This window comes from Rhinopithecus roxellana, chromosome 20, assembly GCF_007565055.1.
Source record: "Rhinopithecus roxellana isolate Shanxi Qingling chromosome 20, ASM756505v1, whole genome shotgun sequence".
In the NCBI taxonomy this organism is placed as follows: domain Eukaryota; kingdom Metazoa; phylum Chordata; class Mammalia; order Primates; family Cercopithecidae; genus Rhinopithecus; species Rhinopithecus roxellana.
The window spans coordinates 24433612-24678053 of NC_044568.1; the positions used below are offsets into that span (position 1 = coordinate 24433612).

The following is a 244442-nucleotide window of genomic DNA, read 5'->3' on the forward strand; positions in this document are numbered from 1 at the left end:
AACGTGCCATTACACTCCAGCCTGGGCAATAAGAGCGAAGCTCCATCTCAAAAAAAAGGCAAAAAAACAAAACAAAAAAACCTCCCAGTCTTAACTTCCGAAACCCTTCAAAGGCTTCTCACTGGCCTCATTGAAAACCCCACACCCTGTAAAATGGCTTATCAGATCCCCCCACACATGTGATCAGCCTCAGCTCCAGGTCTCAGCAAATCCACCAAACCACGGATCCAGACACTTTTAACTGTCCTTCAAACGTCCCTCTCTCTCATCTTCCTCAAGCTCTTGCCTAAGGCTGTCGGTGCCCCGAACATTGCCCTTCTCTTGATACCCCAACCCTATGCCTGCTCACACTCATCTCCAGGAAGCCTACCACCTGTCCCCTGTCCAGGTTAGGCTCCTTCCTCCATCCTTCACAAATTTTTTTTTTTTCGGGGGGCGGGGATAGGGTCTCACTCTGTCACCCAGGCTGGAGTGCAGTGGCTCAATCACATCTCACTGCAGCCTCAACCTTCCACACTCCAGGGATTCTCCCACCTCAGCCTCCTAAGTGGCTGGGACTACCCAGGCTGGTCTCAAACTCCTGAGCTCAAGCAATCCTCCCGCCTCTGCCTCCCAAATTGTTGGGATTAGAGGTGTAAGCCACTACTACTTGTATGTCTCACATCAAAACCCGTGTTATACTTTATTATCATTGCTTTACATTCGGGGTCCCACGCTGAGTGTGAGCTGGGGGCAGGCAGGATTGATTCGTGTTTTACTTCACTGCAGTATCTGCAGCACCCAGGATGAAGTCCAGGACACCAAAGGTCAAGGTGCTTCATGAGTGAAACTGTAAGGGCTGGTTGTAAGCTCCGCTTCTGGGTGGGAGAAGGTGAGGTTGATCTCCAAAGCAGGTCTCCACAGCCCCACACTCTATCAAAGTACCTGAGGCAGAATCCCCAATGGTGCACCCCCAGCAGGCTCAGTGGGTGCTGGTCTGGCTCCTGGGGAAGGCAATCAACTCTGCCCCAGCAGGTCCAGCAGATAGGCCAAATGGGGTTTCAGGGTCCCATGGATGGACAGGGGTTCAGCAATACCAGCAGAAGAAACCCTAGGACCATCCAGGTTCTCCCAAACGCTGGCTGCACCCCTGGTCTAGGCCAGGCCGCCGTTGGGATCGGTCAGGCCCAGCAAGTCCTCTGCCAGGCTGGTGAGCTCGTTCTCCTCAAGTGCCTCGACCAGGCGCTGCAGCGTGGCGCGGCGGCCCTCGGCCTGCACGAAGCGCCGCAGCAGTTGGAAGGCCTGCTCGTACAGTCCCTCGCGCTCGTACTCGTAGGCCAGCGAATCCAGCGCCGGGTCCCGCAGCGCCCGGCAGCCCCGCTGCAGCGAACGCCCCACCTTGCGCCATTTGAGGCCCACGGAGCGCGCGAACGTCTGTTGGTCCTGCAGGCTCAGCGGCCGGTTCACTGCGGAGGGAGTGGGAAGCCGGGTGAGGGCGGGGACCTCCAGCGCCGGTCCCACCCATCCCCACCCGGCAACGACCCCTGCCCCTCCCCAGACTCCAACCTCCTGGTGACCCTGCCTCTCCACCTGTGCCTCACCTACAGGCTGACCCTGGAACAGAAAAGTCTGGGCAGGTGGCGGCTTCACCTCCGACAGAGAGGGCACCGGGGGCTGCGAGGGGGCCGATGTGACCTCCCGGTCGCCACCCTGGGTCCCCGAGCCGCACTTCAGATTTCGCAGCGCATCCTCCAGCTCGGCCAGTTCTTCATCCCGGAGCCGGTCGGGCTAGGGGAAGGGAGCGTGCAGTCACGAGGGACTTAGCCGTGGATTCCCGCCCTACACCATCCTGACCCCAGCCCGGCCGCACCTGCTGGGCTAGGATACAACTCAAACAGCGCTCCTCGTCCTCCAGCAAAGCGTCCAGCCGCTCGGCGCCGGCGCGCAGCTCCAGTTGCAGCGCCACGGAACGCTGGGCGAGCGCGGCCGCCAGGCTCCTCTGCAGCGCGGCGCGCAGCGCCCCCTCGCGGTAGGCGCGGAGGAAGCGGCCGCAGGGCTGCCGCCCGCAGAATCGCAGCTGCACGATCAGCTGCGGGTCGCTGCGGTGGATCTTCAGCATCTGCAGCACTTCCGGGCTCCCGCCGCTCTCTGCGGAGGCGGGCAGTCAGGCGCCTGGCGGTCCCCAAGCTCGGTCGTTCTCCAAACGGCCGGAGGAGGGGTGAAGTCCGTGGTAAAGCCCCGCGTCCCATCCCCTGACCTAGGGTGCAGGTACCCCAGAGTACCCAGCTGGGAAGCAAAATTGGGATACAAACAGCAACAACCCAGAAAGAAGACCAGGACCTGTCACAGGGAGCACCCCAAGACAGAGTGGGTGCCACCTAGTCCCAGCTCCCACGCCCCAAATGAGGGTTGACAAAAGAGAGGGACTTCGAAGCACAGAAAAGGGGGCGTGTGCCCTGGGCAACCAAGCCGTCTGGGTAGGGGGCCAGCAGGGCAGAGGAGGGCGGGAGGTCTCAGGTCTTCAGCCTCCACCAAGCGTGGCTCCCACTGCTCAGGAAGAAGAGCGGCGGCTGTCGCCGCTCTGAGGCCATGAACAGATCCCCCAACCCGCTTCAGCCTCCTGTGGCCTCTGCCCTAAGATGGGAAAGGGGGGCCTGGAAGGGTAGGTACTGGGGAGGGGTCTTGAGCAAGGAGTGCTGCAGTAAGAGAGGAAAAGAGGAGAGAGATCCACAATTAGTAGAAAGGAGTGAGCCGGCTGGTGGAGGGGGGCGGGGATGGAGCAAGAGACGTTAGTGCACAAATAGGTAAATCATACACAGACGAGGACACACGTCTACCGTCAAGGTCATGCCACAAGCAGAGAAGAGAGTCTGCACAGCCAGGGGTCCTCCATCTTGCTCCTCCCACCCTAAATCTTCTTAAAGGTGGCTAAGCCCAGGCCCACCCACAAAATGCCCCAGGCCACCCCTTCCTCTCCATATGCCCACCCACCCACGCACCTGCCAAGGCAGCCTGCAGAGCCCTGTACACTGCCACCTTCTGCTGGGGGTGCGCGTAGGCATCCGACAGGACCACCTTGTCCAGCGAGGATTCCACAAACAGGTATGCGCTGCCCACCCACTCTTCGTGCCCATTTTGCCCAGCTGCCATCTCACCTCCTGGAGATGCAGACAGTCGGGTATCCAGCTCATCCCCCCTCCCTCTGCCCTGGAGACAACCGTCCAGCCCCACGTGGTTCAGCTGTCCCCACCACAGTAACCTCAAGTCCCACATGGTTCAGTTGTCCCCACCACTGGTTGGCATACTTGGGACAGGAGTTCACCATCTCACAGGAAGCCCCTTGAGCTCCTGGCTCTGTACTGAGTCCCGCCCACCCCAGGCTTGCAGTGAGGACTGTCCCTCCACTGCCTTCTCAGCGAAAGAGCCCAGGGTCACAGTGGAGGGGGAGCAGAGGCAGATCCTGCAATGGGGCTTCTCTGCCTCCTCCTCAGGCCTGTGTGTCTCTCTTACCAACATGGACAAGAGACATCTTCATGCTGGATGGTGCTTATGCCCCAAAGCCAACAAGACCCATATCGTCCTGGCCTTGCCTTCTGAGTAGACTTGAGCCCAGCATCTTTGGAGGACCTCAGCCTAAGACTAAACCTCCTGTCTTCACTTCGAAGGACACCTGTAGTTTGAATCTACCCAGATTCCCTCCCGAAAGCCTGACTTACCTTAGGGACTTCCCTCCTCCCTCTTCTCAATCCATGTGCCTGTGTCCCACTCCCTAGTTCCAGGTTGGGCTTGTGCACCAGACCTGGCTAATCTGCACATTCCATTCACATTTCTGCAGTGATTAGTTCAGGGCAGGCTGTAGGACTCAAGTTGGACCCATGAGAATCAACCCTGCAATTCTGGTTGAGCCAATAGGAAAGAGGCACTACTTTCCCTTCCCTTGGGGCTGAACTGGAAGGAAGAGGTAGCTCTCCTCTAATACTGCTTGGGAAGAGTCTGGCTGGGAATGAAGCTGACACAGAAAGAAATAGTCAAGAGATGGAGCAGTGCACTCCCAACCATACTACGCCCCTGGATCCAGCTGTTCCTGAAGCCACTGCACCCTGGACTTTTCAGTTATGTGAGCTAAATAATTCTTTTTTGTTATAAAGCCCTTGGAGTTCGGCTCTGGTCATTCCCAACACAAATTGTTCTATTCCTTCCCTGTCCAGAAAAAGCCAGGGCCCCTTGGTGCTAGCATAGTATCTCCTTCCTCCATCTTCTGACAAAAACCTAGCCCTGGACCAGCCGAGGCAAAATTCCCAGCCAGGGAACCACTGCACTGACCCACAGTTCAGTGGTCTCCCAGTTACTACCCCATGAGACAGCAAGCAAGAAACTGCCCTCCCTCTTTCTCCCCACCTTACCCTTTTCCTAGAATCATGGGATCAAGGCCCTGCCCCATCAGTCACACTCCTGCACTCTCCAGTCATCAGGGTTTATATATGGTGGGCTAGGAGGAGTGTTGAGTGTTAGCTATGGGGCAGGACAGATGGGGTGGCCCCAGCTGCCATCTGTTTACATGAGGAACAGGAAGCTATCCCCCTGGCCTCGCAAAGTGCTGGAATTACAGGAGTAAGCCACTACTCTCGACCTTTGTTTTTTAAATTTTCTTGTTTTTGAGACAGGGTCTTGCTCTGTCACCCAGGCTGGAGTGCAGTGGCACTATCACGGCTCACTGCAGCCTTGACCTTCCTGGCTCAAGCAATCCTCTCACCTCAGCCTTTCAAGTAGCTAGGACTTTAGGCATGCGCCACCAAGCCTGGCTAGTTTTTGTATTTTTAGTAGAGATGGAGTTTCACCATGTTGCCCAGGCTGGTCTCAAACTCCTGGGCTCAAGCGATCTGCCCACCTCAGCCTCCCAAAGTGCTGGGATTACAGGTGTGAGGCACCACACCTGGCCTCCTAATCTTTTCATAGAAAACATTAATACTGTGTGCTTACGCCAAACCACAGTCTGGATAGTAACAGGAAATTTGCATTTTGTTTATCTCTGGGCAGGATGGAGGGAGGTAGGTGGGGGTGGGGAAGGATTGTGGGTGATTTTTATTTTCCTTGTATTTAGCAATATTTTCTGCTTTATGTGAAGTAGACACATTTTCTTTGTATTAAAAGAGCAAAATAAATTTGTTTTCTTTAAAAGCAAACCAAGAAAAAATGAGAAACTCTGCAGGTGACAAGTGGGTCCATGATAGGGAGCCAGCCATGGAGGTGAGATAAGGGGGAGTCCTAGGAAAGTGGCCTGGGGAGTAGGAGAGAGTTCCCTCTTTCCTCTTTCACCTCTTCCTAGCCCCTTGACTTGGGAGTGCTGACCCGATGGTTGTGGTCCCACCCCAAGGGGTGGAAGTGGGGACCAAACGGGACCAGTGTCTGCCCATCAGGTCTGCAGGGGAGTGGGGGGAGGCGGGGAGTACTGGGAACCTGGAGACTGGGGATGCTTCCTCACACCCACTAGTACCAGACCGATGGGGGAGGTAAGCCAGGCTGGAGGTCGAGTTAACAGGGTAAAGAGGCCAGGGCCCTAGTTTCGCATCCGCCGATTGGCAGCTCTTCTAACGTGTTCTTTCACAGAAGCCCCTCCTTGGGAAGCCCCGCGCCCCACCCACCCGGAGTCGTCCCTTTTTGGGCCAGGCTGAGGCTTCCAGCCTGGGTCCTGAGAACGTTTGGTGGCCAGAGACTGTGGGGCACTTGGGTACCGACCTAACAACGTCTGCCCCTATTTCCAGGGGCGAGCCATGCACGGTGCCCCTTGAACACTTAACAGTCCCGGGGCAGCCCCACCTCTGGCTGGGTGGACAGGGACAGCCTGTGGGCGTGGCCCAGAAATGAAAGCCTGTGACTCCTTGCGACCCACAGGGCACACCCCCTACTCAGCTACGCAGCTCCCGAGCGCTGGAGGGGAGCTTCCCAGGCTCCCACTAGCCCACCCTCAAGCTGGGGTTTCGCACGTGCGATCGCCTGGGGTGGACAGGGGGGTCTCCGCTCAAGGAGGTGTTCAGAACCACCCCTCCTCCCCCACCCTCTCTCCTGCAGGGCCCTACTGCCCCTCGAAAGCGCTGGCAGGGACGAGGAGCCTGCGGGGGCCAAATTCAGTACCGCCCCCCGCCTCCCACGGGAACAGCCCAATAGGCCGCCACCACCAGCTGGCTGGAGCAGCCGCCGGTGACATCTGCGCCGCGCCCACGCTTCGGAGCCAAGATCCACCTCCGCTCCCGCCCGCACCGTGCAGCCCACCCACCCACCCACCCGCTGCACTAACCTGGCCGCCTCGGCTGGGCCTGGGTTCCCACGCCCGCCAGGCTCCGCTCTACTCGCGCCGCTTCCGGGTGTGCGCGGAGGCGCTGGGGCGGTGCCCTAGCCCGAGCCTCCCAGTCCGCCCGCGCGTCCTACTCGGCGGGCTCCCGGTGGCCGCTTCCCGCCCGCTGCCCTCTGCTGCCAGTCCCCTGTCCCGGGCAAAGCCCATCTGGTCAGCTGAGCAGGTAAGACACCAGCGCCCAAGGTTAGACGGCAGGAAGACCGGGACTTTGGGGGTTTGCGATTCTTACGAGGCCGGGGGCTCGAAAGAGCGAGAGCTGCCAGATTTCGGTAGATCAAGGGAGCGCCCCCTGGAGACCAGATTTTCCGGTGCCCCTGGGGATCCCAAGATCGCTGCTACCAGTGGGCACTCAAAACGGGGTGCCCGGTACAAGCCCGGCCGAGCGTATCTGAAGCCCCAGGAAACACGTGGCACAAATTCCGGGAAAAACTGTTAGCCCGGAAGATGTGGGAACATTAACTGAAGAGTAGTGTGAAGCCTTGTGTACGCAAACCTTCAGGAACCTTAAAACAAGATTGGCGGCCGGGCGCAGTGGCTCACGCCTGTAATCCCAGCACTTTGAGAGGCCGAGGCAGGTGGATCACCTGAGATCAGGAGTTCAAGACCAGCCTGGCCAATATGGTGAAACCCCATCTCTACTAAAAATACAAATATTGGCCGGGCGCGGTGGCTCCAGCCTGTAATCCCAGCACTTTGGGAGGCCGAGACGGGCGGATCATGAAGTCAGGAGATCGAGACCATCCTGGCTAATACGGTGAAACCCCGTCTCTACTGAAAATACAAAAAACTAGCCGGGCGAGGTGGCGGGCGCCTGTAGTCCCAGCTACTCGGGAGGCTGAGGCAGGAGAATGGCGTAAACCCGGGGGGCGGAGCTTGCAGTGAGCTGAGATCTGGCCACCTGCACTCCAGCCCGGGCGACAGAGCGAGACTCCGTCTCAAAAAAAAAAAAAAAAAAAAAAAAAAAAAAAAAAAAAAAAAAATATTAGCAGGACGTGGTGGCGCGCGCCTGTAGTCCCAGCTACTCGCGAGGCCGCGGCAGAAGAATCTCTTGAACCCGCGAGGCGGAGGCTGCAGTGAGCCAAGATCTCGCCACTGCACTCCAGCCTGGGCGACATAGCTAGATTCCGTCTCAAAACAAAACAAAACAAAAAGAAAAAACAAACAAACAAGATTAGCAACTTCAAAGAGGACGCACACTTTCCAATAACCCATCCCCCTCTAAAGGCTGCTCTCCAGGGTGGGTCTGCGGAGTTTCAGCCAAACCCAAATTGCCCAGCGGGAGCCAGGGCTGCTCAGGGGTCGGCATTTGAAAATTGAGCCCCTCAGGCACCAGAACCGTCAGGTCCCAGAGCCCCAAGTTTTTTTTCATCCTGTGGGGCTGTCTTAGGAAGCAACCAGGACATCTCCCCCGCTAGGCGGAGGTGGGGAAGGAGGCGGGGAAAGAGCCTCCCCTCCGGGGGCGGATCCAGCTTTGCCCCGCCCACGCCTCGCTTCCTGATTGGCTCATGGTCCCTGACAAGGAAAAGTCTACATTAACGCTCCCGCCTTATTAACCCTGTAGTCACTTTCTACTAACCGGCGGGGTTAAGAAGGGGTTTCTCAGGCCGGGCGCCGTGGCTCATCCCCGTTATCCCACCACTTTGGGAGGCCGAGGCGGGCCGTTCGCTTGATCGAGGCGGGCCAAGAGTTCGAGGTCAGTCTGGGCAACAAAGCGAGACCTCGTATCTGCAACAAAATTACAAAAATTAGCCAGGCGTGGCTGTAGTCCCAGCTACTCGGGAGGCTGAGGTGGGAGGATTGCTTGAGCCCGGGATACAGAGGGTGCAGTGAGTTGTGATTGCGCCACTGCACTCCAGGCTGGGTAAAGTGGGAGACACTGTCTCAAAAAAAAAAAAAAAAAAAAAGGTTGGGGGGTGAGTTCTCAATGTGGAACCTGTGGAGTCACCGGGGACTTGTTGAAATGCAGATTCCTGGGCCTTACCCTTTCCGGAGAGCCTGATTTAGTAGGTGAGGCTGTGAAATCTGCTTTGTGAACAAGTGTTCACAAAGCAGTTATCTGATGCCCCACGCTGTCTGAGAGGCCCTCAGTTACTCAGGCCACAAGCATTTGTACACCTAAGATGGGTCTTCCCGCAACACTTTGCGCCTTCCTGAGCCCAGAGACGTCCCTCTCTCTCCAGGCCGGAGCTGTTGGGAGTGGCGGATCCTCCCACCCCAGCCGGATCCGGGCCATGGCCGAGACTGGAGAGGGACTGCCAGAGGAGGTGCTGGCACTCATCTTCCGCCACCTGCCCCTGAGAGACCGTGCTGCCGCCGCCAGGGTCTGCAGGGCCTGGGCCGCCGCTGCTACCTGCAGCACCGTGTGGCACGACACAAAAATCAGGTGAGCCTGCTCCTCCACACTCCCCTCTCCATGGCCCACTCACCTTCTCTGTGGAGTCGTGGGCTAGGTAGAGATTCAAGTTGACTCCCCCATATTAAAAAATAATTGCGGCCGGGCGCGGTGGCTCAAGCCTGTAATCCCAGCATTTTGGGAGGCCGAGATGGGCGGATCACGAGGTCAGGAGATTGAGACCATCCTGGCTAACCCGGTGAAACCCCGTCTCTACTAAAAAAAAAACACAAAAAACTAGCCGGGCGAGGTGGCGGGCGCCTGTAGTCCCAGCTACTCGGGAGGCTGAGGCAGGAGAATGGCGTAAACCCGGGAGGCGGAGCTTACAGTGAGCTGAGATCCGGCCACTGCACTCCAGCCTGGGCGACAGAGCGAGACTCCGTCTCAAAACAAACAAACAAACAAACAAACAAACCAAATAATTGCTGGCAGGGTGCGGTGGCTTATGCCCGTAATCCCAGCACTTTGGGAGGCCGAGGCGGGTGGATCACCTGAGGTCAGGAGTTTGAGACCACCCTGGCCAACATGCTGAAATCCCGTCTCTACTAAAATACAAAAACTAGCCGGGTGTGGTGGCGGGCGCCTGTAATCCCAGCTACTTTGGAGGCTGAGGCACGAGAATCGCTTGAACCCGGGGGGCGGAGGTTGCAGTGAGCCAAGATCCCGCCACTGCACTCCAGCTTGGCGACAGAGTGAGACTTTATCTCAAAATAATAATAATAGTAATAATAATAATTGCTGACATGTATTGACTACCTAATATATACCAACCATTGTTTTTAAGTGCCTTACATATATTAACTGATTTAATCTTTACTGAAAACCTGTGTGGTAAATAGGTATTATCATTACCTCCATTGCCCAGATAGGAAGCCGAGGCAGACAGACTTAATCACTTCCCACAGGTCACTCAGCTAGGGAATGGCAGGGGCTGAATTCGAACCACGCCAAGACTTCTTAGAAACAGCTGAGAAAGTCCAGTTCCTAAAATATCATTGGCTCTCCATGTCCAGGTTTCATCCTGTGGCAGACGCCACTGAAATCTTCTAAAAGGATAGGATGTGAGTTCCCTCCTTTGGGGCAACAGTGGTGGTCTGGACAGAGACGTGGGGAGGGAGGCAGGAAATGGGATGGCAGCTGGAATCCCAGCTAAAGGGGTGGATAGAGGGTTCTTCCCTGGTCGCGGGGACTCAGCCGAGGCCTTTTCTGCATGGCTCTAACTCAAGTTGCGAATGTGAGCTGGAAGGCATGCTGCCACCTTATCTGTCCGCCTGCCTGGACCACGTTCACAACCTACGGCTGGAATTTGAGCCATCGAGGGAGGCGAGCCGCCGGGCGGCCATCGAGCTGCTGATGGTTCTGGCGGGCCGTGCCCTGGGGCTGCGAGGCCTGTGCCTAGAATGCCGCGGAGAAAAGCCGCTCTTCGACGCGGGCCGCGACGTCCTGGAGGCTGTGCACGCTGTGTGCGGGGCGGCCCGCGAGCTACGCCACCTCGACCTGCGGCGCTTGCCCTTTACACTGGACGACGCGCTAGTGCTGCAGGCGGCGCGCGGCTGTCCCGAGCTCCACAGCCTTTTTCTGGACAACAGTACCCTAGTGGGCAGCGTGGGTCCCGGCTCAGTGCTCGAGCTACTGGAGGCCTGCCCGCGCCTGCGCGCTCTCGGCCTGCACCTGGCCAGTTTGTCGCACGCCATCCTCGAAGAGCTGGCGGCGCCAGACCGCGCGCCTTTCGCGCTCCTGGCTCTGCGGTGCGCGTGCCCCGAGGATGCACGCGCGTCCCCGCTGTCCAACGAAGCCTGGGCAGCGTTGCACCGCCGCCACCCTGGGCTGGCAGTGGAGCTAGAGCTGGAGCCCGCGCTGCCCTTTGAGAGCGTGACGCGCGTCCTGCAGCCAGCGATCCCCGTGGCTGCTCTGCGCCTCAACCTCTCAGGCGACACCGTAGGCCCAGTGCGCTTCGCAGCGCACCACTACGCCTCAACCCTGTGCGTGCTCGAGGTGCGCGCAGCCGCTTCAGCCGAGCTGAACGCCGCGCTGAAGGAGCTGGCGGCGCGCTGCGCGGCCCTGCGCGAGGTGCATTGCTTCTGCGTGGTGAGCCACTCGGTGCTGGACGCCTTCCGCGCGCACTGTCCGCGCCTGCGCACCTATACCCTCAAGCTCACGCGCGAGCCGCATCCCTGGCGGCCCACGCTCGTGGCGTGATTGGGAGACTTCTCTTCCCCGTCCCCGCAGACGTAAGCGCTCCAAGATGGGACGGATGTGCCCAGGCGCGCCCCGACTGCTAGAGCCTTCTTTCGGGATTGTTGCCACCCCGGGTCTTTACGGAGTTAGGAACTGTGATGGCATCGGGACCAGTCCTGGGCGTTCTCAGACCACTCTCTGCTATCACCCCCTGCAGACGCCCCACCCGCTCGGTCCTGGACACACTGCCCCCCTCTCTTGCCTCCACCCCTCTGCGGACTCTGCATCTCTGCGGCCCTGGCGAGGGGAGAGGGAGGGCACGGGCGCGGGCCGGGCTTCAGGGGTGAGTGTGAAATAAACAAATCCTGCAGTGTTTCTGAGAGTCCTATTAAAGGCGGGGTCGGATCTGAAAGGGAAGGGCAGGGAACGCACGGGGCACCGGAGGAGCCATCCGGGCAGAGGTGGGGTTTCCTCAGGGTCCTCTGGACTGACACAGCTGCGGGGGGTCAGAGGCGGGACACTCGCACCCTTGGAATGACTACGTCCAAGGGCTTGGGCGGGAGCCCCACCTTCCTATCTGCTTGCCCTGCCTGGGGCTTCACTGTGCCTCTGGCCATTACCTTCCAGCACTTGCCCAGCCCACACCAGGTCGCGCACCGGCGATTTCTCCCGTAGAACAGAGAAGGAAATAGAGGGACTGAAAAGGGTGGGACTCGAACCCAAGTCTCCCACTCGCCCCACCCCACCCCCCCACTCCACTCCACTCCACACATCCCATCCAGACAGCCTTTTCTGCCTGCTGGTGCCTCGGCCGCTGTCCCAGCCCCGCCCCGCGGGCTCGCACGTGGCCCCCGCCTGACCCGGCGCCCCGGGGCGGAGTGGGGCGGAGCGGGCGGCAAACGCAGCACTTTCCGCGGCTTTGACGAGCCCGCAGCGGCCGGGCCCGAGCGCTGAGCCGGGCCGAGACTGCACCATGCAGGAAGCGCCAGCCGCGCTGCCCACGGAGCCAGGCCCCAGCCCCGTGCCTGCCTTCCTCGGCAAGCTATGGGCGCTGGTGGGGGACCCAGGCACAGACCACCTGATTCGCTGGAGCCCGGTGAGGGCCGGGGCCCCTCGATTCCCCCAGTGGTCCCGGGGTCCCTCCACGCCAGTGAACCCCCATGCCCGCCCAACCCCCGCCTGAGACTGGCCGTGGATCCCCAGATTCAGCCATTCAGGGAAGTACACCGTGGAGGGGGCGTGCGAGACGGGGGTTTCCTCTGCGGCCGAAGAAGGGTTAGGAGCCTGCCTTCTGGAGACCTAGAGCCCGAGGGACCTTCGAGGCCATTTAGTTTCCACCCATCCGACAGATGGGAAAACAGTGGCCAGGAAATGGGAAGGGCTGGTCTAGTTCAGGGCACACTGCGGGGCTGGGGCCTGTCCATGGCTGGAACCCCGTCAGCCTCTCCTTTCTGAGAACCGAGCATGGAGTCAGGGTCTGGCTCGGGGTAGGAACTCACTGTGGTCGCTCCAGGCTAGGCCTCGGAGCCCGTTCTGGCCTGGCCTCGACCCATGTCCCTGTAAGCGGTAGGCCTGGACCCCAGAGTGAGTGTGTGTGCGCACGCCGGAGCGCAGGACTGGCCGTGGGCGGGCACCGCTCACCCTCCTGGTCTCCGCCCGCACGGTGGGCGGGCGGCGTTCTTGGTAGAGCGGGACCAGTTTCCTCGTAAGCGACCAGAGCCGCTTCGCCAAGGAAGTGCTGCCCCAGTATTTCAAGCATAGCAACATGGCGAGCTTCGTGCGCCAACTCAACATGTGTGAGTCCCTACGGCCGGGCGGGGAGCGGGGATGGGGGATTCGGTGCCGGGGATGGGGCGACCCACGCCCCCACGCCCCACTCCCCACTCCCCACTCCCCAGACGGTTTTCGGAAGGTGGTGAGCATCGAGCAGGGCGGCCTGCTTAGGCCGGAGCGCGACCACGTCGAGTTCCAGCACCCGAGCTTCGTGCGCGGCCGCGAGCAGCTACTGGAGCGCGTGCGGCGCAAGGTGGGGGCGGCCTGTGGGAATGAGCAAAGCGGAGGAGGGGTGCTGGGACTGCCGGCCTTGCTCCTGCGACCCAGTCCAGACGGTGCCTCCCGCCCGCAGGTGCCTGCGCTGCGCGGCGACGACGGCCGCTGGCGCCCGGAGGACCTGGGTCGACTACTGGGCGAGGTGCAGGCTTTGCGGGGAGTGCAGGAGAGCACCGAGGCGCGGCTGCGGGAGCTCAGGCAGTGCGGAGGCGGGGGCGGGGGGGAAGAGGGGATGGGGGTGGAGGGTTCGGGATGAGACCATAATTGGCCGGCAGGCGGTTCTGGGCAGCCCCTTCCTCTCTCCGGCCTTGGCGCTTCCATCCAGACTTACGGGCGATCTCTAGGATGGCCAATCATCGGGGTGGTCTCCTGGGTCCCCGGCCTCGCCATTCTGTGGGGGGTGGTGACTGGTCGAACCCTCAGATGCCTCAGCACCCTCCCACCCCTTCCTCAGGCAGAACGAGATCTTGTGGAGGGAGGTGGTGACACTTCGGCAGAGCCACGGTCAGCAGCACCGGGTCATTGGCAAGGTGTTCCTCTCCCCCATGCCTCACTTCTCCCTCCCACTCCTCGACACCCCATTCCACCGCCCAGTCCCCGGGCGCCCCTGTTAAACCTCCTTCCCTCACCTGGAAGTGCGGGGGTGGGAGGGGTGTCCAAAGTATGAATTAACCTTTTGCTTTCTCTTCAGCTGATCCAGTGTCTCTTTGGGCCACTTCAGGCGGGGCCGAGCAATGCAGGAGGCAAGAGAAAGCTGTGAGTGAGAAAGCCAAGAAGGCCCACACCCACTTCCAAGACCCCCCAGAAGTCCCCTTGCAAGGACCCCTTCTCCTCCAGAAACTCCTTCATCAGGAATCCTCATTCCTCCCCCTGCACTACAGGCTTCCTCACCCCATCTAGGATCCACTTCCCCCAAACTCTGCCACCTGGCACCCCCACTCCCAGATCTTTCCATTCCAGGACCTTATTCCCAAATTCCTGCCCCAGCAGCCCCTTGCCCCTCCCCCCAAGGCTTCCCAGCAGCTGAGGGCCTGGGGCTCAAACCAGGTTCCCTCCCTCTCCTCTCTGCCCGAAAAGGGCCCCCATCTCTGGGGGGAGCCCCTTCCACCTCCAGCATGTGACTGACACCCTGGCAACAGGCCTCAGCTCTGCTGACTTGGCTGCTGGGGCCTGAGGGAGGGAGGGAAGTGCAGGCTGAGAGGCATGGGGGTTGACCCTGCCCCAGGCCTGCCTGTGCCCTGGTCGACCACACAGGTCCCTGATGCTGGATGAGGGGAGCTCATGCCCAACACCTGCCAAGTTCAACACCTGTCCTCTACCTGGTGCCCTTCTGCAGGACCCCTACTTCATCCAGTCGGTAGGTTTGTCTTCTTCCCCCTTCCCAAGGGCATGGCTGGGCTTATGGAGAGCCTGTTCCTTCTCCCCATCCCCTAAAAGGAAGAGAAGATGGAAGCCAGCCTTCCCCCGCCCACCAGACCCAGGCCCTCCAGCATGGACTGAGCCTCTTCCCTCAAACCTTCTCCCTTAGACCTGGCCCAGGTGGGTGTTGGTGGGGTTCTGGCTCTCCCTGTACCTACAGGCCAAGGGCTGGGCCTAGCCTTCTACTTACAGCCCCTCCCAGAGACGACTTTGGGCCTCAGCCCTCACAGGGCCAGGGGCCCCATCATCTCTGACATCCCAGAAGACTCTCCATCCCCTGAGAGGATCAGGCTTTCTCCCTCCAGTGATGGCAGGAGGTAAGGGGGACAGGGCTGCCCCTGGGGGGCCTGTGAGGGAGAGCCTGGCAGCCCAGATGGCTGTGGGGGTAGAGGGAGAAATCAGTGCCAGGGTCTGGTTGAAGCTTTTCTCTGGTGCAGGGAGAAGGGCCTGGCACTGCTCAAAGAAGAGCCGGCCAGTCCAGGGGGGGATGGCGAGGCCGGGCTGGCCCTGGCCCCAAACGAGTGTGACTTCTGCGTGACAGCCCCCCCACCGCTGCCTGTGGCTGTGGTGCAGGCCATCCTGGAAGGGAAAGGGAGCTTCAGCCCCGAGGGGCCCAGGAATGCCCAACAGCCTGAACCAGGGGATCCCAGGGAGATACCTGACAGGTGAGCAGAGCCCCAGCTGGACCATGAGCCCTGTGATAGAACAGCTCTTACCAGCCCACAAAGCTTCCTAGCCCTTTGGCTCCATGATACTCACCTGATTTCTTGGCCCCAGCCTCAGAGTCCTGTGGAAAGCAGAGCCTCCCAGTCAGGGCACTCAGCATCTGTGGAAGGGCTTAGGAACCTATATATTAAATGAGTTCCCTGGGGTGATTGTAAAGTACACAATAGTTTAAGAAGCATTGGTGGCTATGATTATGGCTCATGCCTGTAATCCTGGCACTTTGGGAGGCTGAGGTGGACAGATCACTTGAGGTCAGGAGTTCAACACCAGCCTGGCCAACATGGTGAGACCCCCCTCCACCTCTGCTAAAAATACAAAAATTAGCTGGGCGTAGTGGCGTTTCCCTGTAGTCCCAGCTACTCAGGAGGCTGAGGCAGGAGAGTCGCTTGAACTTGGGAGGTGAAGGCTGCAGTGAGCCCAGATGGTGCCACTGCACTCCAGCCTGTGTGACATAGTGAAACTCTGTCTCAAAAAAAAAAAAAAAAAAAAAAGAAAAGAAAAGAAAGAGAAAGAAGAAAGAGCGAGACAGAAAAGAAAAGAAGCATTGATATTGACATTTACATAGGGAGGGGAGGGGTCCCAAAGCCCCAGCTCCACCACCCAAACTTCAGGTCCCAGGTAGGAAGCAGAGGCACTTTCTCTGTGCCCCTTTATGGCAGGGGTGGGGAAGTTGGGGGTAGAAAAAGGATGGAGGCCCTCTCCTATCATTTTCTAAATGTTGGGGGATTTAAATCTTGATGCATCTGGGTTCCTTGGGAACTTAATGGAGGGTGTACACTGCAGGCCAAAAGCAGTTCTCTCAAAAGCAGTTCTCTCTGCACAGGGGGCCTCTGGGCCTGGAGAGCGGAGACAGGAGCCCAGAGAGTCTGCTGCCTCCGATGCTGCTTCAGCCCCCTCAAGAAAGTGTGGAGTCTGCAGGGCCTCTAGATGTGAGTACCCCTTCTGCTGAAACAGGGGCATGAGACCTGGTGGGCTCTAGCTCTCTGTGGAGCCTGGAGAGGGCACCACTGACCCAGAGCTCTCCTCAGGTGCTGGGCCCCAGTCTCCAAGGGCAAGAATGGACCCTGATGGACTTGGACATGGAGCTGTCCTTGGTAAGAAATGGGTCCAGGAGGGCAGAGGCCAGGGGTGGCTGAGCCAAGCCCTCTGGTCCGTAGCTGTTCTCTGTGAGCCAGAGCCCTGTCTCTAGGAGAATTGCCGCAGTGATTTCCCAGCTGTCCCCCTCAGCTGCTAGGTCCCCTCCCCAGCTGCTCCCTGCGGTTCTCACGCAGATGCAGCCCTTGGTTCCAGAGCGGGGTGAGCCTGAGCTGGCGGTCAAGGGGTTAAATTCTCCAAGCCCAGGTAATGGTTGTGATGACTCATACCTGGGAGGACGCCGTAATTGGGCTGAGCTACCTTGATTGAGTGAGGGGGCAATCTGCAATTTGCAAGGAAATCCTGAGTTCAGGCTGCCCTGCAGAGCGCGTTCCTTGAGCCACCCGTGCCCTCACCATTGGGCGAGAGTGGGGAGGTTAAGAATGGATGCTTCATTCTAACTGAGCAGAAGGCAGGCAGGCAGGGCTCTCCTTCCCTGAAGAAAGGAGGCGGAACCTTTCCCCTGGTGAGCACAGCCCCACTTCTCCTAGGGAAGGACCCCACGCTCGGGGCCCCACTCCTGCTGGATGTCCAGGCAGCCTTGGGAGGCCCACCCCTGGGCCTGCCTGGGGCTTTAACCATTTACAGCACTCCTGAGAGCCGGACCGCCTCCTACTTGGGCTCTGAAGCCAGTCCCTCCCCCTGAGACCCCGCGCCTCTGAAGGGGCTTGGAACCAGTCCGCGGCTGCACATCCTTCTTGGCTTCCTGGCGCCCCCTGGCGGGAGTGAGCGAAGTCCCTACTATTCAACGGCCTCTCTCCACTACCCCGATGAACCCTGCACATAAACACCATTTTTTTTTTCTGTTTCGGGTCTCTTTTCTCTATCGAGCAGGCAGCACAGGAGTTGTGGGTGGGGGGTGATTTTGCACTGTAGAAGCGTCCAGATACTAGGTCTTGAATAGAGGAACCCCAGGAGGGTGGAGGTGCTTGGGGTCCGGTGTCTAGCTCCCTTGCTTAGGCCCGGATCCAGAGCTGGCGCGGCACCGCTGCAATCTTTGGGAAGCGGGGGCTTCTGAGTCGCACTCAGCTCTGCAATGCATGCATTCTGTGATCCTGGGTGAGTTGGTACCCTTCTCTGAACTTCCTCTGTGACAGGCAGAGAAGAGGGGTCGATGACAAGATAGATGGAAAGCACCTGGAAATTGGCAGGCCCTGAGTGGGCACTGGATGTGTGGGGCCTTGGGCAGAACTGCCCCCTCCCGGCCTCATCTCCTGGTGCGCCCCGGGTGGGGAGGGAAAGCTGACTACGTGCACGTTCCCAGCCAGCGCGCGGCCTCCGCGGCGTGGCTCCCAGTGCCCGGGGAAGAACCCTCACCCTCCCTATTCCCAGCAGCCCTGGCCGCCCCGCCCCCGCCGCAGCTGCTGCACCCACCCCCACCCTGCCCGGGCCTTTCTGCACCGTCATCTTCTGCCCCGCCGAGGCTCGACCCGTGAGTGGGGCCGCCCAAAACGGGCCAGACCTAGAGCCCCACTCCCGGCTGTGGGAGGGACGGGAAACCGAGATTGGGCAGAATCAGCGCCCCGCCACCCGCTGCGGCGCTCGGGGTGAGGTCTGTGGGCCCCGCCCTGCCGCAGGACTCTCAAGCTCTGGGACTGGGTAAGCTCTGGGAGGTAAGGCGGGGGGCGGGGAATCCGTGTGGTCGTACATGCGCAAAGGCTCTTCAGTGTCCCAAGACCCTGGCTTCCCCGCCAAAGAGCCCGCGCAGCTAGGTGGGGTTGGGGGCTAGGACCCAGCTCCACACCCCGCCACGTGGCTCTCTGGGAAGCATCAGACCTGTCACCCTCGAAGGACTGGCCGCTAAATAACTTCGGTATTGAGAGCTCTGAGAGCCTCAAAGGGAGGGCCCAGACCAGCTGGAGTCTCTACCCCTAGACAGGATAAAGGGCAGGCCTTGGGGTCATAGGAGGAGGAGGCTAACATGAAAACAAGGTAGGCTGGAGAGAAGGAGGGGGCAATCCAATCTGCACCCTCCCTGTGTCTGTCCCAAGTAGGTGCTGTCCCCCTCTCCCTTCCTATGCCCACCAATTGGAGGGACACTCTTAGGAAGCCTCAGTTGAAGAAAGCAGATAATCTGCATGTACACAGTGCAGTGATGTCAGTTAATGTGGTGGTGAGGGCTTATGTTGTTCACTGGGTACACAGAAGAAGGAACCACCTGCCCTTGGTACACTTAGACGTTGGTGTAGACAAGGAAACATTTGAGTCTCGGAGGATGGATAGGTTCATGGAGAGGAGGGAGGGGGAAAGGATTCCAATCTTAGCAATCAGCATCAGCAAAGGCTCCGAGGTGCCAGGGGCATAGTGAGTTCTCCCAGCCCTGACTGGTGGAGGGAAGCTGGGAAGGGCCTGGCTGTCCAGAGTGGTGGGAGGAGGCTAGAGTAGCCAGACCAGATACTTTTGGTTCTCTCTGATGGGCAGTGGGGTTGGCGGGGGGAGGTAGTTAGGTATTTAGGATGGAATTCTGCTAGACAGGAAAATATAGTTAAGTTCCTCATAGTTCAGGCTGGAGCAAGTAAGATTCTAGTTTTACCACTGAATCTCTGAGCCTGTCTCTTTCCTCATCTGTAAAATGGGAACAGGAATCCTAGCCCAGAGAGTTGTCAAAATCACTGTGCTATGGGGCCTAGTGGAATGGGAGTGAGAGGGGCTCAGAGGAACTGTTACAGGACATGAGGTGACGATGGTGGGGTGGTAAGGCTAATGGAGACTCACTGAGAAGTGAAGCAATGCTCATCACAGATGGGACATAAAGGGAGATAGAGGGGCAGGGGGTAGTCCTGGTCTCAGCTTGGTGGCCCAGGGGAAGGGCTTCAATGGGAGGGAGCCAGGGTGTGATGGGGGAGGTATAGCGTGACACCAGAGGGTACTGAGAGAGACCTGGGAGGCAGGATGGCAGCTAGGACCAAATCCTCTCTCCCAGAGAAGGTCCAGCCTCCTAGAGCCAGGGAAGGAGGCAGAGGAGGGACAGCAAAAGGAAGAAGAGATGGGAAGATGCCTTGTGAACAAAGCCAAGGCGGGGAGGAGGGGAGGTTTTCTGGGGGTCGGGGTGGGCGGAGGGCATGGTCCAAGACCTGATGTCTTTGCCTCCTAATGCCGGGGGTCTTGCTGGCTGGGTAAAGTCACTCACAGGAATGGGCCGTAATCCTTGGTTGGCAATAAATGGACAAAGCAACCGGGTGCGGCGGCTCATGTCTGTAATCCCAACACTTTGGCAGGCCAAGGTGGGTGGATCACAAGGTCAGGTGTTCGAGACCAGCCTAGCCAACATTGTGAAACACCAACACCGTCTCTACTAAAAACACAAAAAATTAGCTGAGCGTGGTGGCAGGCACCTGTAGTCTCAGCTACTTAGGAGGTTGAGGTAGGAGAATCGCTTGAACCCAAGAGGCGGAGGTTGCAGTGAGGAGAGAATGTGCCACTGCACTCCAGCCTGGGCAACAGAGTGAGACTCTATCTCAAAAAAAAAAAAAAAAAAAAAAAAAAAGGATAGAGCAGATTAATTCTCCCTAATAATAGCTGCTGTTGGTAGAGATAGTCTCTCAAGAGTAATCCCAGCACTTTGGGAGGCTGAGATGGGAGTATCACTTGAGGCCAGCAGTTCGAGACCAGCCTGGTCAATATAGCAAGACCAGGCCCGGCGGGTGGCTCACGGCTGTAATCCCAGCACTTTGGGAGCCCGAGGCAGGTGGATCACGAAGTCAGGAGTTTGAGACCAGCCTGGCTAACATAGTGAAACCCCGTCTCTACTAAAAAAAAATAAAAAAATAAATACAAAAAATATATAGCAAGACTCCACCTCTTAAAACAAAAATTAAAAAAAAAAAAAAAAAAGGTTGGGCTTGGTGGTTCACACCTGTAATCCCAGCACTTTGAGAGGCCAAGGCGGGTGGATCTTTTGAAGACCAGCCTGGCCAATAAGGTGAAACCCTGTCTTTACTAAAAATTCAAAAATTAGCCAGGCATGGTGGTATGTGCATGTAATCCCAGCTACTCTGGAGGCTAAGGCAGGAGAATCACTTGAGCCCAGGAGGCAGAGGTTGCAGTGAGCCGAGATTGCGCACTGCACTCCAACCTGGGCAACAGCAAAACTCCATCTCAAAAAAACAAAAAAAAAAGTCTCTCAAAATAGGGGGATCCATGGAGGAAAATCAGTCCAAGTTTGGCAAGTATTTGTTGGTAGCTTGTGTCAGCTAGGCCCTGAGTACTTTAAGATCAAACAACAAATGTCTGTAGGTCATTCTGAGGTCAACAGGGAGCCAGGTGGGTCAGCAGGGAGACAGTCACATTGGGAGTTAGGGCTTCAGCAGGGAGACAGGTGGGTCTCAGGTGATGTCAAGAGATCTCAGTCAGAGCTAGGCCTGAAGAAGATTCTGGTATCTCTGCTCAGGAATCAGGGGACCAGGATGGGCCATGAGACCACATTGGGGTTGCATTATGGTGGTGGTGTTGGTGGGAGGGTGTAGAGGCAGGGCTTGTCCTGGAAAGTTGGATCTCAGGGTCAAGGTAAGGGGAGAAAGGCAGGGAGGCTCTCAGCACTTTGTGCTCTGGGTGCAGAGGGGACTGGAGGGTAGAGTATGGAAGCAGGGAGCTCTAGTCCTGGGTTCTGCAGGGCCAAAGCAGGAGGCAGGAGGCTGGACTTAGTAAGTAGTGAGGATAGTGAGAGAAATATTCGGCAGTCAGACTGGAAAGGACTTGTCTGCAAGCTGGGTGTGGAGTATCAGCATCAATCCTAGGTTTTTCTGCCTGGTTAGGTGGTGAAGCAGATTTGAGAGAAAGACCTTAGTTTGGATAAACGGGGTCTGAACCCGCCTCTGATTTGCCAGGGCTGGAGCTCAGGAGGTCCTGGTTGGGGAGGGCACTCAGAGAGTAGACAGAGTCCTGGGAAAGGCAGGGGAGGAGAGGAGATTCACAGCTGACGTTTGGGGACAGAAGGAGGAGCCTGAGGAGGAGACAGGACAGAAGTGTCTGGAGAGGCAGGAGGACACTGAGTTCCCTGTGTTGGCCTCCAGGTTCTGTGCTTGCAGAGACGACTGGCGGCTGGGATCAAGGTGAACTTAGACCCCAGCCCGGGTGTTCACTGGGGGCAATGAGAGAGAGGTCACAGGCGGCGAGGGCAGGGGGGAGGGCAGCCCCCCATTACTTCTCTCCCCTTTCCCCATGCAGCCCCGACAATGGGCAATGCGCAGGAGCGGCCGTCGGAGACTATAGACCGCGAGAGGAAACGCCTGGTCGAAACATTGCAGGCAGACTCGGGGCTGCTGTTGGACGCGCTGTTGGCGCGAGGCGTGCTCACCGGGCCAGAGTACGAGGCATTGGATGCACTGCCTGATGCCGAGCGCAGGGTGCGCCGCCTACTGCTGCTGGTGCAGGGCAAGGGCGAGGCCGCCTGCCAGGAGCTGCTGCGCTGTGCCCAGCGTACCGCGGGCGCGCCTGACCCCGCCTGGGACTGGCAGCACGTGGGTCCGGGTGAGTGCTCGGGGCGGGGCCTAGGGCAGAGCGGGGACGGGGCTGGGGCGGACCAAAGGCCCGGGGAGGGCGGGGTTGTCGTCTCCCCTAGAAGTAGGAGAGTGTGAAACCTCGCAGGGGTAAATTGAGCCTCAGTCACTCCCACTTCCGCCCCAGGCTACCGGGACCGCAGCTATGACCCTCCATGCCCAGGCCACTGGACGCCGGAGGCACCCGGCTCGGGGACCACATGCCCCGGGTTGCCTAGAGCTTCAGACTCCGACGAGGCCGGGGGCCTCGAGGGCTGCGAGGCGGTGCAATCCGGGACCCCAGAGGAACCAGAGCCAGAGCTGGAAGCAGAGGCCTCTGAAGAGGCTGAACTGGAGCCAGAGCCAGAGCTGGAACCCGAGCCTGAAGCAGAACCAGAGCCGGAACTGGAGCCAGAACCGGACCCAGAACCTGAGCCCGACTTCGAGGAAGGGGACGAGTCGGAAGGTGTGAGGCCGCCCAAACCCTGAGCCGGCTTGGCGGGAGGGACATGGCCTGGGAAGTGGATGCGGGACCCCAACTCTTTGACCACTGTTCCCGTCATCTCTAGATTCCTGAAGGCCAGAACTCTGACTGGCTGTGCCCCGCCCATGCTGGATAGGACCTGGGATGCTGCTGGAGCCGAATCGGATGCCACCAAGGCTCAGTCCAGCCCAGTACTGCTGGAAGTGAATAAACTCCAGAGGGTCCACTGGGACCTGGGCTCTCTCCACAATTCTGGCTGTTTGCCCAGGAACGGAGGGTGGGTACCTCTGAGTCCCAGGGACCTGGGCAGCCCCAAGCCCACCACAAGCATCATCCAGTCCTCAGCCCTAATCTGCCCTTAGGAGTCCAGGCTGCACCCTGGAGATCCCAGACCAATCCCCCTACTGGGACAAGGACCTGACCCTCATGCCCGCATACACAACCCATTTCCCCTCATGAGCCACTTGGCAGCCTGTGTAGGTACCAGCTTAACCCCATGCAAGTCCCTGAGCTGAACATGGAGCAAGGGGAGGGTGACTTTTCTCCACGTAGGGAGGGCTTAGAGCTCACAGCCTTGGGAAGTGAGATTAGAAGAGGGGAGCAGAAAGGGACCTTGGGTAGACAGAGGCCACACACATCATTGTCATTACTGTTTTAATTGTCTGGCTTCCCTCTGGACTGGGAGCTCAGTGAGGACTCTGACCAGTAACTTACACAAAAGGAGCTCTATACATATTATAATATATTCACTGACTAAATGAACAAGGACTTTCCAACTGTGTTTCTGAGTTTTACAGATGGGAAAACTAAGGCCAAAGGATAGGAGTGGGGCTCATACAGCTAAGTCTGAAGGGAAACTGGAAGCAGCAACCACCTCTGCACCTCACCTGGTCCAAGAGGGGTTCAGGACTTGGGCCACCAAACTCTAGGGCCTGTCCCTCAGGCGCAATTGCAGCTGCTCCTAGGCTATGCCAACCTCTGCCAGAGACCAGATGTAAGGGTGTGAGCAAGGACAGGAACAGCAGAGGCCAGTGGAGGGAGTGGGGACAGGGCCAAGGGAGCTCTTGGGCTTGACTCTCAAGGCCTGAATCACTGTATGTGTGTGTGTGTGTGTGTAATGGGAGTGGGGCTGGGAAAATTGGTGCCTTCTAGGAAGGAATGTCCTGTTCCCCTGCCCACAAAACCTTCAGGAGCTGCTGCTCCCAGTCACAGGAAGTAGACCATATAAATATGGAATAAATACATGACCAGTGACAGAGGCAAAATGTCAGAAAGCAGACCCCAGACCAGCTGGGTCTCTACTACCAGGACCCCAGGCTCAGGCCATCAATCACCCCGGGAGAAGAGATCCCAACCCCTACCAGGACCCAGTGAGAGGTAGACAGCACGACTGCTGAAAGAGCACCAAGGGGCCAGGTGAGGGAGGGAGACTGGAGTACCGGGACAACCAAGCCGTCTCATGCAAGAACAAGTTTCTATTCCCAAACCACCCCCATCCCCATCAATGCTCAGCTCCCTTCCTGTCCCCATGCCTTCCCTCTGCTCAACAGAGAGCTGGAGGCAGGAGGGGGACTCAGTTTGCCAGACATGCTGTTGCAGGTCCCCAGGCCCCAGGGAGGCTAGCAAGGGACACAAACCCTTTGATGTTGCCACTCCTCCTCAAGGAATGCTCCTGCCCTCCCAACACCCCCAATAAACACCCAGGCCGTGGAAGCATGGAGCAAACAGCTTCATGTTCTGGGGGCCTATCTGGAGCTTCTGTCCAGGGCCTCTGTCTGCAGCCCTCAACGGACATCAGTCGGGTAGCAGGCGACCCAGCTCTGCCTCATCCAGCCGGTTGGTGGCCATGATGTGCTCCAGCTGCTGCCGGTAGCGTGCCAAGTCCTGCATGAAGTGGGGCACCCGGGTATTATCCAGCACCCCATGGGGCCGCAGGTGGTCCACATCCTCATAGGATACCTGCAGGAGGAAGCTGGGCATCAGGCATAAGCAGTGGCCCCTGGCTTTTAGGTAGCGGGTTCCAGCCCACTGCTTATGGCTCACTGCCCTTTGCTCCAGGACTCCCCTCCTGATCCACAATTAGCTACAACGTTTTATACCTCTAGACTCAATCCTTGGTCTTTGCTCTTTCTCTTAATAGTTTCTTTTTGTCATAGATGCCCTACAACCCCACTTCTCTCTCTAGCCCAGCCTCTCCCCTCACCTCCAAACATGGACATCCAACTGCTTCTTTAATGTCTTCCCCTGGATAGCCTTCAGGGTGGCCTCATGTCCAACAGTCAACTCCTGAGTGCCGGCTTATGCCAGCTCCACCCTCTTCATAGTCACCCAGGTCAGATTCCAGGGAGGGGGCTTGGACTCTCACCCTCCCATCATGGTAGCCACTGAGTTAAAAGGATTCCCCTCTCTGAAGAGCTCTCCAGCTCGTCCCTTCATCTCCAACCCAATGGCCACTGCCTGGTTAGGCCAGACCACCATCCCTTCTGCAGGAGTGACAGGAAAGGCCTCCTCTGTGCCCCTGCACTCCCTTCCCTAGTCCTCTCTCCAATCCACCTCCCATATGACGTCCAGAAGGAGCCTTCTGAAGCAAATATCAGTGTCACTCCTCTGCTTAAAGCTCCTCCCACTCCCCGTTGCTTCAGATGAAGTCTGCTTTCCTCGGCCTGGCACAAATGCCAGTGCCAGGGAGTTGCTCCCTGGCCATTCCTCCTTCCCCTGGCCTTCCCCTGATGGCTCCCTTGGCCTGGAATGCTCACCTCCTTTGAGATGCAGTATTTACATACACCTGCAGCCTCGTTAAGCACCTGGTCTTGCTGCCAGTCATTTCATCTCCTGTTCTCACTTCCACCCACACTCCCCCCACCACCAGAGGCCTGGCACCCAGCCCTCGGTCTAGCACCAATCCGAGGCTCAGGGAATTCTACAGCGAGGCAGGGAGCTGGCCGGAACCTCTGAAGGTCCACAGCCCCTCACCTTGCCCAGTGAGGTCAGCAGCGGGAAATCGATGGTTTGGCGATGTCTCAGAATGCGCACGATGCCGTCCAGGTACACCTGGTCCTTGCTGAAACAACCTGGGAGCGCAGGAAGGCGGTGAGACCCCCTCGACCGAAGCCCCGCCCCCTCCCAGCCCCCACCCTGCTCTAAGCACCTCCCCCGCGCTGGCGCCCACCTGGCAGCGAGGTGTCGGTCTGGCCGCGCTTGGCGCGCACGCAGTACTCCCAGCGCACGTCGGCGTCCTGCACGTAGCGCGCCAGGTCCTGGAAGAGCTGACGGAAGGACATGCGCGCGGCGCGGTGGATCGTGTAGTAGAGCAGCGCAGCGCGCCACAAGAACGGCTGCTTGCGGAACAGCACGCTGTGTAGGCTGGCCAGGCCCTCCTCCGTGGGGTTCGCCGGCCGCAGCCCGTACCGCAGCCGGCCCTCCGCATTGTGCCACGGCTGGCGCGCGTTGTTCACGCCCCGCAGGTAATGGGTGCCTGCGGGGAAGGCGAGGGGAGGCGGCGCTGGGTGGGGCGTTCAGGGACCAGCCTGTGAGCCCAGTCCTGGCCCCGCTCCACCTGGCGGGGCTCTGGCCGCGACACTTCCATCCTCATGCTCCCAAACTCAGGCTCGCACAGAAGCTCTCCCAGCCCCAGGCAGCGTGAAGCTCCTCCTCCGGTGGACTCGCACCCAAGGATCCACAGAGGCTCACATACATGATGAATCCTCTCCCACCCATCCGCCCCCCACCCTGCACCCACGCACCCACACACGTGCACGAACTCTCCCGAACTGACATTGCCCCCAGCCCTCCTGGGCACAAGAATACATATACCACCCTGCCCAACATCCTGGGTGCCCACATCATCTTGAACAGTCACGCTGAGGCACCCGGTAAAAAACACCTCTTGCCCAGAGCAACAGGATTCTCGAGGAAGAGAGACAGACAGATAGGAATAGCGGTGAGTGCCCTGCACCCTCCTGCCCAGCCTGGCCAGTCCTCTCCTAAACCAGGTGCCGTGTGTCCTCAAGCCAAGTCCATTCCCAGGATCTGGCCTTCCATCCACCCTGGAGGGTCCGCGTGGCGGCTGGCCTGGTGGGACCCTGAGGCTTCTCCTTCTGGCCTGTCAGGGCCTCACCAGCCTTACCCCCACTGTCGAGAGAAGTCAGAGAGGAAGCGAAGAGAGAAAAATATACCCGAAAGGACCAAGAGATAAGGGCGAGCCCAGAGCATGGGCAGGCATGTTCTGGCCTACCTCTGTGAGCCAGAGGGCGGAGGTGGATGCTCAGGAAGAGAAAGCCCTGACCTCAGAAGGGAAGGGGTAGAAACAAAAGGGGGAGTTATTGGGGCCCCTCCTTCCCACTCCTCCCAGCTCCCAGACCCCTTTCATGCCTACCCATCCACCCGGATACCCACACCCTGACCTATCTCATGCCGCAGCATGCCCTCCAACCAGTACTGGCGGGCTCCGGTCAGGTTGATCGCCAATGTGGGCCGGCTGTTCTCCACCATCATCACTGCCTGGGACAGCAGGTCCTCACTCAGCTGCACCACAACCTGCAGGTGGCAGTGCTCTGAGCCATGGCCACCAGCCTGGGGCCAGGGTGCAGGTGGACCCAATGATGCCATAGGGCAGCAGGGCCAGACAATTGGCCAGGGCACCCGCCCTTCATCACCTCTACTCAGAACCAGCTCCCACCTCACTGGGGCAGGGGCAGGGGTGGGTTATGTGTGGAGCTGGACCTGGGATCACCCACAAGACACCCTGATTTGGGGCATGTAGAGGAAGGGCTCTGCAGGCAAGCTCACCTCCCCGACGCAGCCCTCCTTCTGCATGTATTTGCGCACAATGGACCATATCTGGCACTTGGTGAGCAGCTGCCCCCCGGTGGCAGCCTCAAAGTGTTCATAGGTTCCAAACTTCTCCAGAACAGCCTCAATGATGCCAACTGCCTGTACACGGGGCCACAGTGGCTGGTCAGGACAAGCCCCTTGGGTGGTCAGGGCCAGGGTATGGTGGGGAGGCTGGACTGACCTGATGGATGAACTGTCCAGAGGCCTCGCAGTACTTCTCCAACACAGCTGTGGGCATGGGCTCCTGGTACTCGAACTGTGGATTGTAGGTGTAATGGGACTGGAAGAACTTGTCCCGCTCACGGTCCATATTGGTTGGCCGCAGGGCCACCAACATGCAGGGGTTCTTGCTGGCACTATGGCCTGCATCCCTTTGAGTTTTAGCAATGTGAGGCAGGGAGGCTGCAGGCCGCAGGGTGCCCCCGCCTGGGTTCTGTCCCCGTCCAGGTGGAGGCCGTCCCAGGGTGCCACGTCCCCGCCGGCCAGTACTATTTACAGAGTAGGTGCTCTCACTGCGACGCATGTGGCCACGGTGGCCCAGGTGCATCTGTGAGAAGGGCTGCTGCTCAGGCTGGGGCTGCAGTGCTGGGGGGACTGCCAGAGCCAGAGGCAAGGCCAGGGACTGAGACCAGGGGTACAGTGGTGGCCCATCTCGGTCTGAGGGCTTCAGCCTATGGCGCAGGGATGGGGGACTGGTAGGCGGGCTGGGGGGTGCCTGATCATATGCCTGAGCCCCGGAGTCCAGCACCATTCTGTCTTGGGGGTCACATCCAGCCGGGTCACTCCAACTCCCAACACTGTCGACCTCTGGGAACACAGAAGGGCATGTGGAGACCAGCATGAGTGGGTGTGACCAAACGACCAGCAGGCCCTGTACTCCGCATTGCCTCTGCTGGGCCCTTGGTGGGCCCAGGCTCTGCTACCAGGGGTCTGATTGGCTGCAGCTTCCATTGCCTACAGCAGACTCACCTGAGTATGCTAGGCCAGGGGAAAGCACTTTTGTTTTTGTTTTTGCTCTTTGAGACGGGGTCTCGCTCTGTCACCCAAGGTGGAGTGTAGTGCAATGATCGTAGCTCATTGCAGCCTCCAACTCCTGGCCTCAAGTAGTCCTCCCGCCTCAGCCTCCCAAAGTGCTGGAATTAAACGCATGAACCACCGCACCCAGCTGAAAGCAAGAGTTGTTTTTTTTTTTTTTTTTTTTGAGACAGAGTCTCGCTCTGTCGCCCGGGCTGGAATGCAGTGGCCGGATCTCAGCTCACTGCAAGCTCCGCCTCCCGGGTTTACGCCATTCTCCTGCCTCAGCCTCCCGAGTAGCTGGGACTACAGGCGCCCGCCACCTCGCCCAGCTAGTTTTTTGTATTTTTTAGTAGAGACGGGGTTTCACCGTGTTAGCCAGGATGGTCTCGATCTCCTGACCTCGTGATCCGCCCGTCTTGGCCTCCCAAAGTGCTGGGATTACAGGCTTGAGCCACCTGCGCCCGGCCGAGAGCAAGAGTTTTAAACACCCACCTAGATAGTGGTTACTGGAATCCTTTCAGCCTGAGTTCCTGAAGGCAAGGACTGAGCCCCTTATTGTGATTCTAACCTCTGTACTCAGCACTCACTTAATCTGGGAGGTGACACAGTGCGGCTTCAGCTGCCTGGGCAGATTAGGTAGGTGAGAAAGCCTCAGGGGCTGCCTTCTGCCTATGGCATCTTCTCAGTGCCACCCCTGCCCACCCACCTGGCTTTACCCACATCATCCTGCCCATTTGGCCTCAGTCAGTTTCAATGTCTGAGGGCCCCATGCTTATACCAGTACCCCCCAGAATGCCTTCTCTCCTCTGAGCTATCTGTTGAAATCCAAGTTAGAATCTGCTTTTGGGGAACAGAAGGAAGCTTCAGCAAATCCAAGCCAATCCCTGGCTTGTCCCTTATCTGAGGAATCTTTCCAGTGGTCATCCAAAGCCAGTGTCAGGGCGCTCACCCGGACTCTGTTCCAGGACTCAATCCAATCCTGTCTCTCCCCAGAGACTGCCTGGAGAAGCTCCAGCTGCTGACCTTCCTTGCCTGCTCAGCGACTCACTTCCATCACTTCCTACATCATCAATCTCTTCCTCTCTACTGGAGTCTTTCCATCAGCATAAACACATGCTGTTATTTCTCCATCTTAAAAAACAAAACAAAACCCTCACTAGAACCCACACTCCTCCAGCTACAGCCCCATTGCATCTTCCTCTATCTGCTGCTATTGCAGCACATACCTGAGTCATCTATACCCAGTCTGCAGTTCCTTCTTTCCTGTTCTCTCTTAAATACACTCCAATTAGCCTTTTGCTCCTGGCACTCCATCCAAATTGATCTAATCAAGGTCACCAATGACCAGCAATGACCTTCATATTGATCAGCACCAGATACAGTTAATCACTGCATCCTGGAGGCCAGGCAGGGTGGCTCACACCTGTAATCCCAGCACTTTGGGAGGCTGAGGTGGGCGGGTCACCTGAGGTTGGGAGTTTGAGACCAGCATGACCAACATGGAGAGACCCTGTCTCTACTAAAAATACAAAATTAGCTGGGCATGGTAGCACATGTCTGTAATCCTAACTACTCGGGAGGCTGAGGTAAGAGAATCGCTTGAACCTGGGAGGCGGAGGTTGCAGTGAGCCAAGATTGCACCACTGCACTCCAGCCTGGGCAACCACAGCGAAACTCTGTCTCAAAAAAAAAAAAAAAAAAAAAAAATCACTGCATCCTGGAAACATGCTGTCCACTTGGTTTTCCAAAGACACTCAAACTTAGTTATCCTCCTACTTTGCTGGTCATCCCTATCTCCCTGACCTCTTAACACTGTAACGCTCCAGGACTTGTCTATGGAAACTTCTCCATTTATGTTCACTCCCTAGGTGTTCTCATCCACTCTCGTGGTTTTAAATACAGTAGCTCAGACTTCTTCCATAAAAACTTTAGACCAGTGTTGCCAATTTCGGTGCAATTTGACATAGTGTCTATTTGCCCAGGCTGGTCTTGAATTCCTGGCCTCAAGCGATCTTCCCACCTCAGCTTTCCAAGTAGCTGGAACCAAAGGCACATGCCATCATGTCCAGCTTCAGTGCGCTGTTGTCACTTGAATGTTTAACAGGCATATCAAACAGAATATGTCCTCTGTCTGGGATGTTCCTCCCCCTATATAATAGCATGGGTCACTTTCTCACTTTCCTCAAATCTCTGCATCAATACCATGTTATTAGAAAAGCCTCTCTAACACACCCTCTATAAAGTAGTAAACCTCCTCTCCCCTCTCCACTATCTTCCCTTCCCCAAATTATTGTTCTCTCTAGCAGTCATCACCATCACTTCAGTACACTTTATATTTGAATGATAGGTATATTGATAGTTATCTGTTTTATCCTTTCCAACATTCACAGCTATGTCCCCAGAACCCAGAACAGTGCCTGGCCCGCAGCAGTTGCTCAATAAATAAATGAATCCAAGAGCCCTTCTTTCAAAACTAGAATTATTCCTTCCCTGCACTTTGCTTCCCTATCTAGACCTCATCTTCCCCCTCTCCACTCCCCTCTACCCTGCCTAATGACCAGCTGCTTGAAAAGACTTCAGGTCCCAGGTTTCACTCCCTTTAACTAACTGTACACTTTTTTGGACTCTTCACCCCTTTACAGGCTTCTGCCTGGCCCAGTCCCCTCCATCTCCCCTTCTTTCATTCGACATACCTCCTCGAAATTACCAGAATACGCCTGTTTCTTTCACGTCTCAGGTCCTTCCGCCAAGAATGCCTTTGCAATATATTCCTGGAGCAAACTCAACCATTCTTCAAGGCTCAGTTTAGGCCTCACTTCCTCCAGGAAGCCTTCCCCGCGTCTAGTGTCCCACTGCTTCGGCGACTTCTTTACTCAGAGCTGTCACTGTCGGAGCCTAGGTCCGTGTTCTCACCATCCCCTGAACTCCCCGAAGGCAGGAACGGGGTCTGATTCAACCCCCTGTACCAAGCACCCAGCACTAGGTGCATAATGAATGAAGGATGGATGGGGGAGGAGCCCCCGACTACTAAAGGCGGGGTCTGGTGACAAATGAGAGGGTGTGGCCTGTGCGGATAAGAAGCCCCGGGAGAGGACAAGGTGAAGAGCCAATGGGGAACCAGAAATTGAGGAGGGGCGTGACCTGCAGCCAATAAGCGGTGGGGAACAAGGCGAAGGGCGTGTCCAATGGAGGGTGGGGCCAGGAGACAATGGAGTGGAGGGTTCTCCGAAAGATCAGGAAAGGTCACGTCGCGCGCCTCCTCCCGGCCTTTGGTGGGGGGGTCCGTCCGCGTGTGGTGCCCCCACCTGTTCGCCCTTCTTGCCGCCAGCCGCTCCCGCTCTGCTACACCAGCCACCGGCCGCCCAGCCGGCGGGAGCCGACACCGATGACGTACGTCCTCGGGCGCGCGCACGCTCTTACGAAAGCGGGGAGCTTCTTGTCAGTCTCCGCGGCGGCGCGACCCCGAAGCCACTGGGAGCGAAGCCAGGCAGGGCTGAGGGGGCGGTGTTCGTGGTCCCGGGCCCGCCCCCTTCCCAAGGCCCCAGCGAGTTACTGGGCTTCAGGGGCTCCCAGGTGGCCAGGGCGGCCGAGACTCTTGCTCACGGCCTGGGCGCGGAGACGTGGGGGCGTAGCCCGCGGCCTCGGGAACGCAGTCCGCACAGAGGGCAAATGCCTGCATAGGCGGGGCGCAGCCCGTGTACCGGGTCGGGAGCCAGGATACTTTAAGCGTGTCACTGTGCAAGGATTCCCTGAACCCTCGTGGGCATTTTTATTCCATCCCACTTTCCCCAACACACACACACTCAGGCGTCCGGGAGCCGTGATTTATTCTGAGAGCAGCAGGGCTCGGGCGCAGGACCCCGAGGGCAGGCAGGAGGCCGGCGCGGGCGCGGGGGCGGGCACGAGGCTGAAGAGGGCGCGGCGGCTAGCGCGGGGCGAGGGCGGCAGCGCAGCCTGAAGCGAGCTGAGAGCGACCAGTTGCTGCTCCCGGGACAAGTCACCGCGCAGGCCCAAGAGGGCGGAGACGTGGTCCTCGCTGCCGGGGCACCAAGGAGGCGTGTCAGCCCCGTTCTCCCTGCCCTCCGGCTTCTCCTCCCTCCTGGACCCCCGTCCGCACCTCACGTCGGGAAACTGTTGCTGCAGGCCAGCCACCTCCAGGCCCAGCAGCGCGGGGTCGCGGAGGTTTAGCAGCTCCCTCAGGGCGAGCAGCACCGGCGCGCACTGCGCGTTCTCCTGCAGGCCCTGAGCACGTCGGGGTAGGGTCTCGCGCCAGCCCTCGTCTCCCACCCAACCACTGAGACTGTCGCCCGTCTGCCCGCCAAGAAGCTCTCACCAAACCGAGGAAAAGCTGCTGAAGCTGGGCAGCATCGTGCCGCAGGCGCTCGGCCGCCTGGGTCCTCTCGTCGGCTCCGCGGCACACCAGGCGGCCTTGCATCAGCGCGCTGTAGGTACTGGAGCACCACGGCGCGCTCGGCCTCAGCCAGTAGCAGCTGCGGGGAGGCAATCAGGTGGGTGCAGGTCGCCTCTCTCACCCGCGCCGCCCCTTCCCCAGCCTTTTCCCCCAACGCACCTGAACCGTGGGGTTCCGCACGCGCCCGAAGTCCCGGCAGAAGCGCCCCGTCCGTTCGCACACACTTTCCAGCAGCTCAGGGCTCGACAGCCACTGGCGCGAGGGCAGGTCCGCGAACAGGGGCTGGGGAAATGATCCACACCTGGCATTGCCGCGGAGACCCCCCCCCATTGTACGCTGTACCGCCACCTCTCCACCTCCTTCTCCCATCCTGACCTGAAGGAGGCCTCACCTGGAGCTCCGCCTGCAGCGCCTCCAACACCAGGCGGCAGATCCTCCTCTGTAACTTGTCCAGCGCAGCTTCCACCGGAGCCAAGGCCCCTGAAGGCGCCCCGTCCAGCTGCAGGACAGACACTGAGGAGCTGGACCGAGCAAAACTACGGCTTCAGGACCAAGGCCAAGGCCCGCATGGCCCTCGGTGGTCCAGCCCCTCCGGCGCCACCTTGTGGGGCAAGTGTTTGATGGGCGGGAGCGAGAACATCGGCTCCCTGCACTTCTGGTCTCAGGCATGGACCAGGGCTGGGAGGCGGCGCTCGGCGAGCTACAAAGGACACAGCCCAGCGGGACCTGCCTCTAATTCGTGGTGCGACCTTGAGCAAAACATTCTTTCTGTTTCTGTTTCCTCATTCGTAAAGGGAGGGAACTATCCCAGTGAGGAGGGAGTAAAAATCATCACTAACTTGTTTTCCTTGCCCCCACCAAAAAGAACATACCACCCAAGAGGAAGGGAGTGTGTGTGTGTGTGTGTGTGTGTGTACACACAGCTGTAACCCCAGATATTACTGGCACAGAGTAGGGCCTTGAAATATTTGCTGGACGAATGAACAATTGACATCATGTGTCAGGCACTATGGTAGGCACTTGACATGTTATCTCATGTGATTCTCAGAACATTCCATTAGTACCCACATAATACTAATGAGAAAAGTGAGATTCAGAGAGATTAGGTAACCCATCCAAGGTCACATAACTAGTAATTAGCAGAACTAGAATTGGAACCCCAGGGCGATGTGAGTCCAAAGTCCCTAGTGTCCTAGTGTGGGCTGGGCCCATACATAATAGGTACTCAATAGGGGGTTAGTGAAGGTGGGGTTCCCCGGGGGCCTTCTGGTACCTGAGTGCTGACTGGTGGTTGAGGGCGGCCAGTAGGTAGGGCACGTAATGAGGGGCCATTGCTTTCCCCCTGAGGTGGTCTCGGGAGAATCGGATCAGAGCATCACTGAAGCTGCAATGGGCAGAGGTGGCTCCTGGACTTGCTGCTATGCTGGCACCCCCACAGCCCCAGTCCCTGGTACTCCTGTCCCACCTCCAAGATACCCAAGTCCTTGTTTGAAAGAGCCCTTTCCCTGTGATATGTCTTATTAACTCAGAGTCCCTTTCGGCTGCCTGGGGAGCAGGGATAGGGATCAGGAATGGGTCAGTGCCTTGACAGACCTCCTCAGGAATATGCCCAGTTCTGACAGTGCCATGCCATGCACTCGCTGTTGTAGTGACTCACTGACCAGGCTGGCCACACGAATGTTCTCTTCCAGGATCTGCAGGCAGAAATGAGCAGCCATCAGCAAAGCCTCCCTCCTTTCTCTCCTCCCCATTGCCCCATGGAGGGTGCCTGCCTCTCTGGCCACTTCCCACCTACCTGCAGCACGATGGCTGGCATTGGTGAGTAATAGGAGCCAGACGGGTCCGTGTTGGGCCCCTGCTCCCGGCCCCACTCAGCTACCTCCCCATCCAGCGCATTCTGCAGCCACTGGGACACACTTGCCTGGAGGGAGGGGCCAGGGGCAAAGGAATGTAGCAGGGATCTGACCCTGCCGGAGATGGGTAGACATTCCACTCTGCAGATAAAGGTCCACAGCAGATGCATAGGACTGCTCTGGACCTTTGCGTCAACTACTCACCTGGACGTTGGCCACAAATGTTGCCTCCAGCTGCTCAATGTTCTCCAAGGTCAGGAGGGGCTCCAGCTGTGACACATCAGCCTCAGGCCCCAACTCCAGGCTCCCCATCATTTCCTGCCTGGAGATGGATGGCCTGGTGTCACACCAAGCCCCCAGCCTCTGATCCCCCACGTCCCGCCGCCCCAAAGGCACTGACCCCAGGTACACATGCAGTGCCCAGTGCAGCAAGGCGAAGGCATCCGCAGCTTCCAGCTCCGGCCCTGCAAGGAGGTGCTGCAGGCTGCGGCGCAGACCGCTATGCAGTGTGTGGGCCCATAGCTGGACCACATTGTACTGCGGCGGGCAGCAAGGCGCTACTAATGCCTCAGCTGTGGCCAACTCAACTGGCAGGGCCACTCGCAGAGCCTCCAGCCACCCTGGTAGGGCCCCTGGCGCAGGCAGCAGAGGTGACCCAAAGTGGGTCTGCTCCAGGCCCTCCTGTAGTGCCCTCAAACAGCGCTGCCGCCAGTCCCGGGGGACCTGGCCCAGGGGGGTTGTTCGTCCAGTCTCCACCTCCGCCACACGCACAGCAGCCACCAGCAGGGCTGGGTCCTCCCGTGCCAGCTTCCCCGCGGCCCCTGCAGCTGCTTCCACAGCCTGGCCCAGTGCCTCGAACAGAAGGTCCAGCCCCTGGAAGACTGGCAACTCCAGGCCCCCCAGGGGTGCCCACATATCCTCTCGCAGCTGCTCCAGCTCCCGAAGGCTCACATATGCCTCCAAGAACTGTTGGGCATCAATCAGGGTCTGTGTGTGGGCCACTGCAGCTGGCACTAATGAGAGTAGGAAAGGAGATGGCCCTGGGTCTCAGCCTTCCCACCGCCTCAATGTGTACAGCAGGGGATACTGAGGCCCAGGGCTGGGGTGATGTATAAAATATTTAATAACCAGTAGAGTAGAGTAAGCTGGGCACAGTGGCTCATGCCTGTAATCCCAGCACTTCGGGAGGCCAAGGTGGGTGGATCACTTGAGGTCAGGAGTTTGAGACCAGCCTGGCCAACATGGTGAAATCCCATCTCTACTAAAAATACAAAAATTAGACAGGCATAGTGGCCTGTAATCCCAGCTACTTGGGAGGCTGAGGCAGGAGGATCGCTTGAACCTGGGATATGGAGGTTGCAGTGAACTGAGATCGCACCACTGCACTCCAGCCTGGGCGACAGAGTGAGACTGTCTCACAAACAAAACAAAACAAAAAATGAACAAAAAACCATAAATACATTTAAAAAAATAACCAGTAGAGTACTGGCCAATCTAAGAGGATCTTGGCAATGTCCTGGTGGGCCAGAGGTCAACCCATGAGCTCATGGAATATGAGGAAGCTGAGGATCCTGGAGGGAAGGCAGGGGAGATCGGGGGGTCCTGCCAGTACTCACTCAGCCACTCTGTAGGGAAAAGTTTCAATATACTGATAACCAGGTAGCCAGAGTCACGTGACTGGGTGTCCGTCCTGACTCAAGCATCCCACATGTGGGAATCCCAGGATGAGCTGATTTGCACCCTGCCTCATAGGCCATGGGAAGTCCGGGCTACTCTCTGGGAGGTCCCTGGTGTGCCTCTCTATGCAGTTCCCCATCTAGTGCCCCAGCCCCTTATTAGGGATGAGTGTTTGTGGACTGACTATTGGAGGCTGAAGCCCAGGTTCCCTGCACGCTCACCTGCCCGCAGCCGAGGCAGCAAGTGAGACAGGGCCTGCAGTTGCTTGTACTGGGCAACCCGCTCCCGTAGAGGCTCCAGAGTCCGTAAGGCCTGGGACATGCCCTGGAGCAACCCACGGGCCTGGCTCAGGGCCTCCCGGGTTCCCTGCACCGCCTCAATGGCCCGGGCCAGCTGCCACACACCAGTCTGCACGCCTTCCAGGTATGACTGCACCACTGACTGTGGAGAGATGGAGCCAGTGAGACCAGGCCAGCCCTGCAGCACAGTCCCAGCACCGGCACCCCCCGCCCCATGCCCACCTTGAGGCGTGCTTCCAGGGAACAGGTACGCTGCACCTCGCGGCTGCGGTACTGGCCTAGCCTGGCCAGCTGCTCCGGCCGGTAGAAGATGCCCGAGGCCCACTTAAGCGCTGCACCCCGGGCCAGCTGCTCTGCCCGCTCCTGCTCCGGCCACTCAGGCCCTGGGCAGGAAGAGCCTGGGCAGCTGTGTAGTCAGGGAAGGAGGGCCCAATGCCCCCAGTCCCAGCTTTCTTATTTAGTTCTTTGTTTGTTTATTGAGACAGTGTCTCGCTCTGTTGCCCAGGCTGGAGTGCAGTGGTGCAATCTCGGTTCCCTGCAACCTCCGCCTCCCAGGTTCAAGCGATTCTCCTGCCTCAGCCTCCCAAGGAGCTGGGATTACAGGCATGCGCCATCACGCCCAGCTAGTTTTTGTATTTTCAGTAGAGACGGGGTTTCACTATATTGGCCAGGTTGGTTTCGAGCTCCTGACCTCAGGTCATCCGCCCATCTTGACCTCCCAAAGTGTTGGGATTACAGGCGTGAGCCACTGCACCCAGCCAGTCCCATCTTTGTTGCCATAATTCCTCCCCCAGTCCACCCAGAAGGTTCATACCAGGGGACAACTCCGGCTGCATCTCATCCTTGGCTGCTGAGTCCATTGCTGGCCTGGAGGAGCCAGAGCTGAGGTGGGTCCGGGGCAAGCAGGCAGAGTAGATGCCCCTCTGAGCTGCTGCCTCTGTCTAAGCCCTTCTGAGAAGGAGGAAGGAGGTTCTTCCTGGCCCTCTCAGGAAGTGAGAGGGAGGGGGGTGTGATGCGGAGGGCACCTGGGAGGCTTTGCCTGCTAGGTTTCCCAGTTGTGCCCCCTGCAGATGTCAAGCGAGTCAGGGTGGGCACAGGCCTCCACTGGACCCTGGTTCTGCTCTGAGCTGCACAGGACAGTTTGATACAAAACTTACCAGATTTGATCAGGCGTCCAGTTCTCCCTGCGCAAATGACCTTGGCCTTGAGAACAGCCCTCTCCCCCGATGCAGCTGGGCACGCCTGCCACTTGCTCACAGGGCCTGGGCAACTCCAGCTGACTCCAGTGTGCAGCTGAATTCCTCTCCCCAAAGAAATCTCTCTCCCACTCCCCAACCCAGAAGCCCCTTCTTCCCACCAAGGCTCCTCCCTCCCCAAGGCCATCAACAGAAAGGAAGGAAGCTGAGTCGCTGGCATTTTATTCCCAACAGGAAGGAGTGCACAGAGGGTGGGGAGGGCTGGGCGGCACTTCCCTGAGGGGTGGAGGGGTGGGGTGTACTTGTATTCAACCAGTCTTGACCAGCCCACCCAGAACCTCTTAGTGCTCAGGAGAGGAGACAGGGATTTGCTAGACTTGGCCTCAAGCTGGGGTGGTGGGCAGGGTGTGCAGATATGGATGCAGATGACATCAACAGCACAGGATGAAAACTGTGTTGGTCAGCCTCCGAGGAGGATGTGTACCTCTGCGGAGGAGTGAGAGGTGGCAGGCTGTTGTGAAGAGGGGTGTGGTGGGGGATGGCAGGAGAGGGTCATGAAAGCTGTGTTTATCTTTTTTGTTTTAGACAGGGTCTCGATCTCTCACCAAGGCTGGAGTACAGTGGCACCATCATAGCTCACGGCAGCCTTCTGGGCTCAAGTGATCTGCCTGCCTCAGCCTCCCAAAGTGTTGGGATTACAGGCATGAGTCACCGCAACTGGGCAGCTGTGTTTATCTTGAGAGTTATAGGGAGCCAGGGAAGGGACTATAAGGTGGTAATAATTTAGTGGATGTTCAGTCCACCACCCAAATCCACCCGTCAGGACAGAAGTGCTCATTCTCCAGCTGCCAGGAGTGTAGGCTGCTGAGATCACACCACTGAGTCTCTCAGTCAATATTGGGGTGCAAAAGCATGGTACCATCACGTGAACATAAACTCTTCAGAAGTGCTACCCCAATTTCAGAGATCCTAGTGGCATAGGCTGAGGCCTATAATATAATTGCATCTGCCCAATTCTGCTTGTCTTACTCCCTTAAAGGTGTGGATCCTGACCAGGTGCGATGGCTCATGCTGTCATCCCAGCATTGTGGGAGGCTGAGGTCTGAGGATCGCTTGAGCCCATGAGTTCGAGACTAGCCTGGGCAATATAGTGAGACTCTCATCTCTACAAAAACTAAAAATAAATGAGCCGGGCATGGTGTGTGCATGCCTGTGGTCCCAGCTACTTGGGAGGCTGAGGTGGGAGAATCGCCTGGGCCCAGGAAGCTGAGACGGCATTGATCTTGCCACTGCACTCCAGCCTGGGCAACAGAGTGAGACCCTGTCTCAAAAAAAAAAAAAAAAAAAAAAAAAAAAAGAAGTGTGGATCCCCAACAAACTTGCTGCAAAACCCTGTCTCCAATCCCATTTCCCATAGAACCTGACCTAAAAGAACCTGACCTAAAATAAATAGTAACAATGTTAAAAGTAACAAAAAACCCTAGCAAACTTTCCTACATGGCAGGAATGACTCTGAGTGCTTTACTGATATATACACATAGGTAAATACGTTTGCATTGGCTGAAGTGTATATAACCCCATAGTCTCTGAGCACTGTAGTGGGAGGACAAGATGAGCGAAAGATGAGGCTAGGACCATGGATGGAGAGAGGTGGACAAGATAGATATAGTTAGTGCTTGCTGTTTGGCAGGAAGTGAGGGACAGAAATAGATGGGGTGACCCCAAGACAGTAGGGCAACCTTTAGGAACAGGTTTGATGTGGCAGTAAAATGAGTTTGAAATATATAAAAGAATAAATAAAGAGAAAAAAATTAAAAAGGAACAGGTTTGAGGGAACAGATTGGATTAGTCAGGTAGTGTGGTCCCCTCTCCCGACATGGGGACTGGGCAAAGTTAGTGATGTTGGGGCAGATTGGCAAGGAAAGTTCCGATGGCGTCCCTTTCTCCGCTGCCAGGGCTGCCCACTGACGCCCTCCTCATTCCTCCCTAACTTCATCCCAATTCCCGGTCTACCCAGGTAGTTTTCGTCTTATTCGGCGGCTGGACATTTGCTAATGGTCCCTGAAGTTTTGCGGTTGCACCCACAGACAGCAATAGCGCCGCGTTCCCTGGAAGACGTACGGGGCGGAAGCGGAAGCAGCAACGCTGGCTCCGGCTGCCGGGCGGCCAGGAACGGAAGCGGAAGTGGCGGCGGCGCCGGCCTGGCCTGGCCTGGCTGAGGGGAGGCGGCGGGCGGACGCGATGGCGGAGGCCGGGCCGCAGGCGCCGCCGCCCCCGGGCACTCCAAGCCGGCACGAAAAGAGCCTGGGACTACTCACCACCAAGTTCGTGTCGCTTCTTCAGGAGGCCAAGGACGGCGTGCTTGACCTCAAGCTGGTGCGGCCCGGGCTAAGGGGCGACAAGGGAGGATGGTGGACCAGGCCTGGGCCGGTAGCGGGAACCCCGGGGGCGGCCCAGCTGGGTCCTCCGAGAGCCGGCCGCCGTCGTGTGCTTTCTCACAGGAGAGAAGCCGGGGAATGTTTCATTCATTTGGCCGAGGCCATTGAGCTACAGCTATGGGCCAGGCTCAGGGCTCCAGGTGTTCGTCCTCGTGGCCCTTCCTGGCTGGCGAGGAGAAGAGCTGCCCATGGGACAGAGCTGCGGTCCTGAGCTGCAGTAGCGCCTGGCAGGCACTGCAGGGTTGGAATCCAGGTTACTCCCTTCCCAGACCACGTCTCAGGGTGGCTGGGGGTACACCCGAGAGTGGGGCTGAGCATTCTCCACTCTGTCTGCCAGGCAGCTGACACCCTAGCTGTACGCCAGAAGCGGCGGATTTACGACATTACCAATGTTTTGGAAGGTATCGGGCTGATCGAGAAAAAGTCCAAGAACAGCATCCAGTGGAAGTGAGTGGGGATAGTGGGAGGGTAGTAGAGTCTCCCACCCAGAAGTGTCGGGTGTGGGGTGGAGGGTGCCAAAGAAGGCAGGGGCCGTGGGACCCAGAGTTCTCAGCAGTCCCTCTCAGCCCCACTCCCTGGGCTCAGGGGTGTGGGGCCTGGCTGCAATACCCGGGAGATTGCCGACAAGCTGATTGAGCTCAAGGCAGAGATCGAGGAGCTGCAGCAGCGGGAGCAAGAACTAGACCAGCACAAGGTGTGGGTGCAGCAGAGCATCCGGAACGTCACAGAGGACGTGCAGAACAGCTGATATCCTCCTGGCGGTCCCTGCTGGGGGGAGTGGGCAAGGGGCCCTCTGGTTCAGCTTGCCCTGGGCAAGCTCCCTGTTCCTCTTGGGAGCTTGTCTTGTAGCCCCTGGCCATGGCCCAGCCTCAGGCTCCCTCCTCAGAGCCCCTCCCCTTCCAGTCTTAGCCTATGATCCCTCCCCCAGTGGACCTGAGTCCCCAGAACTTTCTCTGAGGAGCCTGTGTGTCAGACCTTGGCTAAAGAATTGGGTCTTTTCTGTAGTCTGCCGTCTGTCACCATAGGGTATCGGCCATTCTCCTTAACCCTCACACTTTGGCCTACGTCACTCATGAGGACATCTGCAGATGCTTTGCTGGTGAGCAGAGCCTGGGTAGGGATGAGGGGGTGGGCTGGGCTCAGCCAAATCCCTGAGCACTGGGCTCAGTGTCTCAGGAGAGTTCCGTCTCTTAAGAGGGTTTCTGGGACCTGCTCAGAGAGGAACGAGGCAGGGTAAGTCTTCTGTCTGAGTGTCACTGGGACCCTGTGGAGGTCAGCTATACCAAGAGGGTACAGGAATTCTGGAGTGGGTTCCTGGGTGTGTTCCCAACTGTACTGTTTCCTGGATTTGGCTTCTTGGGTATGATAGAGGTACAAGGGGGAGAGAGGGAAAGAGGATATGTGTGTATTTGCTTGTGTGAAGGCTCTTACCTGCAGGGCATGGGGGTGCCCACTTCCAACTTGTTAGTTTAGTTGCATTGTGAATGCAGGATATGTTCCTTTTTTTTTTTTTTTTTTTTTTTTTAAAAAAAAAAGAGGGTCTTGCTATGTTGCCCAGGCTGGTCTTGAACTCCTGAGCTCAAGCTGTCTTCCCCCCTCAATCCCCTAAAGTGCTGGAATTATAAGTGTGAGCCAATGTGCCCCGCTGATGTGTTTCTTCTCCATCTTGTATCCTCCTGACTGGTCATGGGAAAGGGATGTTGGCCTTGGCTAGAACACTTTCACCTAGGGAACAGCCATCGGTGGAGGAGTGAGGTGCCTGTGGCCAGTGATCTTTGATTCCACATACTTGAACCCAGATTTCCTGGTTACTGACTCTGGGCTCTCAGGAAGAGAAGAGCTTTAGCTCTGCCCGGTCACTGTGGGGGATGGGTGAGGTCCACTGTCTAGTCCCTCAGAGACCATGATCTCCTGCCTTGCTCCAAAAGACAGCCACCTCTGTTCCCAGCTCAGATTGAGCCCATGGGCTCTGACCCATTCTCCGTGTCATTCTAGGAGATACCCTCTTGGCCATCCGGGCCCCATCAGGCACCAGCCTGGAGGTGCCCATCCCAGAGGTGGGTGCTTAGCCTAGGCAGGCGGGGTCAGCTGAGGGCGGGTGCTGGCTGTGGAGCCTGATAAGTCCCGGGTGGGGCAGGTAGGGGAGGCCTGGAGTTTGGGGTTATCTAGGGGGATGGGCATCCTGGGTGGGAGAGGACACTGGTCCTGACTGAATCGGGCAGGAGCCAAGCCTGCTTCTAATTCTACCCATCTCCCATCCCTTACCACCCATCTCTAGGGTCTCAATGGGCAGAAGAAGTACCAGATTCACCTGAAGAGTGTGAGTGGTCCCATTGAGGTTCTGCTGGTGAACAAGGAGGCATGGAGCTCACCCCCTGTGGCTGTGCCTGTGCCACCACCTGAAGATCTGCTCCAGAACCCACCTGTTGTTTCCACGCCTCCACCTCTGCCGAAGCTTGCCCTAGCCCAGTCCCAACCCCAGGAAGCCTCACGTCCAAATAGTCCTCAGCTCACTCCCACTCCTGTCCCTGGCAGTGCAGAAGTCCAGGGAATGGCTGTCCCAGCAGCTGAGATCACAGGTGAGGCATCATGGGAGCTTGTGACAGAGGCCCAAGAGGCAGTATCTCTGTGTTGTGAAACACCACACTCAAGAGTTGGAAGAGACCCTTCAAGATGGGGATTGTCCTTTTCCTGACCTCCACCTAGCGTTCCCTTGCTATGGTAATGAATGAGCCTTTTTTTTTTTTAATTGAGACGGTGTCTCACTGTGTCCCCCAGGCTGGAGTGTGCAATGGCACAATCTTGGCTCACTGCAACCTCCACCTCCCAAGCTCAAGAAATGTTCCTGTCTTAGCCTCCCGAGTAGCTGGGATTACAGGCACCCACCACCACACGCAACTAGCTAATTCTTGTACTTTTAGTGGAGACGGGGTTTCACCATGTTGGCCAGGCTGGTTTCGAACTCCTGACCTCAAATGATCCGCCTGCCTCGGCCTCCCAAAATGCTGGGATTACAGGCTTGAACCACCATGCCCGCCTGAATGGGCCCTTTTTAATAGGAAGAGACATTGCTGGTGGCAGTTTTCTCCCCCAGATCCACATCCACTGGTGTCTCAATTGCCCTGGTAGCCCGTCTTGAAGTACGGCCACAGCAGACATGTTGACCACGAGTCTCTTTCTGTAGGTCTTATGTTCCTGTCTATCTCCTGTAGTGACAAATTTTAGGTTACTTCCTCTGGGGTGACTGGCAATGTCTAATTCTCCTTGGGTCTGGGAACTAGGCTTGGGTCCTCCTGGGTCTGGGTTCCAGCACAGCCAGGTTTAACAACCTCTTCTTGACCTTGTGTGACTGGGTTTGGGGCTATCATTGCAGTGAGTGGCGGCCCTGGAACTGATAGCAAGGACAGTGGTGAGCTCAGTTCACTCCCACTGGGCCCAACAGCACTGGACACCCGGCCACTGCAGTCTTCTGCCCTGCTGGACAGCAGCAGCAGCAGCAGCAGCAGCAGCAGCAGCAGCAGCAGCAGTAGCAGTAGTAACAGCAGCAGTTCATCTGGACCCAACCCTTCTACCTCCTTTGAGCCCATCAAGGCAGACCCCACAGGTGGTGAGTACCTGCTCCCTAGGGGCAGAGAGAGACAGTCTAGCCTCAGTCCAGTCCTAGGTCAGAAACAATTGGGGATGGAACCCAGCTCTCCCGTCAACCCTGTCGGATACGAGAGCTCTCTGCCAGCACCTCTGGGTCAGTGCTGGAGCCCCCTCTAGTATCCCATCCTAGGCTAACACAGAACTCCCTGCCCTCTCTCAAGCCCTTTCCTGCCACCCATTGGAGTACCGCCTCACTAATTGACACTTCTCTGTATCACTCTTTCTCATCTTCTCTGTCTCCTTTCTGTCTGGACTCCTTGAAAAAGTAATCTCCACTCTTTGGTCTCCTAGTCACCTTTCAGGTTGCAGCAGTCACTCCCCCAGCCCCAATGTTACAGCACTGTCACTCTTGAGAAGCTACCAAAGGCCTGCCAAGCCTAGCAGCCTCCAGCCTGTTTTGCTGGTGCTCTCTTGGTCCATGTCAATATTCTTTCCTCCTTTGGCATAATTATGCCAGCTCTTGGCTCTCTTGTCTCACTGGCTTCTTGAACTCTCCCTGGCGTGTCCTTAAACATTGCTGTTTTTGAGGGCTCTGTCCCGTTCCACTCCTGGAGAGGGCTGTAGCTCTGGGTGAACGAATCCCCAGCCTCCGCCTGGCCTAGATCTTTACCCGATACGCACTTTGGTGTCCACCTGCCATCCTGTGTACATCCAGTGGACACTTTATTCCTGTGTGTCCTCGACTGAACTTAATTCCTCCCCGAAGCTTGCTTTCCACCTCTGCACACCCTACCATCGGCCCTATTTATCCAGGCCTGATCCTTGGCTCTCACTCTAGTTCCAGCTCCTTCTCCCTCCTCCTTCTGCTGCCCACCCCATGCCAGCTAAGTGAGGTCTGTCCCAGATGTCCCCTCCTATCCTCTGGTATCGTCAGCACTCAGGATGACCCCTGGCCACCTCTGTTCTGGATTCTTCAGCATCTTTCTCTTTACCCTGACTGACAGACTAATCTTTCTGAAATACAGGCCTGACAGAAAAATGTGGCATTTCTCTGTTTGCAAAAGTACTTTTAATGACTCCCTGAGGGCCACCAGATAAGATCTGAACTCCTGAGCCTGGCATGTGAAATCCCTCATGGTCCTCTCTGGTTGCATTTTCTTCTGCTTCCCTTGTGTCCTCCTGGCCAGAGGTTTGTAGTGGAGTCATCACCCTGTAGCGCCACCACCTCTGCCTGGTGACCTGACCCAGGGTCTAGTCTCTGAGTCTTGCACGAAGCAGGTGCTCAGCAAGGGTGGGACAGATGGGGTACCTTCCATCAGACAGGGGGTGCATGCTGAGCCCAGAAAGACGCTTCTGTGACCTTTCTGAGTTAGAAAAGCTGTACCAATCACTTGCAGTGGGCCTTTGGTGCCCTGGGCTCAGCACTGAGGAATTCAGGTTTAGCAAGTGAGGCCAACAGACAGTGCCAGCTTGGCCTAGACAGGGCCTACTAGATCTCCTCAGCTGTGTGGAGCCTCAGGGTGGGTGGTACAGGATCCGAGGAAGCCAGAGGGCTGTAGTGGTGCCAGGCTGGACCTCTGTGTCCTGAGCATGGCTTTCTTGTTTTTCAGTTTTGGAACTCCCCAAAGAGCTGTCAGAAATCTTTGATCCCACACGAGGTAGGCTGCTGCATTCCTCCCTGGGGGTAGGGGTAAGGGACACAGCTCATTGGGTCCTACGGCTGTTTTCTTGCCCTTTTGAGAACCTTGTGGTGGCGCTTATGGTAACTGGGGCAAAGGGTGAAGTTCCTGATGGGCAGGTGGGGTTCCCTTTCCTGGGCTTTGGTAGGTGGAGAGTTGGGAGCTGGAATGTTAGTAACTGAACTCCCTCCATTCCCAGAGTGCATGAGCTCGGAGCTGCTGGAGGAGTTGATGTCCTCAGAAGGTGGGTGGTCCTGGAAGGTGGGAGTGGTTGTGGGCAGGGGTTGGGCTGCTGCTAGGGGAGCCCTGGCCCAGGGCCTGAGACTAGTGCTTTCTGCAGTGTTTGCCCCGCTGCTCCGTCTTTCTCCACCCCCCGGAGACCACGATTATATCTACAACCTGGACGAGAGTGAAGGTGTCTGTGACCTCTTTGATGTGCCTGTTCTCAACCTCTGACTGACAGGGACATGCCCTGTGTGGCTGGGACCCAGACTCTCTGACCTGGGGGTTGCCTGGGGACCTCCCCCAGTCCGACCCCTACACAGCTTGAGAGCCACAGACGCCTGGCTTCTCCAGCCTCCCCTCACCACACAGTTCTGGCCACAGCTCCGGCTCCTGTGCTGGCACTTCTGTGCTCGCAGAGCAGGGGAACGGGACTCAGCCCCCATCACCGTGGAGCCAAAGTGTTTGCTTCTTCCTTTCTGCGGCCTTCCCCAGCCTAGGCTCGGCTGCCACCCAGTGGCATAGAACCGAGGAGCTGCCATCGCCCCCCCATAGGGCAGCTTGTCCAGCCTCACTGTCTTGCTCCTGCCAGCTACTTCCCCTAGGAGTGAAGGGTGGCGTGGAACTGGGCACGTGCCAGCACCACCCCTAGCTTCCTTCGCTGTCCCCCACCCCCTGACCCTCCAGCTCCTCCTGGCCCTCTCATGTGCCCCCTTCTGCTGGGCCTTTAGCCCTAGAACCTGCAGGTGGTGGGGGTGGCTACCAAGAAGGAACAGAGGTCTCAGGAGGACTCTGGGTGGTGCAGCCCTGAGGATTGGCCCCACCTCCTGCTGCCCCATACCCTCTCTTCATTTCTGCTTATTCATTTACCCTCATTTAGAGCCATTTGCAGAGATTTAGAAAGATTTACAGTAACGAATGGATTCCTATATAAAGATTATTTTTATACTTTTTGCAGCAAAAGGAAATTGTAATATTTGTACAGTGTCCAAGTGAATAAAAACCATGCCTAAGGCTAGCTCTGATGTGGTTCTTTCGGGACCCTCCTTGGGACTGTGCTGGATTGGCAGTGTGACTGGGTGGGTCACCTTGCTGGAACCGGGGGTGGGGCGGCCTCCGGCAGCCTGCCCTCCCCGCCCCCACCTGCTGCACGTAGGTGTGGGGCGGGGCCGCCTCGGCTGGGCGGGGTAGGCGGGGCGGGGCAGGCGGAGCCGTCCTACCTTCCTATCCCCGGACTCCAACCCGGAACTAACCTCGGCTCTCTTGGGAAGGCCGCATTGCATGGCCAGGAGCCTCAGTCTGGGCCGCGAGTGCGGGACACCGAGGTCAGGTCTTGGAAAGAGGGAGGACCTCCTCGTCCCCAGGGGCCCCAGGCCAGGTGCGCCCTTGGCCGCAGGTGCACCGTCTCCGAAAAGTGCAGGTGCCCACACCCCGGCTGGACCATGACGCCTCAGCGGAACGTGGTGAAGATTGCCATCCAGATGCGTGATGCCATCCCGCAGCTCATCCAGCTGGACCAGGTCACCTGTCTGGTCCCGCCTCCATCTGCCCCGCAGCCCCACCTCCCGGTAGCCCCCTGGCCCTCGGGGCAGCCCGCCCCACCCCTCCCCCCAGGCTCCTCCCCATCCCTCCCTGCCCCAGCCGCGAGAATGACCGCTCCACTTGCAGGCGAAGCCCCTGGCCGCTGTGCTGAAGGAGGTGTGCGACGTGTGAGTGCTGCCGGGCCAGGGCCTCTGGAGGGCGGGAGGGCAGGAGGGGCGGCTCCCCCTGCCGGCCTCGCTGAGCCTCGTGCCCCGCAGGTGGAGCCTGACGCACTCTGAGCGCTACGCCCTGCAGTTTGCGGATGGGCATAGGAGATACATCACTGAGAATGTGAGTACCCTCTCCCCACCCCCACCCTCCGCCTTCCGACCCCGCTAACCCACCTGGCCCCGGTATCTCTGGCTCTTCATCCCACTACTGGAGCGCGATATTTTACTGACCCCCAGCTGCCCTCACCTACACCCCAGCTGATCAGTCCTTGGTGCCCTCCCTGACCTCGCTGCCCTTTCTGCTGTCTTCTCCAGAACCGCGCGGAGATCAAGAATGGCAGCATCCTATGCCTCAGCACGGCCCCAGTAATGCCCCTCCCGGCCCGCCTACCCCATCCCTGCCCGCCTACCCCATCCCTGCCCCTTTGCCCCAGGTCCGGAGGCCCCTACCCCGGAGGCCGCCGCCCCAGACCTGCCTTGAGCCACCTAGTTGACACCCGGGTCCGCACACTTCCAGGTCCCACCCTTACTGTGCCCAACCTCTTGACCTCTGTTCCTGCTTTGTTCCTGCCAGGACCTTGAGGCTGAGCAGCTCTTGGGTGGGCTGCAGAGTGACAGTCGTGAAGGGCGCCGGGAAGCCCTGAGGCACCTCGTCCCTCTGGCCTCGGACATGACCTTTGCCAGGGAGGTCATCAGCCGTAATGGGCTCCAGAGACTAGGCACCATCATTGAGGATGGGGATGAGTGAGCACAGGGATGTGTGGGCTGGGGGAGATGGTGGGGCTTTCTGGTCCTGATCTGGTCCTGCTCAGCCCCAGATGTCCCCCCTCCAGCCTAGGAGAGGTGCTGGCCCTCAGCCTGAGGGCCTTCTTGGAGCTCATGGAGCATGGCGTGGTGTCCTGGGAGACACTGAGCATCCCCTTTGTGAGGAAGGTGGGTGGGCTTTCCTAGGGCAGCGGGTGGGGGCAGTGGAGCAGTGGGGCAGTGATAGACCCGAGTTCCATGGGGGTGAAGTGGTGACACCCTCGCCCCTTACAGGTGGTGTGCTATGTGAACATGAACCTCATGGACGCCTCCGTGCCACCCCTAGCCCTTGGGCTGCTGGAGAGTGTGACCTTGAGCAGCCCAGCCCTGGGCCAGCTGGTCAAGAGCGAGGTGCCCTTGGATAGGCTGCTGGTGCACCTACAGGTGTAAGCCTCTGGGGCTGGGGTCCAGATGTGGGGAGCAGGGCTGGAGCCTGAATGTTCCACTGGGCCCTCTTTTTGCCATAGGATGAACCAGCAGCTGCAAACCAAGGCCATGGCCCTGCTGACAGCCTTGCTGCAGGGGGCCAGCCCTGTAGAACGCAAGGTTAGTGTCGATCAGTGGCTGGATATGGACAGCATCCGGTGGGCACTGCCCCACCCTAGGGCGAAATAATCTAAGCCCCCTTTTTTTGTACCCCCTCAGCACATGCTTGACTATCTCTGGCAGAGGAACCTTCGCCAGTTCATCTATAAGGTAGAAGGTGGTGGGCCAGGGGGACCTCTCTGCTCCTCCCTCCCAGTGAGCCCTTGCTCAAACCTGGGTCTGGCTGTCCTGCAGAACATCATCCACAGTGCAGCACCAATGGGCGACGAGATGGCTCATCACCTGTATGTACTGCAGGCCCTCATGCTGGGGCTGCTGGAGCCGCGTATGCGGACGCCCCTGGACCCCTACAGCCAGGTGTGTGTCTTTAGTGGGGACAAGGCGGGGGTGGCTTGGAGTTTGGCCTTGAATCTATAATATTGATCCCCTCCCCTGCCACCCAACACTGACCCCAGGAGCAGCGGGAGCAGCTGCAAGTCCTACGCCAGGCTGCCTTCGAGGCGGAGGGGGAGTCCTCGGGTACTGGGCTGAGTGCTGACCGTCGCCGTTCCCTCTGTGCCCGAGAGTTCCGCAAACTGGGCTTCTCTGTGAGTATCCCCCCTACCCAACTCCCCCACCCTGCCTCAGCCCAGGGTTGTTGTTCCAGGGGGCCATGACCCTTCTTGAACTGCCTGTGCCCACTTCCCCCAGAACAGCAACCCAGCGCAGGACCTGGAGCGTGTGCCCCCCGGTCTACTGGCCCTGGACAACATGTTGTACTTCTCCAGAAATGCACCCAGCGCGTACAGCCGGGTTGGTGACAGGGTAGGGTGGGGGGTGGCAGCATCCCCCAGGCAGGGTCCCCATGGGCTTAGCCGTGACTCCTTGCTCCATTCTCTGCCCCCTCCAGTTTGTGTTAGAGAACAGCAGCCGCGAGGACAAGCACGAGTGCCCCTTTGCCCGGGGCAGTATCCAGCTGACAGTGCTGCTGTGTGAGCTGCTCCACGTTGGGGAGCCCTGTGAGTGGCCGGGACTGGGCACAGCATGGCCAAGAGCAGGGGACGGAAGGGCAGAGAGGGCCAGGGGCTGCATGCACTTTCTCCCTGAGCCCCTCCTGCCCCCCCGCTCCAGGCTCTGAGACAGCCCAGGACTTCTCGCCCATGTTCTTCGGCCAAGACCAGAGCTTCCACGAGCTCTTCTGTGTGGGTATCCAGCTGTTGAATAAGACCTGGAAGGAGATGCGGGCTACACAGGAGGACTTCGACAAGGTGGGTGGGGTGGGAGCTGGGAGGCCTGGGCCAGGGCAGGGGGCTGATCTAGGTACAGAGCTCAGGCCCTGAGCTGAGCTTGGGCGGCCCCAGGTAATGCAGGTGGTGCGGGAGCAGCTGGCCCGCACTCTGGCCCTGAAGCCCACCTCCCTGGAGCTCTTCCGAACCAAGGTGAATGCGCTCACTTACGGGGAGGTGCTGCGGCTGCGGCAGACCGAACGGCTGCACCAGGAGGGCACACTGGCTCCCCCTATACTGTGAGTTTGCTGGGATGGATCCTCAGTCCTAGCCCCACCTTCCCTGGTGCCCCCTGGGCTACTCCCCCAGGTCAGATGTGCTCAGTGACACCCCTCTATCAGGGAGCTGCGGGAGAAGCTGAAGCCAGAGCTCATGGGCCTGATCCGCCAGCAGCGCTTGCTCCACCTCTGTGAGGGGACGCTCTTCCGCAAGATCAGCAGCCGGCGGCGCCAGGGTCTCTGAGTGGGCATGGGTGGGGGGCAGAGGGCAGGCAGAGGGCGCCTGGCTTGGTGTCAGGACCTTTCAGCACTCCGGCCCTCTTCCTTTTCTCCACACAGACAAGCTGTGGTTCTGCTGCCTGTCCCCCAACCACAAGCTGCTGCAGTACGGAGACATGGAGGAGGGGGCCAGCCCGCCTACCCTGGAGAGTCTACCCGAGCAGCGTAAGGCGGGCAGGGGCGGGGGCCAGACACGTGCTCTCCCCAGACTGCCCTGGGCCCCGGGGCTGCCGGGGCCGCAGTGCTGAGCCCAGCCTTCTTCCTGCAGTCCCTGTGGCCGACATGAGGGCACTCCTGACAGGCAAGGACTGCCCCCATGTCCGGGAGAAGGGCTCCGGGAAGCAGAGCAAGGTGGGTACAGCAGGCCAGGGGCTCCTTCCTGTCCGCCTCTGCCTGCCCTGTCCCCTGCTCAGTGTCCCTGCTCCCTTGCTTCCCCAGGACCTCTATGAGTTGGCCTTCTCGATCAGCTATGACCGCGGGGAGGAGGAGGCGTACCTCAACTTCATTGCCCCCTCCAAGCGGGAGGTGAGTGTCTGCCAGGCTGAGGTCAGCAGGTTGGCAGGGGAGGCAGATGGGCAGACCCTCATGGCTCTGTGCCACCCCCAGTTCTACCTGTGGACAGATGGGCTCAGTGCCTTGCTGGGCAGTCCCATGGGCAGCGAGCAGACACGGCTGGACCTGGAGCAGCTGCTGACCATGGAGACCAAGCTGCGTCTGCTGGAGCTGGAGAACGTGCCCATCCCTGAGCGGCCACCCCCTGTGCCCCCACCCCCCACCAACTTCAACTTCTGCTATGACTGCAGCATCGCTGAACCTTGACAATGTGGCTGGCCACGGGCCACAGCTGCGGCCACTGCAGCAGCCATGAAGGATGGAGGGTAGAGGAGTGCAGGCACCCTGGCCAGCAGAGATTGCTGCAGAAATAAAGTCTGCTTGGCTTTTGGGATATGTTGAGCCAGCTCTGAACCTTGTGGGCTGAGCCTGTGACAGTGACAGTCTTCCCCTTCTGCCTTCAAACTTAGCTGGTAGATAAGATGGGGCATCAGGCCAGGCCACAAACTTTGACAGCTACGGTTGAGGGGCTGGTGTTTTGAAGTGGGTGGGGAGAGGATGGGACTGCTGCCCTTCTCCAAGATGAGTCCTCAGCCTCCCTCCATGCTGGGCCTGCGGGGAGGGCTGGCCTGTGGTCTGGGGGTACCTGCCAAGGGAGAGGCTGGGCTGCCAGCCTGCTGCAGGAGAGGTGGCAGGGCAGGAGGCACTGCTCCAAATGGATTCCTTCCTGGACAGCATTAACAGGGGCATAGTCTGGGAGCCATCTCCAGAAGGCTCCTGACAGTCTGACCTCAGTCCTCAAGCTTGCATGGCCCTGCCTGGTGTCCTTTGTAGGACGTGGAGGTCTCTGGTGAGAGGCCTGAAGGGAGAGAGGCAGAAGGGGAGGCTCAAGATCCCCAGGCCAGTGGGAGGATGTGGGCTGATTCTGACAAGAGCCACTTCTGTGCACGAAGCCCCGGATTCTGATTAAAACCTAACTCAGGGCCGGGCTTGGCTCACGCCTATAATCCCAGCACTGTGGGATGCTGGGGCAGGCCGATCACCTGAGGCTAGGAGTTCAAGACTAGCCTGGGCAATATGGTGAAACCCTGTCTCTACTAAAAATATAAAAACTAACTGGGCATGGTGGCACACACCTGTAATCCCAGCTACTCGGGAGGCTGAGGCAGGAGAATCGCTTGAACCCAGGAGGTGGAGGTTGCACTAAGCTGAACCCAGGAGGTGGAGGTTGCACTGAGCTGAGATTGCACCATTGCACTCCAGCTTGGGCGACAGAACAAGACTCCATCTCAAAAAATAAATTAAAAGCCTAACTCAGAACCATGGGTAGGGTGGGGGCCAGAGACAGGCCAGAGCCCCTGGGGGCAGAAGCAGCGAGAAGTATTGGGCCCAGCTGGAGGTTTGGTCACGGGGCACAGGCTGTGGTCACAGACCCCCAAGCCCTTGAGGAAAGAAGAGCCCATCAGTCTGTGGAGCTCACAGGATAGGTTGAAGCCACTGCCCCTCAGACTTCTCCCTGCCATTCACCTCTTTTCTCCCCAGTGCCACCTCCAATTTCTTTTCTTTTCTTTCTTTCTTTTTTTTTTTTTTTTTTTTTGAGATGGAGTTTCACTCTTATTGCCCAGGTTGGAGTGCAGTGGCGTGATCTTGGCTCACTGCAACTTCCACCTCCCAGGTTTAAGTGATTCTCCTGCCTCATCCTCCCAAGTAGCTGCGATTACAGGCATACACCACCACACCCGGCTAAATTTTTTGTATTTAGTAGAGATAGGGTTTCACCATGTTAGGCTGGTCTCTTAACTCCTGACCTCAAGTGACCCACCTGCCTCAGCCTCCCAAAGTGCTGGGATTACAGGCATGAGCCACCGCACCTGGCTCCAATACTGTTTTTTTGTTTTTTGTTTTTGTTTTTTTTTAGATGAAGTTTTGCTCTTGTTGCCCAGACTGGAGTGCAATGGCACCATCTCAGCTCACCGCACCCTCCGCCTCCCGGGTTCAAGCGATTCTCCTGCCTCAGCCTCCTGAGTAGCTGGGATTATAGGCAAGCGCCACCACGCCCGGCTAATTTTGTATTTTTAGTAGAGAAGGGGTTTTTCTCCATGTTGGTCAGGTTGGTCTCGAACTCCCAACCTCAGGTGATATGCCCATCTCGGCCTCCCAAAATGCTGGGATTACAGGCATGAGCCACCACGCCTGGCCCCAATAACGTTTTTAACTGTTAACCATCAACCTGGCTGACCTTGAGAACTGATGAAATGGCACTTCCTTTGGAGAGTGTGCTGGAGAGCACTTGCTCCCCCTCCACCAGCTAAGCTTCAGATCCTTGGGCATCCAGGGCCCACCATGCCCATGCCTAAGGACTTCCCACCACAGTTGGAGCAGTCGGCCATGGAGTTCTAGGTGGAAATAGGCGGCAGGGATCCCTGATGCTGTCGGCCTCCCTTCCCAATACTGTGGGCCAGGCCTGAGGAAGGAGTGTGTCGGGATTTTCTCCGCCTGCCCCAGGGCCACTTCAGCTGAAGTTGGGAGGGGGGGCCCTTTAGGGGCCTCCCTGTAACCGTCAATTATTCCTGCTTAATGTTTCCAGTCCCTTGTGCGTGCCACCATCATAGCAACAGCCTCCCGACTTCTGGCCTCCTGTCTTGCACTTCCAATCCTCTCAATACCAGCTACCCCAACTGCTTTCTCCGACATAAATCTTATCATACACACACACAAACATCCCATATATTTGATGTCGCCCTATCCATGTCCATGGGTTAATGGCCACAGTTTCCATGACTGAACCTGAGTTGAGCCAGGTGAGTCGCAGACATACCGTGGTTTAGCCCTTTCACCTGAGCACCTGTGGCTTGCAGTGTTCTTGATGCTTGGTCTGAGCTGGCATCCTCCCTGCCTAGACTACCCCCTCAGTGACAGCTGTGGCCTGCCTGTGTGCACCCCAACAGTGCCTTCTACCTAGATCACCCCTTTCCTTTCTTCTGGCCATTTTCACTGCCCTGATTCCTTCCTGGACCCTCCAAGCCCAATTTGTTGCTCCCTGGGCTCTGGTCCCAGGTGCTTGTCTCTCTCTTCACCTGCACCCTGCACGCTGGACTGTCCCTGCTAGCTGGCTTCTCTGCCTCCCCAGCTGGCCCTGGGGCTGGGAGAGCTTTGACCCCTCTGAATCCCCACATAAAGCACAGTCCCTGCAGGCACCGAGGGAGCCCTGGCTCACTGCTACAACCAGTGAACAGGAATGAGGTGCGGGGACACACCAAGGGCCAGAGCTGCCATGGAGAAGTCACCAGCACCAGACCCCACCCACTGGATTAGGTGACCTCTAGTGACCCTCTCACCCAGAGATGCTGGCCTCTTTCATTCTTTTCCTCTTATTTCCCCCTCAGGACAGCCTCATTGACTCAGGCATCATTCACCGGTAGTTCCTGGAATCTGGCTGAGACAAGCACACAGCTTGTGCCTTTGCCTCAGGACACACCCAGGCCTGCGGGGTCTCCTACTGTGTGGGGAAGATGCTAGGAGTGTCAGGCCAGGGCGGGAGCCCCCGTGGGGCTGTGGGCCAGGCCTGAGGAAGGAACGTGTCTCGGGGTTTTCTCTGCCTGCCCCAGGGCCACTTCAGCTGAAATTGGGAGGGGAGGGGCCCTTTAGTCTGAGAATTTAAGACAAGGAGGTACTATCTGGAATGTTTAATCTTAGGGTTTACAACACAGACCTGGGCTCAGCTGCTGAAGCTGCTGAAGCTCAGTGCACACAGGGTGCTGGGAGAGTCCCACAGGAGTAGGTGGAGCCGGGCCTTAGGTCTGAGAAGAGGGCAGGCAAGAGGCAGGGGCTCTGCTCCTCCCAGCACCAGACCCCACCCGCTGGGGGCCTGGCCTCCCGCCCAGGGCTTGGCCAGAGAGCAGGAGCCTGTGACTGCAAACAAGTAGCTAGCATTTCCAGGGGCCTGTGGCAGCGACGTGTAGCTGGAAAGAGGCTACTGTCAGGCGGTGTGGTGGGAAGTTCCCTCTGGGCTGCCCTGGATTGGCCCCACCCCCAGTCCTAGAGGGTCTGCAGTAGAGGGAGGCAAGAGGCAACCCAGGTCAAGGCCAGGGTTGGGGACTGGGGGAGTCAAGGAGGCTGTGCTGCAGGGCTGGTTACTGACCCGGCCTCAGAGTGTTAGGGTCAGGTCAGCCCCTCCCACGAAGCGGGACTGGACGCAGGACACCTGGGGCAGCTGGGCTTGGAAGTGTCTGACGGCTGCCATGTTGATGCCAGGGCACATGGTCACATCCAACACCCGGAGCTGCCTGCACGCCTGCCCAATGGCATCCAGTGTCCTGTGGGGAGGCCACTGGATGAGTGTCTGGCCCGGCGTGGGACCCAGCCCAGCCCCTGCACTGTGGCTCCATCTGCCCAGTGTCATTGGACACACTCACTGCTCTGTGAGCTGACTGCAGCTGGACAGGTTGAGGTGCTGCAGCCTCGGCCAGGAGCTGGCTGCCTGGGCCCAGCCCTTGTCACTGACGCGGCTGCAGTGACTCAGCGCCAAGTGCTCCAGGCTAGGACAGCCCCTGGCCACAGCCACCAAGCCCTTGTCTGTGAGTTCTGGCAACAGGCTCAGGGACAGCTGCCTCAGCTGGGGGAACTGGAGCACCTACAAGGATGGGGAGGGTCGGGGAGAAGTAAATGCCACTGGAGCCCACAGCCTTGGCCTTTCCAGATCCTCCCACCCCAGGCAGGGCATGACTAGAGGCAGCAGAAGCCAATGAAAAAGGAACTCCAAGGTCAACTTTTTTCCAAGCAAAAAGTGGGTTGGCTCAGACCCCTGACTTCAGCCCCAAGATCCTCAGCCTACCCGCACCCGCAGCCCCACACCTTGGCACACCTTGGCTAAACTGGCATCAGTCAGCTTGCTGCAGGCTGTGAGGTCCAACTCCTGCAGGGCCCGCAGCATGAGCAGGGAGGGGCCCTGTGGCTCGGGACAGGGGTCCTTGGTGCCTGAGGCCTGATGCTCCAGCTCTGGGCGTGGCTGTAGGAAGAAGCCCTTGCTTCTCAGGTTCCTCCTGAGTTTGCCCTTAAATGTTCCTACAGAGAGACTTGTAAGGGACAGGAGGGCAGCTGAGCCCAGGGGCCACCCCATCCTCCAAGACTTCGAGGGTCCCGCACCTGGGTCCCCTGCACAGGCTCCTCCAGCCCCAGAAGCCCCCAGTCACACAGGCTCCCTGCACCAAGCCAGGCGTAGGACTGAGAGGTGGGTGAGGTAGGTGCAGATGGCCTGCAGGGTCCGGTTGGTGAGGGCCACACAGGAGGACAGGTCTAGCACCCTGAGGCTCAGGCCCAGCGCTGGGATCATGGAGAGCACTGAGGCGTCCTAGGAGGGAGGAAGGGAGGAAACAGGATGGAGCAGCAGCTGGTTGCCTATGCCACCTGGCCTGGCAGGGGTAGCTAAGAAGGGTCTGTTCAAGGTTCTCACCCCACAGGCAGGAGGGAGGGAGGGGAGCTACCAGAGGGTCCAAGGAAGAAAGCAACATGGTCCCTGTGCTGGTAGTGAAAGGTGGGGGTGGACAGGGTGGGCCATAGGGATTGCTGCAGGAAAAAGGCCTGGACTGTGGCTGGGGCAGGAAGGATGCAAGTGGCAGGGCCTAGGGTGGCCACCCTGCCTATGCTCCCAGCCCCTGCCAAAAGAGTGAATGAGGCCACCTCAGACCACAGCTCACTGGACCAGCCAGTTGACCCTGCTAAGCCAATCAGAGTCGCTCCCTCTAGAATTGGAACCAGAACTATGAGATGGAGGTAGAGCTGCCAGCTGACAGGGCAGTTAGGGATGGGGAGCAGGAGCTAAGGGCAGATTAGAGGCGGCTGGTTTGTAGAGAGATGCACAGAGGGGAACTTCGTACCAGGCTTTGTACCAGGTGCTACAATCTGTTGCTTACCACCTGGGCCCACACCTGCAGAGCTTGTCCCTGGGTGGAGGCAGCCCCACAGAGGCCTCCTTTGTGGCCCTGATCCTGGGCTGCCCAGCCCTGTGTGTCCTTGATCTCAGTGGCTGCAATAGCCTCTTCACCTCTGGCACACTGCTGGCTCAGCCCGAGATGGCACAGAGGGACAAAAGAACATGAGGCCTGGAGGTAGCAGCTGAGAGGACACGGGGATGTTGTACCACATATCTGACATGCTTGGTGCCAAAGAGAAGGAGGAGTAAGGCTGGGAAGAGAGGCACTTGGAGGGGAACAAGGTGGAGAGATGGTTTTTAGGTTGGGAATGCCCTGGTCAAATGGACAGGCTGAAGAAATAATCCACTAAAGAGGGACAGACTGACACTGCCAAGACAGGGGCGCCACCCAGAGGGACAGCGCTGAGCCCTGCTAAAGGGCCTGGCCTTGGCTACGAAATGACCCTGCTGCTCCTGTCACATCACCCTCACAGGCCCTGCCCCAGCACCTTCCTCAGTGCTCCTTCCCTGCCTTCCTTGCACATCACCCCCTTTCTTCAGCCCTCCCAGCTCCAGAACACTCGTCCTTAATGCCCCTCCCCAGACCACATGCACTTGGCATGTGAGCTGTTGGCCGCCTCGTGGGCTGGGTCACCTTGGCCACTTGGACCTCCTAGACCCACAATGGGGGCTTTGGGGAGGTGTGCTGGTAGCAGCAGCAGTTGTCTAGGCTCTTGTCCTCCTCCAGATTGGGTCCCAAGTTCATTTCTAACTGTCAATCATAGGCATGAACACTGGGGAGTCCCTTCCTGGTGCCACAGGCCCACCACCACCCCGGTTCCCCCTCCTGCTGTCCTCAGCCCTGGAGAGGAAGGGAGGGGATGATGGTGAGCTCACCTTCAACGAAGAGCAGTGGGCCAGGCTGAGGGAGGCCAGCTGGGATGGAGCCCCGTGCACAGAGCCCAGGGCCTGGGCCAGTTCCCGCCCTCTCACCAGGCAGCACTCGGCCATGTTGAGGCTCTGCAGCTCCCGCAGGCCACCCAGAGCTGTACATCCTGTGTCTGTCAGCCGCTGCAGCTTCCCCAGGCTCAGGCGCCGCAGGTGCTGCAGGCCCCGGCTCACGGCCAAGAGCGCCCCATCAGTCAGTTCTGAGCAGCCGCTGAGGTCCAGGGAGGTAAGGCCTGGTTGCTGGAAGCACAAGGTAGCCACAGCCTCTGTGGAGAGGTCCCGGCAGCTGTGCAGGCTCAGCTCCTGCAGTTGCAGCCCAGCTACCTGGCCCAGGGCCTGCAGGGCCTCGGGTGGTAAGCCAGTGCCACTCAGGTCCAGCGCACGCAGCCTGCCAGCCCGCTCTTGCACGAATCGCAGCAGGTTGCGGAAGGAGAACCGGGAGGGAGAGGAGTCTTGGGGGCCGATGGAGCCTCGGGCTGGGCCTAGCTCGAAGGTGAGGTGGCAGTATGCCAAGGAGAGGCGCTCCAGGCTGGGGGCACAGCTGCTGAGCCGGTTGAAGCTGAGGTCAGCCAGGTCTCGCAGGCCAGCCAGGTTGAGCTCACGGAGGCCGCTCAAGGCCTGCCGGACGCTCTGTGCCATCTCGGGCTGAGCCAGCAGTGTGCCAGAGGTGAAGAGGCTGTTGCAGCCACTGAGATCAAGGACACACAGGGCTGGGCAGCCCAGGATCAGGGCCACAAAGGAGGCCTCTGTGGGGCTGCCTCCACCCAGGGACAAGCTCTGCAGGTGTGGGCCCAGGTGGTAAGCAACAGACTGTAGCACCTGGTACGAAGCTGGAGAGCCATCCACGTTGGTCAGGCTGATGCAACAGATGCCCCTGAGGCCCAGGCTCTTGATGGCCGAGAGGGAGGCAGAGGACACGGGGATGTTGTATCGCACATCTGTCTATGGAGCAGCAGCAGGCCTGGGGGTAGCCCTCTGGCTTCAGAGGGTGCTGGGCATTGGGTTTGGTGACAAATCACTGGCCAGAGGTTGAGGGCAGGTCAAGGAAGGGCCCTTCCACAACAGGGACCCATCGTGGTGTGTGGTGTCATGTGTGGTCAAGTTGGGCATGGGTAGGAAGTGGGAGCTGAGGTTCAAATGAGATGACCATCAGAGGAAGGCGGGAAGGTTAGTGATGGATAGGACAGGATGCTGAGGGAGGGGCAGGGACAGAGTGGGGAGTTGGCATGCTGAGCACAGGAGGGCTGAGATGGGACCTAGAGGAAACCCAGTGAAGTCCCCAGGGCGTGGGAGGGCAAAGTATGCCAGACCCTAACCTTTGGGACTTTCAGAAGGAGGCCCTGAGATCCATGGACTCAGCCTCCTACTCCAGGGACTTGACATGAGCTAAGCAGCCAGCTTCCCCAACTTTCTAGAGAGCATAGCCCTCTGAAGAGTGGAAGGCGAGAGAAGTGAGGTAGGTATCACTCACCACAACCCTCTATGGCCCAGGTGACAGAGGTCTGGGGCAGGCAGTGAGGTCTAAGTCCCCTGGTGGCCTGAGAGAGTCTGTCACATGAATGTTTGCAAGAATGTATTCTCTGTTTAAGCAAAAATGTGAAAAATGTATTCTGTGTTTAAGCAAAAATGTGTGCATGTGCATATATGTGTATGTATGTGCATGTGCATGTGTGTGCATGAACACATGGGGCTGCCTGGTATTGGGCCCTGGATGCTCCAGCGTTCAAGATGTGCTTGTGATCCCTGCAGCATATCTCCGGAGGGGACATCTATCTGTCAAGGTAAGGACACTGAAGCCTCCCATTTCCATGGATGGGAGCTAACAGAACACATCTCACCCGTGCCAAGGAAGTTGAGCTGGCTGTGCGTAGAGAAACAGGGGAGTGAGAATGGGGAGTGCACAGTTGGAGCCGGGTGGGACCCAAGAGACAAGCTTAGGGTTACATGGTGGGAATAAGTTGGCTTGTGCAGGCATTTAGGAGCTCCCAGCTAAGGAGATATCTTCAAATAACTTTTCCTGATATTACACTGGAGTGAGCCAAAGGGAAATTGGTAAAATTTGTGTGGAACAGATCTGTGGGGAGAGGGAGAGGAGGGCTTGGATTCTAAAATCCTTGCCCCACCTCCCTACCTCTTGCCCATGTTACAGGCAAGTGGTACTCAAAGAGGGCTCTTGTATGAATCAACATGGTCCTGATGCAGGAAAGAAAGCTCCCCTACACCTGTCTTGTCAGTAACTGCAAAAACAAGCTGCTGTTCCCTGCTGATACCCCACAGACCATCATCAAAAGGGAATCCAAGCCAGGCATGGTGGCTCATGCCTGTAATCCCAGCACTTTGGGAGGCTGAGGAGGGTGGATCACTTTAGGTCAGGAGTTTGAGACCAGCCTGGCCAACATGCTGAAACCCCATCTCTACTAAAAATACAGAAATTAGACTGGGCACAGTGGCTCATGCCTATAATCCCATTACTCTGGGAGGCCGAAGCAGGCGGATCACGAGGTCAGGAGATTGAGACCATCCTGGCTAACGTGGTGAAACCCCATCTCTACTAAAAATATAAAAAAAATTAGCTGGGCATGGTGGCAGGCACCTGTAGTCCCAGCTACTTGGGAGGCTGAGGCAGGAGAATGGCATGCACCCGGGAGGTGGAGCTTGCAGTGAGCCGAGATTGCACCACTGCACTCCAGCCTGGGCAACAGAGCAAGACTCCATCTCAAAAAAAAAAAAAAAAAAAAAAAAGGAATGCAAAAGGTAGAAGTGACTCACAGGATGTGCTCCTGCAAGATGCTTATCAACAGGATTCTCCTAAGAAACACAGGACTCATTCCCAGGTGTGGAGAGACCAGCCTGGCTTCTGCCAGAGAGAAGTGGCACCCATGGCTGTAATGACAGGAAGGAGCAGTGTAAGAGACAGGAACCAGCTCCTGGCCTCTTTCACAGGAACCAGGGGTCAGCCAGGTTCCCCTTCCAGTCCCTACTTCTGGAACATGGTCATTCCAGATGAGAGGGGCACTCACCACAGGTCTCCTCGTGGGCAGTGGATCAGGGATCTCAGGTGAAAGGGAGGCTGGGAAGATCCCACTGTGTGAGGGTGGAGAGGGCAATAAAACATCAGAGAGGAATGGAGGGCATACCTCTAGCCATTCCCGAGCCCTGCAAGCTAGACAACTCCATTGGATGCAGATGAGAGGAAACTGGCTGGGGCAGAGCTGTGAAGCAGCACCTCCTTCCCCAACTCACACCTCACTGAGGAACCCCTGAAAGTCCTGCAGGCCCCAGCTCCGGCGGCACAGCACCTTCAGGGGCTCAGCCTGACTTCTTTCCTTCCCTTCATTCTGGAGCCTGGCTGGCCAGGAAGGGTCTCTTCTCTCCCACTGCCTCCCTATGAACCAGGCGGACAAAAGACCTTGGAAGGCTCTGGCAGTGCCCCCAGGGCCCAAGTCCAGGGCTGGCTCCTGACAGCAAGGCCACCTGATAAAGAAGCAGGGCTTGGTTTAAAAGACTTCTAGCTCTGGGGGTACAGAAGAGGCTTGAGACCATTTCCGGGCCCCACCGTTTTTGCTGGTGGGATGGGAGCAGCCTCTAAGCCGCCTCACAGGTGCCTCCTGAGGTCTGCTCCTGAGGTCACCTGCTCCTGAGGTCACGTGGATTTAAAACTGCAGGAGTTGGCCAGGTGTGGTGGCTCACTCCTATAATCCCAGCACTTTGGGAGGCCAAGGCAGGTGGATCACGAGGTCAGGAGTTCGAGACCAGCCTGGCCAACATGGTGAAACCCTATGTCTACTAAAAATACAAAAATTAGCTGGGCGTGGTGGCAGGAGCTTGTAATCCCAGCTACTCGGGAGGCTGAGGCAGAAGAATTGCTTGAACCCAGGAGGCGGAGGTTGCAGTGAGCTGAGATCCTGCCGCTGCACTCCAGCCTGGGCAACAGAGCAAGACTCCAGCTTAAATAAATAAATAACCTGCAGGAGCCCAGGAACATCCTTTCAGGGATATTTCTCTGTGTGAGGGCACAGCAGCAGGCTGAAGCAGGCCTTCTGGGTTCTGGACTTTGGCCCTGGTATAGGACACCCCCTTCCTGGGCCCTGGGAAGATGCTTCTAGACCCACCCAAAGAGGACTGCATGGCCACATGCTTTAGCTCTAGCTGCCCCATCTAGAGAGGGAGCACCTTGCCCCCTGGTGTCCTCCCTTCCTGATGCTGGCCTCTTTTTTTTTTTTTTTTTTTTTTTTTTTTTTTTTTTTTGAGGCGGAGTCTCGCTCTGTCGCCCGGACTGGAGTGCAGTGGCCAGATCTCAGCTCACTGCAAGCTCCGCCTCCCGAGTTTACGCCATTCTCCTGCCTCAGCCTCCCGAGTAGCTGGGACTACAGGCGCCCGCCACTTCGCCCGGCTAGTTTTTGTATTTTTAGTAGAGACGGGGTTTCACCGTGTTAGCCAGGATGGTCTCGATCTCCTGACCTGGTGATCCGCCCGTCTCGGCCTCCCAAAGTGCTGGGATTACAGGCTTGAGCCACCGCGCCCGGCCAATGCTGGCCTCTTAAGAGTAATCGCTGGCTGGGCATGGTGGCTCATGCCTGTAATCCCTGGACTTTGCCCCAAGACGGCAGATCACTTGAGGTCAGGAGTTCAAACCACCCTGGCCAACATGGTGAAACCCCATCTCTACTAAAAATACAAAAAAGCCGGGCATGGTGGCAGATACCTGTAATCCCAGCTACTCTGGGGGCTAAGGCAGGAGAATCTCTTGAACCTAAGAGGCGGAGGTTGCAATGAGCCGAGATCCTGCCACTGCACTCCAGCCTGGGTGACAGTGCGAGACTCCATCTCAAAAACAAAAAACAAAAAACAAAAAAAAAAAGAAAAAAAAAAGAGTAATCGCAAAATCATTTGGGAAATGCTCTGAATCTGCTACAAGTGATGTATGTACCTTTTCTGTGGGAGATCAGGGTTTTGTTTTACCTAGTGAAGCCCTGAACCAAGACTGCAGGCCTGTGTACAGACTTGGAAAGCCATGTGACAGAGAAAATGGCCCTTCATCCTAACTAGTATAGGACTCCAAAGCTACCATGCCTGTTCTCCGGGAGGCCGTTGGGAAATGTATGCCCTGGCACCCAGGGCATTGGTCTTTAGAGAGGAGTTAGACTGGTGGGTCATAGAGACGCTGCTCCAGGACTTCATCAATCCCTCTGGAAGGGGAGGGCGCAAAGAGCTCTCTTCAGCTACTGCTTCATGGGGACCAACCAGCAGCAGGCAGCCAGGGCTCCCCACAGGAACGGACAAGGCCGGTGCATATGGAGGGTGCTGCCTTTGCTGGCATCCTTATTTGAGAAAATTGGGATTAAGGGAACAGCGGGGACTGGTCAGGGAAAGTAAGTCCCCAAGACCAGTGTCCTACCCCAGCTGGGCCTGTGTCTTCCATAGCACCTAACTGGCACCTAACTGGTACTGCCTCAGTATCCACCTGCCCATGCCCGAGCCCTGGGAGATGGTTCCTGCCTGCAGGGTCCCGCAGGTGCTCTCGGGCACATGGTAGGGGTGATGCCAGGTACCTGTGGCCTGGCCTCCCAGTGCTCCCAGCCTAGGTGGGGCTGAGTTTTGCAGAGGCACCAAAGGGTCTTTGTCAACATTCCTTTTTTCTTTTTCTTGTTTTTGGTTATCCCAAGGCTCTGTCATCTGTCTCTGTCCGCATTCTATCTGGAGAGCATAGTTGGCTGGAGCAGCTCCCACTCTAAAACACTGACTCTGGCTTCCATCTCCTTCCTCCAGCCCTCACCCCTACTCCAATCCTATCTGCGCCTCAGGGCCTGGCTGCCCCCCTTGGGCTCCTCTGACTGCCCCATCTTTGCTGGGCTCCATGAGGCTTTGCCCTGTGATAACATCTCCTCGGGGTCCTTGTTGCCCTGCCTCAGTCATGCTGCTGTGCCCATTCTCCTGGCCCAGGCCAGGGCTGGTGAGACCAGCTGCCTCCTCTGAGTCTGTACCAGGGATACAGAACTCCGTCCAGGAAGTCATGGCCTCCTTGCTCACTTCCCACCCCAGACAAGTTTTCTCTCCAAGCCCCTCCCACTCCAGCTCCTGGCCCTACTGATACACCCTCCCTCACCCAGGATTCTCAGAGATGACAATCAAGTGGGAAGTCCCTTCCTTTCCCCTGTTCATGTCCACCAGCTGCCTCCAGGCAGGGCCCATCTGAACTTTCCTCCTTCTCCTGCTCTTTCGCTTCCAGAAGACTTCTTCTGGCCTCCTTTACCCACTGCACCTTCTCCTCTGAGAACCCTGCTGTTTCTTCCTTTCCACTGCTCCTTTGTCAGAAGCCACAAATACCCCAGAGTCTTAAACTGCAAATAAAAGCCTCCTTTCATCCTGCACCCCCTCCTCTTGTCTCTCCTCTCTCCCCTCCCTCTACAGCCACACTTCTTGGAAGCACACAGGCACAGGCATGCCTGCTGTCTGGCTACTTGTTGTCCTTCGCCTCACCTGCTCACCCCTCCACCTTGGTCCCCACAGGATCATGCATTCCTGGCAATGGCTCCCTTCCAGCAAAGTCACCAACATGTGGGGGCTTCACCTCAGACCTCCCACCAGGGATCTCTCTGCCATGTCTCCTGCTCTGCATGGCCAGCAACCACTCCCCTTGATGCCATCTCCCACTGGGGTTCTGCAACTCTGCCCTCCTGGCTCTCCTGCTACGTTCTAGCCTGCTCCTCTTCAGGCTCTTTTGGGGTCAGCAAAGAACAGAGATCCAGTCCACAGATGAGTGGGTTCCCTGTGATTTGTTCCACCCAACAACACACATACACGTGTGCATGTGCACATATGCACACGATCTTTGCGCCCCTCCAAGTGTACCCTGGCCAACTGCATTTTGCCCCATGGGGCCATCATTCCAACCACTGTTTTTCCGATCCACATCATTTTCCTGAACACCAGATCCTGGGAGCCAAGTGCCTGATTGACCTCTCTCCAGAGGGAGATGCGGCATGCCCAAATCTGAATTCATCACCTCATCCTCCAACTCTGCTCCTTCTAAACTCTCCCCACCCTCTATTCAGTCACCCAAGTGGGAAATTTGAGAGTGATTCTAGAATCCTCCCTCACTCCCCACATCCACAATAATCCAAGTCCCTTCTACTTTGTTTTCCTAATATGGTGCAATCAATCTGTCCCTCTGCTCCAACCTCACTGCTTCTGCCCTAGTTGAGGTCCCCTTACTGTATGCCAGCAGCCTGAGAGCTGCTTCCTCTAAGCTCAGATGATGCCAGCTTCCTCCTTATCAGGTCCTGGCCTCCAGTTTCTCTGGCTCCAATCCACCCTGGGTTTTGTCACTGGGTGACCCTTCCAAAAGGCGATTCTGCCTGTGCTTTCCAGACCCTCTGCCAGTTCCGCACACCTCCGGGACACAGGCTAAGCTCCCTAAGCAAGCATTCAAGCCCTTCTAGGACCCAGGGCTTCAGTCAAGCTCTTCTCAAGCCCATTCCCTTTCCTCCTAGTCCTGGTTCTGAGGCTGCCACTTCTGACCACTGTCCTGTACCGCACGCCTCTGCTCAGCTGCTTTTTCTGTTCTAGGGGGTCCCACCCCTCACCTTCTCCTATTGGTCTATTTGGCGAATGTTTATTACTCTCTCGAGTCTCAGGCCAAACACCTCCTTCTCCATGGAGTCTTTTCTGATCTTTTCTCTGCACCCATGATGTACCTCACACAGACTTCAAATGCAGCACCCCAGCCTCTTTTGACTCATCTGTGCTCACTACACACTCCCCAGCCCTGTGCCTTCCTCAGTTTTGCCCTGCCAGTGCCCAGCACAGTGCCTGGCACAGCAGAAACACTTGAGAAAGGCTGCCCACACACTCTCCATGTGTCTCTGGTAATTTTCCATCTTCCTCCTGTCCTGTGACTGCTCCAGTCCTCTCTGCTGAAGCCCTGACCTCTATGTCTCTTTTCACTCTCCTCCTGAGACAACCTGGTCTCCAAATCCACTGAGCAAAGGGGCTGCTGAGGAAGGAGCCGCCTCTGAGGAACTTCTCTGCAAATAGCTCCATGTTTCCACTCCCACCTGTCTGCTTCCTCAGGAAGAGGTGACATCCTTTTTTTCACCAAACTGATGCTGAAAAAACAAAACACACACACACACACACACACACACACACACACACACACACACACAAAAGGAAAAGGTGATATCCTCTCCATCCTATCCCAGATCAAGCTTGGTATGTGGAAGCCTGTCACTGCCACCATCTTCCACACCTGACCTCTCTCCTCCCCCAAACTTCACACCTCCTCTAGTGACTCCCTGAAGCATTTATTTATTTATGTATTTAATTTATTTATTTACTTTTTTTTTTGAGACAGAGTCTCGCTCTGTCACCCAGGCTGGAGTGCAGTGGCACGGTCTCAGGTCACTGCAACCTCCTCCTTCCAGGTTCAAGCAATTCTCTGCCTCAGCCTCTTGAGTAGCTGGAATTACAGGTGCCCGCCACCATGCCCGGCTAACTTTTTTGTATTTTTAGTAGAGACGGGGTTTCACTATCTTGGCCAGGATGGTCCTGAACTCCTGACCTTGTGATCCACCCGCCTTGGCCTCCCAAAGTGCTGGGATTATAGGCGTGAGCCACCATGCCTGGCCCCTTTTTTTCAAGACAGAGTCTCGCCCAGGCTGGCTGGAGTGCAGTGGCGCGGTCTCGGCTGACTGCAAGCTCCGCTTCCTGGGTTCATGCCATTCTCTTGCCTCAGCCTCCCGAGTAGCTGGGACTACAGGTGAACGCCACCACACCCAGCTAATTTTTTGCACTTTTTTTTTTTTTTTTTTTTTTTTTTTTTAGTAGAGATGGGGTTTCACTGTGTTAGCCAGGATGTTTTTGTTTTGATTTGCTTTGTTTTGTTTGTTTTTTGAGATGGAGTCTCGCTCTGTTGCCCAGGCTGGAGTGCAGTGACACGATCTCAGTTCACTGCAACCCCCGCCTCCCAGGCTCAAGCGATTCTCCTGCCTCAGCCTCCCGAAGAGCTGTGATTTACAGGCATGCGTCACCATGCCCGGCTAATTTTTGTATTTTTAGTAGAGATGGGGTTTCACCATGTTGGCCAGGGTGGTCTCAAACTCCTGACCTCAAGTGATCTACCCGCCTTGGCCTCCCAAAGTGCTGGGATTACAGGCTTGTGCCACTGCACCAGACCACCCTGAAGCTTTATTTATTTATTCATTTATTTATAGACAGGGTCTTGCTCTGTCACCCAGGTTGGAATGCAGTGGTGTGATCTCTGCTCACTGCAACCTCTGCTTCCCAGGTTCAAGAGATTCTCATGCCTCAGTCTCCCGAGTAGCTGGGATTACAGGTACGCACCACTGCGCCTGGCTAATTTTAGTATTTTTAGTAGAGACGGGGTTTCAACTTGTTGGCCAGACTGGTCTTGAACTCCTGGCCTCAAGTGATCCACCAGCCTCAGCCTCCCAAAGTGCTAGGATTACAGGTGTGAGCCACTGCGCCCAGTCTCCCTGATAAATCCAAACACATTTCAAATTTCTCCAGAAGAGAATCCTTTTGTCAAATCCATCTCAACTTCTCATTTCTGCCCTATTTCTTTTTCTCTCTCGCTCTCTTTTTTTTTTTTTTTTTGAGAAGGAGTCTCTTTCTGTCACCCAGGCTGGAGTGAAGTGGAGCAATCTCGGCTCACTGCAACCTCCACCCCTGGGTTCAAGTGATTCTCCTGCCTCAGCCTCCAGAGTAGCTGGGATTATAGGCACCCACCACCATGCCTGGCTGATTTTTGTATTTTTAGTAGAGGGGGTTTCGCCATGTTGTCCAGGCTGGTCTCAAACTCCTGACCTCAGGTGATCCACTCATCTTGACCTCCCAAAGTTCTAAGATTACAGGTGTGAGCCACTGTGCCTGGCCTGCACTATTTATTTCCTTCTTTCCATGGAGAAATTTCTTGCCAACGAGGTCACGCTCTACACTTCCTACTTTTCTCATTCACTCTTCAATCCACCTGGCTTTTTCTTCAGATACCAAATATCGCTGAAGCCACTGGTGGCCTCCTTGGATAACAAATCTCATGGACACTATTTGTTCTTCATTTTGCTGGGCTTTTTGTGGGATCTGACATTGTTAATCATCCATTCAATCCTTTATTTATGGATTTATTTTTTTGAGACTGAGTCTCGCTCTGTCGCCCAGGCTGGAGTACAGTGGCTAGATCTTGAATCACTGCAACCTCCGCCTCCCTGTTTCAAGAGATTCTCCTGCCTCAGCCTCCTGAGTAGTTGGGACTACAGGCCTGAGCCATCACATCTGGCCTCATTCAATCCTTTAAATGCTCTCCTGCCTTTGATGTCTGTGCCCTCCTCTCTCTGGGATCTCCTCATTCCCCTCTTTGGGTGTCTCCTCCTTTCTGTGCCCTTGAACTTGTGTCCGCCCCTGGGACTTCTCTGTGGCCTGCACTTCTGTGGCTCTGCATGTTCTCCCTGGGGGAAGTTACTCAGATCTGTGGCTTTAACTGCCACCCATTCTTGAATGACACCCAAATCTATATTTATTACCCAGACATTTATCTTGAATTCCTCACTCAGAAATGCAACTACCAAGTGGATCTCAACATCTAGATCCTCATACTTCAAACTTTCAACATGTCCAAAATCAAATTCCTTTGGACAATGAGATCAATGACACTGTATATATAATCCAACAACAGAATCTACTTATATACCCGTATTTAATATGGGATAGAGGATTCCAACCAGAGAAGGAGAAGATTAGATGTAAATGGTGTTTGGGCTCTTTGAAAATTAATCAGTTTAGCTTCTTACCTCATAACATAAATCTAAATAAATTTTACCAATAAAAACATTAACACAAAAATTCAAACCAGAAAGCAGAAGAGACAGTTTTGCTGTAAACCTAAAACCACTCTAAGTAATAGAGTCTATTTAAGAAAAACAGAAGAAAAGTATAATAGGACAAGGAATCATTAAGTTTAGAAAACAATGGAAGAAGTAAAAAAGAAAAGGATGTTCAGAATCAACAACAGAGAAATTTAACTTCTGGGCCAGGCATGGTGGCTCATGCCTGTAATCCCAGCACTGTGGGAAGCTAAGGTGGGCAGATCTCTTGAGCCCAGGAGTCTGAGATGAGCCTGGGCAACATGGTGAAATCTCATCTCTGCTAAGAATGTAAAAATTAGCTGGGCATGGTGACATGCATCTGTAGTCCTAGCTATTCAGGAGGCTGAGGTGGAAGGATCACCTGAGCCTGGCAAGGTCGAGGCTGCAGTGAGCTGTGACTGCGCACTGCACTCTAGCCTTGGCAATAGAGCAAGACCCTTTCTCAAAAACAAACAAATGAAATTTTTAAAAAATTAAATTAAATTTTAAAAAAAAGGACAGGTGCAGTGGTTCACACCTGAAATCCCAGCATGTTGGGAGGCCAAGAAGGGCGGATCATGAGGTCAAGAGATCCAGACCATCCTGGCCAACATGGTGAAACCCCATCTGTACTAAAAATATAAAAATTAGCTGGACGTGGTGGTGCATGTGTAGTCCCAGCTACTCGGGAGGCTGAGGCAGGAGAATCGCCCGAACCCAGAAGGTGGAGGTTGCAGTGAGCCGAGATCACACCACTGTACTCCACTCTGGCAACAGAGCAAGACTCCGTCTCAAAGAATAAATAAATACAAATAAAAAAATAAGCCGGGCACAGTGGCTCACGCCTGTAATCCCAGCACTTTGGGAGGCCAAGGGGGTGTGGATCACTTGAGGTCTGGAGTTCGAGACCAGCCTTGCCAACATGGCGACACCCCATCTCTACTAAAATACAAAAATTAGCTGGGTGTGGTGGCGGCACCTATAATCCCAGCTACTTAAAAGGCTAAGGCATGAGAATCGCTTGAACCTGGGAAGCAAAGGTTTCAGCGAGCTGAGATGGTGCCACTGTACTCCAGCCTGGGCAACAGAGTGAGACTCTTGTCTCGAAAAAAAAAGTATATATATATATACTAAATATATATATTAAATACAAAAAAATTTAATTTCTATATGTCATAAATAAAAGCACATATCTACAAATCAAATTAAAAGGCAAACATACTAAGAATATATTTCAGGCCAGGCATGGTGGCTCATGCCTGTAATCCCAGCACTTTGGGAGGCCAAGGCGGGCAGATCATTTGAAGTCAGGAGTTTGAGACCAGCCTGGCCAACATGGCGAAACCCCGTCTCTACTAAAAGTACAAAAATTAGCCAGGCATGGTGGCGAGCGCCTGTAATTCCAGCTACTTGGGAGGCTGAGGCAGGAGAATTGCTGAGGCGGAGGTTGCAGTGAGCTGAGATTGCGCCATTGCACCCCAGCCTGGGTGACAGAGCAAGACTCCATCTCAAAAAAAAAAAAAAAAAAAAAAATTAGCTGGGCATGGTGGCAGGTGTCTGTAATCCCAGTTACTTGGGAGGCTGAGGCAGGAGAACTGCTTGAACCCAGGAGGCAGAGCCTGCAGTGAGCCAAGATAGTGCCACTGCACTCCAGCCTGGGCAACAGAGCAAGATCTATCTCCAAAAAAAAAAAAAAAAAAAGAAAAGAAAAAAGAAAAAGTCCATACAAATGGAACAGAAAAATACTAAGACCTTAATAGTTAAATGGATATAGAACATGAACAAAAGGGGGAAATACGAAGGGTGAGCTAATGAGAAAAACAGTGCAACCTCACTAATAAACAAATCAAAATTAAAACAATAAGCCATCACTGCCTGCCTTTTTTTTTTTTTTTTTTTTTTGAGACGGAGTCTCGCTCTGTTGCCCAGGCTGGAGTAGTGCAGTGGCCAGATCTCAGCTCACTGCAAGCTCCGCCTCCCGGGTTCACGCCATTCTCCTGCCCCAGCCTCCAGAGTAGCTGGGACTACAGGCGCCCGCCACCTCGCCCGGCTAGTTTTTTGTATTTTTTAGTAGAGACGGGGTTTCACCATGTTAGCCAGGATGGTCTCGATCTCCTGACCTCGTGATCCGCCCGTCTTGGCCTCCCAAAGTGCTGGGATTACAGGCTTGAGCCACCGCGCCCGGCCACACTGCCTGCCTTTTAAACTAGCCCAGATGTCTGCATTCACCTCCTGGCTGGCCTCCTCCCTATGCTGTCTCACTCTCCCAGTCCATTCTGCACTGCAGAGTTCTAATACAAATCACGCTGTGTCACTTGCCTGCCTAACGGGCTCCTTGATGGTCACCAGGAGAAAGCCAAACTCTGCTTGCCTGGCACATCTGCCATCAAACCCTTTTTTTCTGAGACAGAGTCTCACTCTGTTGCCCAGGCTAGGGTACAGTGGCACGATCTCGGCTCACTGCAATCTCTGCCTCCCGGGTTCAAGCGATTCTCCTGCCTCAGCCTCCCAAGTAGCTGGAACTACAGGCGCATGCCACGCCACCACACCCAGCTAATTTTTGTAATTTTAGTAGAGACAGCGTTTCACCATATTGGTCAGGCTGGTCTCGAACTCCTGACCTCAGGTGATCCACGTGCCTTGGCCTCCCAAAGTGCTGGGATTATAGGCATGAGCCACTGTGCCCGGCTGTCCCCTTCAAACTCTTTCTTCCCAGTGTCATAGCACTGAGCACACAATAGCATGATCATTCATATTACTTGTCTTTCTCCTTCACTGGAACGTGAGCTCCTTAGGGAACTGTGTCTTATTCGACTGTGTAGCCCTAGCACTGTACCGAGAGCCAAGTACGTATGAATGTATGTATACATGTGCATATATGAGCATATATAGATGGATGGATGGATGGATGGATGGATGGATGGATGGATGGATGGAGATACATGAGCAGGGCCACAAGTAAGCTGAAGTGAGAAACACCTGAGGATGGGACGGGGGAGGGTGGGTGCCTTACCTCCCGAAGGGCATTCTGAGCAGCACGGTACCAAGCCCAACTCACGAGGGAGGCCTCTTTCTGATCTGACAGAGGCAGGAAGCTCAGAATATATGTGAGCATCTGAGGGAAAAAGGGCATTGGGGACTGTCAGAGCTGGGAGGTCTTTGGAACCGACTCCAGCTGATAGCACCATGGGTCTGAGGGCACCAGAGCACTGGCTTCTTCTTTTTTTTTTTTTTTTTGAGACAGAGTCTCGCTAACTGGCTTCTATTTTATCTTGGATGTGAAGTTTCACAAAGCATTCACTTCCCCGCTCCAGGCTTCAGGTATCTCTCCTGTGAACAGACCTTTCCTGAGCTGGGTGCAGGCTTGCACTGACTGATAACAATCAAACTTCCTGCCTAGCTGAGTAGAAAAAGCCTGCGCACTGAGGCCAGATAAACCTAGTTCAACTCTCTACTCTGCCAACTGACCTCTAGAACTTTGTTTTCCTTATCTGCGAAATGGCAGTTGTAGTGAGATTTAAATGGGTTATTGTGAGAATTAAAGAACACAGTCAAGTGTCTTGCATAGGACCTAGAGCACAGCAGGCCAGGTGTGCTCACTCTAGTCCTCAGGAAGTCATGCTTGGTCCTCCTGCCCTCATGGCTCAGGCTCTGGGACTCTGCTCTTTTTCCATCTTCTCCACTGCCACCGTGCCCACTCCACTGGTTGTTAAGATGCGATCCCAGCAAGACCTAGCCTGGGAGGCTCAGGCCCTTCCCCCACCTAGCGGGTGGTGAGGTTCAAGGTCCTAAATGGGACTGGGGAAGGGGTTGCCAGTGAGGCCTAGAATGATTTGATATTAAATATTTTTTTCTTCTGGAATCTTCCTCCCTGCATCCCAATTGCCTCGTTTTTGGATTCTTCTGTGGCTCCCAGGGCTCAGACCTGGGTCTTTTGGTTTTCTGTTTACCAACACAGGAATAACCAACAATTCAATATTCCCATATTGTCCTATTATTCCAAGTGCTAGTCCATATTGCCAATTGTCCATGCAAATGTTTAGCCATCACTTTAATCTCAACCAAAACTCATATTCTACCCTCCGCCCCAAACAGCCCCTCCTCCCAAATTCCCCTTTCAATGCCAACAGCGCATCTACCTGATAACACTTTCTACTACTCCAACCCTTCTGTCCCTTGCTCCCAGGTACAGGTGTAATGCGCAGGCTTCAGGCCAGGCTAACCTAGACTCATTCAAATTCCAGCTCCAATACGTCCTGTCATACTGCTGTGTGACCTTAAACAAGGCATTTGACCTCTCTGAGTTTGTTTCTATATCTATAAAATACGGATACTTTAAAAAAATCTAGATCATAGCCTCATGGGGATTAAATTTTACATATATATAGTGTGTGTGTGACAACTAGATGTTCCATAAATGGTTGCTGGATTGCTGTTACTAAAATTTCTACCTTTGCAACTTCCCCACCTCAGTAGCTCAGATTTCTACCACCTCAAACCTGGATTCCTTCCACAGTGTCCCACCTGAACTCTTTGCCTCCAAGTTCATCCTTGCTAATACATTATGCACACTGTCACAAGGTTAATTTTTCCTATAAAACAGTTTTCAGTGTCAGCTCACCCCTGCTGTAAAACTTCAGGGTTCACCAGTACTCTCAGGACAGTCTTCACTCCTGGATCAGCACTGCCAGGTCTCTGTGCCTGATTGGACTCGCTGGTCCCCGAACTTCCCCAATCCAGTCTCTCTACTGCCCTACAAACATAGCATGTCTATTTCCTTTTGCCTATGCAGGCCTTTTCCCCGGGATCCCCTTCCTGAAGCTTGACTTCAGCAACCCATTGTGATCTCTCCTTCCCTTCTCAGGTGCCAAGCACACAGGCACAGTGCTCAGCCAGTGCTTACTGGATTAAATTAAGGTTGGGCAGTCCAGTCCTCGACCTCTATTTTCACCAAGAGTATGCTCAGGGAAGGGGTCAGGGAAATAAAGTAGTTATTACTGAGAGGACAATGACTGGGAGAATAGAATTGAGCCAGGGAGGCTAGGCATAGGGAAGACAGTATTGATGGGGACTGGGACTGACCAAGTCCAATCCCTCCAGGGAGGCAGGGAAGCCTGTTTGAGCTGAGTTAAGACAGTGGCCATCTTGTCTTCTGGGGCTAAGCAACCAGCACAAGAGCAAAGGGAGAGGGGAACAAACCTGTCATCCCTTGGGGTGAGTAGGGGAGAGACACAATTCACTGACCTAAGAAGAGGGTGGCCTTTCTAGAGGGATGAGAGGAGGCAGTGATGAGGATGGAGTGGCCATCCCATGAGTCCCATCTCAAGGGGGCTACTGGAGATAATGACTGGTCACTCATGGGGTCTATGGGGATGGAAATAGCCCCTAAAGCTAAGGGGGAAAGGAATAGCACTGCAAGCTAAAGGGGGTGGGAACAGGCCTATTTTTGCTAAGGATAGGGAGCATCATTCCAGGACCGGTGGGAAAGGGTGGCCTGTTTCCCATGGGCAGAGAGAGGGGGCTGCCAACCCTCAGGACAAAAGAGATGGAGAAGCCATTCCAACAGGCCACTGAAGACAAAACCTGTTATCTCCTTGGCAGATGGGGCAGAGTGGTCTTGCCCCTGGCTAAGGGGAAGGAGCAAACATCCCATGGAGTGAAAGAGATAAGGGCGGCCATCACTAGGGGCCTAGGAATGGGGAACAGGCCTATCCTTGCTAAAGGAACTCAGAGATCATTGCAGTTGATAGGTAGGGAGCAGTCTGTTTCCCACTGCCAGGGAGAGGGGGCGGCCGTCTCTGTCGGGGCGTAGGAAATGGAGAGATCATCCCAAGGGACCAATGGGGATAAGATCAGTTACCCTTCGGGACGATGAGATGGAGCGGACATCTTCCAGAACTGAGCGGGGAGGAGACAGCCACCTCAAGGGAAGGGGATGGGTAGAGGGCCTGTTCTCGCTGAGGTGACAGGGCAGCTATCTCCTGGGGCCGAGGGAAGGGGAGGACGGTCCCTCAAGCTAAAGGGACAGAGTGGCCCAAAGGAAGAGCCGTTACCCAGAGCTAGAAGGTCGCGGGATCGGGAGGGCAGGTCGTTTCCGCCAGGCTGGAGGGGCCGGGCTAGCTATCTGACAGCCGCTCCCCAAAGCTCGGGACCCCGAGGGCGGGGCCTGTCCGGAGCTAGGCCTGAGGGCGGCTTCCTCTCACCTCCAGGGGCAGCGACTCCGCCATCGCATCCCTGCCGCCTCCGCCCCCCCCCCCGCGCAAGGCTTTCTGGGAAGTGTAGTCTAGCCCCTTTGGGGAGGGGCTTGGGAAGGAAGTGAGCCCTATTTCCGTCCTAGAATCTGACCACTTTGGTCTGCGCCGGAAGTACATGTGCTGCCGATGTGGTGCTCAGTGATTGCGGTTTCGGTCGCTCTACCTTGTTCCCCGGGCTGGGTATTTGTCTCGCACCATGGCGGTAAGGAGGATGTGTAGGGCGGGGTCCGCATCCGCCAAGCTCTCCAGGGGTTGTGAGAGTGAAAACTGAGAAAGGACATTAAGGGATATGGGGTGGGCCGGAGGGGGGCGCCATCCCCTGGCCAGACCGTACTAGAATTGGGCTGGGGGAGGGCGGCGCAGGACCATACCAGGACTAGGGCCGGAGCGGCTTGGGCATCAGTACCAGAGCAGGCCAGAGATATGTGACCTGAGATGGGCGTTAGCCCAGATCGGGACTACGCCAGCGGAGGCCTGAGAGAGGCACCATTCAACTCCGCCCAGGAGTACCCTTGGAAGAGTCGTTGCCTAAAGCTAGACTACCGCGGGATCCAGAGGCGGTATTAGCTTAGGGTTGAATTATTCTAGGGCGAGCAGGGGGCGATCCTAGCTGTGGGTGCTGGAGAGAGGGCGTCAGCCCCTAGACAGGATGGACTGGAGGATGGGTGGACATCCCAGGGATTGTGCTAGGTTTCAGCACTACGGGGACCTGGCTGAGTTGCGGCTGGAGCTCTATAGCTAACCGGGCTAGTGGGGAGAATGAGGAGGATCGTGGCCTCCTGACGTCATCTCATCATCCCTCTGCAGCCCAAGGGCAAAGTGGGCACGAGAGGAAAGAAGCAGATATTTGAAGAGAACAAAGAGACCCTGAAGTTCTACCTGAGGATCATACTGGGGGCCAATGTAAGTGCCTGCCTCCTTGCTTCTATGCCCGCTTATAGTCAGTCCCCTAGTCCTCAGCCCTGCTTGGTGAGAAGTAGTGGTACCCGAAAAAGCTCTAGAAGAGAGGTCCAGTCAAAAAGAAATGAGAGATCTGGGCACAGAGAAAGTACTGACTAGTAAAACACAAAGGAAATGAAGGTGTGAGTCGTAGCTGAATTTGAGAGCCCTTCCTACTTCCAAGTACACAAAGGCTTCTTTCCTGGGCTGAGTTGGGTGTCAGAGGAGAGTCTGGATATTTGGGATTCAGGGAGCAGGGCCCTTTCTTCAGCCCTGTAAGAACAACCTTGCTCATCCCACAGCCTGGCCTAATTCTTGGTCAGAGTTGAGGGAGACCCATGGTTTGGAGGTACCTTCTGACCCCAGCCTGATCCTGTGATTGCTTGCAGGCCATCTACTGTCTTGTGACGTTGGTCTTCTTTTACTCATCTGCCTCATTTTGGGCCTGGGTAAGTATCTCCATCCTGGGATGTGGATGAGTGCATAGGGTCAGTGGCTGACCTTTGATACCCTCATTCTTGCTCTGCAGTTGGCCCTGGGCTTTAGTCTGGCAGTGTATGGGGCCAGCTACCACTCTATGAGCTCGATGGCACGGGCAGCGTTCTCTGAGGATGGGGCCCTGATGGATGGTGGCATGGACCTCAACATGGAGCAGGGCATGGCAGAGTGAGTGTCCCCCACCGCCAGCCCAGGTGAGCGGCCCCAGGGCTGGGGCCCAGATAGCTCAAGAAGCACAGCTACTTGCAACTTGAAAAGTGTGGAAGGGAGTTGAACTGGGGCCCATCTGCTGTCTTTGGCAGCTTTGTTTCTATCCACAGGCACCTTAAGGATGTGATCCTACTAACAGCCATTGTGCAGGTGCTCAGTTGCTTCTCTCTCTATGTCTGGTCCTTCTGGCTTCTGGTACGTGGGCTGGGGACGCTCCCAAGAAGGGGCATCTAACCCTCCCCATTTTTTATTCCCTGCACCTTGCTTCAAGTTACCGTTTCTCTTGTAGGCTCCAGGCCGGGCCCTTTACCTCCTGTGGGTGAATGTCCTCGGCCCCTGGTTCACTGCAGACAGTGGCACCCCAGCACCAGAGCACAATGAGAAACGGCAGCGCCGACAGGAGCGGCGGCAGATGAAGCGGTTATAGCCATTGACATTGTGGCCACAGGCCGCTGGCCCTGGTTGACTCTATCAAGGTGCACGGCCCCCCATGCCTGGAGCAATGAGGGTCTAGTCCAGGGGCCAAAAGCAGTCTGAGGTATTGGGTATACTTATACTCTATAGGGTCGTTGAATAAATGGCTTAGAATGTGGCTGATGGCTGTGTGGGTGATGAGGGATGAAGCAGGAAAAGCTGGTCCTACGGGATTTCCCTCCTGCTACAGACCCAGCCTGGTGGGGACCCTGAAAGAAGAGAAAGCCTGTTGGATTAGCTAAGAAAATTTTATTTTGCTCCGTGAGTTCAAGGAGCTCACACACATGCACATGCATATGCACGCACACACACACACTTACATGCACACACACACACAGCTAATACTGCTTAAGGCATGGCTCCTGGGCACAGAGTTCTGGGGCCAGAATTCTGCTCTGGGCCTTCCTCATTCTATCATCTCTTGCACTGCAGTCCAGGGTCCAGATAGTTTTCCGGGATGCAGCACCTTCACACCTCCAGGCCAGGACCCTTGCTTAGTCCCAGTGCCTGGACCAGGTCATCTCCGAGCCCACTCTTTAACGTCCGTCTCACTGCAGGGACACAATAGGGTTGGAGGGAGTTGATGGGGTTCAGGTGGGCAGCGGGGTTGTGGGGGGTTACTTACAAGACTTGCGGTTGCCGCGGGAACGCTTGCGTTCCCTAGCAGCTAAGGCACGAGGACTGCTCTTGGTCACTGACTGCACCAGAAGGTCCATGATCTCATCTGATGTATCACTGGGTAAACTGGAGCCTGGGGGTTCTTCTGGGGGTACAGTGGAGGGCCCCACTGTGGGCATGACTGGGGAGCTGCTCTGGACCATGCCTGAGGGAGGCCAGATAGGAAGGTCAGGCCAAGGTGGCCCTGGAGCCCATTCCCCACAGCAGGTATGGGCCTCACCTCTGCTGCGGCGATTGTGTGTGGTGTCCTCAGGCCTGCTGGTCAGCAGACTCTTCATACTAGCATGACTGTCAGCATCTCCCCGGCCTGGCCCACTGCTCACTGCTACAGGGACAGAGGGGTTGCTAGGGGCTTCCCCAGCCACACCTGAGAACTTCTCTGTCTGAAGAAAGAAGAAGGGTGAGCTGGGAGGAGCGAAGGAAACCAAGGAGGTGGCAGTGAAGACTAAGACCCGGAAGGGCACCCACCTCAGTGATCATGCGTCCCCGGGTCTTGTTACGCTCACGGTATGTGGCCCGCTTCTGCTGCTGCTGTAGTACTCGTTCCCGGCAAGTCCGATACTCAAGCGCAAATTCCCGCAGCGTGTGGCAGAACTGCGTGATGCGCACTTCACGGGCCGCCTGCGGGGTGTAGCCCAGGTAAAGCAGGAAGGCATGGAACCTAGGCAGGTCAGAGTGGGGAGGGACGGTGAGTCCTGCTTGTTGTCTGAGGGAGGGTGGTGGCTGTCCTGCCTCTCTTGGGTCCATGCCCCTACCTATTGCAGACACGGCGGTGCACTATCCTCAGCATGGCAACACGGCGGGCACGCTGGGCCAGGAAGTGGGTGAGGCGGGCACGCAGGGCTGGGGCCAGCTCATGCTTGGCCAAGCTCCGCAGGCTCTCCTCAGCTGCCCAGCTCCGGCGCTCCAGCTGCCCCAGGTTCTCAGTCAGCTGTTCAAAGTCCACCTGAGAAAGCAAGGGGGTGTACATACTGTCCCCCAACACCCTGTAGATAAGACATGGCCTGAGGCTGCCTCTGAGCCAGACTGGCCAGCTTGGGCCCTAAGGACACAGACATTCAAAAGCTCATAGACTAGTGCAAGAGACACAAGTCCATTTGATTTGAATGAGGAACAGAAGGTTTATTGGGGGAAGTGGCAGTTCAACAGACCCAAAGACTGGGTAGGTGTGGCCAGGCCAATAGAGGAAAGAGCATTTCTGGCAGAGGGCATAGCTCACACCCAGGTGGCTGGAGCAAGCCCTGGCACAGCAGCCCAAATAGGGAGAAGAGGGAGGAGCCAGGCCCAGGAAGCAGCGCTTCTCATGCCTCGTCCAGCCTTGGTTGATTCTGGCAGGTGCTAACCTTGGCACAGCGGGTCAGGGCAGGGATTTCTGAATAGAGGTCGGAGGACTCAGGCCGAGTCTGGAGCACTAGGGAGCAGAGATGGTGTAGCAGTGACTGTCGGCGCACCGTGTCCTTCACCTCTGACACCTTCTCCAGGTAGCTCAGCTCAAAGCCGCTGCTCTGAAAGGACCCTTTCTGAGCCTGGGCCTGGGTGGCTCCAGAACCCTGACTCCCCCTAGTCCCCATGTAATCTCACTCACCTGGGAGCCATTGAGGAAGTTGCCCACAGCTAGGAGGGTAGCCAGGATGCAGCGGAAGGTGGCATTCTGTACCAGCTGTTCCATACCCACTTTCAGGTCAAACAGTGGCTCAGCAATTTCCTGGTATGGGAGACCAGGGACTCTTAGACTACGTGGTCATGGTGCTTACCTGTCCCTACTGTCTGTCCCACTCCAAGACCCAGGTACCCGTTCCATGCTGTCATAGTCCAGCTTGAAGGCCCAGAGTTGTAGACGAGCAGCGAGGCCACCAATGGAGGCAAGAGTCATCAGGAAGTTCTCAGCTGGGCCCAGGGGTATGTCAGGGTTGGCCAGCTGGGCTTCCTCAATCTTCTGCTGCTCTTCCCCCGTGGGCATCATGGTCAGTAGCTTCTGAGGATGTAGCCAGAGCCTGACATGCCCCACTCAGTGCAGGCCTGAGGCCTCAGGCATTGGTCTTGACCCGTCCCTCAGTCATCTAGGGGAGGCCCCAGAGTCTGGGGACTGCCCTGCAGAAATGCCAAGCCCATGCCCACCACTGGAGGGACAGGAAATGCCTACCTACCAAAGGAGAAGGCCAGACCTCCCTCCCACACCCATAGCTGGGTGACCCCACCTCAATGCCATCCTTGCTGACAGCAAACTCATCAAAGTTGAGCAGGGCAGCCTTAATGACATGCACAGGTGGCAGTGTGGTTAGGCCGATGTTGATGGCATTGCTGCGTTTGGGGTCCAGTACTGTGGTCATTGTCCGGCGGCCCTCACCAGCTTTCTGCATGGTTGGGGGAAGGGCAGTGTAAGACTGAGGAAGGGGGCCGGACGCAGTGGCTCACGCCTGTAATCCCAGCACTTTGGGAGGCCAAGGCGGTTGGATCACGAGGTCAGGAGTTGGGAGACCATTCTGGCTAACATGGTGAAACCCCGTCTCTACTAAAAATACAAAACAAATCAGCTGGACGTAGTGGCTGGTGCCTCTAATCCCAGCTACTACTTGGGAGGCTGAGGCAGGAGAATGGCGTGAACCCAGGAGGCGGAGCTTGCAGTGAGCTGTGAGCTGAGATCACGCCACTGCACTCCAGCCTGGGCGACTGAGCAAAACTCCATCTCAAAAAAAAAAAATAATAATAATAATGGACTAGCTGGGACAGCAATCTAAGAGGGCACTGCAAGGTCCTCCTCTAGATTGCCAAATGATCCCACAACTGACAAACTGGCAACCTGGGATATGTAAGGCAGGGGATGAGCTTAGATTCTTTTGAGACAGGGCCTCACTCTACCACCTAGGCTGGAGTGCAGTGGTGCCATCATAGCCCACTGCAGCTTATCTTCTGGGATCTTCCTGCCTCAGCCTCCCAAGTAGCTGGGATTACAGGTGTGTACCACCATAACCAACTTTTTTTTTTTTTAACTTTTTGTTTTTCCGCCTCCCAGGTTCAAGCAATTCTCCTGCCTCAGCCTCCCAAGTAGCTGGCATTGCAGGCATGAGCCACCACACCCAGCTAATTTTCATATTTTCAGTAGAGACAGGGTTTCACCATGTTGGCCAGGCTGGTCTCAAACTCCTGGTCTCAAGTGATCTGCCTGCCTTGGCCTCCCAAAGTGCTGGGATTACAGAGGTGAGCCACTATGCCTGGCCAATTTTTTTTTTTTAACATTTATTTATTTATTTTTATTTACTTATTTATCTTTGAGACGAAGTCTTGCTCTTGTCCCCCAGGCTGGAGTGCAATGGCGCGATCTCGACTCACTGCAACCTCTACCTCCCGGGTTCAAGCGATTCTCCTGCCTCAGTCTCCCGAATAGGTGGGATTACAGGTGCCCACCACCACGCCTGGCTAATTTTCTATTTTCAGTAGAGACAGGGTTTCGCCAGTTTGACCAGGCTGGTCTCAAACTCCTGAACTCAAATGATCCACCTGCCTCGGCCTCCCAAAGTCCTGGGATTACAGGCATGAGCCACTGCGCCCGGCCCAACTTTCAGTAGAGATAAGGTGTCACTATGTTGCACAGGCTGGTCTCAAACTCTCGGATTACAGGCGTGAGCCACCATGCCCAGCCAAGTTTAGATCCTAGTTGGGGCACTGCTGATCCCTTGTTAGGAGACCTTGGACAATTCCCTACTCCTTTCTTTGTCTTAGTTTCCCCATGTGGGAAGTGAGTGACTAGCTCCAACAGGTCAGATCCTTGAGCTCTGATTCCCTCCCACCTCCAGTGGGGCTGCCTTGCAGATGAGTGGATTTACCTTGGAGGGCAGCACCTCTTTGGCACGAGACTCAAAAAGGTGTTCCAGCCGGGCTGTGTCCACTGAGACAGGCTCCAGTGAAGCCCAGAGGGTGGCGCAGGGCCCAAAGCGGCTTGCAGAGACTCCATGGCCCCCAGCCAGCTTTAGCTCACGCCAGAAAAGTTTTACCGTCTTCCTCTTGGTGGGGAGGGCTGAGCTGTCAGGCAATGAATGGGGAAGTGGGGCAGCCAGAGGTAGAGGTGGAGGTGGTGGGAACGGGCCTTTGATGGGTGGGGGAGGTGGAGGTGGGGGAGGTGGGGGTACTCCTGAGAGTAGGGGCAGTGGGGGTGCGGGAGCTGGGACCTCTTTCCCAGCCTCCACAGACTCTGCATTCAGCATGTCCTGGTCTTCATCCTCCCCTAGATCTGAGAAGTCCAGGTCCCCAATAGAGAGGTTGGGTGCACGAGTAGGGAGCTCCCAGATGGGCTCAGCCTTGGGGCTTGCTGGCATCAGTGGCTCCTTGGGCTCTGGCTCAAGGCTTCGCTGGGCCCGGAGCAGGACACAGGGGGCAGGGCTCTGGGGTGTTCTGGGTGCAGGTGCTGTCTCTGGGGAGTCCCAGAGTTGCCGGGCATCTAAAGAAAGGGAAGGAGCTGTCAGTGCCATGCCCCCTGTGGGGCAACAGAGCAACAGGCAGGCTCTGCCTGCCCACCCACCTACTCACCTGGGTGTCCATCTGCCTCACTGGGCATGGCCCCAGCCAATGTCTCTGCCCGGCCCTGGGCCAGCGCAACCTGCTTCTCTGTTTCTGCTGCCGCCACATTCTCCAGGAACCGGGCTCTGAGGGAAGGTGCTTGTCAGTGACAGTGTCTGACACACCCCAGCCCAAGTGCACATGCCTTGCTGAGCCCCTGGACACCACCCCCAATTGCAGGCACACACAGACACATGGGGAACAGTCCATGCACTGAGTAGACCAGAACCGCGCCCACCAAGGCCAGCTCCTCTTCAGTCCTCCACATCTGAGGAGAATTACTACCAACCCTGCATTCCCAGGTGAAAATACAGGGAGAAGTTCTACTTAACATCTAAATTGCAACCTCGTTCATGTTCACTGTCCTGATTTTTTGTTTGTTTTTTAGAGACAGGGTCTCACTCTGTCAGTCACCCAGGCTGGAGTACAGTGGTGTGATCATAGCTCACTGCAGCCTCAATGTCCTGGGCTTGACCCTCAACCTCCCAAGTGGCTGGGACTACAGACATGTGCCACCACACCCAGCTAATTTTTAAATTTTTTTGAGGAGACAGGGTCTCACTATGTTGTTCAGGCTGGCCCTGAATTCCTGGCCTCAACCAATCCTCTCACCTCAGCCTCCTGAAGTGCTGGGATTACAGGTGTGAATGATGCACCCAGGCAAATTTTTAAAAATTTCTTTGTAGAGATGAGGTCTTGCTATGTTGCCCAGGCTGGTGTCTTGAGTCTAGACAAGGACTCTTAGAGCAGGGGAAGGGGATAGCTGTCCCAATGGGCATATCAGGCTGTCCCTCCCTTGGCATATCTGGTAGCTTCTGGGAGCCTATGCCCAGGAAAGGGCCTGGTAAACAGGCCAGGTGCGGCGGCTCACGCCTGTAATCCCAGCACTTTGGGAGGCAGAGGTGGGTGGATTACTTGAAGTCAGGAGTTCGAGACCAGCCTAGCCAACATGGTGAAACCCTGTCTCTACTAAAAATACAAAAATTACCCGGGTGTCATGGTGCAGGCCTATAATCCCAGCTACTTGGGAGGCTGAGGCAGGAGAATTGCTTGAACCTGGGAGGCAGAGGTTGCAGTGGGCTGAGATCACACAACTGCACTCCAGCCTTGGAGACAGAGCAAGACTCTTGTCTCATAAAAAAAAAAAAAAAAAAAAAGGACGTGTAAACAGTGGACCCTCAGTTTATGCTGAAATAATAGGTGCAATCCAGTGTTTATTTTCTGGCCCCTCCAGCCTCTGTCGGCTCTCAGTCCCTGCCTTGCCCTCAGCCTTAGGTTACCCCTCTACCCCCACACCACACAGCACCCTAGGTCCCCTCCCTGCTCACTCCTGAGCTGAGGACATGGCAGAATGAGCCCCAGGTTGGGCGTCCACATCCCCATCTCTGGCTGCTAAGGTGTTGCTATTGAAGCACAGGGACCACTGTGACCCCAGTGAATTTGTTCCCAGTGCTTAGCCTTTATGTTACCGAGGGGGCATATGTCTGGAAGAGGATGGGCCTGAGTTCCCCAGCTTTGGTTGCATCAGGCACGTGGAACCCCTGCTGGGGGAAGCAATGCTGAAGCCCTGAGCACAATGGCAGGCCTGGCAGGCGGGCCTCTGTACTTACTCCAAACTGGCCTGCCCAGGAGGGGACTGGGGGACGGGTGGGCTCTCAGGGGCCCTGGGTAGGGAGGATGAGAGGAAGAGATGGTAACTGTGGTGCCAGCTCCATGGTTGCTCATACCCACCCAGAGCTGGGCAGTGATATTGGGGTTCCTTCCCAGCCACAGTGGGAAGCGGGGCAAGACATGACACGAGGAAACTAGAAGTGGAGGGGAGAGACTGACATGGAGCAGGACAGGGTGCCAGAAGAGACAGAGGCAGCAGAACAAGGGAGTGACAGACAGGGGGCGGGAGACATGACAAGAGGCAAAGACAGGCAGAATGTTGGAGGAGAGGAAACAACAGGAGGAGGAGATCCAGTCAAAGCCTAACCCCACCCTCTGCCAGTCACTTACCAAACGGGAGCAGTTTGGTGAAGTCTGGAAAGAGAGAGAGAGAAAGCACGCGTTTGGGCAGAGGAGGCTGAGTGCCCATGGAGGGGCGCAAAGCAGAGGGACAGTGGGAGAGAGGACTCCAGGGTGACTTCTGTCTCCCTGCTTACTTGTAGATGCTCCTTTCGCTGGAGGTGTCAGCTGAGGGTGCCACAGAGATGGTAGGAAAAAGGTTCACTGAAGCTCGGAGGCCGGAGGGAGGGCCCACAGGGCTGGAGGTGGGGCCTGTCAGCGGGGCGGGGCTGGTGGAAGAGGTGGGGCCTACCGGTGAGGCGGGGCCTGTGGGGCTGAAGGCAGGGGCTGTCAGTGGGTTGGGGCCTGAGAAGCTGGAGGCGGGGGCTGTCAGTGGGGTGGGGCCTGCGGGGCTGGAGGTGGGGCCTGTCGGTAGGGCAGGGCCAGTGGGGGAGGTGGGGCTGTCTGTGGGGCGGGGCCTGAGGGGTTTGGGGTCAGGGCTTGTCAGCTCACAGGGCCATGGCTACTAGGTCCACCCTTCACCATCTACGGAGGCTCGTACTTACCCAGGTTCCAGGGCACGCGCGGGGCAGCCCCCGCCTTCCAGCGAACGGCGGCTCCTCTTGCCTTCCTCAGAAGAAGGCTTTCGTCGTTCCCGCCGCCCACCGCCGCCTGGGGCTTCTTCGATGTCTCCATCCTCCAATTTCAGGGCGTTCTAGCAGAGGTGGACCAGGATGTAAGAAAGTGGTTAACATGCATGCAGGTGGGGTGGGGCGCTGGGGACAGCGCTTCTCTCTTCCCTCCTTCCAATCCCCCTCAGAGCGTAGGGCCCGGCCCACCTCATAGAGCACAAGTTGCGTGCGCAGGTCGACGTCAGTGCCCGCAGTGCCCAGGTGGCGCTGGACCAGCGCTTCCATGCCCTGCTGCTCCAGTGCATCTGTCACATCGTAGAAGGAGTCCTGGTCCGGGAGCGCCGCCAGCGTCTGGAGGGCGGGGATAAGAAGGCAAGGCTGAGGTTGGTGGGGAGGTCAGGAGCCTGAGCATCCCAGAGCTGGCACCCAGTCCTTGGCCAGACCTTGTTGATCAGGGTGACCGTGTACACCAACAACTCAGGGTCAGCGCCATTCTTCTCCTCCAGGATGGACACCAGATTGGCCCAGGGAGGAGCGCCTGCCACACAGAAAGTGGAGCAGTCATGGGGGGACGGGTAGGAGAGAGGGCTCTGAGTGGTGGGGGAGAAGGGACAGTCTCTGACCGGTGGCGCTGGCCACAGAGTTCACTGCACAGATGAACAGCGGTGCGTTGTTTTCGGAGTATTCTACAAACACCAACAGCAGCTTCAGGGCTGTCTTCACCACCAAGCGGGACTGAGGGGAGAGGTCAGCACATATGAGTGGGGCTTAGGCCAGACCTGTGCCACCTGTTGCTGGGGAAGGGGAAGGGCTGCTGGGGCTGGACCCAGTGAGAATCTAGGCAGAATGACCCTGGCTTCAGGCCCAGGCACTGAAGTGCCTTCTAGGCTTAGAGAGGCCTCAGATTCACTCCCTTCCAGCCCACTTTGCAGAACGGGAAACTGAGGCCCAGAGAGAAGCACTAGGCAAAGGGTATAAGGCTGGGTGGAGAGCCACTTACCAGGCTGGCACACAATGTGTACAGCCACTGAATAGTCTCACTGTGGGCCACCACCCCCAGCATTCCATCCACAAAGAGCATCAGCTGGCCGAGCGCTGGGGACACAGGGACGGGCAGAGTCAGCGAGGGTCGCTGGAGCAGAGGTCATGGGGGAGGGGCGGGGCTGACCTCTAAGGATGTAGCTCTGGTAGTTGTGGTCGAGCAGCACCCACACGGATCAGGCAGCTCAGCCCCTCTGAATGCACGAATTCAGGCACGAGGTCTTTGTCCTCCTGGAGGCACCATGGGGGAGTTTAGGGAGGTTTGGGCTACACACTTACTCCCAGCCTCACCTGCGAGGCCTCACCTGGAAGATCTGCTTCAATGAGAAGAGGGAGCGGCGGAGCTCAGGGCCACTGGAGCCATACAGCTTTTCTGCAAAAGGTAGGGTATGAAACCATCAATGGGACACAGATTCACTGTCTTCCTCTACTTGGATACAACCACAACTCTCCACCAAAGAATAGTCTAATATATATATATAATTTTCTTTTTTTTGGTCTAAGAGACAGGGTCTCACTCTGTCACTCAGGTAGAGTGTGGAGTGCAGTGGCACAGTCATAGCTCACTGCAGCCTCAAACTCCTAGCCTCAAGCAATTCTCCCACCTTGACCTCTCAAAACACTGGCATTGCAGGCATGAGCTCCCACGCCCAGTCTGTTCTAACATTCTTTTTTTTTTTTTTTTTTTTTTTTTTTGAGATGGAGTCTTGCTCTGTCGCCCAGGCTGGAGTGCAGTGGCACAATCTCAGCTCACTGCAAGCTCCATCTCCCGGGTTCACACCATTCTCCTGCCTCAGCCTCCCAAGTAGCTGGGACTACAGGCGCCCGCCACCTCGCCCAGCTAATTTTTTGTATTTTTGGTAGAGATGGGGTTTCACCGTGTTAGCCAGGATGGTCTCAATCTCCTGACCTCGTGATCCACCTATCTCGGCCTCTCAAAGTGCTGGGATTACAGGTGTGAGCCACCGCGCCCGGCCTTGTTCTAACATTCTTGAATCCCCCTCCACTCCCACCCTGGCCCTGGAAGGAGAGGTCAGGATAGGAAGAGGGAGAGCACATCCAGCTAAATATACTTTGCCCACTGTTCAGCACAGGCCTGAAAGTGAGCCAACTGGGCTATGGGGAGGAGGTGCTGCTGGACACGGATGCCCTCACACACTTACCCAAGATAGCGTTGACCCTCACAGAGAGCTGGGTCCGAAGGATCAGTGTGGGCTTCCGCCCTTTGCTGGAATCAAGGATCTCCGTCAGCAGCTCCCAGCCCATCCCTCAGCAACCCTCCCCACAAGCCAAGGGAGCCAAAGACCTCCCCATGCCAGCCCCAGCCCAGCTTGTTCCTCCCAGCTGCTCCTCCAAGGACCCAAGGGTTGGTGAGACAAGAGGGTTGGTGCAAACACAGGTATCTCAGGTATGTGGGAGAGCCCCTGACTCCCACCTTGGGCAGCAGGTAACACTAGCTAGGTTTTAGAATTCTCCTGGCACACTTCCCTGGGGCAGGAGGTGACCCATGGCCCAGGCTAGTGATTGAGTGTCTCAGCTGCTGACGTTTGAGCCAGCCCCTGGCAAGGGTGGAGGTAACCTTGCCTCCCTGGCCCCATCAGTTCTGACCTGATCTCTTCATAGAAGCCCTCCAGCATCTCCCGCTGCTCTTCCAGGGACAGCTCAGGGTCCAGGTAGTATCCAGAGGGAGACACTTGCAGAGCACAATCCTCCAACTGGGGGCAAAGGGAACAGCTGTGAGACTGAGGAAGAGGTGGCAGGGAAATGTATGAAGACCCCTGACCTCTTACCTACCACTTGGCGGGTGGCAGAGAGACACAGGGTCTGCACTACGGCTGTGCATTCCTTCAGCAGTTGCTTCTCAAGTGCCTACTATGTGCAAAGCCCATCTGTGTCAGGCACCAGGCTTTCTTGGCCTTTGTTTGTACCATCTTCTCTCTTGGCTGACACCTACCTATTCTTTAGGTTGCTATGCAACCCACTCCACCCTGTATGTATGCTCTCCTCCGAGACCTTCCACACAGCATTCTAATATCTGAGCCACTGGTCTCCTCCTCTAGCTTCGTTCTCTGCGTTCAGGCACTGCGTCTCATCTGTCTTGCTCCCTGCTTTATCTGTAGAGCCTGGCATAGCACCTGACACACAGTAAGCACTCACTAGGACTTGTTGAGCTAATAAACACAGATGAGGAAGGGGAATGGAGAGAAGATGGGAGGAAGTTCCTGTCTTCGAGGAAGCTCACAGTCCTGTGGGGTGATAAGCTGTAGTCACAAAGAATTAAGCCCCAGAGAGAAAGTGTTAAGATGGCTGGGAGGCGCAAACCCACCTGGGAGAGTGTCTGTGTGTGCGTGTGTCTCAGTGAGTAAGAGGGTGAAGACAGTGTCTGATCCATAGACTTCCCAGTCCCACCAGATTTCAGGGTATTTGCCCTCCCCCAAGGCGGGCTACAGTTACAATGGTCCTAGCTGGACCTCAGAGACACCCAAGGGGCCTATTAAAAAAATAACTTTAGGCCAGGTGTAGTGACTCACGCCTGTAATCTCAGCACTTTGGGAGGCCAAGGAGGGTGGATCACCTGAGGTCAGGAGTTCGAGACCAGCCTGGCCAACATGGTGAAACCCTGTCTCTACAAAAATAAAAAAATTAGACAGGCAAGATGGCGGGTGCCTGTAATCCCAGCTACTGGGGAGGCTGAAGCAGGAGAATCACTTGAATCCAGGAGGCAGAGGTTGCAGTGAGCCGAGATCATGCCATTGCACTCCAGCCTGGGAGACAGAGCGAGACTCCATCTCAAAAAACAAAATGAAACGAAACACTTTAGAGTCTGACTCAGTCTACAATAGGACCCCAAAGCCTGCCTTTGTAACAAGCAGGCACATGCTCCATCCACGTGTCCATGTTTCTCTCCCCGGGCTTTCCTCCCCCGCCACAGGGCATGGCACTTAGCCCCTTGAGAAGTGCCTGTAGAGAAACCCGAGGGAGGTGACTTCTGTGTGTCAGAGGGTGGCACTCTGCCTCTCCCAGACACCTCCCCCCATTGCACAGTGCAGGCATGCACGTTCAGCAAAGTCCCCTTGACTTAAGTGGCTCTGGCCCTTGAGATGCCTTGGCCCAGGGAGAGCCCACCTCTGGAGAGGCAGGGGGTCTTCCGGTCTCCATCTTACTAGGCATGTCAGTTCCAACATTTGTCCTGCTGTTTGGTCAGCCCTGCCCTCTTCTGGACCCCGCCCAAGGGCTTCCAACTGGCCTTGGTGCCCTGAAGAAAAAGGGAGTCCAGTTCCTGCCCCAGCCCCCACCTCTGTCTAGCACCCCTTGCTCCTGCCTTAGAGCCTGACCTGGCTCTTTCCCCACAGTTTAACATGTGGGGCCCTTGGGTGGCCCCCTTCCCCCGCCCGCCTGGGACCTGGGACATAGGACAAACACTCCAGCCTGTTCTCTGTCCCACTTCCTGCCTGGCTGCCTGCCCTCCCCAGGGTGCCTTGGGCGGGCCTGGCTGCTTTCCCCTCCCTGGGAGCAGAGTCATCTTCTCCAGAGCCTACTGGAAACTGGCCTGAGAAGGGGCAGCAAGGCCCGAGGGCTGGGGTATCTTGTCCAGGGCCAGCTTAGCAGAGGGCAGCCCACATTCCTCCTGATCTCTTCCCACATGGTGACTCAGCAGCCTACCACCCCACCCCCATTCAGGCACAGCCACATCTCCTTCCCTTGGCCTGGAAGATTCTGGGACCCTAGAAGAACACATCTACCCCAGAGTCACCCCCGTCAGGGATTCCCTCGAATCACACACATATAGAACATCTCATTCATTTGAACATTCATGACCAGGCTGGTTTCAGATGCAGAGGACCTAGGAGGAATCAGACACTGCCTCTGCCTTCCATTCCAGCCCAGTGGGGCAGATGGGCAGACAGACAGATTTGAGTCAGAAAAAGCTCATGAATGTGGAATCACAACTTCCATGGGGGCTAAGAAATGGGAGGGGCAGAGTGCTATAAAGATAAACGGGAAGGGAAAACATGTTACACCTGGTAACTGCTTACACACCCAGGCATAAGATCGGGTATGCACTGGCCAACACAGGCCGAAGCAGCACAGCCCCAGAAAGGTCAGGCCCACCACGCTGTCCTGCCTTCTTGCATACTGTAATCCCAAGGGAGCAGAGAATGTCCCTCTCCTTCTAGGACACCTGCATCTATCTGGGGCAGGGTCCTGAAGGTTAAATGATCCCCCCCCCTTTTTTTTTTAGATATGGAGTCTTGCTGTGTCTCCCAGGCTGGAGTGCAGTGGCGCAATCTCGGCTCACTGCAACCTCCGCCTCCTGGGTTCAAGCGATTCTCCTACCTCAGCCTCCCGAGTAGCTGGGATTACAGGCATGCACCACCATGCCTGGCTAATTGTTGTAATTTTAGTAGAGACGGGGTTTCAGCATGTCATCCAGGCTGGTCTTGAACTCCTAACCTCAAGTGATCCGCTCGCTTCTGCCTCCCAAAGTGCTGGGATTACAGGTGTGAGCCACCGTGCCTGGCCAACGGTCCACATTCTCTAGTCTCCTCAGCTGAGCAGGTTCAACCCTGTCCCTTCGCTGTGGTGGCAATGTCCTCCTTAGCCACTTTGCCTGTCCAGTCCTGCCAGGGCCCCATTTCTGGGGAGGTCCTGGGAAACAGGGAGTCCAGTGCCTTCCAGGACAGTGTCTCCCCACGCCCAGCTGTCTGTCCTGGGTGGAAGTGTGGGGTGGTAGGCTAGAGTCAGGCAAGCAGCAAAGAGCAGGAGACTTCCTGCCAGCAGGATAGCAGTTGTCCTTCACACCCCTGGCCCCTCCCTGGGGTCACCCTTCTGAGAGAGCCAAACCTCTGGGTCTTGTTTCTCACACCCTGGGGCTGGGCCAGGCCTGAATAAGCCCAAACCCTGGTCCTTGCTGACAGGGCTTAAGGTCAGCATGTAGTATGGGCCCACATCCCTGACACCTGTCTGGCTCTTGTCTTCCTCACTTCTGTGGTCTCTGTCTTGGGGTGGAGTCTTTCCCCCATTCTTCCCAGGCTCAGCTTCTCACTTTGCCCTCCAGCCCACTATTCTCTTGACTCTTGAGGCTCAGGCTTTTCTGGCAGCCCAAAACCAACTGGTTTTATATGGTTTTATATGCAGGGTCAAGCTCAGGGGACTATGGTGTCTACTTCTCTCTCTCTTTCTACATATCCATCTATCTATATATAATATATAGATATAGATCTATAATACATAGATGTCTATAGATATCAATAATTTATATCTATATATAGCTATATATCTGTTATATATATCTACATCTGTTGCATATATCTATTATATATTTTATATATATATATATATTTTTTTTTTTCTCCCTTGTTTCTTTGGACTGTCTTACCCAATATTATTCATAACAGTGTAATCAGGTAAGACTGAACATACCAGAGCAGGGTACAGGGAAGATGGAAAAGAGGCGGGATTAGGCTGAAGGGCTTCTGTTTTAGAAAATAATTGGTTCCGCCGGGCGCGGTGGCTCCCGCCTGTAATCCCAGCACTGTGGGAGGCCGAGGCGGGCGGATCACGAGGTCAGGAGATCGAGACCATCCTGGCGAACACGGTGAAACCCCGTCTCTACTAAAAAAAATACAAAAAACTAGCCGGGCGAGGTGGCGGGCGCCTGTAGTCCCAGCTACTCTGGAGGCTGAGGCAGGAGAATGGCGTAAACCCCGGAGATGGAGCTTGCAGTGAGCTGAGATCCGGCCACTGCACTCCAGCCTGGGCGACAGAGCGAGACTCCGTCTCAAAAAAAAAAAAAGAAAAGAAAATAATTGGTTAATTGCCTCTTTTGTCTCCTTTCCTATAAACACAGGACCCTGTGTTCTGAAGACCCTCCTTTCCTGTTATCGTGGGTCTCCAACTAGAGTGTGACTTCCTGAATGAGATGACAAGGATGGGCCTTGGGGAAGGAAATCCACTTTTATTATCTTTTGTTATGCTTCCTCTGTGCCAGGCACCGGGCTGCCTCTTTCTTTTCTTTCTTTTTTTTTTTTTTTAATTTAATAGAAATAGGGTCTCACTATATCACCCACTGTTCTTGAACTCCTGGCCTCAAGCAGTCCTCTGGCCTTGGCTTCCCAAAGTGCTGAGATGACAGGCATGAGCCACCATGCCCAGCCTGGGCCACATATTTCATTTGATTCTACCAATAATCCTTTTACAGATAGGGAAACCAAGAATCAGAAAATCAGCGCATTGCCCCAGGGTGCACAGCCAGGAGCCAGGGCTAATTGACCAAATCTTGGGCAGATGGGCCCTGGAAATGCTCCAAGGAACCTTAGAGGGGAGGTGGAGTGAGGGCTGGGGCCAGCAGGATTGCCAAGAGCTGAAGACATCCTCTTAGTTTTCTGGACTCTGCAAATACCCCAGACTGGTCTTCCCAGTTCCAGTAAGGGAACACCAAGACACACGCACCCCATACAAGCTAGGATAATAGTATCTACCTCTGCCAGAACCTAGGTGTCAGGGTCCCTCACCAGGCTGCAGCTCAGCCACTCTGTTCCAGAGTGACCAGCAGATTGGATAGACCAGCCCCAGGGGAGGCTAGGAGACCAGGACTCATGCCCACACCTCAATTTTCTACAGTCTCTCAAAGGCTCCTGAGATGTAAAAAGGCTAGAGTGGGTTGGGATAGGGTCAGGAAACATTCCAGGACAGTGCCACCCCTGTCCTACTGATTTTTAGCCATAGCTAGGGAAACAAAGTTGCTAGTAATGACCAGATTTATAGGGCTATCTCCACTGCCAGGAGGAGAGGGTTTTCCTGGCCTTTGCAGCAGGGTCAGAGAAGCACCCCAGGTCCCCCTACCTGGAGTTCAGGGAGAAGTCGGTGCTCTACCAGGTGTGGTAGGACCTTGGGTATCAGGGAGAGGCTCCTGAGACACTTCCCAGAGGGAGGGTAGAACTGGGAAGCTCTAGATTAGGAGATGAGATGCAAGGCCAGAAGGACACATTCTCCCCTGGGGCAAAGGCAGGTCCCTGAGCTGGGGGAGTATTTTGGAGGGGTGGAAGGCGCTCCTGAGTTCCCCCAGGGACACTAGGCCTGGCCCAACGCACTGTCAGGCTCCCTTCCACCAACCAGGGCCAGGAGATGAGTCAGAGGCTGTGGCCAGGAGCTTCCTCCTAGACTAGGAGGAAATGAGCAAGGGTTTCTGAGATCTGAAAGCTCTTTAAAAAGGAAGCCGCCAAGGGAACTCTAGGGGTTAGGCTCGGCCCAATGGGGTGTGTGGGTGGACCCCCAGGGAGAAAGCAGACTGGTCTCTGTACATCCCCAGGGACAGGGCTCATCTGCTGGGATGATCAGGGCCAGTACCCAGAGGAGGACAGAGGCCACTTGGCTGTGTCCTGTCCTCTGCTGGACAACTGTACATAGGACAAAGCAATGAGTAGAGAACCCCTTCCTCCTATTTCTGCCCTACAGCTTGGGACAGGGATGCCCCAGTTTCTCGGCCACCTCTCCCCTCTAGAGGGCCAGCAAGACAGGCCTGAGTCATGTTTGTGACTCTGGGACACCCACTTACAGGACTACGGGAGGAACGAGCTGTTGACATTTCCTGCAAGGAGGGGCCCTGCTCCCCCTCGCTCAGCTCTCTGATGTCCCTGCCCCTGCCCTATTCTCAGCCCCTCTTCCTCCAGCCTTCTATTCTGGGGCTGTGGTCACAGTTTATATTTGGGTTGAGCACATCACAGTGCATCTGACCATTCCTGGCAGAGTTGCTAGCCCCAGGGAGTCCTGGCTTCTGGCATTGTGGTAACCTAGTGTGCTGCCTCCATATCCCTGTAGGGGAGGGGAGGCAATCCTCAGGTACTCCAGGTGGGAGAACATTAAATCAGGGAAACCAGGAAGGACTGCATTGGGGATGAGGAATTTATATTCTCCATGAGAGCTCAGCAGTGTCTTCAGTTAAGGAGCAGGGAACACAGGGCAGAGCACCTGGTGGGGTTGGGTGGGGACAGGGGTCCCATGAGAGGGAGATAGAAGGGGTGGTTCTGAGCCTCTTTCTTGCAGCTGACCTACCAGGCTTGCCCCCAGTTTGGAAGAGGGGTGTCAAGGGGCCAGGCACCGTGGCTCAAGTCTGTAATCCCAGCACTCTGGGAGGCTGAGGTAGGCAGATCACCTGAGGTCAGGAGTTTGTGACCAGGCTGGCCAACATGGAGAAACCCTGTCTCTACTAAAAATGCAAAAATTAGCTGGGTGTGGTGGTGCACACCTGTAATCCCAGCTACTTGGAAGGCTGAGGCACAAGAATTGCTAGAACCTGGGAGGTGGAGGCTGCAGTGAGCCAAGATAGCCCCAGGGCACTCCAGCCTGGGGGACACAGCCAGAATCGTCTTAAAAAAAAAAAAAAAAAAAAAAAAGGCAGGGGTGGTGTCAGGGCTAAGTCCAATCCTTGAGTGGGAGGATGAGAGGAATACCATATTTTCTCTAGTGCTCCATCCTTATTTCAGGACCCGGACTTTAGGAGCCTGGGAGCGGGAACCAGTCTTAGTTCAGCACTCCTGTCTTCCCAGCCCCCATCCCGAATGGGAGGTGGCCGCCAGCTGCACACGCTTCTTCCAGGCACACCTCAATTTGCCCCTCCGAATAGGGCAGGACAAGCGGGGGCTGCGTCAAAACTTTGGCGGTGAGCAGTGTGCTGAATTCTTCCAGCCATGGCCTTGAAGCCGGGGTTCTGGCCTGGACACGCGCCACTCCCCAGGCCAATAGTCTCACCACCCCTCCCGCCAGCGCTCAGAGGCGGGGCTGGCCGCAGCGCGAGGAATGCGGGCTGGGGGCCCGGGGCACATTCCAGGGGAGACCCTGGGCCCAAGGGGCAAGTTTACGCAACTCGGCGCCCAGCTGAGGCTGGGAGCAGGGGAGGGCACCCACCCCGACTCTCTCTCCTCTTCCCCAGCACTCGAGGCGGCCAGGCTGGTGTGGAGCCTGTGGGGGTGGTAGTGCGCCTCCCAAAGTCTTGGCCCGGAAACAGCGTGCCGGAAAGGGCTGCTTGCGGGGGGCTGACAGCGGCGAGAGGGAGGGGAGAGGAGGTAGGCTGGCCATCTGGAAAAGGGCCTCTTTCCGCACTGTGCACAAGTCGGCTTCGGGGCGGCAGCAAAGTAGGGCAGGCCGGCGGTTTAAAATTAGCCCGGCCCTCCCTCTCACTTCCAGGAGCGGGCCGATGGGCGGCGAGTGTCCGGGGGTGGGGGCGGGGGCGGTGACTCAAAGGGCTTTTCCACCCGTGCAGCCTCCTGCGCTCTGTGGATGCCGGGCCAGACCGCTTCCCGGGGACTCCCCTCACCCCGTGAAGTCTCTCCTCGGCCGGCACTCCCATGCTCCTATTGACCTACAGAGTCAAGCCCCAATCCAGCTTCTTGACACCGCAGGAAACCTCTGCCACCTCTAGTAGCCCGCGCCGGGCCCGCCCCTCCTCGTGGTCCCGCCCCCACCTCACCTGAAGCAGGTGGAAGCTGGTCCCTCCCCAGCTCCGCCTCCAGGGTCCGCTACGGCCCAAGCGGCTACAGTCATCCTAACCAGGGAAGCCACCCTGGCAGACGGACGGCGAGTGGAACTCGAGCACCTCCCCAGGTGCTCGACAAGTTCCTAGCACCCCTCTTCAGTTTCCCCTCAACTTGAGAGGGGACTCCCCCGCAGGCGGGGCACAGTGGACCCTGGGACCCCAGCCCAAGACTTTTCCGGAGAACACTCGCTCCAGCCTCTTCAGGAGAGGCACCTCCCACCAGCTTTCATGGCGCCCACCCTGAACCCCCGATCGCCCCAACCCCCGATCGCCCCACCTTGAGCGGCGCTCCCAGCAGGCGGTGCAGCGCGGGTATCTGCGCGCCCAAGGGCAGCGCCCCGTCCAGGCTGCAGGTGGGGGCCCGGCGCGGCTCCGGGAAGTTGGCACACGCGAAGGGGTCGGTGTCTTCCAGGTACTGCACCCTCACGGTCACCACTGATACCGGCTCCCCGTCCTCGCGATCTTCCCCGCCCGCCATGGCTCCGCGGTCGGCTCGCGCGGCGCGCCTGGGAGTCCCGACCCCAGTGCAGCTTCCACTCAAGCACACTTTAGCTCCGCTGTTTGGGCCGGGCCGGACCGGACGCGACTGGAGGGGCGGGGCCAGACGGAGGCGGGGCCGAGGAAGGGGGTGGAGCCAAGATTAGTCCCCGAGTGCGCGCGTGGAGGTAACCACTGCCGGAGGCGGGGCCGGCGCTAGCCACTCACAGGGCCCGCTGGGAATCCCGTTAGTTCACTGGCTAGGAGGGCGGGAAAAGCCGAGCTCGCGCCCCGCCTTCGAGAACGCGCAGAAGGCTGGAAGGCTTTCTTAGGTCGGGGGTAGAGAGGCTGCGTTCTCTCTGAGGGGTGTTAAGGCAGATGGGGTAGAAGTTTCCTTAGATAGTGGCCAGCCAGATCTCTCTCAGTTGAGGGACAAGATGGCCCTCATTCCTTCCATTTGAGGGATGAGTGCCTATGGTTTCCTTATTTAGGGAAAGCAGTGAGAGGGGTCCCTTCAATTTGGAGCAAGAAGTGAGAGTAGATTCCACCCAGTTTGAAGGAAGAGGTGGGATCAGTTCCCTTTAGTTGTGGGAGGAAGAGGGAAGGATGCCCTTCAGTTTTCAGGGAAAAGATTGGGATGAGTCAGTTTGAGGGGGCAGATAGAACACGTTCCCCTCAGTTTTGGAGAAAAAGTGGGATGGGTGCCCCTCAGCTTGAATGAAAAGTGGAGACGGTCCTCCTCTGTTTGGGGCGAGATGAGCCGAATGCCTCTCAGATTTGGAAAAAGTTGGGTACATCCCGCCTAGTTTGAAGGGAATCAGGAGGCTGGGTTTTCCATAGGTTCCTGTCAGCTTCATGAAAGAGATGAGACAGTGCTCTGTAGTGTGCTGGAAAGGGAGGGCCAGGTGCCTCTTGGTTTGGGAGATGACGAACAGCCTCCCTCTTCGCCTGGAATGAGCTGGGCCAGTCTGGGCCTTGGGGTTTCTGGGACGTTGGGGGCAGCGTTGTCCATCACTGCTCTGGGGAGCGTCCAGTGCGCGTGCGCAGCTCAGGTCCGGGCGGGGGCCGGCAGGGGGTCCCCGGCTTGGGAGCGCGGCGCGGAGGACGGCCAAACACTGTCCCCTGCCGTTTGCACCAGGCCACGCCTGGGCCCCAGGGAGATGCTGCTCGCCGCCCAGCAGCGCTGGCCGAGGAGGAGCCGTGCCCCTCCCGTCCTGACCGCGCCCCCCGCAGACCCTCGCTCTTCAGGCTGCTGGCTGCCCCCGGGGGGCCGTGGCCGCGCACCGCTCTGGATCTGGTGGGGGCGGTTCTGGGGAGGTTTGGGGGCGCGAACTCGAAGGAGTAGGTTGTGGAACTTGGGGGAGAGCTGCATTGGGGAATTTCCGGAGCTGGGACTGATTTAGGGAGGAAAGAGGAGGGAGTCCCCGACTACGAGAGTCCGGGGCAGGGTCTCGGAGCCCGGACCTGGCTTGGGGGTATCGGAGCCGGGATTGGGGGGAGCGAGCCCCACGTGCCTGTGACGCGGGGGCGCCCGGTAGGTGGCGGCGGCGACGCGGGGCCGGCGGCCGTGCGGTGCCGGGAGGGCGGCTGGGCAGGCTGCAGGATGCTGCGCGCCGCCCTGTCCCTGCTCGCGCTGCCCCTGGCGGGGGCGGCCGAAGAGCCCACCCAGAAGCCAGAGTCCCCAGGCGAGCCTCCCCCAGGCTTGGAGCTCTTCCGCTGGCAGTGGCACGAGGTCGAGGCGCCCTACCTGGTGGCCCTGTGGATCCTGGTGGCCAGCCTGGCCAAAATTGGTGAGTGCGTGTGTGCGTGCGCCAGGTCGACGGTCAGCTGCGGACCCGCCCCCAACACCCCCACCTCCTCGGTCCTCAGATTGGGGCTGGCTTTTTGCACGGTGCTGGGACTTAGGTTTGGATTCCACAAATCCGAGCTCTCGCCCAGTTCCTGCGTCGCCTCCTGTGGGTCCCTGGTCCCTGTCTTCTCCCCTGGGAGCTCTGAGGATCTGCCTTTCTGAAGGGCTGTCCCTCGCTCTCCCCAACTCCATCTGTAGGCTCCTTTGCCCTCTCCGCTCCCCTCTTCCCCTTGCAGTAGGCCCTCTTCAGTCTGTCTCCCCACCAATCCCCAGCCTCTCAGAAACCTCTGTCACCGGTGAGGACATATGGGGACATTGAGGGGAGGGTGTTCTCCCACGAACACAGGCATCCTGGTTCTGAAAAAGCAGCCTCCCCTAGAGACCACGTCCGAGCGTCCATTCCCTTAGGAAACTACACTGCCACTTTTCCTCCAGCTCTGCCCTGCTGCCCACTTAAAGCTGCTGCCTTCTTGTGCCTGTGTGTGGGGACCCCCCAGCCCGGTTCAGGTCCACATTCTTCCCACTTCAGGGTATAAGAAACTTCCATGTATCGGGGCCTTTCTGTGTGCTGCCTACCCTAGATGCTTTCATACATCCGACCTCTTCAGTCCTGACAGCATTGAAGGCTGTGCTTCAGACTTCTTTTTCCCTGAATAGAGCTGCTTTTGCTTGCATCTGCTCCTTCCTCCTCCCTTCTGAGCAGCCAGTGGTCCCTCCTCCCACCAGAGACCCTCCTCCTTCTCTCTGTTGTGCAGGCTCTGCTGTGGGGGTGACTAATTATAGCTGAGCGTTGCTACTCTCTCCCCATGGATGCGGGCACAGCCTGTACTCCAGTCTCACCAATACAGCCTTCATGGAGGAATCACCCAGAGCCTAGAATTTGCCCCCTTCTCCACAGGGACACTGCTCGGGGGTAAGGGGGCTGGGCAGGAACAGAACTTTCCACTCTGCTGTGGCAGCCTAAGATTAATAATGGAAAGTGGAACTCAATATGCCTTCGGGGAGCATGGTTCTATGGGGCTTAGATCACAGGGCTGGGGTTAATGCATAAACAGATGAAGATGAAATGGGGTCCCTGAAGGAGAGAAGTGGAAGACCAAAGTAGTAACAAGGACAGAGAGATCTATGACCACATTTACCTTAGAGGCCCAGCAGCAATGACAGTAAGAGTGGAAGGAGCCTCAGATTTGGAGCCAGCAATTGGGTTTGCTGAGAAGTCTGTGAGTTGCAAAAGAGTTCCTGTCTTAGGGCTTATAGCAACAACTGTAGTTTTCCCCATAAATCATGGTTCTTTTTCTAGTTTGGATGACATCTCCTATGGAAGTGGGAGAAGAGAGCCTCCTTTTCACAAGCCAAAGAAAATCCTAGAATGAGAGAAAAGGCAGAACATTCAGGAACACCTTCCCCCAGCTTCATTGCTAGACTTTTTCCCTTTTATTAAACAAATATTTACATGTAACTCACTATGTGCCAGGCACTGTTCTAGGCCCTTTGGGTACAGCTTCCAAAGGGCACTGTCTTGGCATAGGGTCTCACACAGGCTAATTTAGAGGTCTACTTCCCCAACACCCCAGGATCATGTAGAGAGAGATGTGTTCACTTGTGGTCTGAGGACTTAAAGGAGAGCCAAAGAGTTTATTTTAGAGGACAAAAGTAGGAGTGGCAATAGTGTTAGAAACCCTTTTCTTCTCTCCTCCTACAGACAGAACTGTTCTATTTAATTAACATTTGGTGTGTGTCTAACATACTATGTGTCTGACATTATGCTAGGCACATTTGCATACTTTATATCATTTTATCCTCACCCTTGATGCTGGGTATTTTTCCTATGTTACAAAAGAAGAAAATGAAGTAAGTTAAATAATTTGCCTGAGATCACACAGAATGTGCTAAGGCTGGAAGAAGACCTGGAGATCTTCTGACTGCTAAAGCCAAAGTTTAAAAAACTACGCAGTCCTGAGTGAGCCCATATAATGGAAGGCACATTGGGCTAGGAAGTCTACATGGCTCCTAGGAGATATAATATACATTCTGGTCCAGTTAAGGAGTGAGGACATTATAACGGGTAACATTTATTGAGTGCTTACTGTAAAGTAGTGTGCTAAGTGCATTTGAGTAGATTTTTTTTTTTTTTTTTTTTTTGTGACAGAGTCTCACTCTGTCACCCAGGCTGGAGTGCAGTGGCATGATCTCAGCTCATGGCAACCTCTGCCTCCCAGGTTCAAGTGATTCTCCTGCCTCAGCCTCCCAAGTAGCTGGGACTACAGGCACCCGCCATCACGCCCCGCTAATTTTTGTATTTTTAGTAGAGACAGGGTTTAGCCATGCTGGCCAGGCTGATCCAGAACTCCTGACCTCAAGTGATCTGCCCACCTTGGCCTCCCAAAGTGCTAGGATTACAGGTGTGAGCCACTGCGCCCCACCTGCAGACTGTCTTTTTTAATGGTCACAATAATCTCACGAGATCATTATTGTTTTTACTCCCATTTCGCTGATGAGAAAACTGAGTCAGAGACGTGAAGTTATTTGCCCTAAGATCACAGAACTAGGCTTTGAATCCAAGCAACTTGTCTCCAAAGGCCCTGATTTTTACAACTATCTTATATATAAAAAGATACCGGGTAGCATTTGCTGAGGTTCAAATAATGGCTATGGATAAGGGATGTCAGAGAAAGGTGAGGTCCCCTGAAGATGAAAGTATAAAGGAAGGGACATTTCTAGAAGGGGAAAAAGCAGTAAAGGCCTAGGTTACCTTAGTGTGACAGGAGCACTAAGAAACAGATGACTTTGACTGCAGAAGAGGGTTTGTAGCCCTGGAAATTGGAAATTCTAGAAATCTTACATATTTCTCCTCCCTTGGTCCCAGTCTTAGAAGGTTGGCCAGGTGCAGTGGCTCACGCCTGTAATCCCAGCACTTTGGGAGGCCGAGGCGGGCAGATCATGAGGTCAGGAGTTCAAGACCAGCCTGGCCAACATAGTGAAACCCCGTCTCTATTAAGAATACAAGGCCGGGTGGCCGGGCGCGGTGGCTCAAGCCTGTAATCCCAGCACTTTGGGAGGCCAAGACAGGCGGATCACAAGGTCAGGAGATCGAGACCATCCTGGCGAACACAGTGAAACCCCGTCTCTACTAAAAATACAAAAAACTAGCCGGGCGAGGTGGCAGGCGCCTGTAGTCCCAGCTACTTGGGAGGCTGAGGCAGGAGAATGGCGGGAACCCGGGAGGCGGAGCTTGCAGTGAGCTGAGATCCGGCCACTGCACTCCAGCCTGGGCGACAGAGCGAGACTCTGCCTCAAAAAAAAAAAAAAAAAAAAAAGAATACAAGGCCGGACGCGGTGGCTCAAGCCTGTAATCCCAGCACTTTGGGAGGCCGAGACGGGCAGATCATGAGGTCAGGAGATCGAGACCATCCTGGCTAACATGGTGAAACCCCGTCTCTACTAAAAAATACAAAAAAAAAAAACTAGCCGGGCGAGATGGCGGGTGCCTGTAGTCCCAGCTACTTGGGAGGCTGAGGCAGGAGAATGGCGTAAACCTGGGAGGCGGAGCTTGCAGTGAGCTGAGATCCGGCCACTGCACTCCAGCCTGGGTGACAGAGCGAGACTCCGTCTCAAAAAAAAAAAAAAAAAAAAAAAGAATACAAAAAAATTATCTGGGCATGGTGGCGCATGCCTGTAGTCCCAGCTACTTGGGAGGCTGAGGCAAGAGAATCATTTGAACCCAAGAGGTGAAGGTTGCAGTGAGCTGAGATCGCACTACTGCACTCCAGCTTGGGCAACACAGTGAGACTTCGTCTCAAAAAAAAAAAAAAACCAAATCTGGGAGGTCATAGGCCTGTTTGTGGGAGGATATTCCATAAACTGATCTATCCTGCACTCTTTTTGCATTGCAGTATTTCACCTGTCTCGGAAAGTAACATCTCTGGTCCCTGAGAGCTGCCTGCTGATTTTGCTGGGCCTGGTGCTAGGGGGCATTGTTTTGGCTGTGGCCAAGAAAGCTGAGTACCAGCTGGAGCCAGGCACCTTCTTCCTCTTCCTGCTGCCTCCTATTGTGTTGGACTCAGGCTATTTCATGCCTAGCAGACTGTTCTTTGACAACTTGGGTGCCATCCTCACCTATGCCGTGGTAGGCACACTCTGGAATGCCTTCACAACAGGCGCTGCCCTCTGGGGCTTGCAGCAGGCTGGACTTGTAGGTGAGTGACCCTGAGACCTGGGCTTTGCCAGACCCATCACCCCTCTCCCTTCTCCTCAAGCTCTGGAGGTCCATGCTGGTGTAAGCCATGCCCTGAAAGCTCCATCCTAGGTCCCTCCCTCTGGAGTGCAAGGCAGTGCTCCCAATGGGGTTCAGGCCTCATCTAGGTCTCTGCCAGTCTGGGCTTCTGCAGCATAACAGCTGAGCAGGAGCCTGGCTCCCAGCTGTGTGTGGGCTGCCAAGGCTGGGGAGCCTGCGTTACCACTCTGTTGCCTCCTGCCCTCTGTTACCACATTGCCACTTGCCAGCCCTGCTCCCCTGAGGCACAGCTGCACATCATTTCTGCAAGGGCCTTCTGTCCTGGCTCTCCCCAGGCCAGGTCAGGGGAGTTTTCTGTTTTATTATTATTATTATTATTATTTCTTAACTATATGTTGTCTATAAGAAATTCATTATTTTAAGACATTTATTTTTTAAATAAATGAATATAATAGGTATTTAAAAAATAAATAACTATTATAAATCCATCAAATGCTGGCACTATGCTGGGTTTTCTCTCCTTACTTATCCCACTGACTCTTCGTAGCAAGCCTTTTGTGTAGTTTGTCACATTTAGTGGATGAGGAAATAGAGCCCCTTACATTTGTTTGCTATCAGGTCCAAGGTTAGCAGAAGAGGTCCGTTTTTTTTGTTGTTGTTGTTGCTTGTTTTTTTGAGATGGAGTCTCACTCTTGTCCAGGCTGGAGTGCAATGGCATGATCTTGGCTTACTGCAACCTCCACCTCCTGGGTTCAAGCAATTCTCCTGCCTTAGCCTCCTGAGTAGCTGGAATTACAAGCATGTGCCACCACGCCCGGCTAATTTTTGTATTTTTAGTAGAGATGGGGTTTCGCCATGTTGGCCAGGCTAGTCTTGAACTCGTGAGCTCAGGTGATCTGCCCGCCTCATCCTCTCAAAGTGCTAGGATTACAGGCGTGAGCCACCGCACCTGGCATCAGGTCTGTTTTACTGAGGCTCTTTGCCTTTAGGTTGCCCTCTCTTGCTACCTTCTTTATTTCCTAACCCAAGAAATTCATTCAACCCTCAAGGTTGATGATTCACACTTTTTCCAAGGTATTACAAGAAAACGTTTACCATTGCTACCTGGGACTCTAACCTGGTTTCCCTATTGAGGTAGTGAACTATTTGGGGCAGGAAGGGAAGAGGATATCAGATCATAATAACAGTAATAGATAATAATATCTTTTGAGTGCTTACTATATGTTAGGCATTGGCTAACTAAGGAAATTTTATTAGTCTCAATTTAGACATGGAGAAACTGGGGCTCATAGAAATTATATGACATATTCAAGTCCCATCTGTGGTGGTTTTCTTTTTTTTTTTTTTTTTTTTGGAGACGGAGTCTTGCTCTGTCACCCAGGCTGGAGTACAGTGGCCGGATCTCAGCTCACTGCAAGCTCCGCCTCCCGGGTTTACGCCATTCTCCTGCCTCAGCCTCCCGAGTAGCTGGGACTACAGGCGCCCGCCACCTCGCCCGGCTAGTTTTTTGTATTTTTTAGTAGAGACAGGGTTTCACCATGTTAGCCAGGATGGTCTCGATCTCCTGACCTCGTGACCCGCCCATCTTGGCCTCCCAAAGTGCTGGGATTACAGGGTTGAGCCACCGCGCCCGGCCTGTGGTGCTTTTCTTACTATATTCAGTCCTCCACCCCTGCTGAGAATTGTGTCACATCCCTTTGGCTGGGAACCACAGGTATGGGAAAAAGCACTCTTTTGTTATTCTCCCTAACAGAAATAGTTAGCAGCCAATTTCCATTTGCTGGTAGTTATTATTACTGTTGCTACAGTGTTTTTTCCCTATTTTATTATTTATTGTTTTTTTGAGACTGAGTCTCACTCTGTCACCTGGGCTGGAGTGCAGTGGCACAATCTCGGCTCACTGCAGCCTCCGCCTCCCTGGTCCAAGTGATTCTCCTGCCTCAGCCTACCAGGTATCTGGGATTACAGGCATGCACTACTGCACCCGGCTACTTTTTGTATTTTTAGTAGAGACAAGGTTTCACCATGTTGGCCAGGCTGGTCTTGAACTCCTGACCTCAGGTGATCCAGCCGGCCTCGGCCTCCCAAAATGCTGGGATTATAGGCGTGAGTCACTGTGCCTGGCCTTTTTCCCTATTCTAAATGGCTGGGTTGAGTTTTGAAACAATCTTGTGAGGCAGGCAGATGAGGAGGCATGGCTAAGGTAAGCCATATGACGGTGACGGAACCAGCATCATACAGTTGGTAAGTGGCAAAGCCAGGCCTTAGGCATAGGTAGTCTCTTGATCTGCAGGCTGATGCTGTCTTTGCCAGCCCAAGTCCTCTTTGGGCTTCCTTGTTGTATCAGCAGGGGTGGAGCCTGGGCTTGTCTCAGGGCGTGCTGCAGGAGACTGGGTCGTCTTCAATGACTGGTCTGTACTACATGTGTCCCTTAATAGCCCCTAGGGTGCAGGCTGGCTTACTGGACTTTCTGCTGTTTGGGAGCCTCATCTCGGCGGTGGACCCTGTGGCCGTGCTAGCTGTCTTTGAGGAGGTGCACGTCAATGAGACTCTGTTTATCATCGTCTTTGGCGAGTCCCTGCTCAACGATGCAGTCACCGTGGTGAGCATGCTCAGCTAACTGCCATTCCCTGACCCCAGGCTGCATGCTGTGACCAGCTAGGGGTCTGTGCAGACTCAGACCCTTCCCGTCGGTCCCCTGGGGGGCAGAAATATGCTGTCTGCTTTTACTGTCTCCCAGCAGTCCCAGTTGCTGCCTTCCCGCCTCACTGCTGACTCTCCTCTTCTCGCTCAGGTGCTGTACAAGGTCTGCAACTCCTTTGTGGAGATGGGCTCTGCCAACGTGCAGGCCACTGACTATCTGAAGGGAGTCGGTCAGTATTTCCCTGCTCCCAGCTGGCATTGGAGGTCTGCCTCCCCTGGGTTGCTGAGGCCCTCCCACCCCACATCAGGACAGAGGAGGCTATTCGGGTTGCCTCATCTCCTCCACTCCTCTATAGATAAATGGGGTCTGGGAGGGGCTTGCCAGGGATCCTGGCTCTGGGTTTTGAGCCCCTGAAAGTGCGGTGGGCATCATCTCTCACTCCCTGCCAGGCAGCAGTCTTGTCAGCCCGGGTAGGGTCCAGGCCAGGGGTCATGCTGACAACCCACTCCTCCCCCAGCCTCCCTGTTTGTGGTCAGTCTGGGCGGGGCAGCCGTGGGCTTAGTCTTTGCCTTCCTCCTGGCCCTGACCACACGCTTCACCAAGCGGGTCCGCATCATCGAGCCGCTGCTGGTCTTCCTCCTCGCCTACGCAGCCTACCTCACTGCTGAAATGGCCTCGCTCTCCGCCATTCTTGCGTGAGTTCTGGGGGCCTTGCAGGCAGATAGCTGGGAGGGGGCACTGGAGATGGTTGCCCCTCATAGGGACACAGGCAGGAACTTCAGGAGTCCATAGGTTTCCCTGAGCCTTTGTGGTAGTGGGAGCCTCAAACTCTCCTGGGGAGTCAGTAAACCTCAGGCAATATTTCAGGAGCTGCCTCCAGAACTGTCCTCAGCACCCTCAAACTCTCTGGGTATAGGCTGGGCTGGAAATAGACTTCAAGGCCTAGGGCCGCCAGCTCTGGAGGCCACAGCACTTCAGAAGGTGCATCAGAGAGCCCGCTAGTCAGAGCACATTCCTCCCACCTTCCCTTCCAGGAGACACTGAGTGGGAAGCCTGGAAATCTGGACAATTAGCCCAGCACTACCACTCAGTCTTCAGGCCTCCCTGGGCTTCAGCTTTGAGAGTCTGACATCCCGTGATGGGCAATGCCCCCTTCTGCAGTATGCTCAAACCCCAGAGGCTGAGCACCCTGGAACCCTTCCCCACTTGCCATGTCTCTTCATCCTCTCCCAGGGTGACCATGTGTGGCCTGGGCTGTAAGAAGTACGTGGAGGCCAACATCTCCCATAAGTCACGCACAACTGTCAAATATACAATGAAGACTCTAGCCAGCTGTGCTGAGACCGTCATCTTCATGCTGCTTGGCATCTCAGCTGTGGACTCTTCTAAGTGGGCCTGGGATTCTGGGCTGGTGCTTGGAACCCTCATCTTCATCCTGTTCTTCCGAGCCCTCGGTATTGCTGGCACCCTCTGCTTTCCCACTCTCCTTCCTGTCCCGCCCCTCCCCACAGCTCATCTCCCCATCTGAGTCCACATCCTTGTCAATTCCTAAGCCTCCTCTTGTTGCTCACTTGTCCCAGTCCCTGTTAGACTTCAGCCCAGATACGTGGTGCCATCCACTCCTGCGTCCTCCACTCCCAACGCTTTGCTCCCACTGGCCTCCCTCCCGCTGTAGGCGTAGTCCTGCAGACCTGGGTGCTGAATCAGTTCCGGCTAGTCCCTCTGGACAAGATTGACCAAGTGGTGATGTCCTATGGGGGCCTGCGGGGGGCTGTGGCCTTTGCTCTCGTCATCCTACTGGATAGGACCAAGGTCCCTGCCAAGGACTACTTTGTAGCCACCACTATTGTAGTGGTCTTCTTCACAGTCATCGTGCAGGTGGGAGTGCCCACAAGGCTGGGTAGGGAGAGGGTCGGGCAGGCCCTGGGGGAGTCTTGAAGCCTATGGGACAGGGGCTCCTCTTCCCACTGGGAGATGGAGGGCCCTGACTTCCCAGACCTTGAGTGCAGTGGGGTGGGGGTACTGAAGCTGAAGCCTCATTATGGGGAGAGAAAGGCAGCAGGGAAATGAATAGGAATAGGGCAGGGCTCACCTCCTGCCTGTCCATAGGGCTTGACCATCAAGCCACTGGTCAAATGGCTGAAGGTGAAGAGGAGTGAGCATCACAAACCCACCCTGAACCAGGAGCTGCATGAGCACGTGGGTACCAGAACCCCAGCCCTCGCCTGTGCCTCTCGACCTTCTCCTATTTTGGGCAGAGTCCTGATCCAGTCCCCCTACCCACCCCCCTTCTAGACTTTTGACCACATTCTGGCTGCAGTGGAGGACGTTGTGGGGCACCATGGCTACCACTACTGGAGGGACAGGTGAGGGAGCTGCCCCGAGGCTCCTTCAGCAGCAGCAGCCCCACCAGCCAGGGGAGCATGGGGGATGTGCCACACTTCTGAGAAGGGACAGAGCCAGGTTCAGGCTGGGTGACCTCTGCCTGAAGCCCCTCAGTGGCATCCCAGTGCTCTCAGGTTAAGACAAGGCTCCCCAGCGTGGCCTGCTTGGCCCTGCATGGTTTGGCAACTGCCAGACTCCAGCCTCGTCGTGCTCTGCTCTGTCTTTGACTGTCTGCCTGCTAATTCCATGGACCCTGCCTTACAGCCTCAGGACCCACCATGCTCCCCCAGCCTGGCCACTGGGACCTTCTTTCTACTAGAACACTCCTTCACCTCCCTCTCACTTACTCAGCTTCAATTCATCCTTCACAACTCACCATAGGCTTCAATTGTTTGAGGCGGCCTTCCCTGGCCTCCCTGGCTAGGACATACCCATGTCATATTCTCTAATTATCCTTTGTAGTTCTTGTCATGGTTGCAATTTTACAGTGATTTATAATAATTTCAATTACTGTCAGGCTTTCCCATGACACTGTAAATTCCATGAGGGCAGGGACTAGCCTTGAGATTCTCTCTGGCTGAGGCCCATATCTAAAAAGCCAGGCCAGTGCTGACAGTATCCTTGCCCCGTCTGAGGAAGGGCCACCTGGCCAGGCCTTGGGAATGGGACTCAGGGCCGGGCCTGGCATCCTCTGTAGGTGGGAGCAGTTTGACAAGAAATACCTGAGTCAGCTACTGATGCGACGGTCAGCCTACCGCATCCGGGACCAGATCTGGGATGTGTACTACAGGCTCAACATCCGGGATGCCATCAGCTTTGTGGACCAGGTGGGCCAGCAGCTATCAGGTGGGCCAGTGGTGGGTAGGCAGATGGGCAGCAGAGCAGGACAGAAAGGGGTGGTAAGCAGGCTGGCCCTGAGCAGGGAGTTGGGAATTCCCAGCTGGCTCCATGGTCTGGTGAATTGGCAGCGGCAGGAAGCAGCTGGGTCTGGTGCTGACATTCAGAGTCTGGCAGACAGTCCAGAGAGGTGGGAAACAACTGGACTCTGGAGTCAGCAGATGTGGCTCAACCATTATCACTTCCAAGCTTGTGACCTTGGGTAAGTCACATTCACTGAGCCTATTTCCTTAGCTGTAAGAAAGCAGGCATAAGAGGCTGGGCACAGTGGCTCATGCCTGTAATCCCAGCACTGTGGGAGCCTGAGGTGGGTAGATCACTTGAGGTCAGGAGTTTGAGACCAGCCTGGCCAACATTGTGAAATCCTGTCTCTACTAAAAATACAAAAACTAGCCAGGTGTGGTGTTGCATGCCTGTAATCCCAACTACTCGGGAGACTGAGGTAGGAGAATCGCTTAAATCTGGGAAGCGGGCTGGACGTGGTGGCTCACACCTGTAATCCCAGCACTTTGGGAGACCAAGGCGGGTGGATCATGAGGTCAGGAGTTCGAGACCAGCCTGGCCAACATAGTGAAACTCCGTCTCTACTAAAAATACAAAAACTAGCCAGGCATGGTGCTGGGCACCTGTAGACCTAGCTACTTGGGAGGCTGTTGCAGGAGAATCGCTTGAACCCTGGTGGAGTTTGCAGTGAGGTTGCAGTGAGCTGAGATTATACCACTACACTCTAGCCTATGTGACAGAGCGAGACTCTGTCTCAAAAAAAAAAAAAAAAAAAAAAAAAAAAATCCGGGAAGCAGAGGTTTCAATGAGCCGAGATTGTGCTACTGCACTCCAGCCTGGGTGACAGAGTGACTCTGTCTCAAATAAAAAATAATAATAGGCCGGGTGCGGTGGCTCACGCCTGTAATCCCAGCACTTTGGGAGGCCGAGGCAGGTGGATCACGAAGTCAGGAGATCGAGACCATCCTGGCTAACACAGTGAAACCCCGTCTCTACTAAAAATACAAAAAATTAGTCGGGCGTGGTGGCGGGCACCTGTAGTCCCAGCTACTTGGGCGGCTGAGGCAGGAGAATGGCATGAACCTGGGAGGCAGAGGTTGCAGTGAGCCGAGATTATACTACTACACTCCAGCCTGGGTGACAGAGCAAGTCTCAAAATAATAATAATAATAATAATAATAATAAAATAGAAATCAGGCATAAGAGTACTTATGTTATAGATTTTGTGAATTCAATATGTAAAGTGCCTAGCACAGTACCTGGCATGTCAAAAGAGTAAACTAAGTGTTCATTATTATTATTTTCTTTATTACCCCTGATTCCTGGGCAACCCTCCATCTGATTGCCGGCTGAACTTGGTCTTGATTCCTGCAGGGAGGCCACGTCTTATCTTCCACAGGTCTCACTCTGCCTTCTATGCCCAGCCGCAATTCTGTGGCAGAGACTTCTGTTACCAACCTGCTGTGAGTCCTTGAGCCCCTTCCCCTTCCCCTTCCTCATATTCCTCTCCATTGTGCCCTCTCTGTGAATCCCTTCTGGGGGAGATTTGTCAGCATCTTTGCATCTGCCCTTCTCCTGGCCTGTGCCTCCTGCCCCCTCCCCAGCACATGTGTCCCCTGCTTCCAGCAGGAGGGAGAGTGGCAGTGGAGCATGTCTGGATCTGCAGGTGATTGACACGGTACGCAGCGGCCGGGATCGTGAGGATGCTGTGATGCATCATCTGCTCTGCGGAGGCCTCTACAAGCCGCGCCGTAGGGTGAGAGCAGGCAGCATCGGGATTTTGAGGGGGTGGAGGTGGTCTGAGGAGACCTTAAGAGGCAGTTGGTGCCAGCTTGCTGGAGAGCTGCAGATGCCCAGCTAAAGAGTGTGGGTTTCAGCCGGGTGCAATGGCTCACGCCTGTAATCTCAGCACTTTGGGAGGCCAAGGCAAGCGGATCACTTAAGGTCAGGAGTTCGAGACCAGCCTGGCCAACATGGTAAAAGTGAAACTCCATCTCTACTAAAAATACAAAAATTAGCTGGGTGCAGTGACACATGCCTGTCATCCCAGCTACTCGGGAGGCTGAAGCAGGAAAATCGCTTGAACCCGGGAGGCAGAAGTTGCAATGAGCTGAGGTCTCACCACTGCACTCCAGCCTGGGCGACAGAGCAAGATTCCATCTCAAAAAAAAAAAAAAAAAGTGTGGGTTTTACCTCATCAGTAATAAGAAACCTCTGCTTTATTTTTATCTTTTGGAGAAAGGGTTGACGTAATACAAGCACTGTTTAAGGATACCTTCTCTGGTAGCAGAGTGCAGATCAAATTGAAGGGGGTGAGTTGAGAAGCTGGGAGAGCCAGTTGGGAAGCTGAAGTGAAATATTGTGGATTAGGGCTGGGCAGTGGGAAGGCAAAGGGGCACATAGGCCTAGGTGATTGGCTCTGATGGTGAGACGAGGAGGAGACAGAGTACTGGGGGCCTTGAGGGTCACTGGAGAATGATGGGGTCACAGACAGAAGCAACAGCACTGAGGAAGCCTCCTAGACCAGCTTAGCCTATGGAAAGTGGGCATCTGTTTTAAATAATGGAAGTTAGTCCAATGCAGATCATGAAGCTTTACAGCTGGAAAGGCCCAGCTCATCCAGGAGAGAATCTGTTGCAACCCCACAAGAGGGCAGCAAGCCATTACCTTGCACCTTTCTAAAATGGGAAGCCAGCTGTCACCAGTTCTGGCAGTTTCAACAATCAAAGCTCTTACTACTGTTGAAACAGAATTGGCCTCCTTTAACTTGCACCCACTGGTCCTGATTTGACTCTTTGCAGCTCTGCAGAATAAATCTTCTAACATTTCAAGACAGTTCCCTTTCACACAGGCTGTCTTGCCCTCAGGCCAGCATCTCTTACCTCCTGGTATGTCTTCTCTGGACTTAAAAAAACAAGACCCAGAATGGAAGTTGCTATTCTAGCTGTGGCTGGCCAGGGAAGGACCTAGAAGCTCTCTCACCATTCTAGTTCTAGAACTTGCTATTTCTCTTCCCACAGCCCAAGATCCCTCCAGCCTTGGCTCACCACTCTGGGGCCCCACATTGTCCTTAGAAGCTGCTAAACTCCCAGGTCTTCCTCTGTTAATGGCTGGCAGACCCCGTCTCACCTCAACCTATGGGGTTTTTAAAAAACCTTTCTTATTCAAAATTCCAATAGAGCGAATAAAATAACTCATATTGATCTATCAACCAGCTCTGAAAAATCAGTGCATGATTAATTCTATTACATTCTGTAGCCCTACCCCATCCTGCCCACACTTTATCTTAAAACAAACTCCAGACATCATATCACATCATCTCAGAATATTTCAGTGTGTCTCTCTAGGTGGCAAGAACTCTTACATCCAGTCAGTATTCAATAAGTATCTTTTTTCCAGCTGGATGTTCAAATCAGGGTCTAAATAAGTCCACACTTAGCATTTGGGAAATATGTCTCTTTGTTTTAAAAAATCTATAATAGTTCTTTTTCCCCTCTCTATCTCCCTTGCTATTTATTTATTGAAGAAGCTGGATACTTTGTCTTGGAGAATTGCACATTTTCTAGATTTTGCTGACTGTGTTCCAGTGGTGTTGTTTAACATGTTCCTCCGTTCCCTATATTTCCTGGTTGTTAAATCTAGAGGCCTGATCAGATTCAGGGACATTCAATAGGTATGCTATATATTTTCTGTGGTGTCACATCAGGAAATACATAATGATTTGGTGTGTGGGGGTGTGTGTGTGTGTGTGTGTGTGTGTGTGGTGTTTATGTATAAGATTGGTCAGTGGGTTCAGTCCAATCAATTCATGTGTAGTCTGTTTTTCAAAAATCTGGAATAAGTTTGTGTGTATCCTGTTAAATGTCATCTTATTTGCTTTAGCCCATCATCCCATTGTTTGGTTCCTATGTCTGCCACCAAATGTCTCCTTCTTAGATTCATATCATCTGAAAATTTGTTAAGCCTGTTAACTTTGTATTCATCCAAATCCACATAAACATGTTGAACAGGATAGAGCTGAGGACAGAGCCCTGTGGCATGCTACTAAAGACTTTCCTCCAGACTGACATGGATCAAGCATTTTTGGGGTATGGTAACTCAACCAGTTCTGAATCCACTTAGTGTGATAACACAATCCACAATTTCTCATGTTCTTCATCAAAATATCATTAGAGAGAGACAGAGATATCTAGTATGCAGTTAGAAAGATTACAGTTTAATAGAGAGATAAGGGCTGGAGAGAGATTTGGAAGCTCCATATCAGGTTTTGTCACCTGGCTACCATAGAATCCCCTGGGGAACTTCCTGGCTTCACCTGGAGATTCTGATTTTGTAGTTTGGAGTGGGACTAAGAATTTGTGTTCTTACTAAGTTCCCCAGGTGATTCAAATGCAGCTGGTCTGATGACTGATGTTGGGGGACCACAGATCTGTATCACTGGGATAGCTGGGGCGGAGAGAATGGATAAGTTCTCTGGGGAGAGTGTTTCGTGGGGCGGGAGGAGGGCTAAGGGTAACACTGAGGAGTGCACATACGAGAAAAAGAAAGAGAGCCAAAGACAAGCAACTCTTGGAGAAGCAGTGGCAGGTGGTGCCTCAGGCCTGGGGCAGAAAGAGGGCTAGATGCTATGCAGAGGCCTGGCCAGCACCTAGGCAGAGCCCACAGCACTGGTGACCAGCGAGAAGGCAGCACTGTGGAGTTGTGGACCCTGGAGTTGCATTTCTGGTATTTAAGGAAGTAGTGGGTAGGAGAGAAAGTGTCAGAATCAAATTATAAAAATGTAGCAGCAAAATGGAGACAATGGTGTTCAGGGGAAGACTTTCTTTAAGGAGGCAAGGGCAGAAGCTTGAAAACAGAGGGGAGGGAGCCAAGTGGTGAGGGAAGGAGTGAAGATACAGGAGAGTGGATAAATAGGAGGCAGCAGGAACTGCTGGAGGCAGGAAGGAGGGAACTGAGCAATGTGGAGGCCGGGGCTGGGCAGCGATGAGCCTTGTGAAGGAGATGGACCCCTTCTCCCCAGGAGAGAGGGTACCTCCTGGTGCACAGTTAGAGGAGGAGGGCAAATGGGAGACTTGAAGGGGGCTCTTAGAACTGGTCCAGGGAAGCAGAAAATATGAGATAAAGGGACCAGACTTGGGATATGAGGCAAGATAAGATGATTTGGCAGGCTCTGGGCAGTATTTCAGGGGATTACCAGTAGATGATGAAAAGGTCCTAAGCAGGGAGGGTAGAGGCAGAGGCAGTCTAGATGAGTGTGTAGTGGTCTTGGTGTTGGTAAGGGTTAAAAAGAGCATGGCCAGGCGCAATGGCTCATGCCTGTAATCCCAGGACTTTGGGAGGCCAAGGCAGGCGGATCACCTGAGGTCAGGAGTTTGAGACTAGCCTGGCAACATGGTGAAATCCTATCTCTACTAAAAATACAAAAATTAGCTGGGCGTGGTGGTGGGCACCTGTAATCCCAGCTACTCAGGAGGCTGAGGCAGGAGAATTGCTTGAACCCCAGAGGCGGAGGCTGCAGTGAGCAGAGATCGTGCCATTGCACTCCAGCCTGGGTGACAAGAGCAAAATTCTGTCTCAAAAAAAAAAAAAAAAAGAAAGATGATGGGGGTGATCCTGAATTATTGGGACTGAGAAGGTCCAGGGTGTCAGGGGAGATAGTTATGAAAGTTCAAAGTGCAGCCCAGGATATCATGGTGGTGGTTGTAGAAATGGCTAGATGGGAGATTCCAGCTGGAGAAAGGATCCTGCGGTGTAACTAGAAGGGGGCAGGTAGGCTGGATGTGTGAGCGAAGCTCAGATAAATGGAGGTACAAAGAAGAAAATGTCCCCTATGTTGTCACAGTAGCAGAACAAGACAGAGGGTCACCTTCAAACCAGAGAGAATTGGGAAAGGTTGGCAAGGGATGGGGAAGGCCAGGTTTGGGGTAATAAGTTCTGGGATAAAGGGAAGCTTTTCCCAGGGAACTGAGAACACAGTGTCTCTGGCTGGGTTCCTGTTGTATTTTTTGTTTTCTTTTTCAATCCATTGTTAATTCTGGAAAAGCTGGGCTGGCAGGGCCTGTGGTGAATATGTTGGGGTTGTGGCCTGGGGTTCCTGTGGGAGGCCAAGGCATCCATCCTCATAGCCAGGCGGGGCTGTCATTGCCAGTACAAAGCCAGCTGCAGTCGCCACTTCATCTCAGAGGATGCGCAGGAGCGGCAGGACAAGGAGGTCTTCCAGCAGAACATGAAGCGGCGGCTGGAGTCCTTTAAGTCCACCAAGCACAACATCTGCTTCACCAAGAGCAAGCCGCGACCCCGCAAGACTGGCCGCAGGAAGGCACGTCTTCCCTCAGGGACTCCTCTTCGGAGCTGGAGGCTGACAGCATGCGGATTTGAGCCCCCAAGTGTTAGGATCCAGCTTAGGGGGACCCCCAGTTGGACAGTCCTCAGGGACTTGGTGACCACAGAAGTTTGAGTTCCCTTTTAGATGTTCCTGGAGCCCCAGAAGTAAGGTGAGACCTTCAGAGGGAGAGCAGCCTCTTGGCCATATGGTCACCTGCTGGGAGGCAGCAGGGCCTCCTACCAAAGATGAAAAAGGCAGGAGAAAAGGAGATTCCTTTGAGGGCTAGCTCCATGAGCTCCTAAGTCAGCCCAGGCTGATGCATCCAGATTTCTTGCTGGGGCATGGGTCACTCTTGCCTGGTTGGCCAAGGGATGGTAGAACCACTGGGACTGACACAAATTCCCTCCCCTGCTGGGTTAGGAAAACTTGTCCTGTTGACCCCACCAGATGACAGGGTTGGGGTGGGAAGTCGGGGCCGAGGCTCAAGTTTTCTTTCTTGGTCCTCAGAAGGATGGAGTGGCGAATGCTGAGGCTACAAATGGGAAACCTGGAGACCTGGGCTTTCAGGACACAGGCAAGCAGGGAGCAGTGTGGGATTGAAGATGGGAGGGAGGAGGGAAAGGGCTGGGGCTCGCCAGCCAGACTCCTGGAGGACCAGCTGTAGCGTGCGTTAAGCACCATGAACTGGGGCTCTTCCTCCAGGGACTTGATTTCCAAGTTGGAAATGTTCAAAGCAGTAATTAGACAATGTGTGACAGGAGGCATCTGATTGCTAACTATGGGTTACCGGCCCTGAGGACTTGGAAAAAGTGCCATGGAGAAGGGGGAGCTTGGTCTGGGCCTTGGAGGATGGGTGGACCCTGGGGCCCAGGGTCCTATCTGCAAAGCCAATTTTGTTTTGTTTTTTGAGATAGAGTCTCACTCTGATGCCCAGGCTGGAGTGCAGTGGTGCCATCTTGGCTCACTGCAACCTCTGCCTCCCAGGTTCAAGTGATTCTCTTGCCTCAGCCTCCCAAGTAGCTGGGATTACATGTGCACGCCACCACACCTGGCTAATTTTTTTTTGTATTTTTGGTAGAGACAGGGTTTCACGTTGCTGGTCTGACTGGTCTTGAACGCCTGACCTCAGGTGATCTGCCCGCCTCAGCCTCCCAAAGTGTTGGGATTACAGGCGTGAGCCACCGCGCCTGGCTGCAAAGCCAGTTTTGTATGAGCTGAATGTTGATGGGCCTTCCAGCAATCCAAGTGCTCATGTTTCCAGTGGATCGTGGGATTTGGGGCTGAAAGAAGAGGATGGGGGAGCTGGAAAGTGTAGTCCTCATGGCTTCCTCTGAGGACTTAGCTTCCTCTGGTCGCCTCCTTGGGCTCTGCAATGTCAACTTCTCTCCCTCCCAAGTCCCCACCTCTTAGGCCAGTGCTTGAAACATCCAGAGAAGAAAGCAGGTGTCTCTGCCAACGTGTGTTCTGCCTAAGGAGACAGCGAGCTGGTTTGGGACTGTGCAGTCCCAACAGGCAGCTGCCAACCCAGGCCACCTGACTCTGCTCTTGTCTCTGTCCAGCTGCTGTGATATTAACCGTGGAGTCTGAGGAGGAGGAGGAGGAAAGCGACAGTTCAGAGACAGAGAAGGAGGACGATGAGGGGATCATCTTTGTGGCTCGGGCCACCAGTGAGGTTCTCCAAGAGGGCAAGGTCTCAGGTAATGGCTTCCTCCCTGCCCAACTCCCTTCTGGAACAAGCTGGTTTCCTTTCTCCTCACTCGTGGCCTCTACTGCAGACAACTCCCTTTTCCTATTCACTAGTTAATTCCTATTCACTAGTTTTCCTGTTTCCTAGAATAGTTTTCCTATTCACTAGTTTATTCATGCCAGCATTTGCAGAGCATCTTCTTCATACCAGAAGCCCAGCATAGGTGATATTCAACTCTCACAACAACCAAGATGGGGAAACTGAGCTCAGAGAGATTAAGAGACTCGTGACTTGTCCAACATCACACAGTAGAACCAGAATTTGAAGCTGACTCATCTGACTCCCAAGCCCATGGCCTTTCTTTTGTAAATTTATTTATTTATTTTATTTTATTTGAGACAGAGTTTTGCTCTTGTCATCCAGGCTGGAGTGCAGTGGTGCAATCTCCGCTCACTGCAACCTCCAGCTCCCAGGTTCAAGCAATTATCCTGCCTCAGCCTCCCGAGTAGCTGGGATTACAGACATGCATCCCCAAGCCTGGCTAATTTTCATATTTTTAGTGGAGATGCGATTTCACCATATTGGCCAGGCTGGTCTTGAACTCCTGACCTCAGGTGATCCACCTGCCTTGGCCTCCCAAAGTTCTGGGATTACAGGTCAGGTGTCAGCCACCATGCCCGGCCTTTTCTTTTCCTTTTTTTTTTTTTTTTGTTTTTAAATGCCATTTTTGCATTGCTATAATCTTTTTTTTTTTTTTTTTTTTTTTTTTTTGAGACAGGATCTCACTCTGTCACCCAGGCTGGATCATGGATTACACAATGGCAAGATCATGGCTCACTGCAGCCTTGATCTCCAGGGCTCAAGTGATCCTCCCACCTCAGCTTCCCGAGTAGCTGGGACTACAGGTGTGCACTAGCACACCCAGCTCTTTTTTTTTTTTTTTTTTTTTTTTTTTGAGATGGGGTTTCGCTCTTGTTGCCCAGGCTGGAGTGCAATGGCGTGATCTCGGCTCACAGCAACCTCCGCCTCCTGGGTTCAAGTGATTCTCCTGCCTCAGCCTCCCAAGTAGCTGGGATTACAGGCATGTGCCACCATGCCCAGCTAATGTATTTTTAGTAGTGATGGGTTTTCTCCATGTTGGTCAGGCTGGTTTTGAACTCCTGACCTCAGGTGACCCGCCCGCCTCGGCCTCCCAAAGTGTTGGGATTATAGGCATAAGCCAGCACGCTTGGCACCCAGCTGATTTTTAAAAATTTTTTGTAGAGATGAGGTTTCACTGTGTTGCCCAGGCTGGTCTCAAACTCCTGGCAATCTTCCCTCCTTGGCCTCCCAAAATGCTGGGATTACAAGTGTGAGCCACTGTGCCCACCCATACCCTTTCAAGGCCATGCTGCTTCCCTTTATAGTCTAGTGAGGAACAGGAGGTGGTGAGGAAACCATGGGATCTGTTGAGACCCATGCCCTCAAGTAGAGCCCCAGGTGAAGGTGGCAGCCTGACCTGGGAGAGGAACCTAAATTCGTCAAAATGGAGTTATTGTGGACAAAAATACAGTATATAAGCATGTTTATGTACGTATAGAGACCTAATTCACTCATAATGTTAGTATCACTGATGGTTGGCACCCTCAAGTGTCTTTAAGATTTTTTTATTATAGAAAATTTTGAAATATACAATCTTAGAAGTATAAAATAAACTCCCATCTATCCATTATCCAGCTTCAACAATTACCTACTCATAGCCAATCTTATTTCACCTAAGCCTCACCTATGCTCCTCCCTCCACTATTCCTTTGATGCAAGTCTCAAATATCATACCACTTTATCAATAAATACTTCAGTACATATCTCTAAAAGATAAGGATTCTTTTTTTTTTTTTCTTTTGAGATGGTCTCTCTCTGTCACCCAGGCTGGAGTGCAGTGGTGCGATCATAGCTCACTGCAGCCTTGAACGCCCCAGCTTAAGCAGTCCTTTTGCCTCAGCCTCCCGAGGAGCTAGGACTACAGGCACACACCATCATGCTCAGCTATGTTTGTTTGTTTGTTTGTTTTTTTCTGGTAGAGATGAGGTCTTGTTGTGTTGCCCAGGCTAGTCTTAAACTCCTGAGCTCAAGTGATCTTTACTTCTCAGACTCCTAAAGTGATGAGATGAAAGGTGTGAACTACCATACCTAGCCAGATAAGGTTTTTTTTTTGTTTTTTTTTTTTTGTTTGTTTTTTTTTTTTGAGTTAGGATCTCTCTTTGACACCAGGCAAGAGTGCAGTGGCTGGATCACGACTCACTGCATCCTCAACCTCTTGGGCTCAAGCCACTCCACTCGGCCTCAGATAAGGATTCTTGATGTGTGCCTATAGTCAACTGAGCCCAGGAGGCTGAGGCTGCAGTGAGCTATGATCACGCCACTACACTCCATCCTGAGCAACAGAACAAGACTCTGTCTCTTGGGGGACAAAAAAAAAAAAAAGATTATTTTAAAAATATATAACCACAATGCCTTTACCATATCTAAAATCTGTCATCAAATATCATTGTTCAAATTTCCCTGGTTGTCTCTCTCTCTATATATATTTTTTCACAGTAGGCTTGTTCAATGTCCCTTTTAACCTATAGCAGTGATTCTCAAGGGGGATGGTGGTGGAGTGATTTTGCTCCCCCAGGGGACATTTGGCAACACCCAGAGACATTTTTGGTTGTCACAACAGGGGAGGATGGCCTTGGATTGAGGGGTAGAGGCGAGGGATGCTGCTAAACATCCTACAATGCACAGGATAACCCCCCACAGCAAAGGAGTAGCTGTCCCAAAATGTCAAGTGTCAAGTTTGATAAACCTGATCCATAGGTTCCCCCAAACGCCCCCCTTTTTTTTCTTCACAATGTATTTACTGAAGAAACCTGCTTATTTGTCCTACAGTCTTTCTCTGTCTGGATTTTGTTGATTGCATCCCCAAAGTGTCATTTAATATGTTTCTCTGTCCTTTAAATTTCCTTTAAACCAGTAAATCCACAGGCAGTGGCTCACACCTATAATCCTAGCACTTTGGGAGGCCAAGGTGTGCTGATCACCTGAGGTCAGGAGTTCGAGACCAGCCTGGCCAACATGGTGAAAACCTGGTTCTACTAAAAATAAAAATAAAAAAAAAATTAGCCAGGCATGGTGGCAGGTGCCTGTAATCCCAGCTACTCTGGAGGCTGAGGCAGGAGAATAGCTTGAACCTGGGAGGTGGAGACTGCAGCGAGCTGAGATCGTGCTACTAAACTCTAGCTTAGGTGACAGAGCAAGACTCCATCTCAAACAAACAAAAAAACTTCGCCTCATCAATTATTTGGTTACTTTGAGGTACAGTTCACCCAGTAAATGCTTGATTCTTTCATTTATCAGTTTTCAGACCAAAGAGTTCATTCCCTAGCAGCCTCTAAAGGTGAATACCAAAGGTTTTTTTGTTTTACACTTTTTGTTGTTATTATATTTTAATATGCCAGATCTTTCAAGAGATACCATTTTACTTTTAATCATAGCATCAATACATTTCACACATGTATTCAAGCAAGAAGCTTACTGGGCTGCTCAGGACTTTATCAATGAACAGATACAGGCTGTGCTTTACTTTGGAGAGCTGGGGTGGTTGGTGGCCACAGGGATTCTTTCCAGGTTTCTTCCTGCAGAACCTCAGGCTTCCTGTAATTCAGCCCCACTCCTGCAGTTCTGGGATTCTTAAGTCCCCTATGCCTCGTCATCCCCTTTGCCGCAAAGCTCTGGCCTCCTGTTAGGTTTGCATGAGCTCACACTCCTGGACTTTGTCTCACCAAAGGGCTGTGGTGGGTACTCAGGCAGGACGCCTAGCAGAAAAATCTTTGGCCTGCAGCCTCCAGGTCTTTCTTTCCCTCCCTGGTAGCTGGCATTTCTCCCTCGCTGGTTGGCTGGGATTGGGCCTGTCAGGAGGCTGTTTCAGAGACTGGTGCTACAGTAGGGTGAGGGGACTGGAGATGGGGCTTCCTTCATGCCTAGCTCCTGCTTTCGTTATCTTCTTCTTATTTTTTATTTTAATTAATTAATTTATTTTTTATTATTTTATTTATTTATTTATTTATTTTGAGACGGAGTCTCGCTCTGTCACCCAGGCTGGAGTGCTGTGGCCCGATCTCAGCTCACTGCAAGCTCCGCCTCCCGGGTTCATGCCATTCTCCTGTCTCAGCCTCCCAGGTAGCTGGGACTACAGGTGCCGCCACGTCGCCCGGCTAGTTTTTTGTAGTTTTTAGTAGAGATGGGGTTTCACCGTGTTAGCCAGGATGGTCTCGATCTCCTGACCTCGTGATCCACCCGTCTCGGCCTCCCAAAGTGCTGGGATTAGAGGCTTAAGCCACCGCGCCCGGCCTTATTTTTTAAATTTTTTTTTTGAGATGGAGTCTTGCTCTGTTGCCTATGCTGGAGTGCAGTGGCGCGATCTCGGCTCACTGCAACCTCTACCTCCTGGGTTCATGCCATTCTCCTGCCTCAGCCTCCCAAGTAGCTGGGACTATAGGCGTTCGCCACTGTGCTTGGCTAATTTTTTATATTTTTAGTAGAGACGGGGTTTCACCGTGTTAGCCATGATGGTCTCGATCTCCTGACCTTGTGATTCACCTGCCTCGGCCTCCCAAAGTGCTGGGATTACAGGTGTGAGCCACCACACCTGGCCATTTATATTTTTAGATAGAGTCTCACTCTTTTACCCAGGCTGGAGTGCAGTGGCGAGATTGCAGCTTACTATAACCTCTGCCTCCTGGGTTCAAGCGATTCTCTTGCCTTAGCCTCCCGAGTATCTGAGATTACAGGCATGCACCACTACACCCGGTTAATTTTTGTATTTTTAGTAGAGATGGGGTTTCATCATGTTGGCCAGGCTGGTCACTAACTCCTGAGCTCAGGTGATCCACCACTTTGGCCTTCCAAAGTGTTGGGATTACAGGCATGAGCCATGGCGCTCGGCCGACTTTCCTTATTTTCATTTGTTCGATGAAAATAATGTTTGATTTCTTGAGCAATTACTGTGTGCCCGGCCTGTGCTAGGTGTTGGGGACACAGTGGAGAGTAAAACAGGCTGTGGTACTTCCCCTCAGCAAGACATTCATCAGATAATTGCACAAATGGACGGCAGATGGAAACTGTGGCATGAATTTATGAGAATGTGCTTATACTTGAGGTTTCCACTGTATTGGTAATGAGTTCATGTGTACTCTCTGTCCTCAGGAAACCTTGAGGTGTGCCCAAGCCCACGAATCATTCCCCCCTCCCCAACCTGTGCAGAGAAGGAGCTCCCCTGGAAGAGTGGGCAGGGGGACCTGGCAGTGTACGTGTCCTCGGAAACCACCAAGATTGTGCCTGTGGACATGCAGACCGGTTGGAACCAGAGCATCTCATCCCTGGAGAGCCTAGCGTCCCCTCCCTGTAACCAGGCCCCAATTCTGACCTGCCTGCCTCCCCATCCACGGGGTGCTGAAGAGCCCCAGGCCCCTCTCCACCTGCCTTCTGATCCACGCCCTAGCTTTGCCTTCCCCCCAAGCCTGGCCAAGGCTGGCCGCTCCCGCAGTGAGAGCAGCGCTGACCTCCCCCAGCAGCAAGAGCTGCAGCCCCTCATGGGCCACAAGGACCACATCCATCTCAGCCCAGGCACCGCTACCTCCCACTGGTGCATCCAGTTCAACAGAGGCAGCCGGCTGTAGCCCAGGGTCTCGGGGAGGAGCAGAAGGTGGAATCCCTGCAGGAAATGCTCCCTGGGCAGCGGGTAGAGCCCTTGCAACTTGACATGGGGCCAGAGGGGCCTGGGTTGAAGTAGTAATTGGGCTTCCTTGGGGCTAGAGGGGTGACCTGAGCTGGTCTTCACAGGGGCCTTTCTCACCACCTCCCTGCTCCTAACCCCTGCCACTTTCTGTTTCAGTAAGGCGTCTACTCTGGCTCAGGACCCAGTCCAGGCCTTCTACGGGCTAGGCCCAGAGACTTGGGTTGCTGCTCTCCCTTCCCTAGTGGGTTTTTCCAGGTACTCTATAGGCAGCTGCTCCTGCTCCCAAAGCAAGGGCATCATCCCTATTCTTCAGTGGATGCCAGCCTTCCCTGCCCCTACTCCCTCCCCAGCACTGGGTCAGTGGTGTCCTGGCAGTGAGGCTCCATGAGAGGAACGGGGTGAGAGGTGGGGCAGGCCTCACCCTTGGGCTTTACTGCCCTGTTGGGTCAGCTACCCATAGTCCATTTTTTAAGGGCAGTGGGAACTTCTGTCTCCACATCCTGCTTTAGTCCCTTCCCTTTGCTGCCAGGTATTGGGGTAATAGTTCCTCCTTTTCCAAGACCAAGGCCAGGAGGCTGGGCCAGGCTTCAGTTCAGGCCTGTTGCTTAACTGGGGTCACCTGGGATCTGCTGCTCTGGTCTAAGTCTGGACCTTTCTAATCCTTGGGTCTGGGTTTTTTGAGGAGGGGACATAGTGGCCTCTGGGCTGCAATGTCACTACCTGAACATTCCCCAAACAGAGAAGGAACCCAGCATCTCAGGGCCACTGCTCCACTGCTCTGGGGGCTGGGATGCCTGGCTAAGCAGGGGCTGACAGCAGGTGACTTTCCAAGGGTCAGCACCTGCCTTGTATTTTGTACCTTGAACCTAAGATACATTAAACATCTCTCAGATGGATGGGTGTCTTGTGTCCATGTGTCAGAGCGTTCTTAGGGTGGGTGAACAACAGGGGCATCTGGTGAAGGAGGTGAGAACCCAAATGCCTGCCCCAGGGATTGAGAACAGAGGGGAATCCTAAGCAGGACTGTTCATCCTTCTGGTCCCGTCATGTGTTCCCCAATACTTTCCCAATATTGTCCCCTTAGCAGGGGTCCTGCCATGGTGGTCGAGGGGATCACTGTTCTGGCACGGCGTTACAGAACTAGAAGTCTACAAAGTGAGAAAGGCTAGCAGGGAAAGACCCCAGAGGTCAGGTGCCAAGCTGTCCTGATGCAGCACCTCACATACGTAGGACCAGATGAGCGTTTCTTGAAAACCTGGATGCAGGTACAGGACACATGAACATAGGTGGCCTTTTGCACATAACAGATGGGAAGGCAATCTCAAGGGCTCACGGGATTTGGTTACCCCGAGTGTTTATTTTTTATTTTTGGAAACAGGATTTTGTTCTATCACCCAGGCTGGAGTGCAGTGTCACAATCAGCTCACTGCAGCCTGGAACCCCTGGGCTCTAGGAATATTCTTGGGGCAGTCTCCCAAGTAGCTAGGACTACAGGTGTGTACCACTATGCCTGCTAAATTTTTAATTTTTGTTTTTATTATATTTATTTATTTTTAGAAACAGGATTTCACTCTGTCACCCAGGCTAGAGTGCAGTGGCGCGATCTCGGCTCACTGCAACCTCCACCTCCCGGGTTCAAGCAATTCTGTCTCAGTCTCCTAAGTAGCTGGGACTACAGGCACATGCCACCATGCCTGGCTAATTTTTTGTATTTTTAGTAGAAATGGGGTTTCACCATGTTGGCCAGGCTGGTCTCGAACTCCTGACCTCAAGCGATCTGCCCGCCTCAGCCTCCCGAAGTGCTGGGATTACAGGTGTAAGCCACTGCACCTGGCATATATATATACATATATATATACACACACACATATATACACACACACACACATATATATATATATATATATTTTTTTTTTTTTTGGAGGTAGGGTCTCACAATGTTGCCCAGGCTGTTCTTGAACTCCTGACCTCAAATAATCCTCCTGCTTTGGCCTCCCCTAGAGTTGGAATTATAGGTGTGAGCCACCTCACCTGGCCATCTCTGAGTGTTTATGATGCAAAGCAGATAGTGTGGGGTCCAGAAACATGAATAGAAATCCCTAGATGGCCGGGTGCGATGGCTCACACCTGTAATCCCAGCACTTTGGGAAGCTGAGGTGAGAGGATCACCTGAGGTCGGGAGTTCGAGACAGCCTGACCAACATGGAGAAACCCTGTCTCTCCTAAAAATACAAAATTAGCTGGGCGTGGTGGTGCACACCTGTAATCCCAGCTACTCAGGAAGGCTGAGGCAGGAGAATTGCTTGAACCCAGGAGAATAGCTTGAACCCCGGAGGCGGAGGTTGCGGTGAGCTGAGATCACACCATTGCACTCCAGCCTGGGAAACAAGAGTGAAACTCCATCTCAAACAAAAGAAAAGAAATCCCTAGATAAAAGCAGTCCCAAATCCAGTTCCACTGGTGTCTAAATGACTTAAAAGAAAAAAAAAAATTTGGCCCAGCACGGTGGCTCACACCTGTAATCCCAGCACTGTGGGGGGCTGAGGCAGGTGGATCACCTAAGGTCAAGAGTTTGAGACTAGCCTGGCCAACATGGTGAAACCCTGTCTCTACTAAAAATAACAAAAATTAGCCAGGCATGGTGGCGCTCACCTGTAATCCCAGCTACTCGGGAGGCTGAAGCAGGAGAATCGCTGGAACCCAGGAGGCGGAGTTGCAATGAGCTGAGATCATGCGACCGTACTCCAGCCTGGAGGACATAGAGAGACAGCCTGGGCGACAGAGCGAGACTCTGTCTCAAAAAAAAAAAATCTTTGAGAGCTGGGCACAGTGGCTCATACCTGTAATCCCAGCACTTTGGAAGGCCAAGGCAGGTGGTTTGCTTGAGGCCAGGAGTTCAAGACTAGCCTGGGCAACATAGCAAGACCCTGTCTCTACCAAAAATCCAAAAAATTAGCTGGGTATGATGACTTGTGACTTTAGTCCAAGCTACTTGGGAGGCTGAGGAACCAGAATTGCTTCAGCCCCGGAGGCGGAGGTTTCAGTGAGCCGAGATCGCACCACTGCACTCTAGCCTGGGCGACAGAGCAAGACTCCATCTCAAAAACAAAAAAACCATATATATCTATACATTTGAGATATAAAGTCACATACCATAAAAATTCACCCATTTAAAGTGTACAGTTCAGTGTTTTGAATATACCCATAGGGTTGTGCAGCCCTTACAATCTAAGTTTAGAACATTTTCATCATCCCCCAAAAAAAGCCTGTACTCATTAGCAGTCAGTCCTCATCCCTGGCCCTCCTCAGCCCTAGGTAATAACTAACTTACTTTCTGGCTCTCTGGATTTGAAGGACTTCTGAGACACTTGGAAGGTTATACTTTTAGCCAACTTACCTTTACTTTTTCTGCATTATGCGCAGGGAAGGTGTGATGAGAAGGAAGAGTGACTTGGGCTTTGCCTTCAGGTTGTGCACAGTCCACAGTGATAAGGCCTTGTAGTTAACTAGTAGTCAACAGTTTATTTTTTAAATTTTTATTTATTTTGAGACAGTCTCATTCTGTCACTCAGGTCACTCAGGCTGGAGTGCAATGGCATGATCTTGACTTACCACATCCTCTGCCTCCCGGGTTCAAGCAATTCTCCTGCTTCAGCCTCCCAAGTAGTTGGGATTACAGGTGCCCACCACCATGCCCGGCTAATTTTTTGTATTTTTAGTAGAGACAGGGTTTTGCCATTGCTGGCCAGGCTGGTCTCAAACTTCTGACCTCAGGTGATCCACCCGCCTCCGCCTCCCAAAGTGCTGGGATTATAGGTGTGAGCCACCACGCCCAGCCGTAGTCAACAGTTTCAAGTCAATAGCCCCAGCTGTCACTCACCAGTGTCATTCTGGGTGTGTTACATTCTCTCTCTGAGCCTCGGTGTCCTCATCTCTCAAATGAGATAATCATACTCACTTCATAAGGCTGCTGTCAGGATTAAATGATAAAATTTAATGGGAAGAATCTACCCATGGCCTGGCTCAAGGTAAGGGATCATAAATGTCATTATTTGCCAGGCTGGGTGCGGTGGCTCATGCTTATAATCTCAGCACTTTGGGAGGCCGAACCGGGTGGATCCGTTGAGGTCAGGAGTTTAAGATCAGCCTGGTCAACATGCTGAAACTCCATCTCTACTGAAAATACAAAAATTAGCTGGGCATGATGGTGCATGCCTGTAATCCCAGCTACTGCGGAGGCTGAGGCAGGAGAATCACTTGAGCCTGGGAGGCGGAGGTTGCAGTCAGGGGGCAGATGAGCAGGGTGGGTTTGATGGCGAGGCAGGCAGGTGTCTTGGATGCAGGAGAGCAAGTGCATCAAGCGCTCATCCATGGGTCCTTGCCATGTGACTGGGCAGGGTGGCCTGAGCTGAAAGAACTTGGCTGGGGAAGGCTTCGTGAAGGAGGTGCTGCACCCAGGCCTCAAAGGAGGAAGGATTTTGATTAGGGGAGATGGGCATGGGCCTTCAAGAAGAGGAGCCAGTGTGAGACTAGACTAGTAATCAGATTTGTTTTCCAGGCCAGTCTGGGAGGTAGATGGGAAGGCTGTGATGCTTCTAAGTGGCCTTGACTGTCATACCAAGGAGTTTGGAGTTTATTTAGGTCAAAGGCAAGTGAGGTCTGGAAGTTCTGGGGTATTTGTTGCCCTCAGTATTTGGGGTAGTACTGAAGAGGGGTGTGCAAGGCAAATGACTATGGGTCTGTTGTCACCAGGCCCAGTGAGGCCCAGAGCCCTCCCTCACTTTTTATTTATTTATTTATTTATGAGACAGAGTATCGCTCTGTCACCCAGGCTGGAGTGCAGTGGCGTGATCTTGGCTCACTGCAACCCCTGCCTCCGGGGTTCATGCGATTCTCTTGCCTCAGCCTCTGAAGTAGCTGGGATTACAGGAGCCCCCCACCACATCTGGCTAATTTTTGTATTTTTAGTAGAGACAGGGTTTTGCCATGTTGGACAAACTAGTCTGGAACTCCCGACCTCAGGTGATCTGCCTGACTTGGCCTCCCAAAGTGCTGGGATTTTGTGGCATGAGCCACTGTGCCCGGCCCATTTAATTTTTGATTGAGTCATGTCAGCAAGAAATAGGAGGCTGAGGGAGAGTTGGGGAAGGGTCAGGGGAGGGAGGCCCATTCCTATTTTATGATCTCAGTGGAAAAGGCTGCTGTGAGTTGATTCTGCTGCCAGGAGAGCCACAGAGATGGGCCCCATGAGTCACTGCTCAGTCCTGCAAGCTCAGCCCACAAAGCCTGCTGTGGTCAGCCACCCCTGGCTGGCTTCAGGCCCAGCTCCCCAATATTCCCCACTAGGCCTCAGTGTGTCCTCATTTCTATCCGTACCTTTGCCATCCTGGTGCCATGCAACCTGTAGCTCTCTGCCTCTTCTGTCTCCTTTCAGGTTGAGTCTCTGAATCTGTCTCCATTTGTGACTCTGGTTTCCATCTGATACATAGATGTGGAGCCTCGGGAGGGCAGGGGTAGTGTGATGAGTGTCAAGCGCCCCAAAGCATTTATTCTGTACCAGGCCCTGTGCTGGATACTGGAAGGACAGAAGTGGGTAACATAGAGTCTCTGTTTCCATGAAGCTTACAATGCACATTCTCTGTGGAGTGGACAAACCAGGGCCTAGCCCTGCCTCTATCTCAGTGTGGCTGTACCTCCCCTGAATCTGCCTGCTGTGCCCAGGGTGCCAGGGTCAGCTATAGCCTGTGGCTTGAGGCTTTTCTTTGCCTCTGGCATTCACAGGGGTATGTGTGCCTGCCAGTAGGTTCCCCCCGGCTCTTAGGGCTCCTGGGGGCCTTGGCTGGTGGGTGCCAGTGGGCAGCAGAAGGGGAGGGAGGGAGCAGAAGGCAGTGACTCAGTGGGGGTGGCCCTGGGACAGAACTGGGGAGGAAGCCAAGGTTGGAAGATGCTTTCTGAAGCCAGCAGGGTGGGAAGAGAGGTCTGGCTGGGAGTTAGGGATGCAGCAGGACAACTCCAAGGCTCCCCTCTGGCAGCCAGACCTGCTCATGAAGGCTCCTCGGTAGCTGCCTGAAAGTCTGGACTCTGGGGGCTGAGCTGGGCTGGGTGGGGAGACTGCTGTTGGTCCCACTGTGCCTGCTGTCATCCCCACGTTCGTGAAATAGGCACCTGCCTTAGAGCCAGGGAAGCCGTAGCACCGGGTGCCCCCTCTCCCCAGGGACCATGGGCCTGGGCACACCTTGGAGCTCAGGGTCTTCTCCTGGTCACAGAGCTGACCTTCCCACAATCTTCCCACAAATTCTGGGGAGTGTCAGGCCAGGCCCACATGCCCCAAAGGGAACTTAAATCACACAGCTACCCAAGTGACTTTCATCAGTTCAGGATTCCCTGACTGGGGGTGAAATGAGGGGGCAGGGCACCAACACAGCCTGAGTGCTGGCAGCAGGTGGACGTATAAGATAGGGACCCCAGGCAACCCCAGGAGAAAAATGACTTTCCATTTTTACAGGTGAGGAGGGTGAGGCTCAAAGAGCAGAGTTCCTGGAGAGCCCCCAGCAGGTAAGTGGAGAAGCCAGGCCTGGGCTGGGTGCTCTGGCTCAGGACCCCACCTCAGCACCAGTCTCCTGCATTGGACTTTGTGGAGAAGGGGGTAAGGGGGTGCCAGGGATGGCAAAGGGGTGGAGGATCTGGGGGACTCTGGCAGGCCTGGGTCAGCTCCACCCATTGGTCTCACTCCCAACCCGATGGCAGCCCCATCCCGCGGGGGATCATGCTACCTGTCTCTGGGTGCCCACGCCGAGGTAGCGTCCCGCTTCCCTACACAGAAGGCCTTCCCCTCCCGTCTGCTCATTCAGCCGCGGAAGCCCCTGGGAGCCCCCACCCCTCCCCGTCCCGCAGTGCTCTCCCCGCCCCCACCCCCCACCGCGCACTCACCCTTGCGCACCCACGCGGCCTTCCTGGCAGGACAGCGCTTCCGGCGTCCTCGCCAGGCCCGGGAAGTGGGCACGGTGGTGCTGCCGGCCGTTGGTCGCTGCCCCGACCCATGCACTGCGACGCCGCGGGTGGGGCGCGCGGTCTACGGGGCCCGGGGGTGCGGCGGGACGGGGCTGGCGGGCCGTCCGGGTCCGTGGAGAGGACCGCGGCGAGCGGGGGTTGCTGCGGGAGCCCGCACCTCGTCTTCCCCGCCGGCCGGTCTGTGCCCCGTCGAGACCTGCGCGGGCTGTGGCTCCGTCCTCCGGCCCCCAGGGGGCGGCGCGGCGCGGCGCCGCGCCCCGGCGGCCCTGCCCTCCCTCCCCAGCGGCCAGGAGGTGGTGCCCCGTGACGCCGCGCGGGCACGCTGTACTCGCCGTCGAGGCCGCCGTCTGTTCGGCCCAGGGGCGTGAGTGTCGCCAGAGGGCGACGTGGGGCGCGCGCCAGGCCCCACAACGAGGCCAGGGCCTGGCGGGGACGGCGGGAGAGCGAATACGAGGCAGCGTGGCGCCATGGCGGGGCCGCCCCGACGGGCATGGGCCTGCAGAGCGTGGCCGTGGGGACGCTGAGGGAGGGCGCGCACGGAGCAGAGGCCCACGAGCGTCCGACAGGGGACCTGGACAGAGGGACGCCCCTAACATTATTACCCTCTCCCCAGGCCTGAATTGCAGTTCCTGTGCTCTGGCACTAAGACTGGCACCTCCTGCGGCCCATGCCTTTTGCCTGCATTGCCCACTGAATCCAACTCGACTGTCTTCAGCCTGGTTCACACTGAGGCTCAGCCCTCTCCCACTGGCCGGGAGCAGGCCCACCTTTAGGAGGGCGTGATGGAAAGGCCCCTGGAGGATGGGGATGAGTCCCCAGACTACCAGGGCCATGCCACCGACTGGAGATTTGCTGTGTGCAGTTTCAGGGATGCCTGGGAAGAGGAGGAACCTGCTTCCCAGATGCATGTTAAGGACCCGGGTTGTCCGAGACCACCAACCGGGGCCGCCCAGGATGAGGGGCTACAGGGCAGCCCCTTGTCCAGGAAGCTTCAGTTACTCCTGGCCGCAGATGAGTTGGGGGATGCCCAGAGGGGCAAAGTAGAAAGCTCCTCAGTCCTGTCAGAAGGGCCAGGTCCCTCTGGAGTGGAGAGCCTCCTATGCTCCATGTCCTCCCACCTCAACTTGGCACAGGGTGAGAGTGACACCCCAGGGGTAGGGTTGGTAGTGGACCCAGGTCCAAGCAGGGTGATGCCATCTGGCTTGAGCCCTGGGGGATTGGACAGCAACCCTGTGGGCCTTGGAGACCCTTTATCAGATAAATCATCAAAGCTGCTGGAGGCAGGTAAGGAAGGCTGGGCTAGGGAAGTCTGGGAAGGGAATAGGGATGCCTGGAGAAATGAGCGTCAAGACCTTGGAGGTCTCTGACCCTACTCAGGCTGAAGCCGGGATCCAAGAAGGGGTCTCTGGATAGGTGGCCCAAGGCAGACCCAAGTCATTTCCCTTCCCAAGCCCCCAGTGGATCCAGCCTCCCTAAGCCTGCTGACTGCCTCCTGGCCCAAGACCTCTGTTGGGAGCTGCTGGCCAGTGGTATGGCCACCTTGCCAGGTAGCCGGGAGGGCCTAGAGGCGGTGGAGGTGGAGTGGCCCAATGGGGCAGGAGTTCACTGCTTCTTCCCCACAGGGACTCGGGATGTCCAAGGCCGGGCAGTACTGCTTCTGTGTGCCCACAGCCCAGCCTGGCTTCAGCCTGAGTGCAGCAGCCAGGAACTCATCCGCCTCCTGCTGTACCTGCGAAGCATCCCCAGGTTTGAGGGCGGGGTTGGGAGACTAAGCCTGAGCCAGCTGTGAGGACTGGGAGTCAGGTACTGAACTGAAGCTCACCCCTTTAGGCCCGAAGTACAGGCACTGGGACTGACAGTGCTAGTTGATGCCCGAATTTGTTCCCCAAGTTCTTCCCTCTTCTCTGGGCTCAGCCAACTACAAGTGAGTACGGGATTGTAGCTCTCCTCATTCCTTTTCTTTTCTTTCCTTTCCTTTTCCTTTTCTGACGGAGTCTCACTCTGTTGCCCAGGCTGGAGTGCAGTGTTGTGATCTTGGCTCACTGCAACCTCTATCTCACGGGTTCATGTGATCCTCCTGCCTCAGCCTCCCGAGTAGCTGGAATTACAGGCACCTGCCACCATGCCCAGCTAATTTTTGTATTTTTAGTAGAGAGGGGGTTTCACCATGTTGGCCAGGCTGATCTCGAACTCCTGAACTCAGGTGATCCTCCTGCCTCATCTCCCAGATTCCTGCGATTACAGGCATGAGCCATTGTGCTCTTTTCTGTAGAGTTGGGGATAGGGCTGAGCTCAGGTTCCTTGCAGGAAGCAGCCCCAGGGGCCGTGTACCAGGTGCTGCTAGTGGGAAGCATGCTGCTGAAGGAAGTGCCTTCCGGGCTGCAGGTACTAAGCCCAGTTAGGCTAGGGGTAGAGGCGGGGTGCCTCCTCCCTAGGCCTGGGTCACAACACCTTCTCCTGTAGCTGGAGCAGTTGCCCTCTCAAAGCCTTCTGACCCACATCCCAACGGCGGGGCTGCCCACTTCGCTAGGAGGAGGCCTGCCTTACTGCCACCAGGCCTGGCTGGATTTCCGGAGGGTCAGTATACTGGGCGGGGCGTGGGGGCAGTTATATAGGCAACTTGGGATTGTGGAGGAGCCTCTCTGGGACTGGCTTGAACAGCACAAAGCTGGCTGCAGTGGCCTGGAACCCAGGAAGCCCGGGAGCAACACTGCGTGCTGCTCCAGTCATGCCTGCCCTTGCTTACAGCGGCTGGAAGCCCTACTGCAGAACTTACAGGCAGCTTGTGCCCTGCTCCAGGGGGCCATCGAAAGTGTGAAGGCTGTGCCCCAACCCATGGAGTCTGGGGTGAGTGTCACCTCCCAATCCCTCCATGAATGCTCCCTGTCTCCCTCCTTCTCTCCCACGGCCACCTCCACTGCTTATTGCCCTCAATCACAGGAGGTCGGTCAGCTGCTACAGCAGACAGAGGTCCTGATGCAGCAGGTGCTAGACTCACCACGGCTGGCATGGCTACAATGCCAGGGGGGCCGGGAGCTGACATGGCTGAAGCAAGAGGTCCCAGAGGTGACCCTGAGTCCAGATTACAGGTGGGTGCAAGCCCGGCCCCCAGATCTTGCCCAAGCCCACCATATTCTATGCCAGGACTCATCTGGCTAGCTCAGAACCTGGCAGGATTGTGGGTGCCAGGACAGGGTGGAGTGGTGCAAGGCAGGGGGTCTAAGATGGTATACCCTACACCAGGACAGCAATGGACAAGGCTGACGAGCTATATGACCGGGTGGATGGATTGCTGCACCAACTGACCCTACAGAGCAACCAGCGAATACAGGCCCTAGAGTTGGTCCAAACACTGGAGGCCCGGGAGGGCGGACTGCACCAGGTCGGAACTACTTGCCCAGAGTGAGCCCTGCCCCGATCTCAAATGTGAGCCCCCAATCCATAGCAGCTTTCTTCACCTTTCCCTGCTTGTGCCCCTCCAGATTGAAGTGTGGCTGCAGCAGGTGGGCTGGCCAGCGCTGGAGGAGCCTGGGGAGCCCTCGCTGGACATGCTGCTCCAGGCCCAAGGCTCTTTTCAGGAGCTGTACGAGGTTGCTCAGGTATGTGTGGTCACTTGTTCATGCCATGGGTATTGGGATGCAATGCCAGGAACTAGGAATGCAGAACTGTGTGAAAGAAATTCAATCCTTTGCTCTCTTGGACCTTATAGTCCCATAGAGAATATCAGTTATAACTAATCACAGTCATATATGTGCCTGTAAACCCAGGCAGGATCTCTGGAGAGAATCAGTGCAGGTGATTCTGCCTGAGGGTATAACCAAGACTTTACCCAGCAGGAGTGTCAGGCAAACTTTTTTTGGGTGACTTTTGAGCTGAGAGTTGAAAGATAAGTTGAGGTCAACCAGGCAGAAGAGGGTTGAGGATGGGGGCATATTCCAGGCTTAGAAGACAGCATGCACAAAGGTCCTGTGGCAGGAGGGAGTGGTGTGCCTGAGGAATCATAAGGCCAGTGAGGTTGAAGTGCAGAGCAGAGAGGGAGAAAGAGTGGGGGCAGTTGTGGTGGGACAAGCCTGGTCAGTGGCCACATCACTGGGCCCTTGTAGCAGTCAGTATAAAGTTTAATCAGGAAGGCCACATAATCAGATCCGTATTCTAGGAAGATTACGTTAGTTTCCAAGTAGACAGTGACTTGGAGGATGGGCATGGGGAGTGCAGTGAAGAGGCAATTACAGTAGTCCAGGTGGGAAATAATGCCTTCTCTGGACAGGATAGTGGCAGGGGAGACGGGTTGGAGAAGTTGATGGGATTTGCTGTGGACCCGTGTGGGAAGGTAAGGGACAGGGATGTTGCAAGGATGAATGGGCGCTGTTCCCTGAGAGACTAGGAGACGAGGTCATCTGGGGGAAAGGGCATTCAAGAGTCCAGTCTTGGGCATGCTTTTGAGATGGCTGTGAGGGATGAGAGGAGGGCCCTTGGGTCTCGGGCCTGGAGCTCAGAGGAGAGGTCTGGCTGGAGAGGATCACTTGATGGGCCCAGGTGTTTGGATGACGTTTGAAGTCAGTTACATGAGAGTGCCTGGGAGATTGAGTGCACTGTCCTCAGGATCCCCAGTGTTTAATGGCCTAGGTGAGGGAAGGGGAGGACGACGAGCCACCGGAGAAGAGTGAGGAGAATCAGGAGCATGGGGAGGAGCCGGGGGAGCCCAGCAGAGAGTGGGCTGAATGGCGCTGAGAGGTGGAGTCAGTGAGGCCTGAGAAGCGCTGGGGATGGGGCAGAGTGGAGCTAGAGAGGGCTGGCGTGGAGGGCGAGATGGGATGGTGAGGATAGACGATTCCTGTAGGGAATTTGGCTGTGGAGAAGGAGAGTGGATGTGGGTGGCGAGTGGGAGATAAGGGGTAGGTGTTCCACCACAGGACAGACTTGATGGGGACATGTCGATATGTCAGCAGGAAGGATCTGGGTCTGGGGGCTGAATCACCAAGCCTGGACTGGCTGAGACTAATTTCTGTCTCTGCAGGAGCAGGTCAGGCAAGGGGAGAAGTTTCTGCAGCCACTGACTGGCTGGGAGGCGGCTGAACTGGGCCCCCCTGGGGCACGCTTTCTGGCCCTGCGAGCCCAACTGACTGAATTCTCTAGGGCTTTGGCCCAGCGGTGCCAGCGGCTGGCGGATGCTGAGAGGCTGTTTCAGCTCTTCAGGGAGGTGGGTGAGAGTCTCCCCAGCTCCAAGTGATCCATGAGGCCGGAAGGGTGGCAGCCCCAGCTTCAGCAGAGCGTGAGCTCTTCTTGGTCATGCTGCCTGTTCTCTTCCCTGGTCTTCAGTTTGACCCTAAAACCCAGTCACTGGGGCTGTGTCCTGGGCAGCATCCTGTGGGGATGGGGAGTGGGTAGAGGAGCAGAGTGTCCAGTGGGGCTTGGCGGGATTCTCCTCTAATGGTTGTCCGGCCCTGGTGTTGCAGGCCTCGATGTGGGCTGAGGAGGGGCAGCGAGTGTTGGCAGAGCTGGAGCAGGAACGCCCAGGGGTTGTGTTGCAGCAGCTGCAGCTGCACTGGACCAGGCACCCTGATTTGCCTCCTGCCCACTTCCGAAAGATGTGGGCTCTGGCCACGGGGCTGGGCTCAGAGGCCATCCGCCAGGAGTGCCGCTGGGCCTGGGCACGATGCCAGGACACCTGGCTAGCCCTGGACCAAAAGCTTGAGGCTTCACTGAAGCTACCACCGGTGGGCAGCACAGCTAGCCTGTGTGTCAGCCAGGTCCCCACTGCATCTGCCCATCCTCCCCTGAGGAAGGCCTACAGCTTCGATCGGAATCTGGGGCAGAGTCTCAGTGAACCTGCCCGCCACCGCCACCACGCGGCCACTATTGCTGCCTGCCACAGACCAGAGGCTGGAGGAGGTGCCCCGCCCCAGGCATCCCCTACTGTGCCTCCACCGGGCAGCTCTGACCCCAGGAGCCCCAACAGGTATGGGTAGTAGGCAGGGTGGGGAGGGCAGTAGAGGAGAAATGTCTTGGGTCCTGACTCCCCATACCTGGTAGGCTACAGCTGGTGCTGGCAGAGATGGTGGCCACGGAGCGGGAGTATGTCCGGGCTCTAGAGTATACTATGGAGAACTATTTCCCCGAGCTGGATCGCCCCGATGTGCCCCAGGGCCTCCGTGGCCAGCGTGCCCACCTCTTCGGCAACCTGGAGAAGCTGCGGGACTTCCACTGCCACTTCTTCCTGCGTGAGCTGGAGGCTTGCACCCGGCACCCACCACGAGTGGCCTATGCCTTCCTGCGCCATGTAAGCCCGACAGGCCACATGGTATCAACTCATTCTGCCACACTCCCCAAGTTGCTGCTGGGCACATACTTGGTGCCGGTCCCTGTGCTGGGTACAGCTATGAGCAAGACTGGCAAGCTTCTGCACCTGAGGGTGCTCTTAGTTCAGTGGAGGAGACATAGAAGCAAGAACGATACTTGTAGATTATAGTTGGGGCTAGGAGGAAAATAAGTAGAATAGATGCTTGTGAATTACTGGCAGGGCAGGGGCTCCACTTTAGAGGGCCTGAGTGCGGTGCCAGGACACCTGGTACAAGAGGAAGTCTTTGAGGGGCTGATGTTTAAGCTGAGGAATAGGGGAGGGGCTGGAGTGAGTGTCCCACCCAGAGTGCAAGGTCGTGTGGAGGAAGCGGCCCTGCCAAGGAGGTGGCTGAGTATAGTGAGCAGGACAGTCCCAAGTGAGGTGAGCTCTTAGAGCCATGGGAGGAGCAGAGCTGAAGGCAAGGGCTCAGTCCGAGGGCAAGGGGCTTCTTCCTCAGGGGCCTGTGGGCATACCCCCCTCTGCCCAGTACTGTTCTCGCCAGATCACCCCTTGTTCAAAGCAGGGCAGATTGGGTCTGTAGGGGGAGGCCTTCCTGAAAGCCGTATACTGGCATCTTGGTCCTCTCAAGCTGAGGGTAGTCTAGCCTGTGCCAGCCTTAGGGAGCTGGCCCCTTTGCACTGGGGCTGAGCCACATGTCCTTGTAGAGGGTGCAGTTTGGGATGTACGCGCTCTACAGCAAGAATAAGCCTCGCTCCGATGCCCTGATGTCCAGCTATGGGCACACCTTCTTCAAGGTACGTGAACCTGAGACTAGGAAGAGTAGGGGATGCGGGGAGTGCCCCCAAATCACTCAGTGGTCTCCCACCCGCCCACAGGACAAGCAGCAAGCTCTGGGGGACCACCTGGATCTGGCCTCCTACCTGCTAAAGCCCATCCAGCGCATGGGCAAGTATGCGCTGCTGCTGCAGGAGCTGGCACGGGCCTGCGGGGGCCCCACGCAGGAGCTCAGTGTGCTGAGGGAGGCCCAGAGCCTTGTGCACTTCCAGCTGCGGCACGGAAACGACCTGCTGGCCATGGATGCCATCCAGGGCTGTGATGTGAGTCATCCCAAGCTGTGATGGGCAAGGGCGGTAGGTGTGGAAGAAGAAGGCAGAAGAGGCCAGCCACCCACTGGCCCCCAACTCTGCAGGTTAACCTCAAGGAACAGGGGCAGCTGGTGCGACAGGACCAGTTTGTGGTGCGCACTGGGCGCCACAAGTCTGTGCGCCGCATCTTTCTTTTTGAGGAGCTGCTGCTCTTTAGCAAGCCTCGCCATGGGCCCACAGGGGTTGACACATTTGCCTATAAGCGCTCCTTCAAGGTAGGCCTGCCCACCCCAGGCCCCGCCACTTATGTTCCCGACCCATGCCTTACCAAGCCCCTCTCTCCCCGCTGGCCACAGATGGCAGACCTTGGTCTCACTGAGTGCTGTGGGGACAGCAACCTGCGCTTCGAGATCTGGTTCCGCCGCCGCAAGGCCAGGGACACCTTTGTGCTTCAGGCCTCCAGCCTAGCCATCAAGCAGGCCTGGACAGCTGACATCTCCCGCCTGCTTTGGAGGCAGGCCGTCCACAACAAGGGTGGGTCTCTGCCCCTCCTTCACCCCACACTCCCCTCGCTGGAGAGCTTACATTGACCCACAGGAGCCCAGGGACCTGGAAAAGCTTGGGAAGTGGGGAGGAGGCCCAGCGACAGCCACCAGTGCAGTAGAAAGGAATTCAAAGCCAGGCAGCCTTGCTGTCACTGCCTCTGACTTTGAATACAACATGAACTTCTCTGAGTATCAGGGGCATCATGGCTGTCTCTATCTTTTTATTTTTGGAGACAGGGTCTCGCTCTGTCGCCCAGGATGGCATGCAGTGGCATGATCTCTCCTCATGGTTGCCTCTGCCTCCTGAGCTCAAGCATTCTTCCTACCTAAGCCTCCCAAGTAGCTGAGACTACAGGCATGTGCCACCATGCCTAATTTTTTTTTTTTTTTTTTTGAGACGGAGTCTTGCTGTGTCACCCAGGCTGGAGTGCAGTGGCGCGATCTCGGCTCACTGCAAGCTCCGCCTCCCGGGTTCCCGCCATTCTCCCGCCTCAGCCTCTGAGTAGCTGGGACTACAGGCGCCCGCCACCGTCGCCCGGCTAGTTTTTTGTACTTTTTAGTAGAGACGGGGTTTCACCGTGTTAGCCAGGAGGGTCTCGATCTCCTGACCTCGTGATCCGCCCGCCTCGGCCTCCCAGAGTGCTGGGATTACAGGCTTGAGCCACCGCGCCCGGCCAACCATGCCTAAGTTTTAAAATTTTTTCATAGAGGTCTCATTATATTGCCCAGACTGGTCTCGAACTCCTGGGCTCAAACAATCTCCCACCTCAGCCTCCCAAAGTGTTGGGATTACAGGCGTGAGCCACTGTGCCTGGCCAGGGGCCTCATCTTTAAAAGGGGAATATGGCACCTGCCCCACAGGATTGTTGGGAGGGGAGCACCTGGCGCTAGAAAGGCTCAGCTGACAGGACAGTTTAATGTGCTGGATGGAGGTGTATGGGAAAGACTTATTTAGGGGGTAGTAGAGGCCCAAGGACAAGCTTATGTCCAGAAGCGTCCCACTTATGTCCACTCTCCACCCAGAGGTGCGCATGGCTGAGATGGTGTCCATGGGTGTGGGGAACAAGGCCTTCCGAGACATTGCCCCCAGCGAGGAAGCTATCAACGACCGCACCATCAACTATGTCCTGAAGTGCCGAGGTAGCAGGCAGGCTACAGGGTGTCGGGGTAGGAGTAGGAAAGCTGTGCGGGAAGCACTGTGGCCTTCTGTCAGTGCTGACCCGCACTCTCCTTGGGATCTGGGGTCAGGCTAAGCTCTGGCCTGTCCCAAACTGACCCTCTCTCTTATGCAGAAGTTCGATCTCGGGCTTCCATTGCCGTGGCCCCGTTAGACTATGACAGCCTCTACCTGGGAGCCTCGAACTCCCTTCTTGGAGACCCTGCCTCTTGCTCTGTTCTGGGATCCCTCAACCTGCACCTGTACAGAGACCCAGCTCTTCTGGGTCTCCACTGTCCCCTGTATCCCCCCAACTTCCTGGAGGAAGCAGCACTGGAGACTGAGGCAGAGCTGGGCGGCCAGCCCTCTTTGAGTATGTCTGGGCCCAGCCAGAGACAGGAGGGCATGGCTTGGGGTCTGGGGCCTCCCGTGCTGACAGCTCACCCAGTCTCCCTCCCTAGCTCCTGAGGACTCAGAGGTCTCATCCCAGTGCCCATCAGCCAGTGGCTCCAGTGGCTCTGACAGCAGCTGTGTGTCAGGGCAGGCCCTGGGTAGAGGCCTTGAGGACTTATCCTGTGTGAGTGCCATTTGCCCTATACCCACCAGCCCTTCCCCAGCCCAGGCTGGGCCTGTGACTATGGCCAGCCCCTCCCAGCACAGGGTAGCCCTTTACTTTGGGTAGAGCTTGTGGTGGGTGGGCCAGAGCCATTCCCCAGACACCCCCTGGGCCCAGAGTCAAGGAAGCAGGCATTCATGCCTGGCCTGGCCCTGCAGGTCTGAGCTCGGGACTGGACGAGCAGTAGATCCAGCAGCCTGCAGCTCCAAGGAACATTGCCTCTCTGGATCTGCTATGACCAGGGTGTGGCGGACACCTGGGCCTCCTCCAACCTACGTGTGCAGAACTGTTGACTACCCTTTCTGATGTGTGTGGCCGTCGGACTAACTGGCACGGGGCCTCTCTAGGGGAGTCTGGTTGTAGAGCCTGAATAGGCTCCTGGCCCCATGACCCCTTCTCCTGTCCTCAGCTCCCATCCCAGTTGTGGGTTAAGAAGAGGCTAGAGCAGACATTGAGTGTTTCCATGCTATAGGCTGGTGGGGGACTATGTGCCTCTGGGCAGTGACTAGGCTGCCCCCACCCCTCAGGAAAAACACAGGTGGGCTCCTAGCAGCTGATCCCCAATCCCTGGCCTTAAAGCCGAGCTGTTACTATAGGGGCAGGTCCACCTCTACAGGGCCCTGATGCTTGCCTGTCCTGGCCCCCAGGCCCAGCCACTTATTTACAGGGGCATTTTGGTTATTTTGACTTGATGCCTTTTGAATAACTTTCAACAGAGTTGTCTAAAATTATCTTACTGGTTGTTAGGCCTTTGGTGTCTCAGAGAAGGAGTCTAGGTCTTTGATGTGTGATTTACTGTTTTATTTGTTTATAATAAAAAGTAGACTGATATGTACCCACTGATGGGCACATGCATATCTCCAGTTAACATGAACCTTGGTGGGTGGGGCACAAGGGGCTGCATCTCTGGACACCCTAGTCCTCTTGTAGGTACTTTCCCAGGATGGAGTACGAGACAGACCTAGACAGGCCCCTCTGGATGAGCAGGTCCATGCAGCGGCCATATTTCCTGGCGAAGGGCAGTGTAAGCTGGAAGGAAAGGCCAATCTTATCCCTGATTTCCTGGCCAGTTGCCTACTCTAGCTCCTTGTGGGTGGGGTTCTCCCATCGGGGCAGGGACAGGGCAAGCCCGGCTGTAGAGGACTTTTGATGCTCTAGGGCCCACCTCTGCCCAAGGGCATCTCACAGGGTGGGGCTAGAAATGGCTATCAGGGAACTAAGCAGAAAGACTGGAGGGTCAAAAACATGTTTCCTGCTACCAGTTTTCTACTTTCTAGCCACACACACTGACCTCCCCTTTACAAACCACATATGAGCCAGATGCCTAATGGTAACTGGGTACTAGAGGGCTTATGGTAAAAGGTGTTATAATAATGCTCTTGATTATAGAAGTGTCAGATCAATGAGAAACTGCCTAAATCATTTCCACCTCAATGTTAAAATTAGATTAAGGAATCAGAAAAGGAAAAAAAAAAAAAAACAACAACAAAAAAACCCTTGATCGTTCCTTTGCCCTTACTGAACATTTTCTTTTTCTTTGTAAAGAATGCTTAAAAGTAGGTTAAATATGAAAGGAATGTACACAGATGGTGACATCGTGGCCAGATAGGTGAAGCTGGTATCACTGGTTGAAAAGGCCTCACTCCCATATGAGTCAAAGCTTGGGCTCGTATGATATGTGTCCCTAAGTGTGGCCAGGGTTGTTAGTGATGAAGGCAGTTGGTATCATTAGAGGAAAACTATGAAAACCAGTGACCTGAATACTGCTTTTGGACTACTCTGGATTGGTTAATTTCATCCAGTTTCTCCCTCCCTGGGAGCAGTGGCCTAAGTTGCCTGTCTAGCTTTCTGGGCAGTGCTGGCCCAGCCCTGGTGCAGCAAGACACATGTCCATCTGAGGCATCCACAGGGTCAGTGGATTTCCAGGGGTTGCAAGTGACCCTCACCTCCACCCAGCTGTACAGGCGCTCCTGGGTGTGCCGGTCGTCCTTGAAGCCGGTAATGGCCAGCAAATCTACCACAAACTGCTTGGGGCTGATATGCAGGGTCTGCCAGGAGAGCCCACGATCAGGGAGGGCTAGGGCAGCTCCTAGCCCTTCAGAGTGAGATGCAGAGCAGTGACTTCTCTGGGTCCGCAGAGCCATAGAGGTAGGAGGCAGGCACTGTCACTGCAAATCTGCCTCTTGGCTGAGGCTCAGTCCAGGTGCAACTGCTCTGTTTGCCTGTCCCTGCCTGTCCCACCACTCTTCTGGTCCTGGCCTTCTTCTCCTTAACCCCATCTTGGCTTACTTCCTCTTGCCTTGCACCACTTACTGTGGGACAGGGGAAGAGGTGGAGAAGGTACAGGGTGCCCCAGGGCCTGGGGCCTGTCACACATACCCACAACTGGTTGGCCAGGGAGACCACCTTGGCTGTGATGGCTTTGGGGTCCTTTTGCCTGATGGAATCCAGGATGATGTCAGCCAGGAAGCAGTGACATTTCTGCGCATAAAACATCTCTTCCCAGGACAGAGAGAAACTCAGGAAAGTCACTTCTGTGGAGGAGGGAAAGTGGATGTGGCCACATCTGTCAACAATAGGGCCTTAGAGACAGTGTGAGGAGGGGGAGAGGGGTAGGGCCCCCAGGGGCCACTGTCTCTGCCTGAAATAACCTGGGAGGGGGCTCAGACATCCTGAGAAGGGGCTCAGGCATCCTCACGAGGAGGCGCAGGGCTCGGCCTGGTTCCAGAGCCTCACCTTGGGGCTGGGGGCTGGCTGTGGGTGGTGTATGCCTGAGGTTGTCCATCTGCGTGGTGTAGATGATGCTGTCCTCAAAGAACATGCAGAAGCCATCGTTGCCCACCACAGGGGGGTGAGTCACTTTGAGGATAACCCCTAGTGTATCCACCTCACTGGCCTTGGGCAGAGGCTGCTCAGGGGCAGGGCTTTCTGTGAAAACAATATAGGGAGGGTCTCTCCTTTTAAAAAAAATTATTATTATTATTATTATTATTATTTGAAATAGAGTTTTGCTCTTGTTGCCCAGGCTGGAGTGCAATGGCACAATCTTGGCTCACTACAACCTCTGCCTCCCAGGTTCAGGCAATTCTCTTGCCTCAGCCTGCTGAGTAGTTGGGATTACAGGCATGTGCCACGATGCCTGGCTAATTTTTGTATTTTTAGAAGAGAAGGGGTTTCACTATGTTGGCCAGGCTGGTCTTGAACTCTTGACCTCAGGTGATCCACCCGCCTCAGCCTCCCAAAGTGCTGGGATTACAGACGTGAGCCACCACACCCAGGCTTTTAAAATTCTTTTCTTCAATTACCATCAAATCTACCTAAGCAGGGGCTCTCCTTTAGCCACCTCAGAGCCCAAGGAGGGAGGGCACCTCTGGTGACAGGACAGTATGATCAAGTTACCCCAGCCTTGCAACAGCTACCATCTCTAGTTTCTCAGAAGTGACACCCTGGGCTGGCAGGGGCCTGTGCTGGCCGCTCCTCTCTTCATTGCCCTGGCATCACTGCAAATCAAATCCTGAACATTTTGGAACTCCAAGAAACTCCAGATTCCTCTGTTGAACTAAGACATCTCAAATGGGGCTGACAGTAACCCAGCTGAGGGCTAGAAATCTTTATAAAATTTTAAGTTGAGAGCTTTTGAGGCCAGCCTTTGATGCATGTCCAGAGAGTGGACATGCTTTGTCATCCCAAGCTTAACAGACCAACTTAGGGCTCACAGGCAAGAGTCCAAGAAGGCCACTCCAAGCAGGGCTGGAGCCACTAATAGGGAAGGTGACAATACTGCAGGCAGGGCTTTGAGGGAGCAAAGGCAGCAGCCTGGCACAGCAATTCTCAGCACAGTTCCCTGGCCGCCTCCCCTTAGCTGGCTACACACGCTGTCTCTCCAGCTCAGTCCCTGTAGCCCCTGCTACCTCCTGGGCTTCTCCACCTGGATGTCCCTTGGCATTTCACACCTAGTGTGTGCCCTTCCCCAGGCTCTGCTCTTTCTTACTCACACCTCAGTAAGGGCCCATCTACCCCCTTGCAGTCCCACAGGCTAGAAACCTGGCTCCTCCTTGGCCCAACCCTCCTTCCGTCCCCTAGCTGCCTAGCCTCCTTCCCCTAGCCTAGAAAGAACTCCAAGTGGCTTCGAACACCTAGCTCCTGCTGCATTTCCTCTGCTCCTGGAGCAAACTTTCTGATGGGCACACCTGGCCCCCGTGCTCTTGTCTAAAATCCTTCAGAGGCTGCTCACTTCTGTCCTGGTCAGAACGGAGTACCACGTCCTGAAGCTGGCCCGCAAGCCCTGTCCTGATGACTTCTGTCTTCAGCCTCATCTTTTATCACATTTGCACGTGAAGCCTGGCCTCCAGCTAGACTCATGCCCTGCGCTTCCAAACATCCTGGACTTCTTCCTTCCCCTGCTGACTACCCAGCCCTCAGCCTCTCTTGTGCTCCTGCTTCATAGGCGCCCTCTTCCCACAGTGCTCATCCCTTCACCGTATATGTTCTCCTGGCCCCTCCAGTCATGCCAATGTGCCAGTCATTTCTGTGTCTGCTGCCTGGCACAGAAATGGCATTGCTGAGCGGGGGGGGGGTGGTCTAGTCCTCCTTTGTCACTAACTTGCTCTGCCATCTTGTCCGAGGAGTTTGCCTTCTCTGTTGTGAATAAGACTTAGATCAGAGTGGGACAGGACTCACCTCTCTCCTTGGTCCTCTGCTTGCTCCAGTCCTTCAGGGTGATGGGTCTTTTTTGGGGGAAGTATGGCTTGAAGGTTGGCTCTGGCCCCTTGTCTTTCGGTCCAGCTCCAGCCCCTGCCTGTGGTCCTGGATCCTTCTCTGAGGCTGTGGAATGGACTTTCCAGGCAGCTGAGGGGCTGGGCTGGGAAGCAGCCTCGCTTCCTAAGGGGAGCTGCAGGGTAGCCGCCTCCAAGGGGCTGCTCCGGGAGACTGTCAGTGGCTGGAATTCCCACTGTTTGCAATTGACCATGTCCCATTCTCTCACCAGGGAGATGAGTTTTTGCATGGGAGTGGCGGGAGGGTCTTTGGTTTCAGATTTCTGTGTGAGGTTGATTGTGGTGCATTTCTTCTTTGGGGGGCTCTCAGGGTGGCTCCCCCAGTGTCCGGGGTTGGTACACAAGCCAGGGCAGTGTGAGTATGTGCTGGGATTGCCAGCCCTCTTGGCATTTCGGCATAGGGACACCTGGATGGGCCGGGTGTACTGCTCAGCCTCCTCCATCTGGTTGGACCTGGCCAGGTTTCCCTTAGCCTTGTTCCATGGAGTCCTGTCACTGCAGTCTTCAAAGTCCACAGGCATGTAGGCTGTGGTCTGGGGAGGGAAGGGCATAGTAACTCTGGATAGGTTGGGCATGGACATCAACACCTTGCCTGAGACCTAATAAGCTGGGCCTCCAGGACTTCAGTTGCTCTCCCCGAACAGTCTCATCCCTGACAGGGGTCACCCACTTGAGCTTTGCTCAGGCTGAGTGGGGGTGATGCCAGCCCAGTGGCCTGTCATTCCAACAGGAGATTCAATCAGCATTGCAGGCCACAAGTGGCCAGTAAGTTCCTATGCCTCCTTCACGGTTCAGAAACCAGGTTCTGTCCTAGGAATCCATGTAGGCCCTGCTCTTTCATTTTACTGCATCCCTCAGTAGCTGAGCCTGCCCCCTCCACCCTGGGCCTGGTGGTAGTGGTTTTTGAGGACAACAACAACCAGAGGAGGCTGGGGCGTACTTCTTTAGTGCCTCTACTGAACTCTGCCAGTGACCCTGGCCCTTCTGTCACCACGTGCAGCCTCCTGATGGGAAAAGCTTCTTCATTTTCAGATTCTTTCTCCTGAGTCCATGACCTGCAGAAAGAGGGGTTGGTTAGTGAGCAGAGACTTCCATCAGGCCATTGGCCAGTTGGTCAGATCTGCCCTTTGGCTGGGAGTTAATGCTAGACAGCAGAGAAGAAGGGGCTCTTAAAGGGTTTTGCCTAGGTCCTGGCCAATCCTGGGCCTGCTTCACTCCCTCAACCCCAAGGAGAACAGGATCCTCTAGGAGTGGGACTTCGGACAGGATTTCAAGAGGAATTTAAAGGACCAAATTCTAAACATAGAATCGTGATAAAGTTTCCTTACTTGTATGCTTCACATTGTGCAAGGGCTTCTGAGAGGGATGGAATGTGGTATTCCTCCACCTCCTGGCAGAAGAGGGGCCATTCCCTACAAATGACAAAGAGATGTCTGACTGGGCAGCTAGGGTGGGAGTGTGGGAGGGGGCATAAGCTCCTGGAGCTGCTGCCGCCAACAGTTCCCACGATGGAAATAAAATAACCTCCTCCCTGAAGGCTGCAAACCAGGTCTCCTTTGTTGCTAAGGAAGGGGTCAGCCTTCATGATTTCATCTTACTGTGTCCTTGCTTCACTTACTTAAATTCAGATGGTAAAAACAGTTTGCCAAGTCTCAGGAAGTTGAGAATGTGTCGGAACATCTGGCCATCCCCGTGGATGAGCAGGGTTTGTCCATATGTGATCCAGTACACTCTCTGAGGGTTGGACAGCAGTTCTGGATACTGGAGGGGGTTGGACACTAGACTCAGTCTCAGAGCCTCGGTCTTTGGAAGGGACAGGCCAATCTTCTTTCAGTCCCCTTTCCCAACTACACTAGAGCAGAGGCTTTGAGATTTCCATCTCCCTGTCTTGTCAGTAACAGGGAACCATGGTAGGGAGCAGAGCATCCAGGGAGAAGCACATCATCCCTGCTTCAACTTTTCATGGCCCCTAGACCACCCTCTCAAGGCATTTGGAAGCCCACCGTGCCTCCTTCTCAGTCCAGGCCCCTCAGAGCTGGCCCCCTCCCTACCCAAACTCCAGAGGGCCTTCCCCGCAGGCTGCTCGGTTCGCTTGCGCTCTGTTTGGTTTGTTTTGTTTTTTGAGACAGAGTCGCACTCCATCACCCAGGTTGGAGTGCAGTGGGACAACCTCGGCTCACTGCAACTTCCACCACCTGGGTTCAAGTGATTCTGGTGCCTCAGCCTCCCAAGTAGCTGGGATTACAGGCATGTGCCACCACACCCGGCTAATTTTTGTATTTTTAGTACAGATGGGGTTTCACCATGTTGGTCAGGCTGGTCTTGAACTCCTGACCTCGTGATCTGCCCACCTCAGCCTCCCAAAGTGCTGGGATTACAGGCATGAGCCATGGCGTCTTCCGGGAAAGTCTTTGTTCTCAGCAAGTGCTGGAAGCTATGTGAGGGCCAGGTGATGGCCCCCAGAGCAGCTCAGGTGGTGATGCCAGATGGGGAGCAGGGCAGCCAAGGCTGGCAGTACCTTCAGCAGTGTCTGCAGGGTGGTTGCATACCAGTGGCTTCCAACATACACTTTGATGATCTGTTGTGGGGAATACACAGTGATCTCTGCTGTCCACTCATCTATGGAAATCAAGGAGATAGAACACATAATCATATGGCCAGAAGGGAAAGCAGGTAGGGCCCTTTGGTCAGTAGTGTATTTCATGTTAAGTCTCAATATCTTTCCTCAGTCATATTGTGTTGCCTACTCTGAAAAGCAGCAGAAATCCCTGACATAAACCTTGCTTGCTGCAAGGTTTCCTGGGTGGTGAGGTGGGAAAGGGCACTGCCCCTCTTCACCTGACCCTCCTCCCTCAGGAAAGCTGGGTTGATGACCCTGTCCACCTACAATGCCAACTGCCTCCGGTTTCTGGCTGGGTGTGTCCTGGGTGTGTAGCTTTTCATGTGGCCACTCAGACTGAAGCTAGGGATCTCCCTCTGCGTGTTTGTGTTTGTGGTTTGGCAAATGTCATGGAGCCTACTCCCATCAAATCCCTGTCACTTTTATGAGACTAAGCCTCTAGGCATGTCTGGAGAATGGGGGCTGTATGCTGGGAAGATGAACCCATGACCCTTTTCCTAGAGCTGACTATATGTAGGCCTTGTTCTGATGTTTGGGAAGCAGTTTCTAATGAGCTCTGTAATGAATGAAGGGTATATAACTAGATTATACAACCAAGAGATAAGATGTATAGAACTAGACTGTGAACTCTAGGAAGATAGACTGTCTGTGTTGCTTACTTCTGTACCACCAATGTCTACTGCTGTCCTGGTATATGGCCAGTACTCAATAAATGTTGAATGGTGCTAAATGATAGTAATACAGCTTAAACTTTGCCCCCCCAGATTTTTGGTAATAAGAAGTTATAGGCAGCTGGTGAAAACAACAGTAGCTCTGGACTCAGTCAAATCCCAGCTTGATCACTGTGTAACTTGAGCGAGTTTTCTTCTCTGAACCTATTTTTCAGCTATTAAATGGACCCAGGGACAGCTCTGTTTAACATCGAGGAGGCTCCTCGCTGCATGGCTATGAGAAGCACAGCATGTCAGCTCCCAGGGTCAAGGCAGGCCTGCCCTGGGGGTCCCGCATGGCTGCAGACTGGGTAACAGCCCTGTCTGCTGCTGGAGATGAATTGTGGGCTTGGAGGTGAGGACAGAGCACTTAACATTAAAGTTTCCCTTTCGTAAAAATCCAAAATATTGGCTTGGCTTTCCCCTCCTCCTCCATCTACAGTTCCTCGTCCTGGCCACCTCATCTATTCCCTCCAATCCCCCAGATACTCCCCTGATGCTAAATTCAAACCTAGAAGCTTTCTCACTTACTGAGCACATCCATGGGTGCCAAAGTCCTCGGCTCCAGATGAGTCTTCAAAGCCACTTTCATTGGCTCGTAGGTGATGTCCCTTTTGTCCAGGAAGGCACAGAGCTCGTATACCTCGGAAATGGTCTCTGTCAGGGGCAGCCGGCAAGTCCCCAGCCAGTTCCTACCCAGAGGAAAGGCCTGTTATGAAGAACATCAGCATTGCACCCCAATAGAGTCGAGCCTGTAAACTTTCCATGCCTAGGATGCCTTGCCACAACACTGGCTCAAATCAGGCATTATTAACATTGTTTCCTTGTTTTTTTTTTTTTTTTTTTTTTTTTTAGACAGAGTCTCACTCTGTTGCCAGGCTGAAGTTCAGTGGCGCGATCTCAGCTCACTGCAACCTTCGCCTCCCCGGTTCAAGCGATTCTCCTGCCTCAGCCTCCAAAGTAGCTGGGACTACAGGCACCCTCCACCACGTCCAGCTAATGTTTTTTTTGTGTGTGTATTTTTAATAGAGACGGATTTCTTTTTTTTCTTTTTTTTTTTTTTTTTTGAGACGGAGTCTCACTCTGTCACGCAGGCTGGAGTGCAGTGGCGTGATCTCGGCTCACTGCAAGCTCCATCTCCCAGGTTCATGCCATTCTCCTGCCTCAGCCTCCTGAGTAGCTGGGACTACAGGTGCCCACCACCATGCCCGGTTAATTTTTTGTATTTTTAGTAAGGACGGGGTTTTACCATGTTGGCCAGATGGTCTCAATCTCTTGACCTCATGATCTGCCTGCCTTGGCCTCCCAAAGTGCTGGGATTGCAGGTGTGAGCCACTGCGCCCAGCCCATTTCCTTGTTTTAACTGGAAATCTGTCTAACCTTGTAGGAGAGTAAGCCTGGACAACAGGTCACATTTTTGGAACTGAGCTTGACTTATTTCAGCAAAGCCCTCTAAATGGACTAATTTCATGTCTCCAGGCCCTGTTTCAGGTTCCAGGGCCAGCTGAGGGCCCAGCCACTCCCTTCTTGCCCCATGCGCATTTGCCTAAGACATCTCAGTCACTGTGCCGCAGCCTGCCACAGTCTTGGAAAAAGACTGGGGTCTGAACATCAACCCCCTTCTCCAAACCCTCCCTTCCAAGGCACCTGTCTTTGCCCTCTGTGACATCAGGGTGGACATCTCTGAAAGAAATGAACTTTATGGGCCAAAAGAGCCCAAAACAACAATATTGGGAAAAGACAGCATTCAGGGTCAGCTGACCCTCTCACAGGGGCTCCAGAAAACCCACTTCTACCTTCAATTTTGGTACCAGACTATTTTGTGACCCTCAGAGAGTTGCTCTGTTGTTCTGCACCTCAGTTTGCCCTTCTACAAAACAGGGTTGGATTCCTTGCCCCTGCACTGAAGACATCCTGAGCTCATCCCACAAGGCAAGGGCTGGGGATCAGCACCTCTGGGAAGCCTGGCCTGGCCTGCCCTGCCCTGCTTCTAAGGGGGGCTCACCCCTGGCTGTGGCCATTCTGTGTGTCCATTGAGCCTCCCAAGAGTGGCAGAGGACCTTTGTAGAGGGGTCTGCACAGGGAGGTACCCAGCTCCCTGAGGGGATGACTGTGGCCTGGTCACCTCAGACCTAGCACAGGGCTAGAACCAGGGAAATGGACTGCAGAGGACAGAAAGAGGAAATGGTCTGAAGCCTTTGAACCTTAGCAACCCTCGTACCTTGGCACCAGCCCTCTCCTTTGAGGCCCTAACCTGATGGTAGTTTGGCGGTGCTGGTGATGGGAATGGCTAAAATGATGGGCTGGCCCCAAGGACACACTTCCCCTCTGGCTAGTGGGAAAGGCCCCAGTTTATTCCGAGAGGGAAGGGCAGAGCCAAGCGTGATGGGACTCAACGTGCCCTAAGGAGGGCCTCACTTGACATGCTGAAAGAGGACGCCGTTCCCTGTGATGTACAGTCGGCTTCCGTCTAGTGTGCTCTCGATGCGAAGCTGGCCCAGCGCAGAGTCCGGGTACTTGACCAGCAGACCCAGGGCCATCGTGTAGAGCGGCTTCATGGACTCCAGGCTGACTGTGCGGGCCCCCTTCCCGGGGCTCAGGGGAGGACAGGTGGTTCGGGAACAGCCACCTGTGTCAGGGAAAAGGGTGTATAGAACTAGACTGTGAATTCTAGGAAGACATGGTCTTCCTAGACCCCCATGGTCATAGCTGGATTGGAGGCTTTGGGACTTGGTTCCTACTGCTGCCTCCATTATACCGAGGAGGCTACAGAGGGAGGATATTTCCTTGCACAGTCCAAGTCGAGATCTCTTCAAAATTAGTATAATTTTTTTGTATACTCAGGCTTAGAAATCATAACTATTTGTTGGAAGGTGAGTTGGGAGTGGGGGATTCATTTGCTGTATCACTAGCATCTGAATTTCCTAAGTTTCAGGAAAGCAGCCATCTGGCCCCGGCCTCTGCAGGAGTCTTCATTAGTCCCAAGCTCTACTGTAACCATCCAAGGGTAAGGAACGGCAACCATAGCCTGGAAACTCAATGTGTGTTACAGGCTTCCTGGATTCACAGCACCTATTGCTGGCTCTCCTGGGCAGAATTTCCCCCAGAGACATACCTTGTGGCATTATTTTCAGGGTGGGTATTTGGGTTGCTGGTTTATGGGTGGGACCTTTTCTCCCACAGTGGGCCCAGGGTACAGTCCAGAGAATACAGTTATTACAGCCTTCAGGACCCTGCTGCTGTGGCAATAGTGTGCCAGTGGGCGCACTGCTGGGGGATGTTCGTGGATCATCTCCAATCCTCAGAGCAACCCTACAAGAGGGGGTAGTGCTATCATCATTTCATTTTGAAGAAGCTGCCCTGAGAGGCTAATGAAGTATCTTGCCCTAAACTGCAAAGCTAGGCAGGGGCAGGGCTAGGATTTGAGGTCAGCTCTGTCCAGCACCAACGTTACCACAGCTCTTTCCCTTATTGTGATGTTAAAGCCACCTTTTGTGTTTGAGGAGTGCTGCCAGCTTCCAGAGCCTGGATGTCAACACAATTCCTCCATCTTTGCATTGCTCTGTGGAGCAGGGACTACGCTACCATCTCACAATGATCTATGTTCTCTGAGGAATAGAAGGCTTTGAGGGAAGGGGCTGAACTCACACTGCCTTAAGTGTATTCTAAGGCCCTGGGACAGGGTCCTGAGACCTGCTGCAGCATGCCACTCCCCACAAAGAGGGTGGATTTCTTTTTTGAGAAGGAGTCTTGCTCTGTCACCCAGGCTTGAGTGCAGTGGCATGATTTCGGTTCACTGCAGCCTCCTCCTCCCAGGTTCAAGCAATTCTCCTGCCTCAGCCTTCCAAGTAGCTGGGATTACAGGGACACACCACCATGCCTGGCTAATTTTTGTATTGTAGTAGAGATGGATTTTCACCATGTTGGCCTGGCTGGTCTCGAACTCCCGACCTCAAGTGATCCGCTTGCCTTGGCCTCTCAAAGTGCTGGGATTACAGGCATGAGCCACCAGCACCTGGTCAAGAGGATGGGTTTCTATTTGTCTGGGAGAAGGCTGGGAAATCTATGCCTGAAGATAAGGAAAGGCTTGATTGCCATGGGATAAATGTCTGGTGATGCCCAGACCAAACTTCCCATGCACAGTGCAGTTCTACACATTCTCAGGATGGCGGCTGAAGCCATGCTCAGGTGGCTGGTGCCCTATAACATGCACAGTAGCTTCCATGGAGGGGAGTTGGGAAATGGAATGATGAACGGCCCTGAGGAAACCATGAGGAGAAGAACAAGCTGGAATGAGGTAGGGCTGGGAGCACGAAGGCCTGGGCTAGACAGGGGTCTGCAAGTGTCAGGAATAGGCAGAAACAGGCACAGCAGCCGGGGGTTTCCAGGTGACGTGATGAGGGAATTTGGGGGCGGTTGAGATGCGTGAAGCACTGAGCATTTCCCATACCTCCAACCATACCTGGAAGAGGAAGGATGGGAGTGACTGGTGGGTGCTCCTAGTCCCCGCCACTTTCACAAGCAGGACAGACCTCCCCTACCCCTGAGAAGCCTGCTCTCAGGTCCGAGACATTCCACCCTGGCTCCCCACCCAGGCTGGGCTCCTTCTGATCCAGGCTGGGCTGGGCTTCCTATACCCCTGGGTGGTTGCCCACTCCCTACGCTCAGTGGGAAGGCTGAGCCGGCAGAGCAGCATGCAGGATTTCAGGCTGTGAATCCTCTTCTTGGATTCAGAGTCAGCCAGAAGACCCACTTTTCTCACTAACTCCCAAAGCCCGAAGTGGTTGTGGAAGGGGAGATTGTTCTTGGCTTTTCCAGGTCAAACCAAGACTATCAAGGGGAGGCCAAAGTTTCCTGGCGACATACCCATGTTCATCCGGTACCACCTTATGGCTTCAGTGAGTGCAGGGATTTCCAGAATTTCCACTTCTGCTTCTAATACATCAATGTTGGAGAAATTATCCGGTAGTAAAATCTTCTGTGAGCGAAGAAAATTCACTTGAAAAACAAAGGGGAACACAGTGAGTTAATGAGGCTATTTCTGGTTTAACTGTAGGTCCTGGTTTTGGCAGGTTTCTGGTGCTGTAACTTATCCTAGGTTCTTCTTGTTCTGAAACAACTTCTCAACATACCTGATTAGATTAGCTTTGAGTGTGTGGTTTTCAAGGTGAAAGACCCCACATTACTTTATTTTCCTGTGTCTGAGGCCATGGGTGTGGCCTCCCATGGCTTGGCCTGGGGCTCCCAAGTCAGGCCCTCCTGGTGGCCACACTGGCCCTGAGACTTACCCTGTGAGTCTTGACCCAAGAGCAGGTCATTCCAAAAGAGGGAGTTGTCTTGCTGCTTAGAGAGGAGGGGCCCGGCCGAGCCTGGGCTGGTGGTTGGCACTTGCAGTTTGTCCCTGCCTGGACTGCAGTATGGGAGGCAGAGATGGAGCCAACGCTAATGTCCTGTGTGAATCAACTTGGAGATACAGAAGCACATCACAGACAACTTTCTAGGTGACTATGAATATGAATGACTAGGGTTCCAGACATTTGGGCTCCTAGTGTAACTTGAATGTTTACTGCCCTATCTATCCAGATAGCAGTAGCATCTTGGGGTCAAAGAGGTCATTCAGTTCTCATCCCAAACAGAGCTCATCCTGGGGCAGTAGAGGGAGAGAGGCTCTCTGTCAAAGGTGGAAAATCTCATCCTTCCTTAGGCCACTACCTCAAGTGGACAATTCTGCTATGACTCTGGGGGAACCTGTCACTATCCACCCTTCCCTTTTATTCTGAGTTTGCTGATATTAAGAGCAGGTAGCACCATCCTTTGAAACAATCTGGATTCCTCATTTTATGGTGAGAGGAACTGAGGCCTGGAGGCCAGTTGGATACATAAGGGCAGAATAAGAAGAGAAGCTGACTGGCAACCAGCTGAGCTCCCTGCCCTTCACACCAACTCCTGTGGTCCCTGACACTTTCTAGTGCCCTTTTACAGCCAGGCCATCCCAAAACAAATAGGGAATAAAATAGCCCTGAGTCTAGCGAGATTCTAATGCTGGAATCTGCTTGCCTCCTGGAAGGCTCTGTCATGCTTCCACCACCTCTACCCAGGGAAGCTCCTGAGGCCCTGAGCTCCAAGCTGGGCCTCTGTGGGACATGTAATGGGGAGGGGTGAATGGGCCCTATCAGCCCACCCCCCGCCCCACCCCGGGACAGAGCAATCACCAATGAAGCGGAACTCGCTGCACTCGCACTCGATGAGGGCCACCGTCTCAGCCAGCCACAGCAGGTTGTCTTCAGTCACTAGGCTAGGATACTTGGCCACCAGGTCTAGGGGCAGGAAGCAGTAGTGCACCTCCTCTTCTGTGTCTAACAGGGGTGTGTCCATGAGCCCCAGAGGTGCCTTATCATGTAGGCCTGGAAGAGAAGAACATGTAGGCAGTGTCGCCACCTCCCAGAAGCCAGGGGATCTGATTCCAGCAGGGCTTTCACTGACCCAGGGGCCCCAGAGGATGCTAGAGAGACTACCCAGGAGATGGTTCTTGCCACTTGCCAGACACATCTTCCTTCTTTCTCTTTTCAGTTGTAGCCCTAAGGTTTGGAAGGCATGTGGTAGGAAGTGGGGCATGGAAGTCTATTTTTTTTTTTTCTTTTCTTTTTTGAGATGGAGTCTCACTCTGTTGCCCAGGCTGGAGTACAGTGGCGCCATCTCGGCTCACTGCAACCTCTGTCTCTCACATTCAACTGGTTCTCCTGCTTCAGCCTCCCAAGTAGCTGGGACTACAGGCATGTGCCACCACACCCAGATAATTTTTGTATTTTTAGTACAGACGAGGTTTCACCATGTTGTCAGGCTGGTCTCGAACTCCTGACCTCACGTGATCCGTCTGCCTTGGCCTCCCAAAGTGCTGGGTTACAGGCATGAGCCACCGTGCCCAGCTGGAAATCTATTTTTTTTTCTATAAACAGTGAAGGGCAGTGGGACATGTGACATTTCGACTTATGTACCCAAAGTCATTAAATTCATTTACCCATTTGATACTTTCTAACTGATCAGACCAAACACAGTGATCCACAGACAAAATAGATGCTTTTGACACTCCTGGAAGCTAAAATCCATTAATAATCATAAATGCTTTGTACTCATGTCTCAGATAGGCTGAACCATGCTGCCAGGCACCTATCAGACAATGATCATTTGGGGACATTCTGTGTGTGATGATTGGAGGAAACTCAAAAGAATGGTGGCATTCCCTGATGAATAGGAGGGAGTAGAATGAAGCCTTGCCTTGCCCACATGAAGCCAGAATGCAGAGGAGTGAGTGTGAAGGAGGATGTTGGTTCCAGCAGGCAAGCAGCCATGGAGAGGGCCTGTGGCAGGGCAGAAGATCAAAGGAGATGACAGAGACTGCCCCAGAAATCAGGCACTCTCTGCTCTCTGGATGGAAGCCATTTCTGTTAGGGTATGGAGAGGGAAAGTTGGTGTGGGCTTTAGGGAGGGCCAGTCTATCCCAATTTACCTGTGAAGGCTGGGCTTTTGATTGGAAATTCTGAGGGTTTGCTAATACACTTCCATGTACGCCAGTAGTTCAGAGATGCTCTCTCAGCAACAGGTATGTCTGCAGGCCGCACGCGTAGATGGTGTTTCCCTTCCTTCAGATTATCTAGAGTCTGTTAGATAAAGAAGAGTACTCTCTTGAGAATCTAAACCAAGTAACCATCTACCAATTCTAGTGTGACGATCAGGAAAAACAGTATGTGACTTACTTTGTTTTTTTTCTTTTTTTGAGACAGAGTGTCGTTTTGTTGCCCAGGCTGAAGTGCAGTTGTGTGATCTCAGCTCACTGCAGCCTCTACCTCCTGGGTTCAAGCGATTCTCCTGCCTCAGCCTCTCGAGTAGCTGGGATTACAGGCACCTGCCACCACGCCCGGCTAATTTTTTTTTTTTTTTTTTTTTGTATTTTTAGTAGAGACGGAATTTCACCATGTTGGCCAGGCTGGTCTTGAACTCCTGATCTCAGGTGATCCATCTGCCTCGGCCTCCCAAAGTGTTGAGATTACAGGCATGAACCACCGCACCCAGTGACTTACTTTAACCGTTTTGAAATAAATTAGGCAATCACAAAAAAAAAAAAGTAAACATGTAGGGCTATAGGGTGACATGCTGATATTCAAAGTCCCAATGATTATTTCTCTTCTGATTTTTGAAACAAGTTTTATTATACTTTTATATTGAGTAATAGTAATTTATCTTGCATAATCTAAAGAGTAATTTCTATTTAATCATTAAAAACTTGTTATTTTCTGCTATCATTTTCCTTCAAGTGCTCAAAACCACTTTTGACCTGTTATAATTGTGATTTGCTATTGTTTGTGTTCATCCTAACCCTGGGTAGTGATGCTAAGTGGTGAGATTGAGGTATAATAAACATGTCTTATATTGCCACAGGGCTCCACGTTTTTCAATGCACTTTGACACATGTTTGCTCATTTACCATGACATGACTCTGTGAGACAGATGTGGTTGGTGAGTATCTTACTGATGAGGCAGCTGAGGTCAAAGGCTTTGCAGCCTGCCCAAGCAGTCTTCCAAGTCCAGAGCTTGTCAGCTTGAAGGATCAAGCGACCAGGGGTGGGCTGAAGCTGGAGTGGAGCACCCCAACTAGGCAAGCCTGAAGCCCAGGGCGGTCTTTGTGCCACCCCTTACCCAGGGACCCATTCTCCCTCAAAAGTCCTGCAGGGGGGCAGATCATCATAACATCAGCCCCCCTTTTTTTTTTCTGCCTTTACTCTAGAAGAAGATACATAGTATTTTCCCAGTAAATTTCTGGATATAGCAGGGCAAGTGGTAATTTAAAGGCACCAGGTCCTCATAATGGACAGATGCCCCAGATTCAGTCTGAAACTAACAAAAGTATCTGCCTCTAAATGCTATGTCAGTGAAGCCCTTGTGAAGTTGCTCTCAAAAATCCTGAGCATTGAGACTAGCCCTCTGGTGGCCAAGCTATAAACTGTGCCCGCATAATCACTTAAGGTCGATGCAAAAGAAGGCAGGCCAGAGTGGGAGAATCTTTCCCACTTTGGATGGTTGGAGGGTTTGCCAAAGCACTGGGCAATGGTGGGATCATGGGGAGTGCTTTCCTGTGGCAGTGAACAATGGGGGAGACAGTGTGTGCGTAGAACGCTGGAAAACAGTCTGTCATTCATTTGATAAATACTCATTGAGCATCACCAGGGCCACAGTCAGACACTGTGCCTGCCCTCAAGAAGCTCTCAGCTTGGGAGAGAAGAAAGACATGAAAAACCACAATTTACATATACTGAGATTAGAGCTAGTGTCAGTTACGAAGTTTCTGGACCTCCAGGAACCCTGGGATTTCTTTCCACAGCATTAGAAGGGAGCATTAGAGTCTCCCTCTGTTACCCAGGCTAGAGTGCAGTGGTGCAATCTAGGTTCACTGCAACCTCCGCCTCCTGGGTTCAAGTGATTCTCCTGCCTCAGCCTCCCGAGTACCTGGGATTACAAGGTGCCTGCCACCGTGCCCGGCTAATTTTTGGATTTCTAGTAGAGACGGGGTTTCACCATGCTGGCCAGGCTGGTCTTGAACTGCTGGCCTCAAATGATCCACCAGCCTTGGCTCGTGCTGGGATTATAGGTGTGAGCCACTGCGCCCGGCCTGCCTCTCCATTTTCTCTCCTTTCCCCTAGTCCTGGTCCCCTAGCCCCCAGGTCCTCTCCACACAGTGATCTTGCAAACATATGAGGTGAGTCCAAATCACTCCTCATCTTAAAAAACTTTAGTGCTTCCTGTTGCTATGGGATAAATCCAGATTCTCCTTTGCATTGCACATAATGTCCTTCACAATCAATGGAGGGAGTAGGGTATACATGAAAAGAACAAGGGCTTTGAACTCAGCATATCTGGGGTAAATCCTGACTCTGTCACTTAAGAGCTAACATTTATTAACCATGGACTTTTAAACTGAATCCTTCCAATCTTCCCCTGACAACAAAGTAGGCTCTGGTATCATCACTCCCTTTGAGCACATGGGAAACTAGGTCCAGTAAGAGGTAGGGGACTAAGTGCACTAAGTAAGTGGAGATGCTAGGAACAAAACCCAGGACTCTGGAGCCCAAGCCCTTAGCAACTGTTTTCTTTTTATTTATATGTAATAGTTGTTCATATTTTTGGGGTACATGTGATATTTTGATACATGGATACAATGTATAATGATTAATTTAGGGTAATGAAGATATCCATCACGTCATTTTTTTTTTTTTTTTTTTTTGAGACAGAGTCTCACTCTATCACCTAGGCTGGAGTGCAGTGGCATGATCACAGTTCACTGCAGCCTCGACATACTGGGCTCAACTGATCCTCCCACCTTACCCTCCTGAGTAGCTGGGACCACAGGTGCACATCACGACACCCTACTATTCTTTTTTTTTTTTTTTTGAGACAAGGTCTCACTCTGTTGCCCAGGGCTGGAGTGCAGTGGCACAATCTTGGCTCACTGCAACCTCCGCCTCCCAGGCTCAGGTGATCCTCCCACCTCAGCCTCTGGAATAGCTGGGACCACAGGCGTGCACCACCACACCTGGCTAATTTTTTTGTATTTTTAGTAGAGGTAGGGTTTCGCCACATTGCCCTGGCTGGTCTCAAACTCCTGGACTCAAGTGATCTGCCTACCTCAGCCTCCTAAAGTACTGGGATTGCAGGCATGATCCACCGCACCCGGCCCACAGCCAGCTAATTTTTAAGTTTTTTTGTAAAGACAGGGCTTTGCCATGTTGTCCAGGCTGGTCTTAAACTCCTGGGCTCAAGCGATCCTCCCACATTGGCCTCCTGGGATTACAGGCATGAACCACTGGGACAGACCCATCACCTCAAACATTTATCTTTTCTTTGTAATGGAAACATTCCAATGATTTTCTTCTAGCTAGTTTGAAATATACAATATATTATTGTTAACTATAGTATTCCTAGCATACTACCAAATACAAGAGCTTATTCCTTTTATTTGACTGTATTGTTGTACCCATTATTCAAATTCTTTTCATCCCCTTCCCTCCTCCTACTTCTCCCAGCCTCTGCTGCCTTCCACTTGTCATGTAACTTCTCCAAGCCTCAGGTTCCTCACAGGCAAAGTGGAGGCAGTAAAATCTGGAAGGTGTTATAAGGATTAAATGAAACAGTATGTTAATTTCCTTCCTCTTGGAGGTCATATCCTAAATTTCCTTCCTCCCTCCCTCCCTCCCTTCCTTCTTTCCTTCTTTTCTTTTCTTTTCTTTTTTTTTTTTTTTTATAGGGCCTTGCTGTGTCACCCACACTGGAGTGCAATGGTACAATCATCACGGCTCATTGCAGCCTCGACCTCTTGGGCTTAAACAATCCTCCTGCCTCAACCTCCCAAGTAGCTGGATCACAGCTGTGCGCCGCAACACCCCACTAACTTTTTGATTTTTTGTAGAGATGAGGTCTTGCTATGTGGCCCAGGCTGGTCTCAAACTTGTTAGCTCAAGTGATCCTCCCACCTCGGCCTCCCAAAGTGTTGGGATTACAGGCATCAGCCACTGCGCCCAGCCTAAATTACCTTTCCAGCCTCATCTCCCATCATTCTTTATGTTTACACCCCATCATCAGTGACACTAAACTCCACAAAACTCCAAAAACACATCACATTCTTTGACACCTCCCTAGCTTTGTGTACGCTGTTCCATCTGCCCAGAATACTCCTCCCCATTCTGTTCCTGAAGAGGCTGGAACCTCTCCGAGCCAGAATGGGTCATCCTCCCACTTTGTTCCCATAGACACCCAACACTTTCACTTCTCTCTGCAGGCCTCTGGCTCAGTTTCAGGCCAGTTCTTCCCCCTATACCAAGCTTCCTGGGGAGAGGCTGGTTTGATGCATCCCCATTTTGCATTCTAGAACCTAGCATGCATATGAAAGAACGCATGAAAGTGGAGGGCTAGCCAGGTGCGGTGGCTCACACCTGTAATCCCAGCACTTTGGGAGGCTGAGCTGGGCAGATCACTTGAGGTCAGGAGTTTGAGACAAGCCTGGCCAACATGGTGAAACCCTGTCTCTACTAAATATACAAAAAATTAGCCAGGCTTGGTGGTGCATGCCTGTAGTCCCAGCTACTCTAGAGCCTGAGGCAATCATTTGAACCTGGGAGGCAGAGGTTGCAGTGAGCTGAGATCACGCCACTGCACTCAAGCCTGGGAGACAGAGTGAGACTCCAGCTCTAAATAAATAAATAAATAATAAAAAATAAATAAAATAAATAAATAAAAGAAAAAGGAAGGGCTGGAGGGCGATTTTCTGCAAAGAAAAGCAAAAAGAGACATGGGAGATCTCCAAAGGGACGAACAAAGAAGTAGACTACATTCATAAAACTGAGAAAGATGGAAAGATGTTGAGTATCCAAAACCACAGGAAAAACCAGCACAAGATTTCAATGGGCAGAGCCTATGGAGTTCAGAGGACAATGAAGACAGGGATTCCACCTTGGAATCTGGAGGCCAGAGGGAAGACCTAAGCGGGAGAGGGACAGGGATGAAGGAGAGGGAGAGAGGATGGCAAGAAGAAAGAGTTCAGCTTAGGTCTGATTTGTGATGGACAGAAAGACAGTAGGTGAAGTAGCAAGAAAAGAGTGAAACTAGGGAGAGTCAGCTAGGGGAGCCTAGCACTCTAAGCCCATGCTCAGTGGACTGCATCACAGGAACCTGAACCTGCCACTTACTTCACCTGCAGATTCAAACCCCAAGATTCTGTCTCACTGGAGAAAATAATAGTGCCCTTCAACAACTCTAAACTGGCCACATGGGAGGAGGCCTGTGGTGGGGAGAGGAGGATATAAATCCCTGCCCAGGACAACACTCCTATTTGGAGGTGTTTGGTACTGGATGTGTCCTCTGGAATGGGTCAGTAATGATAGTCTAGCTAGTTTGAGAGGAGATGTGCTAGTTGAGGAGAGAATGATCTATTTTGCAGAAATGAAATCTCCATTTCCTGCTATTTTCAAGCATGTAAAGTGCTAGCAGCACCACTTCCCCCAAGAAAAGTATGCCTGAGAAACCTTAAAAGAGAGAAAAACTGGCCAGGCACGGTGACTCACACCTGTAATCCCAGCACTTTGGGAGGCCGAGGCGGGTGGATCACGAGATCAGGAGACTGAGATCATCCTGGCTAACCCGGTGAAACCCCGTCTCTACTAAAAATACAAAAAAATTAGCTGGGCGTGGTGGCGGGCACCTGTAGTCACAGCTACTTGGGAGGCTGAGGCAGGAGAATGGCATGAACCCGGGAGGTGGAGCTTGCATGAGCTGAGATTGCGCCACTGCACTCCAGCCTGGGCGACAGAGCGAAACTTGGTCTCAAAAAAAAAAAAAAAAAGAAAGAGAGAGAAACTAAAACAAACAAGTCCACAAAGATTGCCATCCTTGCCAGTCAGGTAATGCTGCATGCCAGGCGCAGGCATCGGCCTTGACCTAGGCTCAGGAGCCTCAACAAGGCTGTTTTCCAAACTCTGTCAACCAATACTTGCTCTGACTTCTAGAAATACAAGTCCTCTACTCACGGAAAGCCATTCGGGTACTATAAGAAATCACAGAAACCATTCTCCAGCCCCTCACTTACTTATTTTTGGTCTGCCAGTTTCCCCTAATAGATATAATCTCCCCAAGACCTCAGGACCTTGGCTGTTTTGTCCTCTGCCGTATTTGCAACACCTAGAACAAGGCCTGTGGGGTCTCAATACCTTTTTGTTCAATGAATGGCTAAATGAAGAACATTCCAGAGAGCCTGGGCTTCCAGCTGCCCTCTAGCTTTGCTGACTGAAGTTGCCACAGAGTGTGTGGCTGATCTGCTACAGGCTAACTTCAAGTCCGCTTTCATCTGCCTGAATACAACTTCTAGGAATTTTACTTTTCTCATGTTATGAGCTGGAAAAAGTTACTGGAGAGAGGATTTCTTAAGGGAAATACAGACCTTAAATCAATTCAGATGGCTAATTTCTAGCACAAGGATAACTGATGTTGCTTTTGGCCTAGATAGTGGTGAAAAAAATATGTCAATCAGAAGCAACATAAAACTGATGGCATGGGGAAGTATGTGTATGTATATGTGTGGTTGCAAAGATGGCTGACAAATGCACCCTGCTGGCAGAGGTTTGGGACTTAACAGGGTTTTCCAAAGCAGCAGCAGTTCTCAGAGATGCCTTATGCTGTGATGTAGGCTGTTGGAAAAAATGTGATGGTAAAGGAGCTTGGGGGAACTTGCAAATCCCTGACTGCCTTGTAAAGACAACGAGGGCCAGCACTGCTTTAAGCTCAAGGAAAGCAAGGCTGGTAGAACAAAAAGATGTGCAGAACAGCTGCTGTCAGCCCCCAAAGCCAAACAAGACTCAGCTTTTTGCATTTCAAATGTACCTCTTCACTGCTGGCTCCAGTCCCCTCACTCTGCAGAAGTCATCTTGGGCATAGCATTGAGTGTTCTCTCAGCAGATATGTTGTTAAGCACATGCAAATGCCGGGTACTGTGAGAGGTGCTAGGTGTTTGTTTCATGAAAACATGAAAAGAGTACAGTCCAGTGAGGGAGAAAGACATATGAATACATGATCACAATAGAATTAGCACTGCTAGAACAGGGGAATTCAGTGTGTTATGAGAACAGAGAGACAATACTTAGGAAATGTCAGGATAGTCTTCCAGTGGGCCACATTCAGGCCAAATCTTTTTTTTTTTTTTCCGAGATGGAGTCTCGCTCTGTTGCCCAAGCTACAGTGCAGTGGCGCAATCTTGGCTCACCACAATCTCCACCTCCCAGGTTCAAGCGATTCTCCTGCCTCAGCCTCCTAAGTAGCTGGGATTACAGTTGCCTGCCACCATGCCTGGCTAATTTTTGTATTTTTAGTAGAGATGGGGTTTCACCATCTTGGCCAAGTTGGTCTCAAACTCCTGACCTCAAATGATCCACCTGCCTCAGCCTCCCAAAGAGTTGGGATTACAGGTGTGAGCCACCGCCCCTGGCTTAGGGCAAACCTTAAAAGGGGAGAAATCCAGGAAGAGGAAACAGCAAGTGAAAAGGCATAGAGAGAAAGCATGTGGGGTGCTTGGGGTGTGGCTGAACTTCAAAGTGTGTGTGTGTGCATATGTATGTGGCCTTGCCTGCATGTAGGTGTGTGTCTTTGCTGGGATATAAGCCAGCACAAGCAGATGGGCCAGCCTATGAGGAGCCCTGATGCCATGTCAAGGGGTTTGCATTTGAGTCATCCACTTACCCATACCACAGACAAGCTACACAGTTGGGATGAATATCTGCTGCTTATGTCATCCTCTTCCTTTCCAAGATCACGGTCATAATCTCACATCATGAGTAATGGGAAATGTGAGACTGCCACTGGTCTATTTTCTTAAAAACATCATTTGTGTGATCAACATAAAATCTCCCTGGCTCCCTTGAGTACAAGGAATGAAGGCGTGTTTGGGTTGCTTGCTGGTAGCAGAATGTTCACAAGGGGAACAATTTAAATTTCCAAACGGAGAAGTCCCCAGGTGTGAAAAAGAAAACGTAAGTAGCATGTCCTATCAACACATTGTCCTCAGTGGACTTCAGGGGGAAAGTAAAAGAGAATAGATAATTTGCCATGAACCTTAAACCCTGGTGAATGACCCTGAAGGGAAATTCCACACTCTGCAGCTGTGACTCCCACCCAGGCTGATGGATGTGAAGGGCTCAGATCAGTTTACATTTAGGTGAAGTGGCCTTCCCAAATTACACAGGAAGTTCTAGGAGGCCCTGTGATATTAATGTGTGGACCTGTAATGTCTACTTTGTATTTCTCCTATAAACAATATACAGTATTCCAAAATATCCAGATTCATGGATTGACATACCAGCTTTTATGACTCCCAAATTTTTATCTCTAGGCCTAACTGTTTCCATGAATTTCAGACCTGTACATCCAGCGCCTCCTGTTTACCTTCCCTTGGATGGTTTTATTGCACTTTCATTGTCTGTCAAACTCAACATGTTCAGATCGTAACTTCTGATTTTCCTCCCTAAACCTGTGTACACATCCCTCAAAATCCACCATTCATCTGGTTGCTCAGGAAAGAAACAAAGGAGTTGTCCATTCTCTCTCACCCTATATTCAATTCATCAGCAAACCCTGTCAGTTCTACCAGCAAGACATATTCAGAATGTGAACACCTCTAACACCACTATTACCACCATAGACCAAACCACCATTATCATTCATCTGGATACTGCAGGAGCCTCTTAACTGGTCTGTCCACTTCCTCTCTTGCTCTGCTGTAGTCTAGGCTGGGGGTCAGCAAGTTTTTTTCTGTAAAAGGTCTGACAGTAAATATTTTAGGCTTGGCTTTGCTAACTACATGGTTTCTGTCAACTCAACCACTCAGCTCTGTGTTATAGCTTGAGAGCAGCCGTAGACAACACATAAACAAATGAGCATAGCTGTATTCCAGTAAAACTTTATCAATGGCACTGAAATTTGATTTTTTTTTTTTTTTTTTTTTTTGAGACGGAGTCTTGCTCAGCCATCCAGGCTGGAGTGCAGTGGTGCAATTTCAGCTCACTGCAACCACCGTCTCCCGGGTTCAAGCAATTCTCCCATCTCAGCCTCCTGAGTAGCTGGGATTACAGGCACTTGCCATCATGCCCGGCTAATTTTTGTATTTTAGTAGAGATGGGGTTTCACTATGTTGGCTAGGCTGGTCTTGAACTCCTGACCTCAGGTGATCCACTCGCCTTGGCCTCCCAAAGTGTTAGGATTACAGGCGTAAGCCACCATGCCCCGGCCTGAAATTTGAATTTCATATGATTTTTACATAGCACAAAATATTTTTGATTTTTTTTCAACCATCTAAAAATGTAAAACCCATTCTTAGCTCATGGGCTTTCTAAAAAAGGTAGTGGCTGAATTTCGTCCATGGGCTGTAGTTTGCAGATTCTTGATCTAAGGTTAAGCCAGCAGCCAATGATCTTTCTTTTTTTTTTTTTTTGGAGATAGAGTCTCACTCTGCCGCCCAGGCTGGAGTGCAGTGGTGTGATCTTGGCTCACTGCAACCTCTGCCTCCTGGGTTCAAGCGATTCCCCTGCTTTAGCCTCCTAAGTAGCTGGGATTACAGGCGCGTGCCACCATGCCCAGCTAATTTTTGTATTTTTAGTAGAGACGGGGTTTCACCACGTTGGTCAGGCTGGCCGCCTCAGCCTCCCAAAGTGCTGGGATTACAGGTGTGAGCCACCGCACCCAGACTTTTTTTTTTTTAAAGAGAAGGTCTTGCTCTGTCACCCCGGCTGGGATGCAGTGGTGAAATCTCGGCTTACTACAGCCTTGAACTCCTGGGCTCATGTGATCCTCCTGGCTTCAGCCTTCTGAGTAGCTGAGACTACCGGCACATGCTACCATGCCTGGCTAATTTTTCAATTTTTTTGTAGAGATGATGTCTCGTTATGTTGCCCAGGCTGGTCTCCAACTCCTGGCCTCAGGTGATCCTCCCACCTCAGCATCCCAAAGTCTTGAGATTACAGGTGTGAGCCACCACGCCCAGCCCCTCTCTCCCTCCCTCCCTCCCTCCTTCCCTTCTTTCTTTCTTCCTTCCTTCCTCCCTTCCTTCCTTTCTTCTCTCCCTTTCTCCCTCTGTCCCTCTCTCTCCCTCTTTCCTTCCCTCTCTCTTTCCTTTTCTTTCTTTCCTTTTCTCATTCTTTCTTTCTCTTTCTTTCCTTTTCTCATTCTTTCTTTCTCTTTCTTTCTTTCTTTCTTTCTTTCTTTCTCTTTCTTTCTTTCTTTCTTTCTTTCTTTCTTTCTTTCTTTCTCTTTCTTTCTTTCTCTTTCTTTCTTCTTTCTTTCTTTCTCTTCCTTTCTTTCTTTCTTTTCTCTTTTCTTTCTCTTCTCTTTCTCTTTTTCTTTCTTATTTCTTCATCTCTTTTCTTCTTTATTGAGATATATTTCACATATTATAAAACTTACCCATTTAAAGCATGCAATTCAGTGGCTTTTAGTCTATTAACAGAATCAAGCAACCATCACCACAATCTATTTCTTTTTTTTTTTTTTTTTTTTTTTTTTTGAGACGGAGTCTCGCTCTGTCGCCCAGGCTGGAGTGCAGTGGCCGGATCTCAGCTCACTGCAAGCTCCGCCTCCCGGGTTTACGCCATTCTCCTGCCTCAGCCTCCCAAGTAGCTGGGACTACAGGCACCCGCCAACTCGCCCGGCTAGTTTTTTGTATTTTTTAGTAGAGACGGGGTTTCGCCGTGTTAGCCAGGATGGTCTCGATCTCCTGACCTCGCGATCCACCCGTCTCGGCCTCCCAAAGTGCTGGGATTACAGGCTTGAGCCACCGCGCCCGGCCCACAATCTATTTCAATATCCCTAAAAGAAACCCTTACCCATCAACAGTCACTGTTCATTCTCCATTCTCACTCATCCATCCTTCCTACTCTGAGCCCCAGCCCTAGGAAGCCACTTATCTACCTTCTGTCTCTATAAATGTGCCTGTTCTGCACATTTTAGATAAATAGAATCATACAATATGTGTTGCTATTTTATTTATTTGTTTGTTTGTTATAGAGATGGGGTTTCGTCATGTTGCCCAGGCTGGTCTTGAACTCCTAAGCTCAAGTGATCCACCCACCTCGGCCTCCCAAAGTGCTGGGATTATAGGCATGAGCCACCGCACCCAGCTGTGTCTATCTTCTATACACATAATCATACAATAGGACTGTTTCTTTCACTTAGCTGATTTTTTTTCACTTAGCATTATATATATATATATATATATGTGTGTGTGTGTGTGTGTATATATATATATATATAATGAGAGAGAGAGAGAGAGAGAGAAAGACAGGGTCTTGCTTTTGTCATTCAGGCTGGAACACAGTGGTGCAAACATGGTTCATTGCAGCCTTGACCTCCCTGGCTCAAGCGATCCTCCTGCCTCAGCCTCCCAAGCAGTTGGGACTATAGGCATGAGCCATCATGCCTAGCTAAATTTCTTTTTTAATTTTTTGTAGAGATGGAGTCTCACTTTGCTGCCCAGGCTGGTCTTGAACTTCTGGCTTCAAGCAATCCTCCCGCCTAACCCTCCAAAAGCTACCTATAACATTTAGAATAAATCCTGTGTCTTCACCATGGCTTTCAAGGTTCTGCAAGATCTGGCTTACTCTGACCTCACTGTCAACCTTTGACATCTCCCTACCTCTCACTGTACTTTACAATGGCCTCCAAGTGGGCCAAAGAGTCACTATAACCTCAGGGTATTAGTGTTTAACTATTCCTTTTTTTTTTTTTTTTGAGATAGTCTCACTCTGTTGTCTAGGCTGGAGTGCAGTGGCGCAATCTCAGCTCCCTGCAACCTCCACATCCTGGATTCAAGTGATACTCCTGCCTTAGCCTCCAGAGCAGCTAGGATTACAGGCATGAGCCACCATGCCCAGCTAATTTTTTGTGTTTTGTTTGTTTGTTTGTTTGTTTTTGAGATGGAGTCTTGCTCTGTTGCCCAGGCTGAAGTGCAGTGGCACAATCTCGGCTCACTGTAACCTCCACCTCCCGGGTTCAAGCGATTCTTCTGCCTCAGCCTCCCGAGTAGCTGGGATTATAGGCGTGCGACACCATGCCTGGCTAATTTTTGTATTTTTAGTTGAGATGGGGTTTCACCATGTTGGCCAGGCTGGTCTTGAACTCCTGACCTCGTGATCACCTGCCTCGGCCTCCCAAAGTGCTGGGATTACAGGCGTGAGCCACCGCGCCCAGCTACTTTTTTTGTTTTTTTTTTTAGCAGAGATGGGGTTTTTCTATGTTGGCCAGGCTGGTCTCCAACCCTGGCCTCAAGTGATCTACCCACCTTGGACTGCCAAAGTGCTGGGATTATAGGTGTGAGCCACCGCGTCTGGCCTAACTATTCCTAATGTCTGTAAGTTCTTTCCCTAAATACCTGCATGCCTTACCCCTTTGCCCCTTTTTCATTCAGATTTCTGCTCAAATGTTGCCTTGTCAATGAGGCCTGCCTGATCACTGTTTTCTTATTTAAGTATTTATTGACAAGGTCTAGCTCTGTCACCCTGGCCAAAGTGCAGTGGTGCAATTACGGCTCACTGTGGCCTCAAACTCCTGGGCTCAAGCAATCCTCCCACCTCAGTCTCCTGAGTAGCTGGGACCACAGGCATGCACCATCACGTCTGGCTAATTAAAATTTTTTTTTTTTTTTTTGTAGAGACAGGGTTTTGCCATGTTGCCCAGGCTGGTCTTGTCCTGGACTCAAGAGATCCTCCTGCCTTCGCCTCCCAGAGTGTTGTGATTGCAGGTGTGAGATACCATGCCCAGCCTCTGATCACTCAGTACAGGAGTCACTTCCCTGGCTCCAGTCACTTGCTATTCCCTTACCCTTCTTGCTGCATACTACCCATCTGAATATTAAAAGACAAGCAGATTCGATGTAAATGTTTTATTCTTTCAACTAAGTTCTAGTACTATAAGGACAGTAAAACAATGATATACTGGGGAAAATGTAGCAATATACATTTGCTTAAAAGACTGATTGAATAAGCAAAAACTACAAAAAAGAAAAAAGAAAATCATATAAACACAATCTGAAATTCCAAGAAGTCCTGGAATACAGAAATGCCCTCCTCCTTCATTACACAGGAAGCACTGTTTTGTTTTCATAGCATATATCTCTACCTGACATTGTACAGCTAGCTATAGGGTTCACTCCTGTATCTCCAGAACTTGGTGTAAGTTTGGTGCTCAATATACAATAAGACACTAATAAGCATCAACTGTATCCTTTGGAGGCCACAACTAGGGGCTAGGGGTGGGGGTTGGGTGGGCAGGTGGAGTTGGGGGATGTGGGGAATGGGGAGGGGTGGAGAGCAGAGCAGCAGCATGAGCCTGGGTGCCTGTCCTCCAGAAGCTTCCCATCTTGTGCTGATTGTTGGTCATTCTACATGGCTTTCCATGAAAGCCTACTATGTCACAGATAATTCTGAGTAGAATATGCATTTGTTGAGTGCATGGGAACCTTAGTTAGCAGGAGGTAAAGTCCCATTTTTATTGTTAGGGGCTAAATCTGAAAGACACTGTGGTAATGAGTACTAACAGTTTAGAACAGTTTAGATATATGCTGCTCAATATGGTAGCCACTAGCCACGTATGATTATTGACTACTTGAAATGTGACAGTCTGAGACCCAGCATGGTGGCTCACATCTGTAATCCCAGTAATTTGGGAGGCCGAGGTGGGCAGATTGCTTGAGGCCAGGAGTTTGAGACCAGCCTGGCCAACATAACAAAACCCCATCTCCACTAAAAATACAAACATTAGCCGGGCGTGGTGCTGCACACCTGTATTCCCAGCTACTTGGGAGGCCGAGGCATGAGAATCTCTTGAATAAGGAAACGGAGGTTGCAGTGAGCCAAGATAGCACCACTGCGCTCTCGCCTGGGCGACAGAGTGAGACTCTGTCTCAAAAAAAAAAAAAAAAGAAAGAAGTGTGACAGTCTGAATCTGAGATGTGCTGTAAGTATAAAACACATAACGGATTTTGAACGCAGTACAAAGAATGTAAAATTTCTCAATTTCTAAATATTGATTACATGTTGAAATAACACTCTGAATATATTTAATAATACTTTGAATACATAGTTAATATTTTGAGTATAATAATATATTATTAAATTGACATCATCTGTTTCTTTTTACTGTTTTAGATGCAGCTGTAGAAAATTTAAAATTACATAAGTGGCTCACATACAAGGCTCACATTATATTTTTATTGAATCATCCTATGTTTTCCCCAAAGCCCACAGGAATAATGCCTGGAACCCAGAATGCTCTTCATAAATATTGGGTGAACGCATTAAGTTGGGCTGCCTGAGTAGGGTCTAAAGACTAAGAATTGGCAAACTCCAATTTCTCCAAGCAAAGTGTTTGCTCATTTAGTAAAAAATCTGAGTATCTGATAGGTCTTAGCAGTGGGAAAGTGGTGGAAATGTGTGAAGCTGTTGATTAGCTTGAGGCGACTGCTGGTTCCCAGCTGTATTTACACTGTGCTTCAAGAAATAAACACCATTAAAGTTGGGCCAACTCAAATTTTTATTTCTTTGAAAACACCATTTCCAAAGTGTAAGCACTTGTTTTACAGTCTTTTTTAGGGAGGCAGATCCATGTGATTCTTCAAATACTTCTACTCCTCACACAACGTGGAACTTTGGAATTGGACCAACCCATTGGCTTCTGAGGTGCAGCCTCCCATTTAGAAGCTGCCTGTGGCTGGACACGGTGGTTCATGCCTGTAATCTCAGCACTTTGGGAGGCCAAGGCGGGCAGATCACTTGAGCTCAGGAGTTCAAGACTAGCCTGGCCAACATGGTGAAACCCTGTCTCTACTGAAAACACAAAAATTAGCTGGGTGTGGTGGCACAAGCCTGTAATCCCATCACTTGAAGGCTTAGGAAGGAGAATTGCTTGAACTCAGGAGGCAGAGGTTGCAGTGAGCCGAGATAGCGCCATTGCACTCCAGCCTGAGACAGAGCAAAATTCTCTCTCAAAAAAAGAAAAAAAAGCTGCTTCCTTGATATATTTTGTTTCAATTTGGGAAGTGAAGACAGCAAAGGGGTTAAAGGGCTTAATACACTGTACAATAGGCTTGTATTCTTTAAAATGTTCTTTAAAAAATTGCCTTGATCTCTGATTTTCTGCAATAAGCAAGTTACTCCCTCCCTTCTACCTCAAAATGATGCCTTGGCATAGAGTCATCAGCAATCCTGTCATGACAGGCCATTTAAGTGGTTTTGAAGCCACTTGTAAACAATTCTAGTACTCCATTCCTGGGGCAGTTGGAAAAAAACAATTAAATTCAAGAAGGTAGCTTGAAAAAGAAAAAGAAAAAAAAAAAATACAGCAACTTGCCTGGGAATATATTAAGAATTTTTAGGCGAGGCGCGGTGGCTCACGCCTATAATTCCAGCACTTTGGGAGGCTGAGGTGGGTCGATAACCTGGGGTCAGGAGTTCGAGACCAGCCTGGCCAACATGGTGAAAGCCCATCTCTACTAAAAATACAAATATTAGCCGGGTGTGGTGGCAGGTGCCTGTAATCTCAGCTATTCAGGAGGCTGAGGCAGGAGAATCACTTGAACCTAGGAGGCGGAGGTTGCAGTGAGCCAAGATTGCACCATTGCACTCCAGCCTGGGTGACAAGAGTGAAACTCCATCTCCAAGAAAAAAAAAAGAATTTCTGATTTCCAAATATAGAATGACTTTTAAGAGAAAACACTGAATTATTTAGTAAGAAGCATCCATAAAAACATGCACTATGAAATGTTCTCATTCCTCTATGGCCCAGATACGCATGGTCTATTTCAATTTTCTTCTAAAAAGTGTTGAGGTACAGTTGGTGGTTCGCTGAGCTACACTGCAGCTTGTCAGGTTAGTGCTGATAGAGATGGAATAAACAACTTGTACAGACGGTAGGATTAATATGGAGGATGGTCAATGGTCCTTCCCAGTTGTAATATTTAGTTCTTCCAGTTTAAAAAGAATTGTTCAAAAACTACTGAATAAACTACTTAAGATCAGTCACAGAAATGATTTCTGTGGCTTGGAGAAAAATTAGGAAGGAAAGGTAATGTTTTTTGGCAGTACTTTAATGGTTTATAAGTAAAGGTATTTAAAGCTCTTAATAATAATAATAAAGTTTCTTGGAAGACAAAGAAGTGATGGTAAAGGAAAGATTCTGCAGAACTTTTTTTTTTTTTTTTTTTTTTGTCTTTCTCTTGACATTTGGCCCAAGATGAGAACTTTTTGCTTTGCTGTAGATGCATCTTGTGTACTTAACAGGCACAATGAGAGGTGATATTCTTGATAAATCTTTTAGATTTTAAATCTCAGACATGATGTACATAGCAAATCCTAAAATGTCTAAAGTGTTCTCCTTTTAAGATTCAAAAAACAAAAACAAGAAGCAGCTTAATACAGGATTTTCAAGAGCCAGGGGCACCCTCTCAGTGGATAGTAAATCCCATTCTGGGTCCATGGTGGCTGCTAGTATAACTAAAGCACAGTTGGGATTAAATCATTTATTAAGAACATGTAGGCTGGGTGTGGTGGCTCATGCCTGTAATCCCAGCTCTTAGGGAGGCCAAGGGAGCACTAAAGGAGGCCAATTAGAGAGGATAACTTGAGCCCAGGAGTTCAAGACCAATCTGGGCAACACGGAAAGGATTGGTGGGGCATGGTGGCATGCACCTATGTTCCCAGCTACTCAGAGGGACTGAGGTGGGAGGCGGGAAGATCCTTTGGGCTTGGGAGGTGGAGATTGCAGTGAGCTGTGATTGCAACAGACACCGTGTCTCAAAAAAACAAAAGCAGGTAATTTCAGTGTATTGTTTTTTACTTTTTGTTTCCTTTTTACTCACCCCTATACTAATGAGGAAATTATTTATTACTTTAACACACTTATTACATTTGCCCATTAAGAGGGTCATCTCAGCAACCAATATATAACAGGAAACAACATTTAGTGATGTAAAGCCACGTTACTGATCCACCACTCCCAGAAAACAAGAGCATCTTACCTGCAGCAAAGGCATCAGCTGCAAACCCAATGCTTGCTCATACAGCAAGTTCAGTTCTGCACAATTGGAGAAGGAGAGTTTGGAGGTGTAGAGGTAATAGTGCACGTGCCTAAATGTGGAACCATCTCTGTCGATAAATAGCCTCTGGCTTTCTGAAGAAGTCAAGGCTGAAGCCTCTTTCCACAGCAGGGAGTCTGGAAACTGAGAGAGTTTGCTTCTGGGAATCGAGAAATGCCAGCCCCCTACGTTGAAATGAAACAAGTCCTCTGATGATTCATGAGACATGCCAAACTCCTCCTAAAGGGGGAATGAAAAAGAGATCTACGCAAGAAAAAGAAGTAAAAAGGCATCCAGATTGAAAAGGTAGAAATAAACTATCTTTGTTTGCTGATGACATGATCTTGTATATAAAAAATCCTAAGGAATTCACCAGAAAACTATCAGAAATGAGTCCAGGCCAGGCATGGTGGTTCACACCTGTAATTCCAAACACTTTGGGAGCCTGAGCTGGGAAGATGGCTTGAGACCAGGAGTTTGAGGCTGCAGTGAGCTATGATTGTAACACTGTATTCTGGCCTAACAGAGCAAGATCCTGTCTCAAAAAAGAAAAACAAACAAAACAAACAACAACAACACAGAAAAATGAGCCCAAAAAGTTTGAAAGATGCAGAGCAATATTAAAAAATGTTGTATTTTTATACTTTAGTAATGAACAATCTGAAAGTGAAATTAAGAAAACAATTCAATTCCATTTACAATAGCATCAAAAATAACATACTTAGGAATAAATTTAACAAAAGAAATACATGTACACTGAAAACTTCAAAACATTGTGAAAATTTAAAAGACCTAAATAAATGAAAAAATATTTGATGCTCATGGATTGGAAGATTTAATATCGTTAAGATGACAATAGTCTCCCAATTGATTTACAAATTCAACACAGTCTCTGTGAAAATCATGACTTTTTGCAAAAATTGAAAAGCTGATGCTAAAATTCATATGAACATACAAGGGACCCAGAATAGCTACAATAGTCTTGAAAAAAGGAGAACAATGTTTAAGAAGTCACATTTCCCACTTTTTTTTTTTTTTTTTTTTTTTGTAAAGGCAGACTGCCACATGCAGTGCCTCATTAGGATGTGTCTGAAGTCTTGGAAGCTTGACTACCCTACGTGCTCCTACAATGGACCTTGAGAACTTGTTTGGAGGTTCTAGCTAAGAAGAGCAGATACTTGTATACCCTTGACTGAAGACTGGTCCTCCTTTATTGGGGATGGTCGTCCTCTTTGACTGAGCACGCAGCTTCAGGAGGGATGCACATGGAGCAGTGAGGGAAGAAGGGGACACCCACCTAGCCAGCCAGATCAGCCAAATCAACCCTGGCAATCAATGAAGTGACAGATGTCGCAGCCAGATCGCCCTCACATCCCCTACTTTTAAAACTTATTACAGGCCGGGCGGGGTGGCTCATGCCTGTAATCCCAGCACTTTGGGAGACCGAGGCGGGCAGATCACGAGGTCAGGAGATCATGACCATCCTGGCTAACATGGTGAAACTCCATCTCTACTAAAAATACAAAAAAATTGGCCAGGCATGGTGGCAGGCGCCTGTAGTCCCAGCTACTCAGGAGGCTGAGACAGGAGAATGGCACGAACCCGGGAGGCGGAACTTGCAGTGAGCCGAGATTGCGCCACTGCACTGTAGCCTGGGCGACAGAGCAAGACTCCGTCTCAAAAAAAAAAAAAAAAAACTTATTACAAAGCTAGATCAAGACAGTGTGCTACTGGCATAAAGATAAATATAAATATAAGTGGAATAGAATTGAGAGTACAGAATAAAACCCTTACATTTATCATCAATTGAATTTTGATAAGCGATTCAAGATGATTCAATGGATAAAGAATAGTCCTTATAAAAAGTGGTACTGGGACAACTGCCTATCCATATGCATAAAATATAATAACAATAATAATAAAGTTGGACACCTACCTCACCCCACAGACAAAAATTAGCTCCAAGTGAAACACAGACTTAAAACTATAAAATCCTTTTTAACCCACAGATATGGAACAAAATATTTGCAAATCATTTGTCTGATAAAGAATTTGTTTTTAGAATATATAAAGAACTCATAAACTCAATAATAAAAAGACAACCAAATTCGAAAATTGGCCAAGCATCTAAATAGACATTTCTCCAAAGAATATATACAAATGACCAATAGCACGAAAAAAGATGCTCAACATCCTTAGTCATCAGAGAAATGCAAATCAAAACCCACAACAAAATGCTACTTCACACCCATTAGTATGGCTAGAATGAAAACAATAGATAATAACAAGTGTTGACAAAGAAACCAGGACCCCCATGCACTGCTGGTGGAGGTGTAAAATGGTGCAGGCACTTTGGAAAACAGTTTGGTGAGTCCTGAAAACGTTAAGCATGGAGTTATTCTACTATGAGCCAGCAATTCCACTCCCAGGTGTGCACTTAAGAGAAATAAAGACATATGTCCATACCAAAATTTCTTTTTTTTTTTTTTTGAGACTGAGTCTCGCTCTGTCACCCAGGCTGGGGTGCAGTGGCCGGATCTCAGCTCACTGCAAGCTCCGCCTCCTAGGTTCACGCCATTCTCCTGCCACAGCTTCCTGAGTAGCTGGGACTACAGGCACCTGCCACCTTGCCCGGCTAGTTTTTTGTACTTTTTTTTAGTAGAGATAGGGTTTCACCGTGTTAGCCAGGATGGTCTCGATCTCCTGACCTCGTGATCCACCCGTCTCGGCCTCCCAAAGTGCTGGGATTACAGGCTTGAGCCACTGCACCTGGCCCCACACCAAAATTTCTAGACTAATGTTCATAGAACATAATAGCCAAAAGGCGGGAATAAACCTAATGTCCATCAACTGACAGATGAGTAAACAAAATGTAGTGTATCCATAAATGGAATATTGTTTGTCAATAAGAAGGAATGGGATGAACATGGTGGCTCGTGCTTGTAATCCCAGTACTTTGGGAGATTGAGACAGGAGATTCGCTTGAGCCCAAGAGTTTGAGGCTGCAGTGAGCTGTGATCATGCCATTGTACTCCTGCCCAGGTGACAGAGCGAGGCACATCTCTAAAAAAATAAAAAATAAAAAGGAATGAAGTACTGATACATGATAACAACATGGATGAAACTTGAAACATTATGCCAAGGGAAAGAAGCCAAACACAAAAAATCACATATGATTCCATCCACATGCAGTGTGCAGACAACGCAAATTTCTAGAGATAGAAAATAGATTAATGGTTGCCTAGGGCTGGAGAGGCTATGGGGAGATGGGATGTGACTACTAATGAGAATGGGATTTCTTTTGGAGATGGTGAAAACGTTCTAAAATTGATTGTGATGACAGTTGCTCAACTCTGAACATACTAAAACCCACTGAATTGTACACATTAAAATGTGTGAATTATAAGGTATGTGAATTATATCTCAATAAATCTGTAAAAAAAAAAATAGATGAGGTACTGTCCATTCTGTGGAGCACATGCAGAACTCTCTTGGGATCTTATCTGCAGAGTGCTGTAGATACCTTTTCATATATACAAAGGCAGCAAAGATCACTAACCTTCCTCAGCTCATTGTTAAAAGTTTAAGGTCGGCCGGGCGCGGTGGCTCAAGCCTGTAATCCCAGCACTTTGGGAGGCCGAGACGGGCGGATCACGAGGTCAGGAGATCGAGACCATCCTGGCTAACACGGTGAAACCCCGTCTCTACTAAAAAATACAAGAAAACTAGCCGGGCGAGGTGGCGAGCGCCTGTAGTCCAAGCTACTCGGGAGGCTGAGGCAGGAAAATGGCGTGAACCCGGGGGGGCGGAGCTTGCAGTGAGCTGAGATCCGGCCACTGCACTCCAGCCTGGGCGACAGAGCAAGACTCCGTCTCAAAAAAAAAAAAAGTTTAAGGTCATCTGTACATCTGTTGGACGAGGCTGTTGAAAAAAAATATGTAGCCGGGCGCGGTGGCTCAAGCCTGTAATCCCAGCACTTTGGGAGGCCGAGACGGGCGGATCACGAGGTCAGGAGATCGAGACCATCCTGGCGAACACGGTGAAACCCCGTCTCTACTAAAAAACACAAAAAACTAGCCGGGCGAGGTGGTGGGCGCCTGTAGTCCCAGCTACTCGGAGGCTGAGGCAGGAGAATGGCATAAACCCGGGAGGCGGAGCTTGCAGTGAGCTGAGAACCGGCCACTGCACTCCAGCCCGGGCAACAGAGCGAGACTCCGTCTCAAAAAAAAAAAAAAAAAAAAAAAAAGAAAAAAATATGTTTTTTTTTTTTTTTTTTGAGACGGAGTCTCGCTCTGTTGCCCAGGCTGGAGTGCAGTGGCTGGATCTCAGCTTACTGTAAGCTCCGCCTCCCGGGCTTACACCATTCTCCTGCCTCAGCCTCCAGAGTAGCTGGGACTACAGGCGCCCGCCACCTCGCCCTGCTAGTTTTTTTGTATTTTTTAGTAGCGACGGGATTTCACCATGTTAGCCAGGATGGTCTCGATCTCCTGACCTCGTGATCCGCCCGTCTCGGCCTCCCAAAGTGCTGGGATTACAGGCTTGAAGCACCGCACCCGGCCGAAAAAAAATATTTTAAGGTCATCTATTTATAAGTAAATTGTCTTCTTTGCTTCAAGATGACCTAGTTTGTCAATATGATGGAAAAGTAGAGAGCCATCAAACATACAAACCTATCCATATCAAATTTTAAAATAAAGGGCACTACCCTTGTAAAAACATTTTTCAAAGGATAGTAAATAGTATATAGAATTTTACCTAAAAAGAACCATAAAACAACATCAAATTCTAATTAAAAATTATGCATGCTGAAGTGATGGGACTGCAATGTACTGATATCTTCAATTTATCTTGAGATGAATTTTAAAAAGACAGATTGATGGATAGATAGGATTGCTAGATGGACATGTAATAAAACAAATATGAGCAAAATGTTGACTGTAGAATGTAGGTGGTGGATATATGGTGCTCACTGTACAATTCTTTCAATCTTTCTGAATGTTTATAAAATTGCATTAAGACGTTCGTGGGTGAAAAAGAGTGTTAAAGTACGAGGTGATTACTTAAGAAAGGAAAAGCTCCCTGCTCCAGAAAGAACCTGCATTTCCTATTCTGACAGCTGAGGAAAGAAAATAAATGCATGTAAGAAAGAATGGGATGCAGTTCATCTCTCCCACAGCAAGCCTAGTCTAAATATTCAGACATAAAGAAGAGCAATTATATATGCCACATTTGAGACTAGAAGAGTTCAAGGGGGTATTAAGAGAAAGATGACAAATTGTGAAATGACTGCATAACTGACAGAAGCAGAGCCAGAAAAATCAACCTAATGAGCTAACCTAGGATTCTAAGTCCCAGCCCTTCTAAAAGCCCTTCTACAAGTTCATGTTCAGGAAAAGGCTGAACATGACAAATGGAGTGACTAAGGGTCCCACCTAGACCAGAAAGCATAAATATGCAAGGAAGGACTCTTGATTCTGCTTGCTGTTCTCCTTAAAGGTGGCTGAGAGCTCAGTGGGGGTGCTCAGAGTGTGCTGCAGATGTTGGATGCCAAAGAAAACCTGCTCCTCGCAGGTGATCCCCACTTCTGGTCTCAGTTCCTCTTGTTAAGAATAGGGTGTGACAAGAGGGTCCTGGCTCCTTCTTACATACATGTCCCATCCACAGGTGGGCTCTCAAGAAGTGCCTGTTGGAGTAAGGGTAGGGGTTAGGGATGCAGCTGTTCTTTCCCAAAGACTGCTCAGGGGCTGCTTAGTGCAGAGCCATCCCAGTCTGGGGACAGCCCTCAGTCACAGGCAAGGTTAGGGGGACCTGTGGTGCTTGAAAGACAAAAGGCTTCTTGCCAGACTGACTTCAGGAAACGGGATAGCCCTAAAGCAGTCATCCCCACCCCATTACAAAGAGCTTCTCTCTTTCCCACGCTGATCCCTCTACCCCAAAGAAGCTCCGTCCAAGTAAATTGCTTATCATTATTATTATTATTATTATTATTATTATTATTGTGTTTTTTTGAGACAAGGTCTGGCTCTGTCACCCAGGTTGCCCAGGCTGGAGTGCAGTGGTGCAATCTCGGTTCACTGCAACCTCCACCTCCCGGGTTCAAGCAATTCTCCTGCCTCAGCCTCCAGAGTAGCTGGGACTGCAGGCCGTGCCACCACGCCCAACTAATTTTTGTATTTTTAGTAGAGATAGGGTTTCACCATCTTGGCCAGGCTGGTCTTGAACTCCTGACCTCGGGTGATCTGCCCACCTCGGCCTCCCAAAGTGCTGAGATTACAGGCGTGAGCCACCGCGCCCACCCCGTCCAACTCAATTTCTAGAGCTAGAACCTCCTCATACTCTGAAGACAGGACCACAACTCCTTAGAGCCAGGATTCCCAACCTTTCAGATCTGGAGCTCCCCATTATGCCTCAGAGTTCTGTCCCCACGCTCCAGTCCTTCAGATCTGGATCCCCCCTTCACACACAACCTTGCCTTGCCCCAGAGTCAGCATCCCCCAGCGCTGAGATGCGAAGACCACCCCGTCAAAGCGGCACACCCCCAGCCCTCAGACCCGGAGTTCCCCACATCCTCAGAGCCAGAACACTTCATCCCTCAAGACCGCGTTCTTCTAACTCCTCAGAGACAGCCCCCCAAATCCTTCCCAGGTGGAGGCCCCTCCCTCTCCTCCGTTCCCCAGACCAGGTCTCGGACCACGTAGCCCTAATCCTTGGCCACAGCGTCCCCCATTTGCCGCTTTGGTGCTTTTGGCGCCCCCGCCAGGGCGGGCTCCGTACCATGGTCACGGCTTCAGCTGCAGGCCAACGGGCTTGTGACCCGGCCAATAACGGCTCCCGGGGTCGCGGCGGCGCGCGGGAGGTGGGGGTTGGGGGCGTGGCAGTGGGCGGGACCTGGCGTGCGCCGGGTGTTCTCGCGGGCGGCGGCAGGTGAGCGGCGGGAGGAGATGGCGGAGCAGTGGGAGCTGGACGAGGAAGGCATCCGCCGCCTGGGGGCGCTGACGCTGGAGCAGCCGGGTAGGGTCTGGCCGGGAGGTTGTGGACCGGGAACATAGGGTCAGAAGCTGTGGAAAGAGAACTGAGGTGGAAGCAGGGGAACCTGAGATAGAGGAGAGAGAACCACAGAGAAGCGGTACCTGAGGCTGAGCGGGGCGGTGGGTAACTTGAGGCAGAAGGTTAGAGGGAGGTGGAGGAACTGAAGTAACCGGGGAGTGTGGGGCAGAGCCCGAGGAGTTGAGAGAGAAGAGGGGAGTGTGAAGTAGGGAAGGAGAAACAAGGTTAACAGGGGACCCTGCGGCAGGTGACAGAACTGCCGGGGGCGGTGGCTCACCCCTGTAATCCCAGCACTTTGGGAGGCGGAGGCGGGTGGATCACCTGAGCCTGGCCAACATGGTGAAACCCCGTCTCTACTAAAATACAAAAATTAGCCGGGCATGGTGGCTTATGTCTGTAATCCCAGCTACTCGGGAGGCTGAGGCAGGAGAATCGCTTGAACCCGGGAGGCGGAGGTTGCAGTGAGCCGAGATCGCACCACTGCACTGCAGCCTGGGCGACAGAGAGACTCCGTCTCAAAAATAAATAAATAAATAAATAATAAATAAAATTCCTATTAGACATCCAAGTGTAGGATACCTAGTAGGCAGTTGGATATATGGGTCTGGACCTCAGAGGAGAGGTCAGAGTTAGAGATGTAAATTTTGGAGACATTAGCAATAGGTGGTATTTAAAGCCACGGGAGTGGATGAACTCAGCTAAGGAGAGAATGTCGATGGAGAAGTGAAAGAAAGCTAAGACTCAACCTTGGAATATTTCAGTGTTTAGAGGTTGAAAAGAGGAAGAATGTGGTATCTTGGAATTTGAGAAGGGGTAGTGTATGGTAACAGCAATGGCCAGCTATGCCAAATGCTATTGACAGGTTGAGCAACTTAAATGCAGAGTGTCTGTTAGATTTAGCAACACCTAACTAACTGGTGACCTTGACAGGGAGTTTTGGGAGAGTGGGGAGGAGGGAAACCAGATGGAGTGGGCTGAAAAAGGGAATGATATTTGAGGGGAAGAGACAGTGAAAGTAAGAACTTTTGCTGAAAATTTTAGCTGTAAAAGAGACTACAGAAATGGATGGTAGCTGAAGTGTATGATGTGCAGTCAAGAACAGTTATGACAGAGCAGGATATATTAGAGCATGTCAGTAGTCTAATGATTAATTATTTGGTAGAGAGGGGAAAATATGTAATTATTTACTCATTTTGACTGTTAAATAATTCAATTAATTTATTCTGTGGGTAATATAATAATTGTACAGTGAGAAGAAAGTCTTGACTCCCCCATCCCTGTCTCATAGGCCTACTTCCCCTTCCTAAAGGCAATTACTGTAACCAGTATCTTGTATAGTTTTCCAGAAATATTCTCTACATATATAAGCATATATTACTTATTTTATTATTTTATATTATGGCAATTTTCAAATATATACAAAAGTAGAGATAACAGAATAATAAACTCCATTAGCCTACCTCAACAGTTATCATCAATTCATGGCCAAGCTTCTTTCATGTATACCTCACCTATCCTCCACCCACCCCCAAACCCCTACACTGACTATTTTGAAGCAAATTTCAAGTATATGATTTCCTCCATAAATATTTCAGTATGTATTTTATTTATTTATTTATTTATTTATTTATTTTATTATTTTTCAGATAGAGTTTTGCTCTGTCACCCAGGCTGGAGTGCAGTGGCGTGATCTTGGCTCACTGTAATCTCTGCCTCCCCATTTCAAGTGATTCTCCTGCCTCAGCCTCCCGAGTAGCTGGGACTACAGGCACCCACCACCACACCCAGCTAATTTTATATTTTTAGTAGTGACGGGGTTTTGCCATCTTGGCCAAGCTGGTCTTGAACTCCTGACCTCAAGTGAGCCACCCACCTCAGCCTCCCTAAATAGAACTGGGATTATAAGCGCAAGCCATAGCACCCGGCCAGTATATATTTTTAAAAGATAAGATTACTTTAAAAAAATCACATATGCAACCTAAAAAATTTAACAGTAACTTCTTTTTTTGGTTTTGTTTTGTTTTTGAGATGGAGTCTGGCTCTGTCGCCCAGGCTGGGGTGCAGTGGCATGATCTCAGCTCACTGCAACCTTTGCTTCCTGGGTTCAAGCAATTCTCCTGCCTCAGCTTCCTGAGTAGCTGGGATTTCAGGCGTGCACCACCACGCCCGGCTAATTTTTTTTGTATTTTTAGTAGAGACAGGATTTCACCATGCTTGCCAGGCTAGTCTTGAACTCCTGACCTTAAGTGACTCGGCCTCCAAAAGTGAACAGTAATTTCCTGATATCATGAAATATCCAACTAGTGTTCTTATTTCCCCAATTGTCCTATAATTTTTTTAAAATTAGAGTCCATGGCCGGGTGTGGTGGCTCATGCCTGTAATCCCAGCACTTTGGGAGGCCAAGGTGGGCAGATCACTGGAAGCCAGGAGTTCAAGACCAGCCTGGCCAACATGGTGAAACCCCGTCTGTATTAAAAATACAAAAATTAGCCTGACATGATGGCTCATACCTGTAATCCCAACTACTTGGGAGGCTGAGGCAGAAGAATCACTTGAACCTGAGAGACAGAGGTTGTAGTGAGCTGAGATCGCGCCAGTGCACTCCAGCCTGGGCGACAGAGCAAGGCTCCATCTAAAAAATAAAATAAAATAAAATAAGAATCCATATATGGTCCATATATTGCAATTGGTTTATATATGTCTTAAGTCTTATTTGATATGTAGGCTCCCCCTTTTTTTCCCTCGCATTTTCAATTATTTTTGAAGAAACTGGCTTCGAAAGAGTTTACTATAACCTGAATTTTGCTCATTGCATTCCTAAGATGTTTAACATTTTCCCGTGTTCCCTGTGCTTCCTGTGAATTGGTAGTTGGATGAGGCTTAATCAGATTCAGGTTGGATTATTATTATTATTATTTTTTTTTTGCAAGACAATTTCATAGGTAATGGTGTATGTTTATGTTAGGAAGTATATGGTGCCTAGTGTTCTTTCTTTTTGTGATATCAGCCATTGAATATGATTACCTAAGTTAATTGATTAGGGATTACAAAATGGTAATTGTCTGTTTCTTTCATTTTTCTTCATTAACTGTAATACTTCCATAAAGAGAAATTTCCTCACATCAACTGTTTGCTTATCCTGAGGTGCAGTTTGTATAGGAAAGCCAGCATAAAAGCTTGATTTTTTTTCCACATTATATACCAGCTTTCAGAATGATGATTTATTTTCTTAGCATTCTCCAAAGATGACCAGTGAGGACTGTTTTGCTTTTTCAGTATCATTATAAACTCATCGATTTAAATATATGTCTTAGGGCCGGGCATGGTGGCTCATACCTGTAATCCCGGCACTTTGGGAGGCCAAGGCGGATGGATCACCTGAGGTCAGGAGCTCAAGACCAGTCTGGCTAACATGGCAAAACCTTGTCTTTACTAAAAATACAAAAAAAAAAAACTAGACTGGCATGGTGGCAGGCGCCTATAATCCCAGCTATTCAGGAGGCTGAGGCAGGAGAATCCCTTCAGCTTGGGAAGTAGATCACACCACTGCATTCACAGGATGAAAGAGTGAGACTCGGGCTGGGCACGGTGGCTCAAGCCTGTAATCCCAGCACTTTGGGAGGCCGAGACAGGCGGATCACGAGGTCAGGAGATCCAGACCATCCTGGCTAACATGGTGAAACCCCGTCTCTACTAAAAAAATACAAAAAACTAGCCGGGTGCGGTGGCGGGCGCCTGTAGTGCTAGCTACCCGGAGGCTGAGGCAGGAGAATGGCGTAAACCCGGGAGGTGGAGCTTGCAGTGAGCTGAGATCCGGCCACTGCACTCCAGCCTGGGTGACAGAGTGAGACTCCGTCTCAAAAAAAAAAAAAAAAAGAAAAAAAGAAAGAGTGAGACTCAGTCTCAATCAATCAACCAATGAATCAATCAATCAATGTCTTAGTCCCTTTTCTCTTGTCATAACAGAATACCATAGACTGGGTAATTTATAAAGAAGAGAAGTTGATTTGGCTCATGGTTCTGGAGGCTGGGAAGTCCAAGAGCATGGTGCCAGCATCTGGTGAGGGTCATTCCATAGTGGAAGGGCAGAGGGTGCATGCATGAGATGAGAGAGAGAGAGAGAGAGAGAGAGAGAGAGAGAGAGAGAGAGAGAGAGAGAAAGAGAAAGAGAAGACTGAACTCATTCCTTTATTAGGATAACTAACTCCCATGATAACTAACTCCACCATAACAGCATGAAGCCACCATTGACCTAATCACCTCTTAGAGGCCCCACCTCCCAGTACTGTTACATTGGCAATTATGTTTCAACATGAAAGCTGGGCATGGCGGTGGCTTACACACTTTGGGAGGCCAGGGAGGAGGATGAGGTCAGGTATTTGAGACCAGCCTGGGCAACATAGCAAGATCCTGTCTCTACAAAAAATTTAAAAATTAACTGAGTGTGGTGGTGTGTACCCATAGTCCCAGCTACTTAGGAGGCTAAAGTGGAAGGATCCTCTGACCCCAGGAGTTGTAGGCTGCAGTGCACTATGATAGTGTCATTGCACTCCAGCCTGGGTGACAGAGCCAGACCCTATCTCTGAATAAATTAATACATTTCATCATGAGTTTTGGAGGGGACATTCAAACCATAGCAATATATTTCAATGTATGTTTTAATCCGTTATAGATATGCAGTTTATTCTAACTTTAGTTAATAGGTGATCTTTCTTTTTTTTTTTTTTTTTGAGATGGAGTCTCGCTCTGTCGCCCAGGCTGCGCCCGGCCAATAGGTGATCTTTCAAGTTGACTCCTGAGATCTTTTTAAAAAAGTTTTGCCGGGCGCGGTGGCTCAAGCCTGTAATCCCAGCACTTTGGGAGGTCAAGGGGGGCAGATCACCTGAGGTTGGGAGTTTGAGACCAGCCTGGCCAGCATGGTGAAACCCCATGTCTACTAAAAATACAAAAATTAGCTGGGTGTGGTGGCGCATGCCTGTAATCCCAGCTACTTGGGAGGCTGAGGCAGAAGAATTGCTTGAACCCAGAAGGCGGAGGTTGCAGTGAGCCGAGATCATGCCATTGCACTCCAGTCTGGGTAATGAGAGCAAAACTCCATCTCAAAAAAAAAAAAAAAAAGTTTTAATTATTAGAAACATTCATTGTCATTATAAACAAGCTTTGTTAAAGGTTGTTAATTCAATTTCCAAATGAGCTGTAAATGTAATGGTTTTCATTAGAGAGACTACTTGATTTGTTGCATTTTAAAAATATGGCCGGGCGCGGTGGCTCAAGCCTGTAATCCCAGCACTTTGGGAGGCCGAGACGGGTGGATCACGAGGTCAGGAGATCGAGACCATCCTGGCTAACACGGTGAAACCCCGTCTCTACTAAAAAATACAAAAAACTAGCCGGGCGAGGTGGCGGGCGCCTGTAGTCCCAGCTACTCGGGAGGCTGAGGCAGGAGAATGGCGTGAACCCAGGAGGCGGAGCTTGCAGTGAGCTGAGATCCGGCCACTGCACTCCAGCATGGGTGACAGAGTGAGACTCCGTCTCAAAAAAAAAAACAAAACAAAACAAAACAAATATATATATATATATATATAATTCACATACTATAAAGTTCACCATTTTATTATTTATTTATTTATTTTGAGACAAGAGTCTTGCCCTGTTGCTCAGCCTGGAGTGCAGTGGCCCGACCTCAGCTCAATGTAACCTCTATCCCAGGTTCAAGCAATTCTCCTGCCTCAGCATCCCGAGTAGGTTGGACTGCAGGTGTGTGCCACCATACCCTGCTAATATTTGTATTTTTAGTAGAGACAGGGTTTCACCATGTTGGCCAGGCTGGTCTCAAACTCCTGACTTCAAGTGATCCACCTGCCTCTGCCTCCCAAAGTGCTAGGATTACAGGCATGAACCACCACTCCCGGCCCCATTTAAAAAATATATAATTCGGCCGGGCGCGGTGGCTCAAGCCTGTAATCCCAGCACTTTGGGAGGCCGAGACGGGCGGATCACGAGGTCAGGAGATCGAGACCATCCTGGCTAACATGGTGAAACCCCGTCTCTACTAAAAAATACAAAAAACTAGCCGGGCGAGGTGGCGGGCGCCTGTAGTCCCAGCTACTTGGGAGGCTGAGGCAGGAGAATGGCGTAACCCGGGAGGCGGAGCTTGCAGTGAGCTGAGATCCGGCCACTGCACTCCAGCCCGGGCAACAGAGCGAGACTCCGTCTCAAAAAAAAAAAAAAAAAAAAAAAAAATATATATATATATATATATATATATATAATTCCGGATCATTTTGTACATTTACAATGTTGTTCAAGCATCATCACTATCTATATATGGTTCCAGAACATTTTCATCAACCCATTAGGCAGTCACACCTCATTTCCCACTACCCCCGGCTCCTGGCAACCACTAAACTGCTTTCTGTCTCTGTGGATTTACCTCTGCTGGGTATTTCATATCATTGGAATCAAATAACATGTAGCCTTTTCTGTCTGGCTTCTTTGACTTAGTATGGTATTTTCATTAGTCATTCATATTTTAGCATGTATCAATACTTCATACCTTTTTTAAAAAAATTAATAGACTTTATTTTTTAGAGCAGTTTTAGGTTTACAGAGAAATTGGGCATAAAGTACAGAGAGTTCTCATATACCCTTACCTCCCTTGCACCTCTCCCCACCCACCCCGTTTCCCTTAATTTTAATATCTTGCATTATTGTGGTATATTACGATTTATGAACCAATATTGATGTTATTATTAACTAAAGTTCATAGTTTACATTAGCGCTCACTTTTCTTTTTTTCTTTTTTTTTTTTTTGAGACGGAGTCTCGCTGTGTCGCCCAGGCTGGAGTGCAGTGGCCGGATCTCAGCTCACTGCAAGCTCCGCCTCCCGGGTTTACGCCATTCTCCTGCCTCAGCCTCCCGAGTAGCTGGGACTACAGGCGCCCGCCACCTCACCCGGCTAGTTTTTTGTATTTTTTAGTAGAGACGGGGTTTCACCGTGTTAACCAAGATGGTCTCGATCTGCTGACCTTGTGATCCACCCGTCTCAGCCTCCCAAAGTGCTGGGATTACAGGCTTGAGCCACCGCGCCCGGCCTAGCGCTCACTTTTCATGTTGTACAGTTCTGTGGTTTTTGACAATCATGTCATGTCCACCAATTTTATTTTATTTTATTTTAATTTTTTGAGACAGTCTTGCTCTGTCTCCCAGGCTGGAGTGCAGTGGCGCGATCTCAGCTCACTGCAAGCTCAGCCTCCCGGGTTCACGCCATTCTCCTGCCTGAGCCTTCCGAGTTGCTGGGACTACAGGCGCCCATCACCGTGCCCGGCTAATTTTTTGTATTTTTAGTAGAGATGGGGTTTCACCGTGGTCTCGATCTCCTGACCTCGTGATCCACCTGCCTCAGCCTCCCAAAGTGCTGGGATTACAGGCGTGAGCCACCGCGCCGGGCCCTCCACCATTATTTTTTATTATTTTTTGAGGCACAGTCATGCTCTGTTGCCCAGGCTGGAATGCAGTGGCATGATCTCAGCTCACTGCAACCTCTGCCTCCTGGGTTCAAGTGATTCTCATGCCTCATCCTCCCGAGTAGCTGGGACTGCAGGCGTGTGCCACCATGCCTGGCTAGTTTTTAAATTTTTAGTAGAGACGGGATTTCACCATGTTGGCCAGGCTGGTCCCGAACTCCCAACCTCAGGTGATTCACCTGCCCCGATCTCCCAAAGTGCTGGGATTATAAGCATGAGCCACCGAGCCTGGCCAGTCGTGTCCACCATTATAATATCAGTTTTACTAACCTAAAAATCCCCTGTGTCCCACCATCTGTTTATCCCTCCCTCACCCCAAACTCCTGACAACCACTGATCTTTTTATTGTTGCCTTTTTCAGAATGTCATATAGTTGGAATCATATAGTATGTAACCTTTCAAACTGATTTCTTTCACTTAGCAATATGTATTTAAACCATGTCTTTCCATGGTTGATAGCCCATTTCTTTTTATTGCTGAATAATATTCCACTCTGTGGATGTACCATTGTTTGCTTATCCATTTACCTGTTGAAGGACATCTTGGTTGCTACCAAGTTTTGGTAATTATGAAGAAAGCTGCTGTAAACATTCATGTGTAGGTTTGGGGGTGGACATAAAGTTTCAACTCACTTGAGTAAATACCAAGGGATTTACTAGATCGTATAATAAGATTGTGTTTAGCTTTGCGAGAAACTGCCAAGTTGTCTTCTTAGGTAGCTTCACCATTTTGTATTCCCACTGGCAATGAATGAGAGTTCCTTTTGCCCCACATCCTCACCAACATTTAGCATTGTCAAATTTTAAGATTTGGGCCATTCTAACAAATTTATAGTGGTATCTCATTTTAATTTGTAATTTCCTAATGATGTATGATGTTGACCATTTTTTCATATGTTTGTTTAGTGGAGTGTCTGGTTTGGGGTTATTTTTACTGTTTATTAGAGATAGGGTCTTGCTATATTGCCCAGGCTGGACTTGAACTTCTGGGCTCAAGCAATCCTTCTGTCTCAGCCTCCCCAGTAGCTGGGACTACAGGTACGTGCCACTGCATCCAGTTTTTCTTTTGCCTACTTTTTTTTTTTTTTTTTTTGGAAATAGGGTAATCTTACTTGGTTGCCTAGGTTGGAGTGCAGTGGTGCCATCATGACTCACTGTAGCCTCGAATTCCTGGTTTCAAGTGATCCTTCCACTTCAGCCTACCAAGTAGCTAGGACCGCTGGCCTGTGCTACCACACTCGGCTAATTTTTTTTTATTTTTTGTAGAGACAGAGTCCTACTATGTTGCCTAGGCTTGTCTCAAACTCCTGGCCTCAAATGATCTGCCTACCTTGGCCTCCCAAAGTGCAGGGATTATAGATTTGAGCCACCGTGCCAGGCCCATCATTCCTTTTTATGGCTAAGTGATAGTCCCTCTTGTGAATATACCACATTTTTGTTTATTCATTCATCTGTTGATGGGCATTTGGGTTGTTTTCATCTTTTGGATATTGTGAATAATGCTGCTATAGATGTTGGTGTACAAATATTTGTTCAGGTCCTTGCTTTCAATTCTTTTGGATATATACCCAGAAGTGGAGTTATTCTATTGTTCTTTTGTGCTCTTATTTTCATTCTTTGGTCTTCATTTCAAAAATGACCTTTTAATTTTTATTATTTCTTTCTTTTCTTTTCTTTTCTTTTTTTTTTTTTTTTTGAGATGGAGTTTCACTCTTGTTGCCCAGGCTGGAGTGCAATGGCGTGATCTCAGCTCACTGCAGCCTCCGCCTCCTGGGTTCAAGCGATTCTCCTGCCTCAGCCTTCTGAGTAGCTGGGATTATAGGCATGTGCCACCATGCCCGGCTAATTTTTTTTGTATTTTTAGTAGAGACAGGGTTTTGCCATGCTGGTCAGTCTGGTCTCGAACTCCTGGCCTCAGGTGGTCCACCCACCTCTGCCTCCCAAAGTTCTGGGATTATAGGCATGAGCCACCGCACCTAGCCTAATTTTTATTATTTCTTGAATTCTGCCTTCTCTATATTCAAATCTTTTTTTTTCCTTTTTAATCATCTTTCTGAATTTGTCTAATTTACATTTTTCAGTTAATTCCCACATTTTTGTGTCTCAAATCCCTTTACACCTTAAAAAATTATTGAGGGCTGGGCGTGGTGGTTCATGCCTGTAATCCCAGCACTTTGGGAGGCCGAGGAGGGTGGGTTACCTGAGGTTGGGAGTTCCCAACATGGGAAACTCTATCCCTACCAGAAATACAAAATTAGCCAGACGTGGTGGCATATATCTGTAATTCCAGCTACTTGGGAGGCTGAGGCAGGAGAATCGCTTGAACCCAGGAGGCAGAGGTTGTGGTGAGCTGAGATGGCACCATTGCACTCTAGCCTGGGCAACAAGAGTGAAACTCCGTCTCAAAAAAAAAAAAATTATTGAGGACCTCAAGAGCTTTTGTTAATGTGGACTGTATCTACTAATATCTACCATACAGAAATTAAAACTGAGAAAAATTTAAAATATTTCTTATTAATAGGTAACCATAACATAGACATTATATGTTAATATAAATATTTTTAAGAAAAATAACTATATTTCCCAAAATAAAAAAACAGTGAGGAAAGTATCACTGATTGATATTCTTGCAAACCTCCTTCATGTTTTGTTTAAAATAAGACAGCTAGATTCTCATACCTGCTTCTGTATTTAATGTGTTATGATATATTGTTTTGCTTGAAATATGTGAAAAAAGTCTGGCCTCATACAGAAATGTAGTTAGAAAAGGAAGGAATATTTTAATAGTCTTTCATCGAATTTTTTATATTATTCTTTGATACAATATGAAAACAGGATAAGTGATAGTTTCTTAAAGTTTAGTTGAATGTGCAATCTGAAATAACATCAATGAAATTTTTGTACTGTTACTTCAAAATCTACTGGTATATCTTACATATGGATGAATCTTTTACCCACGCATGATTTTGTAACATTACGCATTGGTCATTTGAAAATATTGACTCACCAAGTTATGTAGATCTTCCAAATATTGACAAATTTGATTATATGATGTTTAGAAATCATGTTTGTTAATATCATCATCAATGTCATTTGAAAAATCTTTCAAGGGTTGAGAAGCTGTCAAGTTCATGGTGGCAGGTATAAGCTTTTCAAATTTCTAATTTCTGCTTGGAAGTTGAATTTTTTTTTTTTTTTTTTTTTTTTTTAGACAGAGTCTTGCTCTGTCACCCAGGCTGGAGTGTAGTGGTGCGATCTCGGCTCACTGCAACCCCTGTCTCTTGGATTCAAGCGATTCTCCTGTCCTAGCCTCCTGAGTAGCTGGGACCACAGGCATGTGCCACCATGCCTGGCTAAATTTTGTATTTTTGGTAGAGACGCGGTTTCACTGTGTTGGTCAGGCTGGTCTTGAACTCCTGACCTCAAGTGATCTGCCCGCCTTAGCTTCCCAAAGTGCCCGAAGTGTTGGGATTACAGACATGAGCCACCACACCTAGCCATGATTCATTCTTAAGGTGCCAGTAGCTTTTGCTCTTGTACCGTAAGTGTAAATATTAATACTGTAAAAAAAAAAAAAAAAAAGGCAACTAGTGTCTTCATATTATCATGAAAATACTTTTTTAAAAGTAGTTTTAACTTTGTGGACCCCTGTACATGTCTCAGGGACCTCCAGGGGTTTAGGGACCATACTTTGAGAGCTGCTACATCGCTATGATGTCTTTAAGCTTGTTTTGAAATATTAAGTTACAGTTTTCATTGGTGGATGTATCTTTCTGGAGTGCTTTTAATTTTAGGGGTATTATTCTACTCCTTTTTAAAAAATAATAATCTCATATAAGATTTGACTATAATCCTTTTCTGTGGCTCTTTAAATGCAGTTAAGTTTTCGTACACTTTTAGGTGGGAAAGGTGGGCCAGAATAGCTTTTTTAGTTTCAAGGTTTTGGATCTCCCTCTTCTGTTGTGTTCACAAAGTAGTGTAAAATACTACATGCTTCCTGGGATCCGTCCACTCTGCTTCCCTCCCCTATTCATATCTGGACCTTTTACTTCCTTTGCATCTATGTCCCTGCTCCATTCAAGGTAGATTCTACTCCCACTAATTTCTCCCTGGTATGGGTCTTATCCTGAAAGGGATCTTTGGTTTATGACTTTTTAAAGCTTATGGGGGCCAGGCAGGATGGCTCACGCCTGTAATCCCGCCACTTTGGGAAACCAAGGCAGGCGGATCACCTGAGTTCAGGAGTTCGAGACCAGCCTGGGCAACATGGTGAAACCCTGTCTCTACTAAAAATACAAAAATTAGCCACGCGTGGTGGTGCACACCTTAATCCCACCTACTTGGGAGGATGAGGCAGGAGAATCACTTGAACCCAGGAGGTGGAGGTTGCAATGAGCCAAGATCGTACCATTGCACTCCAGCCTGGGTGACAAGAGTGAGATTCCATCTCAATACATAAATAAATAAATAATAAAATAAAATAAAGTTTATAGGACCCAGACTTCTCTAGCACCTTAAGATCTCATTTCAGTGCAGTCTCCTGGCACTTATCTGCAAATTGGATTCTGTAGAACTCTCTTCCAGTTTTGGTTGCTATTCTCAGTTTGACCTACCATCCTTGCTAGTGAGTTCTTACTGACAATTTTCAGGTTCTCTTTTCAGTGCTGTTAGTAGTCTAGTTGATGCCCAGGCTCAGTGGCTCATGCCTGTAATCCCAGTGCTTTGGGAGGCTGAGACTGGTTAATCACCTGTGGTCAGGAGTTCAAGAGCAGCTTGGCGAAACCCCATTTCTAACTGAAATACAAAAATTAGCAGGGTGTGGTGGTGCACACCTGTATTCCCAGCTACTTGGGAGGTTGAGACAAGAGAATCGCTTGAACTCTGGAGGTGGAGGTTGCAGTGAGCTGAGATCACGCCACTGCACTCTAGCTTGGGCGAAAGAGTGAGACTCCTCAAAAAAATAGAAAAAAGAAGTCTAGTTGACTTTTCTCTACTTCTTCTCATATATATGTGTGTGTGTGTGTGTGTGTGTGTGTGTATGTATATTCTACACACACACACACATTCTCTCTCTCTTTAAAAAGTTATACATGCAAAAAAGTCATATTTTCCATCACTTAATTTCTTAGAGATCTTTCCATGTGAGCATCTATAAATCTACCTCATTCTTTTTAATGACTGTGTTATGGTAATTAACACGTGTGTAGCACTTACCATGTGGCCAGGTGCTGTTGTATGTTTTGTACATACATATTAATTTAATTCTTGTAACACCTTATGAATTAAGTACCATTGTTACCCCCATTTTACAGATGAGGAAACTGATGCACAGAGAGGTTAAGTGACTTGAACAAGGTCTCAGATGTAGTATATTGTCTTTTGTATCAATGTACTATTATTTAGGCTGTCTAGTTATATTTTTCTACCGATGGACCTTTGACAGTTTTCTATTTCTTTCTTTTTGATTTTTTTTTACTATCTTAAAACCTCTCTGAAATTGACATCTTTGTGCTATATTTTATATAACCTGCCAAAATTTTGTGGCTCTTATCCATAGGGCTGAATCCTAGAAGTGGGGTTGCTGAATATCTTTTGCAATTTTGTTTCGAGAACTTTTGGAGACTTTTAGTACATCATTCAGGGAAATTAGAAAAACCCAAGGGCTCTATAAAACTAACGTTCAATGTCACTATATTAGACCGTATTGCTGCTTTTAAAAAGAAGATCTGATCTTATGAGGTTTGGATATAGGGCCTTTCACAGTTGAGATATGGGAGGAAGAAAGGCCTATTTTCACTGACTCTGCTGTTTATCCAAGCAGGGATCATAATATATCTACTGATGATCTCTTTTCAGAACTGGTGGAGTCTCTTTCATTGCAGGGATCTTATGCTGGAAAAATCCATTCCATTGGTGATGCCTTCAGAAATTTTAAAAATCTCCGATCCTTAGATTTATCAAGGAATTTGATCACTAGCCTTAAGGTGAGTTCTATATTCTGTGACCAGCCAGGTCTGCCCAATTTATTTTTTTGATGGGAAGAAATAAGAGATAGATCATGTCATCCTGGAGAATATCGGACCTTCCCTTTAAATGATTCCCAACTAAGTTTAATTATTTATTATAAAATTCTTTCAACTTTGCAGTATATTTTAAATTGTTTGTTATAAAATATTGGGAGGGGAATTTATTTTATACTCTGGGAAACTATATTAAGATATCACTGTCTAAGGCAAATGCATACATTTTAATGTGTATAAAAATTATGAAGAACACTTGTAAAAGTACAGATTCTCAGTCCCTACTGTGAGAGTTGGTCTGATTTAGTAGGTCTAGGGTAGGCTCAGGACATACTCAGGGGATTCTGATGATAGTGGTACATGGAGCATACATGGAGAAACACAGTCCTGTGTTGTTGTTGTGGATTTTTTCTATGAGGAGAAGGAAGGTGTAGTCTTGGAAAAATTTAAGTCGGGATGGTGGAGCAGAGGACAGTATAGGAAGGCAGGAGGGACCAAGCATGAACAGTGTGCGTGTGGATTAGCAAACACTTACAAAGAACTCTGCAAATGTAAGTGTGCACACAGAGATGGAAGTTTTGTTTTCTTTGTGGTAGACCCTGAAATACTACTTCTTCGACATGTTCCCATTTTGCCCAAGCTCTATACCTGTCTTGGCAAAGCCTTTCTATGCAAGATCGAGGGTGACAAAGACTCACAGATGCTATCCAGGATTAGTTACCGATCTCCTGGGTCATCTACCGGTTTTGCACTTCCTAGGGCATATTTGTTCAACAACACATCCAGACCCAATCCCAAGGTTTAGCTAAGGGCCTAAAAGATTAAAAGCCCCAAAAAGATCAAATTTCCATCTAGGACTCTAACATCAGCAACTCCAAGTTCAACTAGGTCTTTAGACTATTTTTTAGCAGCCATTTATATTTGGCCTATCAGTTTCAGAAACGATTAGTTCTTTCACAGGTGATAAGATCCAATTTGAAAAATGAAAAGATAAAATATAAAAAGAAAGTATTAGTTCAGAGTTACTTAGGTCTCCTCTTTTGTTTGTTTATTCTTTTTCAGGTTAAATAATTAAGTGAACGTTGCTGTAATTTGTTTTTATACTTCCTTTCTTTCCATTTCTGTAAATTGGGTGAAAAACTTATGAAAATTAATCAAATTAGAGCTGGCATGGTGACTCACACCTGTAATCCCAGTGCTTTGGAAGGCTGAGGCAGGCAGATTGCTTGAGCCCAGGAGTTCAAGACCAGCCTGAGCAATATAGTGAGACCCCACGTCTATTTTTAAAAATCGGCCGGGCGCAGTGGCTCACGCCTGTAATCCCAGCACTTTGGGAGGCTGAGGTGGGCGGATCACGAGGTCAGGAGATCGAGACCATCCTGACTAACACGGTGAAACCCTGTCTCTACTAAAAATACAAAAAAATTAGCCAGGCATGGTGGTGGGCGCCTGTAGTCCCAGCTGCTGGGGAGGCTGAGGCAGAATGGCGTGAGCCCAGGAGGTGGAGCTTGCAGTGAGCCGAGATCGTGCCACTGCACTCCAGCCTGGGCAATAGAGCGAGACTCCGTCTCAAAAAAAAAAAAAAAAAAAAATCAAGTTGGCTGGGCACGGTGGCTAATGCCTGTAATCTCAGCACTTTGGGAGGCCAAGGCAGGCAGATCACGAGGTCGGGAGTTCGAGACCAGCCTGGCCAACATGGTGAAACCCTGTCTCTACTAAAAATACAAAAATTAGCCAGGCGTGGTGGCGAGCTCCTGTAGTCCCAGCTACTTGGGAGGCTGAAGTAGGAGAATTGCTTGAACCTGGGAGGCGGAGGTTGCAGTGAGCCAAGATCGCACCACTACACACCAACCTGGGCAACAGAGTGAGACTCCGTCTCAAACAAAAAAATCAAGTTAACACATGTAATCAAATAGAACATATATAAGACTCCTGGTGCAGTGCTTGGCATATAGGAAGCACTCAGTAATGTTAATTTTCTATATTTTTTGCATCTATGATTTTATTTTATTTATTTATTTTTTTGAGACAGAGTCTCTGTCGCCCAGGTTGGAATACAGTGGTGTGATCTCAGCTCACTGCAACCTCCGCCTCCCAGGTTCAAGAGATTCTCCTGACTCAGCCTCCTGAGTAGCTGAGATTACAGGTGCCCACCATCACACCCAGCTAATTTTTGTATTTTTAGTAAAGGCAGGGTTTCACCATGTTGGCCAGGTTGGTCTCGAACTCATGACCTCAGGTGATCTGCCCACCTCAGCCTTCCAAAGTGCTGGGATTACAGGCATAAGCCACCACACCCAGCCGCATCTGTGATTTTATATTAATCTTTAACAGCTCTGAATCCCTTTGTTTAATTTTCCTGGGAGAAAATGTTTTGTGATTATTCGATTATTCGTAGTATAACTTTGGGGAATATATAAATTCATGCCAACTGGTAAAAGTGAGAGGATAAGAAAGTGTTCCTTAATTCTTTTTTTTTTTTTTTTTGAGATGGAGTCTCACGCTGTTGCCCAGGCTGGAGTGCAGTGGCGCAATTTCAGCTCACTGCAAGCTCTGCCTCCCAGGTTCACGCCATTCTCCTGCCTCAGCCTCCTGAGTAACTGGGACCCAGGTGCCCGCCACCACGGCCGGCTAATTTTTTTTTTGTTTTTTGTATTTTTAGTGGAGACGGGGTTTCACCGTGTTAGCCAGGATGGTCTCAATCTCCTGACCTTGTGATCCACCTGTCTTGGCCTCCCAAAGTGCTGGGATTACAGGCGTAAGCCACCACACCTGGCCGTGTTTCCTTAATTTTACACTGAGAGACCTTAAAAGATTACTTGAGCCAGGTGTAGTGGTTTATGTCTATAATCCCAGCACTTTGGGAGGCTGAGGCAGGAGGATCACTTGAGGCAAGGAGTTTGAGACTAGCCTGGGCAACAAAGCAAGACCCTGTCTCTACAAAACAAAACCAAACAAACAAACAAAAACCATAGTTGGTGGTGCATGCCTATAATCCCAGCTATTTGGGAGACTGAAGCAGGAGGATCCCTTGCCCCAGGAGTTCAAGGCTGCAGTGAGCCATGTTCGTGCCACTACACTCCAGCCTGGGTGACAGAGCAAGATTCTGTCTCAGAAAAAAAAAAAAGTTGAGCTGGGCCATTAGACCATGAAAGACAGTCCTAATGGTGCACTGCCCTGAGAGTGAGGCCAAGGGCACTGATAGCTATTCCTCACCACTGACCCATTAACAATATGGAAGTTAATGGAATTGGAGAAAAAAAAAAATTCATCAAAGTATAAACAGGGTTGTGTTGGGAATGTTTTGTGTCTTTGAATTTTCTAAATTTCTTGCAATGAGAAAATGATAATTTTAAATGAGAGGAGAATAGAAACATCATTTTATAAATACATGATGGAAAATAATTTCACCTTTCTGAAATAATTATCAGTGACAGAATTCCTTTTATGGAAAGCGTTTTTACTCTTTTTTTTTTTCATTTTTACTATTAAAAGTATATGATTAGCCAGGCACAGTGGCTCATGCCTGTAATCCCAACACTTTGGGAGGCCAAGGCAGGAGAATTGCTTGAGCTCAGGAGTTCAAGACCAGCCTGGGCAACATAGTGAGATGTTGTCTCTACTAAAAATCAAAAAATAGTTAGCCAGGTATGGTGGCACATGCCTGTATTCCCAGCTACTCAGGGGCTGAAGCGAGAGGATCACTTGAGCCCAGGAAGTCAGGGCTGCAGTGAGCTCTGATCCTGCCCACTCCAGCCTGGGCGATAGAGTGGTATGCTGTCTCAAAAAAAAAAAGTACGCGATTATACATATATGTACATGTTTTGAAATTGTCCTGAAACTTAGTATTGGGCAAAAGCAGCTAACTAGCTAACTACATAAAGATGAAATAAATCTTTTCAATAGCAGGTTTCAACAGAGGAAGAAAATTGTGGCTTTTCCTCTCAAGTTTGCCAGTCCTGATTGTACTGTTGCCAGTTAGGTAGAGGGTGGGGTTGCTAAATCCACAGAAAGAGAACTGAACAAGGAAGAACATTTCTGCAAAGGAGATCTGACTGATTGATTAAATGGGAAGCTTGTGTGGTAGCAGGAACTCTGAAGAGGAAAACAAAGACAAGAGGAAGCCTAGACTGGGCCAGGAGGGAGGACTTGGAGATAGCATTGTTTTGTTTCCCTAAATAGTCCTTTGACCATATAAGTGAGGCACTGAGATAAAATAACACAACACACACACACACACACACACACACACCACACACACACTTTTTTTTTTTAACCATGCCCCTTTCCCCTAGAACCAGCTTTTTTGCTTACCTCCCTTCTTGTAAATTAAGGTGCTTGGCCGGGCGCGGTGGCTCAAGCCTGTAATCCCAGCACTTTGGGAGGCCGAGACGGGCGGATCACGAGGTCAGGAGATCGAGACCATCCTGGCTAACACGGTGAAACCCCGTCTCTACTAAAAAATACAAAAAACTAGCCGGGCGAGGTGGCGGCGCCTGTAGTCCCAGCTACTCGGGAGGCTGAGGCAGGAGAATGGCAGTAAACCCGGGAGGCGGAGCTTGCAGTGAGCTGAGATCCGGCCACTGCATTCCAGCCCGGGCGACAGAGCGAGACTCTGTCTCAAAAAAAAAAAAAAAAAAAAAAAAATACAAAAAAACTAGCCGGGCGACGTGGTGGGCGCCTGTAGTCCCAGCTACTTGGGAGGCTGAGGCAGGAGAATGGCGTAAACCCAGGAGGCGGGGTTTGCAGTGAGCTGAGATCCGGCCATTGCACTCCAGCCTGGGCGGCAGAGCGAGACTCCGTCTCAAAAAAAAAAAAAAAAAAAATTAAGGTGCTTGTGGCATCAGGAGAGGGGTTGGGACAAAAGTGAGAGAATGCTAATGTGGCTTGGCCACTGGGAAACCACTGTGAAGGATTGGATTGCATTGGGAGAATAATTGGAGAGCCAACAGAAGTAGAGAATTGACTGCAGATATTTGAATGTCAGATTTTGTAAAGAAGGAAATATATTATATATGTGAATTATTTTATGTATGGAACACCCAGTGCTCATGGACTGCAGTGGTCTTATTTTCAGACAAGTTAAGTGGGAGTTCCAGCCCTGCCTTTCTTTTTTTTTTTTTTTTTTTGAGGCGGAGTCTCTGTCGCCCAGGCTGGAGTGCAGTGGCCGGATCTCAGCTCACTGCAAGCTCCGCCTCCCGGGTTTACGCCATTCTCCCGCCTCAGCCTCCCAAGTAGCTGGGACTACAGGCGCCCGCCACCTCGCCCGGCTAGTTTTTATATTTTTTAGTAGAGAAGGGGTTTCACCGTGTTCGCCAGGATGGTCTCGATCTCCTGACCTCGTGATCCGCCCGTCTCGGCCTCCCAAAGTGCTGGGATTACAGGCTTGAGCCACCGCGCCCGGCCATCCCTGCCTTTCTCACTGGGGACTCAGATAGCATGTTTAAGGATGGAAAGTAACATATTTCCACCTTTATCTATGAGGTTCCTAGTCTTTACCAATATGCCATTTCATAATGTGGTGTTTTCCTTGTAGGGAATCCAGTATTTATGTTCACTCCAAGACCTGAATTTATATTATAACAACATTCCTTCATTAGTGGAAGTGTCCCGTCTACAACCATTACCCTTCCTCAAAGAACTGGATTTGAGACTTAATCCTGTTGTAAGGAAAGATACAGATTATAGGCTCTTTGCTGTATACACACTACAAACTCTGGAGAAATTAGGTAAGACCTTCCTTCTCTGTTCTTTTCCACAGAATCTAACTTTAAATCAGCTGCCCCTTAACCTTTTGGATGTTGGCCCAGAGTGTGCACTGGCAGGATATATTTGTTTATTAGTCAATATTTATGTAACTCTTTTGTGTTGGCAGGATGTATGACGAGTTCTTTTATTGTTTATTGAATGACAGTCTATGATTTTATCAGTTACTTCCAGCTTTAGTTTTCTTCAGTTGATGGTTTCACCGCCACTTCCTCCTCAACACAAAATTTCCAGGTTGAGAATTATTTTTCCAGGTGCCCCAACTTTGCAACTGTATTAGCAATAGAAAGCTAATACAATTTATTTGGGGCTTAGTTGTCAAGAAACAGGAAATATTCCTTCAAATGAGCTGGTCTGTATTTTCTTATTATTTTACTTTATTATTTATTTATTTATTTATTTATTTATTTATTTGAGACAGGGTCTCACTCTGTTGCCCAGGCTTGAGTGCAGCGGCATGATCTTGGCTTACTGCAGCCTGGACCTCCTGGGCCCAAGCAATTCTCCCATTTCAGTCTCCTAAGTAGCTGGGACTAAAGGCATGCGCCACCATGCCCAGCTAATTTTTGTATTTTTTTGTAGAGATGGGGTTTCATCATGTTGCCCAGGCTGGACTTTCTTATAATTTTATTGTTGAGTATATATTTCTTTCTTTTTTTTTTTTTTTTTTTTTGAGACAGAGTCTCGCTCTGTCGCCCAGGCTGGAGTGCAGTGACCGGATCTCAGCTCACTGCAAGCTCCGCCTCCCGGGTTTAAGCCATTCTCCTGCCTCAGCCTCCCGAGCAGCTGGGGCTACAGGCGCCCGCCACCTCGCCCGGCTGGTTTTTTGTATTTTTTAGTAGAGACGGGGTTTCACCGTGTTAGCCAGGATGGTCTCGATCTCCTGACCTCGTGATCCGCCCGTCTCGGCCTCCCAAAGTGCTGGGATTACAGGCTTGAGCCACCGCGCCCGGCCGAGTATATATTTCTTATTGATACAAAGTTGGATTTCACGTGGTCCTGGGAAACTCATTGTAGGGAAACTAAGTAAACTCTTTCAGACAATGGTATAACTTTCTGCCCTAACATTAGGCCTTTGAATTATTCACTGTCCAAGCTCTGCTTTCCTGAAGGGTAGTTACAACTGTGAGGCAGTGGTCGCTATGGCTCCCCGCAGTCTCCCTGAGTTACTGCCTGCTGCAGTGACAACATAATAGCATTGTTTTGTGACCTGTCTCTAACACACCAAGATGAGACTGGTCTTAATTTTTCCTCTGTGAATATGGTTTTCTGATTAACTACTAGTATGGTTATGCCAAAAAAAGAAACATGCTCAGACCACGGTTTTTGCCTCCAGATGACCGAACTGTACGTGAAGGTGAGAGAAAAGCTGCCAAGCTGCATTTTAGTCAGTTGGGCAACAGTGAAAATTTTCTTTTAGAGGTGGAAAAAAGGTAAGAAGATTCTTTATAAAATTTTTAAAGTTTGGTTCTGGACATAGGAAATAGTGAATTCCTGCTTAGCTTTCTTCATTTTCCAACAGAAATTTCCCACAAATTGTAAGAATCCTCAGATCAGGAATAAAAGTATTTATTCTGCAAAAGCTGAGATTTATTTGGGATGATAATCTGGTCCTCAGTGGGTACATTCCTGTTTTCTTGAACTTTGGGTATAATTGTTATAAATTCTGTAAAGTTGTTGTTCACAGGTTATAGATAGGGATACTATGAGATTACTTATTCCTATAAATGCTTACCAACTCTTTCTCGGTAGAGTTATCAATCAGTTCTTGATCTTTTCCTATTGAATTAGGATTACATTACCATGGGCAAGATTGTTAGAGATAAATTTGTTAAAGGAAGGGAAGAGAAGCATATCTCTTCAAAACAAAAAGTGAATAAACCTTGAGGCTCTAAAATTTCTGAATGGTAGCTTTGTCCATATCTTGTTACTAAAATCCTATCAAAAGAAGGTACCATTATCTTCTACCCCCAAACCTATGCTTTTTAAAAAGTAGCTTTATTATTTTTAAAAGATAGATAGTAGTCCATTACAATTTTAGTAATACAGAAAAGTACACTGAAAAAAGTCAAAGTCACTTCATATCCTACAACTGAGAGTTAACTATTAGTAATGTTTGGTATACATCCTTCCAGATATCCTTTGTACTATAGACACATATAGATGTATCAGTATTTTTTTCTGATGACAAAGGTAATACATGCTTATTATTGAGAATTTGGAAAGTACAGAGAAAAAACACAAGGGATAAAGTAAGTAATTCATAATACTACCATTCAGAAAGAAACCTTCATTATATGCTGGTAAATATCCTTTTTTTTGTTTTTGTTTTTTTTCTTTTTGAGACGGAGTCTTGCTCTGTCAACCAGGCTGGAGTGCAGCGGTGCGATCTTGGCTCACTACAACCTCCACCTCCCGGGTGCAAGTGATTGTGCTGCCTCAGCCTCCTGTGTAGCTGGGATTACAGGTGCACACCACTGCCTAGCTCACCATTTTTAATTTAACAGGATATCATGAACATGTCCCCACAACATTATTCTTATATTATTCTCCAGAATAAGTCTTTTGTTTGTTTATTGCTTTTACCTTTACTACTAGAACGTAAACTCCATGAGAACAAGAATCTTGTTGGTCTTGCTTATTACAGTATCCCTAGTTGCTAGAACCGTGTCTGGAATACAGACGATGCTAAGAAATAATGTATTGAATGATGAATGAATGAAGTCAATGCCCATTGGCTTGAGATCCTTCCCTTTCCCAGTGACTTTGCCTCTCTCTGCTCTGATCCATTGTATGTTTTATAATGCAGACTTCAGTGAACATTCTTGGTTTCCTATTTTTTCTTAGTTTCCTATTTTTTTTTTTTTTTTTTTTTTTTTTTTGAGACGGAGTCTCACTGTGACGCCCAGGCTGGAGTGCAGTGGCCGGATCTCAGGTCACTGCAAGCTCCACCTCCTGGGTTTGCACCATTCTCCTGCCTCAGCCTCCCGAGTAGCTGGGACTACAGGCGCCCACCACCTCGCCCAGCTAGTTTTTTGTATTTTTTAGTAGAGATGGGGTTTCACCGTGTTAGCCAGGATGGTCTCGATCTCCTGACCTCGTGATCCGCCCGTCTCGGCCTCCCAAAGTGCTGTGATTACAGGCTTGAGCTACCGTGCCCGGCCAATTTTCGATTTTTTAAAATCAGATTTATTGAGGTTTCTTTGCATAGAATAGTCACTCTTCTTTAGACAGAAATTGAATGCTTCTAAAACATTGTATATATATTTTATGGATTAATTTCTATTTTAAATGCATTGGGTACCATTCACTACAAAAATACAGAGATTAATTAATGTGTAACTGAATAAACTTTCTAATAAACAGATAAATTAATTCCATCATTTATCTGTTTAGTTACCATATAATGATTGCAAAACTGGAGGCAAAATGTTACTCAAGTACCCTGTATTAACGTTAATATCTTATAAATTCTCTAACCTTGGGTGAAGTTTGTTTTTTTTTTTTTTAAGCCTTTCTGAGTCCCAGTTACCCCACCTATAAAATGGAGATAATAACCAGTAGGGGGCCTTTTATGATTACATGAAATGGTGATTATAAAGCATCTGATACATACAGCCTAGGCTTTGTGTACTTACTGTACTACCCAAGGTACCTACCTGCCTTTCTTGTCTGCTTTTCTAACTAATGGCTATAGTTGTCTCCTCTATAATTCTTGGCAGCAGAATCTTCCTTTCTGTGTCCTAACTATGAGTGTTTTAATTCGAAAGAAACTATCCTACTCCCTCAATAATTCAGATCTAAGTATGTGTCAAGAAAACAGAGTATCTAAGTTCTAAATCTTCTGGCTTTCACACTTTACAGGCTGAACTATAGTGTCCTTCTCTCATATTTCCCAGTATAAATATTACTTTTTCTTATAAAGTATGGCTTTAACTGAAACATTTGTGAAACTTTTATTTTTTTGGAGACAGAGTCTCGCTGTGTCACCCAAACTGGAGTACAGTAGCACGATCTCGGCTCACTGCAACCTCTGCCTCCTGGGTTCAAACGATTCTCTTGCCTCAGCCTTCTGAGTAGCTGGGACTACAGGCACCTGCCATCACGCCTGGCCAATTTTTGTATTTTTAGTAGAGACGGGGTTTCACCATGTTGGCCAGGCTGGTCTTGAACTCCTGACCTCAGGTGATCCACCTGACTCGGCCTCCCAAAGTGCTGGGATTACAGGGGTGAGCCACTGCGCCCAGCTGAAACATAATTAAATTAATATGTTCTAGAGCATTTAAGAAAAATCCGATCACCATAAACTGTTTTCTAAATAGCATTTACTGGTGATCTCAGAAGCCTTCTTTTGTTGTTGTTGTTGTTGTTGTTTTGTTTTTTTGTTTTTTTTGAGTTGTAAATAAATTATTCTATGTGGCAGCTCTAGGGAGAAGACAATGAAAAACTGTGTAACAGGTGAGAGCTCTGCATCAAAAGTCAGTGCTAATGTTGACAACAGGATTGAAATGGGTAAGTTTTCTCCCTGTGATTATAAAATGATTAAATCATCAGTTATCTCAGCTGCCATAGCCAATATTGGGTAAGATGAAGACACATAATTGAGGAAGAACAGATTTGAAGCAAGCACAGGTTTACTGACTGTGTTTTTCTTCCATCCTGTCACTGTCAGAAGGACCTTACAGAGCAGGCCTAACCCAGAGCCCATCAAAGCACAAGCTGTACTTGGAGAGTTCAATTTCATTTATATCACTTTATATCATTAGTATACCCAGAAAATTACATCAGTGATTGATTTCATTAGAGACTGGCGACTCATATGCATACATCCAGCTCACACCCTGGGCTTCCTGGGCTGCCCAACCAAGAACCTTTGCAGCTGCAGAATCTCTTGTGTTTGGGATATATTCCTGGGGAATGTTTACTATATTCCTGGAAATACAGTTGATAAGCCAATATGGTTAAAGTGGTTATGCCAAGCTGGGCACGGTGACTCATGCCTGTAATCCCAGCACTTTGGGAGGCCGAGGCAGACAGATCACCTGAGGTCGCGAGTTCAAGACCAACCTGACCAACATTGAGAAACCCTGTCTCTATTAAAAATACAAAATTAGCCGGGCATGGTGGCGCATGCCTGTAATCCCACTACTCGAGAGACTGAGGCAGGAGAATCGCTTGAACCTGGGAGGCGGAGGTTGCAGTGAGCCGAGATCATGCCATTGCACTCCAGCCTGGGCAACAAAAGTGAAACTCCGTCTTAAAAAAAAATAAAAAGAAAAAAGAAATAAAGTGGTTATGTCACATTAATGGTCATGCCACAGGCTGGGAGAAAGCTTTCCACCAGAGAAGTTGCATCCAGTGAATCCTTGTGGATTAGCTTCGCACTGTCAAATAAATCAAGTGACCTTTTACTTGAAAAAATGTTCTTCGGTCTCAGTGCCTCTTCCCTTGGAAGGATCTAGTGAATTATATACAAACTCTAAAAATCAATTCCTAAAAGCCAAGCAATAACTTTAGTAGATTGACTCTACACTGTAGTTCAGACATTAAGGGTTTTCAGTTTATAACATGTATTTTATTTTCTTGATTTCTTATCATTTATTGACAAATCATTTTTACAGTATTTTGTGGTAAAATAAGACACAGGCCAAGCACAGTGGCTCACACCTGTAATCCCAGCACTTTGGGAGGCTGAGATGGGCAGATCACCTGAGGCCAGGAATTCAACACCTGCCTGGCCAACATGGCAAAACCCCATCTCTACTAAAAATACAAAAATTAGTCAGGTGTGGTGGCACATGCTTGCAATTCCAGCTACTTAAGTGACTGAGGCATGAGAATTGCTTGAACCCGGGAAGCGGGGTTGCAGTGAGCCCAGACTGCGCCACTACACTCTAGCCTGGGCAACAGAGTGAGACTGTCTCAAAAAACAAAAAGACATAATGAGGTGTGATTTTAATGTTCATTTCTTGGATGTCCCAGTACATATAAATATTGGGAGTATGGATTACTTTATTTCATTTTAAATAGCATTTTTAATATATATTTTTTTATTATACTTTAAGTTCTAGGGTACATGTGCATAACATGCAGGTTTGTTACATATGTATACTTGTGCCATGTTGGTGTGCTGCACCCATCAACTCGTCAGCACCCATCAATTCATTATTTATATCATGTATAACTCCCAATGCAATCCCTCCCCCCTCCCCCCTCCCCATGATAGGCCCCAGTGTGTGATGTTCCCCTTCCCGAGTCCAAGTGATCTCATTGTTCAATTCCCACCTATGAGTGAGAACATGCGGTGTTTGGTTTTCAGTTCTTGTGACAGTTTGCTAAGAATGATGGTTTCCAGCTGCATCCATGTCCCTACAAAGGACACAAACTCATCCTTTTTTATGGCTGCATAGTATTCCATGGTGTATATGTGCCACATTTTCTTAATCCAGTCTGTCACAGATGGACATTTGGGTTGATTCCAAGTCTTTGCTATTGTGAATAGTGCCGCAATAAACATACGTGTGCATGTGTCTTTGTAGTAGAATAATTTATAATCCTTTGGGTATATACCCAGTAGTGGGATGGCTGGGTCATATGGTAAATCCAGTTCTAGATCCTTGAGGAATTGCCATACTGTTTTCCATAATGGTTGAACTAGTTTACAATCCTACCAACAGTGTAAAAGTGTTCCTATTTCTCCACATCCTCTCCAACACCTGTTGTTTCCTGACTTTTTAATGATTGCCGTTCTAACTGGTGTGAGATGGTATCTCATTGTGGTTTTGATTTGCATTTCTCTGATGGCGAGTGATGATGAGCATTTTTTCATGTGTCTGTTGGCTGTATGAATGTCTTCTTTTGAGAAATGTCTGTTCATATCCTTTGCCCACTTTTTGATGGGGTTGTTTGTTTTTTTCTTGTATATTTGTTTGAGTTCTTTGTAGATTCTGGATATTAGCCCTTTGTCAGATGAGTAGATTGCAAAAATTTTCTCCCATTCTGTAGGTTGCCTGTTCACTCTGATGGTAGTTTCTTTTGCTGTGCAGAAGCTCTTTAGTTTAATTAGATCCCATTTGTCAATTTTGGCTTTTGCTGCCGTTGCTTTTGGTGTTTTAGACATGAAGTCCTTGCCCATGCCTATTTCCTGAATGGTACTATCTAGTGCCTAGATTTTCTTCTAGGGTTTTTATAGTATTAGCAAAAATTCCCTTTGAAAACTGGCACAAGACAGGGATGCCCTCTCTCACCACTCCTATTCAACATAGTGTTGGAAGTTCTGGCTAGGGCAATCAGGCAAGAGAAAGAAATAAAGGGTATTCAGTTAGGAAAAGAAGAAGTCAAATTGTCCCTGTTTGCAGATGACATGATTGTATATTTAGAAAACCCCACTGTCTCAGCCCAAAATCTCCTTAAGCTGATAAGCAACTTCAGCAAAGTCTCAGGATACAAAATTAATGTGCACAAATCACAAGCATTCTTATACACCAGTAACAGACAAACAGAGAGCCAAATCATGAATGAACTTCCATTCACAATTGCTTCAAAGAGAATCAAATACCGGCCGGGCGCGGTGGCTCAAGCTGTAATCCCAGCACTTTGGGAGGCCGAGACGGGCGGATCACGAGGTCAGGAGATCGAGACCATCCTGGCTAACACGGTGAAACCCCGTCTCTACTAAAAATACAAAAACTAGCCGGGCGAGGTGGCGGGCGCCTGTAGTCCCAGCTACTCGGGAGGCTGAGGCAGGAGAATGGCGTAAACCCGAGAGGCGGAGCTTGCAGTGAGCTGAGATCCGGCCACTGCACTCCAGTCCGGGCGACAGAGCGAGACTCCGCCTCAAAAAAAAAAAAAAAAAAGAGAATCAAATACCTAGGAATCCAGCTTACAAGGGATGTAAAGGACCTCTTCAAGGAGAACTACAAACCACTGCTCAGTGAAATAAAAGAGGACACAAACAAATGGAAGAACATACCATGCTCATGGATAGGAAGAATCAATATCGTGAAAATGGCCATACTGCCCAAGGTTATTTATAGATTCAATGCCATCCCCATCAAGCTACCAATGAGTTTCTTCACAGAATTGGAAAAAACTGCTTTAAAGTTCATATGGAACCAAAAAAGAGCCCGCATTGCCAAGACAATCCTAAGTCAAAAGGACAAAGCTGGAGGTGTCACGCTACCTGACTTCAAACTGTACTACAAGGCTACAGTAACCAAAACAGCATGGTACTGGTACCAAAACAGAGATATAGACCAATGGAACAGAACAGAGTCCTCAGATAATACCACACATCTACAGCCATCTGATCTTTGACAAACCTGAGAGAAACAAGAAATGGGGAAAGGATTCCCTATTTAATAAATGGTGCTGGGAAAATTGGCTAGCCATAAGTAGAAAGCTGAAACTGGATCCTTTCCTTACTCCTTATATGAAGATTAATTCAAGATGGATTAGAGACTTAAATGTTAGACCTAATAGCATTTTTAATATTTTTAAATTGATACAATTTTGTTGCAATAATTTTGGAAAAGACTGAAAATCATGAAAAACAACAGTTTGGTCCTAGTTAATGCTTTGGTATACAGCCTTCCTTGGTATACTACTTTTGGTATACAGCCTAGTCTTTTTTTCTAGGTACAGGCATTTAAATATCCATTTCTAGACAGAGAAAAGCACATTGAAGCATAATTTGACAACCTCTTTTTTGTGTGAGCTGAATTAGACTTCGTTTATGCCATATTACTTCATTAACACAATTAAAAAGTCTGAAAGTGCACTTTCTCTTCTCAGAACAAACTGCTTTGCTAGAGGGCCCATTTCTAAAAGTTCTTAGAAGCTCCAGCTGTTGCCTGGATTTTTTTTTTAATATCAAATTTATTTTGCTACTTCAAAACGTTAAGGAGCTTTGTTTTCCACCGAAAATTGTGTTTGTGCTGGATTCCCTGGGGAGTGTTGCCAGTAAGCACTGTTGGTAATCCAATATGATCAAAGTGGTTATGCCACGTTAATGGCCATGCCACAGGCTAGGAGAAAACTTTCTGGAGAACATCTCTCCCTAGCTCAGTTGTTCACAATGGTGTTTTTCCACCAATCATTTCGAATGGCAGTGAACCTCCACTGTCTTGGATCCTCCTCTTAGTCTCCTAACCACATAATCGTTGAGTCTTTGAAAGATTCCTCTCTCTCTTCCCATATCCCCGAAATAGGCGTACCTAGGCTACATCTTTGGGCTCTCCTGTTTTTTCTCTTTGACTCTATTGATCTCATCTATTTTACAGCCTTATTTGTACGTAAATAAATGTTTCATTTATTTGTTTGTTTGTTTGTTTGTTTGTTTGTTTATTGAGGAAGGGTCTCATTCTGTTGCCCAGGCTGGGGTGCAGTGGTACAATCTCAGCTCACTGCAACCTCTGCCTCCTGGGCTCAAGCCATCCTTCCACTTCAGCCTCCTGAGTAGCTGGGACTACAGGTGTGTGCTACTATGCACAACTAAGTTTTGTATTTGTTTGTAGAGAGGGGGTTTTGCCGTTTTGCTGTGTTGCCCAGGCTGGTCTTGAACTCCTGAGCTTGAGCAATTTGCCGCCCTTAGCCTCCCAAAGTGTTAGGATAATTGGCGTGAGCCACTGTGCCCAGCCTGTTTTATTTATTTATATTTATTTTATATTCTTTCCTCATGTCTTAAATATATTGGTCTAGCTTTGACAACCTGCACTGGTCTCTCTCTGCACCAGGCCCGTATTTCTGTTGACTAACTTGTAATATACACTTGGAATCACCACTGTCTAACAGCCTATCAAGCTAAACATGTCCAAAATAACCCCCAAAACAAACAAACAAATGAGCCCCTCTCCCCCAGCCTTAAACAGCTCCTAGGGTTTCATCAGTATCACCACAACTTTCCCATTACCCTGTCCCAGAATCATGTTGGGGTTTGCCGCTGCTGCTCCTCTGAGCTGAATGTTCATGCCCTACAGTATGATCCGCAATTGACGAGCCTTCCTTTTCATTTCTTTTTTTGTTTGGTTTTTTGGTTGGTTGTTTGTTTTGAGACAGGGTCTTACTCTGTCACCCAGGCTGGAGTGCAGTGGCAGGATCTCAGCTCACTGCAACCTTTGCCTACCAAGTTCAAGCAATTCTCACGCCTCAGCTTTTGGAATAGCTGGGATTACAGGCGCGTGCCACTGTGCCCAGCTAATTTTTGCATTTTTAGTGGAGACGGGGTTTCACCATGTTGATCGGACTGGTCTCGAACTCCTGGCCTCAAGTGACCTGCCTTCCTCGGCCTCCCAAAGTGCTGGGATTACAGCACATCCAGCCCCTTTCCATTTCTTGATAGTCTTTTTTACCAGGCATGGTTAATTATCTCAGTTAATCTTCACAACAACCTTGAAGATGGTTCTACAGGTGAGGAAACTGAGACCCAAAGAGGTGAAATAACTTGCCCCAGTTATACAGTAAGCGGCAGAGCTAGGAGGCAAACTCTGGTCCATCTGTCATCAAAGTGCTCTTAACCATTACATGATACTGCCTCACAGTCTCTTACTCCTTCAATTCATTTTGTACTTTGCTGCCAGATTAATTCTCTTAAAACACAGCTGTGATAATTCATTATGCTTACCTGCTCAAAAACTTCTCTGGCTCCTACTCCCCTACTAAATTAAGTCTAAACTCCTTTACTTGGCATATAAGACTCCCCTAAGCTCTTCAACCTAAACTGAAATCTTATCTCCTGTTTGTCAACTACAATGTCCAATACTCAATCAAACCACTCCTTCCTCCCCAAATAGTCCTTCTTTTCTCCCTCCTCTGTCCCTAAACTAATGCTGTCCCTCTGCTTGTAATGCTTTACTCAAATCCTACCCTTCTTTATGACCCAGACCAAAGCCCATCCATTTTAGTGAAACTTTTTTTGTTTTTGAGACAGAGTCTCACTAAGTTGCTCAGGCTGGAGTGCAGTGGTGCCATCTTGGCTTATTGCAACCTTCACCTCCTGGATTCAAATGATTCTCATGCCTCAGCCTCCCCAGTACCTGGGATTACAGGCATGCACCACCACGCCTGGCTAATTTTTGTGTTTTTAGTAGAGATAGGGTTTTACCATGTTGGCCAGGGTGGTCTGGAACCCTTAGCCCCAAGTGATCCACCCACCTGGGCCTCCCAAAGTGCTGGGATTACAGATGTGAGCCACTGCACCTGGCCAATAATCTGATTTTTAAAACATACTTTATTTTTTAGAACAGTTTTAGATTCACAGCAAAATTGAGCAGGCAGTAGAGTTCCCATAAACCCTACCTGCACACACGCACAGCCTCCCCCACTATGAATATCCTGCCCCAGAGTGGTACATTTGTTACAATCGGATAAACCTGCACTGTCACATCATTATAACCCAAAGTTCATAGTTTACATTAGGTTTCGTCCTTAGTGTTGTACATTCTATGGGCTTGATGAATGTATGACAACATGTATCTACCATTCTACTATTGTACCATTGTACTATTTTTGTACTATCATACAAAAATAGCTTTACTGCCCTAAGAATTCTCTGTGCTTACCTATTCATTCCTTCATCCTCTCTAATTCCTGGCAACCACTGATCTTTTTACCGTCTCCATAGTATTACCTTTTCCAGAATGTCATATAGTTGGAATCATTCAGTATGTAGCCTTTCAGATTGGCTTCTTTCACTTAGCAATATACACTTAAGTTTCCCCCATGCCTTTTCATGGCTTGACAGCTCATTTCTTCTTAGTGCTGAATAATATTTTATTGTCTGGATGTACCACAGTTTATTTATCCACTCACCCACTGAAAGACATCTTGGTTGCTTCCAAGTTTTGGCAATTATGACTAGAGCTGTTATAAACAACCTTGTGCAGGTTTTTGTGTGGGCATAAGTTTTCAACTCATTTGAGTAATTACCAAAGAACATGATTGCTGGATCATGTAACAGTATGTTGAGCTTTGTAAGAAACTGCCAAATTGTTCCAATATAATCTTTTTAAGATAACTTTTTATATACTGAGTTTAGTTTCTTATAGTTTCTCAAACTGGACTCCTGTTCTCAGAGTTTATTAGAACATTGAGCTTGAGAAACACTGATGTGGCTAGTGACATGCTACAGAAGCCCAGTGTGTGCTGGGGGCAGTGGAGAAAGGTTTTATGGCAGATATGGAAACAAATCCATCAGACCTTACAGGCTAGACAGCAATGGAATGGCCTCAAAAGAGGAGCAGCACATTTTGATTGGTGGGGTTGGTGTGAATTACTGTCTGGAAGTGGTAAGGAGCATGGTAGGTCATGAAGAAAGCCATGTGTCAGTGTGGTTTGGGTGGAAGGTTTATGTTGGGTAGAAGGTCAAGTTCTGGAGAACAGTGAATGCCTTACTAAGAACAATCTACGTTTATCCTGTAGGTACTAGTTGAAAACGACCTAACTCACTCTTTTTGCCAGTTCTCTTTGCCTTTAAATAGAGTCCTACCGAAGATATACTGATCTAATATCTTATTCTAAAATAACAAGGAAAAATCCACCACAGCCACCCTCAGTGGCTCATTCCTGTGTCTAGCATTGAAAACCATCCCATTTCAACATGTTGATCCATGTCATCTCTTGGTTTAGCCATGATGGAGTTTTGGCTGAATAAAAATCAGCTTGGAATAGCAGGGACTTCTCAAAATAGTCACTTGAACAAGATAGAAGTTCATTTCTCTCTCTTATAGAAATCCAGATGTTGACAATCTAGGGCTGTCATGGGAAGAGTTCTAAGGGAGGAATAATGAATATGGGGGAGAGGCAATTAGCAATCTCTGTCAGTGGAAATGAGAGCAGTTCAGCAAAGAAATGAGTATCTACTGGGCAAATCCTGTGTTGGGGGTAGGCAGACAAGGACATGATTAAAATAGTGTCACATCTTCACATACTCCCATTTTGGAGAGATTTATTACAGCTAATTAGGTCACAAGTCAGGCTTTGCTGTGAGACAAGAGTTTCACTGTGGCAGAGATACAGAGGGATGGAGGAGAGGCGGTTGCAGTTAGTACTCATTGCAGGCCTGGGAAAAGGCTGCACAAAACAACACTTTAGTTGGGCATTCAAATAGAGTTCAGTGGGCATAGTTGAGGGGAAAAGGTAGAGAGAAAAGCAGCAGCAATGTAGAGGGGAAAGCAGCAGCAGACAGGTGAAACAGATCAGGAAATTGACTCAGCTCGTAGCTGGAGATAAAGCCAAGTTGCAAAGGCCTTCTTTACTAATTATGTTCATTTTCTTCTCTTGAAAATAGGTAATAATTAAGGATCTCTTAGAGGCCAGGCATGCTTAAATGTGTGATTTTGAGAGGTAACTCAAGCTAGATTTAGTTAGTGGGAGGTAATGAGGACCTGTCCTAGGAGGCCAATGGTAAAATAAATGCAGATGAGGAAGCACAGGTTGATTAAGTCCTGGAGGATACAAAAAGAAAGCCTGGATACAAAACATGAAGTATTTTTACCTGCAGTGTTTTGCTATGTAGTTCAAACTTCAGAAAAATGGAATTTATGAATATAAGACACAACTATTATTTAAAGGGGGGAAAAATACAAGGTGACTAAGATTACACACAGTCTGTTCATGATAGGAAAAAAACCACCTCACCAATTACCTTTAATAATTATCATATCTGCAATAGTTATTACATATTAATATTTTAAATGTCAGGGATTGTGTTGTTTTTATTGGTGATTAGCAATTTAAAAGAAATGGTTTTGGAGACTAGTGAAAGCCAAGTTATTTCTGCTCTTATATTTTTATCTCAGTGGAATCTGGGGTACAATATATTTATTTGAGAGTAACACTGAGAGGAAGGGGAGGAAAGAGGGTTAAGCAGAGAGAGAGCTCTAGAGTAAGAACTTACCTTCAGAATGTCCCTTACTAGGCTGAAATGTCTGGACCTGCCTAAGCTTTGTCACAGGGAGTGAACTGTCGTTGGAAGAGAATAGCATCAGGAGATGGTTCTTGATAGCTAAGACAGACTCTGAATGAAGAGCAAACGGCTGAAGTGCCCTCCAGCTGCTGGGCAGCAAGTCCTTCCTTGAAGGGGATCTGGCCAGATCTCAGCCTCCCATTGATTGCAGGGTCTTTGTACAAACATGTGAAATGGAGCCTCATCCAGCTGGGATTACTGATAGTAGAAGTAGCTATTATTTGCCCCTGTATCTGTATGATAAAGCCATTTCTCTATTATTACAAATAGAAAACAATTTTCAAACAAATTGCCCTATTGCATTGATTATATGGATGTTCAAACCTGGGCTGGACAACATGTCATAATTACATTTGTTTTTGGAATTAAGGGCTGGATATATTTTGTGTCTGAAGAAAAAAAATAAAATAAACTGAGACAAGAAAAAAAAAATAAAAAATAAAATAAGACAAGAAAAAAATGATCTCAGAATACAAATTGCTTCATTTTCTTGATTGTTGTATATGACATACTTAGTCATAATAGTGGCAGAGTAAGGCATCAGTTTTGTTTTTTCAAGAGTGATCCTATATCTTGGATATGACACAAAAAACAACCAAAGGACTTCATAAAAATTAAAATCTTTTATGTTTTAAAGGACACTATCAAAGTGGAAAGACAACCCACAGAATAGGATAAAATGTTTGCAGACTATATATCTGAGTAGGATCTAATTAATATTCATTCTATATTTTTAAAAACCAGAGGGTAGTGGCATGCCCAGGCTGCAGTACAGTGGCACAATCATAGCTCAATTCAACCTCAAACTCCTGGGCTTAAGTGATATTCCTGCCTCCTGAGTAGTGGGGACTACAGGCATGGCACCACTAATTTTTTTTTTTTTTTTTTTTTTTTTTTTAGCACCAAACTATTGTATTTTTTGTGGAGATAAGGCCTTGCTATGTTGCCCAGGCTGGTCTTGAACTCTTGGCCTGAAGCGGCCCTCCCACCTCGGCCTCTTAAAGTGCTGAGATTACAGGCATGAGCTAATGTACTCAACTCATTCTACAAGAACCCTTACAACTCAATAACAAAAGACAAAAACAACCCAATTAAAAAAAAAATGTGGGCAGAGAATTTGAATAGACATTTCTCCAAAGAAGATAAGTAGCTGGCCAAAAACACATGAAAGATGCTCAACATCACTATTCATCTGGGAAATGCGAAGCAAAACTATAAGGAGATACCACTTCACATCCACTAGGCCGACTAGAATCAAAAGGACATCTAATAAGCAATGACTGGGAGCGTGGGAGGAAGGGGAGGAGCAGAAAAGATAACTATTGAATACTGGGCTTAATATCCAGTGATGAAGTAATATGTATAAAAAATAAAATAGTTTTGGCAATTTAAAAAGTTGCTATAAAAAAAAGCAATGTCAAGGATGTACAGAAATTGGAGTCGTCATACATTGCTGGTAGGAAAGTAAAATTGTGCAGCTGTTTTGGAAAACAGTCTGGCAGTTCCTCAAAAAGTTAAACATAGAGTTACATTTGATCCAGCAGTTCCACTCCTAGGTATATACCTAAGAGAAATGGAAACCTATGTTCATACAAAAACTTGTACAGGAATGAAAGCAGCATTATTCATAATAGCCATTGACTGGAGAATGAATAAACAAAATGTGATATATCCATTTTCAGGCATTAAAAAGGAATGAAGTACTAACACATGCTATAACATGTATTTTGAAAACATCAGGCTAAGTGAAAGAAGCCAGACAGAAAGACCATATATTGTATGATTCCATTTATATAAAATTTGCAGAATAGGCCATTGCATAGAGACAGAAAGTGTATTGTTGGATGCCAGAGGATGGAAGGGAGAGAAAAATTGGGAATGACAGATATGGGGTTTCTTTGGGGGTGATGAAATATTCTAGAATTAGATAGTGGTGATAGTTGTACAACTTTGTGAATATACTAAAAAACACTGAATTGTATACTGTAAAAGGATGAATTGTATGATATATGAATTATATCTCAATTAAAATAAAGCTTCTCACACAGTTATAGAGTGATTCTATAGAACTTGGTAATTGAGATTTCAGATGAGTAAGAGTCAAATAACAAGTTTGTATCTTAAGTGATTGGGTGATAGTAATGCCGATAACAAGATTGGAGGAGGCACCAGCAGCAGAAGTGGGCCTGGAAATGAAGATAATGAGTTTGGTTAGAAAATATTGATTTTTGGCTGGGTGTGGTGGCTCACTCCTGTAATCCCAACAATTTGGGAGGCCAAGGTGGGCGGATCATTTGAGGTCAGGAGTTTGAGACCAGCCTCACCAACATGGTGAAACCCCATCTCTACTAAAAATACAAAAAAATTAGCTGGGCATGGTGGTGCATGCCTGTGGTCCCAGCTACTTAGGAGGCTAAGGTGGGAGAATCGCTTGAGCCCAGGAGGCGGAGTGAGCCAAGATTGTGCCATTGCACTTCAGAGCCTGGGCAACAGAGTAAGACTCTGTCTCAAGGGGAAAAAAAAAAAAAAGAAAGAAAATATTGACTTTTTAGTTGTGTGCAGGCACTAATTGGGGGCTGTTCAGGAAATTTAGGTCTAGACATCAGAAAAGAGACCAGGGTTAAGAGATTTAGATTTAGTCACTCAGATTGAAGTGATAGCTAAAACCCAGGAGAACTATGAGAGCACTCAGCAAGAAGTTCAGGCGGTAGGGGATTTGAACCAATACATAGGTTGAAAGAAAAGGAACCTGTGAATCTGGAAAAGAGCATATGTGCTGCAGAAGGAAAAGCAGGATGGAGCAGAGTCTTGAACACCTGCGAAGTCTTGTTCCGCAGGATAAGGGTAAGAGGAAGCCTGAACCCAAAGTCACAGCCTACTTACCATTCTCATTTGCACAAAAACTGTGTTACAACTAGCAGTTTCTGCTTCACCTTGTTTCTTCTGTAGTACTATTGCAGTGGGAACCAGAGGACAAAAAGGTTGATAGCTCACGTCACTTGCAGAAAAGTAGTTCTGTCGAGTCCAGTGGTTGGAAGAGCATCTTGTGTTTAAGTAGGACATTTCAGTCCCAGAAAGCAATTCAGAAATAGAAAGCATCTTAGAGCCCCAAATGGATAGAAGGGCTGGTTCTCAAGAGGCTGGCTTTATTCACTGTCTACTCTCAGTTGCACTGGCTTATAGTGGCTTTCTGTTGCCAGAACCAGTAGATGAAAGTGAGCATAAGAGTGCATTGTTTGACAAAGGCCCAAGTTCTTGATACTATCTTCTTACATAATCCTGCTGGAAAAAATTCCTTAAACAAAAGCAAAACTTTTGTTTTAATTCAAGTCCCCCTAGAAGACCCCAAATCCCAGAATTCTACAATTAATAAATGTATTGATCAAGAGTGGAAAAACCTTTGTACAAATATGACAGCCTAATAGAATCGTTCTCTCTTTCTTGTCATTCTTGTCTCACTCCTGTCACTCAGGCTGGAGTGCAGTGGCACAATCTCAGTTCATTGCAGTCTTGACTTCCCAAACTCAGGGTTCCTCCCACCTCAGCCTCCCAAGTAGCTGGGACTTGTGCCACCACGCCTGGCTCATTTTTGTATTTTCAATAGAGATGGGGGTCTCACTATGTTGCCTAGGCTGGTGTTGAACTGCTGGGCTCAAGTGATCTACCCACCTGGGCCTCCCAAAGTGTTGGGATGACAGGCATGAGCCACTGTGCCTGGCCTGTAATAGAATTGCTGACAGGCTCTTCTTGATAACAGTTTCCAAAGTGACCAGAACTAGGCTATAGTTTTTGTTATTTTTTTATTTTTAAAATAATTTTTCTAATCACAGTAAAAATATTGGTAAAAAAAATAGAATTATAAAACAGGAAAAAAGTTAAAATTTATTTGTCACTTTTTTGTGAATATATGTATTGAACTAACACGAAAATTTGAAAGGTGAACTGCAAAATACTAATGGGATTTTCTCTTTTCTTTTGGAGATGGAGTCTTGCTCTGTTGCCCAGGCTGGAGTGCAATGGCACGATCTCGGCTCACAGCAACCTCCGCCTCCTGGGTTCAAGTGATTCTCCTGCCTCAGCCTCTCAAGTAGCTGGGATTATAGGCATCCACGCCTGGCTAATTTTTGTATTTTTAGTAGAGACGGGATTTCACCATGTTGGCCATGCTGGTCTCAAACGCCTGACCTCAGGTGATCCACCCACCTCGGCCTCCCAAAGTGCTGGAATTATAGGTGTGAGCCACCGTGCCTGGCCCTAACAGTATTTTTTAATGAAAATGGAATGCTAGTTCCTTTGCTTTTTAAAAATTATTTTTCTGTCACTAGAAAACAAATCTTACCAGGCCTGGTGGCTCATGCATGTAATCCCAACACTTTAGGACGCCAAGGCTGGCAGATTGCTTGAGCCCAGGAGTTCTAAATCACCTTGGGCAACATAGGGATACCCTGTTTCTATTAAAACTTTTTTTTTTTTTTTTTTTTTTTTTGAGACGGAGTCTCGCTCTGTCGCCCAGGCTGGAGTGCAGTGGCGCAATCTCGGCTCACTGCAAGCTCCGCCTCCCGGGTTCCCGCCATTCTCCCGCCTCAGCCTCCGAGTAGCTGGGACTACAGGCGCCCGCCACCGCGCCCAGCTAGTTTTTTGTATTTTTAGTAGAGACGGGGTTTCACCGTGTTAGCCAGGATGGTCTCGATCTCCTGACCTCGTGATCCGCCCGCCTCGGCCTCCCAAAGTGCTGGGATTACAGGCTTGAGCCACCGCGCCCGGCCTAAAACTTTTTTTAATGTAAAAATAAAAAAAAAAACAAAAAAACAGGCCGGGCGCGGTGGCTCAAGCCTGTAATCCCAGCACTTTGGGAGGCCGAGGCGGGCGGATCACGAGGTCAGGAGATCGAGACCATCCTGGCTAACACGGTGAAACCCCGTCTCTACTAAAAAAAATAAAAAAAACTAGCCGGGCGAGGTGGCGGGCGCCTGTAGTCCCAGCTACTCGGGAGGCTGAGGCAGGAGAATGGCGTAAACCCGGGAGGCGGAGTTTGCAGTGAGCTGAGATCTGGCCACTGCACTCCAGCCTGGGTGACAGAGTGAGACTCCTTCTCAAAAAAAAACAAACAAACAAACAAAAAAAAAAACAAATCTCACCAAAAATAACATACAGAGTGTTCTAATACATTTGATTTTTTTTTTTTTCTTCCCAAGAAAGAGTCTTGCTCTGTCGCCCAGGCTGGAGTGCTGTGGCGCGATCTTGGCTCACTGCAACCTCTACCACCTGGGTTCAAGCAGTTCTCTTGCCTCAGCCTACCGAGCAACCGGGATTACAGGTGTGCACCACCACACCCAGCTAATTTTTGTATTTTTAGTAGAGACAGGATTTCATCAAGTTGGTCAAGCTGGTCTTGAACTCCTGACCTCAAGTGATCTGCCCACCTCAGCCTCCCAAAGTGCTGGGATTACAGGTGTGAGCCACCATGCCCAGCTTAGTTTCTCTCTTTTTACAAAAGAGAGAAAGTAAGGCAAAAAAAAAGGCTGGTTTGATATGGTCAATCAGTGCTGACTGCTGATTAGTACCCTGGAGATGTGTAATACCAGAAGTCTATTCCCAGCATCTCCCCCTGTAGTTGGAAATTATTTAATTGGTATCAAAGTTAATTATTTATTAGCTTAGGAAATGTGCAAAGTATTTGCCTTCCACTCAGTTTCTGTTGAGCACTTCATAAATTATGAAGCCATTTCATATCCATTATCCTGTTTTAACCTGGCTCAACCCTAAGAGATAGAAAGTTTAGACTTTATCATCTCTGTTTTCCAAATGAAGTGAGAGATGTAGAGAGGTTAAGTGATTTGCTCAAATTCACGTGGTCTCTAAGTGGTGGCACCAGAACTAGCACTCAATCTTGTGACTTTCCTTTTAGTATCTTTCCATTAGACATGCTGTCTTTGAAGTCTGGTCAATGCTTCATTGTATGCTTTTTCTTTTAACACAGACTCAAACAAAGGACTTTTTATTCCCTTCCCCAACCGGGAAATAAAGGATTCCCTAAGTACTTCTGCAACTCAGGGCATTGGTACACCTGATCAGAAATTAGACACCTTCCCACTGGGGACACAGGTAATGTATTCACTCTCCTGCTGATCTGTTGGCTAGTCAATGATTAATACTGATAATTCAATGGGCTCTCAATTATTTATGAAGGTCTCAGAGGACTTGTTTGAAGGCATTTTAGACCCTTTTAAAGGAAAGGGCAGGACAGAATGCAGAGTACCTTCTCCATTAATTTCAATCTCCCATTTCCGTCTCTCTCACACTAATCTGTTATCTAATGTCATATATTTATACATATAACTTTAGCATATCTATGACAGGCATTTTGGTCCTCAAACAGGAATGCAACTGTTACAGTTTTTGGCTGGTTTTAAATTTTCTCCTCTCTATCCAGTATCTCCATCTCCTGTTGTCTTGCTTCTTACATTTTCTACCTCTGCCCTTTAATGCTGAGTCTTACATTTTAGGTATGACTTTCGCAAAGCTGCCTCTGCAGTGTGACAAAAAAAGTAAAGTTTAAGGGGTAAAGATGGCATGGAAGTTGTGGGCAATGGGAAGATAGAGATCATGCAAGATGGGGGAGTAGTGAAAAATAAGGTTTTATTGAAAAAATTGGTGACAGAAGGGATGCAACCATTATGTAAGGCTTGTTTGTGTGAGTGAATATGATACAAGGAGCAGAACTGACTGCTTTATATTCACCTTCTCCCTTTCTTTGCCTTTTCTTTGATATATTTATGAACAATAAAATTGTAGAAAACAGCCAGGAGGAGAAAGAAAAGCAGCAAGGCTCTGATTAATCCATAATTTGGATAATCAAGACTGAATTAGTAAAAAGTACTATTCTTTTCAGTTCGGGTATAGACTGCCTTCACCTTTTAAAAAAGATAAGCATTTAATCAGTTTCTTTGTTTTTGGAGATTCTACTTGGGTGACTTAGAAACGATCTTAGTTACCATTGTTTAAAACCATATTGTATTGACTTAAGGAAATGGAGACAACCAGTATTGCAATCTCCACTTAAATAGCACTTCTTAGATTAAAAAGCAAACAAAAAAACTTCTCTGAAATTACTTCTTGAAGTGAGAAAAAAGGAAATTTAATAGTTTGCTGTATCTTTTTAGTTTAAGAATTAAGGAAGTGGGATTTCTTTCTCTCCATGACTACCAAAAAGACACTGAATACTTTAAGATAATTTTTTTAAAAGCAAACCCTAGATGACTTTCTGTTTTGCTTCAGTCCTTGCCTAGTTATGCCTCAGATTAATTTTCAGCCTATTAAAACCCCCTTAGCTATGGTGGTTGACAGCTTTACCAGCCGGTACAATAAGTATGAAAGTCCTTTAAACAGAAAAAGCAAAGTTGGAAAGTGGCCTCATCTACCTTGTATGCTGAAGCTATCTAAAGCAGAGAAAGTACAGTCATTGTTTGCTATGTTCTTTACCTCCTAAGGATATTCAAGCAACTCTGGAATCTCCTTGTATTGTGACTGTTTTATTTTTTATTTTTTTAGACGGAGTCTCGCTCTGTCGCCCAGGCTGGAGTGCAGTGGCGCGATCTCGGCTCACTGCAAGCTCCGCCTCCCGGGTTCCCGCCATTCTCCTGCCTCAGCCTCCCAAGTAGCTGGGACTACAGGTGCCGCCACCTCGCCCGGCTAGTTTTTTGTATTTTTTTTAGTAGAGATGGGGTTTCACCGTTTTAGGCAGGATGCTCTTGATCTCCTGACCTCGTGATCCGCCCGCCTTGGGCTTCCAAAGTGCTGGGATTACAGGCTTGAGCCACCGCGCCCGGCCGTGACTGTTTTAAAATAGACTTAAACTGGACCTTTGCTTAAAGATCTGTTTCCCTAACTTGCAAGGATAGTCTTTCCCATTAACGGGAAAGTATTCTGAACCCCTGGTCTAATAAGCTCACATTTGAACGCACATGGACTTCCTTCTACCTAAACTTTCTAACTTTTTTTAGACACAGGAAGTGACAAGAAGGGAGATGCCAAGTGACAATCACCAGGAAGATGGTAAATATTTTGCTCACTGAGTATTTTCCCCCATACTAATCAGAGAAGTCTGGATGTGATGGGATTTGGGAGATGAAGATGTCTCAATACGGGGGCCCTATTTAGTCAAATAATTTCTGCTTTTGTGAGGGACTGTCCTGGATGATTAGTAACCTGTGGGACTTCTCTGCCTAAAGAGTGGATATTCTGACCTTTGTTCTTGATTTTTTTTTGCATTGGCTGACTATTCTTTTTCTTACCTTTCTTGCCTTCTTTTGTATTTATTATTTTTTTATTCATCCATTTGTTTATCTCTACTAGTTTATAAGTTATATGCTTTTTCTATATTTTTAGTATTATTCCCCAAATGATAATATGTATTGTTAACTTACATAATGTTTAAATTGTTAATACCTTAAGTCTTCTTTTACATAATTCAAAAACCTTATAGTACTTTATTTCATTTACTCTTTCCTGACTTATACATTGTTATTATGAATTTTAATTCTCTATATTTTTAAAGACTTCACAAGATATTATTTTTTATATAGTCAATGTAGATTTAAATCTATCCATTTATTTAACACTATTTGCTCACTTCCTTTTTCTTCCCAGGCTTCCCTTCTGATATATCATTTTCCTTTCCTTATAGTGGTACATACTTTTATATAGGTCTATTAGTGATGAGTTCTTTCAGCTTTTCTTTATGTGATAATGCCTCTATTTCACTATCATTCTTGAAGGGTATTTTAGATGGGTGTAGATTTCTAGGCAATTCGTTCTCTCTTTCTTCCCTTCCCACTTCCTTCCTTCCTTTTTTTTTTTTTTTTTTTTTTTTTTTTTTTTTTTTGAGACAGGGTCTCAGTCTGTTGCCCAGGCTGGAGTAGAGTACAATGGCACAATCAGAGTTCATAATAACCTCAAACTTCTGGGCTCAAGCAATCATCCCACCTCAGCCTCCCAAGTGTTAGGACTACCACCACACCTGGCTAATTAAAAAAAATTTTTTTCAGCCAGGCGCAGTGGCTCATGCCTGTAATCCCAGCACTTTGGGAGGTGGAGGCAGGTGGATCACCTGAGGTCAGGAGTTCGAGACCAGCGTAGCCAACATGGTGAAACTCTGTTTCTACAAAAAATACAAAACTTAGCCAGGCATGCCTGTAATTCCGGCACTTTAGGAGGCTGAGGCGGGCGGATCACTTGAGGTCAGGAGTTGGAGACCAGCCTGGCCAACATGGTGAAACCCTGTCTCTACTAAAAATACAAAAACTAGCTGGGCATGGTGGCACATGCCTGTAATCCCAGTTACTCGGGAGGCTGAGGCACGAGAATTGCTTGCACCTGGGAAGTGGAGGTTGCAGTGAGCCAAGATTGCACCACTACACTCCAGCCTGGATGACAGAGTGAGACCCTGTCTCAAAAAAAAAAAAAAAAAGAATTTGTCTCCAGAATGTTATAGATTATTTACTGTTTACACAAAAGTCCCACATTTTATTGGTGGTGGTGGTGTTCCATGTGGAAGTCCTTTCATCACTTTATGCTACCATTAATCAGAATTATAAATCACCTCTTCCTGAGAGGTGTTTCTGGCAGAGAGTATGTTCAGTGAACAGAGGTACTCCCAGCTAGGCCACAAAGAATTCTTACCATGTTTTGTTTTTTTCCCTTGGTGGTGTTTAGAGTTCAGACACTACTCGCCTCGTCAGTCCACAGTCCGATCCCCAGAGAAGATGACTAGAGAAGGGTACCAAGTATCTTTTTTGGACAATAAGTCTTCAGGTTCTTCTCCAGAAAAGGAATTGATACCAAAATCTGATACTTTTCAGCTTACCCATGATGCCTCATTGAGTAAATGCCTGGATGTGGGTGATTCTAGCCAGATCCATCCCTATCAGTTACCTTCAGATGTTGGTCTGGAAAATTATGACAGTCATTATTCTCCAACTCTATCCCTGCATGGAAGTCTTGGTAAAAGGCCTCAGAGAAGCAAGAACTATCAAGAGTACAGCATAAAGCCTTCAAATAACATAAAGGCCACTGCTTCGCATTCCTATAGAGACTTATTGACTTCTCTGTCAAACCCTGACTCCAGCACTAGAAGGCTTTTGAAGCTTAGTTCAGGTAACAGCTTCCTGTCAGTTTACAGCTCTTCTTCATAGGCATGAAGGTAGAAGATATAACTGAAAATTTTGGAATTAACCCTTCTGAAATTGTATTAGCATTTCTTAAGTTGTATTTTAGGGTCACCAGTGGTCCTTGGAACCTCCAGAAATCTATAGGGTATGAGTTTAACATGATATATATATTAGGGAAAATTTATAGGAAAGTGAGCATCACAGCTACTTGCTATTTTAGTTAAGTAGCATCCCAGGACATCTAGTCTTTACTCACAGTCACTTCTATTTTGAGTTACTTTCAGAAGTTAGTTTCAGGTCAGGCACGGTGGCTCATGCCTGTAATCCCAGCACTTTGGGAGGCTGAGCCGGGCGGATCATGAGGTCGGGAATTCAACACCAGCCTGGCCAACATGGTAAAACCCCATCTCTACCAAAAATACACACACATGCATACACACACACACACACACGCACTCACAAAAATAGCTGAGCATGGTGGCGTGCACCTGTAATCCCAGCTACTCAGGAGGCTGAGAGGCAGGAGAATTGCTTGAATCTGCGAGGCAGAGGTTGCAGTAAGCCAAGATCAGGCCACTGCACTCCATGGGCAACAGAACAAGACTCCGTCTCAAAAACAAAAACAGAAGTTAGTTTCAGAGTTAGTGACAGAGATCACTCTTGTTACTTATTCAACCAAACTCATTGAACACCTACAGTGTCCCAGACACTGTTCTAAGTCTGGAGATAAAGTAGCAAACAAAATAAAGTTCCATGTATATTTTACCATAATAAGACAATCCCTACTTTCATGGAGCTTATATTCTCATGGGGTAAGACACACGATAAACATTTTAACATGTAAATATATGTCAGGTTATGGTAAGTGCTGTGGAAAAAATTACATAAGGGCATAGAGCATGAAAAGGAGGAGGTGATGCTTTAGACAGAATGTTCCAGAAAGCTTCTCTGATGAGGCACCATAAAAGTAGAGACTTGAATGAGTGTAAGCCATGTGGGTCTGGGAGGAGAACTTTCTAGACAGTGGGAATAAATGCAAAAGTCCTGAGGCTGGAACATACTTTTCATGTTCCAGGAACCTCAGGGAGGCCAGTGTGGCCACAGCAAAGAAAGTAGAGTGTATAGCTGAAGTAAGAAAGATGCCAGACTTTTATTCTGGGTGAGATCAGAAGGAGTTGGAGAGTTTGTAGCAAGGGAGTGACGTGATCTCACTTAAGAATTACTGTGAATGTCGAGTTGAGAATAGACTATGGGGAACAGGGTAGAATTTTTTTTTTTTTAATGCTTTAAGAGATTGGAATCAGCATAACAGATGATGATGGCTTGGGCTAGACAGGTAGCGGTAGAGGTGGTGAGAAGTAGTCAGATTCTGAATATGTTCTGAAGATGACACTCCATGGTTTGCTGATGGATCCAGGATGAAGTGTGGGAGAAAGGGTTAACGATGATTCTGGGGTTTTGAGTCTGAATAACTAGAAGAACAGAGCTTTCATTTACTAAGATGGAAAAGAATGGGAGATACAGATTTTAAGATTTTTAGATTTTTAAGGTTTTAAATATCAAGAGTTGGGTTTTAGACATCTTAAGTTTCAGGTGCCTTATTAAAACTTTCCAGAGATGCCAATTTGGTAATTGGACATACTAGTGCAGAGTTTAGGGAAGAAGGTATGGCTGGAAATATAAATTTGGAGATTATAAGTGTATGGGTGACAGTAAAACTGTGAGACTGGGTGAAATCTCACTGAAAGAGTAAATATAGATAGAAAAGGGATCTGAGGACTGGTCCTGAGCCCTCCAACAATTAGAAGTAGATAAAGAGAAACCATCATGGAGAGTGAGAAAGCAGCAGCCAGTAAGATAGAGGGGAAAAAACCAAGAGGAAGTGATATCCTGAAAGCTAAGTGAAGAATGTGTTTCAAGAATGAGGGAGTCATCAATGCTAGGTCAAATGCTTCTTCTGACAGGGAGGGAGGGAGCCTGGGACTGAGAAGTGATTATGGTATTTGGCAATGAAGAAGACATTAGTGAACAGCTTCAGGGGATGCATAAGAATGAAAGCCTCAGCCAGGCGCGGTGGCTCACGCCTGTAATCCCAGCACTTTAGGAGGCCGAGGCGGGTGGATCACGAGGTCAGGAGATCGAGACCATCCTGGCTAACATTGTGAAACCCCGTCTCTACTAAAAATACAAAAAATTAGCCAGGTGTGTTGGTGGGTGCCTGTGGTCCTAGCCACTTGGGAGGCTGAGGCAGGAGAATGTCATGAACCTGGGAGGCGGAGCTTATGGTGAGCTGAGATCGCGCCACTGCACTCCAGCCTAGGCGACAGAGCGAGACTCCGTCTCAAAACAAAAAACAAAGCAAAACAAAACAAACAAAAGAAAAAAAAAAAAAGAATGAAAGCCTCACTGAGGTGAATTCAAGAAAAAATTGGAAGCAAGGCAGTAGAGTTACTGAATATAGACAACCCTTGTGTTAGTCTGTTCTCACACTGCTAATAAAGACATACCCAAGACAGGGTAATTTATAAAGGAAAGAGGTTTAATTGACTCACAGTTCCACATGGCTGGGGAGGCCTCACAATCATGGCGGAAGGTGAATGAGGAGCAAAGTCATGTCTTACATGGTGGCAGGCAAGAGAGCTTGTGTAGGGAAACTCCCCTTTATAAAACCATCAGATCTCGTGAGACTTACTGTCACCAAGAACAGCATGGGAAAGACCCGCCCCATGATTCAGTTACTTCCCACCAGGTCCCTCCCATGTCATGTGGGAATTATGAGAGCTACAATTCAAGATGAGATTTGGTTGGGGACACAGCCAACCCATATCAACCCCTTCAAGGAGTTTTGCAGTAAAAGGAACCAGAGAAATGGAACTGTAGCTGGAGAGGGGATGGGGTCAAGGAGATCCTGGTAGAAATGATCTAGTGGAGGGAAAACTGATGATGCCAGGGAGAAAAGGGACCATAATAAAAAATGGAATCCAGTCCACCAGTGGAGAGGCTGGCTTTAAATAAAAGCACAGATAGTTCATCTATTGTAATAAGAAGGAAGGCAGAGAATTTATTAATACAAATACAGGAGAGTTGGTAGATTTGATGGTGTGATCACATAGATGTTTTCTTTGATTGCCTCTCAGTGAAGTAAAGGAGGTTGGCACCTGGGAGTAAGAAGGGAAGAGAAGGTGTTGGAAGTTTGAAAAGAGATGTGAAATATTTGTCTCAGAGAACAGAAGAGTAAATTGGCCAAAGTATTATATTAGGAGAGGCCAGGCACAGTGGCTCACGCCTGTAATTCCAGCACTTTGGAAGGCCAAGGCCAGCAGATCACTTGAGGCCAGGAGTTCAAGACCAGCATGGCCAAGATGGTAAAACCCCATCTCTACTAAAAATACAAAAACTAGCTGGGCATGGTTGTGCCTCCCTGTAGACCCAGATACTCGGGAGGCTGGGGCAGGAGAATATCTTGAACCAAGGAGGCAGAGGTTACAGTGAGCCGGGATTATGCCACTATACTCCACTCTAGGCAACAGAGCGAGACTCTCTCAAAAAAAAAAAAAAAAAAAAAAAAAAAATAGAAGAACTGGGCACCACTAAGGGCACAGTTATAATAGTGGTCATGAGTTTAAAGTTAGAAAGGTCAGAACAAATGCGTTTTGTTCTCCAGCTATGTTCCCCTGCTCTGGTGTAGGCTTGAAATATGTGGACAGCTGGATTTAACCGGAGTTGGAGTTTTGTCAAAGAGTTGAGGATGTATGCTAGGGAGTGGTTATTATGACCCTTGGACTACAGGCCAGGTATGGATAGAAGTGAGACATGAGGGAGTCAAAGGGCAGGTTCATGTCTCATTCTGTTTCCTCCACAGATCTGTATGCCACAACCCATTTCAACAGTGACCCTGCTCTACTCGTCAATGTAGAGCAACAATTATCTACCAGCCTCGGTGATTTCACACCAGCGCATGGTTCTGTCCCAAACAATGCTGTCCTGGGAAACAGGACAACTCCTCTGCGGACACTGCTGTTGTCTCCTGGGACTTCAGAAGACAGAAAGATTTTTACTAAGAGGTCATTAAGCCCATCGAAGAGAGGATTCAAATGGAAGGACAATATCCTTGCCAACCTGAATCTAAAGCATGATTTCCAAGACGCTACAGGCAGCGAGGCAAGTGTTGGCTTGTTTGTGTTTGTGCAAGAAACATGTCAGGTTGAAGACCAGAATGAGGGTTCTGTTGGGAGTGGAGGTGGTTCTGACCAACAGGGCTAGAAATTCAAAGAGATTTTTAGAGGCTGGTGGCTAATGCTGCCAAGCTAATGTCTGTTGAACCTTCTGCTCTTGGGAAAGTCATTCCCCCACTGCTGCCATTTTCTCACTTATATCACAGGGAGAACTGTCCCTGATCTACTTCCAGCTGAAGATTGAACTCTGTAGCATCTATGTTTACTGTCTCATCATATTTACACATTTGCTTCAGCCGCACATGAAATAGTTCTTACAAAAGCATTGCTTCAGGCTGGGCGCAGTGTCTCACACCCATAATCCGAGCACTTTGGGAGGCTGAGTGGGTGGATCACCTGAGGTCAGGAGTTCAAGACCAGCTAGGCCAACATGGCGAAACCCCATCTCTACTAAAAAATACAAAAATTAGCTGGGTGTGGTGGCACGCACCTGTAGTGCCAGCTACTCTATTCGGGAGGCTGAGGCAGAAGACTCACTTAAACCCTGGAGGCGGAGGTGGCAGTGAGCCGAGATTGCGCCACTGCACTCCAGCCTGGGTGACAGAGTGACTCAGTTTCATAAAAATAATAATAAAAGCATTGCTTTGCTTTTCTGTCTAGAAGTTAAAACAATTTAAATTTTTTTCCAATGTAGCAGCAAACAGAAGATGAATTAGATTATCCAAGGGATTTTTAGCTGAAAGTAGTTCAGAGAATGAATGAAAAATCAAGAACCATTCCCACATAAACAGTATACATGTAATTCATTTTATAAAATATCCTAGTGACTGGGCGCGGTGGCTCACACCTGTAATCCCAGCACTTTGGGAGGCCGAGGCGGGTGGATCACCTGAGGTTGGGAGTTCAAGACCAGCCTGACCAACATGGAGAAACCCCATCTCTATTAAAAACACAAAATTAGCTGGGCTTGGTGGTGCATGCCTGTAATCCCAGCTACTCAGGAGGCTGAGGCAGGAGAATCGCTTGAACCCAGGAGGAGGAGGTTGTGGTGAGCCGAGATGGAGCCATTGCACTCCAGCCTAGACAACAGAGCGAGACTGTCTCCAAAAAAAATAATAAAATAAAATATCCTAGTATGATAGTGTCATAAAATAAAACTTTATCATTACTAGTTCTTAGCAAGTTTTGCTCCTGCCTCTGCCTACATCCCTTGTGGAGAATGCCTTCTACTCTCCTCTCTTGTCTTTTTGAATGTTCATTTTTCTCCAGGTTCTACTTCCATCATGAGGAAGATCCATCCATGTGGTTAGAGGAACCCCAGCTCTTAGGGTCTTCTCTTCCCTTGTACCCAAGAATCTTTGCCATAGGAACCATTTGTCAGTCATTTACTGCCCTGTAAGGAAGCAGGAGATTTGGTCAAAAACAGCCATTTCTAGTTACTTATTTTTCACTTTTTGGAAATCTTACACATTGGGGTGGGTTTATAGGGTTTTTGTTGGTTTGTTTGGAGTGTTTTTGTTTATGTTTTTGTATTTTACTCTTTAAAGACTTTCTATTCAGTTTTCAGAACTTTGGAAGTGGCTGTAATTTTTGTGCACCAAAGGGGGCAGTCTTGTAATGTTTTCTTTAGTTTTTTGGTCTCTTTTCATTCTCAGTCCCCCATGCTTATTTTATCAGACAAGAACACTAACTGTGTGTTAATGTATTCAGTGTGAAGATCCAGCAACATTTAGTGTATTTGGGATGTTATATTAATCAGACATGCTCTAGGAAATTTTTTAACCTCTATTTCATGTTATATTGTTAAAATCTGGCTAGATGCTATGGCTCACACCTATAATCCCAACACTCTGGGAGGCCAACGTGGAGGATTACTTGAAGCCAGGAGTTTAAGACCATCCTGGGCAACACAGGAGACCCTCTCTCTACAAAAAATAAAATAAATAAATAAACAAATAAATAAATGTTAAAATTTCAATATGCTTTTCTAGACGATCTTAAAAACTCCTTTTTTTCTGTTAGACATTATTTTTCTCTTTATGGAAAGCTTTAAAACAGCTGCTTGAATATAAATAAAAAAGAAATATACTCTTTAATTTCTGAAAGGTATAAGTCATCCCAGCACTTTGGGAGGCAAGGCAGGCAGATCACCTGAAGTCAGGAGTTTGAGCCCATCCTGGCCAACATGGTGAAACCCCATCTCTACTAAAAATACAAAAAATTAACTGGGTGTGGTGGTGCACGCCTATAGTCCCAGCTACTCAGAAGGCTGAGGTAGGAGAATCACTGGAACCTGAGAGGCAGAGGTTGCAGTGAGCCAAGATCGGGCCACTGCACTCCAGCCTGGGTGACAAAGCAAGACTCTGTCTCAAAAAAAAAAAAACAAAAAAACAAACAAAAAAAAAACAGGCATGGCATGGTGGCTCATGCCTGTAATCCCAGCACTTTGGGAGGCCGAGGCAGGCAGATCACTTAAGCCAGGAGTTTTTGACCAGCCTGGCCAACTTGGCAAAACCGTGTCTCCACTAAAAATACAAAAATTAGCTGGACATGGTGGTACACACCTGTTATCCCAGCTACTTGGGTGACTGAGTCATGAGAATTGCTTGAACCTGGGAGGCAGAGGTTGCAGTGAACTGAGATCATGCGTCTACAGTCCAGCCTGGGCAATAGAGCAAGACCCTATCTCAATAAATAAATAAATAAATAAATAAAATGTAGAATTAGCCAGGCACGGTGGTGCACACCTATAGTTCCAGCTATTCCAGAAGCTGGAGTAGGAGGATCGCTTGAGCCCGGGAGTTCAAGGCTACAGTGTGCCAAGATCACACCATTGCACACCAGCCTGGGTACAGAGCTAGACCCTGTCTTAAATAAAATATTATAGAATATTTATGTTTATTATATATTAATATATTAAATATAAGCTTACTTCGAGTTATAATTTTTTATATTACTCCCCAATTTATTTTATAAAATATAATACTATTTTTAAAATGTTCTGCAATTTCATCTTTCTATTATATAACATATTGAACCATAGATGTAGGTGTCAAACAACAAATTTTTAATTTTTTTCTGAAAATTTCTATTATTATTTTGTAACATAGTCTTGCCCTGTCGCCCAGGCTTGAGAGCAGCGGCACGATCCCAGCTCACTGCAACCTCCGCCTCCTGGGTTCAAGCAATTCTCCTGCCTCAGCCTCCTGAGTAGCTGGGATTATAGGCTGGCCACCACCATGCCTGGCTAATTTTTGTGTTTTTAGTAGAGATAGGATTTCACCATGTTGGCCGGGCTGGTCTCGAGCTCCTGAGCTCAAGTGATCTGCGTGCCTAGGCCTCCCAAAGTGCTGGGATTACAGGCATGAGCCACCAGGCCTGGTCTGAAATTTTCTATTAAAATTTATCATACAAGATACTGTTACCTTTGAAATTATCCTTGAATATCTTATGTTTTTGTCTTGGACATAAATAATATTATGCTACTCAAATCCAAACTGAAAGATGAAATCATCTTTCTTTTTTTTTTTTTGAGACGGCATCTGCAATAGCACGATCTCGGCTCACTGCAAGCTCCACCTTCCAGGTTCACACCATTCTCCTGCCTCAGCCTCCCGAGTAGATGCAACTACAGGCACCCGCCACCACGCCCGGCTAATTTTCTTTTGTATTTTTAGTAGAGACAGGGTTTCACCATGTTAGCCAGGATGGTCTCCATCTCCTGACCTTGTGATCCACCCGCCTCAGCCTCCCAAAGTGCTGGGATTACAGGCATGACCACCGCACCCAGCCAAAATCATCTTTCTTTTTCACTTTTTAAGTAGTCTAGGCTAGGCACGGTGGCTCACACCTGTAATCCCAACGCTTTGGGAAGCCGAGGCGGGTGGATCACAAGGTCAGGAGTTGGAGACCAGCCTGGCCAATATGGTGAAATCCCGTTTCTACTAAAAATACAAAAATTAGCCGGGCGTAGTGGCACACGCCTGTCCCAGCTACTTGCGAGGCTGAGGCAGAAGAATCGCTTGAACCCGGAAGGCAGAGACTGCAGTGAGCCCAGATCGCACCAGTGCACTCCAGCCTGGGTGACAGAGCGAGACTCCGTCTCCAAAAAAAAAAATTAAAAAAAAAAAAAAAAAAGTCTAAATGTCTACATTCTTACTTCCCTTATTGTGTAAGAATGACAAATGGTTGGGTTTTTTGTTTGTTTTTGCTTTTTTTTTTTTTTCTCTTGAGCCTCTCTCTAGTGACCTGGGTAGTTTGCACGGTTTGCCTGGAAACCACAGTCCCCCAATCTCTGCCAGAACCCCCCATGTGGCCACTGTCCTCAGACAGCTCCTGGAGCTTGTGGATAAGCACTGGAATGGCTCTGGCTCCCTCCTCCTGAACAAGAAGTTTCTTGGTGAGTGAATGCATTCTCTGTCCCTAGAGAGGAGCTGGACTTTGCCTCTGCTCTGTGTTCTGCTAAAAACCACTTAGCCCACTTCACTTGCAAGGAAAGTTGTTCTCATGATCACATCCTAAAACATCTCAGAAACACCATAGTTAACAAATCTGCATTTTTCTCATATTCTTCTTCATTATTTTTTAAAAGCAGCACCTTTTCTAATTGTTTTGTAACGATTGTTTTGTTCCTCCTGTGAATATTTGGTAGTCTTTGGTAATATATAGAGTAACCAGATATGTAAATTAATGACTATATTAATTTTTTTAAAGATTTTGTGATCCTTGGGAAAGTGCCAATAATGAATACAACAGAAATTGGGTTTGATCATCAGAGTTTTGAGATGACTGTTAGAATGTTATGATTTGAAAAACTCGAATGAGTAAATGACCTGGACTCTCTTTAGGGTTCGTTTTTTAGAAACAAGGGAGAAAACAGTTTTGCAAATGTTGGCATCATGCATTTATTTGTTGTTATTTTCTATTTGATCCTTAACATGTTTATTGGCTATTTAATAGAAGAATAATTAAGGAAATTTTGTTGGTGGTAAAAGTTTAAGTAAAAACTAGAAACTTGGCTGGGTACGGTGACTAATGCCTGTAATCCCAGCACTTTGGTAGGTCGAGGTGGGTGGATCATGAGGTCAGGAGTTGGAGACCAGCCTGGCCAACATGATGAGATCCCATCCTTACTAAAAATACACAAATTAGCTGGGCATGGTGGTGTGCACCTGTAATCCCAGCTACTTGGGAGGCTGAGGTAGGAGAGTTGCTTGAACCTGGGAGGTGGAGTTTGCAGTGAGCCAAGATTGTGCCATGGCACTCCAGCCTGGGCAACAGAGCAAGACTCTGTCTCGGAAAAAAACAAACAAACGAAAAAAAACTAGAAACTTGAAAGTGGTTTGGGGTTAAAAAAAACTTTTTAAAAAATGTCTAAAGGGATATCCAGAAGAAGAAATCCTAACACAGTTATTTTCCTTCTCATGTTGACCTATTGCTCCCATTTGTAGGAAATTATCCCCAGGACCACTAATCAATGACTAAGGAATCATGCACTCACAAGGGGCTGCTGTTGTTTCTCCACAGAGGATGTAGGATATAATTTCTTGTCCTCTTAAAAACACCTCTTTCTGCCACTTACTAAGTTCTGGTAAAAAGGAGATACTAGATTACCCTATTTGATCCAGAGAGCTTGTAGTTACTGACTAGGAATGCTGTGCTTTAGCTTTTAAGATTGGCCTGTGTGCCCATCCTGAATTTTTGGCAGGTCCTGCCCGAGATTTGCTTCTGTCTTTGGTAGTCCCGGCTCCTTCTCAGCCGAGGTGTCGCTCACATCCTGAAGACACGACGAAAGCCTTCTGCAGGAGGGAGCTTGAACTGAAGGAGGCTGCGCAGCTGGTCCCTAATGACATGGTATGCCCCTCTCATCTCCCTTTAGAAAAGGACAGAGCAGCAGGACTACAACATCTCTGTGCCCTAATGATCAGCATCACCATGAACACCTAACCAAAATATGGAAAAAGTCTGGGCACAGCAGGAATACAAAACTTGCTAGGACAGGGACAACTTGGAGGTTCTGCAGGGCTGACTCCGTCATCCTAACCCTAATCCAAAAATTCTAAAGAAAGACTTGAAATGAGAAGAAACAAACAAAAATTCCAAAAAACTCTAGGTGGAAATGTTTAGGATAATGTTCTTGAAGGTTATGGTTTGATCCCAGTGAATGTATCTCGGATTGTCTTTCCTCTCTTCTAAGGGAGCTGAGAGCCCTGAACCAGGGGCCAGGGGCCGGGGACCATTCTAGAGCATCAGCCTGCTGGCTCTAGGAGAAGAGGAAGCAACTCGTATCCTCATGTTTTTTTCCTTTTTCTCTTCTCTTCTCTTCTCTTCTCTTCTCTTCTCTTCTCTTCTCTTTTCTTTTCGTAAGGCAGAGTCTTGCTCTGTTACCCAGCCTCGAGTGCAGTGGCACAATCTCGGCTCACTGCAGCCTCTGCCTCCTGGGTTCAAGCAATTCTCCCTGCCTCAGCCTCCCGAGTAGCTGGGATTACAGGTGCCCGCCACCACACCCGGCTAATTTTTGTATTTGTAGTAGAGACGGGGTTTCGCCATGTTGGCGGAGGTGGTCTCAAACTCCTGACCTTAGGTGATCCGCCCACCTTAGCCTCCCAAAGTGCTGGGATTACAGGCATGAGCCACTGTATCCAGCCAGGCTTTTTCTTTCTTTCTTTCTTTCTTTTTTTTTTTTTTTTTTTGAGATGGAGTCTCACTCTGTCGCCAGGCTGGAGTGCAATGGTGCGATCTTGGCTCACTGCAATCTCTGCCTCCCAGGTTCAAGCGATTCTCCTGCCACAGCCTCCCAAGTTGCTGGGACTATAGGCACACGCCACCATGCCCAGCTAATTTTTGTATTTTTAGTAGAGACGGGGTTTCACCATGTTGGCCAGAATGGTCTTGATCTCTTGACCTCATGATCCGCCTGCCTCAGCCTCCCAACGTGCCGAGATTACAGGCGTGAGCCACTGCACCCTGCCTCAGCCGCCTTTTCTTAACGTTAGAGGGTTTTCAAACACCAAGTTCAGTTCTAGAAACTTTAGATAGATGATAGATGACTAAGAATGCTGGCCACTTGTCAAAATGACCATTTGTTCTGCAAGAGTAGTAGATAACTCATAAGAAAGATTGCTAGTCCATGTAATAAATTTGTTTACTCTATTTGAGCTGTATTTACCAATGAATTAAAATTCTAGTGAGAAAAAGATGCTGACTTCCAATCATTTTATCACTAAATAGAGGAAAAGATCTTCCAGTTCTCTAAACACACCTCAGCATGTCAGATTCTTTTATTTTTTATTTTTTGAGATGGATTCTCACTCTGTCGCCCGGGCTGGAGTGCAATGGCGCTATCTCAGCTCACTGCAACCTCTGCCTCCCAGATTCAAGCAATTCTCCTGTCTCAGCCTTCCGAGTAGCTGGGGTTACGGGCACACACCACCATGCCCAGCTAATTTTTTGTATTTTAGTAGAGACGGGGTTTCACCGTGTTGCCCAGGCTGGTCTCGATCTCCTGAGCTCAGGCAATCCACCCACCTCAGCCAAAGTGCTATGATTACAGGCGTGAGCCATCACATCCAACCTAGAATGTCAGATTCTTAATGTATTTGTATTTTGTTTTCTAATCTAAAGGAGAGTTTGAAGCAAAAACTGGTCAGAGTACTGGAGGAAAACCTCATTTTGTCAGAAAAAATTCAACAGTTGGAGGAAGGTGCTGCTATCTCAATTGTGAGTGGGCAACAATCACATACTTATGGTAAGTTGAGGAAAGCCATGATATATGGGGCCTCGCAAGACAACTGTTTGTTTATAGATGACCAATTTAGTAACCTTCATCATGTTAGCTCACGTGGCTGCCTTTGGCCTACTTGGTCATCCGTTTTCCTGGCAGTTAACAGAAACAATCATCTTGCCTCAGAGAATTGTAATGCAGGTGGCTTGAGTTACCAGATGAAGCTCTTGTCAGCGGAAAGCGTGTTAAAATATTACTATTGCCATTAATTTTGAGAATGACACATGCTTTTGTGATTGTAACACTAAGAACATGTTCTTTATAGAAAGTTTGGAAAATACAAGGAAAATATAACCCCATGATCCAGCAATAACTTCCATTCGTGTTTTTGGTATATTTTCTTCTACCTCACTTCTCTGTATGTTTTTAACTCCAAATTAAAAATTGTGGATGGGCAGGTGCAGTGGCTCACACCTATAATCCCAGCACTTTGGGAGGACAAAGCAGGAGGATTGACTGAGTCCAGGAGTCTGAGACCAGTCTGGGAAACATAGAACCCGTCTCTACAAAAAATAAGAACTTAGCCAGGTATGGTGGTGTGGACCTGTAGAGCCAAAGAGGCTGAGGCAGAAGGATCACTTGAGCCCAGTAGTTCAAGGTTAGAGTAAGCCTTGATCATGCCACTGCAATCCAGCCTGGGCAAATGAGACACCCTGTCTCAAGAAAAATAATAATAAAAATAGGCCAGGTGCGGTGGCTCATTCCTGTAATTCCAGCACTTTGGGAGGCCAAGGTGGGCGGATCACTTGAGCTCAGGAGTTCAAGACCAGCCTGGCCAACATGGTGAAACCCTGTCTCTACTAAAAATATAAAAATTAGCTGGGCTTGGTGACAGGTGCCTGTAATCCCAGCTACTCAGGAGGCTGAGGTAGGAGAATTGCTTGAACCCAGGAGGCAGAGGTTGCAGTGAGCTGAGCACTCCAGCCTGGGCAACAGAGCAAGACTCCCTCTCAAATAATAATAACAATAAATAATAATAAAACTGTGTCCTGGTTTTAAAAAAATAATTTACATATAATTAGATGCACACATTTTAAGTTTGATCTCAATCAAAATACAGAACATTTCTAGAAAGTTTCTTCATACCTTTTTGTAGTCAGTTTCCCCTACTCTTGACCTCAAATAATCACAGACCTGATTTCTACATCCTAATGTTATTAATTTCATAGTATAGGCATTTCTACAATATCACAAGAATATACCATATTTATCTATTTAGTCCTCTAGTTGTTTTTTATAATGGTTATATATTTATTTAGAATAAAATGATTTTAAATTATTTCTAAACATTCAAAAGAAAGACCTGAAATGAAAGAAAAGACCCTAGAATCAAATGCTTTTCTGAGATTAACCTTCTTCCCTTTTGATGGAGCTGAGAGCCCTAATATTTAATATTTATACTATTATAAATAATACTGCTATTAATGTCTGTGTACAGAAATCTTTGTGTACATTTCAGACTATTTTCCTAGGAGACAGTCCTAGAAGTAGAATTAGTGAGTCAAAGGATGGGATATTTTTGAGGCTTTTGTTACATAAATCACTTCCAAGAAAGTTGTTTCAGTTTACACCCACCTCAGCAGTGTACTTGAATACCCCTTTCACTCCACTCTGCCGACACTGGGCATTTTTTCAAAATTTGCCATTGTGATAAGTGAAAAATAATATCCTATTTAAGTCTTAATTGTACTACTTTATTATCAGCATAGTTTAGGTCAGTATTTTAGATACAGTTTGCCCTTGACAGACTAGCTCAGCACCCCTAACAAATTATGGGTACATGGATTTATAGGAGGAACTTGATTTCGAAGTTCTGCTATGGAAGCACTGAATTTCCATTGTTGAATCTCGGCTCTAAATAAATAAATAAATAATTCTCAGCACTATCTGATACTCACAAGCCTGAATAATTAAGATATCAGTCTCCACTTACCTACTTTGAAATTAAAAGTAGGTATTTGTCCACTAGATACTTACTTTGATTCAGCCAGGAGACCCAGTATAGTATTTTGGCTTACTGGTGATAAACAAGCTTTTGTGGCCTTGTTTTTCACCTTCTAGAACCCTCTTACTCAAGATGTGATCCACATTAGTATCACCTGGGAGCTTGCTAAACAAGGGGGGCCTCACCTCAGGCCTACTGCATTAGAATATATTTTTAGCAAGATCCCCAGGTGATTTGTAAGCATATTAAAGTTTAAGGCTGGGCGCAGTGGCTCACGCTTGTAATCCCAACTCTTTGGGAGGCTGAGGCGGTTGGATCACCTGAGGTCAGGAGTTCGAGACCGGCCTGGCCAACATGGTGAAACCCCATCTCTACTAAAAATACAAAAATTAGCAGGGCGTGGTGGCATGTGCCTATAATCCCAGCTACTCGGGAGGCTGAGGCAGGAGAATTGCTTGAACCTAGGAGGTGGAGGTTGCAGTGAGCTGAGATCAAGCCATTGCACTCCAGCCTGGGCAACAAGAGCGAAACTCCGCCTCAGAAAAAAAAAAAAAAAAAAGTTTAAGAAGCACTATTATAGAAAATTGGCATCATTACAACCAGAGTTCCTGTTCTTTTAACTCCTTATTATTGCAGGTAATGGTAGCATATTGGGGAAGCTAGGTATGAGTGTCTTAGCCACAAATTCAGTTTCTACAAGTATTAATTGAGTTATTACTATGTGCCTGACACCATTCTAGATGTTTCCATGTACTACGTAGGGAGTGAAGGATGTACAAAACAAACTAAAATGGAGAATATGGGTTGAGACCCAATATCTATTGACTGCCTATGCTAAGTGAGGGTAGGTGTCTCACTGAATCCTCATAACAGTGCTAAGGAGCAAGGTTATTAGCTCTAATAAAAGTCAGAAAAATGAACCAACACATGCAATATTAAGTGGCTGAATTTTAACTCAGATCTGTTGCCAACCCCTGTATTCTTACCACCTTATCTCCTATATTCAAGTAAGGAAATGGAGTATGAAGTTGGGTGCCATGGGGCCCCCAGTTCTCAAGATGTCCATCTGAATACTTATATTCTGCTCAAAGACTAGCAGCTTGGAATCCTTTTCACCCCTGGCTACTGTGCCCTTTGTAGATGATCTTCTGCACAAAAACCAACAGCTGACCATGCAGGTGGCTTGCCTGAACCAGGAGCTTGCCCAGCTGAAAAAGCTGGAGGAGACAGTTGCCATTCTCCATGAAAGTCAGAGGTAGGAGAGGGTCTATCTAGCTTGCTTCTAGAAGCAGATATTTACTCCTTTTGTCTCCTTTGTTTTGCTTGGAAAGTTAATATCTATGCACTTTGCAAATGAACTCCATTCTGTGTGTAAACCTCCTGTATCTGGCCAGTTAGCTCAGGGATCATAAAAATTACTGCTTCCCAGGACACATCAGGGACTAATCGTCTTTGTTGGCATTGGTGGATTGCAACACCTCGATAATTAGCTTCTCACTGGATCTGATGGGACCTTTGTTTGGGTCAGTTAACTTTTCTGGGAGGTCAGTACATACCCCTAAAATCGGCCATCTGGCTCCTCTGGAAAATGCCTGCTGTTGGTCACAGAAGACATCAAGAGCACTTGGCAGGGAGTGATGGGGAAGAACCCAAAGTGTGTTGTTTCCTTCAGAGGAGCTCAACAGCATCAGTCCTTAAAGAACAGCACCCCCGGCCAAGTGTGGTGGCTCACGCCTGTAATCCCAGCACTTTGGGAGGCCAAGGCAGGTGGATCATGAGGTCAAGAGATTGAGACTGTCCTGGCCAACATGGTGAAACTCCGTCTCTACTAAAAATACAAAAATCAGCTGGGCGTGGTGGCGCACGCCTGTAGTCCCAGCTACTGGGGAGGCTGAGACAGGAGAATCACTTGAACTCAGGAGATGGAGGTAGCAGCAAGCCGAGATCGTGCCATTGCACTCCAGCCTGTTGACAGAGCGAGACTCTGTCTCAAAAAAAAAAAAAAAAAAAAGCACCCCCAGGATACAGGCCAGGCAAAAAAAAATTAGAAGAGACCTCAAGACTATGGCTACATTTAGAGAAGTCCTTCAGATTTTGGCTTGCCGATAATATACATTTACGAGGACTTTTGCTGCAGTTTAAATATAAGCACTCCATCCCCAAACCTTCAACCTCCTACTTCACTTCCTGATTTTCATTTGGTTAGCTTTATGTTCGGAGGATTAGACCCAGAACCATTCTGGATTTGTCTGAAAAGCTTTTCATTATAATTATTTCAAACATTACAAAAGTAAAGAAAATAGCATAATACGGTTCTCAAACTTGGGTATGCCTCCAAATTAACTCAAAGGGCGTGTTGAAATGCAAATTACTGGGCCTTATCCCACAGTTTTTAAGTCAGCAGGTCTGGGTTGGGAACTGAACATCTGCATTTCTAATTAGCTGCTGGGTGATGCTATTGCTGCTGGTCTGGGGACCACACTTTGAAAACATTAGGATATATTGCTTTAGTGATGTACAGTCAAAATACTCTCTTTTAAATTAACCAGAAATAATCCTTCTGAAACCATACAGGTTCACTTGTTTTATTTTGCCTTGAATTCTTAGGGAATTTTTAAAATAATTTTGATTTAATCTTGTTTTCATAATTATGTAAAACATTTACACAGTCCCAATGTCAACTTATAGAGTTATTTTATAGAAATAAGATAAATCCGGAAAAATCCAGCTTCCTTTCCTGTCTTTGCTGTCCTTTCCTTCCCTCCCACCATCCTTCTATTGTAGGTGTGGGTGTATATTTGTATTCCCCCATTATTACATAAGAAGACACAGTGTTGCTTTAACATTTCATCTTGAAAATCCATTCATAGTGATGTATAGAGTTAGTTCTCATTCCTTTTTCTAACTGCATAGTGCTCAGTTGTGTGGATGATATACCACTTATTTAATTAGTCCTCTGTTGATGGACATTTAGTTTAACATATTTTGCCATTAAAAATAGTGCTATAATGAGTAGTATCGTGCATACATTTTTTTTTTTTTTTGACCAGTGTGTGGATGGCTTTTAACATTAGATGGTAATACAGGCCAGGTGCGGTGGCTCGAGCCTGTAATCCGAGCACTTTGGAAGGCCGAGGCAGGTGGATCACTTGAGGTCAGGAGTTTGAGACCAACCTGGCCAACTGTGGTGAAACCTTGTCTATACTAAAAATACAAAATTAACTGGGTGTGGTGATGCACACCTGTAATCCCAGCTACTTGGGAGTCTGAGGCAGGAGAATTGCTTGAATCTGGGAGGCGGAGGTTGCAGTGAGCCAAGATCCTGCCATTGCACTCTAGCCTGGGCAACAAAAGTGAAACTCTGTCTCAAAAAAAAAAAAAAAAAAAATTAGATGGTAATACAGAGTTCAATGCAGCCACTACTAGCACCATTAGTGAATTGTAGTGGCAGGATAGAAGTAGATGTTACGATTTGGGGTAGAAATTAGAGGCCTGATCAGGTGCCAGTGACCCAAGGCTTCTACTTACCGCATCATCAAAGTGCTTTGGAGAGAACAGAACAACCGCTAGCTATATATAAAATGGGAAATGTATTATTGCTTCAGTAAGTCTGGAACATAATCAAACAGAATTGTAATGAAGAAACTGTGGGTCTGCTTTTAAAATAACTCAATCATAAATTGGACAGTTCCTTCTATTTAAAGATGTGACTTCATTTCACATTTGTCTTTGGGAAACATTTTGGGTCTGCATGGTATCTCTCTTGCTTTTATGATTTCCTGACTGCCTTTTTCCCCCGGGCCTCAGATCCCTGGTGGTAACTAATGAGTATCTGCTGCAGCAGCTGAATAAGGAGCCAAAAGGTTATTCTGGGAAAGCGCTCCTGCCTCCTGAGAAGGGTCATCATCTGGGGAGATCATCGCCCTTTGGGAAAAGCACATTGTCTTCCTCCTCACCAGTGGCACATGACACCGGTCAGTATCTAATACAGAGCGTCTCGGATGCTGCCCCAGAGCCTGGCTTATGGAGCTAGCATGGAACTCACACCACAGCTTCCCTGGTCCACAGAGGCTCTCACCACCATTGCCACCAGTATGGTGGTATGTACTCACAAAGATTAAGAAAGAAATGTATTCTGATTAGATTGTATTGGTCCTTCTTTTTATTTCTCTATTTATCTCCCCCTATTGAGTCATTCTTTCCTTCTGCCCACAGAAATAGTTGGCACTTAGTCCCAGCTATTGTATAGACATTGCATGGAGACATTTGGCTGAAAATGTTGAAAGGAATAAAAACACTAGACATTTTTCCCCTATGTCATTTGAAACTGTGTGATAGAAAGTTAAAAAAGAACATCCGCCAGATTCATCAAACAGGGTTTGATTACCTCCTGCCATGGTGAAAAGCTGACAACATCTGGTGTCTGCCCTGGAGCAGCTAACAATTTAGTCAGGGAAAAAAGCAAACTCGTGTAATGGGGCCCAAAGCTTGGAATTGGTACTAAATAGGTCTAAACAAAAGCCTGCAGATGCCCTGAAGAGGGAGAAAGAGTGAGTAATGGCCACTGTAGGATTGGAGAAGGCGTCAGTGAGGCTTATTTGAATGGACGCTGCAGAATGAGTAAGAACGGTAGCAGGTAGAGGGGATGCAGAGCCTCCCAGGCCAAGAGTACAGAGAACAGTCTGGAACACCACAGGGAGATAGTGGGACAGGGACAGAAGTGTGGGACATGGAAGAGGTGTAATGTCATGAGAATGTCCCCAGAGCAAGTGATCTTTCATGAAGGGGGAGACATGAAGAAGTTACCAGGCAAAGCATGTGGCTGAGGGCAAGAGAAATGGGGAGAAGCTGCAGAGAGCAGCAGCGTGTGTGAAGGCTGGGAAATGGAAAGGGACGTGGTTTCTTCAGAGAGCTGAGGGCTGAGAGGAGGTAAGCAGGAGCAAGATTACACCGCTCCTTGAAGATTTTAGATTGGGAAGGCAGAGGAGTGACAGATTGTGTTTGAGAAGCTTTCTCAGGACCAAGCACAGGGGCTCACACTTGTAATCCCAGTACTTAGGGAGATCAAGTTGGGAGGATTGCTTGAGACCAGCCTGGGCAACATAGTGAGACTTCATCTCTACAAAAAAATTTAAAAGTTAGCCAGGCACAGTGGTGCATACCTGTGGGCCCAACTACTAGGGAGGCTGAGGCATGAGGATCGCTTGAGCCCGAGAGTTCAAGGCTGCAGTGCACCACTGCACTCCAGCCTGGGCAACAGAGCCGAACTCTGTCTCTGAAAAAAAAGAAAGAAGAAGAAGTAGAAGGAGAGAAGAGAATGGGTTGATCATAGTGTGAAGTAGGGGAGGACCAAAGGGGAGCTAGACAGCCCAAAGAAGAGGCAGAGGCAGGCCAGACTAGATACGCTGCTTCTGAATATGTTAGCTTTGGGCTTAGCATCCAGTTTACATGTAGGTGCCCTGTACTTTTAATCTGATTGGGGCTGGGCGCGGTGGCTCAAGCCTGTAATCCCAGCACTTTGGGAGGCCGAGACGGGCGGATCACAAGGTCAGGAGATCGAGACCATCCTGGCTAACATTGTGAAACCCCGTCTCTACTAAAAAAATACAAAAAACTAGCCGGGCAAGGTGGCGGGTGCCTGTAGTCCCAGCTACTTGGGAGGCTGAGGCAGGAAGAATGGCGTGAACCCGGGAGGCAGAGCTTGCAGTGAGCTGAGATGGCGCCACTGCACTCCAGCCTGGGGGGCAGAGTAAGACTCCTTCTCAAAAAAAAAAAAAAAAAAAAAAAAAAAATATCCCTGATTGGGCATTTAAAAAAATCAATGGGGAAAGATGATGTAAGTGGTTCTAGGTATGTTTCTGCTGCAATGGCCTCCCAGGGTGCTAATGTTGCCAGAGAGTGTGTAGAAGGTGAAGGATTTTCAACCTAATGCCACATGGTATTTCTTTTCACCTTCAGGGCCACGTCAGAGAGAGAGAGACAGGTGGAAGGATTAGATAACTTACTTGTACCCCTGATTCCGTGCTGTGCAGGGAAGGAGAGCCACCGCCATACTAATGAGACGTGACGGTCACAAGTTTCTAAGTTATAAATCCACAGACTTCTGGATTTTAAGTGGCTTCCCAAAAGCAGCTTGTACAGAGGAGCCAGAAGTTTCTTTGAGCTGCAAGGCTCTGAGGGATCTTGAGCAAGCTTGTGCTCTGTGGAAATGTCAGTAAGAGCAGCCTCCCTGCACCCCCGCTGCCACTTTCCTGGGCCTGTCTTTGTCTGACTGAGAGACCTCCAAAGTGTCTTGCCCAGGTAGGGGAGCATCAACCAGTGGCATTGCATCCCTGCGTTGTTATATTTCAGGGTCCCAGCCCAGTGCACAGGCCAACCTAATGGACACACCAGGGGGCAGGGAGGAATAATGCACTGCTTTCCTCCACCCCAGCCCTTCCTGCCTCCTCCATGAACATCTGATGGTGCCAGCCCCAGAATCTGCTCAGGACACCTCCTAAGGGGAACAAAGAACCTGGCCCAGCCCGTGCCACCCTCCACCCCATTTTCCATTGTCATTGAAAGTGGCTGATGCTGTCCCAGGCCAGGCACCTGGTAGGGTTGCTGGCCATGCCTGGGGAAGTCATTTGTGTTTCTGATTTTTCCCTGTATGGCACTTGGTCTACAGGGCAGGGGTAGGGGTTACCATGTCAAAGAGAGAGCTAAAGAGTTATTGCCCTGAGGGGCTAACTGGACTCATCATGGAAAGCGGAGGACCCTTGAAACAAGCAGAAAACCCGTGGAGCAGAATCCCACGCCCTAGGCCTGGCACTACCGCCAGAAAGCAAACAGGTCTGGTATGGAGACTGGTCCTCAGGGAGGTTCTGTGTCCAGAGGGAGGGGCAGAGCCACTCTCAGGTTGTCTCAAAAAAAATAAAATAAAAAGAGTAGCTCATCTGACTCTGTAATTTTATAGCCAAGGAAACACCCTTGGAGGGCTTTTCCTCCAAGAGTGGAGGGGCTTCTGCAGACTAGAGGCCAGACCATGCCTCTTGCCTCCCAGGCCAGGCTCTTTCTAGCAAGCCCCAACATTGACTTCCAAAACTGGGACAAGCTGACCGGTGATAGGGCTTGGCACCCACCACTAGCCTGTGGGCTAGTCCCAGCCATGCAGAGCAGGTTTTAAAGGCTCTGTCCCTCTGATCCTAACCTCTTGTTTGTCCAGCCTGATTTTGCTAGTAAGGGTATCCAAAGCTGTCGACCACAAGGAGGCTTTAGGGGAGGAGCAGTGGCATCGCTGGGCAATGGCTGCCCTGTGCCAGATTCTGCCAGACCCATTTGGTCTTAGGGTCCTCCTGGCCCTGAGTGGGCCTTAAATTCCCTCAGGCTTCATAACGGCATTTCGAGAAGAGGGGGCTTTACTCCTATGAGGTGGGGTTTGGAGGCTTAGCTATTCTCTCTGTGTTCTTCCAAGCCATACTGCTAGTCACAGGTATGGAGAAGCTACTGGGCCCCCTGCCATTGGATGGTACTGTCACCTGCAGCAGAATAGTGGGAGCCTGGCCCAATTTGGAATACAGTTAAATATGCTTCCCTGTGAGGCTGTTTTGGTGAAAGCCAGAGGGTTTGGGTTTCACTCCTATTATGCTCATTTTTAGCTTGCAAATCAAATGAATTTTCCAGGGCTAGAGGAATTGTTCCTCTGCATTTTTGTTTTTTCATTAAACGCCTTGCATTCTACCTCTTAACATTTACTGGTAGGATGACCTGCCTAAAGGTCTCTGAAGCTCTTCCCTGGGCCACTCAAGGAGACACGGTCATTCGGGTCAGGAGGAGCCATGCTGTGAGACAAGGCTCTGCTATGGCCACATGCCCATCTGCTGCTTGCCGATTCCCCCCTGACATCCCTGTCTCAAACCGTACTATTCTGCTACACCCCTGTCCCCAAGGAAAGCTGGGCTTAAGGGATGTGGGGCCACCTGGGCAGGAGCATCCCCCAATAGCCTATGGGATGAGAGGATAGACAATGGTGCTGCTTTGTCTTGTGATCTGGGTGGGGAAAGCAGGCATTTGGGAACGGGCCCTTTTATACCTTTTCTAGCCCCTTTGGGAGCCACCCTTTCCTGGGTAGACCCTAAAGTCCCATCCAGCCCCATTTTCACAGCAAGGAAAGAAGGAGAGGTGGCCTGAAAGCCTTGACTTGAGAATAGCTCTGTCAAACACCCAGAGCTTCCATGAGATGATCTGGAAACGCCCAGGCATCCTCAGGACCAGAGAGGCTCCCCTTCCCCCCACCAGGGATGTGGAATAGATGGGAGGACATCAAAGAGGAGGCCCCTTCACTGAGGGATTCCCTGCCCCCCACCACAGGCTAGTGTTGGGTGCCAAGCCCTATCACCGGTCAGCCTGTCCCAGTTTTGGAAGTCAATGTTGGGGCTTGCTAGAAAGAGCCTGGCCTGGGAGGCAAGAGGCATGGTCTGGCCTCTAGTCTACAGAAGCCCCTCCCCTCTTGGAGGAAAAGCCCTGCAAGGGTATTTCCTTGGCTATGAAATTACAGACTCAGATGAGCTACTCCTTTTTTTTTCTGAGACAAAGTGTCTGTTGCCCACACTGGAGTGCAGTGGCACGATCTCAGCTCACTGCAACCTCTAATTCCCGGATTCAAGTGATTCTCCTGCCTCAGCCTCCTGAGTAGCTGGGACTACGGGCAGGCACCACCATGCCCGGCTAATTTTTGTATTTTTAATCGAGACGAGGTTTCACTATGTTGGCCAGGCTGGTCTTGGACTCCTGCCCCCTGATCCATCCCCCTCGGCCTCCCAAAGTGCTGGGATTACAGGCGTGAGCCACGACGCCCGACCTGGATGAGCTACTCTAGTCTAAGGTTCTGCCTGGCCCTGCATTTTCTGATATTCTGAGCCAAAGCCCAAAATGACTTGCCTCAGTAGCCCCTGTTCGCAGACGGAGAGCTGAGGCCTGGCTCTGAGGCCTCTGCCAAT

The 244442-nt window shown here is 50.6% G+C and overlaps 16 protein-coding genes across 37 annotated transcripts; 9 read left to right on the top strand and 7 right to left on the bottom strand.

Moving 5' to 3' along the window:
- Positions 1 to 656: 656 nt before the first annotated feature.
- Positions 657 to 6731, bottom strand: TRADD (TNFRSF1A associated via death domain). Of its 4 annotated transcripts, none has more exons than XM_010355140.2 (5): positions 6275 to 6731; positions 2979 to 3137; positions 1850 to 2127; positions 1581 to 1767; positions 657 to 1445 (listed from the first exon to the last, which is right to left on the bottom strand). In XM_010355140.2, the coding sequence occupies exons 2-5, from the start codon at positions 3127 to 3129 to the stop codon at positions 1135 to 1137; spliced, it is 927 nt and encodes a 308-aa protein (XP_010353442.1). In that variant the 5' UTR covers positions 3130 to 3137; positions 6275 to 6731; the 3' UTR covers positions 657 to 1134. The 4 variants fall into 4 exon arrangements, with proteins under 4 accessions (XP_010353442.1, XP_010353443.1, XP_030780543.1 ...); XM_010355141.2 differs by having other exon boundaries at positions 1850 to 2675; positions 6275 to 6342; XM_030924683.1 differs by lacking the exon at positions 2979 to 3137 and having other exon boundaries at positions 6275 to 6399.
- FBXL8 (F-box and leucine rich repeat protein 8) lies at positions 6365 to 11276 on the top strand. The gene is made up of 3 exons (XM_010355143.2): positions 6365 to 6494; positions 8512 to 8714; positions 9950 to 11276. Exons 2-3 carry the CDS (start codon positions 8563 to 8565, stop codon positions 10920 to 10922), a joined length of 1125 nt encoding a protein of 374 aa, XP_010353445.1. The 5' UTR covers positions 6365 to 6494; positions 8512 to 8562; the 3' UTR covers positions 10923 to 11276.
- Positions 11277 to 11386: 110 nt separating this feature from the next.
- Positions 11387 to 17032, top strand: HSF4 (heat shock transcription factor 4). 7 transcript variants are annotated; one of them, XM_010355139.2, is made up of 13 exons: positions 11387 to 11997; positions 12589 to 12697; positions 12800 to 12927; positions 13027 to 13151; positions 13405 to 13480; positions 13642 to 13706; positions 14205 to 14307; positions 14548 to 14686; positions 14911 to 15034; positions 15919 to 16024; positions 16124 to 16189; positions 16367 to 16436; positions 16721 to 17032. In XM_010355139.2, the coding sequence occupies exons 1-13, from the start codon at positions 11875 to 11877 to the stop codon at positions 16873 to 16875; spliced, it is 1389 nt and encodes a 462-aa protein (XP_010353441.1). In that variant the 5' UTR covers positions 11387 to 11874; the 3' UTR covers positions 16876 to 17032. The 7 variants fall into 7 exon arrangements, with proteins under 7 accessions (XP_010353441.1, XP_010353438.2, XP_030780533.1 ...); XM_010355136.2 differs by having other exon boundaries at positions 14562 to 14686; positions 14807 to 15034; XM_030924673.1 differs by having other exon boundaries at positions 11679 to 11997; positions 12589 to 12927.
- A 566-nt stretch (positions 17033 to 17598) lies between these two features.
- On the top strand, positions 17599 to 22966 carry NOL3 (nucleolar protein 3). Of its 2 annotated transcripts, none has more exons than XM_010355133.2 (4): positions 17599 to 17828; positions 21396 to 21698; positions 21855 to 22172; positions 22276 to 22966. In XM_010355133.2, the coding sequence occupies exons 2-4, from the start codon at positions 21404 to 21406 to the stop codon at positions 22281 to 22283; spliced, it is 621 nt and encodes a 206-aa protein (XP_010353435.1). In that variant the 5' UTR covers positions 17599 to 17828; positions 21396 to 21403; the 3' UTR covers positions 22284 to 22966. The 2 variants fall into 2 exon arrangements, with proteins under 2 accessions (XP_010353435.1, XP_010353436.1); XM_010355134.2 differs by lacking the exon at positions 17599 to 17828 and adding an exon at positions 20731 to 21280.
- KIAA0895L (KIAA0895 like) lies at positions 22833 to 31041 on the bottom strand. 3 transcript variants are annotated; one of them, XM_010355135.2, is made up of 7 exons: positions 30734 to 31041; positions 27205 to 27830; positions 26979 to 27122; positions 26594 to 26726; positions 25360 to 25665; positions 25164 to 25261; positions 22833 to 24149 (listed from the first exon to the last, which is right to left on the bottom strand). In XM_010355135.2, exons 2-7 carry the CDS (start codon positions 27772 to 27774, stop codon positions 23985 to 23987), a joined length of 1416 nt encoding a protein of 471 aa, XP_010353437.1. In that variant the 5' UTR covers positions 27775 to 27830; positions 30734 to 31041; the 3' UTR covers positions 22833 to 23984. The 3 variants fall into 3 exon arrangements, with proteins under 3 accessions (XP_010353437.1, XP_030780586.1, XP_030780587.1); XM_030924726.1 differs by lacking the exon at positions 30734 to 31041 and adding an exon at positions 28990 to 29117 and having other exon boundaries at positions 23985 to 24149; XM_030924727.1 differs by lacking the exon at positions 30734 to 31041 and adding an exon at positions 27993 to 28025 and having other exon boundaries at positions 23985 to 24149.
- An 815-nt stretch (positions 31042 to 31856) lies between these two features.
- Positions 31857 to 37140, bottom strand: EXOC3L1 (exocyst complex component 3 like 1). The gene is given in 14 exon segments (XM_030924725.1): positions 31857 to 32076; positions 32158 to 32282; positions 32374 to 32484; positions 32486 to 32530; positions 32611 to 32733; positions 32843 to 32972; positions 33725 to 33835; positions 34045 to 34145; positions 34247 to 34372; positions 34509 to 34626; positions 34705 to 35317; positions 36203 to 36422; positions 36503 to 36663; positions 37095 to 37140. Coding segments are annotated over 14 exon segments (2241 nt in total). The 3' UTR covers positions 31857 to 31865.
- A 2509-nt stretch (positions 37141 to 39649) lies between these two features.
- Positions 39650 to 46421, top strand: E2F4 (E2F transcription factor 4). Its single transcript, XM_010355128.2, has 10 exons — positions 39650 to 39852; positions 40252 to 40361; positions 40500 to 40661; positions 40970 to 41013; positions 41910 to 41971; positions 42193 to 42493; positions 43288 to 43521; positions 45113 to 45160; positions 45381 to 45425; positions 45522 to 46421. The coding sequence occupies exons 1-10, from the start codon at positions 39718 to 39720 to the stop codon at positions 45635 to 45637; spliced, it is 1257 nt and encodes a 418-aa protein (XP_010353430.2). The 5' UTR covers positions 39650 to 39717; the 3' UTR covers positions 45638 to 46421.
- A 118-nt stretch (positions 46422 to 46539) lies between these two features.
- ELMO3 (engulfment and cell motility 3) lies at positions 46540 to 51214 on the top strand. 4 transcript variants are annotated; one of them, XM_030924728.1, is made up of 20 exons: positions 46540 to 46971; positions 47072 to 47112; positions 47203 to 47275; positions 47470 to 47520; positions 47729 to 47898; positions 47988 to 48087; positions 48193 to 48344; positions 48426 to 48504; positions 48604 to 48654; positions 48739 to 48861; positions 48960 to 49091; positions 49195 to 49296; positions 49394 to 49502; positions 49615 to 49751; positions 49845 to 50008; positions 50111 to 50223; positions 50327 to 50431; positions 50535 to 50617; positions 50705 to 50791; positions 50873 to 51214. In XM_030924728.1, the coding sequence occupies exons 1-20, from the start codon at positions 46846 to 46848 to the stop codon at positions 51083 to 51085; spliced, it is 2211 nt and encodes a 736-aa protein (XP_030780588.1). In that variant the 5' UTR covers positions 46540 to 46845; the 3' UTR covers positions 51086 to 51214. The 4 variants fall into 4 exon arrangements, 3 of the variants coding, with proteins under 3 accessions (XP_030780588.1, XP_010353429.2, XP_030780589.1); XM_010355127.2 differs by having other exon boundaries at positions 46540 to 46923; XR_004055395.1 differs by lacking the exon at positions 50111 to 50223 and having other exon boundaries at positions 50873 to 50934.
- A 3275-nt stretch (positions 51215 to 54489) lies between these two features.
- On the bottom strand, positions 54490 to 57904 carry LRRC29 (leucine rich repeat containing 29). Its single transcript, XM_030925566.1, is given in 5 exon segments — positions 54490 to 55134; positions 55234 to 55451; positions 55683 to 55826; positions 57627 to 57719; positions 57721 to 57904. Coding segments are annotated over 5 exon segments (687 nt in total). The 5' UTR covers positions 57784 to 57904; the 3' UTR covers positions 54490 to 54965.
- A 17008-nt stretch (positions 57905 to 74912) lies between these two features.
- On the top strand, positions 74913 to 77032 carry TMEM208 (transmembrane protein 208). The gene is made up of 6 exons (XM_010355123.2): positions 74913 to 74995; positions 75601 to 75696; positions 76122 to 76181; positions 76262 to 76398; positions 76551 to 76635; positions 76730 to 77032. Exons 1-6 carry the CDS (start codon positions 74990 to 74992, stop codon positions 76865 to 76867), a joined length of 522 nt encoding a protein of 173 aa, XP_010353425.1. The 5' UTR covers positions 74913 to 74989; the 3' UTR covers positions 76868 to 77032.
- A 111-nt stretch (positions 77033 to 77143) lies between these two features.
- On the bottom strand, positions 77144 to 95943 carry FHOD1 (formin homology 2 domain containing 1). Its single transcript, XM_010355120.2, is given in 25 exon segments — positions 77144 to 77465; positions 77540 to 77737; positions 77813 to 77975; positions 78061 to 78253; positions 78348 to 78538; positions 78936 to 79097; positions 79178 to 79297; positions 79385 to 79567; positions 79791 to 79946; positions 81417 to 82027; positions 82117 to 82232; positions 83757 to 83810; positions 84148 to 84171; positions 84294 to 84470; positions 84702 to 84850; positions 84975 to 85118; positions 85211 to 85305; positions 85391 to 85502; positions 85768 to 85862; positions 85936 to 85967; positions 85969 to 86039; positions 86114 to 86181; positions 86972 to 87036; positions 87417 to 87523; positions 95621 to 95943. Coding segments are annotated over 25 exon segments (3570 nt in total). The 5' UTR covers positions 95822 to 95943; the 3' UTR covers positions 77144 to 77382.
- Positions 95944 to 97364: 1421 nt separating this feature from the next.
- SLC9A5 (solute carrier family 9 member A5) lies at positions 97365 to 122498 on the top strand. Of its 6 annotated transcripts, none has more exons than XM_010355119.1 (16): positions 97365 to 97610; positions 101563 to 101865; positions 104342 to 104505; positions 104698 to 104776; positions 105065 to 105242; positions 105781 to 106001; positions 106223 to 106425; positions 106657 to 106746; positions 106843 to 106913; positions 107630 to 107759; positions 109207 to 109295; positions 109462 to 109588; positions 113981 to 114151; positions 114665 to 114731; positions 115717 to 115854; positions 121071 to 122498. In XM_010355119.1, the coding sequence occupies exons 1-16, from the start codon at positions 97424 to 97426 to the stop codon at positions 121541 to 121543; spliced, it is 2691 nt and encodes an 896-aa protein (XP_010353421.1). In that variant the 5' UTR covers positions 97365 to 97423; the 3' UTR covers positions 121544 to 122498. The 6 variants fall into 6 exon arrangements, with proteins under 6 accessions (XP_010353421.1, XP_030780823.1, XP_030780824.1 ...); XM_030924963.1 differs by having other exon boundaries at positions 97388 to 97610; positions 105151 to 105242; positions 121071 to 122496; XM_030924964.1 differs by having other exon boundaries at positions 97388 to 97610; positions 105151 to 105242; positions 114668 to 114731; positions 121071 to 122496.
- A 2845-nt stretch (positions 122499 to 125343) lies between these two features.
- On the bottom strand, positions 125344 to 129107 carry LOC115895292 (translation initiation factor IF-2-like). The gene is made up of 3 exons (XM_030925495.1): positions 128533 to 129107; positions 126979 to 127177; positions 125344 to 125572 (listed from the first exon to the last, which is right to left on the bottom strand). Exons 1-3 carry the CDS (start codon positions 129103 to 129105, stop codon positions 125562 to 125564), a joined length of 783 nt encoding a protein of 260 aa, XP_030781355.1. The 5' UTR covers positions 129106 to 129107; the 3' UTR covers positions 125344 to 125561.
- PLEKHG4 (pleckstrin homology and RhoGEF domain containing G4) lies at positions 129107 to 139171 on the top strand. 2 transcript variants are annotated; one of them, XM_030925494.1, is made up of 21 exons: positions 129107 to 129897; positions 130065 to 130160; positions 130236 to 130359; positions 130444 to 130537; positions 130921 to 130998; positions 131077 to 131190; positions 131362 to 131460; positions 131554 to 131702; positions 131857 to 131995; positions 132096 to 132212; positions 133631 to 133813; positions 134070 to 134572; positions 134647 to 134893; positions 135619 to 135708; positions 135790 to 136011; positions 136104 to 136274; positions 136356 to 136533; positions 137568 to 137684; positions 137837 to 138073; positions 138162 to 138277; positions 138475 to 139171. In XM_030925494.1, the coding sequence occupies exons 1-21, from the start codon at positions 129396 to 129398 to the stop codon at positions 138478 to 138480; spliced, it is 3582 nt and encodes a 1193-aa protein (XP_030781354.1). In that variant the 5' UTR covers positions 129107 to 129395; the 3' UTR covers positions 138481 to 139171. The 2 variants fall into 2 exon arrangements, with proteins under 2 accessions (XP_030781354.1, XP_030781353.1); XM_030925493.1 differs by having other exon boundaries at positions 136104 to 136533; positions 138475 to 139151.
- On the bottom strand, positions 139103 to 177892 carry KCTD19 (potassium channel tetramerization domain containing 19). Its single transcript, XM_010355118.2, has 16 exons — positions 177845 to 177892; positions 171014 to 171310; positions 153929 to 154079; positions 152634 to 152825; positions 151288 to 151419; positions 148840 to 149050; positions 146953 to 147113; positions 145610 to 145710; positions 144710 to 144852; positions 144420 to 144503; positions 144032 to 144146; positions 142997 to 143624; positions 141053 to 141244; positions 140696 to 140850; positions 140263 to 140364; positions 139103 to 139345 (listed from the first exon to the last, which is right to left on the bottom strand). Exons 1-16 carry the CDS (start codon positions 177845 to 177847, stop codon positions 139232 to 139234), a joined length of 2781 nt encoding a protein of 926 aa, XP_010353420.1. The 5' UTR covers positions 177848 to 177892; the 3' UTR covers positions 139103 to 139231.
- Positions 177893 to 177969: 77 nt separating this feature from the next.
- On the top strand, positions 177970 to 239608 carry LRRC36 (leucine rich repeat containing 36). The gene is made up of 14 exons (XM_010355112.2): positions 177970 to 178081; positions 191500 to 191627; positions 197200 to 197392; positions 198766 to 198862; positions 201853 to 201941; positions 217373 to 217497; positions 219396 to 219447; positions 221107 to 221547; positions 225424 to 225722; positions 229970 to 230135; positions 231444 to 231589; positions 233360 to 233483; positions 236605 to 236719; positions 239272 to 239608. Exons 1-14 carry the CDS (start codon positions 178012 to 178014, stop codon positions 239495 to 239497), a joined length of 2271 nt encoding a protein of 756 aa, XP_010353414.2. The 5' UTR covers positions 177970 to 178011; the 3' UTR covers positions 239498 to 239608.
- The last annotated feature ends 4834 nt before the right edge of the window (positions 239609 to 244442 follow it).

Bases quoted from the DNA above. Each gene is read 5' to 3' on its own strand.
- TRADD (XM_030924682.1), bottom strand. From the start codon at position 3,252: ATGTGGGACTTGAGGTTACTGTGGTGGGGACAGCTGAACCACGTGGGG. The intron at 1,768-1,849 runs GTGCGGCCGGGC...CCCTTCCCCTAG, and splicing joins GTTGTATCCTAGCCCAGCAG to CCCGACCGGCTCCGGGATGA. The intron at 1,446-1,580 runs GTGAGGCACAGG...CTCCCTCCGCAG, and splicing joins GTTCCAGGGTCAGCCTGTAG to TGAACCGGCCGCTGAGCCTG.
- FBXL8 (XM_010355143.2), top strand. From the start codon at position 8,563: ATGGCCGAGACTGGAGAGGGACTGCCAGAGGAGGTGCTGGCACTCATC. The intron at 8,715-9,949 runs GTGAGCCTGCTC...CTCTAACTCAAG, and splicing joins TGGCACGACACAAAAATCAG to TTGCGAATGTGAGCTGGAAG.
- HSF4 (XM_030924671.1), top strand. From the start codon at position 11,875: ATGCAGGAAGCGCCAGCCGCGCTGCCCACGGAGCCAGGCCCCAGCCCC. The intron at 13,707-14,204 runs GTGAGTGAGAAA...TCGACCACACAG, and splicing joins GCAGGAGGCAAGAGAAAGCT to GTCCCTGATGCTGGATGAGG. The intron at 14,308-14,561 runs GTAGGTTTGTCT...TTCTACTTACAG, and splicing joins ACCCCTACTTCATCCAGTCG to CCCCTCCCAGAGACGACTTT.
- NOL3 (XM_010355133.2), top strand. From the start codon at position 21,404: ATGGGCAATGCGCAGGAGCGGCCGTCGGAGACTATAGACCGCGAGAGG. The intron at 21,699-21,854 runs GTGAGTGCTCGG...CTTCCGCCCCAG, and splicing joins CTGGCAGCACGTGGGTCCGG to GCTACCGGGACCGCAGCTAT.
- KIAA0895L (XM_010355135.2), bottom strand. From the start codon at position 27,774: ATGGTGCTGGACTCCGGGGCTCAGGCATATGATCAGGCACCCCCCAGC. The intron at 27,123-27,204 runs GTCAGTCCAGCC...CCCCGTGTACAG, and splicing joins CTGGACAGTTCATCCATCAG to GCAGTTGGCATCATTGAGGC. The intron at 25,666-26,593 runs GTCAGGGTGTGG...CCTTCCCCGCAG, and splicing joins CATGCTGCGGCATGAGATAG to GCACCCATTACCTGCGGGGC.
- E2F4 (XM_010355128.2), top strand. From the start codon at position 39,718: ATGGCGGAGGCCGGGCCGCAGGCGCCGCCGCCCCCGGGCACTCCAAGC. The intron at 40,662-40,969 runs ATATCCTCCTGG...TAACCCTCACAC, and splicing joins GAGGACGTGCAGAACAGCTG to TTTGGCCTACGTCACTCATG. The intron at 45,426-45,521 runs GTGGGTGGTCCT...TGCTTTCTGCAG, and splicing joins GGAGTTGATGTCCTCAGAAG to TGTTTGCCCCGCTGCTCCGT.
- ELMO3 (XM_030924728.1), top strand. From the start codon at position 46,846: ATGACGCCTCAGCGGAACGTGGTGAAGATTGCCATCCAGATGCGTGAT. The intron at 47,276-47,469 runs GTGAGTACCCTC...TGTCTTCTCCAG, and splicing joins GGAGATACATCACTGAGAAT to AACCGCGCGGAGATCAAGAA. The intron at 50,432-50,534 runs GTAAGGCGGGCA...TTCTTCCTGCAG, and splicing joins GGAGAGTCTACCCGAGCAGC to TCCCTGTGGCCGACATGAGG.
- TMEM208 (XM_010355123.2), top strand. The intron at 75,697-76,121 runs GTAAGTGCCTGC...GATTGCTTGCAG, and splicing joins GGATCATACTGGGGGCCAAT to GCCATCTACTGTCTTGTGAC. The intron at 76,182-76,261 runs GTAAGTATCTCC...CTTGCTCTGCAG, and splicing joins CTGCCTCATTTTGGGCCTGG to TTGGCCCTGGGCTTTAGTCT.
- SLC9A5 (XM_010355119.1), top strand. From the start codon at position 97,424: ATGCTGCGCGCCGCCCTGTCCCTGCTCGCGCTGCCCCTGGCGGGGGCG. The intron at 107,760-109,206 runs GTGGGCCAGCAG...TGATTCCTGCAG, and splicing joins CCATCAGCTTTGTGGACCAG to GGAGGCCACGTCTTATCTTC. The intron at 114,152-114,664 runs GCACGTCTTCCC...CTTGGTCCTCAG, and splicing joins GCAAGACTGGCCGCAGGAAG to AAGGATGGAGTGGCGAATGC.
- LOC115895292 (XM_030925495.1), bottom strand. From the start codon at position 129,105: ATGCCCGTCGGGGCGGCCCCGCCATGGCGCCACGCTGCCTCGTATTCG. The intron at 127,178-128,532 runs GTGAGTGCGCGG...CTGTCCTTCCAG, and splicing joins GGCCGCGTGGGTGCGCAAGG to TATCCAGCACAGGGCCTGGT.
- PLEKHG4 (XM_030925493.1), top strand. From the start codon at position 129,396: ATGGAAAGGCCCCTGGAGGATGGGGATGAGTCCCCAGACTACCAGGGC. The intron at 130,360-130,443 runs GTTTGAGGGCGG...TCACCCCTTTAG, and splicing joins TACCTGCGAAGCATCCCCAG to GCCCGAAGTACAGGCACTGG. The intron at 131,461-131,553 runs GTGAGTGTCACC...CCTCAATCACAG, and splicing joins CCCAACCCATGGAGTCTGGG to GAGGTCGGTCAGCTGCTACA.
- KCTD19 (XM_010355118.2), bottom strand. The intron at 151,420-152,633 runs GTGATTGCTCTG...TTGTTTTTCAAG, and splicing joins CAGCGAGTTCCGCTTCATTG to TGAATTTTCTTCGCTCACAG. The intron at 143,625-144,031 runs GTACGCCCCAGC...TTCCCTCCCCAG, and splicing joins TCAGTAGAGGCACTAAAGAA to ACCACAGCCTACATGCCTGT.
- LRRC36 (XM_010355112.2), top strand. From the start codon at position 178,012: ATGGCGGAGCAGTGGGAGCTGGACGAGGAAGGCATCCGCCGCCTGGGG. The intron at 198,863-201,852 runs GTAAGAAGATTC...TCTATGTGGCAG, and splicing joins CTTTTAGAGGTGGAAAAAAG to CTCTAGGGAGAAGACAATGA. The intron at 233,484-236,604 runs GTAAGTTGAGGA...TGCCCTTTGTAG, and splicing joins GCAACAATCACATACTTATG to ATGATCTTCTGCACAAAAAC.